At 45.0% G+C, this 287,439-nt stretch overlaps 9 protein-coding genes, 3 non-coding genes and 3 pseudogenes across 15 annotated transcripts; 6 read left to right on the plus strand and 9 right to left on the minus strand.

Annotated features, from left to right (window-relative positions):
• Positions 1-8,830: 8,830 nt before the first annotated feature.
• Positions 8,831-18,808, plus strand: MPO (myeloperoxidase). Its single transcript, XM_065909654.1, has 12 exons — positions 8,831-8,924; positions 9,074-9,167; positions 9,475-9,650; positions 9,839-9,962; positions 10,057-10,186; positions 10,258-10,464; positions 11,287-11,605; positions 13,689-13,849; positions 15,790-16,045; positions 16,499-16,669; positions 17,617-17,854; positions 18,601-18,808. The coding sequence occupies exons 1-12, from the start codon at positions 8,849-8,851 to the stop codon at positions 18,806-18,808; spliced, it is 2,160 nt and encodes a 719-aa protein (XP_065765726.1). The 5' UTR covers positions 8,831-8,848.
• Positions 18,809-21,562: 2,754 nt separating this feature from the next.
• LOC136150196 (lactoperoxidase-like) lies at positions 21,563-81,565 on the minus strand. Its single transcript, XM_065910940.1, is given in 16 exon segments — positions 21,563-21,770; positions 21,954-22,158; positions 22,161-22,190; positions 24,217-24,242; positions 24,244-24,388; positions 25,458-25,710; positions 35,823-35,983; positions 37,597-37,921; positions 39,389-39,595; positions 40,334-40,463; positions 40,877-40,994; positions 42,688-42,848; positions 47,547-47,592; positions 47,595-47,630; positions 81,192-81,296; positions 81,493-81,565. Coding segments are annotated over 16 exon segments (2,229 nt in total).
• Positions 23,256-23,830, minus strand: LOC136150283 (serine/arginine-rich splicing factor 3 pseudogene; annotated as a pseudogene).
• Positions 44,940-45,046, plus strand: LOC136150386 (U6 spliceosomal RNA). The gene has a single exon (XR_010659819.1). It is a non-coding gene; the product is annotated as a U6 spliceosomal RNA (small nuclear RNA).
• A 533-nt stretch (positions 81,566-82,098) lies between the features above and the next one.
• On the plus strand, positions 82,099-91,811 carry LOC136149423 (myeloperoxidase-like). The gene is made up of 12 exons (XM_065909660.1): positions 82,099-82,192; positions 82,342-82,435; positions 82,743-82,918; positions 83,107-83,230; positions 83,325-83,454; positions 83,526-83,732; positions 84,550-84,868; positions 87,002-87,162; positions 88,795-89,050; positions 89,504-89,674; positions 90,620-90,857; positions 91,604-91,811. Exons 1-12 carry the CDS (start codon positions 82,117-82,119, stop codon positions 91,809-91,811), a joined length of 2,160 nt encoding a protein of 719 aa, XP_065765732.1. The 5' UTR covers positions 82,099-82,116.
• A 2,752-nt stretch (positions 91,812-94,563) lies between these two features.
• Positions 94,564-120,966, minus strand: LOC136149683 (lactoperoxidase). 2 transcript variants are annotated; one of them, XM_065910137.1, is made up of 12 exons: positions 120,891-120,966; positions 119,457-119,544; positions 114,622-114,782; positions 112,820-112,937; positions 112,276-112,405; positions 111,332-111,538; positions 109,542-109,866; positions 107,769-107,929; positions 97,063-97,315; positions 95,805-95,978; positions 94,959-95,196; positions 94,564-94,771 (listed from the first exon to the last, which is right to left on the minus strand). In XM_065910137.1, the coding sequence occupies exons 1-12, from the start codon at positions 120,964-120,966 to the stop codon at positions 94,564-94,566; spliced, it is 2,139 nt and encodes a 712-aa protein (XP_065766209.1). The 2 variants fall into 2 exon arrangements, with proteins under 2 accessions (XP_065766209.1, XP_065766210.1); XM_065910138.1 differs by lacking the exons at positions 114,622-114,782; positions 119,457-119,544.
• Positions 116,854-116,960, plus strand: LOC136150383 (U6 spliceosomal RNA). Its single transcript, XR_010659815.1, has one exon. It is a non-coding gene; the product is annotated as a U6 spliceosomal RNA (small nuclear RNA).
• A 48,942-nt stretch (positions 120,967-169,908) lies between the features above and the next one.
• MKS1 (MKS transition zone complex subunit 1) lies at positions 169,909-181,433 on the plus strand. Of its 3 annotated transcripts, XM_065910139.1 has the most exons (18): positions 169,909-169,997; positions 170,410-170,519; positions 171,738-171,808; positions 172,248-172,403; positions 173,450-173,547; positions 173,746-173,874; positions 174,132-174,236; positions 174,440-174,548; positions 175,078-175,134; positions 176,361-176,403; positions 176,663-176,728; positions 178,508-178,578; positions 178,860-178,929; positions 179,025-179,132; positions 179,790-179,923; positions 180,410-180,492; positions 180,578-180,675; positions 180,792-181,433. In XM_065910139.1, exons 1-18 carry the CDS (start codon positions 169,918-169,920, stop codon positions 180,881-180,883), a joined length of 1,680 nt encoding a protein of 559 aa, XP_065766211.1. In that variant the 5' UTR covers positions 169,909-169,917; the 3' UTR covers positions 180,884-181,433. The 3 variants fall into 3 exon arrangements, with proteins under 3 accessions (XP_065766211.1, XP_065766212.1, XP_065766213.1); XM_065910141.1 differs by lacking the exon at positions 170,410-170,519 and having other exon boundaries at positions 169,915-169,997; XM_065910140.1 differs by lacking the exons at positions 180,410-180,492; positions 180,578-180,675; positions 180,792-181,433 and adding an exon at positions 180,184-180,298.
• A 7,396-nt stretch (positions 181,434-188,829) lies between these two features.
• LOC136150197 (eosinophil peroxidase-like) lies at positions 188,830-195,160 on the minus strand (annotated as a pseudogene).
• Positions 195,161-209,217: 14,057 nt separating this feature from the next.
• LOC136149886 (olfactory receptor 4D2-like) lies at positions 209,218-210,153 on the minus strand. Its single transcript, XM_065910527.1, has one exon. The coding sequence runs from the start codon at positions 210,151-210,153 to the stop codon at positions 209,218-209,220; it is 936 nt and encodes a 311-aa protein (XP_065766599.1).
• Positions 210,154-238,327: 28,174 nt separating this feature from the next.
• On the minus strand, positions 238,328-239,263 carry LOC136149791 (olfactory receptor 4D2-like). Its single transcript, XM_065910358.1, has one exon. It carries the CDS (start codon positions 239,261-239,263, stop codon positions 238,328-238,330), a length of 936 nt encoding a protein of 311 aa, XP_065766430.1.
• A 22,144-nt stretch (positions 239,264-261,407) lies between these two features.
• On the plus strand, positions 261,408-261,500 carry LOC136150407 (small nucleolar RNA SNORD116). The gene has a single exon (XR_010659834.1). It is a non-coding gene; the product is annotated as a small nucleolar RNA SNORD116 (small nucleolar RNA).
• Positions 261,501-264,018: 2,518 nt separating this feature from the next.
• Positions 264,019-264,948, minus strand: LOC136150070 (olfactory receptor 4D2-like; annotated as a pseudogene).
• A 4,198-nt stretch (positions 264,949-269,146) lies between these two features.
• On the minus strand, positions 269,147-270,082 carry LOC136149788 (olfactory receptor 4D1-like). Its single transcript, XM_065910355.1, has one exon. The coding sequence runs from the start codon at positions 270,080-270,082 to the stop codon at positions 269,147-269,149; it is 936 nt and encodes a 311-aa protein (XP_065766427.1).
• An 8,829-nt stretch (positions 270,083-278,911) lies between these two features.
• On the minus strand, positions 278,912-279,847 carry LOC136149790 (olfactory receptor 4D2-like). The gene has a single exon (XM_065910357.1). The coding sequence runs from the start codon at positions 279,845-279,847 to the stop codon at positions 278,912-278,914; it is 936 nt and encodes a 311-aa protein (XP_065766429.1).
• Positions 279,848-287,439: the final 7,592 nt, after the last annotated feature.

Below are 287,439 nucleotides of genomic sequence, written 5' to 3' on the forward strand. Positions count from 1 at the left end.
AAGTTGAGGGGGAAGAAGAGATTATTAATCATTTGTGGTAAAATTATTATATTTTTCCTGATAAAACTCTCAGAGGGGTATTGACTTTAAAGTAAAGCTTCCACTGCCTCAGCCTTTTCAGTCCCATTCCCTGCCGGGAGCCAGCACACGAGATCCCACCCATGACAAGGTCGTGAGGAGGAGACCTGACAAGCAAGGCAGATCAGGACGTCAGAGATTTCGAAAAGCTGCCCGGAGCTCACCTTAAAGATGATCTCTGTCTTTCTGATGCTTGCTGTATTAGACTACTACCTAGTTTCTGTGACATGGGTAGAAGGCCTTCCCCGATCTCTTTCCAAACAGAATCAACTTAGAACTTTAATTAATATGTCCGCCGGACGGTGGTATCCTATAAGATTATCCAGGATGAAAGGAGTGTTTCAATTTAGACCCCTTTGCTGGCATTCTAGCCTGCTTGGCAAATGCGTACTAATGCACATGACTGCTCACAACACCTTAATCATAAACAGCATAAAGAACCTGATCACACAAAAGGCCCTAATAGGCACAGAGCCCTTTGGGGGTGAGGAAGCCCTATTAGAGAGAATAAAATATTATTCTAGAAGTGGTTATAGTTAAAGATTTAGAAAAATAAGAGTTTAGAATTATTAATTTTAACCAGGAATGCTAAACAGGCGCTGCCTCACTGGAGCTGCAGAGTCTTTGTGTGGTAAACCTTTTAGATAAATTTAACTGATAACTTCTGCAAAAGGACTGACCTTTGTGTTCATTAAAGAATAGATTACTGAAAACAGCTTTGCATTCACCTAGGTCATAAAATGTCAATAGGTCCCAAGGCCAGCAGATAATGTTTAACACCCTCATAAACAAAGAAGCATGCAGAAAACACCCTGGTTTCCTGAAGAACAAGCTGATGTAATGTTAAACTATCTTCCCCTTAGAAATGTACTAATTTAGGGTATAAAAGCCACGGTAAAAAATAAAGCATTGCCAGACTCTGCCAGACCCTGCGGCACCCCCATCTGGTCACTCTCTCTTTCTCTCTCTCTCCCTCGCAGACTTGGCCCTATCAAAGCTGGTCTCACGACGCTGTTCATCCTGAGGGTATCCCCTGGATCCTGCAGAGACTGGACCCCGGCAATTCCCCACAGGTGTCTGCTTCTAGAATGTTCTATAAATATTTAAAATATGTGTGTGCATAAAAATGGCACGTGTGTGCACTTTATATGAATTGCATTATGCTATATATAACATTTTATAGGGCTTCCTTTGTAGCTCAGTTGGTAAAGAACCTGCCTACAATGCAGGAGACCCAGGTTTGATTCCTGGGTTGGGAAGAACCCCTGGAGGAGGAAGTGGCAACCCACTCCAGTACTCTTGCCTGGAGAATCCCATGGACAGAGGAGCCTGGTGGGCTACAGTCCAAGGGGTTGCAAGAGTCGGACACGACTTAGCAAGTAAACCAATGTTTTATAACTAGTTCTTTCCTTTCAGCAGCATACCTTTCTTTTTAAAATGATCTTTTTCTTTTTAAAAATTATTTATTTGTCTGTGTTGGGTCTTAGGAGCAGCAAGCTGGCTCTTTCGTTGCAACGCAGAGTCTCTAGTTGTGCTGCCGGCTCCAGTATTCAGAGCAGGTGGGCTGAGCTGCTTCGAGGCAAGTGGGACCTTAATCTCTGGACCAGAATCGAACTCGCATCCTCTGAACTGAAAGGTGAATTCTCAACCACTAGACCACCAGGAAGTCCCAACGTAGCTTTATTGCTACATATAGACCTCCCTCATTAGTCTTAAAGGCTGCATTTATGTAGATGTACCACAATATGGCAAAAATTTGTTGAGGACATTTGGCTTGTTTATAGTCTTCTTGATTGTTGCAAATGAGGCTGAAATGAACACTCTTGTGCAGGTATCTTTCTGTTTTCCTAAGAATGCATCTGAAAAATAAATTCCTTTCTGGAAGTAGGAATGTTGAGTCAGAGCAAGTGTTTGGATTTTGACTGATTGTGCCAAACTGCCTTCCCATAGCACAGAGCCAATTTACACTTATTTTTTCACATGTTATCTGGCACTGATTTATCCATTCTTTTAAATTTTAACTAGTCTGATTTTAAATTTTAACTGACTGATAAAGATGCTGTTGAATTATTTTACTTTGAATTTTGTGCTTCTTATTTTTAGTGTCATTTTTTAGAACTTTGTCTCATGGAAGCTTACCACCCATCCCAGCCCTCTGCCCTCCCCCCCACCAAAACCCACAGGTATAAAAGGAATTAACTGAATAACCATTAAATATTTACATGGTCATGTAGCTTAAGCTGTCTTTACTTTTACTATACTATCCTAAACAAATTTGAAAGTCATTATTTGAAACTAACAAAAGTCTGAATGCTCACTCTTTAAAAATTTTTACTCTTGTTCATGAAGTAGGAAGTGCAACCTTTCTAGAACAGAGGGTTAAAAATGTCCAATGCTTTTCAGCTCTATGAATCTACCTTCTAAAGAAAACCAAAAGAAGTATGCTAATTTCTTTTCTTTAAAAATACTTACACTGAAAGCTTTGAAGGGAAAGAAAATAGTTATTATTATAGATTTTATAGGTTTTGTGCAGAAACTCAAAGACCAAATTTATATACATTTTTCAAAAAGAAAGCATTTAGGAATAAGCCTAACAAGAGGGTAAAACAATAAAACTTCAATGAAGACTGTAAAATAGACAAATAAAATGGTGTACTGTATTTCTTAAGAATGTAAACTCCATGAGAGCAAGTAATTTGTTAGTTACTCCCCAGTGCCAAGAATAGGGCTGGCACAGGCATGCTAAGTAAATACATGTTAAATGGATGAATGTGCATGGATGGAAAGATACAATATCATAAGATGCCAAATGTCACCAAATTTATGAATAAATTGAATGCAATATTAATAAAATTCTATTGGATTTCTCAGGGAACTAGACACTCAAAAATTCAAAATAGGGAGTAAATATGTTAGAATGTTGAGGATTCTTTTGAAAAAGAAGAATGAGGAAGGAGAATTTATCTTATAAGAAATCAAAACATATTTGAAAGTTATGGCAACTGCAATGATTAGGTATTAAGATAGAAACATATAAATAGCCTAGTAGATCAATAGAACAGAATAATCTAGGAACCCACACATTTATGGTAAATGACAAAAGTAGCATCTCAGTTCAGTGGAGAAATAACAGATTATTCAGTTAAAGGCATTGGGACAACTGGTTTTCCATTTGGAAAGAAATGAAGGTAGCTATCTCCCTTACATGTTCACACACAAAAATTCCAGATGATTTAGCAATCTAAGCTCCAAAAGTTTCATCACCTGATGCAAAGAACTGAATCATTGGAAAAGACTGATGCTGGGAAAGATTGAGGGCAGGAGGAGAAGGGGACGACAGAGGATGAGATGGTTGGATGACATTACCGACTTACTGGACATGAGTTTGAGCAAACTCCAGGAGATAGTGAAGGACAGGGAAGCCTGACGCGCTGCAGTCCACGGGGTCATGAAGAGTTGGACACAACCTAAGAGAATGAACAACAACAACAAAGCTTTTAGAAAAATATACAGGAGGATATATATGTTTATGATTTTTGAGAAAGGGTAGATCCTCTTAAGTCTGAAAAGAAAATCCATAGAGGAAACGACTGAAAAATCAGACTGCCTCAAAATTGAGACCCTACAAAAAATTTAATGAAAAGTGACAAGATTGGAAAAAAAATATTAGTAACACACAAGACAGGTGACAGATTACTGTTTATCCAAAATATATAATAACTTTGCACTTGAATAAAAAGAGTGATATTCAATAGGAAAATGGACAAAACCAAACATAGGAAATTTACAGAACTAAATGCAACTAAAATAGTGCACAAACTATTAATCAAAGAAGTAAAAACTGAACCAGTAATGTGATTCTAATCTTTGCCTACAAGAATTTTACTTTTTTGGAAATATCTATTAAACATTTAAAAGGCATATGACCTACTTCTCAATCTTGAGAACACATGTGTATGCACAAAGAGGCTCTTGCTGCATTGTTTTTAATAGTGAAAAATGGAAAAGTATCAGCTTCCAACAAAGATGAAGAGTTACATAGTAGTGGTGTATCATCTAAAGAACACTGTGTGTGCATGCTCAATTGCTCAGGAATGTCTGACTCTGCAACCCCCGGACTGTAGCCTGGCAGGCTCCTCTGTCCATGGGATTTGTCAGGCAAGAATATTGGAGCAAGTTGCCATTTCCTACTCCAGGGGATCTTGCCAATTCAGGGATAAAACATGTGTCTCTTGGGTCTAAAGTGAGATAGTTTTGTAAGTAACACATGATTACAGATCTGCAAGAGGTATTGTTGAGTGAGAAGAAGCATGCTGCTGAACAGTGTGTATAATGTGATATCATTTATGGAAAAATAAACAAACAAGAATATTTCCCACAGATCTACCTGCATAAATGAATGTAAGGTAAAAAGATTTGGAAGGACAAACACAGAAATGACAATAGTATTTATGTCTCAAGAGTTCGGGGAAAGGACTATAATTGAAAATTATATAATAACCTAATCCAGAAACTGATCTGTAATATTTTAATTTTATTCAAAACATACCCAGGTATTAATTACTTGCATACATCTATATTAATTTTTTTAAAACTTGAAGGAGAGAGAAAGCGAAGACTTTGGACTGGGTGCAATTTGGGTGTTTGAGGGGGTCACTGTCCCTACCCCCTCCCCAGCTTCCATAACCTCCTTCACTCCAGCCACACATGCACACAGGAAATCTGACTGTAATCCCAACTGAACTGTTTCCTAAATAGCATTAAGAAAGAATAAACTGTTTCGCAAGCAGTAGCAGAGAAAGCCCGTTATCCCACAGACAGGTAAACTTTTTTGCAAGCAGTAGCAGAGAGAGCCCGTTACCCCACAGACAGCTGGACTTCACCCTAGGAGTGGGGATGTTTGGGAAGGTAAAGTGGGGAGGAGGGCAGTGTGTGTGGGTGGAGGGGGTTTCCAGCAAAGGACTATAGTCTTAAAATGTAGCAGTCTCAGCAGCGTCCTTCAGAGGCTACCCCAGGATGGGACGCTAGGAGTAATCTGGGCCATGAGGTTTGTCAGAAACATCTCTTCTGGCAGACACATTCTCCTTCTGGTTACTCTGCACGCTGAGAAGCCCTCTGAGCCTCAGTCACACCTGGGCTTTCCAGGTGGCGCCAGTGGTAAAGAACCCGCCTACCAATGCAGGAGATGTAAGAGATGAGGGTTCGATCCCTGGCTCGGGAAGAACCCCTGGAGGAGGGCGTGGCAACCCACTCCAGTATTGCCTGGAGAATCCCATGGATAGAGGAACCTGGCGGGTTACAGTCCATAGGGCCGCAAAGGGTTGGACATGACTGAAGCAACCTAGCCTGCATGCATTCAGACAAACAGGGCTGAGATGAGGAATCAACAATGATACAGACTGGTCAGCCTTGCAATGATGTCACTTGGCCCATTATTAATTAATTGCAAACATCATAAAGAGCATCTCACATTGCAGAGCATCTCAAACCTCTGCACACAAATGCAGGCCCACAGCACCCACCGTGGGCCAAAGGCAGGTGGTTTGGGATGGTCCATCTTGAGAATCCTCCCCCATCCACATACAGAGAATTTAGGGCATTTTAGTATCATTCTTTGAAAATGCTTCAGTTTTTCAGAATTCACTGCTTCATGCCACGTGTGTGTGAGAAATCAGGCCAGGTCTCTTGATGCCTATGAATCACTGTGATGCCTCATGCCTGGCCCTGGGCCTCTGGGACAGTCCCTGAAGTGCCCACGTGAACTTTCTAAAATGAACTCTGACCATGCACTTCAGGGCGTCCACGGCTCCCTGGCGCCTTCAGAACAAGGACTTCTCAGGAGGTCAGCAAGAGTGTTGTGTCCTAGACCTCGGGCCTGCCACAACCTCTCCCCCATGTTGGAACCGTCTGGATGAAGCCCCCCAGTGCCAAAGCTTTGCTGTGTTATTCTCAGGGGCCAGAGCGCTCTTCCTTCCTGTGTCCAACTTCTAAACACTCTTCAAGACAATCTCAAATACTGATTCCTCAAAAAGGCCTTCTTTGATGCTCCCGAAGAAGTCGGCCCAAGGTTGTTGGGGTGCTGTTGGTCTGCACCCTCCTGTTCCCGTTGAGGTCAGGTTCTTTGCTTACTAGAGGGCATGGCCCCTGGCATGTGCAGCGGCTTGGCAATTACTCGTTGAACAATTCTGGGTGAAAGGTCAGGAACAAACTTTCAGAGGCCATTGGGTAAAGAGCACGTGTTTGTAAGTCAAGAGATCTGACCAGTAGATTATTCTGAGCTGTGTCACACTGCTGCTATAGGCAAAGTCATTTCCTTCCCAGACCTCCATCTTTCTCTTCTGTGCTAAGAGGAGCTTGTATTAAATGTCTCTTCCCTCTTAGGCTCTGACCATTCCCTTAAAAGAGTCAAAGACCACTAACTGTCAGAGCTAACGAGGGTGATGGGGTGTTTCCACGCATGCTGGGAGGGTGAACGCTTTAAAAATGTGGATACCCAGATATGCAGCAATTTTACTTTCAGGACTTTTCACCTAAGGAAATAATCAAAGAGGTGACTGGAGATTTATATGGACAACGATCCTAGTACTGCTTCTAACAGTGAAAAGAGGAAATGACCCAAGTATCTGAACAAGAGAGGATTAGTGAATAAAACATAGCATCTCATACAAAATATTATGCAGACATAAGACTGAAATGAATCTGTTTATTGACACAGATGTCTGTCCAGGCTAAATTAAGTATTAAAAGTCAGATTATAAAAAAAAAAAAGTCAGATTATAAAACAATATTTAAAGTATGTTCTTTTTTTTTTTTTTTGGACATACCTTGCATCTTGCAGAATCTTAGTTCCCTGACCAGGGGTTGAACCCAGGGCACGGCAGTGAAAAAAAAATGCCAAGTGGTAACCACTGGACCATCAGGGATAAGTATGTTCTTGTCATTGTTTGAAATACATATTGGACTTCCCTGTGGTCCAGTGGTTAAGAATCCACCTGCCATATCCCCCCTGCAGGGGACATGGGCTCCACCCCTGGTTTGGGATTTCACATGCCAAGGGGCAACAAAGCCCCAAAGCCACAATTACTAAGCCTGAGCTCTACAGCCTGTGTTCCACAACTACTAAGCCCGCATGCTGCAACTACTGAAGCCTGCACGCCTAGAACCCATGCTTTACCAGAGAAGCCACTGCAATTAGAAGCCTGTGTGACGCACTGGAGAGTAGCCCCTGTTTGCCGCAGGCAGAGAAAGCCCACAATCAGCAGCAAAGACCCAGTGCAGCCAACATGAAATAATAAATAAAATACATATCATATCTACATCTACATATCCAATTATGAAATGGGTTGATTAGTCAGTCTAGGAATATGGGAAATTATTTTCCTTCCTGTTTCTTGTTTATGTGAAAGATGACAAAGCTGGAAAGAAAAAAATTACCCATAATCTCACCTGTTTGTAAATAATTTATTTATTCTATAACATTTCATGAATGGAAATACATTACAGGATTAAAAAAATAAGTATTTTTCAAAAGCCTATAAAATTCTAGAACCTGATTCACAGAGAGCCACTTGTCCAAGTTCACACATAGCAAGCCCTGGAAGAACAAGGCTGGAAGAATGGCCCCCTTTCTCGTGGGGCTTCCTGGCAGGTGGGAAGGTACGCCGGGAAGATGTCGCTGTCCCTTGTTCCTGGGCCAAGAGGTGGTCTGCGGATAGATGGCAGGAGTAAGTGCAGGGGGTGTTGGGGTAGGAGGTGTGGGTAGACTGAACAGGACACGGTGGGCACGTGCCCAGCTTGACGGGGGCACAGGAAGACGGATTGACAGCGTCATGAGTCGTAGGGCACCTTTCCTGCTGGCACTCCTTTTGCCAGCCTTCCTCTGGGTCTGGGCTGCGTCACCCAGCTGACCACTAACCACAGCCAGCTCTGTTCTCTGCTGGTTCCTGAAATCTGGGAGCAGAGGGTGGGGGTGTTGGAGGCAGTCCCCTACCAAGAGCCAAGAGGAAAGGCGATGAGGAGAGGGACAGAGGAAGTTCCCTTGGTCCTCAGCCCGTAGCCCCCACACTCCTCTTTCTTGTGAAGCTCAACGGTCTCCAGTCAGATTTCCTGTTCCCTTAGCCTGCTCCAAGAATGGGGGGCTGCCCACCACGGTTGGCCACAGGGGCCTGGTTACTGTTGAGCGTGGGGGAACGGTGTCCGGAGGCAGATCGGGCCATCATCACCCCAATTTCTGTTTCCCATTACTCCCTGGGCTGTCGGTTCCTAATTTTCTTCCCTTGCAAAGGAACCCTGGATACTCAGGTGAACCAGAATTTTGGAGAGGGGGATACAATTTTGCACCCCCAGAGGACAGCACATGGGGAGCTGAGAGTCTCTGGAGGTGTGCTAAGCTCAAAGGTTTGAGATGGTTTTGGTCCCTCCTCCACTGCCTTTTTCTCCCATACGAGGGGGCTGTTTCTGTGCTCCCTGGCCCCAGTGGGGGAGGAGAGAGACTTTCGTCTCCAGGGGCGGGACCCACCTGTCCTGTCCCTCCCCCAGCCTGGAGGACATAAAAGCCCAGATTCAGCTAAGAGGTGATGCCAAAGCCAGGTGGAGCCCTGGAACTTCCGAGGTGGGATTTGAGACTCTGTCTGTAGGCAGAACCCACTGTGGGGGGACTGAGTGAGAAGGAGGGGGTGAGGGGCCTGGGAGGAAGCAGCTGTGGGGTGCTCATCTCCCCAAAGCACTGTGGGCTTTGCACACGTTGTGGGCACGGGGTCTTGTTGCAGAGATGAAGCTGCTCCTGGGCCCCGCGGGACTCCTGGTGGTTCTGATCATGCTCCAGCCCTTGGAGGGTGCCCCTCCAGGTAACGCTTCAGAAAGAAGGGAAAAGGTGGCGTGTTGAGGGTAGTTCTGAGTCCCTGGGATTCCTTGTCTCCTTGTAAGCCACCCAGGCTCTGGGGCCCGAAGCGGGCTTTGGGTCCATTCCTGACCTCCTGACGTCTGGTCTGGGCAGCTGGCCCGGGGGAAGTGGAGACGTCGGTGGTGCTGACCTGCATGGAGGAGGCCAAGCGGATAGTGGACAAAGCCTATAAGGAGCGGCGGGAAAGGTGGGGCTTCTGGGTGAGGCTGTCCCCTGCCTTTCAGAGAAGGAACAGGCAGCAGGGAACGCGTGGCTGGAGGTGGGGCTTTCTGCCGGTCGGTCTTGCCGGTCAGTCTTTCTATCTTTGGGTGTGAAAACGTCTTCAAGACCATGCCTCCCATGGCCTTGCCTTTGGACTCCCAGCTCCAAACTGTGTTTACAAAGACAAACCTGCTTCCCGGCTCTGGGTCCTTCGAGCCCACAGCTCTGGGCTGGGGCCCTGCAGAGCGTCTCCCGCTCCGTTCTCTGGGCTCACCCTTTCCTCCCCCAAGCAGCATCAAGCAGCGGCTTCACAGCGGCTCGGTCAGCCCCATGGAACTCCTGTCCTACTTTAAGCAGCCGGTGGCAGCCACCAGGACTGCTGTGAGGGCAGCTGACTACCTACACGTGGCCCTCGGCCTGCTGGAGAGGAAGCTGAGGGCCCTGTGGCCAGGCCGCTTCAACGTCACAGGTACAGTTCCCGCTACTACGCCAGCGCCTCACTCGATCCCTGTGGTTCTCCCAACCCCTCCTTCCTGGGTGTATTCTAGCATTCCCACACTATGTCCTCAGACCACATCCCCCAAACAAGGCTCCCCAGCTGTGGGTAGAAAACAGGGGCTCAGCACCCACTTGCTTCCTACTTTGCCTGGTCCACAGACGTGCTGACCCCGGCCCAGCTGAACCTGCTGTCCAAGACTAGCGGCTGCGCCCACCAGGACCTGGGGGTGACCTGCCCAGAGAAGGACAAGTACCGAACCATCACCGGGCAGTGCAACAACAGGTGCGGCCGCTGGGGGCTGGTCCTTGACGGGCGGTGGCTGGAGGCTAGGGACCCTAACTACTGGAGTCAGCACCCTGTATTTTTGCCCCTGCAGGCGCAGCCCCACACTGGGGGCTTCCAACCGCGCCTTTGTACGCTGGCTGCCGGCGGAGTACGAGGACGGCTTCTCACTGCCCTTCGGCTGGACGCCTGGGGTCAAGCGCAACGGCTTCCCAGTGCCCCTGGTGAGCCCCGGCCTGGCGGAGGGGGAGCAGCCTGGCCGAGACTGCAGCCCCTGACATCCCATGTCCCACAGGCTCGTGCCGTGTCCAACGAGATCGTGCGCTTCCCCACGGAGAAGCTGACTCCGGACCAGGAGCGCTCACTCATGTTCATGCAGTGGGGCCAGCTGCTCGACCATGACCTTGACTTCACCCCTGAACCAGCTGCCCGCGCCTCCTTCCTCACCGGCATCAACTGCGAGATTAGCTGCCTGCAGCAGCTGCCGTGCTTCCCGCTCAAGGTGCTTCCTCCCGGCCCCACCCTGCAGCCTGCCGGGTCGGGGGAGGGGGCATCGTTCCCCTAAGGGGCCCCCCCTCCCTTCCTGCCCAGCTTTCCTTCCCGGGGTCCCAGCAAGCCTGGCCCTGACCGCCACCCCCAGCATCTCCCACCCTCTCTGGGCTGATGACCTTCCCACTGTCCCTCAAACTTCTGTGTGCAAGCCTTGGGGGGGGGGGGCTCAGTCATCTTCCCTCCCCACTCGGGGGTCCCCACCCCCAGCCCACATCACACAGAGCCTGGTAGTGGGGTTGTAGCGGGCCTGAGAGTGGACACGTGCAGGGTAGGTAGCGGGGGAGAGAAGGAAGGAAGGAGGGTCCCAGAGAGAGGCAGACAGAGGCAGACAGGGACTGGAGTGAGAGACAGAGAGACAAAAGGGGGAAGGAAAAGAAGAGGTCGCAGGAGACAGCAGAGAGAGCGCCAGAGACCCGAGGAGAGAGGAACAGAGTCAGAGGAGGGGAGACAAAGGAGGCTGAGGGGGAGGGTCGGAGGACTGGTCAGCGAGCCTCCAGGGGGTCCAGGTCCCCCATGCCCCTCCAGCTCAGAGGCGCTCTGCCGGTGGGACCTTAGGCTCATCCCTGGGGGTCTTGAGAAGCCTTCCTGCCAGCTGAGGGGGCCCGAGGGGCGCTGTTTACTGTCTGGGTGACCCGCTCTGGTCCTGGGTTCCAGACTGTTTCCCTGGCGGGAATTCAGGGCCTAAAAATGTGGGTGGATCAGAGAGAGTGGACCACTCCTGATCTCTGTTCCTGGCCGCGGCGAGCCCGCGGGGCCTCTCTCTGCACCTCAGATCCCACCCAATGACCCCCGCATCAAGAACCAGCAGGACTGCATCCCTTTCTTCCGCTCCTGTCCGGCCTGCACCCAGAGCAACATCACCATCCGCAACCAGATCAACGCGCTCACGTCCTTCGTGGACGCCAGCATGGTCTACGGCAGCGAGGACCCCTTGGCCAGGAGGCTGCGCAACCTGACCAACCAGCTGGGGTTGCTGGCCGTCAACACTCGCTTCCAGGACAACGGCCGGGCCCTGCTACCCTTCGACACCCTGCACCATGACCCCTGCCTCCTCACCAACCGCTCAGCGAACATTCCCTGCTTCCTTGGAGGTCAGTCCCCGGCAGGGACCTGGACTGATGCAGGGCGCCCCCTACTGGAGCCACGGCGAGCCTGTTGCAGAGCCCGTTGTGGGGTTGGCATTTAGAGAGGCTCCCCTCACCAACTCACATGATGTGAATCCAGTTGCCTTGGTAACAAGTTGGATGGAGCCTGAAAGGCAAAACAAAAACAAACCCCCAAAACGACAAGAACAGAAACCCCCAAACCTAAGAAGGAGACTCAGGGATGGCCAAGGCGCCTGGTTCCATCTATCTAGCCCTTTTTCTGTTGGTCCCTTTCCATCTGGGCTCTGCAAGGGGGGAAAGCTGAATCCTCAAGGGACAGGAAACCAAAGGGACAGAGAGCAGGATAGCGCCCTCACCCTCTAGAACAACAGTACCCAATATGGCAGACACTGGACACACGTGGCTTTATATGTGTGATTTAGCTTAAATTAAACACAAGCTTGCTCCACTGTGTTAGCTACCTTTCAAGTGCTCATTTCGAGTGTTCAGTAGCCCCATAGGCTAGTGGCTTCTATAGAGGACAGCTCAAATATAGAATGTTTTCATCAGTGCAGAACTTCTGTGGGACAAAGCTGCTCCAGAACATCACCACCTACCCACCTTGATTCCCTGTAATAAAAAAGGGTGGGATTTTCGATTTAGATAACTGGCAGTTCGGAGGATAAGGTTGGGGAAGTGATGGTGGCCGTGCCCAGAAATTTTACTTGATACAGTGTCTTTAACCACGAACCCAGCAGCGGGTCTGAGGCCCTTCTCTGTGGCTTCTCAGCCTCTCCTCATGATGGCTGCTGCTGGCTGAGCCCTGGAGAGGAGAATCAAGGTCAGCCCCACTGTGGACTTTTCTGGGCTAGTGGGGAAGGAGCAACAGTCTTATGCCTCCACATGGTGTTGAGTCACATGTCCCCAGCCCGGATGGTCTTGACCGCTTGTCAAGTAATGAGAAGGAAAAGCTACTCTCAGGGAATTTCCTTGCCACTGACTTTTAGAGCTGGGGAGGACTGAACCTAGTGTCTTTCAGAAATGGGCCTGGTCCTGATCCTCCAGAGCAGGGTTAGGGGAAGACTAGAGGGATCAGAGGGTCACTCTTGGTTCTTTTGAACAGTCTCAGGTGTGGCCTTCAAACATCCTGTGCCCTGACGCCCTCTGCCAAGCAGGCTGCAGAGTTAGCATGTAGAAAGTTGGGAATGGCCGCTCTGAGCAGGTAGTAGTGGTTTTCTAGAGTCCTGTGTTAAGAAGGATTCTGAGGTTGCATCAAATTTCTTTTTTTATATTAATTTTTATTTTTGGCTGTGCTGGGTCCTCAGTGCTTCATTGCTGTGCGCAGGCTTTCTCTAGTTGTGGCGAGTGGGAACTGCTCCCCAGTCACAGTGTGGGCGTCTCCCTGTGGCGGCTTCTTTTGTTGTGAAGTTCAGGCTCTTGGGCATGCAGACCTCAGCAGTTGTGGCCCACTGGCTTTGTTGCTCCATGGCATGTGGGATCTTCCCAGGCCAGAGATCACACCCATGTCCCCTGCATTGGCAGGCAGACTCTTAACCACTGGACCACCAGGGAAGTCTGCGTCTAATTTTATCAGGAGTAAAGGCTGTGATCATTTGCTGTGTCTGACATGCGGGCAAACAGGGAGAGCCAACTTGCACGCTCTTTTTGGCCTTACCTGAATCAAGAAAACGTCAATGAAGCAGTGCTCATGGATCTCCTGTTTTGTCCCAGGCAGTGTGTTGAAGCCCATGTGTTTGCGTGCACGTTGGGTGGGAGGGTCAGATGCAGAAAGGCACAAGCCATGGTCTTGTCCTCTAGGTGCTAGCAGTCTCAGGTATGGGGAGGCGGCAAGTCTTGTGTCAGATCTGATGCTTAGTAAATGAGCATCTCTGGCCTGTGCTGAAGAGCTGTTATGGTGGACCAGGCAATCAAGGGAGGTCTCCTGGATGGGGTGCCGACTAAGCATGGTGTGAAAAGTTGAGTGGCGATAAGGAGCGTTTGAGGCCCTGGCCCTGAAGGGAGTTTCAGCGGAGCAAGTCTTTTCTGGGAAGGAGGTCTTAGGAATGACAGTAGCTTTTGCCTCCCCAAGGGGACTCCCGTGCAAGTGAGATGCCTGAGCTCACCTCCATGCACACGCTCTTTGTGCGGGAGCACAACCGGCTGGCCACAAACCTCAGGCGCCTGAACCCCCACTGGAACGGAGAGAGGCTCTATCAGGAAGCCCGAAAGATCGTGGGAGCCATGGTCCAGGTAGGCAGTCCTGGGCATCTGTGATAATACAGGTAGGCAGACTTGGGATGCCAAAGTGCCTCTACTGCATCTTAGCTGTGCAAATTAACCCTCACGAGCTATATGAAAACACCTGGCAGATACTACGTGCCTGACAAGGGTCACTTGCCTTGATCCCCTTTCCCAGCTTGCTCTCCTTTCTACTTTCCTGTCTACCAGGAATGATACTGACAGGTTTAAACAGGTGGGTCTAAAATGCTTGGCGCACAGTGAAAGTGGAAGTCGCTCAGTCGTGTCTGACTCTTTGCGACCCCATGGACTACACAGTCCATGGAATTCTCCAGGCCAGAATACTGGAGTGGGTAGCCTTTCCCTTCTCCAGGGGATTTTCCAAATCCAGGGATCGAACCCAGGTTTCCCGTACTGCAGGCGGATTCTTTAGCAGCTGACCCACCAGACATACAGTAGGTATCCAGTAAATTCTCCTTTCCTTCATCACATTGTCACTCTTGGCTCCTTTACACACTCCCTCTTCTTTATGGCTCTATCACAACTCACCCACTCTCTTTATCTTCGCTTATCTGAGGGGTGTTCTCCCAATTTAGGGGGAAATATTTCAGTGCTTTATTGATTTATTGGCTGCGCTACTTAGCTTCTGGGATCTTAGCCCCCCAACCAGGGATTGAACCTGTACCCCCTGCAGTGGAAACGCAGAGTCCAAACCACTGGACTGCCAGGGGATTTCCTTTCTCCCAAGTTTTGATGCTCCAGCATGCTCATCCTCTCCCAGGTCACGAACATGCACTCGAGTGCACACTACACACACACACACACACACACACACACACACACACACACACACATACCACTTGTTAATACTTCTTAACTTTGGAGTGGAGAGAGTTGCTGGTGCGAGGGTGGCCAGTTTTCCATTGGCACTAAGAACTTAAATGAGATTTGTTTAACTCTGAGAGGAGATTCCAGAGTCTAGAATGTAGAGTGTGTCTGTTCCCTGGCCTCTCTTTTCACTGTGAGAAATCACCTGGGGCGGCCCTTTTCCGTTTTGCCTCCCCTCCGTCTACAGACAATAGATTGAACCCAACTGTGAGCCAGGCACTTTTCTGTCTATTGAGTAATTTCGAGAGAAACGAGATCCAACTCTTGCCCTCAAGGAGCTGGTATGCTAGTTAAGAGAAATGCTGCTGCTGCTGCTGCTGCTGCTGCTAAGTCGCTTCAGTCGTGTCCGACACCCAGCGACCCCATGGACTGTAGCCCACAAGGCTTCTCCGTCCATGGGATTCTCCAGGCAAGAGGACTGGAGTGGGTTGCCATTGCCTTCTCCATATAAGAGAAATGAGACAGGAATAACTCAAGGGCAAGGGAGCTAAGAAAGGACTCACAAAGCCTTTTATTTAATTCTCTAAGGCAGAGTGCAGCATAATTACCCGTAATTTACATTTAGGATCTGGGGCTCAGAAAGGTTAATAACCGGCCTAGGGTCACACAGCAGGCAAGCACTCGAGCCCGGTTTATGCCACTTTGTCCCACTCTGTGGGACCCAGGTTCAGTACTGTGGGAGGCAAATCCTTGGCCTTAGACGAGGGAGGGGAGAAGGCAATGGCACCCCACTCCAGTACTCTTGCCTGGAAAATGCCATGGATGGAGGAGCCTGGTAGGCTGCGGTCCATGGGGTCGCTAAGAGTTGGACAGACTGAGCGAATTCACTTTCACTTTTCATTTTCACACATTGGAGAAGGAAATGGCAACCCACTCCAAAGTTCTTGCCTGGGGAATCCCACTAGGGGAGCCTAGTGGGCTGCTGTCTATGGATCACACAGAGTCGGACAGGACTGAAGTGACTTAGCAGCAGCAGAGGAGGAAGGGATCCCCCCGAGTCAAGAGCAGGTGAAGATCCGCAGGCAGGGTGAGCGGAGAGGCCACTCTGAGTGATTTTCTTTTAGATCATCACTTACCGGGATTACCTGCCCCTGGTGCTGGGGCGGGAGGCCATGCGGAAGTACCTGCCCGGGTACCGTGGCTACAACGACTCGGTGGACCCGCGCATCGCCAACGTCTTCACCAACGCCTTCCGCTACGGCCACACCCTCATCCAACCCTTCATGTTCCGCCTGAACAGCCAATACCAACCTTTGCAGCCCAACCCCCGCGTACCGCTCAGCAGGGTCTTTTTTGCCAGCTGGAGGGTTGTGTTCGAAGGTGAGCAAGGCCCCGGCCGGGAGTGAGGGAGTGAACTGGCAGCCGAGGGCAGGGCGGGCGTGGACATGGTCCCAGGGAGCTAGGGTGGAATAAATCGTCTTTCCTTCCATCCTCGGGGCATCTGATTTCCGGCCTGGTTCACTTGACTCTGCTTGCACATGGAACAACAGAGAGTGGGGCGAGATGGCTTACAGGGAGCTGGCTCCTTCCTGTGCGTTGTGATCCTCAGGGACCCAGGAGGCCAGGGGCTGGGAGCACCTGAGCCTGACGAGTTTGAATGGCTTCATCCCCGAGACGGCAGAGCCTCAGTGAGGATCTGCCCACCGGGGGACCTTGGCGCCAGGGGCCACGTGTGCTCAGCGCTCTCCGCCACTGCCCCCGGGTCCGGCTCGCTGCAGTCTGAGCTCCGATACCGAGCCGGACCCTTCCCCCGGCGTGCTCCCCTTGCTCCAGGTGGCATCGACCCCATCCTGCGCGGCCTCATGGCCACCCCTGCGAAGCTGAACCGCCAGAACCAAATCGCGGTGGATGAGATCCGGGAGCGGCTGTTTGAGCAGGTCATGAGGATTGGGCTGGACCTGCCCGCGCTGAACATGCAGCGCAGCCGCGACCACGGCCTCCCTGGTGAGGGAGCTTCCCGGGACCCCCCGGGCCCACCCACTTCCCAGTCCATGGCCTGTCCTCTCTAGTGCCCCCAGTTACCGGGGCAATCCCCAAACCCCCCCAACCCTCAGAACCTCGCTCTTAGGATGCGGCCTGAGGTCAGGCCCCTACCTGTCCCTGGGCCCCTCTGCCCCATTGCCAGCACCTTCCACCTCCTTTGTGTTGCTGGAACCCCCCAACTTAGGGCATCACCATAATAACAACAAGCCCCTAGTGCCCTGAAAACCTGTCTCCATTCTATTCCATTTTGCTTCATTTTATGTGGATTCTGGGGGGAAGAGATTATTATCATTTCCATTTTACTGGTGTGGAGAAGGAAATGGCAACCCACTCCAGTATTCTCACCTGGAGAATCCCATGGACAGAGGAGCCTGGCGGGCTACAGTCCATGGAGTTGCAAGAGTCGGACTTGACTTAGTGACCAAACCACCATCATTTTACTGATGAGGAAACTGAGGCTTGGAGAAATTCTGAACCTGCCCGGGTTCTCCAGTGGAGTCAGGGACAGAGCTGGAATGGGAGGCCAGATCAGCCTACCATCCTGCTGATGCCTGTGCTGTGGGACAGCTGGTATGGGGCTGATCCTTCCAGACACACCGCACCCATCGCGCGTCTGAGATCTCCACAGGGGCAAGGAGAATCTCCTGTTCTTGGAGGCAGCGGGAGTGATGATCTTTTAGGATTTACCTTAGAGTGGGAAGGGTAGGGGAAGACAGAGAGGCTCCTGGAGAGACCCAACTGGGCCCAGGCTCCCGGGGAGGCCAGAGGATTCCCTGGGGGTTTATAGATGGGTAGCAACCCCTTTGTGTTCCCCTTTCCTGCATGGACCTCTGTAGGTAGCCTCAGTGTGTTGGGAGGGTGAGCTTTCTGGGACCCGCCCACAACGACCCTCCGAACCTCCCATACAGGGTACAATGCCTGGAGGCGCTTCTGTGGGCTCCCAGTGCCCAACACGGTGGGTGAGCTGGGCACAGTCCTGAGGAACCTGAACCTGGCGAGGAGGCTGATGGCCCTGTACCACACGCCCAACAACATTGATATCTGGATGGGCGGCGTGGCTGAGCCATTGAACAAAAATGGCCGTGTGGGCCCGCTGCTCGCCTGCCTCATTGGGACCCAGTTCAGGAAGCTCCGCGACGGTGACCGGTGAGAACGGAGGCTCTGCAGCTCTGCGCCTGCCCTTGACCCTCAGGGGGACCCCCAGCTTCCTCCTGCTGGAAGGAGTCCGTCATTTTCCAGTGTGTTCTGGGGAGCCTCAAGGTCGTCACTGATGTACCCTGAAGCTGTTGAGGGTGCAAAAAGGAGTTATCTGGACCTGTGGTTGTCAAGGAGCGGGGAGAAAAAATGCCACCCTTAGTCACTGCTTCTCCGGGTCCCGGGTGCAGTCACGGGGCCACCAGTCTCCACTGGAAGGTCTCATCTTTGCTTCACGCGGCTGCTGCTCCTGTTTTCATTCCACCGTGGGCCTGTCCTCTGTCACACCCAGTTCTTACCTGGCCTGAAGTGTGCCTTGGGGAAACTTTTTAACAAGGTGTCCCTCTCTGGGTGGACAAAGGAGACACCACTCCCTAGATCCCGTCTGCCCGCCTGGCTGTAGCCCTGTCCAGGGCCCAGGATCTCACGGGGGAGTGGGCCCGTCTGTCATTAGAGATGCCTGGAGGCTGCTGGGATGGGAGCGGGTTTGGGGGGGCACCCGGGCAGCTGTGACTGGGGCTCTATTTGTTTGAATTCCCCCCTCCCTGCCCCGGGCTGCCCGAGGGCCTGGAGCTCTCCTGTGCCATGGAGCCGCTGTCCGCCGTGGTCCTCTGTCACCCAGGAACAGCTCCAGCCAGTGGGTGTCCTCCCAGCCCAGGAGGGCCTCAGGCACAGTGGCCGCGGGTGTTCCCGTGCAGGTTCTGGTGGCAGAACAACGGCGTGTTCAGCAAGCAGCAGCAGCAGGCCCTGGCCAGGATCTCCTTGCCCCGCATCATCTGTGACAACACAGGCATCACCGTCGTGTCCAAGAACAACATCTTCATGTCCAACAGATTCCCTCGGGACTTTGTCCAGTGCAGTAGGCTCCCGGCATTGGACTTGGCTCCCTGGAGGGAAAAGAACTAGAGGCAGGGTAAGGGGGCAGCGGGGAAGTGAAGGCTGGGCACCTCTGGGCTGGCCGGTTGGGCCCACAGAGCTCTCCCTTCTCTAGGTGAGCCCCTCCCTGTTCTGGGTGCCAGCCAAAGACACCACTAACAACTAGACATTCCTGTGTGTGTGTGTGCACAGTGAATCCAAATTGCATTTTGTGTGTGTTGCATGTGAACCTGGGTAGTTTTGTGTGCAGTGTGTATGTGAGTGTGTATTTGCTGATACTAGGTGTGTGGAAGGCAGCAGAGTGGATTGGTGAGATGCACAGGCTAAGGAGCCAGACTGTTTGGGTTCAGATCCCTCAGCCTACCAGCTGTGTGACATTGAACAAGTTCCTCAACCTTGCTAAGCCTGATTTTGCTTTGTAAATAACTGCTGTCATGGCTCCTTAGAGGGTCCACTTGCATCCTCTAGTATTGGGTTTATTGAGCATTTATTACCTGCCAGGCACTATGGCAGGCATGAGAAACACACAGAAAAAGTCATACACCATTTCTGCCCTCGTGGATCTTACACCTTGACTGTGTCCTGTTAACAGAGGTGAAGCAGCGACCCTGGAGGAGTGACGACCCCGGAGGAGTGGCTATTAGCAGTTGGGCTGTCCATAGGCTGAGTTATGGGCCCAGGCTCGCCAGGTTCATTCACGGCTCCCCTCTTTCTTCTTTACCCTGTTCTCTTGCTTATTCACACGAGCTGCCTGGAGAGCAGCTTTATACCACTTGTTTATCCCTGATGACTATGATAATAAAGCGCCGCAAATGAGGATCATTGTTCTGTGTCTGCGGTGGGGCTGGACCCTCAGCAAGAGGCTTGCTCTGGGCTCTGAACTTGAACCAGAGTGGTCTGGGCCCTTTCTCAACTGGGGGTGAGGACGGCCAGGCATTCTCCTTGGGCTGATTCATACACGGAAGGCCGTCAGTCCTTGGACGCCTGGGAGCCAGGACAAACTGAGCGACCCTCTTCCCTCACCTTACCCGGAGAACGGGAACCGTGGGCACCAAGCCCTTCTGTTGGTGTGCTGCCCCGGGAAATATCATGCTTGCTACATGCTCGCTACATGCTCGCTCTGCATCGGGCCTGTGCCAAGTGCTGGGAAACAGGGGGCACTCAGGAGAGGCAAAGCAGGAGGTTGATGGGAAGGTGGTTCCCTCCCCAAGTGGCAAGACACCTGGGGACCCCGTCAGCTGGCCCGGTGGGTCAGAGGCTCCAGGACGGTAGACGCCTTCTCAGTCTTGCCTTCACGTGGCCGGGTGCCCAGACCAGGACAGCAGGTGGGGCTGAGGGAGGGGAAGGAGCAGACTCCCCTGATGAGCGTGCCTGGAACTTAATCCCTCTGCCTGCCTGGTGGAGTCCCTCCCGTTCTCTCCCTTCTTCCCACATTTGGGGAGGGGGCCACCCACAGCTGGGGCCTGAAAGGATGTGAGGCTCGCGTGCCCACGGGCGCCCCGGACATTAGCACCTCCCCCAAGCGGGAGAAACCCTGCTCAGGCCCTTCTCACTGAGGACAGGAAGGGACCCCGTGGGGTTAAGGGACTCATGAGACCTCCAAGAAGTGGGTCCCAGAGCCAGGGCCGCCCAGGTCTTCCGGCTCGCCGGCTCTCCTGTAGGATGGCTGCAGGCCTCCCACCCCCACCCCGCCTGTCAGGGGCCTGGGGATCCCCACTGGGCTGACCTTACCCAGGAGGGTCTTTGAGAAAGAACTCATGAGTGTGTACTGGGTGGCAAACTAGGAATATTCTGGAGCTGCCGGCCAGAGGCCTCACAGCCTCCCAGGACTAACCTAGAAGAAGAGGGTATTTCCCTGAAGGACCCCTGGAAAAGAAATTAACTGTTTTTTTAAAACTGCACATCATGGTATGTGAGAATCTTAGTTCCCTGCCCAGGGATGAAACTGTCCCCTGCAGTGGAAGTGTGGAGTCCTAAATCACTGGATTGCCAGGGAATTTCCCCAAACTAGCTCTGGGGGAAATCCAGGCTTGGATTTTTCTGCCCCTGTGGCGATGCCCTGAAAGCTCTTCTGCCACCTCACAGCCATGCCTTCTTTTCGCAGGAGCCCCTTCCTTCCTCTTCTTTGAGAGCGCTTTCAAGCTGAGGGGACCAAACCGGGCCCTCTCACTCCCTAGACTCATGCATGTGACCTCTTCGTGGTGAGACATGTCCGAACTGTAAACACTATTACTCATTTGGCAGTGATTCCAAAGCCTGCCTTCCAGAGGGGAACAAGGTCATCGCCAGCATCTGCAGTCAATCATCAGGTGTTTATTGAACACTCACTGTGTGCCAAGCACTATGCTGGGGGCCCCAGGACATGGGTGGAAGCAGGCTGGAGGCCGAGCTCAAGAAGTTTACAATCTAGTTCAAGGCGGGGAGAGATACGGGTGTCAAGGCCACAGCCTCAGCCAAGACTTTTTGGGGAAAGGATGGGTGACATCTGGCAAGCAAGATCGGAAGGCATCTTGTAGGCTGTAAGTCTTGACAGAAGGAGGGTTTCCGAAGATGGAGAGGATGCGGGTGGAGCGGTGGGACTCAAGAGGAAGAGCTGGAGAGGCAAGGCAGCTGCCTTGGGCTTGAGCAAGGTGTGCGTGGGGGCATGTAGAGAGACTCAGCTGCGAAGAAGGCCTGGGACAGGGCAGGGAGCCCGAAGGGGCCGCTCACTGAGTCTACTTGAAATGGCATCGTGGCCAAGGACAGCTCTGCTGCACAGTGTGGGAGGCTGTGGAGTCCGGGCCCCTAATTCTCCCTGGAGGCCCAGGGTGAGAGATCCAGCTTATCAATGGCTGAGCAGTCCACAAAGTCATGTGGGTAGCTGTTGGCCTGGAAGGCATTCAGCGGGACCTTCGTGATGTGGGTGTTGTCACAGATGAGGCGCGAGAGGGACACTTTTTCGAGAGAGTCCCGCTGCTTCTCAGTGAAGACCCCGGGGTTCTCCCACCAGAACCTGCAGAGACACAAGCAGGGTCTCCACGCAGCCCAGCTGCTGGCCCCTTCCCACTCTGCCAAAGGGGGAGGAGGTCCCTGGAAACATGCCAAGGTCTGGCGTCGGTCCTGCAGGACGCCCACCCCAATGCCCACCTCCGAGAAGGGCCTCCCTCCCCGCCCTCCCTTCTGAGGCCTCACTCACCTGTCCCCATCACGGATCTGCTGGAATTGCCTCCCTAGGAGGCAGGCCAGGAGAGGCCCCACCCGGCCCCTGTGTACCATGGGCTCGGCGTTGCCCCCGATCCAGATGTCAGTGTTGTCGGGGGTCTTGTAGAGATCCAGTAACTTCTTAGCCAGGATCTTGTTCTTCAGCACGGCCTGCAGCCCCTTCAGCGTCTTGGGCTGAAGAGGCCACAGAAGCCCCTCCAGGAGTTATACCCTAGGGCAGAGCGGTGGAAGCTGTCTAATGCCCTGTGAGGACATGCCCACTCCAGCTCCATCAGCCCCAGAGAGGCTGCGTTCACAGCCTCTGGGAAGAGACAGGCAGAGAGCCATTGTTTTATCCTGTGGCACTCGGGCTTCAGGGGAGCCAGCAGGATATGTGGTGCTTACTGTGGGTCCAGGCACTGCTCTAAGCCCTGTACACATATGTAAACCGAAGAACAGAGATGCTAAGTCACTTGTCTAACGCCACACAGCTAGAATTTGAAACCAGGCAGTCTGGCTCTTAAAGTTCTACATTTAGGAAGGCCCAGTAGTCATCGCTTTCCCTCTTTTCTTAATATTTTCTGGACTTTTATTTATTTAAATATTTTAACCAAAACTTTAATCTCAAGGATTCTCACAAAACATATTACAAATGACAGCATGAAAAATGAATCTTGCACAGTAACTCAGTTCAGCTCTACAATGTACCCTAAACTGGCAGGACATTTGTTATCTTGAGTATCTCAGATTCCCAAATAAAGAACATTACAAAGAGCTAGGTATTCATATACAGCATTCACAGAAGGAACTTACAACCTAAAGCAAAGGTAAACTAACTTCCTTGAAACTTCTTAGATTCTACACCAACTGGACAACCTTTTGTCCAGTGTGAAGACTAGTGGGATTTTTAAACCTCTAATATAGTTTAAGGGTGAAGCTTTCATTTTTTCAGCTGGTTTTTGAGTTCACAGCAGCCTTTAAAAACTGCTTAACTACAGCTGCATACGATATCCCAGCTATGTTGAAAAAAATCTTCCAATTTTTGCCAGTTTTTATTTCCATAATGTTAAACATTGACTTTAGCTGGGCAGGAGTTAAGAGGTTTATTGTCAGCCTATGCAAGACTAAAATTCAAAGCAAATTAAATTTTGCTTATGGGAACATTGTAAAGTAACAATTCTCGATATTACATGCCCCATATGATCCATTTCAAACCATAGAGAATTACACCTTTGTGTCACTGTTCCAACAGACAAACAAATGTGAACAGTTAAAAGATTTTAAAAATGCACCAAGCTTATGAAGTCTCAACCAAAACTTGAATTTTCTGTACATACTCTTGTCAAATGAAGTTATTTCCTGTATACCACTCCTCTTGCAAACTGGTCTTCTATTTCCTTTCATTTGACCTAGATCGGCTACGAGACCTAGAGAAAGATCGGGACGGCTTGTGATTTCTCTCCCGGGACAGTGATCTCTCTCTTCTCCTATCTCTAGAAAGGGACCTGCTCCGGCTCCGGGGGAAGCTTCTCCGTCTTGGATTGGAGGACTCCTCCTCCGATAATCATCTCGAGGGCGACCACCCCAAGAAGGAGGTGGGCGACGATTACGACTTCTCTTTTCACCATTCGATAGTTCCACTCTTACTCGGTAGCCACACAGTGTTCTCCTGTCTAGCTCTCGAACAGCCTCAGCTGCATCTTGGGGATCTTCAAATTCAACAAAAGCAAAGCTGGGAGGGTTTCTAGCAACCCACACACTTCGGAGTGGTCCATAATAGCCAAAAGCTCGTTCCAACTCAGTCTTGTTACCATTGTTTCCAAGATTACCTACATAAACTTTACAGTCCAATGGACAGGAATCACGATGCATTTCGAGATCTTGGGTTAGACATGCGGAGGTCCAAATCCACAGATCCTAGGCTAGGTGTTCTCAGTCCCCTCCCGCCCAGCGTTCCCGGACGCTCTCGCACACGCGGCGTCCCCGAAATGGCGCTTTTCTGGACTTTTAAACTGGTGTCACAAGTCAGTGGTTGATCTCTTTCATTTGAGGAGCCCGGGAATAGTACCAGATATATTCTCTGGCCTCTGTCTTAGGGACACTGGAAGATGCCATTTCACAGGTGAGTTTTTAAAACAGGCATCTCCGCCTTCTGTTTTAGAACTGATCAGCTCCTCAGGGCTATAGAGGAGAGTCCCTGGGAACCCCAGAAGTAGCGAAACATTCCCCAGGCCTGGCTGGACCCTGGGCCCACTCACCAGTCATCCCATGGTCCCGGCAACGCTAAGTTGACAGCAGCCAGGTCAAAGCCGTGGATCTTGTGAGTGGGCTGGAAAAGCTTGTTGCGCAGCTCACTCGTCAGCATTTTATCCTGATTCATCAGTTTGGACTTCTTGGCCAGCAGACCCCGCACCAGAGGGTCAATTCCACCTGCAAGGGAGACCCGGAGGCCATGCTGGGGGTGGGGCAGCTGGGGACATCTTCCATTGCCGGGCATACCCCCCTCCTGACAGGTTCTCTTTCTCAGGTGAAAGACAGGCCAACTGGCCCTCTGGGGCTGGAACTGGGGAAAGAAGAACCCAGTCCAGCCCACAGGGTGTGTGGGGGTTGGAGGCCCATCCACACCGCCTGCCATCCTGCGGTGATGCGTGAGCATAAGCTTCAGGGTTTCTTCCAAGCTCCTGTTCAGAGACTTGGCTCCTTCTCTTCCATATGGTCCCCCAAGAAACTGTGCACCATGAGAAGAGATGGCAGACATCTCTAGAAATGCTCTGACTTGTCAGGCCTTAAGTAAAAGCCAGTTTCAACACAGCCCAGGATAAAGGGGAGTGGGGTCCAACCTTTGGCACTTAATGGAGGTGGAAAGTTATAGAGAAGAGAAGAGAGCAATTTATTTACTGTGCGTGTGTGTCAGCTTTTCAGTCGTGTCTGACTCTTTGTGACCCCATGGACTATAGCCCACCCAGGCTCCTCTGTCCACGGGACTCTCCAGGCAAGAATACTGGAGTGGGGCGCCATTGCCCTTCTCCAGGGGATCTTCCCCACCCAAGGATCAAACCGAGGTCTCCTGCACAGCAGGCAGATTCTTTACCATTTGAGCTGCCCGGAGAAGCCCTATTTATTTATTGGACACAGGAATTCTTTCTGCAAGGGTCAGGGAAGCCTGAGGGAGGGAAAGGAAGCAGGGAAATCTTGGCATCTTAAAGGTCAGTGTAGGAAAGAAAGAATAATAACTAATACTTAGTGACCACCTCCTGTGTGTCAGGAGTCACTGTAGGGTGCTTTATATATATATATTTCATTTCACTAGTATCCTAGTGAGATAGGTATTATTAGTGTTCCCGTTTTACAAACGAAGGAACTGAGGCTCAGTGAGGTGAAGTCACTTGCCCAAGGCTGCACAGGAAGTGGCGGAAGCCTGACTTCCACGCCAGGTTTTTCTAGAAGCAGGCTGCAGAGTGAGGCAGCCAGGTGATACTGTGTCCCCGAAAGGACATACCGTCTTTGATTATCCTCCAGGTGTTGAAGAAGAGGGTGTGCAGGGGGAGCTCTGCTTCCGGACCCCACGGCTGGTAATTCTCATCCAGGCGGGACACAGTGGAGGGAACCTCTAAGTGGCCAAAGCGGAAGGCAAAGGTGAAGACATTGGAAACTCGGGGATCCACAGAGTTGTTATAGCCTTGGTATGGCGGGATCCACTTCTGCATCTCACTACCTAGCACAATGGGCAGGTAGTCCCTAAAGGTGATAATCTGCAAGGAAAAACAAGTCATGAAAAAAAGGATGTGAGAAGACTTAAAGCTTTGTGGAGTGAGGTCGGAGCCAAGGATGAGTGGTCAAAAATCAAGGATGGCAAATGGATTGCATGTGTGTCCTATGGATTGCATGTGTCCAATTCTCCTTCCCATAACCCTAGCAGACATTACTAATTGATCATGACATACTTTCTGCTGATCTTCCATGATCTGTCTCAACATAGGCTCTACTGATCAGTCACTTGAATTTGACGTTTGAAATGTACTCTCTTGGTCATCTTTGCTCTGAATTTATGATGAAGCTAACATCACAGTCTCTGTGTATCACTTTAACATAAAATTACATTATTAAACTTTTCCCCAAAGGCCAGGGCAAGAGGAATGGAGAACCACAGGAATGAGTCACAGGGTAACCAAGGGGAGTTCATTCAATCCCCCATTCTGAAAGAAGTGCTGCTCCATAGAGAGGTCAGTTTCTTGTTTTGTTTTGCTCAGAAGAGTGAACTAACACAAACTGAGACAATTTTGAAAAAATAAAGAGTCATGCCATCCCACAACACAATAATTATATTAACTGTTTATTCTTTCTAATCTTTATAGTATACATATTTTAACTTGGTCGTAATCCTAGAAAACATTTATGTGAAATGCATTCTGCTTTTTTACCTAACATCTTGCATGTTCCTACCTAGCTCACGATTATTATGCCACTGAATGTGTATAATATTCTCTTGCCCTCATGGGTCCTTCCCATTCCTTCAGCAGCATAGACTCTGGGGACGCCATCCTTGGATCAGGCCGCCTTGTCCTCAGGCTCTGGGAGGCAGCAGGAGACAGAACATTGCTCCTGGCCACAGTGGCCTGGCCTGACCAGAGCCCCAGACTGAGCTGGTTAGTCAGATTCTCTTGCTCAGGAATTTAGATTTTAGACGCAGCTATGCTAGACTGTTTTGATGGTGCTCAATTGAGTGATGGAGTGATAAGGGGTTGTCATTTTCTACTGTGAGCAGAAACGCAGACACAACCCGTCTGCAGAGAAAGAGAGATGTGAGAAGAGGAGAAGAGGGGAGGGACAGACAGTGAAAGTGACTTGCCTTAATTCCAAATGATTTCTGTCCATGGCTCTCACTCTTGCTGAGGCCTGACTACACTCCCCCTCACTGCCCTGAGGTTCCAGGAGAAACCCTTAGGAGGTCCCATTTGATTTATGTATAGGGTGAACCGACACTGAACATCTCAGTTATCCTGAGTGGGTTTCTTTTTCTTGTAGTCCAAGAAACCCTATGCTGAAGCTCTAACTCTCTCAGGTGACTGTATGTGGAGATAGGGCCTGTAAAGGGGTAATTAAGGTTAAATGATGTCATAAGGGTGGAGCCCTAATCCTGTAAGACCAGTGTCCTTATAAGAGAGGGAAGATGGCCAAGCCAAAGAGAAAGGCTTCAGGAGAAATCAAACCTGCTAACTCCTTTAATCTTGGATTTCCAGTCTCCAGAACTGTGAGAAAACACTGCTCTCTTCTGTAAGCCACCCAGTCTGCATTACTCTGTTATGGCAGCCCAGGCACTAATAAAAGCCTCAACTCAGACAGCCTTCAGGTAGATATTTTTTATCCTTTGATTTCCTAATACACATCTCCAGCAGCAAGATTTATGGGTCTACATTAAAAAAAAAAAAAAAAAAAAAAAAACTATTGAATTGTAGAGATTTTGCTAAGAAATGAATGGAAATAGTTCTCTTTGATGGTTAAACATATGTGCATGGGGCTTCCGGTTCCAAAACAAGACGGAGGTCACTCAGTTTTCCTTACTGAATGTAACTAAATAAACCTAAATGTATTCTCCACTAAACAGAACTAAACGCCCTGCAAATTATCCAAAACAGCACTAAATAGGCTCCGAAAGCTGGAAAGATGGACTGGCTAAAGACCTTGCCAAGGAATGACAAAATGGTGAGTCCCTACATGCCCCAGACCAGGTCCATGAGAGGATGGCAGTCTTCAGCCTCCAACAGAAATAGACAAAAGCAGTTAAGAAAAACCTTCTCTCTCATTCTCCAGAGGACCTGGCTAGTGGGAAGCTCAGCAAAAACCTAGTAAAGAGTCCCCAAATCTGCTTCACAATTCAAGCCATTAGCCATCTCAACCCTTGATCCACAACTCAACCCAGGATCTGCCTGCAGCAGTGAGGCCCCATGTCTCTGTTCTTCACCCAGTGGCATAGAGACTCAGGCACAGTGGCTTCTACAACTCTAGAAGGTTAACCCATAACTCTAGAAGGTTACTCAGCAACAGAAGGCAGCCAGGAAAGTACCTTCCTGCCCTGCAGACAGAGTCAGCAGGGATTGGGTGGGGACCCCAGAAGAACAAAGAAGAATGAAACAGACCAGAATACCATTGCAAGGGCTCAGAAAGCTAACTGTCACTGGAACTAAAGCTTGCAAAAGCATGCCAGAACCTACAACCAAACCTATATAGGGTAACTCATTATTGAACAATATATGCCTAAATAGAAGATTTAAATAGGATCAGGAGTCTCCTAACATGATAACTAAAATGTCCAGGATAAAGTTGAAAATCACTCATAATACCAAGAACCAAGAAAGCCACAAGTTAAATGAGAAAAGATAATGAACTGCCAACACTGGCATGAATCAGATATTGGAATCACCTGATAAAGATTTTCAAGCAGCTGTCATTAAAATGGCGCAATAATCAATTTTAAGTTCAGTTCAGTTTAGTTCAGTTCAGTCACTCAGTCGTGTCTGATTCCTTGCGACCCCATGAATTGCAGCACACCAGGCCTCCCTGTCCATCATAAACTCCTGGAGTTTACTCAAACTCATGCCCATTGCGTCGGTGATGCCATCCAGCCATCTCATCCTCTGTCATCCCTTTTTCCTCCTGCCCCCAATCCCTCCTAGCATGAAGGACTTTTCCAATGAGTCAACTCTTCGCAAGAGGTGGCCAAAGTATTGGAGTCTCAGCTTTAGCATCAGTCCTTCCAATGAACACCCAGGACTCATCTCCTTCAGGATGGACTGGCTGGATCTCCTTGCAGTCCAAGGGAGTCTCAAGAGTCTTCTCCAACAACACAATTCAAAAGCATCAATATTTCAGCGCTCAGCTTTATTCACAGTCCAACTCTCACATCCATACATGACCATGGAAAAACCATAGCCTTGACCAGATGGACCTTTGTTGGCAAAGTAATGTCTCTGCTTTTTAATATGCTATCTAGGTTGGTCATAACTTTCCTTCCAAGGAGTAAGTGTCTTTTAATTTCATGGCTGCAGTCATCATCTGCACTTTTTGGAGCGCAAAAAAATGAAGTCTGACACTGTTTCCACTGTCTCTCCATCTATTTCCCATGAAGTGATGGGACCAGATGCCATGATATTAGTTTTCTGAATGTTGAGCTTTAAGCCAACTTTTTCACTCTCCTCTTTCACTTTCATCAAAAGGCTCTTTAGTTCCTCTTCACTTTCTGCCATAAGGGTGGTTGGTGTCATCTGCATATCTGAGGTTATTGATATTTCTCCCGGCAATCCTGACTCCAGCTTGTGCTTCCTCCAGCCCAGCATTTCTCATGATGTACTCTGCATATAAGTTAAATAAGCAGGGTGACAATATACAACCTTGATGTACTCCTTTTTCTATTTGGAACCAGACTGTTGTTGCATGTCCAGTTCTAACTGTAGCTTCCTGACCTGCATACAGGTTTCTCAAGAGGCAGGTCAGGTGTCTGGTATTCCCATCTTTTTCAGAATTTTCTACAGTTTATTGTGATCCACACAGTCGAAGGCTTTAGTGTAGTCAATAAAGCAGAAATAGATGTTTTTCTGGAACTCTCTTGCTTTTTTGATGATCCAGCGGATATTGGCAATTTGATCTCTGGTTCCTCTGCCTTTTCTAAAACCATCTTGAACATCTGGAAGTTCTCGGTTCACGTATTGCTGAAGCTTGGCTTGGAGAATTTTGAGCATTACTTTACTAGCGGGTGAGATGAGTGCAATTGTGCAGTAGTTTGAGCGTTCTTTGGGATTGCCTTTCTTAGGGATTGGGATGAAAACGGACGTTTTCCAGGCCTGTGGCCACTGCTGAGTTTTCCAAATTTGCTGGCATATTGAGTGCAGCACTTTCACAGCATCATCTTTCAGGATTTGAAATAGCTCAACTGGAATTCCATCACATCCACTAGCTTTGTTCATAGTGATGCCTTCTAAGGCTCACTTGACTTCACATTCCAAGATGTCTGGCTCTAGGTGAGTGATCACACCATTGTGATTATCTGGCTCGTGAAGATCTTTTTGTACAGTTCTTCTGTGTATTCTTGCCACCTCTTCTTAATATCTTCTGCTTCTGTTAGGTCCATACCATTTTTGTCTTTTATCAAACCCATCTTTGCCTGAAATGTTCCCTTGATATCTCTAATTTTCTTGACGAGATCTCTAATCTTTCCCATTCTGTTGTTTTCCTCTATTTCTTTGCATTGATCACTGAGGAAGGCTTTCTTATCTCTCCTGGCTATTCTTTCGAACTCTGCATCAAATGGGAATATCTTTCGTTTTCTCCTTTGCTTTTTGCTTCTCTTCTTTTCACAGCTATTTGTAAGACCTCCTCAGACAACCATTTTGCCTTTTTGCATTTCTTTTCCATGGGGATGGTCTTGATCTCTGTCTCCTGTACAATGTCACGAACCTCCGTCCATAGTTCATCAGGCTCTCTGTCTATCAGATCTAGTCCCTTAAATCTATTTCTCACTTCCACTGTATATTCATAAGGGATTTGATTTAGGTCATACCTGAATGGTCTAGTGGTTATCCCTACATCTGACAGGATGTGGTCCACTGGAGAAGGACCACATTATATGTGGTCCATATAGATGACCATTATATATACAAACCACTTCAGCATTCTTGCCTGGAGAACCCCATGAACAGTATGAGAAGCCAAAATGATAGGATACTGAAAGAGAAACTCCCCAGGTCGGTAGGTGCCCAATATGCTACTGGAGATGAATGGAGAAAAACTCCAGAAAGAATGAAGGGATGGAGCCAAAGCAAAAACAATACCCAGTTGTGGATGGGACTGGTGATAGAAGCAAGGTCTGATGCTGTAAAGAGCAATATTGCATAGGAACCTGGAATGTTAGGTCCATGAATCAAGGCAAATTGGAAGTGGTCAAACAGGAGATGGCAAGAGTGAATGTCGACATTCTAGGAATCAACGAACTAAAATGGACTGGAATGGGTGAATTTAACTCAGATGACCATTATATCTACTACTGTGGGCAGGAATCCCTTAGAAGAAATGGAGTAGCTGTCATATCAACAAAAGAGTCCGAAATGCAGTACTTGGATGCAATTGCAAAAACGACAGAATGATCTCTGTTCGTTTCCAAGGCAAACCATTCAATATCACGGTAATCCAAGTCAATGCCCCGACCAGTAACGCTGAAGAAGCCGAAGTTGAACGGTTCTATGAAGATCTACAAGACTTTTTAGAACTAAAACCCCAAAGAGATGTCCTTTTCATTGTAGGGGTCTGGAATGCAAAAGTAGGAAGTCAAGAAACACCTGGAGTAATAGGCAGATTTGGCCTTGGAGTATGGAATGAAGCTGGGCAAAGGCTGGTAGAGTTTTGCCAAGAGAACGCACTGGTCAGAGCAAACACCCTCTTCCAACAATACAAGAGAAGACTCTACCCATGGACATCACCAGATGGCCAACACCGAAATCAGATTGATTATATTCTTTGGAGGCAAAGATGGAGAAGTTCTATAGAGTCAGCAAAAACAAGACCTGGAGCTGACTGTGGCTCAGATCATGAATTTTAAGTTATCTTAAAACAAATGAAAAACAGAACATTCCATAAAAGAAGTGCTAAATCGCTTCAGTCGTGTCCAACTCTTTGTGACCCCATGGACTGTAGCCTGCCAGGCTGCTCTGTCCATGGGATTCTCCAGGCAAGAATACTGGAGTGGGTTGCCATTTCCTTCTCCAATAAAAGAAGTAGAATTTATAAAAAAAAGGAACAAATTGAAACTATATAACTGAGAATACCCTAGCTGAAATAAAAATTTGTTGACTCGACCCAGTAGTAGGTGGACATGGCAGGATAGAATTGAAAACAGATCAACAGAAATTAGTCAATCTGAAAAACAGAGAGAAAATAGACTTAAAAAAAAAAAGTCAAACAAACCAGAGCCTCCGTGTTCTGTGGCACAATAACAAAAAATCTAATGTTCATATTAATGGAATTCCATAATTTGAAGAGAAATGGATGGGACTGAAAGGTATTTGAAGAAATAATGTCTGAAAACCACCCCAAATTAGTGACAGACATACATTTACATATATAAGAAGTTGAATTTCAAACAGAATAAATCCAAAGAAATCTACTGTGAGACACATCATAATTAAGTTTGTGAAAACTAAACACAAAAATTCTTAGAAACAGCCAAGGAGAAATGATATATTACCTACAAAGGAACACCAATTTGAATAGCTTCGCTCATAGCTCAGTTGGTAAAGAATCCGCCTGCAATGCAGGAGACCCTGGTTTGATCCCTGGGTCGGGAAGATCCCCTGGAGGGGCTAGGCTACCTACCTCAGTTTTCTTGGGCTTCCCTTGTGGCTCAGCTGGTAAAGAATCCCCCTGCAATGTGGAAGACCTGGGTTCGATCCTTGGGTTGGCAGATCCCCTGGAGAAAGGAAAGGCTATCCACTCCAGTATTCTGGCCTGGAGAATTCCATGGACTGTATAGTCCGTGGGGTCACAAAAAGTTGGACAGGACTGAGCGACCTTCACTTTCAATTTGAATAGCAGTGAATTTCTCATTTGAAACCATGGAGGCAAGAGGGAAGCAGCACAACATTTTTCAAGTGCTGAAAGAAAAGAATTGTCAACCTTGAATCTAGTATCTGGTAAAACTATTCCTCTGGAATAAAAGGGAAATAAAGACATTCTCAGATGAAGGAAGAGAAGAGCATTTACTGTGAGCAGACCTATCTTCAGAGAATGGCTAAAAAACCTGTTTAAATATAAAGAAATGGTAACAGAAGAAGGCTAGGACCTTCAGAAAGGAAAGAACAATGTAACAGGTAACATTTCACCAATAGCAGAATGCACAAACACTTCTTAAGGATCTGTGGAACATTCAACAAGATAACTGTACCAGAGTTATAAAGTAGACTTGAACAAATTTGAAAGAATTGAGATCATATAGAGTATATTATCTGACAACGATGGAATCAAACTAGAAATCACTAACAGAAAGGCAGCAGTGAAATCTCTGAACACTTGGAAATAAAATAATTTACTTCTAAATAACCTACAGGTCAATGAGAAAGGAAGTAACAACAACAAAACATACATAATGAATTAAAATGAAAACACAGTGTATCAGCATTTGTGGGATGCAACTAACAGTGCCAAGAGGGAAATTTATATCGCTTCTAATACTTATATTAGAAAAGAAGAAAGCTCTCAAATCAATAATCTAAGGTCCCACCTCAATAAACTAGCACTAAGAGCAAAATAAACCTAAAGCAACCAGAATAGACTAAAGAAGAAAAGTCATATAATTATATAAATCTATGCAGAAAAACCACTTGACAAAATTCCACATCTATTCATTTGAAAACTTTCAGTACACTAGGAGAAGAGCAGAATTTCCTCAGCTTCATATAGAGCATTTACCAAAAAATTCACAATTAATGTACTTAATGGTAAACCTTGAATGCTTTTCTTTTACTGTTGGGAAGATGAGAATGTCTGCTGTCACCACTCTTATTCGGTATAGTACTGGAAGTTATACTCTTCTTGCTTGTAAATAAGGCAAGACAAAGAAATGAAAAACACAAATTAGAAAAGAAGGAATATAACTAATTATATATAGATGACACAAGTATCTCTAGAAAATCCCAAGGAATCTACAGATTCCTAGAACTGAGTTTAGCAAGGTCATAGGATACAGAATCAACACCTAAAAATCAATTATATTTTTACACACTGATAATGAATAAGTGGAAACTGAAAAAAGAGATGCAACCATTTATAATTCTTCCAAAGGAAGTTAATATTCAGGTACGTAACAAGCATGTATAGGATCTGTATGGTCAAAATTATAAAATGCTGATGAAATAAATCAAGTAAAATCTAAACATTTGGAGAGACATACTATGTTTATGGTATTCTTTCCCTGATGGTAAAGAATCTGCCTGCAATGTGGGAGACCTAGGTTCGATCCCTGGGTTGGGAAGATCCCCTGGAGGAGGGCATGCTAATCCACTCCAGTATTCTTGCCTGGAGAATCCCCAAGAACAGAGTGGAATAGAATGGGCAATCTAGAAATAGATTGATATAAATATGTACAAATATTAAGAAGTTTTGACAAAGGAGCAAAAGCTGAAAGATAGCCTTTCTATAAGTCGTGTTGAAGCAATCAGAAATCAATAGTCACCCTGCCCCTCAATGAACCCTGACCTAAACCTTATGCTTTATACAGAAATTAACCTCAAATGGGTCATGAACTTAAATGTAAAAGATAAAACCATAAAGCATCTAGAAAAATAAAACCAGGAGATAAATCTTTGGGACCTAAGACTTAGGGAAAGAATTGAGACTTGACACCAAAAGCACAATATGTTAAAGGAAAAAACTGATAAACTTGACCTCATTAAAATTAAAACCCTTACTCTGCAAAGAACTCTATTAAGAGAATGAAAAGACAAGGTACAGACTGGGAGAAAATATGTACAGTCACACATCTGACAAAAGACTCATAGCTAGAATGTAAAAAGAACTGGCTTCCCTGATGGTTCAGATAGTAAAGAATCTTCGTGCAACGCAAGAGACCCAGGTTTGATCCCTGGGTCAAGGAAGATCCCCTGGAGAAGGGAATGGTAACCAACTCCAGTATTCTTGCCTGGAAAATTCTATGGACAGAGGAGCCTGGCAGGTTATAATCCATGGGGTCACAAAGAGTCAGACACAGCTGAGTGACTAACACACACTGAAAACTCAACATGAAAAGACAAACTAATTTGAAAATGGGCAAACCAGGGACTTCCCTGGTGGTCCAGTAGTTAAGAATCCACCTTCCAATGCTTCCAAAGCAGGTGACTCGATGCCAGTCCTGGTCTGTGCACTGAGATCCCGCTGCAAAACTCCTGAGCTCACAGGCCACAGTGAAAGATCTCACGTGTCATAACTAAGACCCAAGGCAGTCAAAGAACAAACAAAATAAAATTAAAAAATAATAAAAAAAAGAAACAGGCAAAATATATGAGCCAAAGTTTTACTGAAGAGGATATCCAGATGGCAAAATATAAATAAATAAATAAAAGCATGTGAAAAGATGTTCAGTGTGATCAGCCATTAGGTAAATGCAAAGTAAAATCACAATGCAGTATCATTACATACCTATCAGAAAGGGTGAGTGAAGTGAAAGTCGTTTAGTCGTGTCTGACTCTTTGTGATCCCATGGACTATACAGTCCATGGAATTCTTCAGACCAGAATACTGGAGTGGGTAGCCTTTCCCTTCTCCAGGGGTACTTCCCAGCCCAGGGATCGAACCCAGGTCTCCTGCATTGCAGGTGGATTCTTTACCAGCTGAGCTACAGCTGGTAAAAAGGCAGCACAAAGGAGTTGTGTGGTGACAGAAGAGGTCAGTGTCTTTATTGTGGTGGTGGTTACATGAAACTACACATTTTTCATGATACAATTGCATGGAGCTACACACACACACACACACATACATACATACCACACACGAAGAGACTGCATTTATTACTGGTGAAATCCAATTAAACTATATGGTTCATATCAATGTTAACTTCAGGCTTTTGACATTGTACCATAGTGATGCAAACCAACATATGAATGACCTGCTGACACCCTGAATCCAGGGATTCATTTTGGGGCAGAGAAGCTGAAGAAACAGAAGGGAGGGCTTACAAGAGTGAGACAGTGGGAAAGAAGCAGGAGAGGAGCGGAAGGGGGGATGGAGGTCTGGCAGCAGGCAGCAGGCAGAAGGCAGAAGGCAGAAGGCAGCGCCAGGTGAACAAGCGAGGCTGGTGTATAGGCAGTGCTCCCGGGCTTCTCACCTGTATGAAGGCTCCCAGGATTTTCCGGGCTTCCTGGTAGAGCTTCTCTCCACCCCAGTGAGGGTTGAGTTTCTTTAGTTCTCTGGCCAGCCGGTTGTGCTCTCGGAGAAGGAGCGTGTGGGAAGTGGCCAGCAGGATCTGCTCTGAGGCTCGGGAATCTTCTGAAAGCCCAGAAGGCAGGAAAGTGGGTTCACCCTGAGCAGCCCCTAAACGCAGTAACCTACACAAAGAAATATATGATGGTGCCCCAGCGGGAAGCTCTCTTAAGTCCCTCCTTCTCGTTAATTGAAGCTGGAAAGAGATCTGAGTTGTGATTCAAAGATTTGAATCCCAGATCTGCATACACACCTTTTAGTTCTGTCACTTTGGACAAGTTACTTAATGTTTCTAAGCCTCAGTCTTCATATCTGTGAAAATGGGGATAATAAAGTTGACCCCCCCCAACTAGACTGTGGTAAAGACTACAGATGACATTAAGAAGTAAAATTTTGCTAATTAAATCCAAATTGCCTTCCAAGACAGGACGTTCAAATCAGCGAGGGACTTTTTATTGTTCCGAGCAACTCTAACAGTTTTAGGAATGCAGATTTGAGGGTAGGAACCTGGGAAGGGTTAAATTATTCTGTGTAATAAGGGAGAAGAATATAGACATGGGGGCTGTTGGGAGGAGAAGGTCATGTAGATGGTGAAAGACCAGGTGCTTTAAAGGGGGCTTCTCTTTGTGTCCGCTAATCTTCAGGAAAGTCTGTGAAATTCACAAATGCTTGGTCTTAGTGGATATTTTTATGGAAAATAGGAAGGGCTTGGTTTTATGTCTGGACTGATGTGAGATGTGTGTGTGGACACAGAATCCAAGATATCTAGCAAGAGACCTGGGCCTTCTGCCATCTCTGGGTGGGTTTCATCCTAGAAGACTGGATTTTTGGAAGAGATAAGACCTCTGGAAGCCAAAGGCAGAGAGGACCAGGAGGGCATGAGCCCCTAGAATGAGAATTGGAGGGCTTCAGTTGCACAGGCTGCATGGAATGGGGGCTCTGTGCCAAGATTATAAAAAGCCTTAAAAATATACATTCCTTTTGATTTATATAGAACTTCCTCCTCTAGGAAGTTATCTTAGTAAACTTACTGAAGCTCAGCACAAGGATTCCTCAACAAGGATGCTCATGACCTTACAAACAGCAACAAAATTACAGAAAAGCTAAAAATGACTTAAACGTCTCCACATAGGGTTGGTAAAATAAATTATGATAAACATATGCCATGGAATGCTAGGTAACCATTAAAGGTCGTGATGAAATAGAAAAAATATTTAAAGATGTGATAGGTGAAGAGAAAACATCGGATTACAGAGCTGCACTCTAGTATGACCCCAATTGTGTAAAACAGTGTAGAACAAGATCTATGATAGGAAAAAAGCTGGAAAGATAGGCCCTAAAATGTCAAGGATGATCATCTGTGAGTAGTGGGATTTTGTGGAGTTTCTTCTTTTCTTTGTGCTTTTCTGGATTTCAATAATTTTTTTTTTACATACACAGAACACATGTTCTTAGATCCTGTATCTGTTTGGGCCCTTCTGCCAGTCCTGGACCAGTGCCTGCAGAAAGTGGTGGCTTTCAGTATTTTTCCAGAAGACAATGAGAAGCAGCAAGGGTCAGTCTTCCAGGGCTTGGAAGCCACCGAGCACCCTCGAGAAGCTTTTCCGGACTCCCTGTGCTCTCAGTCCCCGGGATAATCCCTTTGTCCTTGGGCCCCTCTATTCCCAGCCTAGACTCACCCGCCAGGAAGCAGGGCACGCGGGCAGTGGTGTTGATGAACTCACAGGGGCTCGGCTTCTTGTTGTCAAAGGGCAGGTAGGCCAGCCCATGGTCCTGGGCTTCTTGGTTGACAGCCATGAGACCCAGCGGGCTGCTGAGGTTCCGGAGACGGCTGGCCAGGCTGGGCTCAGAGCCGTACACTAAGCTGGCGTCCAGGAAGGAGGTCAGAGCATTGATCTGTTCTCGGGCCAATGACTGGTAAGGTGGAGTGGGGCAGACAAACCCGGCTTGGAAGAAAGGCATGCATTTCCCTTGAGTCTTCAACTTGGGATCATTTTTCGGGAACTGCAGAGAGATGGGGGTGGGTTACTGCAGAGGTGGTACAGCCGGCAGCCTCTCCCCGGGGCAGGTTTGGATGCATCTGGCCAAGATGCTGATGGTGCCCTCCTGGGACCCTAGTGCCAGACACTGCCTCCAGAGGCCTCGTGCTGACGCTACATCCTGGGCCCCCAGGACCCTGAAGTTCACTACCTCCTGCTGTGTAAAAGGGTTGAGAGGAATCATTCCATCTTTTACAGCCAAAGCCTCAAATTTTCGGTTGTAAGGGAGTCCTGGGATCCAGGCACAGGGAAGCAGGACATGAGGCGGGAAAGAGTTTGTTAATAATTACTACCAACAACAGCTACCATTTATTTCTTTTGGACCTACCATGTGCTTGGTATCATGTATACTTTATCTCACTTTACCTCATAAAACCCTGTAAGTTAGGTAATTTTGTCTCACTTTACATGAGAGAAAACTGAGGCTCGAAAAGGTTAAGTCATTTGCCCAAGAACATACAAACTGAAAGGGAAAGAGGTGGGACTCAGATCTAGGTTGACCTTACTCCACAGCTTATGTTTTTCATGTGCTGTTCTGTGCTCAGTTGCTTCAGTTGTGTTCGACTCTTTTCGACCCTATGGACAGTAGCCTTCAGGCTTCTCTGTTCTCCAGGTAAGAAAGCTGGAGTGGGTTGCCATGCCCTTCCTCAGGGGATCTTCCCAATCCAGGAGCAAATCCATGTCTCTTATGTCTTCTGCATTGGCAGGTGGGTTCTTTACCACTAGCGCCACCTGGCAAGCCCATGGTCTTTATACCACAACACATATTCTTGATAAGCTTGAGTGAACAAATCACGCTCTCACTGTAAAACCCAGGAATAAGAAGAAAGGTGCGCCACTGCAAATTCCTTTCCCTTCCTGTTGGTAATTCCCATAAGTCCCTGCTGCTCGTTCTGACTCATCCATCACGTTTCAGCTCTTTCTGGGAGTAGCCTTCCTGGACTCCATGATGATTCATGGCAGCATTCCACAAATTTACTGAGTATACAATGACTCTCCTGCGGATCTGGATAAAAGGTAGACTCTGCTTCCCAATGTTTGGGGTGCTGTTGAGATTTTACATTTCTAATAAGACCCCAGGTGACATCAGTGCCGCTGGGCCAGGGATGAAGAAAACCCTCCCCAGAGCTTCCCAGTTTTGCCACTAGTGATTACTTGTCCATTTTCCCCACAGGTCTTCCTTCCTCGAGGGAAGGGATGCTGTCTCGTTCATCTTTGAATCTCAGGTGCTTAGTTGTGGCCTGATGATGGCAGATGATGGATGTCTATTTACAACATAAGTGGGCAAGTGAATGAATAGAACGAGTGAGGCTTGGGAAACTGTCAGATCAGCATTCAAGATCTCCAGGAAGTCCTGACTGATGGGCTGGGAATACCTGCTACACCAGGGAGGCAAGCAGCTTGCCAGGGGCCTGCCGCTGCAGGGGCCTACCATGATGGGGAAGTAGTTGTCTCCCTGGATACAGTGCTCCTCACACTGGGCTTTGGAGTGCTCACTGCTCCCCAGTTCTGTTTCCGGGGTGAAGTCCAGGTCGTGGTCCACAATTTGACCCCACTGCATGAAGAGCAGGGACCTGTTTTGGTCCAGAACACCCTCTTCGTCCAGGTAGCCTACAATTTTGTTGGATACCTCACGGGCCTACAGATGGAGACAGAAGGAGAGGGAAGAAAAGGTGCATTGAAGATTCAGATTGAATGCAGTATATTGAGTACCCACGACGTAACGGGTACACTTCATCTTCAGGACAAGCTCTGAAGTGGGTGGCATTACTTCCCATTCTGAGTCCAAGAGGGGTGAGAGCAACTCACCAACGTCCTACAGCTACAAAGGACCAGGTCTGTATGACTTGATGGTTTCAAGGCTGATGCCCTTTCCACTCAAAGAGGGAAAAAAAGGCAGGCTGTCCCTTAAGTACATGCTACGGAGGAGGTGCCAGGCGTCTGGAAACAGGAATAGAGGGGCTCTGGGGAGGGCCTGCCAACTCAGATAAGGCCAATAGATGGGACCTGCAGGCAAACAACAGCTGATGCACTCCAGGGGCTGCGGCAGGACAAGCGCCAGCAGGATGGTGCAGGGAGCCCATCTGCCTGGGAGACCCCGGGGTACTTGGCTTGATGGCGGCTGGGCCATGACCACCACGTGGCTGGGCTCGGGACCTGGGATCTGCAGCCCTCTAGTGGCGTTTCCCGGAACACCACGAGGGAGCGAGTCCCCATCTCCGTGTCTCCTTGGGTGTGGCTCTGCCACGCGTCTGTCTGTCCTCGCGCCCGTGTCTGCGTCCTCTCCTCGGGTACTCAGGGGAGCGCCTCCCTTCCCCTCTGACTCCATCTCCCCGCGCCAGCTCGGGGCTCGCCCCCTGCCCGCGGCCGCGCTCACCAGCGGGACGCGGAAGCCGTTGCGCGTCTTCCTCTGCGTCCAGCCGAAGGGCAGGGCGAGCCCGTCCTCGTACTCCGCCGGCAGCCAGCGCGCCAGCGCCCTGTTGGCGGCGCCCAGCGCGGGGTTCCTCCTGAAATGGCAAGGCTGGCCCTCAGCCTCGGCCGGCCAGCTCCTGGGTCTGCTCTCCGCACACCCCAGGGGATTCCCCCGGGGAAGGACCGGAGCCTCTGCCCCAGGGAGACGGTATGAGGAGGAGGAGCCTCTGAAGTGTGCGGTGGTCTGGACCACTCCCATTCCCAAAGGCTCCGGGCTCCTCCGCCCCAGGGAAAGGCGCTCCTTTCGGCCGCATATAGGGTGGTCTCTCTAGACAAGTTGGGAAAGTGAGACAGGTGGGTTCCAACAGAATGGCTTCCAGCGGGTGCTGGCCCGGTAGGGTGAGACTATGGGAGTCCTGCCTCTCGTGCTCAAGAGGCCAAGCCCCTGGCTGGGCCGCGTAGGGCAGGTGGGCCAACCTGTGCACTACACACCCCCACGGCCGCTCACCTGTTATTACAGTCTCCCGTGATGGTGCGATAAGGGCTGTTTTCATCACATTTCACCAGAGGAACGGGGGCGCCGCAGCCCACCTCCCAGGAGAGTGCAGTCAGGTCCAGGCTAGGGTCTGAAAGAGAAGAGACGCCAGAGGGCAAGGTGGTGTCAGAAAACCCTCTATCCCTCCTGGGCCTGGGTTCTTCCTCCATTCCGAGGCCCCGAGGGGAGGTTCATCTTTTGAACTTGATTTTTGGGAGAATACATTTTACATTCTAAGCGAGCGTTTCTCAGGGGGTTTCACCCTTCATCCTGACACCTCATTAAGGTAAAACTTTTAATTCTCATTTCACAGAGAAGAAACTGGGACCATAGGGTTCCCAAGACTTGCCCAAGGCGGCACAGATTAGGAATAGCTCCAGTGAAAGTGAAGTCACTCAGTTGTGTGCGACTCTTTGAGACCCAGAGGACTGTATCCTACAGGCTCCTCCATCCATGGCCTTTTCCAAGCAAGAGTACTGGAGTGGGTTGCCATTTCCTTCTCCAAGAACTGTTAGTAATTCTTGGTCTATCAGATCATTTGAGTCAATGGAGTTTTCTTTTAGAATGAAAGTACCCCCTGAGAGGTTAGGTGCATGTTAGTATGAGTTTGTTTGATAAGACTGCTTTTCTAGAAGCTCCACTGATGGGTATGTCCCTGGTGGTCCAGTGGTTTAGACCCCACACTTCCACCGTAGGGGGCAAGAGTTCAACCCCTGGTTGGGAAACTAAGATCCCAGATGCCACATGGCATTGCAAAAAAGAAAAAAAAGGAAAAGAATTCCACTGACCTCTAAACTACTAAGCACACAGGAATCTAAATGGGAAAGATATTGGGAAGGAACAGGCCATTTTTAAGTGAGGAGCGCTGTGGTCTTGGGAGGTGTAACATAGTGGGGAGTTTTAGGCATCAGAGGGCTTCATGAGGGCACAGAAGAGAGAGCTGCCCAAGTCCTAGAGTAGCCTGTACTCCATCCTGGTACCTGCAGGGAAAAGGCGTCAGGGGATCCAGTCCTGGCCTGTTGGGGGGGGGGGGGCGGGACTTCTTCAGGGGGCTTATTTGCAGAAATGGGCAGGGGCCAAGGTTCAAGCCCAGCACCTTTTGAGTCTCATCAAGTTCAAGGCACTCCCTCCTTCTCCCTACCATGTCTTGGCCTCCTTCCTTCTTTGGGAACTTTGGAATTTGCCCATGTCCTAGGCCAGGGATCTTCCCCCACTTGAAGTTTTCCCAGCAAGAACCTGCAGTCTCGTCCTCCCGTCAAGATCCATCCCCTTCCTCCATGACCGTCCATGAACTGTGACATTTTGGCAGGGCGTGGGGTGGAGGGGTTGAAGAGTGCATGATCAATTGGCAAGTTCATTGTTTCAGCTCCACAGTACCCAGAACCAGAGGGACAGATCCTCACCTGTGACATAATCCCAGTAAATCTCCCCTGACACAGGTGACTTAACTGTCCCTTTCACAGGCGGAACTGGTGGCACTGTGGTTTGAGAAGGGAACCCGTGTTTATTGACTTTAGTCCTTCCTCTGGACAGAGGCATTACAGCTGGTATTATGCCAAAGGGCACGAATGTCCCCTCATTTGGAGTTGGCAGTGTGACCTTGCTGGGCCCGAGTTCCTTTCTCTGCCGAAAGGGCATTGACCTGGCTGCCCTCCCGGCCCCTCCTTGCTCTGAGGAAGAGAGAAGAGAGGGCTCCCGACAGGAGCCTCAGTCTTGATGGCTTCTGCTCTTTCCCGCAGAGAGACGAGCCCTTCCTGCCGTTGGGGGCGGGTGGGTTTCCGTACCTGTGACGTTGGTCAGGGCCGTGTCCCGCCTCAGCCTCTTCAAGGACTCCTCCCACACCTGCCCGTTGCGAATGGCCATGCGGGTCCGGCCCCTGGCGTGCTTGGAGTACTCTGAGAGCTGTCGTGTGGTGGGTGCCTCAGAGCTCAAGGTCGTCTTCAGACTACAGAGGAGAGCAATGGGGCAGCCATGGGGGTGTGGGCAGCAAGCAGGAGACCCCCACGTCTGTGCCCTCAGGATCTTTACTCAGCTCTCCTCGGATGCCCCTGGAAAATCTCCTCTGGGAGGCGGAAGCTGCAGTGTGTCTTTAAGCTTGGTGAAGTCTGGCTCTGAGGGAAGGCAGGCAGGTGGACCTGAGCGCTTCCTGAATCAGAGGGTTGCCGCTGTCATGGCGGCTTTCCGCTCAGTTGGGGATACGTAAATACGCCTAAGTCCCCGGATGTACCGATTCGGACTGGAGCCCCTGACCGTGGAACCCCGTCTTACTGCCCCTTGGGGACAACCAACTGATGCCAGTACTGGTGTGAACCAGATGCTGGAGACTTCTGATAAAGAGTTTAAAATGATTCAAAATCCGCTGTCGTTAAAATGGTTCAATAATCAATTTTAAGATTTTCTTAAATGAAGAAAAAACAAACAAACAAACAGAAACCCAGAACATTCCATAAAAGTAGAATTTATTATGTATGGCTGAGTCCCTTCGCGGTTCATCTGAAACGACCACAGCATGGCTAATTGGCTATACCCCAGTATAAAATACAAAATTTAAAGTTTGAAAAAAAGAGTTTATTAAAAAAAGAGTTTATTAAAAAAAAAGAGTTTATTAAAAACAGAAAACAAGTTGAAATTATAGAAATGAAAATACCCGAAGTGAATTTAAAAGCTTGTTGGCTAGACGTAGCAGTCAGGTAGATATAAGAAAACAAAATTGAAAACAGGTTAATGGAATATAGTCAGTCTGGAAAACCAGAGAGGAAATAGACTTCTACTACTAAGCAAGGTGAGGTGGGTGAAATCCTGCATGAGAACCCTCTCCCCACTCCTGTGTGAAATGCAGGGTCCTGTGAGATAATCTTTACGGCTCTAAGACTCTGAAGTTTTGGCAGTGGTTCAAACTCTCAGGAAGACAACCTTGCTTTTGGGATATACTTCACAGGCTGTAACTCCTGGCCTGTCAGTGTGGATCAAGTCGTTAACTCTATTTCTAGTATGCAGGGGCCTGGTGTTGCAGCCTGAGAGGTGACATGGACAAGCAGGCCGACCTGGGCTCCGGGGGAGGAGGCCGGGAGTGCAGGGACTCTTTTTCCATCTCCGGGCCTCTGCCCTGGTCCTAGTCATCATCCTCCCCCATCTGGATGGTCACAGCAGAGTACTGCCTCCCCTTCTGTCCTCCTCCCATCCATTCTCCACCTGGCTGCAGGAGGGATCTTTTTCAAGTGAAAAGCAGACCAGGCTGCTCTGATTTAAGCTCTTTCTTGGCTCACCCTGCATCCCTGTGGTGTACCTGAATCCATTATAACATACGTGCTCATGGTATTATGCAAGCTTTGCCTCCCCCTAGCTCCCAAACATCTGCAAAGGAGACCCTACACCCATGAACTGTCATGCCTGATCCCTCCCCTTCTCCCCCAGCCCCTTGCACCCGCTACTCTGCCTCTGACCCTCTGACTCTCAGGCTCCAGCTGTGTGTCCTTTTTTCCTACCACCTCCACCAGCATGGCCTTCTTTCCGTGGCCTGAGCACCTGAAGCTCTTTCCTGCCTTAGAACCTTTGCCTTCATTGCTCCCAGCCCCTGTAATGCTAGGCCCTGGCTTGCTACATGGATAGTTCCTTCTCGTCCTCCATCAGGCTTCCCTGCTTCCTGAAACTAGAGTAGCAACCACCGTTCCGTTTATTTCCTTCATCGTCCTCATCACAGTTTGTGGGTCGCTGGATTGTTTGTTTGTTTGTGACCAAAATGTTTAAATGTGATTATGTCTCCATGAGGTCCCTGAATCCAGGAACTAACCAGTGGGGATGAGTTCCAAGGCAGGGCTGGTCATCCTGGGCAGCATGACTCAAAAAGGAGGTGCTGAACATGGATTTTGCGGCTTTTAGTCTATCCCCACCTTGGGCTATAAAAGGGTTGACTTTAGGAGGGAGCAAGAAGGTTCACTGGGAGACAGTGGCTGAAATACCGGATATTTCCCTCCCACCACTGTGGGGCTTCGTCTTTGCGCTCAGTCGCATGACAGGGTCCTTACGAGAAGGACAGGTGGTTACTTTGGCAGCACATATCTTAAAATTGGGACTATACAGAAAGGATTAGCATGGCCCCTGCACAAGGATGACAGGCAAATTTGTGGAAGGTTCCATAGTTTTACCTAGAGACAGATTTTTTTACCTTTGTCATACAGAGTGAAGTAAGTCAGAGAGAGGAGAAACAAATATTGTATAATATCACTTATATGTGGAATCTAGAAAAACGGTACAGATGAGCTTATTGGCAAAGCAGAAACAGAGTCACAGATGTAGAGAACAAACTTCTGGATACCAAGGGGGAGGATGTTACGAATTGGGAGATTGGGACTGACGTATATACACTCTTACATATAAAATAGGTAACTAATGAGAACTGAGTGTGTAGCACAGGGAACTCTATTCAATGACCTGTGGTGAGCTAATTGGGAAGGAAATCCAGAAAGGAGTGGATACATGATACATATAGCTGGTTCACTGTGCTGTACAGAAAGTAACACAACATTGTAAGGCAACTATACGCCAATAAAGGTTAATTTTTTAAAAAAAGGTGAAAAAGAAGAGGGTGCCGCCGTGTGTCCTGGAGTTGTGGCTGGTCGTTGACACCTGCCTAAGGAGCCTAACGAAAACAAGAAAAGAGGAGGTGGCTGGCACTGCGCACCTAACAGCAGAGTGAGCCAGACAGGCTGGAGCTGGGCCCTGAATCCACACATCCTCCAGCAGCAGGGCAAAGCTTTTAGTCCTCCAAGCGTACGTGTGTGTGCATGCTCAGTCGTGTCTGACTCTTTGTGACCCATGGGCTGTAGGCCACCAGGCTCTTTTGTGTTTGGTTTTTGGTCCATGGGATTCTCCAGGCAGGAATACTGGAGTGGGTTACCATTTGCTCCTTCAGGGGATCTTCCTGCCTGAGGGATGGAACCAGCGTCTCCTGCATTGGCAGGTAGATTCTTTACCACTGAGCCACCTGGGAAGCCCCTCTCTGTACAGTGGTCCCAAATCAAATCCGGGAGACAGTTATGGGTGGAGTAGAAAATGATGACGTTATTGCTTTGCCAGGCAAAGGGAGACACATCAGGGTCCTGCCTGGAAAAACTGTGTTTAGTCTTCTGGAGCCTCTTTAAAGAGGACCTGGGTCAAGATGATATGCGGAGGGATGAGGTTGGGAGTCACAAGCTCCCGGGCTGAGGTTTGGAGCTGTGAGCTACTGGTCAGATACTTCTCTAGGTCAGAGACTTGGCAGCAAAGTGTGTGAGAGCAGAAAGTGCCCAAGGAGGGAAGGACCTCTGATCCCCCCACCCCACCCCCAGGCACTACATTATCCAAGTGATTTAGGCTTTGTCATCCTGTATCTCTTCTACCTCCCCTCAGCTTAATCCCTAAGAGTTAGAAACCTGCTTGGGGCATGGCAAGAAGCCCAGGAAAGAGGGGCAACAGACCCCATGGACCCTTCCTTCTCTCTGAAGCCTTCAACAGTTCTGAGCAGAGGAAAGTGAGAGGCTCGGGGCTTCATCTTCTTCTGCTGATACTCGAGTTCCTGAAAGGATACTGTTCTTGGGACTAGAAGAGATCAGAGCACACCTTGTCCTCTAAAAGTCAGCCAAAAAGTTGTGGGACCTCTTGAGAGTTTATGCAAGGGCCAAGGGAGAGTGAAACCCCAAGTTCAGTAATGAGACAGCGAGAGGAATGAGCAAGGTGGATTTCAGCTCCGTGAAGTGGTTACTCTGGTTTATCTGCCTCTTTGATCCAGCATGTGCTTCCTGAGGGCAGGGACGCAGGCTGCATGCTTATTTCAGGAAGCCCTGCCCCTCCACAGGGTTGGGAGGTAGCTGACTCTGCCGGTGTCCTGTATGATCCCCGAGTGCCTGTGGGCCCCTCCCCTGGCTGCTGCGGGTGGAGCTGCTGATGGCTCATGCCTCTAACCTTCTTGGGCAATGGCTTCTGAGTCCAGGGAGCTGGGTGTCCGGAATGACTGGGAGTCACACAGTGTCCTACACCCTCTAACCCCCTCCTCCCGCCGCTCCAGTACCAAGCTTGTAGCACATCTGGCTGAGTCAAGGACACCTCTGGCAAGTGAATGCTCTGCTCCCTTGCTCGAGGTAGGACAGGCTCTGAGATACAGCCCACACTCTGGATCTCCCTGAGAGGTCAGCTGGGGCTGGACCTGAAACTGCATCCCTGCTTATCGGCCTTCTTTTTACCCATCTGGCCTCACTCCTTCACTCCACTAGAGCTTCCTGAGAGTGCTCCCCTGTAAGTCACATGTATGTGAATGCAGCTCTTAGCTTCTGTTTCTAAGGGCTTGCTCTAAGTCATGCTGAATGAACGAAAAACTACTGACCAGTTTTCTGAGACTCTGGAAGGCATGACCCAAGGAATCACTCAACTACAGGAAAGAAAGAACTCATGGGATCAGATGAGACATCCCCTTCGAGGAAACTTCGAGGCTGAGGGTTTTAGGAGCTGTGGGTTCTTACTCCTGCTTGCCCCCTGCTTGCAGGTGAGGGGTGTGAGGGCAGGCTGTATAATTGCTTTGGCTCACTCGCCTGTCAAGACTGCTCTAGACACACTTATCCTTAACAGGAAGCCCAGGAAGGAATGTGTGTGGTGTGTGTGTCTCACTCACCTGGTCCGGAAGCCCAGGAAGGCCTTGTTGACCTGGATCTTGACTTTACAGCGTCAGAGATGGTGGTGGTGCTGGTGGCCTTTGCTTGGAGCAGGGAAACAAGGAGCAAGGTATCAGATGCCACTGTTTGGAGGAGCCCTTTGCTCTGTCTCCCGCTTTCTCTGCTATTATCCCCACTCCCCAAATCTGAGCAGGAAGAGATCAAGATTAGGAAACATTCCCCAGGAGGAAAAGCCAAGAATGAGAAGAATACTCTCTGATCCTCAATAAGGTATCTTTGTTCTTTAGGAGTCCACAAGAATAGTCATCCCTCTGTATCCACGGGGACTTTGTTCCAGGAACCCCCAAAATGCTCATGTCCTTTTTATAAAATGACATAGTATTTGTAAATCTATCGCATTATCCTATATACTTTAAATCATCTCTAGATAACTTATAATACTTAATGCAATGTAAATGTCATGTAAATAGCTGCCAGAGTGCATTTTTTTTTGAGGGGATGCTTTCTAGAATCTTTTTTTAAAAAAAAATTTATATATTTATTTAGTGGTGCCAGTTACAACATGTAGCATCTTTAGTTGCGGCATGTGAACTTCTAGCTGCACATGTGGGATCTACTTCCTCGACCAGGGATCAAATCCAGGTCCCCAGTACTGGGAGCATGGAATCTTAGCCACTGGATCACCAGGGGAGTCCTTGGAATCTTCTAAAAAAATACTTTCAATCCACTGTTGATTGAATCTGCTGATGCAGAGGCCTGCAAATATAGTGGGCTGGCTGACTGGATCCAGTGATGGGGTTAAGAAGTTGTGTGATGGGAGGAGCCAAGATGGTGGAGGAATAGGACGGGGAGACCACTTTCTCCCCTACAAATTCATCGAAAGAACAATTGAATGCAGAGCAAACCACAAAACAACTTCTGATCGCTAGCTGAGGTCATCAGGCACCCAGAAAAGCAGCCCTTTGTCTTCGAAAGGAGGTAGGACAAAATATAAAAGATAAAAAGAGAGACAAAAGAGCTAAGGACAGAGATCCGTCCCAGGAAGGGAGTCTTAATAGAGGAAGTTTCCAAACACCAGGAAACCCTCGCACTGGTGGGACTGGGGGAAGTTTTTGAATCTCGGAGGGCAACCTAACTGGGAGAAGAAGAATAAATAAAACCCACAGATTACTTGCCTAAAAGCATTTCCCAGCAGAAAAGTGCCCCAGACGCCGGCATCCACCACCAGCAAGTGGGGGTGGAATGGAGAGGAGCAGGCGGCATTGCTTAGGGTAAGAACCGGGCCTGAGTGCCCTGAGGACAATCGGAGGGAGGTTTTGAGAGTTACCAACTTAAACTGTGGGACAGCAAAAGAGAGAGAGAAAATTAATCGGCCTGAACACAGTGCCGGCCGAAGGCAGAACAAAGGGTCTGAGCAAGTCCAGAGAAGAGCTCGCAGGCTGCTGACTGGCCCAGCACCGCTGAAGGCAGGAGGCAGGGGGGAGGGGAAAGGGGCAGGCTCGGCCCCAAGGACCGCATCCCCGGCCCCAAGGACCGCATCCCCTACCACACTGCAAACAGGCCTCCACTTTCTAACCAAAGACTTCCTGAGATTCTGGATGGTTGACATCCGCTGGGAGGGTCGCGGCGAGACACAGGGCGCAGGCACCCGATCGGCGCAGGCAGGGACTGTGGCTGGGTACACGGAGGGGAGAAGTCGCACGCACCTGACTGGCACGGGTGGAAACTGAGGCTGGGACCGCGGAGGGGAGAAGGTGCTCAGCACCCGGGGAGAGTGAGCCAGTTAAGCTCCTGGCTGCCTGAGCCGCTGGGGCGGGGAAGGCACAAAACACAGGTGCAGCCGAGTCTGCGCTTTTGTGGAACACCCGAGGGCTGGAAGCGCGCGCAGTGCAGGGCACGCTCCATATAGAGCAGCCGGGAGCCTGAGCAGCGTAGATGGGGAAAGCAGCGCCCGTCCCTCTCCGAAGCGCGACAGAACTAGCGAAAGTGAACAAGAGACCACCTCCACCCGCCTGTGTCAGGGCAGAAATTAGGTATTGAAGAGACCGGTAAACAGAAGCCAAATAAACAAAGGGAACCGCTTCAGAAGGGACCTGTGCAACAGATTAAAATCCCTGTGGATAACACCGACTACACCGGAAGGGGCCTGTAGATATCGAGAAGTGTAAGCTGGAACAAGGAGCTATCTGAAACTGAACCGAACCCACACTGACCGCAACAGCTCCAGAGAAATTCCTAGATATATATATCTTTACTTTTTGTTTTTAATTAAAAAAAATTTTTTTTCTTTTTTCTCTTTTATTTTCTTTTAAAATTCCCTATTACTCCCCCTTTACTCCTTAACTTTCATTTTCATAGATTTTTATGATTATTTTAATTAGGAAAAATTTTTTTCTTGTTTTTATTTTTCTTTTTCTCTTCTTTTCTCTTTCTTTCTTTTCCTCTTATTTCCTTTTAAAGTCCTCTATTACTCCTCTACTACTCCTTAATTTTCATTTCACTATAACGTTGCAAAAAAAAAAAAAAAAAAAAAAAAAGAGAAGCCCTATTTTTAAACCGAACTTCATATATATTTCTAAAATTTTTTGTTATTTTGTTTTTGTTTTTAATATTGTATTTTTAAGAGTCTAACCTATACTCTAGATTTTTAATCTTTATTTTTCAGTATATGATATAAATTGTGGACATTTAAGAATCCAATATTCAGTTCCTATTTTGATTCAGGAGTGTGTTGATTACTCTCTCCCAATCTTGACTCTCTGTTTTCTACCTCAGAACACCTCTATTTCCTCCTTTCCCCTTCTCTTCCCAATCCAATTCTGTGAATCTTTGTGGGTGTCTGGGCTACAGAGAGCACTCTGAGAACAGACAACTGCGTAGATCTGTCTCTCTCCTCTTGAGTCCCCCTTTTTATCCTCCTGCTCATATCTATCTCCCTCCTCCCTCTCCTCTTTTTCATTTAACTCTGTGAACCTCTCTGGGTGTCCCTCAGGGGGGAGAATCTTTTCACCATTAACCTAGAAGTTTTATTATCAATGCTGTATAGTTGCAGAAGTCTTGAGACTACTGGAAGAATAAAACTGAAATCCAGAGGCAGGAGACTTAAGCTCAAAACCTGAGAACACCAGAAAACTCCTGACTACAGGGAACATTAAGTAATAAGAGACCGTCCAAAAGCCTCCATACCTACACTGAAACCAACCACCACCCAAGAGCCAGTAAGTTTCAGAGCAAGGCATACTAGGCAAATTCTCCAGCAATGCAGGAACATAGCCCTGAGCATCAACTTACAGGTTGCCCAAAGTCACACCTAACATATAGACCCATCTCAAAACTCATTACTGGGCACTCCATTGCACTCCAGAGAGAAGAAATCTAGTTCCACACACCAGAACACCGACGCAAGCTTCCCTAACCAGGAAACCTTGACAAGCCAATCTTCCAACCCCACCCACTGGGTGAAACCTCCACAATAAAAAGGAACCACAGACCTCCAGAATACAGAAAGCCCATTCCAGACACAGCAATCTAAACAAGATGAAAAGGCAGAGAAATACCCAACAGGTAAAGGAACATGAAAAATGCCCACCAAGTCAAACAAAAGAGGAGGAGATAGGGAATCTACCAGAAAAAGAATTTAGAATAATGATAATAAAAATGATCCAAAATCTTGAAAACAAAATGGAGTTACAGATAAATAGCCTGGAGACAAAGATTGAGAAGATGCAAGAAATGTTTAATAAGGACCTAGAAGAAATAAAAAAGAGTCAATTAAAAGTGAATAATGCAATAAATGAGATCAAAAACACTCTGGAGGGAACCAAGAGTAGAATAATAGAGACAGAAGATAGGATAAGTGAGGTAGAAGATAAAATGGTGGAAATAAATGAAGCAGAGAGGAAAAAAGAAAAAAGAATAAAAAGAAATGAGGACAACCTCAGGGACCTCTGGGACAATGTGAAACACCCCAACATTCGAATCATAGGAGTCCCAGAAGAAGAAGACAAAAAGAAAGGCCATGAGAATATACTCGAGGAGATAATAGCTGAAAACTTCCCTAAAATGGGGAAGGAAATAGCCACCCAAGTCCAAGAAACCCAGAGAGTCCCAAACAGGATAAACCCAAGGCGAAACACCCCACGACACATATTAATCAAATTAACAAAGATCAAACACAAAGAACAAATATTAAAAGCAGCAAGGGAGAAACAACAAAGAACACACAAAGGGATTCCCATAAGGATAACAGCTGATCTATCAATAGAAACCCTCCAGGCCAGAAGGGAATGGCAGGACATACTTCAAATAATGAAAGAGAATAACCTACAACCTAGATTACTGTTCCCAGCAAGGATCTCATTCAGATATGAAGGCAAATTCAAAAGCTTTACAAACAAGCAAAAGCTGAGAGTATTCAGCACCACTAAACCAGCTCTTCAACAAATGCTAAAGGATCTTCTCTAGACAGGAAACGCAGAAAGGTTGTATAAATGTGAACCCAAAACAACAAAGTAAATGGCAACAGGACCATACCTATCAATAATTACCTTAAATGTAAATGGATTGAATGCCCCAACCAAAAGACAAAACTGGCGGAATGGATACAAAAACAAGACCCCTATATATGCTGTTTACAAGAGACCCACCTTAAAACAAGAGACACATACAGACTAAAAGTGAAGGGCTGAAAAAAAATATTTTTCCAGCAAACGGAGAACAAAAGAAAGCAGGAGTCACAATACTCATATCAGATAAAATAGACTTTCAATTAAAGGATATGAAAAGAGACAAAGAAGGACACTACATAATGATCAAGGGATCAATCCAAGAAGAAGATATAGCAATTATAAATATATATTCACCCAACATAGGAGCACCACAATATATAAGGCAAACGTTAACGAGTATGAAAGAGGAAATTAATAGCAACACAATAATAGTGGGAGACTTTAATACCCCACTCACAACTATGGATAGATCAACTAAACAGAAAATTAACAAGGAAACACAAACCTTAAATGACACAATGGACCAGCTAGACCTAATTGATATCTATAGGACATTTCACCCCAAAACAATCAACTTCACCTTTTTCTCAAGTGCACACAGAACCTTCTCCAGAATAGATCACATCCTGGGCCATAAATCTAGTCTTGGAAAATTCAAAAAAATTAAAATCATTCCAGTCATCTTTTCTGACCACAGTGCAGTAAGATTAGATCTCAATTACAGAAAAAAAATCATTAAAAATTCAAACATATGGAGGCTAAATAACACGCTTCTGAATAACCAACAAATCATAGAAGAAATCAAAAAAGAAAAAAAAATATGCATAGAAATGAATGAAAATGAAAACACAACAACCCAAAACCTATGGGACTCTGTAAAAGCAGTGCTAAGGGGAAGGTTCATAGCATTACAGGCTTACCTCAAGAAACAAGAAAAAAGTCAAATAAATAACCTAACTTTACACCTAACGCAATTAGAGAAGGAAGAAATGAAGAACCCCAGGGTTAGTAGAAGGAAAGAAATCTTAAAAATTAGGGCAGAAATAAATGCAAAAGAAACTAAAGAGACCATAGCAAAAATCAACAAAGCTAAAAACTGGTTTTTTGAAAAGATAAACAAAATTGACAAACCATTAGCAAGACTCATTAAGAAACAAAGGGAGAAGAACCAAATTAACAACATTAGAAAAAAAAAAATGGAGAGGTAACGACAGACAACACTGAAATACAAAGGATCATAAGAGACTACTACCAGCAGCTCTATGCCCATAAAATGGACAACTTGGAAGAAATGGACAAATTCTTAGAAAAGTATAACTTTCCAAAACTGAACCAGAAAGAAATAGAAGATCTTAAGAGAGCCATCACAAGCAAGGAAATCAAAACTATAATCAGAAATCTTCCAGCAAACAAAAGCCCAGGACCAGATGGCTTCACAGCTGAATTCTACCAAAAATTTAGAGAAGAGCTAACACCTATCTTACTCAAACTCTTCGAAAATTGCAGAAGAAGGTAAACTTCCAAACTCATTCTATGAGGCCACCATCACCCTAATTCCAAAACCAGACAAAGATGCCACAAAAAGGAAAACTACAGGCCAATATCACTGATGAACATAGATGCAAAAATTCTTAACAAAATTCTAGCAAACAGAATCCAACAGCATACTAAAAAAATCATACACCATGACCAAGTGGGCTTTATCCCAGGAATGCAAGGATTCTTTAATATCCACAAATCAATCAATGTAATACACCACATTAGCAAATTGAAAGATAAAAACCATATGTTTATCTCAATAGATGCAGAGAAAGCCTTTGACAAAATTCAACACCCATTTATGATTAAAACTTTCCAGAAAGCAGGAGTAGAAGGAATATACCTCAACATAATATAAGCTATATATGACAAACCCACAGCAAGCATCACCCTCAATGGTGAAAAATTGAAAGCATTTCCGCGGAAATCAGGAACAAGACAAGGGTGCCCACTCTCACCACTACTATTCAACATAGCTTTGGAAGTTTTGGCCACAGCAATCAGAGCAGAAAAAGACGTAAAAGGAATCCCGATAGGAAAAGAAGAAGTGAAACTCTCGCTGTTTGCAGATGACATGATCCTCTACATAGAAAACCCTAAAGACTCTACCAGAAAATTACTAGAGCTAATCAACGAATATAGTAAAGTTGCAGGATATAAAATTAACACACAGAAATCCCTTGCATTCCTATACACTAACAATGAGAAAACAGAAAGAGAAATTAAGGAAACAATACCATTCACCAGTGCAACAAAAAGAATAAAATACTTAGGAGTATATCTACCTAAAGAAACAAAAGACCTATACATAGAAAACTGTAAAACACTGATGAAAGAAATCAAAGAGGACACAAACAGATGGAGAAACATACCGTGTTCATGGATTGGAAGAATCAATATTGTCAAAATGGCTATACTACCCAAAGCAATCTATAGATTCAATGCAATCCCTATTAAGCTACCAACGGTATTTTTCACAGAATTAGAACAAATAAATTTTCAACTTGTATGGAAATACAAAAAACCTCGAATAGCCAACGTAATCTTGAGAAAGAAGAATGGAACTGGAGGAATCAACCTGCCTGACTTCAGGCTCTACTACAAAGCCACAGTCATCAAGATAGTATGGTACTGGCACAAAGACAGAAATATAGATCAATGGAACAGAATAGAAAGCCCAGAGATAAATCCCAGAACCTATGGACACCTTATCTTCAACAAAGGAGGCAAGGATATACAATGGAAAAAAGACAACCTCTTTAACAAGTGGTGCTGGGAAAACTGGTCATCCACTTGTAAAAGAATGAAACTAGAACACTTTCTAACACCATACACAAAAATAAACTCAAAATGGATTAAAGATCTAAATGTAAGAGCAGAAACTATAAAACTCCTAGAGGAGAACATAGGCAAAAACACTCTCCGACATGAATCACAGCAGGATCCTCTATGACCCACCTCCCAGAATATTGGAAATAAAAGCAAAAATAAACAAATGGGACCTAATGAAAATTAAAAGCTTTTGCACAACAAAGGAAAGTATAAATAAGGTGAAAAGAAAGCCCTCAGATTGGGAGAAAATAAGAGCAGATGAAGCAACAGACAAAGGATTAATCTCAAAAATATACAAGCAACTCCTGCAGCTCAATTCCAGAAAAATAAATGATCCAATCAAAAAATGGGCCAAAGAACTAAACAGACATTTCTCCAAAGAAGACATACAGATGGCTAAGAAACACATGAAAAGATGCTCAATGTCACTCATCATCAGAGAAATGCAAATCAAAACCAAAATGAGGTACCATTACATGCCAATCAGGATGGCTGCTATCCAAAAGTCTACAAGCAATAAATGCTGGAGAGGGTGTGGAGAAAAGGGTACCCTCTTACACTGTTGGTGGGAATGCAAACTAGTACAGCCACTATGGAAAACAGTGTGGAGATTTCTTAAAAAACTGGAAATAGAACTGCCATATGACCCAGCAATACCACTTCTGGGCATACACACTGAGGAATCCAGATCTGAAAGAGACACGTGCACCCCAGTGTTCATCGCAGCACTGTTTATAATAGCCAGGACATGGAAGCAACCTAGATGCCCATCAGCAGATGAATGGATAAGGAAGTTGTGGTACATATACACCATGGAATATTACTCAGCCATTAAAAAGAATTCATTTGAATCAGTTCTAGTGAGATGGATGAAACTGGAGCCCATTATACAGAGTGAAGTAAGCCAGAAAGATAAAGAACATTCCAGCATACTAACACATACATATGGAATTTAGAAAGATGGTAATTATAACCCTATATGCAAAACAGACAAAGAGACACAGATGTACAGAACAAAATTTTGGACTCTGTGCGAGAAGGCGAGGGTGGGATGTTTCGAGAGAACAGCATCGAAACATGTATATTATCTATAGTGAAACAGATCACCAGCCCAGGTTGGATGCATGAGACAAGTGCTCGGGCCTGGTGCACTGGGAAGACCCAGAGGAATCCGGTGGAGAGGGAGGTGGGAGGGGGGATCGGGATGGGGAATTCATGTAACTCCAGGGCTGATTCATGTCAATGTATGACAAAACCCACTACAATATTGTAAAGTAATTAGCCTCCAACTAATAAATATAAATGAAAAAAATGAAAAAACATATAGCTCTATCAAGCTCTCTACAGTGGGAAAAATCTCTCTTAGCCATAGGGCTGTGTGCGTGCCTGCTCAGTTGCTCTCTTTTGTCTGACTTCTTGCAACCCCATGGACTGTAGGCCACCAGGCTCCACTGTCCTGGGAATTTTCCAGGAAAGAACACTGGAGTGGATTTCCATTCCCTACTCCAGGGGAGCTTCCTCACCCAGGGATCGAACCTGCATCTCCTGCATTGGCAGGTGGATTCTATACTACTGAGCCACCTGGGAAGTCCAGGGTTACCCAGTTCCTTAAAAAAACAATATGATTCAATCACTCTGTATCCTCCCTGGATGAAACCCATTTAAATATTGCTGCAATTCATAAATCTGATTAAGAACCAAGTGTCCACAGGACATTGGAGACACCTAGAACTAGACTTTCTGGGTTAACTAGATGTCCAGGTTTTCTGTAGATAGCATGAGATAATACTGATAGAAAGAAGATGATATGATATGCCTGGCTATGATAGATAACCCTGTAAATACCACAAAATTTTCACTATAGATCATATCGTATTGCATCAGTCTCAAGAACACCATAGAGAGCATCATTCTGTTACTATTTTTCCCCAACTTTCTGAATATCCTGGACTTATGATCTCTGTTAGGCTTTAGTTCCCAAACAGGATGGATGAGAGGAATATGGCATCTTCAAGCCCTGAGTGTTTACGATTCTATGACTCTGTTTTCAGACTCAGAAAAGCCTCTTTTCCCCACAGTGAATTCAATAATATTCTCCCTTACACTGAACAGGGATGACCTTCCAAGGTGGCAGCTGAATCTGGTGCTAGAAAATGCTGGATGATGACAAGTGCAAATCCAGTACTGCAAGCCCCCTATATATGAATGAGTTCCATTCTGAGGGCAGATTTGTAAGTCCAATTTGTTCATAAGTCCCACAAAGTTAGCCTAAGTACCCAACTAACACAATCGGCTACATGGTACTGTACTATCATAGGTTTATAATACTTTTCACACAAATCACACACAAAAAGCAAACACAATAGAACATTTGAGATCTTACAGTACAGTACCTTGGAAAGTACAGTGGGACAGTACAACAGTTGGTATACAGGGGCTGGCACCGAGTGTGCAGGCAGGACGAGTTCCTGACTGGAGGAGGGAGAGGAGGTGGGAGATGGTGGAGCTGAAGGATTGCCAGCAATAGGGGAAGGAGGGCAATGTGCACTTTCACTAACACCTGACGTGGATAGCACGCAGCTTCCCATCTTTGAAAGTTTAAAATCTGAAGGTTCCTATGTAGGAGGTTTACTGTACCAAGCTTTCTGAGAAGACTTTAGGATATTTCATCATCGACTTTGCAGACACCAGGAAAAATTAAAATCAATGAGTCTTACCTATAGAGTGCCTTGGCCTCCTGTGGCAGCCAGGGGGAGTTTCTCTGCTTGGAGGAGCTGGCCTTTTATACCATCTACCAAGAGTTAATTTCAGAGAAAGGCCCAGAAGGGACGATTTTGAGGGGCTGATGTGGCTGGCAGGAGACTCAGGTTCAGCAGGAAACACTCCGTGACTAGACAGATGCTTGAGGAAATTGCCAAATGGCAGGGTTTGGTGGTCTTTTATACCATCTATCAGGAATTAATTTCAGGGAAAGGCCCAGAAAGAGAGATTTTGAGGGGCTGGGATGTGGCTTGGAGGAGACTCAGTTTCAGGAGGAAACACCCTGTGACTCTGGGCACACGCAGGAGGAAACGGCTGAGTGGCAGGGATTGGCTGATACACTGTTGCTGACCCTGGAGGAGACAAATCCTCTTCTCATTTTCCAGCTTAACTACATGGTCCTGCTGCCATCATGGAAGGCAAAACTCCAGTCTCTGAGCAGGCTTGTCACTTTAGCTCTTAAAATTAGGAACAATTAAATGACTTCTTCCCCATTCCTTTATCCACTGTCCTTTTGAATTCTTTTACTTTTCATCCTATCATTGTGGAAGCCAATAGATTCATCTCTGAGATTTACAGTAGTTTTCAAATGTTCCCTTTTTGGATGGTCAAAATTTCAAAATACAGTTCCATTTTGGCCACCAGAGAAGTGACAAGAGCCCTGCACTTGTTGTCAAGGGTAGCTTAAATTCCTGTCTCTGTCACTGTGTGGCTCTGGACTAGTCACTTCACCTTCTGTTTCCTTGTATACTCTAGTTGCAAAACCAGTGGTTGGCTTAGATGATTCCTAGGATTCTATGACTTCATACCTTCTACAGGCTGAGCCATTAAAAAACACCAATATCCAAGACCTTATTGATTTAAAGCCCGATTATAATGTTATATATCATCAAGTTCATTAGATCATTATAGGAAGGAAACAGGAAGGTTCAAGAATAGAAAATTTCATGAAAATGGATTTGATAGACAGACAAGTTAAAATGTAAACTTCTTTATAAAATTATACTTTGCATTGGAAATACTCTGGGGGACTGTCAGGAATTCATCACCCCAAAACCAGTCCCCTGAATTTACCTTCCAAAAAGTGGTATTCCTTTCCTCTGGCTGATGCAAGGTAGTTAGAAGCTGCTTCTCTTCTGATGAATCCAGGTAAACGAGCTGGGCATCTCAAAAGAAGGCAGTTGTCCAGGAAAGCCAAGTGAGGGACTACAGGTTCTTCTTGTTTTCTTTGAGAGACATTTCTGCTTCTCAGCCAAGTTTTTCTTTGTCTGACCATTCCCTGAACTCTGGGGCTTGATTCTCAAGGCTCTCGCCTCTGGGTTGCATGTTTTATGAGTTAATGAAGCTGTATCTCTAGGTGGATCTTGACATAGTTGGTTCTGAACAATTACAAGTTGGAAATTCCTTCTGGAAGACTGTGTAGGATAACACTGTCTTCCTATGTGCATATAGTGAGCTACTGGAGTCAGGGTTACAGGTCTGACTGTCCCTGGCTCTTGGTCATGTTATGATGTGATATGTCTTAGGTTTGAAATTTTTTGGAATGGGCAGAGATGGGGCATTGTCAGATCCAGACTGGGCAGGTCCTTCTTTTGCTCTGGGTGTGAAGCAGACCTGGAGGCTTCACAGTGGACATGGAACTGTCCTGTGGCTAATTTGTATTTTCAGAGCTTTGCTGACATTGGATGACATGTGTTCCTGGACTTATCTCAGTCTAGTTATATCTGTTTAACACAGTTAGATGCCTCCCCATTAGGGAACTGGCCTGAGAAATAGAGACTGGAAGACAAGTAGTCCAGTCTAAAAAGGCCAACAGTTTCTTATACATCAGCACAGAGAGTTCAAGGCCTTTTAGTAATAGCAGCATCAGGAAATACCTGATGCCAAATGCTCAGCTTCTCTGTACACCAGTGGCAAGTCACATCTCAGAGATGGAGTTTGGGGTGAAGCATAAAAGGACAGTTTTATTGTTTTGTCAAGCAAAGGGGTCCACAGTGGGCTAATGCCCTCAAAACCATGAGTCCCCACTTGGGGAAGATAGTGAGAAGTTTTATAGTAATTGTTCAAAGAGGGCGTGATCAGCTCATGGACATTCTACTGATGGGTTGGTAGTGAGGTAAGTAGCAGTGCACATCGTCATTCTTGAAGTTCAGCTGATCTGGGGTCTACATGCCTATGGGCAGCATACTATTTTTAGCCATTACCTGCAGAGGGTTTCAGTATCTACAAAACAGGTCAAAGATATTGTGTGCATCCAGTGATGGGGAAACAGAACTTTGCCCCAAGGCTGCTCTTGACTGTTTATTTCTCTCACCTCCTTCCACATTGCTAAGAACGCTTATTCCCAGGTCTGGCAAAGATTTCACTGATAGGCTACTCAATGTGCTGCTCATATTAGACTAGGCCTCATTAACACTGTCAAAAGGCTCCAGACCACCTGTCTCGCTGGCCTCTTATGGTCCAGGAAAATGTTCCCTCTTGTTCCTTCTTCCCATGCCCAGAGTTACACTATTACAATCACTGATCTCATACGGAACTATATGTCATCATTCTAGCAAAAGCTCAGTCACACGTGTGCTTATGCAATAAGCAAATTTTGTAAAACAGGAAAACAGAGACTGAGCCAGGCCTGTCTTTGTGTGTTTGTGGGTCTCCTGCGGAGGCACAAGTTACAAGTGGTCTGCCGCAGGGACTAGGGCTGTGGCAGCAGCAGTCCTGGGAGACACGGCGTGTGGCATAAATCCGCTACAGTGACAGTCAGTCCCTGGCCATATGACTGAATCTGTTGAGCTCACGTGATTTGCTATTATTGCTCGGTTACATAAAGACTTTGGTAAGAATCCTAAAGGTTTAATACTGTCAGGATATAACTTGGTATAATTATTTTGTCCACAACAAATGGGAGTTGTTTTTATCAATTGTCCCTTTTCTGGAGTTATCCACATATCCTGGTCCCAAATTTGGTATATTTGTTGGGCAGTGTATCGTGAAGTTTTAATTTCTCTGTGGGCATGGCTAGTATTGGTTGTTTCTTTTATATAATAGCTATAGGTATCTCTTTCTGTTCAATCATAATCAAAATGTAAATTATGTCCCAGTCCATTCATATTATTACACCAAGTCAATAAAGTCATGTTACGGACATTTATATTTTTGGTTTGATCTTCTTGAATAGAATGACATACCTTTTGAAAATCGGGTCCATCTAAGGGTGACACTAACCAAGGCAGTCCATGAATGGAGGGTAATTATAGGGCTACACAGACCCAACAGTCTGACCAGTTTTGGAACACTGCTTAAGAATGTGCCCATGAAATGAAAACAGTATCCTGTTTCCAATCTAAAGGCACTTGAGAGGTCATTATTACGTTAAGAAGAACAAAATAGAGTAGTGTGTGTCTGAGCATGTTGTGTTAGAAGATTTACTTATCTGGGCCCTGTGGACATGATCTTGGTTCCACTGTAATTTCCTAGCTGCCATATTTGTGCCATCACTTGGCACCACTGACATAATGCTCAAAGTAGAAGCCTTGGCTAATTTTACAAGACAAGCTTTAAATGATAGTACAATGGCGATTGCTGCCTTAAATTCAGAACAAACTTTATTGTGCAAAGCTGTACTCTAAAACAGAATGGCATTAGATATATTAATGGCTGCACAGGGAGGAAGCCGTGCTATAATTCATACAGAATGTTGTATGAATTATGTGTATATATATATACAGAATGTATATATACATGATTGCTCACAAAATGTGTCTGATTCTCTTCAAGACATGAAAAGTCAAGTCCAGGAGATGGCTGGTTCCGCTCCTCCTTTTGGGACTGTCTTATGGAGCTGGGTACCTTGTGGAAACCCCTGGTCCTCATTGGAAGCCTTATTTTGCTCTTATTGCTTTTTGGTCATTATATTCTAAATTGGCTCTCTTGCCTGTAATGTCCCACATAGAAGCTATCAAACTTCAAATGGTTATGGAAATGGAGCCTAAGATGATATTTCAAGATCCACTGGATCGCCCCACTGGTGGAGAACCTAACTGCCATCCCCTAACAATGTTCCTACACAGCTCAAAGAAGCCAGATCCGTCATTGCCTCTCTCTCCATAATGGCACTTAGAGTCTCTATCTCTAGAGAAGTGGATTGAATAAAAGTTGCTAGGCAGTCAGTGTAGAACTCTGAGACTGTATCATTTGTCTCGAATTCCTGGAATGTGTCCTTGGTCTGATATATTATCAGCATTCAGATTCAGAGAAGGGCAGTAATTAACTTTTGCTCCATATGCCTAAAGGAAATACAACTGGTGGTCATTAATCTTCAGTTCAGTTCAGTTCAGTCGCTCAGTCGTGTCTGACTCTTTGCGACCCCATGAATCGCAGCACACCAGGCCTCCCTGTCCATCACCAACTCCCGGAGTCTACCCAAACCCATGCCCATCGAGTCGTGATGCCATCCAGCCATCTCATCCTCTGTCATCCCCTTCTCCTCCTGCCCCAAATCCCTCCCAGCATCAGGGGCTTTTCCAACTCTTCGCATGAGGTGGTCAAAGTATTGAAGTTTCAGCTTCAGCATCAGTCCTTCCAACGAACACCCAGAACTGATCTCCTTTAGGATGGACCGGTTGGATCTCCTTGCAGTCCAAGGGACTCTCAAGAGTCCTCTCCAACACCACAGTTCAAAAGCATCAATTTTTCGGCGCTCAGCTTTCTTCACAGTCCAACTCTCACATCCACATTAATCTTAAGCCTATACATTTGGTCCATTGTAAAAAGGCCAGGGGGCATGAAAAAGGGTGGTGACTTAAAGTGTCAAAAGAAGCCACAGAGATATTAAGTTAAGCATTTTGACATTTAAACTGATTGGCTAGAAATAACATGATTTAAGTGAAAGGTTGTTGCTGAAGGATAAGACGCGGGATTCTTGGCCTCCGGAGGAGATGAATTCAATCCGGAGCCAGAGACGAGGCTGGATCGCTCAGAGCTTTTGTGTAATAAAGTTTTATTAAAGTATAAAGGGGACAGAGAAAGCTTCTGACATAGGCATAGGCAAAAGAGTTCCCCCCTCCTAGTCTTTAGCTGTATGTTATATAGTCATTCACAGTCTGTTAATGAAACGAAAGGAATGTCATAAAATGTAGAATGGCACCAGATAATTCATCCCTAGCCATAAAACGATTGACTTGAGTCTTGTAGAAGGGCAGAATACCAACAAATAGTTTCGTTTACATCGATTAGGGGAACAATACCTGAGTAAGTAAGTTAGGCCGTTTGGAGGAACCAACTTGAAGATAGAGTCTGGGGTACATTAACAGAGCTTAAGACAACATTTCCATAAGAAAAAGAAATGTATTGGTTAACTCAAGGTTTGAGAGTAGTTAGCTTTAGGTGAGACCAGGTGTCATGGCAACACAGCTTTTTAAGAGAAAACTCCTTTTAAATTTGTATAGAGAAGGAAAAACGTGTCGCTGGTTTGTTTCTTCCTGCCACTTGAGAGATAAAAATGTCTGGGACTTGCAGCCTCTTTCCTCCATTTGGAGACCCTCTGGCCTTCCTGCCTGTTACCCACTAGTCCGCCCCTTTTCTTTTAGGAGAATTATGTTGCCTAGGGAAAAGGGGCATCATTCTCATTGCATAACTGCTTCCGAGCTGACAAGGGGCATTGTCCCTAAATTGGTGAGGCAACATATTCTCCTAATCCTCATAGTGAGGATGTCTGATCCAGGGGCCCCAAATAGTAGTCGGAAGAAGCTGCGGTGATAGCAGAAGTTTGAGCAACCATTTGTAACTTAAAAGCTTCCATCCGACTAGAAACAAATCCAGTTACACAGTTACAGATGCAGGGAGGAAACAGCAAAAACAAAACAATCAGGATTATTGTAATTAAGATAGTTTTCCACCATGGGGAACTAGTTAACGTCTCCCAAAGTGAGGCGATTGAGGCTTCAGGATTATCCATGGCCCCAATCATCTGGTTCTTGTGTTTAGTAAAATGAGTAACATTAGTGCTCATATCAGGTATATATGTACAGCACTGAGTATGAATGATGGCACAAGTTCCTCCTTGTGCAGCTGTCAGAATATCTAAAGCCAATCTGTTTTGTAAAACCACCTTTCTAATCTGTGCTTGTTCAGCATTAAGAGCTGAAATAGCTTTTTGAGAATCTTGTAATCCTGTTGAGTAAAATTAGTCAGAGCATCTACTCGTAGCATAGCATCTGTAGTTCCCAAAGAGGGGACAAGCACTGCAGCCAGATAATCATACCAGTGAAATACAGACCTTGCCTACCGAGTTTTAAGGTGGGGTAAATTAGCAGGTTTTCTGGAAGCTCTGAAAATATAAAGCCATGAGTAAAGGCTAGATCCAGGGTGCATCTCCCTATCCAGCCAGGGGGAAGCCAAGCCCATAGGTAAGAGCCACATATCCAATAAGTCCCGTTTGGAGCAAGCCAGCGTGACTGAGATATCCAGTCCCAATTTGTGCCTGGCCAGACAAAGGGAGATCCTGAACCGGGGTTGGAAAACACGGGAATGATTACGTTACATATTTCCTGAGGCAAAAATCCCAGTTGTTTCCAATCATTGTAATTAAGCTGTTGGCTAACTTTGGGGGATGGCTCTGTTTGTTCCCAGCATATAGGGGCAGTAGATATTAGACATCCCTTTTCAGGAGTTAGCCATATAACCTCATCCCATATTTGATAAACATCAGGTAAAAAACCATCAGATCTAGACCTATTTGTCTTATGTGCAGCAAAATAGTGATTAAACTGAGACAGTGTATAATCAAAATTAAAAGTCACGTTATGTTCATAGCTAAGGTACAGAGCACCAGTCCATTCTAGGGTTGTTAGATGTCATCAGATGAAAAAGAGGCATCACATGTGATTTTTGTCGAAGGTAATCACAGACTTGGAGAAAGTCTTTTCCTTGAAGTGGAGATGTCCACCACGGGAAGCCTTCCACTGATGAAGAGGGGAGTGCTCCACAGACCCAGCAGTTAGACTGATTTGGAATGCAGCATAGGAGTGAGCCCAGGACAGGAAGGCATTGTCTTGAGGATCAAATGGCAGATTCAGGATTTCTGGAGTCAGCAGAAGTAGGCTCACATAGATTATCAGGCCCATCTGAAACATACAAAGTCAGAGCATAGAAAGTAAAAACATAAAATGACATCACTTAGTTCTGGTCAGGGTGCCACCTCTTGACTCGAGTGTGATGTACCCATGAATCAATTCCTGGCACTTTGACAGCTGTGGGAGAAGAAAGAATAACCTGGTAAGGGCCTTCCCAGAGGGGCTCGAGGGATGAGCCCCCAGATCCCAATGTTTTTATGAGGACCTCGGTTCCTGGCTCAAATAGAGGCTTGCTGGATTCAGAGGCTGGGTCAGGAGTCGACTCCCGCAGTTCTGTTAATGCCTGTTGAAAAGTTGAGAGCTGAGTTACATAATTAGTTAACTCCAAGGCTTCAGGATCTATAACAATGTCTGTGCATAAGAAAGGCCTTCCACAACCTAGATGCCCATCAGCAGATGAATGGATAAGGAAGCTGTGGTACCTATACACCATGGAATATTACTCAGCCGTTAAAAAGAATTCATTTGAATCAGTTCTAATGAGATGGATGAAGCTGAAGCCCATTATACAGAGTGAAGTAAGCCAGAACGATAAAGAACATTACAGCATACTAACACATATATACGGAATTTAGAAAGATGGTAACGATAACCCTATATGCAAAACAGAAAAAGAGACACAGATGTACAGAACAGACTTTTGAACTCTGTGGGAGAAGGTGAGGGTGGGATGTTTCGAAAGAACAGCATGTATATTATCTATGGTGAAACAGATCACCAGCCCAGGTGGGATGCATGAGACAAGTGCTTGGGCCTGGTGCACTGGGAGGACCCAGAGGAGTCGGGGGGAGAGGGAGGTAGGAGGGGGGGATCGGGATGGGGAATACGTGTAACTCTATGGCTGATTCATGTCAATGTATGACAAAACCCACTGAAATGTTGTGAAGTAATTAGCCTCCAACTAATAAAAAAAATTAAAAAAAAAAAAAGAAAGGCCTTCCATAAATACATTCAAAGGGGGACAGCCCCTCCTTTTTTGGGGCAGTTTGAGCCCTCATTAAAGCTATGGGTAGGACTTTAATCCAGCTGTCCTGCATTTCTTGAGTTAATTTGCGCAGATGTCTTTTGATAATGTCATTAGATTTTTCAACCTTTCCTGAGGATTGGGGTCTCCAGGAACAGTGTAAATGATACTCTATTCCTAGAGCTTTAGACACCCCCTGAGTTAGAGCAGCTTTAAAGGCTGAGCCATTTCACTCTGAAGGCTCCGTGGCAACACAAACCTGGGGGTAATTTCATGGATTAAAATTTTTATAACCTCCTCAGCTTGTTCACTACGACAGGGGAAAGCCTCAATCCATCCAGTAAAAGTATCCACCCAAACTTGTATGCAAGAATATCCATTAGCTTTTGGCATATGAGTAAAATCAATTTCCCAGTCCTCTCCAGGATACTTTCCCTTTCGTTGTAATCCAGATTTTGCTAGCTTTTCAGTCTTTGGGTTATTTTTCTGACATACCTCACACCATTTGATAATGTTTTTTAAAGTTTTCATTACATTTTAACCTTCAAACAAATGAGAAGCCATCTGGTAAGTACTTTCTACACCCAAATGAAAACTCTGATGTAAACCCTTAAGAATTTTCCACTGAGCATTTTCAGGAATTATTAATTGTCCATCCTTGGACTGTAACTATCCTTTATCAGTAATCTTTGCTCTTCTTTTTTTCATATCTTTTTAACTCTTGCTCAGTATATTGTGGTTTTTCCTGTTCCACACGACCTGTCCAGATCAAAGATGTCTCTGTAGGGAGGGGGTTTCCGTAAAGTGCTGTTTTTTTGGCTTGAGAGTCAGCTAACAGGTTACTGGCAGCTACTTTACTCCCATCCCTGCTGTGCCCTTTGCAATGCATAACCGCTAATTCTTTAGGACAGTAGATAGCAGTTAAAAGTCTCTCAATCTCTGTGAAATGCTTAATAGGTTCTCCTGTTGCTGTTTTAAACTGTCTTTCTTTCCATATTGCAACATGAGCATGTAAAGTCAAATAAGCATACTTAGAATCAGTGTAAATATTCACCCGTTGTCCTTTGCTTAACTCTAGAGCTCGGGTCAGAGCCACAAGCTCCGCTAACTGGGCAATGGTTCCCTGGGAGAGAGATTTTGCTTCTAAAACCTGTTCAGCAGTCACCAGGCCCTCCTCTCACACGTGTCTCAGCCACTCTCAGATCTAACCCTTAGTCCCTCTACTGCACTCATCTGCTCAGGTGGTCGGAGCCGGGGCCTCCCCTCCTGCCCTTCCTCCCCCCTGGGGGTGTCCGATGGCTCCAGTGAGCTTGGGCCAGGGCTCCAGGAGAGGAATGTGTGTCTCTGCTCTGCTGTGCGGCTTCCGCCAACGGGGCAGAGCTGGGGGGAGCGCTCGTGGGGTCCTGCCCCTACTGAGGCGCCCAGCAGAGGGGTGGTGCATCACTCCTGCTGTCTGTTGCACTGTTTTTGCAGGCAGCAGAGTCTGGGGAGCCCAGAGGGCTGGACAGCCCCGGGCAGAGCGGCTCCCAGCGGAGAGGACCCTGAGCCCCTGCACGGGAACAAGTCCAGGGGCTGAGCACCTGGTCACAGAGCCGGCCAGGGACATGGACTTGTCCCTCCTGGTTCACCCATCTGCTCCTGGTGTCCACCGCACTGTGCTAGTCCCCTCTTGGCCTCCACATGCCTGACTCGGGGAGATGCTGTTCCCTTCGATGGCTCTGGCCATCCTCTTCATGTCTTCCCTCCCTGAAGGAAAGTTTGTACTGGATTCTGCCGAGCCCCCCATCCCGGGGGCGGAGCTGTGTAAATAGATGTACATACTCAGTGCCTCAGTCCATCTTCCTCCCTCTCGCTTCCACCACACAGGCCCAGGAAGGAGAAAGGCCAAGCCAAAGCGGGCCTGACCCCACCCCATAGCGCCCCTCCGCACCCCCCTACCAGCCGCCCTCCTGGCCGAGACCTGGGGCCGGTGGGCAGAAAGCAGGAGTTGGGTTTGCCTTATTTTGCTCATCGAATTCAACTTCTCTTTTGCATCGTTTTCCTCTGGCCCCTGTTGGAATCTGGGGGCTAGGGGAGAGGACAGATTTATGCAACTATTTTCATACATTCCCTGTTCAGAGTGGGATGGGGGCTTGTTCCCCCTCCCCTTAGCACCCCTCTCCTCACACTCCGGCTGGGTGAGTGTCTCTGCATGTTTCCATTGCTGTGGTGGGAGGTTGTTTGAACTCCCACCCCCACCTTGGTCTCCAGGGGTGTGGAATGGTGGGGGCATTTGTTTAAAAAGACATTTTATTATAATAAAGTCTATTTTCACAAAACCCATGCTGGGGTCTACCTGGGATGAAGGACTCCTGAGGGGTGGGCCATGGTCGACTTTGGACTCCACTTTAGAATCCAAAAGTTAACATCTGAGGGTGACCAGGGGTAAAACTAATGAACACCAAGAAGATTAAGCAGCTCTGGAATTGTTTTCTCAGGAAGGTTTGGGGGCTTCATGACTTCCTGATCACCGGGTCAGGTGTTAAGAGCTGGGTCAGGATCCTGGAGGAAGAAAGAGACCTGGGAAGAGGGTGCAGAGACAGGAGGAGAGAAAGCACCAGTTTCAAGGTGGTGGACTGAACTGATTGCATACCACAATCTTGGTTCTCCTGGACCAAATTCATAGGAATAAGAGAGGTAATAAAACCCAGCCAAACACCCAAATAAACAACATACATAGCTCCATTTGAAGAAGGGGGACTCCCACTAGATGAGAAACAGCAGGATTTCAGAAAAGACAGAAAGCAGATGGGAGGACTTCCCTGGTGGTCCAGTGGCTAAGACTCCAAGCTCCCAATGCAGGGGGCCTGGGTTTGATCCCTGGTCAAAGAACAAGATCCCGCATGCCAGAGCTAAGACTGGGCACAGCTAAATCAGTCACCCAGTCTTACAAGAAGAAAAGAAAACAGATGAGAAATCATACTCAGAAATCTCAAAGCAGAGCTCGGGAGACTTCTGCACAGCTCTGCGCCTAGAGGAGGCACCAACAGCCGAAGGGCCACAGGGGCCGTGACAGCATGATTAGCTGGGATTCCACGTGGGGAGCCTCCAGGCTGATGGCTGCACATTCTCCTCTCCATGGGCTAAGGGGCAAAGGTGAGGATGGCTGCCTTTAGATGAAAACAGTGGGAGTGGCAGCTTGGACCAGAGACCAGATGGTAAATAGCTGGCAGAACCCTGGCAGAAACCAGAAGCATCATTGCCCAGGGAAGGCGCCACCAACATAAGCGCAGTGTTCCCACTTCCCTCTCTCACTGAAACCCTCCAAGTCAGTAACAGTACCCACCCAGATGCTTTACAGGGACTCTCAACTACTAAGGCAAGGACACGAGACAACACAGAGATCAATTTGGGAAGAACTGACATTTGAATCATGTGAACCTATGAACAAAGCCTTTCTCTCTGTTTACATATGTCTTTAATGTCTCTTGGCCATGTTTTGTAGTTTTCAGTACAGATTGTGTACATCTTTGTCAGATTTATCCATAATTATTTGATATGTTTGATCCAATTTTAAATGGTACTATTACTTTAAATTCCAATTTTTGATGCTTTGTTGTTAGAAAACAGAAAGACAAGTAGTTTTTGTGTTTTGGGCTTGCACGCTGCAACCTTATTAAACCCACTTATTAGTTCTAGCAGTTGTTTTATAGATTCCTTAGAATCCTCTACACATGTGACCATACTTGTATATGCACAAAGACAGTTTCCTTTCTCCCTTTCACATTTTGATGCATTTAATTTCTTTTGCTTGCCTCACTGCACTGATAGTACAACGCTTAATAGAAATACAGGAAGAGGACACACTTGCTTTGTTTCTGGTCTTAGGAGAAAGCCTTCAGTCTTTCACCATTATGATGTTAGCAATAGAGTTTTTTGGTAGAGGCCCTTTGTCTGGTTTGAGGAAGTTCTCTTCTATCCCTCATTTGCAGAGAAGTGTTTTTTGTTTTGTTTTATTTTAAAGAGAATCTGCATTAAATCACAACTGCAATGAAGTATCAGCCCACACCCATCAGAATGGCCATCATCAAAAAATCTACAAATGATCAGTGCTGGAGCGGGAATGGAGAAAAAGGAACCCTCCTACATCATTGGTGGGAATGTAAATTGGTGCAGTCACTATGGAGAACAGTATAGAGGAGGTTCCTTAAAAACCGGAAAATCGGACTACCCTGGTGGTCCAGTCGTTAAGAATCCGCCTGTCAGTGCAGGGGACATGGATTCGATCCTTGGCCCTGGAAGATTCCACACGACATGGAGCAACTAAGCCTATGCATCACAACTACTGAAGCCTGCAAGCTCCAGAGCTCGTGCCCCAGGACAAGGAAAGCCTCCGCAATGAGAAGCCCACACACCACAACAAAGAGTAGGCCCACTTTCCGTAAACAGAGAAAGCCCAAGTGCAACAGTGCGTCCATAGAAATAAACAAACAAATCAATTTAAAAAACTAAAATAGAGTTACCGTATAATTCTGCAATCTGACTCCTGGGGCACAGATCCAAAGAAAACCATAATTCAAAAAGATACATGCACCTCAATGTTCATTTCAGCACTATTTACAATAGCCAAGACATAGAAGCATCCTAAATGCCTATCGACAGAGAAAAGTATAAAGAAAATGTACACACACACACACATACACACACAGAGACACAGAGGAATATTACTCAGCCCTAAAAAAGAATGAAAGAATGCCATTTGCAGCAACATGGATGGGCCTAGAGATTATCATATTAAGTGAAGTAAGCCAGCCCGGAAAAGGAAAATACATATTATATCACTTACATTTGGAAGTTAAAAAATGATACAAATGAACTTACCTGCAAAATAGAAACAGGCTCAAACACAGGAAAAAAGGTATGGTCACCAAAGGGGAAGTGGGTGGTGGTGGTTTAGTCACTAAGTCCTGTCTGCCTCTTGGGACCTCATGGACTTTAGCCTCATAGGCTAAAGAACCCATGGGATTCTCCAGGCAAGAATGCTAGAGTGGGTTGCCATTTCCTTCTTCAGGGGATCTTCCGGAGCCAGGGATCGAACCTGGGTCTCTTGCATTGCAGGCAGATTCTTTACGAACTGAGAGATGAGGGAAGCCCAACGGGAGGCATAAAGTAGTAGTTTGGGATTAACATATACACACTATTACATATGAAATAGATAACCAGTAATGACCTACTGTATAGCAAAGGAAACTACACCCAATATTTTGTAATAACCTATAAGGGAAGAGAATCTGAAAAGAGGATATATAACTGAATCACTTTGCTGTCTGCCAGAAACTGACACAGCATTGTAAATCTACTGTACTTCAAAAATTAATTAGTTAAAAATTGAGAGAATCAGTCTAATTAATTTATTTTTATTATTTAATATATATATTCTTTTTCAAATTCTTTTCCATAATGGCTTATTAGAAGATGTTGAATACAGTTCCCTGTACTACACGGTAAGAGCTTGTTGTTTATCTATTTTATATATAGTAGCTTGCATTTGCTAATTCCAAACTCCTAATTTTTCCCTCCTCAGATTCTCCCCTCTGGTAACCATGAGTTTGTTTTCTTTGTCTGTGAGTCTGTTTCTGTTTTGCAAATAAATTCATTTGTATCATATTTTACATTCCAGACGCAAGTGAAATCATATACTGGTCTGTCTCTGTCTGATTTACTTCAAGCTTAGCATAATAATCTCTTGATCTACCCAGGTTGCTGCAAGTGACATTAATTCATTCCCTTTTCATGGCTGAGTAATATTCCATTCAGTATACATATCATATCTTTATCCATTCACTTGTCTATAGACATTTAGGTTTTTTTTTGTCTTGACTATTGTAAAAAGTGCTGCTATGAACATTGGGGTGCACATATTTTATTTGTTCCAATTTTTTATTATTCTACTTTTCTTTTTTTTATTATTTATTTAATTTTGCTTGTGCTGGATATTTGTTACTGCACATGGGGTTTCTCTAGTTGTGGCGATCAAGAGGTTGCTCTTCATTTTAGTGCACAGGCTTCTCATTGCCGTGGCGTGTCCTGTTGGGGAGCACAGGCTCTAGAGAGTGTGGGCTTCAGTGACTGTGGTGCATGGACTTAGTTGATCTATACCCGTGGAATCTTCCTGGGCCAGGGGTTGAACCCCACTGGCAGGCAGATTCTTAACCCCTGGACCACCAGGGAAGTCCTGCATGTATCTTTTTGAATCATAGTTTTCTCTGGATGTATGCCTAGGTATTACTAGATCATATGGCAACTCTATTTTTAGGTTTCTTTTGGCCAGGCCATGCAGCCTACTGGACTCCGTTCCCCCACCAGGGACTGAACCAGGCCAGACAGTGAAAACACCGAGTCCTAACCGCTGGATGGCCAGGGAATTTCCTATTTATTTTAGTTTCTTAAGGAACCTCCATACTGTTTTCTGTCGTGGTGGCACCAATTTACATTCACCCTCCCCTCCACTCCCAAGCAGTGTGTAGGACAGTTCTCTTTTCTTACATCTGCAGAGAAGTTTTGTTTTTAAAGGATCACTAATGGATGTTGGATTTTGTCAGGCGCTCTTTTGGCATCTAACGAGAGATCGCACCGTTTTTCTTAGTTGTGGCGAATCTCACTGATTGATTTTGAAGTGTTAAATCAACTTTACTTTTCCTGGGATAAATTCTACGTAGTCATGAACTAGGAGGAGGATGAAAGCCTACTCTCTAGGCTGAGCCCCTTATGCTGAATTGAGGAGTGTGTACTGGGTAAAGAGAAGTGGTGATGGTGGGAGACTCACGCCCAAGAGAGATTCTGGTGTTAACATCTGGGCTGATCCATTCTCTGTTTCCTACCTGCCCTCAGCCATGGGTCCTTACCCATTAGGGAGTCTCTGTTTCTCCATTAAGGTAAGAACCTCCCTTGGGTCATAGAATTCTGGTCCTCAGGGCAGAGGAAATGTCATCTTGTTTCTGAATGTAACCAGGATCCATCACCACTGTGTAACGCCCTCACTCACACACCTCTGTTGGCTGCGAGGGGCTTTTTCTTGCCTGCAGAGAGGAGGACATAACTAGAAAGTTCTCCTTAGTCCCACCCCCTGCTGGACACGCCTGGTCCTGGCCTCATCTGCTCTCTGCCTTCCCCACCAGGTTCCAGGATCCTTCTGTCTCCCTAGGGATTTCCCACAGTTCTTGATATTTTCTTGCTCTACAACAATTTCACTTCCATGACATCTCCATGGTCAAGTTTGGCTGATGAATCCTGTAACCCATGCTAATTCTGCTTTGCCTGAAATCAGGGTTAGCAGAATTTCAGGAGCTGGAAGTCTACTTGTGACAGAGAACTTAACTGCAATATTAGATGCATAAAGATAAAAGAGCAATATCTTCCAAGTATTGGTGTGCTGCAGTCCATGGGATGGCAAAGAGTCAGGCACAGCATAGTGACTGAGCAACAACAAATCTTCCAAGAATTGAAGAGAAAGAAATTTGGACTTGAATTCTTTACACAAATTATCAGTCACGCTACTGGAGCCTCCCACAGAGGAAGTCTTTATTCCTAAATGCCATGTGTGCCAAGGCTATCATTTCAATCTTTGATAACATTTGACTTCATTTTAAGAAATCAAAGTAAAAGTAATCCAAAACTACAGATTATGTACAACAAATCAAAGTTTGCTACTTTCGGGGGAAGTTGAGGGGGAAGGAGAGATTATTAATCATTTGTGGTAAAATTATTATATTTTCCTGGTAAAACTCTCAGAGGGGTATTAACTTTAAAGTAAAGCTCCCAATGCCCAGCCTTTTCAGTCCCAGTCCCCAAAGGTAACCATAGCTAATAGACTTCTGTGTCTGCTTCTAGAATGTTCTATACATATTTAAAATATGTGTGTGCATAAAAATGGCATGTGAATGTGTGCACTTTTTATGAATTGCATTATGCTATATATAACATTTCATAGGGTTTCCTTTGTAGCTCAGTTGGTAAAGAACCTGCCTACAATGCAGGAGACCCAGGTTTGATTCCTGGGTTGGGAAGAACCCCTGGAGGAGGAAGTGGCAACCCACTCCAGTACTCTTGCCTGGAGAATCCCATGGACAGAGGAGCCTGGTGGGCTACAGTCCAAGGGGTTGCAAGAGTCGGACACGACTTAGCAAGTAAACCAATGTTTTATAACTAGTTCTTTCCTTTCAGCAGCATATCTTTCTTTTTAAAGCGATCTTTTTCTTTTTAAAAATTATTTATTTATTTGTCTGTGTTGGGTCTTAGGAGCAGCAAGCTGGCTCTTTCTTTGCAATGCACAGAGTCTCTAGTTGTGCTGCCGGCTCCAGTATTCACAGCAGGTGGGCTGAGCTGCTTCGAGGCAAGTGGGACCTTAGTTTCTGGACCAGGGATCGAACCCGCATCCTCTGAACTGAAAGGCGGATTCTCAACCACTAGACCACCAGGAAGTCCCAAAGTAGCTTTATTGCTACGTATAGATCTCCCTCGTTAGTCTTAAAGGCCGCATTTATGTAGATGTACCACAATACGGCAAAAATTTGTTGAGGACATTTGGCTTGTTTATAGTCTTCTTGATTGTTGCCAATGAGGCAGAAATGAACACTCTTGTGCAGGTATCTTTCTGTTTTCCTAAGAAAAATAAATTTTTCTGAAATTTGAAAAATAATTTCCTCACTGGAAGTAGGAATGTTGAGTCAGTGCAAGTGTACACTTTGGATTTTGACTGATTGTGCCAAACTGCCTTCCCATGGCACAGAGCCAATTTACACTTATTTTTTCACATGTTATCTGACACTTGCTTTATCCATCCTTTTAAATTTTAACTAGTCTGACTGATAAAGATGCTGTTGAATTATTTTACTTTGAATTTTGTGCTTCTTATTTTTAGTGTCATTTTTTAGAACTTTGTCTCATGGAAGCTTACCACCCATCCCCGCCCTCTGCCCTCCACCCCCCGCCAAAACTCACAGGTATAAAAGGAATTAACTGAATAAACATTAAATATTTACGTAGCCATGCAGCTTAACCTGTCTTTACTTTTACTATACTATCCTTAACAAATTTGAAAGTCATTATTTGAAGCTAACAAAAGTCTGAATGCTCACTCTTTAAAAATGTTTACTCTTGTTCATGAAGTAGTAAGTGCAACCTTTCTAGAATAGAGGGTTTAAAATGTCCAATGCTTTTCAGCTCTATGAATCTACGTTCTAAAGAAAACCAAAAGAAGTATGCTAAATTCTTTTCTTTAAAAATACTTACAGCAAAAGCTTTTAAGGGAAAGAGAATATTTATTATTATAGATTTTATAGGTTTTGTGCAGAAACTCAAAGACCAAATTTATATACATTTTTCAAAAAGAAAACATTTTAAGAATAAACCTAAGAAGAGGGTAAAACACTTCAATGAAGACTATGAAAGTAGACAAATAAAATGGTGTACTGTATTTCTCAAGAATGTAAACTCCACAAGAGAAAGTAATTTGTTAGTTACTCCCCAGTGCCAAGAACAGGGCTGGCATAGGCATGCTAAGTAAATACATGTTAAATGGATGAATATGCATGGAGGGAAAGATTTAATATCATAAGATGCCAATTGTCACCAAATTTATGTATAAATTGAATACAATATTAATAAAATTCTATTGGATTTCTCATGGAACTAGGCACTCAAAAATTCACAAGAGGGAGTAAATATGTTAGAATGTTGAGGATTCTTTTGAAAAAGAAGAATGAGGAAGGAGAATTTATCTTATAAGTAATCAAAACATATTAGAAAGTTATGGCAACTGCAATGATTGGATATTAACATCAGTTCAATTCAGTTCAGTCACTCAGTCATGTCCGACTCTTTGCGACCCCATGAAGCGCAGCACGCCAGGCCTCCCTGTCCATCACAAACTCCCAGAGTTTACTCAAACTCATGTTCATTGAGTCGGTGACACCATCCAGTCATCTCATCCTCTGTCATCCCCTTCTCCTCCTGCCCCCAATCCCTCCCAGCATCAGGGTCTTTTCCAACGAGTCAACTCTTCGCATGAGGTGGCCAAGTATTGGAGTCTCAGCTTCAGCATCAGTCCTTCCAATAAACACCCAGGACTGATCTCCTTTAGGATGGACTGGTTGAACCTCCTTGCAGTCCAAGGGACTCTCAAGAGTCTTTTCCAACATCACAGTTAAAAAGCAGCATTTTTTTGGTGCTCAGCTTTCTTCACAGTCCAACTCTCACATCCATACATGACCACTGGAAAAACCATAGCCTTGACTAGAAGGACCTTTGTTGACAAAGTAATGTCTCTGCTTTTTAATATGCTGTCTAGGTTAGTCATAGCTTTTCTTCCAAGGAGTAAGCGTCTTTTAATTTCATGACTGCAATCACCATCTGCAGTGATTTTGGAGCCCCCCGCACAAAATTAAGTCTGACACGGTTTCCACTGTTTCCCCATCTATTTCCCATGAAGTGATGGGACCAGATGGCATGATCTTCGTTTTCTGAATGTTGAGCTTTAAGCCAACTTTTTCACTCTCCTCTTTCACTTTCATCAAGAGGCTTTTTAGTTCTTCTTCACTTTCTGCCATAAGGGTGGTGTCATCTGCATAGAAATGGATAAATAGACTAGTGAATCAATAGAACAGAATAATCTAGAAACACACACATTTATGGTAAATGACAAAAGTAGCATCTCAGTTCAGTGGAGAAATAACAGATTATTCAATTAAAGGCATTAGGACAACTGGTTTTCCATTTGGAAAAGAAATGAAGGTAGCTCTCTCCCTTACATGTTCACACACAAAAATTCCAGATGATTTAGCAATCCAAGCTCCCAAACTTTCGTCACCTGATGCGAAGAACTGACTCATTGGAAAAGACTGATGCTGGGAAAGATTGAGGGCAGGAGGAGAAGGGGATGACAAAGGATGAGATGGTTGGATGGCATTACCGACTTACTGGACATGAGTTTGAGCAAACTCCAGGAGATAGTGAAGGACAGGGAAGCCTGACGTGCTGCAGTCCACGGGGTCATGAAGAGTTGGACACAACCTAAGAGACTGAACAACAACAACGAAGCTTTTAGAAAAATATACAGGAGGATATGTTTATGATTTTTGAGAAAGGGTAGATCCTCTTAGGTCTGAAAAGAAAATCCATAGAGGAAACGACTGATATATCAGACCACCTCAAAATTGAGACCCTACAAAAAATTAATGAAAAGTGACAAGATTGGAAAAAAAATATTAGTAACACACAAGACAGGTGACAGATTACTGTTTATCCAAAATATATAATAACTTTGCACTTGAATAAAAAGAGTGATATTCAATAGGAAAATGGACAAAACCAAACACAGGAAATTCACAGAACTAAGTGCAACTAAAATGATGCACAAACTATTAATCGAAGAAGTAAAAACTGAACCAGTAATGTGATTCTAATCTTTGCCTACAAGAATTTTACTTTTTTGGAAATATCTATTAAACATTTAAAAGGCATATGACCTACTTCTCAATCTTGAGAACACATGTGTATGCACAAAGAGGCTCTTGCTGCATTGTTTTTAATAGTGAAAAATGGAAAAGTATCAGCTTCCAACAAAGATGAAGAGTTGCATAGTAGTGGTATATCATCTAAAGAACACTGTGTGTGCATGCTCAATTGCTCAGGAATGTCTGACTCTGTAACCCCCTGGACTGTAGCCTGGTAGGCTCCTCTGTCCATGGGATTTTCTAGGCAAGAATACTGGGGCAGGTTGCCATTTCCTACTCCAGGCGATCTTCCCAATTCAGGGATCAAACATGTGTCTCTTGGGTCTAAAGTGAGACAGTTTTGTAAGTAACACATGATTACAGATCTGCAAGAGGTATTGTTGAGTGAAAAGAAGCATGCTGCTGAACAGTATGTATAATGTGATATCATTTATGGAAAAATAAACAAACAAGAATATTTCCCACAGATCTACCCGCATAAATGAATGTAAGGTAAAAAGATTTGGAAGGACAAACACAGAAATGACAATAGTATTTATGTCTCAAGAGTTCGGGGAAGGGACTATATTTGAAAATGATATAATAACCTAATCCAGAAATTGACCTGTAATATTTTAATTTTATTCAAAATATATCCAGGTATAAATTACTTGCATACTTCTATATTACTTTTTAAAACTTGAAGGAGAAAGAAAGCAAAGACTTTGGACTGGGTGCAATTTGGGTGTTTGAGGGGTCACTGTCCCTACCCCCTCCCCAGCTTCCATAACCTCCTTCACTCCAGCCACACAGGCACACAGGAAATCTGACTGTAATCCCAACTGAACTGTTTCCTAAATAGCATTAAGAAAGAATACACTGTTTCACAAGCAGTAGCAGAGAAAGCCCGTTACCCCAGAGACAGATAAACTTTTTTGCAAGCAGTAGCAGAGAGAGCCCGTTACCCCACAGACAGCTGGACTTCACCCTAGGAGTGGGGATGTTTGGGAAGGTAAAGTGAGGAGAAGGAGGGCAGTGTGTGTGGGTGGAGGGGGTTTCCAGCAAAGGACTATAGTCTTAAAATGTAGCAGTCTCAGCAGCGCCTTTTAGAGGCTACCCCAGGATGGGACGCTAGGAGTAATCTGGACCATGAGGTTTGTCAGAAACATCTCTTCTGGCAGACACATTCTCCTTCTGGTTACTCTGCACGCTGAGAAGCCCTCTGAGCCTCAGTCACACCTGGGCTTTCCAGGTGGCGCCAGTGGTAAAGAAACCGCCTGCCAATGCAGGAGATGTAAGAGATGAGGGTTCGATCCCTGGCTCGGGAAGAACCCCTGGAGGAGGGCGTGGCAACCCACTCCAGTATTCTTGCCTGGAGAATCCCATGGATAGAGGAACCTGGCGGGTTACAGTCCATAGGGCCGCAAAGGGTTGGACATGACTGAAGCAACCGAGCCTGCATGCATTCAGACAAACAGGGCTGAGATGAGGAATCAATAATGATACAGACTGGTCAGCCTTGCAATGATGTCACTTGGCCCATTATTAATTAATCGCAAACATCGTAAAGAGGATCTCACATCGTTGCAGAGCATCTCAAACCTCTGCACACAAATGTAGGCCCACAGCACCCACCGTGGGCCAAAGGCAGGTGGTTTGGGATGGTCCATCTTGAGAATCCTCCCCCATCCACACACAGAGAATTTAGGGCATTTTAGTATCATTCTTTGAAAATGCTTCAGTTTTTCAGAATTCACTGCTCCATGCCACGTGTGTGTGAGAAATCAGGCCAGGTCTCTTGATGCCTATGAATCACTGCGATGCCTCATGCCTGGCCCTGGGCCTCTGGGACAGTCCCTGAAGTGCCCACGTGAACTTTCTAAAATGAACTCTGACCATGCACTTCAGGGCGTCCACGGCTCCCTGGAGCCTTCAGAACAAGGACTTCTCAGGAGGTCAGCAAGAGTGTTGTGTCCTAGACCTCGTGCCTGCCACAACCTCTCCCCCATGTTGGAACCGTCTGGATGAAGCCCCCCAGTGCCAAAGCTTTGCTGTGTTATTCTCAGGGGCCAGAGCGCTCTTCCTTCCTGTGTCCAACTTCTAAACACTCTTCAAGACAATCTCAAATACTAATTCCTCAAAAAGGCCTCCTTTGATGCTCCTGAAGAAGTCTGCCCAAGGTTGTTGGGGTGCTGTTGGTCTGCACCCTCCTGTTCCCGTTGAGGTCAGGTTCTTTGCTCACTACAGGGCACGGCCCCTGGCATGTGCAGCGGCTTGGCAATTACTCGTTGAACAATCCTGGGTGAAAGGTCAGGAACAAACTTTCAGAGGCCATTGGGTAAAGAGCACTTGTTTGTAAGTCAAGAGATCTGACCAGTAGATTATTTTGAGCTGTGTCACACTGCTGCTGTTGGCAAAGTCATTTCCTTCCCAGACCTCCATCTTTCTCTTCTGTGTTAAGAGGAGCTTGTATTAAATGTCTCTTCCCTCTTGGGCTCTGACCATTTCCTTAAAAGAGTCAAAGGCCACTAACTGTCAGAGCTAATGAGGGTGATGGGGTGTTTCCATGCATGGCTGGGAGGGTGAACGCTTTAAAAATGTGGATACCCAGATATGCAGCAATTTTACTTTCAGGACTTTTCACCTAAGGAAATAATCGAAGAGGTGACTGGAGATTTATATGGACAACGATCCTAGTGCTGCTTCTAACAGTGAAAAGAGGAAATGACCCAAGTATCTGAACAAGAGAGGATTAGTGAATAAAACATAGCATCTCATACAAAATATTATGCAGACATAAGAATGAAATAAATCTGTTTATTGACACAGATGTCCAGGCTAAATTAAGTATTAAAAGTCAGATTATAAAATAATATTTAAGGTATGTTCTTCTTTTTTTTTTTTTGATCATACCTTGCATCTTGCAGAATCTTAGTTCCCTGACCAGGGGTTGAACCCAGAGCACGGCACTGAAAAAAAATGGCAAGGGCTAACCACTGGACCATCAGGGATAAGTATGTTCTTGTCATTGTTTGAAATACATATTGGACTTCCCTGTGGTCCAGTGGTTAAGAATCCACCTGCCATATCCCCCCTGCAGGGGACATGGGCTCCACCCCTGGTTTGGGATTTCACATGCCAAGGGGCAACAAAGCCCCAAAGCCACAATTACTAAGCCTGAGCTCTACAGCCTGTGTTCCACAACTACTAAGCCCGCATGCTGCAACTACTGAAGCCTGCACGCCTAGAACCCATGCTTTACCAGAGAAGCCACTGCAATTAGAAGCCTGTGTGACGCACTGGAGAGTAGCCCCTGTTTGCCGCAGGCAGAGAAAGCCCACAATCAGCAGCAAAGACCCAGTGCAGCCAACATGAAATAATAAATAAATAAAATACATATCATATCTACATCTACATATCCAATTATGAAATGGGATGATTAGTTAGTGCTAGGAATATGGGAAATTATTTTCCTTCCTGTTTCTTGTTTATGTGAAAGATGACAAAGCTGGAAAGAAAAAAATTACCCATAATCTCACCTGTTTGTAAATAATTTATTTATTCTATAACATTTCATGAATGGAAATACATTACAGGATTTAAAAAAAAAAAGTATTTTTCAAAAGCCTATAAAATTCTAGAACCTGATTCACAGAGAGCCACTTGTCCAAGTTCACACATAGGAAGCCCTGGAAGAACAAGGCTGGAAGAATGGCCCCTTTTCTCGTGGGGCTTCCTGGCAGGTGGGAAGGTACGCTGGGAAGATGTTGCTGTCCCTTGTTCCTGGGCCAAGAGGTGGTCTGGGGATAGATGGCAGCAGAAAGTGCAGGGGGTGTTGGGGTAGGAGGTGTGGGTAGACCGAACAGGACACGGTGGGCACGTGCCCAGCCTGACGGGGGCACAGGAAGGTGGATGGACAGCGTCATGAGTCGTAGGGCACCTTTCCTGCTGGCACTCCTTTTGCCAGCCTTCCTCTGGGTCTGGGCTGCGTCACCCAGCTGAGCACTAACCACAGCCAGCTCTGTTCTCTGCTGGTTCCTGAAATCTGGGAGCAGAGGGTGGGGGTGTTGGAGGCAGTCCCCTACCAAGAGCTAAGAGGAAAGGCGATGAGGAGAGGGACAGAGGAAGTTCCCTTGGTCCTCAGCCCGTAGCCCCCACACTCCTCTTTCTTGTGAAGCTCAACGGTCTCCAGTCAGATATCCAGTCCCCTTAGTCTGCTCCAAGAATGGGGGGCTGCCCACCACGGTTGGCCACAGGGACCTGGTTACTGTTGAGCGTGGGGGAACGGTGTCCGGAGGCAGATCGGGCCGTCATCACTCCAATTTCTGTTTCCCATTATTCCCTGGGCTGTCGGTTCCTAACTTTCATCCCCAGTAAAGGAACTCTGGATACTCAGGTGAACCAGAATTTTGGAGAGGGGGATACAATTTTGCACCCCAAGAGGACAGCACATGGGGAGCTGAGAGTCTCTGGAGGTGTGCTAAGCTCAAAGGTTTGAGATGGTTTTGGTCCCTCCTCCACTGCCTGTTTCTCCCATACGAGGGGGCTGTTTCTGTGCTCCCTGGCCCCAGTGGGGGAGGAGAGAGACTTTCGTCTTCAGGGGCGGGACCCACCTGTCCTGTCCCTCCCCCAGCCTGGAGGACATAAAAGCCCAGATTCAGCTAAGAGGTGATGCCAAAGCCAGGTGGAACCCTGGAACTTCCGAGGTGGGATCCGAGACTCTGTCTGTAGGCAGAACCCACTGTGGGGGGACTGAGTGAGAAGGAGGGGGTGAGGGGCCTGGGAGGAAGCAGGTGTGGGGTGCTCATCTCCCCAACGCACTGTGGGCTTTGCACACTTTGTGGGCACGGGGTCTTGTTGCAGAGATGAAGCTGCTCCTGGGCCCCGCGGGACTCCTGGTGGTTCTGATCATGCTCCAGCCCTCGGAGGGTGCCCCTCAAGGTAACGCTTCAGAAAGAAGGGAAAAGGTGGCGTGTTGAGGGTAGTTCTGAGTCCCTGGGATTCCTTGTCTCCTTGTAAGCCACCCAGGCTCTGGGGCCCGAAGGGGGCTTTGGGTTCATTCCTGACCTCCTGACGTCTGGTCTGGGCAGCTGGCCCGGGGGAAGTGGAGACGTCGGTGGTGCTGACCTGCATGGAGGAGGCCAAGCGGATAGTGGACAAAGCCTATAAGGAGCGGCGGGAAAGGTGGGGCTTCTGGGTGAGGCTGTCCCCTGCCTTTCAGAGAAGGAACAGGCAGCAGGGAACGTGTGGCTGGAGGTGGTGCCTTCTGCCGGTCGGTCTTGCTGGTCAGTCTTTCTATCTTTGGGTGTGAAAACGTCTTCAAGACCACGCCTCCCATGGTCTTGTCTTTGGACTCCCAGCTCCAACCTGTGTTTACAAAGACAAACCTGCTTCCCGGCTCTGGGTCCTTCGAGCCCACAGCTCTGGGCTGGGGCCCTGCAGAGCGTCTCCCGCTCCGTTCTCTGGGCTCACCCTTCCCTCCCCCAAGCAGCATCAAGCAGCGGCTTCACAGCGGCTCGGTCAGCCCCATGGAACTCCTGTCCTACTTCAAGCAGCCGGTGGCAGCCACCAGGACTGCTGTGAGGACGGCTGACTACCTGCACGTGGCCCTCGGCCTGCTGGAGAGGAAGCTGAGGGCCCTGTGGCCAGGCCGCTTCAACGTCACAGGTACAGTCCCCGCTACTACGCCAGCGCCTCACTCGATCCCTGTGGTTCTCCCAACCCCTCCTTCCTGGGTGTATTCTAGCATCCCCACTCTCTGTCCTCAGACCATATCTCCGAAGCAAGGCTCCCCAGCTGTGGGTAGTATACAGGGGCTCAGCACCCACTTGCTTCCTACTTTGCCCGGTCCACAGACATGCTGACCCCGGCCCAGCTGAACCTGCTGTCCAAGACTAGCGGCTGCGCCCACCAGGACCTGGGGGTGACCTGCCCAGAGAAGGACAAGTACCGAACCATCACCGGGCAGTGCAACAACAGGTGCGGCCGCTGGGGGCTGGTCCTTGACGGGCGGTGGCTGGAGGCTGGGGACCCTAACTACTGGAGTCAGCACCCTGTTTTTTTGCCCCTGCAGGCGCAGCCCCACGCTGGGGGCTTCCAACCGGGCCCTTCTACGCTGGCTGCCGGCGGAGTACGAGGACGGCTTCTCACTGCCCTTCGGCTGGACGCCTGGGGTCAAGCGCAACGGCTTCCCAGTGCCCCTGGTGAGCCCCGGCCTGGCGGAGGGGGAGCAGCCTGGCCGAGACTGCAGCCCCTGACATCCCATGTCCCACAGGCTCGTGCCGTGTCCAACGAGATCGTGCGATTCCCCACGGAGAAGCTGACTCCGGACCAGGAGCGCTCACTCATGTTCACACAGTGGGGCCAGCTGCTCGACCATGACCTTGACTTCGTCCCCGAACCGCCCGCCCGCGCCTCCTTCCTCTCGGGCATCAACTGCGAGATCAGCTGCCTGCAGCAGCCGCCATGCTTCCCGCTCAAGGTGCTTCCTCCAGGCCCCACCCTGTAGCCGCCGGGTCGGGGAGGGGGGGCATCGTTCCCCTAAGGGGCCTGCTGCTCCTTTCCTGCCCAGGTTTCCTTCCCCCGGTCCCAGCAAGCCTGGCCCTGACCGCCACCCCCAGCATCTCCCACCCTCTCTGGGCTGATGACCTTCCCACTGTCCCTCAAACTTTTGTGTGCAAGCCTTGTGGGGGGCTCAGTCATCTTCCCTCCCCACTCGGGGGGTCCCCACCCCCAGCCCACATCACACAGAGTCTGGTAGTGGGGTTGTAGCGGGGCTGAGAGTGGACACGTGCACAGTAGGTAGTAGGGGAGAGAAGGAAGGAAGGAGGGTCCCAGAGAGAGGCAGACAGAGGCAGATAGGGACTGGAGTGAGAGACAGAGAGACAAAAGGGGGAAGGAAAAGAAGAGGTCGCAGGAGACAGCAGAGAGAGCGCCAGAGACCCGAGGAGAGAGGAACAGAGTCAGAGGAGAGGAGACAAAGGAGGCTGAGGGGGAGGGTCGGAGGACTGGTCAGCGAGCCTCCAGGGGGTCCAGGTCCCCCATGCCCCTCCAGCTCAGAGGCGCTCTGCCGGTGGGACCTTAGGCTCATCCCTGGGGGGCCTTGAGAAGCCTTCCTGCCAGCTGAGGGGGCCCGAGGGGCGCTGTTTACTGTCTGGGTGACCCGCTCTGGTCCTGGGTTCCAGACTGCTTCCCCGTAGGGAATTCAGGGCCTAAAAAGGTGGGTGGACCAGAGAGAGCCACTCCTGACCTCTGTTCCCGGCCGCGGCGAGCCCGCGGGGCCTCTCTCTGCACCTCAGATCCCACCCAATGACCCCCGCATCAAGAACCAGCAGGACTGCATCCCTTTCTTCCGCTCCAGCCCGGCCTGCACCCAGAGCAACATCACCATCCGCAACCAGATCAACGCGCTCACGTCCTTCGTGGACGCCAGCATGGTCTACGGCAGCGAGGACCCCTTGGCCAGGAGGCTGCGCAACCTGACCAACCAGCTGGGGTTGCTGGCCGTCAACACTCGCTTCCAGGACAACGGCCGGGCCCTGCTGCCCTTTGACAACCGGCGACATGACCCCTGCCTCCTCACCAATCGCTCAGCGAACATCCCCTGCTTCCTGGCAGGTCAGTCCCCGGCAGGGACCTGGACTGATGCAGGGCGCCCCCTACTGGAGCCACGGCGAGCCTGTTGCAGAGCCCGTTGTGGGGTTGGCATTTAGAGGCTCCCCTCACCAACTCACATGATGTGAATCCAGTTGCCTTGGTAACAAGTTGGATGGAGCCTGAAAGGCAAAACAAAAACAAACCCCCAAAACGACAAGAACAGAAACCCCCAAACCTAAGAAGGAGACTCAGGGATGGCCAAGGCGCCTGGTTCCATCTATCTAGCCCTTTTTCTGTTGGTCCCTTTCCATCTGGGCTCTGCAAGGGGGGAAAGCTGAATCCTCAAGGGACAGGAAACCAAAGGGACAGAGAGCAGGATGGCGCCCTCACCCTCTAGAACAACAGTACCCAATATGGCAGACACTGGACACACGTGGCTATTTTCATTTATATGTGATTTAGCTTAAATTAAACACAAGCTTGCTCCACTGTGCTAGCTACCTTTCAAGTGCTCATTTCGAGTGTTCAGTAGCCCCATAGGCTAGTGGCTTCTATAGAGGACAGCTCAAATGTAGAAACTGTTTTCATCAGTGCAGAATTTCTGTGGGACAAAGCTGCTCCAGAACATCACCACCTACCCACCTCGATCCCTGTAATAAAAGAGGGTGGGATTTTTTATTTAGACAACTGGCTGTCCTGGGGATAAGGTTGGGGCAGTGATGGTGGCCGTGCCCAGAAATTTTACTTGATACAGTGTTTTTAACTACGAACCCAGCAGCGGGTCTGAGGCCCTTCTTTCTGGCCTCTCAGCCTCTCCTCATGATGGCTGCTGCTGGTTGGGCCCTGGAGAGGAGAATCAAGGTCAGCCCCACTGTGGACTTTTCTGGGCTAGAGAGGAAGGAGCAGCAGGCTTCCGCCTCCACATGGTGTTGAGTCACCTGTCCCCGGCCTGGATGGTCTTGACCTCTTGTCAAGTAATCAGAAGGAAAAGCTACTCTCAGGGTATTTCCTTGCCACTGACTTGTAGAGCTGGGGAGGACTGAACCCAGTGTCTTGCAGAAATGGGCCTGGTCCTGATCCTCCAGAGCAGGGTTAGGGGAGGACTAGAGGGATCAGAGGGTCACTCTTGGTTCTTTTTTTTTTTTTTTTTTTTTTTTCCACTCTTGGTTCTTTTGAACAGTCTCAGGGCTGGCCTTCAAACATCCTGTGCCCTGATGCCCTCTGCCAAGCAGGCTGCAGAGTTAGCATGTAGAAAGGTGGGAATGGCCGCTCTGAGCAGGTAGTAGTGGCTTTCTAGAGTCCTGTGTTAAGAAGGATTCTGAAGTTGCATCCAATTTATTTTTTTTATATTAGTTTTTATTTTTGGCTGTGCTGGGTCCTCAGTGCTTCATTGCTGTGCGCAGGCTTTCTCTAGTTGTGGCGAGTGGGAACTGCTCCCCAGTCACAGTGTGGGCGTCTCCCTGTGGCGGCTTCTTTTGTTGTGAAGTTCAGGCTCTAAGGCATGCAGACCTCAGCAGTTGTGGCCCACTGGCTTTGTTGCTCCATGGCATGTGGGATCTTCCCAGGCCAGAGATCACACCCATGTCCCCTGCATTGGCAGGCAGACTCTTAACCACTGGACCACCAGGGAAGTCTGCATCTAATTTTATCACAAGTAAAGGCCGTGATTATTTGCTGTGTCTGACATGGCGGGAAAACAGGGAGAGCTAACCTGCATGCTACTTTTGTGGCCTTCCCTGAATCAAAAAACTGTCAATCAAGCAGTGCTCATGGATCTCCTCTTTTGTCCCAAGCAGTGTGTTGAAGCCCATGTGTTTGCGTGCACGTTGGGTGGGAGGGTCATATGCAGAAAGGCACAAACCATGGTCTTGTCCTCCAGGTGCTAGCAGTCTCAGGTATGGGGAGGCGGCAAGTCTTGTGTCAGATCTGATGCTTAGTAAATGAGCACCTCCGGCCAGCGCTAAAGAGCTGTTATGGTAGACCAGGGAGTCAAGGGAGGCCTCCTGGATGGGGTGCAGACTGAAATGGCGTGGCGTGAAAAGTTGAGTGGCGATAAGCAGCGTTTGAGGCCTTCGCCCCGGAGGGAGTTTCAGTGGAGCAAGTCCTTTCTGGGAAGGAGGTCTTAGGAATGACGGTAGCTTTTGCTTCCCCAAGGGGACTCCCGTGCGAGTGAGATGCCTGAGCTTGCCACCATGCACACACTCTTTGTGCGGGAGCACAACCGGCTGGCCACAAACCTCAGGCGCCTGAACCCCCACTGGAACGGAGAGAGGCTCTATCAGGAAGCCCGAAAGATCGTGGGAGCCATGGTCCAGGTAGGCAGTCCTGGGCATCTGTGATAATACAGGTAGGCAGACTTGGGATGCCAAAGTGCCTCTACTGCATCTTAGCTGTGCAAATTAACCCTCACGAGCTATATGAAAACACCTGAGATACTACGTGCCTGACAAGGGTCACTTGCCTTGATCCCCTTTCCCAGCTTGCTCTCCTTTCTACTTTCCTGTCTACCAGGAATGATACTGACAGGTTTAAACAGGTGGGTCTAAAATGCTTGGCGCACAGTGAAAGTGGAAGTCGCTCAGTCGTGTCTGACTCTTTGCGACCCCATGGACTACACAGTCCATGGAATTCTCCAGGCCAGAATACTGGAGTGGGTAGCCTTTCGCTTCTCCAGGGGATTTTCCAAACCCAGGGATCGAACCCAGGTTTCCCGTACTGCAGGCAGATTCTTTAGCAGCTGACCCACCAGGCGTACAGTAGGCATTCAGTAAATTCTTCTTTCCTTCATCACATTGTCACTCTTGGCTCCTTTACACACTCCCTCTTCTTTACGGCTCTATCACAGCTCACTCACTCTCCTTATCCTCGCTTATCTGAGGGGTGTTCTCACAATTTAGGGGGAAATATTTCAGTGCTTTATTGATTTATTGGCTGCGCTATTTAGCTTCTGGGATCTTAGCCCCCCAACCAGGGATTGAACCTGTGCCCCCTGCAGTGGAAACGCAGAGTCCAAACCACTGGACTGCCAGGGGATTTCCTTTCTCCCAAGTTTTGATGCTCCAGCATGCTCATCCTCTCCCAGGTCACGAACATGCACTCGAGTGCACACTACACACACACACACACACACACACACACACCGCTTGTTAATACTCCTTAACTTTGGAGTGGAGAGAGTTGCTGGTGCGAGGGTGGCCAGTTTTCCATTGGCATTAAGAACTTAAATGAGATTTGTTTAACTCTGAGAGGAGAGTCCAGAGTCTAGAATGTAGAGTGTGTCTATTCCCTGGCCTCTCTTTTCACTGTGAGAAATCACCTGGGGCGGCCCTTTTCCGTTTTGCCTCCCCTCCGTCTACAGACAATAGATTGAACCCAACTGTGAGCCAGGCACTTTGTTGCCTACTGAGTAATTTCAAAAGAAACGAGATCCAACCCTTGCCCTCAAGGAGCTGGTATGCTAGTTAAGAGAAATGCTGCTGCTGCTGCTAAGTCGCTTCAGTCGTGTTCGACACCCAGCGACCCCATGGACTGTAGCCCACAAGGCTCCTCCGTCCATGGGATTCTCCAGGCAAGAGTACTGGAGTGGGTTGCCATTGCCTTCTCCACATAAGAGAAATGAGACAGGAATAACTCAAGGGCAAGGGAGCTAAGAAAGGACTCACAAAGCCTTTTATTTAATTCTCTAAGGCAGAGTGCAGCATAATTACCTGTAATTTACATTTGAGGATCTGGGGCTCAGAAAGGTTAATAACCGGCCTAGGGTCACACAGCAGGCAAGCACTCCAGCCCGGTTTATGCCACTTGGTCCCACTCTGTGGGACGCAGGTCCAGTTCTGTGGGAGGCAAATCCTTGGCCTTAGACGAGGGAGGATCCCCCTGAGTTAGGAGCGGGTGAAGATCCGCAGGGAGGGTGAGCGGAGAGGCCACTCTGAGTGACTTTCCTTTAGATCATCACTTACCGGGATTACCTGCCCCTGGTGCTGGGGCGGGAGGCCATGCGGAAGTACCTGCCCGGGTACCGTTGCTACAACGACTCGGTGGACCCGCGCGTTTCCAATGTCTTCACCATAGCTTTCCGCTACGGCCACACCCTCATCCAACCCTTCATGTTCCGCCTGAACAGCCGATACCAACCTATGCAGCCCAACCCCCGCGTACCGCTCAGCAGGGTCTTTTTTGCCAGCTGGAGGGTTGTGTTCGAAGGTGAGCAAGGCCCCGGCCGGGAGTGAGGGAGTGAACTGGCAGCCGAGGGCGGGGCGGGCGTGGACATGGTCCCAGGGAGCTAGGGTGGAATAAATCGTCTTTCCTTCCGTCCTCGGGGCATCTGATTTCCGGCCTGGTTCACTTGACTCTGCTTGCACATGGAACAACAGAGAGTGGGGCGAGATGGCTTACAGGGAGCTGGCTCCTTCCTGTGCGTTGTGATCCTCAGGGACCCAGGAGGCCAGGGGCTGGGAGCACCTGAGCCTGACGAGTTTGAATGGCTTCATCCCCGAGACGGCAGAGCCTCAGTGAGGATCTGCCCACCGGGGGACCTTGGCGCCAGGGGCCACGTGTGCTCAGCGCTCTCCGCCACTGCCCCCGGGTCCGGCTCGCTGCAGTCTGAGCTCCGATACCGAGCCGGACCCTTCCCCCGGCGTGCTCCTCTTGCTCCAGGTGGCATCGACCCCATCCTGCGCGGCCTCATGGCCACCCCTGCGAAGCTGAACCGCCAGAACCAAATCGCGGTGGATGAGATCCGGGAGCGGCTGTTTGAGCAGGTCATGAGGATTGGGCTGGACCTGCCCGCGCTGAACATGCAGCGCAGCCGCGACCACGGCCTCCCTGGTGAGGGAGCTTCCCGGGACCCCCCGGGCCCACCCACTTCCCCGTCCATGGCCTGTCCTCTCTAGTGCCCCCAGTTACCGGGGCAACCCCCTCCCCCCTCAACCCTCAGAACCTCGCTCTTAGGATGCGGCCTGAGGTCAGGCGCCTACCTGTCCCTGGGCCCCTCTGCCCCATTGCCAGCACCTTCCACCTCCTTTGTGTTGCTGGAACCCCCCAACTTAGGGCATCACCATAATAACAACAAGCCCCTAGTGCCCTGAAAACCTGTCTCCATTCTATTCCATTTGCTTCATTTTATATGGATTCTGAGGGGAAGAGATTATTATCATTTCCATTTTGCTGGTGTGGAGAAGGAAATGGCAATCCACTCCAGTATTCTCACCTGGAGAATCCCATGGACAGAGGAGCCTGGCGGGCTACAGTCCATGGAGTTGCAAGAGTCGGACATGACTTAGTGACCAAACCACCATCATTTTACTGATGAGGAAACTGAGACTTGGAGAAATTCTGAACCTGCCCGGGTTCTCCAGCGGAGTCAGGGACAGAGCTGGAATGGGAGGCTAGATCAGCCTACCATCCTGCTGATGCCTGTGCTGTGGGACAGCTGGTATGGGGCTGATCCTTCCAGACACACCGCACCCATCGCGCGTCTGAGATCTCCACAGGGGCAAGGAGAATCTCCTGTTCTTGGACTCAGTGGGAGTGAAGATCATTTAGGATTTACCTTAGAGTGGGAAGGGGAAGGGAAGACAGAGAGGCTCCTGGAGAGACCCAACTGTGCCCAGGCTCCCGGGGAGGCCAGAGGATTCCCTGGGGGTTTATAGATGGGTAGCAACCCCTTTGTGTTCCCCTTTCCTGCATGGACCTCTGTAGGTAGCCTCAGTGTGTTGGGAGGGTGAGCTTTCTGGGATCCGCCCACAACGACCCTCCGAACCTCCCATACAGGGTACAATGCCTGGAGGCGCTTCTGTGGGCTCCCAGTGCCCAACACGGTGGGTGAGCTGGGCACAGTCCTGAGGAACCTGAACCTGGCGAGGAGGCTGATGGCCCTGTACCACACGCCCAACAACATTGATATCTGGATAGGCAGTGTGGTTGAACCCTTCAACAAAAATGCTCGTGTGGGCCCGCTGCTCGCCTGCCTCATTGGGACCCAGTTCAGGAAGCTCCGCGACGGTGACCGGTGAGAACGGAGGCTCTGCAGCTCTGCGCCTGCCCTTGACCCTCAGGGGGACCCCCAGCTTCCTCCTGCTGGAAGGAGTCCGTCATTTTCCAGTGTGTTCTGGGGAGCCTCAAGGTCATCACTGATGTACCCTGAAGCTGTTGAGGGTGCAAAAAGGAGTTATCTGGACCTGTGGTTGTCAAGGAGCGGGGAGAAAAAATGCCACCCTTAGTCACTGCTTCTCCGGGTCCCGGGTGCAGTCACGGGGCCACCAGTCTCCACTGGAAGGTCTCATCTTTGCTTCACGCGGCTGCTGCTCCTGTTTTCATTCCACCGTGGGCCTGTCCTCTGTCACACCCAGTTCTCACCTGGCCTGAAGTGTGCCTTGGGGAAACTTTTTAACAAGGTGTCCCTCTCTGGGTGGACAAAGGAGACACCACTCCCTAGATCCCGTCTGCCCGCCTGGCTGTAGCCCTGTCCAGGGCCCAGGATCTCACGGGGGAGTGGGCCCGTCTGTCATTAGAGATGCCTGGAGGCTGCTGGGATGGGAGCGGGTTTGGGGGGGGCACCCGGGCAGCTGTGACTGGGGCTCTATTTGTTTGAATTCCCCCTCCCTGCCCCGGGCTGCCCGAGGGCCTGGAGCTCTCCTGTGCCATGGAGCCGCTGTCCGCCGTGGTCCTCTGTCACCCAGGAACAGCTCCAGCCAGTGGGTGTCCTCCCAGCCCAGGAGGGCCTCAGGCACAGTGGCCGCGGGTGTTCCCGTGCAGGTTCTGGTGGCAGAACAACGGCGTGTTCAGCAAGCAGCAGCAGCAGGCCCTGGCCAGGATCTCCTTGCCCCGCATCATCTGTGACAACACAGGCATCACCGTCGTGTCCAAGAACAACATCTTCATGTCCAACAGATTCCCTCGGGACTTTGTCCAGTGCAGTAGGCTCCCGGCATTGGACTTGGCTCCCTGGAGGGAAAGGAACTAGAGGCAGGGTAAGGGGGCAGCGGGGAAGTGAAGGCTGGGCACCTCTGGGCTGGCCGGTTCGGCCCACAGAGCTCTCCCTTCTCTAGGTGAGCCCCTCCCTGTTCTGGGTGCCAGCCAAAGACACCACTAACAACTAGACATTCGTGTGTGTGTGCACAGTGAATCCAAATTGCATTTTGTGTGTGTTGCATGTGAACCTGGGTAGTTTTGTGTGCAGTGTGTATGTGAGTGTGTATTTGCTGATACTAGGTGTGTGGAAGGCAGCAGAGTGGATTGGTGAGATGCACAGGCTAAGAAGCCAGACTGTTTGGGTTCAGATCCCTCAGCCTACCAGCTGTGTGACATTGAACAAGTTCCTCAACCTTGCTAAGCCTGATTTTGCTTTGTAAATAACTGCTGTCATGGCTCCTTAGAGGGTCCACTTGCATCCTCTAGTATTGGGTTTATTGAGCATTTATTACCTGCCAGGCACTATGGCAGGCATGGGAAACACACAGAAAGAGTCATACACCATTTCTGCCCTCGTGGATCTTACACCTTGACTGTGTCCTGTTAACAGAGGTGAAGCAGCGACCCTGGAGGAGTGACGACCCCAGAGGAGTGGCTATTAGCAGTTGGGCTGTCCATAGGCTGAGTTATGGGCCCAGGCTCACCAGGTTCATTCACGGCTCCCCTCTTTCTTCTTTACCCTGTTCTCTTGCTTATTCACATGAGCTGCCTGGAGAGCAGCTTTATACCACTTGTTTATCCCTGATGACTATGATAATAAAGCGCCGCAAATGAGGATCATTGTTCTGTGTCTGCGGTGGGGCTGGACCCTCAGCAAGAGGCTTGCTCTGGGCTCTGAACTTGAACCAGAGTGGTCTGGGCCCTTTCTCAACTGGGGGTGAGGACGGCCAGGCATTCTCCTTGGGCTGATTCATACACGGAAGGCCGTCAGTCCTTGGACGCCTGGGAGCCAGGACAAACTGAGCGACCCTCTTCCCTCACCTTACCCGGAGAACGGGAACCGTGGGCACCAAGCCCTTCTGTTGGTGCGCTGCCCCGGGAAGTATCACGCTTGCTACATGCTCGCTACATGCTCGCTCTGCATCGGGCCTGTGCCAAGTGCTGGGAAACAGGGGGCACTCAGGAGAGGCAAGAGCAGGAGGTTGATGGGAAGGTGGTTCCCTCCCCAAGTGGCAAGACACCTGGGGACCCCGTCAGCTGGCCCGGTGGGTCAGAGGCTCCAGGACGGTAGACGCCTTCTCAGTCTTGCCTTCGCGTGGCCGGGTGCCCAGACCAGGACAGCAGGCGGGGCTGAGGGAGGGGAAGGAGCAGACTCCCCTGATGAGCGTGCCTGGAACTTAATCCCTCTGCCTGCCTGGTGGAGTCCCTCCCGTTCTCTCCCTTCTTCCCACATTTGGGGAGGGGGCCACCCACAGCTGGGGCCTGAAAGGATGTGAGGCTCGCGTGCCCACGGGCGCCCCGGACATTAGCACCTCCCCCAAGCGGGAGAAACCCTGCTCAGGCCCTTCTCACTGAGGACAGGAAGGGACCCCGTGGGGTTAAGGGACTCATGAGACCTCCAAGAAGGGGGTCCCAGAGCCAGGGCCGCCCAGGTCTTCCGGCTCGCCGGCTCTCCTGTAGGATGGCTGCAGGCCTCCCACCCCCGCCCCACCTGTCAGGGGCCTGGGGATCCCCACTGGGCTGACCTTACCCAGGAGGGTCTTTGAGAAAGAACTCATGAGTGCGTATTGGGTGGCAAACTAGGAATATTCTGGAGCTGCCGGCCAGAGGCCTCACAGGCTCCCAGGACTAACCTAGAAGAAGAGGGTATTTCCCTGAAGGACCCCTGGAAAAGAAATTAACTTTTTTTTTGTTAACTGTACATTATGGTATGTGAGAACCTTAGTTCCCTGCCCAGGGATGAAACTGTCCCCTGCAGTGGAAGTGTGGAGTCCTAAATCACTGGATTGCCAGGGAATTTCCCCAAACTAGCTCTGGGGGAAATCCAGGCTTGGATTTCTATGCCTCCGTGGCGATGCCCTGAAAGCTCTTCTGCCACCCCACAGCCATGCCTTCTTTTCGCAGGAGCCCCTTCCTTCCTCTTCTTTGAGAGTGCTTTGAAGCTGAGGGGACCAAACCAGGCCCATTCACTCCCTAGACTCATGCATGTGACCTCTTCGTGGTGAGACATGTCCGAACTGTAAACACCGTTACTCATTTGGCAGTGATTCCAAGGCCTGCCTTCCAGAGGGGAACAAGGTCATCGCTAGCATCTGCAGTCAATCATCAGGTGTTTATTGAACACTCACTGTGTGCCAAGCACTATGCTGGGGGCCCCAGGACACGCGTGGAAGCAGGCTGAAGGCCGAGCTCAAGAAGTTTACAATCTAGTTCAAGGCGGGGAGAGATACGGGTGTCAAGGCCACAGCCTCAGCCAAGACTTTTTGAGGAAAGGATGGGTGACATCTGGCAAGCAAGATCGGAAGGCATCTTGGAGGGTGTAAGTCTTGACAGAAGGAGGGTTTCCGAAGATGGAGAGGATGTGGGTGGAGCGGTGGGACTCAAGAGGAAGAGCTGGAGAGGCAAGGCAGCTGCCTTGGGCTTGAGCAAGGTGTGCGTGGGGGCGTGTAGAGAGACTCAGCCGGGAGCAAGGCCTGGAAGAGGGCAGGGAGCCCGAAGGGGCCGCTCACCGAGTCTACTTGAAATGGCATCGTGGCCAAGGACAGCTCTGCTGCACAGTGTGGGAGGCTGTGGAGTCCGGGCCCCTAATCCTCCCTGGAGGCCCAGGGTGAGAGATCCAGCTTATCAATGGCTGAGCAGTCCACAAAGTCATGTGGGTAGCTGTTGGCCTGGAAGGCATTCAGCGGGACCTTCGTGATGTGGGTGTTGTCACAGATGAGGCGTGAGAGGGACACTTTTTGGAGAGAGTCCCGCTGCTTCTCAGTGAAGACCCCGGGGTTCTCCCACCAGAACCTGCAGAGACACAAGCAGGGTCTCCACACAGCCCAGCTGCTGGCCCCTTCCCACTCTGCCAAAGGGGAAGGGAGGAGGTCCCTGGAAACATGCCAAGGTCTGGCATTGGTCCTGCAGGAAGCCCACCCCAATGCCCACCTCTGAGAAGGGCCTCCCTCCCCGCCCTCCCTTCTGAGGCCTCTCTCACCTGTCCCCATCACGGATCTGCTGGAATTGCCTCCCTAGGAGGCAGGCCAGGAGAGGCCCCACCCGGCCCCTGTCTACCATGGGCTCGGCGTTGCCCCCGATCCAGATGTCAATGTTGTCGGGGGTCTTGTAGAGATCCAGTAACTTCTTAGCCAGGATCTTGTTCTTCAGCACGGCCTGCAGCCCCTTCAGCGTCTTGGGCTGTGAGAGGCCACAGAAGCCCCTCCAGGAGTTGTACCCTAGGGCAGAGCGGTGGAAGCTGTCTAATGCCCTGTGAGGACATGCCCACTCCAGCTCCATCAGCCCCAGAGAGGCTGCGTTCACAGCCTCTGGGAAGAGACAGGCAGAGAGCCATTGTTTTATCCTGTGGCACTCGGGCTTCAGGGGAGCCAGCAGGATATGTGGTGCCTACTGTGGGTCCAGGCACTGCTCTAAGCCCTGTACACATATGTAAACCGAAGAACAGAGATGCTAAGTCACTTGTCTAACGCCACACAGCTAGAATTTGAAACCAGGCAGTCTGGCTCTTAAAGTTCTACATTTAGGAAGGCCCAGTAGTCATCGCTTTCCCTCTTTTCTTAATATTTTCTGGACTTTTAAACTGGTTTCACAAGTCAGTGGTTGATCTCTTTCATGTGAGGAGCCCGGAATAGTACCAGATATGTTGTCTGGCCTCTGTCTTAGGGACACTGGAAGATGCCATTTCACAGGTGAGTTTTTAAAACAGGTATCTCCGCCTTCTGTTTTAGAACTGATCAGCTCCTCAGGGCTATAGAGGAGAGTCCCTGGGAACCCCAGAAAGTAGCGAAACATTCCCCAGGCCTGGCTGGACCCTGGGCCCACTCACCAGGCATCCCATGGTCCCGGCAACGCTGTAAGTTGATAGCAGCCAGGTCAAAGCCGTGGATCTTGTGAGTGGGCTGGAAAAGCTTGTTGCGCAGCTCACTCGTCAGCATTTTATCCTGATTCATCAGTTTGGACTTCTTGGCCAGCAGACCTCGTACCAGAGGGTCAATTCCACCTGCAAGGGAGACCCGGAGGCCATGCTGGGGGTGGGGCAGCTGGGGACATCTTCCATTGCCGGGCACACCCTCCTCCTGACAAGTTGTCTTTCTCAGGTGAAAGACGGGACAACTGGCCCTCTGGGGCTAGAACTGGGGAAAGAAGAACCCAGTGCAGCCCACAGGGTGTGTGGGGGTTGGAGGCCCATCCACACCGCCTGCCATCCTGCGGTGATGCGTGAGCATAAGCTTCAGGGTTTCTTCCAAGCTCCTGTTCAGAGACTTGGCTCCTTCTCCTCCATGTGGTCCCCCAAAGAACTGTGCACCATGAGAAGAAACAGTAGAAATCTCTAGAAATGCCCTGACTTGTCAGGCCTTAAGTAAAAGCCAGTTTCAACACAGCACAGCCCAGGATAAAGGGGAGTGGGGTCCAACCTTTGGCACTTAATGGAGGTGGAAAGCTATAGAGAAGAGCAGAAGAGAGCAATTTATGTACTGTGCATGTGTGTCAGCTGCTCAGTCGTGTCTGGCTCTTTGTGACCCCATGGACTATAGCCCGCCAGGTTCCTCTGTCCACGGGATTCTCCAGGCAAGAATACTGGAGTGGGGCGCCATTGCCCTTCTCCAGGGGATCTTCCCCACCCAGGGATCAAACCCCGGTCTCCTGCACAGCAGGCAGATTCTTTACCATTTGAGCTGCCCGGGGAAGTCCTATTTATTTATTGGACACAGGAATTCTTTCTGCAAGGGTCAGGGAAGCCTGAGGGAGGGAAAGGAAGCAGGGAAATCTTGGCATCTTAAAGGTCAGTGTAGGAAAGAAAGAATAATAACTAATACTTAGTGACCACCTCCTGTGTGTCAGGAGTCACTGTAGGGTACTTTATATATATATATATATATATTTCATTTCACTAGTATCCTAGTGAGATAGGTATTATTAGTGTTCCTGTTTTACAAACGAAGGAACTGAGGCTCAGTGAGGTGAAGTCACTTGCCCAAGGCTGCACAGGAAGTGGCGGAAGCCTGACTTCCACGCCAGGTTTTTCTAGAAGCAGGCTGCAGAGTGAGGCAGCCAGGTGATACTGCGTCCCCGAAAGGACATACCATCTTTGATTATCCTCCAGGTGTTGAAGAAGAGGGTGTGCAGGGGGAGCTCTGCTTCCGGACCCCACGGCTGGTAATTCTCATCCAGGCGGGACACAGTGGAGGGAACCTCTAAGTGGCCAAAGCGGAAGGCAAAGGTGAAGACATTGGAAACTCGGGGATCCACAGAGTTGTTATAGCCTTGGTATGGCGGGATCCACTTCTGCATCTCACTACCTAGCACAATGGGCAGGTAGTCCCTAAAGGTGATAATCTGCAAGGAAAAACAAGTCATGAAAAAAAGGATGTGAGAAGACTTAAAGCTTTGTGGAGTGAGGTCGGAGCCAAGGATGAGTGGTCAAAAATCAAGGATGGCAAATGGATTGCATGTGTGTCCTATGGATTGCATGTGTCCAATTCTCCTTCCCATAACCCTAGCAGACATTACTAATTGATCATGACATACTTTCTGCTGATCTTCCATGATCTGTCTCAACATAGGCTCTACTGATCAGTCACTTGAATTTGACGTTTGAAATGTACTCTCTTGGTCATCTTTGCTCTGAATTTATGATGAAGCTAACATCACAGTCTCTGTGTATCACTTTAACATAAAATTACATTATTAAACTTTTCCCCAAAGGCCAGGGCAAGAGGAATGGAGAACCACAGGAATGAGTCACAGGGTAACCAAGGGGAGTTCATTCAATCCCCCATTCTGAAAGAAGTGCTGCTCCATAGAGAGGTCAGTTTCTTGTTTTGTTTTGCTCAGAAGAGTGAACTAACACAAACTGAGACAATTTTGAAAAAATAAAGAGTCATGCCATCCCACAACACAATAATTATATTAACTGTTTATTCTTTCTAATCTTTATAGTATACATATTTTAACTTGGTCGTAATCCTAGAAAACATTTATGTGAAATGCATTCTGCTTTTTTACGTAACATCTCGCATGTTTCTACCTAGCTCACGATTATTATGCCATTGAACGTGTATAATATTCTCTTGCCCTTATGGGTCCTTCCCATTCCCTCAGCAGCATAGACTCTGGCAACACCATCCTTGGGGCAGGCTGCCTGCTCCTCAGGCTCTGGGAGGCAGCAGGAGACAGAACCCTGCTCCTGGCCACAGTGTCCTGGCCTGACTGGGGCATCAGACTGAGCTGGTTAGTCAGATTCTCTTGCTCAGGGAATTAAGATTTCAGATGCAGCTGTCCTAGACTGTTTCTGATGGTGCTTGATTGAGTGATGGAGTGATATGGGTTGTCTTGATTGAGTGATGGAGTGATATGGGTTGTCATTTTCTACTGTGAGCAGAAACGCAGAGAAAACCCGTCTGCAGAGAAAGAGAGATGTGAGGAGAGGAGAAGAGAGGAGGGAGAGACAGTGAGAATGACTTGCCTTAATTCCAAATGATTTCCAGTCTCTGGCTCTCACCCTTGCTGAGGCCTGACTACACTACACTCACTGCCCTGAGGTTCCAGGAGAAACCCTTAGGAGGTCCCATTTGATTTATGTGTAGGGTGAACCGACACTGAACATCTCAATTATTCTGAGTGGGTTTCTTTTTCTTGTAGTCCAAGAAACCCTAAGCTCTAACTCTCTCAGGCGACTGTATTTGGAGATAGGGTCTGTAAAGTGGTAATTAAGGTTAAATGATGTCATAAGGGTGGAGCCCTAATCCTGTAAGACTAGTGACCTTATAAGAGAGCAATGCACACGGGGGGTGGGGTGGGTGAGGCTGGGGTACCACATGAGAAAAATGTAGAGCAAAGGTGGCCAAGCCAAGGAGAAAGGCTTCAGGAGAAATCAAACCTGCTAACTCCTTTAATCTTGGATTTCCAGTCTCCAGAACTGTGAGAAAACACCGCTCTGTTGTGTAAGCCACCCAGTCTGCATTACTCTGTTATGGCAGCCCAGGCAAACTAATAAAAGCCTCAACTCAGACAGCCTTCAGGTAGATATTTTTTATCCTTTGATTTCCTAATACACATCTCCAGCAGCAAGATTTATGGGTCTACATTAAAAGATAAAGTATTGAACTGTGGAGATTTTGCTAAGAAATGAATGGAAATAGTTCTCTTTCATGGTTAAACATATGTGCATGGGGCTTCCGGTTCCAAAACAAGACAGAGGTCACTCAATTATCCTTACTGAATGTAACTAAATAAACCTAAATGTATTCTCCACTAAACAGAACTAAACGCCCTGCAAATTATCCAACAGACAGTGCTAAATAGGCTCCGAAAGCTGGAAAGATGGACTGGCTAAAGACCTTGTCAAGGAATGACAAAATGGTGAGTCCCTACATGCCCCAGACCAGGTCCATGAGAGGATGGCAGTCTTCAGCCTCCAACAGAAATAGACAAAAACAGTTAAGAAAAACCTTCTCTCTCATTCTCCAGAGAACCTGGCTAGGGGGAAGTTCAGCAAAAACCTAGTAAAGAGTCCCCAAATCTGCTTCACAATTCAAGCCATTAGCCATCTCAACTCTTGATCCACAACCCAACCCAGGATCTGTCTGCAGCAGTGAGGCCCCGTGTCTCTGTTCTTCACCCAGTGGCATAGAGACTCAGGCACAGTGGCTTCTACAACTCTAGAAGGTTAACCCATAACTCTAGAAGGTTACTCAGCAACAGAAGGCAGCCAGGAAAGTACCTTCCTGCCCTGCAGACAGAGTCAGCAGGGATTGGGTGGGGACCCCAGAAGAACCAAGAAGAATGAAACAGTCCAGAATAGCATTGAGAGGGCTCAGAAAGCTAAACTGTCATTGGAACTAAAGCTTGCAAAAGCATGCCAGAACCTACAACCAAACCTATACAGGGTAACTCATTATTGAACAATATATGCCTAAATAGAAGATTTAAATAGGATCAGGAGTCTCCTAACATGATAACTAAAATGTCCAGGATAAAGTTGAAAATCACCCATAATACCAAGAACCAAGAAAGCCACAAGTTAAACGAGAAAAGATAATAAACTGATGCCAACACTGGCATGAATCAGATATTGGAATCATCTGATAAAGATTTTCAAGCAGCTGTCATTAAAATGCTGCAATAATCAATTTTAAGTTCAGTTCAGTCACTCAGTCGTGTCTGACTCCTTGCGACCCCATGAATTGCAGCACACCAGGCCTTCTTGTCCATCATAAACTCCTGGAGTTTACTCAAACTCACGCCCATTGAGTCGGTGATGCCATCCAGCCATCTCATCCTGTGTCATCCCCTTTTCCTCCTGCCCCCAATCCCTCCTAGCATGAAAGTCTTTTCCAATGAGTCAACTCGCATGAGGTGGCAAAAGTATTGGAGTTTCAGCTTCAGCATCAGTCCTTCCAATGAACACCCAGGACTGATCTCCTTCAGGATGGACTGGCTGGATCTCCTTGCAGTCCAAGGGACTCTCAAGAGTCCTCTCCAACAACACAGTTCAAAATCATCAATTTTTCAGCGCTCAGCTTTATTCACAGTCCAACTCTCACATCCATACATGACCATGGAAAAATCATAGCCTTGACCAGATGGACCTTTGTTGGCAAAGTAATGTCTCTGCTTTTTAATATGCTATCTAGGTGGGTCATAACTTTCCTTCCAAGGAGTAAGCGTCTTTTAATTTCATGGCTGCAGTCACCATCTGCATTTTTTGGAGCGCAAAAAAATGAAGTCTGACACTGTTTCCACTGTCTCCCCATCTATTTCCCATGAGGTGATGGGATCAGATGCCATGATCTTAGTTTTCTGAACGTTGAGCTTTAAGCCAACTTTTTCACTCTCCTCTTTCATTTTCATCAAGAGGCTTCTTAGTTCCTCTTCACTTTTTGCCATAAGGGTGGTGTCATCTGCATATCTGAGGTTATTGATAGTTCTCCTGGCAATCTTGACTCCAGCTTGTGCTTCTTCCAGCCCAGTGTTTCTCATGATGTACTCTGCATATAAGTTAAATAAGCAGGGTGACAATATACAGCCTTGACGTACTCCTTTTCCTATCTGGAACCAGTCTGGTGTTGCATGTCCAGTTCTAACTGTTGCTTCCTGACCTGCATACAGGTTTCTCAAGAGGCAGGTCAGGTGGTCTAGTATTCCCATCTCTTTCAGAATTTTCCGCAGTTTATTGTGATCTACACAGTCAAAGGCTTTGGCATAGTCAATAAAGCAGAAATAGATGTTTTTCTGGAACTCTCTTGCTTTTTCGATGATCCAGCAGATATTGGCAATTTGATCTCTGGTTCCTCTGCCTTTTCTAAAACCAGCTTGAACATCTGGAAGTTCTCGGTTCACGTATTGCTGAAGCCTGGCTTGGAGAATTTTGAGCATTACTTTACTAGCATGTGAGATGAGTGCAATTGTGCAGTAGTTTGAGCATTCTTTGGGATTGCCTTTCTTAGGGATTGGAATGAAAACAGACCTTTTCCAGGCCTGTGGCCACTGCTGAGTTTTCCAAATTTGCTGGCATATTGAGTGCAGCACTTTCACAGCCTCATCTTTTAGGATTTGAAATAGCTCAACTGGAATTCCATCAGATGCACTAGCTTCGTTCATAGTGATGCTTTCTAAGACTTCCGATTCCAGGATGTCTGGCTCTAGGTGAGTAATCACACCATTGTGATTATCTGACTTGTGAAGATCTTTTTTGTACAGTACTTCTGTGTATTCTTGCCATCTTTTCTTAATATCTTCTGCTTCTGTTAGGTCCATACCATTTTTGTCCTTTATTGAACCCATCTTTGCCTGAAATGTTCCCGTGATATCTCTAATTTTCTTGAAGAGATCTCTAGTCTTTCCCATTCTGTTGTTTTCCTCTATTTCTTTGCATTGATCACTGAGGAAGGCTTTCTTATCTCTCCTGGCTATTCTTTCGAACTCTGCATCAAATGGGAATATCTTTCCTTTTCTCCTTTGATTTCTGCTTCTCTTCTTTTCACAGCTATTTGTAAGACCTCCTCAGACAACCATTTTGCCTTTTTGCATTTCTTTTCCATGGGGATGGTCTTGATCCCTGTCTCCTGTACAATGTCACGAACCTCCGTCCATAGTTCATCAGGCTCTCTGTCTATCAGATCTAGTCCCTTAAATCTATTTCTCACTTCCACTGTATATTCATAAGGGATTTGATTTAGGTCATACCTGAATGGTCTAGTGGTTATGCCTATGTCTGACAGGATGGGGTCCACTGGAGAAGGGAATGGCAAACCACTTCAGTATTCTTGCCTTGAGAACCCCATGAACAGTATGGGAAGGCAAAATGATAGGATACTGAAAAAGAAACTTTTTCAGTAGCTCGGTAGGTGCCCAATATGCTACTGGAGATCAGTGGAGAAATAACTCCAGAAAGAATGAAGGGATAGAGCCAAAGGAAAAACAATACCCAGTTGTGGATGGGACTGGTGATAGAAGCAAGGTCTGATGCTGTAAAGAGCAATATTGCATAGGAACCTGGAATGTTAGGTCCATGAATCAAGGCAAATTGGAAGTGGTCAAACAGGAGATGGCAAGAGTGAATGTCGACATTCTAGGAATCAGCGAACTAAAATGGACTGGAATGGGTGAATTTAACTCAGATGACCATTATATCTATTACTGTGGGCAGGAATCCCTTAGAAGAAATGGAGTAGCCGTCATATCAACAAAAGAGTCCAAAATGCAGTCCTTGGATGCAATCTCAAAAACGACAGAATGATCTCTGTTCGTTTCCAAGGCAAACCATTCAATATCACAGTAATCCAAGCCTATGCCCCAACCAGTAATGCTGAAGAAGCTGAAGTTGAATGGTTCCATGAAGACCTACAAGACCTTTTAGAACTAACACCCCCAAAAGATATCCTTTTCATTATAGGGGTCTGGAATACAAAAGTAGGAAATCAAGAAACACCTGGAGTAACAGGCATATTTGGCCTTGGAGTACGGAATGAAACTGGGCAAAGGCTGATAGAGTTTTGCCAAGAGAACGCACTGGTCATAGCAAACACCCTCTTCCAACAATACAAGAGAAGACTCTACACGTGGACATCACCAGATGGCCAACACCGAAATCAGATTGATTATATTCTTTGCAGCTAAAGATGGAGAAGCTCTATACAGTCAGCCAAAACAAGACCTGGAGCTGACTGTGGCTCAGATCATGAATTTTAAGTTATCTTAAAACAAATGAAAAACAGAACATTCCATAAAAGAAGTGCTAAATCGCTTCAGTCGTGTCCAACTCTTTGTGACCCCATGGACTGTAGCCTGCCAGGCTGCTCTGTCCATGGGATTCTCCAGGCAAGAATACTGGAGTGGGTTGCCATTTTCTTCTCCAATAAAAGAAGTAGAATTTATATAAAAAAGGAACAAATTGAAACTATATAACTGAGAATACCCTAACTAAAATAAAAATTTGTTGACTCGACCCAGTAGTAAGGTGGACATGGCAGGATAGAATTGAAAACAGATCAACAGAAATTAGTCAATCTGAAAAACAGACAGAAAATAGACTTAAAAAAAAAAAAAGTCAAACAAACCAGAGCCTCCGTGTTCTGTGGCACAATAACAAAAAATCTAATGTTCATATTAATGGAATTCCATAATTAGAAGAGAAATTGGATGGGACTGAAAGGTATTTGAAGAAATAATGTCTGAAAACCACCCCAAATTAGTGACAGACATACATTTACATATATAAGAAGTTGAATTTCAAACAGAATAAATCCAAAGAAATCTACTGTGAGACACATCATAATCAAGTTTGTGAAAACTAAACACAAAAATTCTTAGAAACAGCCAAGGAGAAATGATATATTACCTACAAAGGAACACCAATTTGAATAGCTTCGCTCATAGCTCAGTTGGCAAAGAATCCGCCTGCAATGCAGGAGACCCTGGTTTGATCCCTGGGTCGGGAAGATCCCCTGGAGGGGCTAGGCTACCTACCTCAGTTTTCTTGGGCTTCCCTTGTGGCTCAGCTGGTAAAGAATCCCCCTGCAATGTGGAAGACCTGGGTTCGATCCTTGGGTTGGCAGATCCCCTGGAGAAAGGAAAGGCTATCCACTCCAGTATTCTGGCCTGGAGAATTCCATGGACTGTATAGTCCGTGGGGTCACAAAAAGTTGGACAGGACTGAGCGACCTTCACTTTCAATTTGAATAGCAGTGAATTTCTCATTTGAAACCATGGAGGCAAGAGGGAAGCAGCACAACATTTTTCAAGTGCTGAAAGAAAAGAATTGTCAACCTTGAATCTAGTATCTGGTAAAACTATTCCTCTGGAATAAAAGGGAAATAAAGACATTCTCAGATGAAGGAAGAGAAGAGCATTTACTGTGAGCAGACCTATCTTCAGAGAATGGCTAAAAAACCTGTTTAAATATAAAGAAATGATAACAGAAGAAGGCTAGGACCTTCAGAAAGGAAAGAACAATGTAACAGGTAACATTTCACCAATAGCAGAATGCACAAACACTTCTTAAGGATCTGTGGAACATTCAACAAGATAACTGTACCAGAGTTATAAAGTAGACTTGAACAAATTTGAAAGAATTGAGATCATATAGAGTATATTATCTGACAACGATGGAATCAAACTAGAAATCACTAACAGAAAGGCAGCAGTGAAATCTCTGAACACTTGGAAATAAAATAATTTACTTCTAAATAACCTACAGGTCAATGAGAAAGGAAGTAACAACAACAAAACATACATAATGAATTAAAATGAAAACACAGTGTATCAGCATTTGTGGGATGCAACTAACAGTGCCAAGAGGGAAATTTATATCACTTCTAATACTTATATTAGAAAAGAAGAAAGCTCTCAAATCAATAATCTAAGGTCCCACCTCAATAAACTAGCACTAAGAGCAAAATAAACCTAAAGCAACCAGAATAGACTAAAGAAGAAAAGTCATATAATTATATAAATCTATGCAGAAAAATCACTTGACAAAATTCCACATCTATTCATTTAAAAACTTTCAGTACACTAGGAGAAGAGCAGAATTTCCTCAACTTCATATAGAGCATTTACCAAAAAATTCACAATTAACATACTTAATGGTAAATCTTGAATGCTTTTCTTTTACTGTTGGGAAGATGAGAATGTCTGCTGTCACCACTCTTATTTGGTATAGTACTGGAAGTTGTAGTTTTCTTGCCTGTAATAAGGCAAGACAAAGAAATGAAAAACACACAAATTAGAAAAGAAGGAACATAACTAATTATTTATAGATGACAACTATTTGTAGAAAATCCCAAGGAATCTACATATCCCTAGAACTGAATTTAGCAAGGTCATAGGATACAGAATCAACACATAAACATCAATTATATTTTTACACACTGATAATGAATAAGTGGAAACTGCAATAAGAGATGTAACACCATTTACAATTCTTCCAAAGGAAGTTAATATTCAGGTATGTAAGATTTGTATGATTAAAATTATAAAATGCTGATGAAATAAATCAAGGAAAATCTAAATATTTTGAGAGACATACTATGTTTATGGGCTTCCCTGATAGTAAAGAATCTGCCTGCAATGCGGGAGACCTGGGTTGGATCCCTGGGTTGGGAAGATCCCATGGAGGAGGGCATGCCAACCCACTCCAGTATTCTTGCCTGGAGAATCCCCATGAACAGAGGAGCCTGGTGGGCTACAGTCCATGGGGTCACGGAGTCAGACATGACTGCATGACTAACACACACACATACTGTTTATATACTGGAAAACTCAACATAGTAAGGATGTCAGCTGTCCCTAAATTGATCTAAGGTTTAATACAATTCTTATCAAAATCTCAGCAATACTTCTTTGTAGACATGGATAAGTATGTTTTAAAATGTATAAGGAAAGGAAAAGACCCTACAATAGCCAAAATAATTTTGAAAAAGAAGAGAAAAGTGATGAGTCATTCTTCTTAATGTTAAGTCTTGTCATATAACTACAGTTAATGAACACTGGTACTGGAATAGGAATAGACATATAGATTAGTGGAACAGAATGGGCAATGTAGAAATAGATTGATATAAATATGTCCAAATATTAAGAATTTTTGACAAAGGAGCAAAAGCAGAAAGATAGCCTTTCTATAAGTCGTGTTGGAGCAATCAGAAATCCATAGTCACCCTGCCCCTCAATGAACCCTGACCCTGACCTTATGCTTTATACAAAAATTAACCTCAAATGGGTCATGAACTTAAATGTAAAAGATAAAACCATAAAACATCTAGAAAAATAAAACCAGGAGATAAATCTTTGGGACCTAAGACTTAGGGAAAGAATTGAGACTTGACACCAAAAGCACAATATGTGAAAGGAAAAAAACTGATAAACTTGACCTCATTAAAATTAAAACTCTTACTCTGCAAAGAACTCTATTAAGAGAATAAAAAGACAAGGTACAGACTGGGAGAAAATATGTACAGTCACACATCTGACAAAAGACTCATAGCTAGAATGTAAAAAGAACTGGCTTCCCTGATGGTTCAGATAGTAAAGAATCTTCGTGCAACGCAAGAGACCCAGGTTTGATCCCTGGGTCAAGGAAGATCCCCTGGAGAAGGGAATGGTAACCAACTCCAGTATTCTTGCCTGGAGAATTCCATGGACAGAGGAGCCTGGCAGGTTATAGTCCATGGGGTCACAAAGAGTCAGACACAGCTGAGTGACTCACACACTGAAAACTCAACATGAAAAGACAAACTCTAATTTGAAAATGGGCAAACTAGGGACTTCCCTGGTGGTCCAGTGATTAAGAATCCACCTTCCAATGCTTCCAATGCAGGTGACTCGGGTGACAGCCCTGGTCTGTGCACTGAGATCCCGCTGTGGACAGCTACGCCGGTGCACCCAAACTACTGAGCTCACAGGCCACAGTGAAAGATCTCACGTGTCATAACTAAGACCCAAGGCAGCCAAATACAAACAAAATAAAATAAAAAAATAATTTAAAAAAAATGGGCAAAATATATGAGCCAAAGTTTTACTGAAGAGGATATCCAGATGGCAAAAAAATAAAAGCATGTGAAAAGATGTTCAGTGTGATCAGCCATTAGGTAAATGCAAAGTAAAATCACAATGCAGTATCATTACATACCTATCAGAAAGGGTGAGTGAAGTGAAAGTCGTTTAGTCGTGTCTGACTCTTTGTGATCCCATGGACTATACAGTCCATGGAATTCTTCAGACCAGAATACTGGAGTGGGTAGCCTTTCCCTTCTCCAGGGGTACTTCCCAGCCCAGGGATCGAACCCAGGTCTCCTGCATTGCAGGTGGATTCTTTACCAGCTGAGCTACAGCTGGTAAAAAGGCAGCACAAAGGAGTTGTGTGGTGACAGAAGAGGTCAGTGTCTTTATTGTGGTGGTGGTTACATGAAACTACACATTTTTCATGATACAACTGCATGTAGCTACACACACACACACATACATACACACCACACACGAAGAGACTGCATTTATTACTGGTGAAATCCAATTAAACTATATGGTTCATATCAATGTTAACTTCAGGCTTTTGACATTGTACCATAGCTATGCAAATCAACATATGAATGACCTGCTGACACCCTGAATCCAGGGATTCATTTTGGGGCAGAGAAGCTGAAGAAACAGAAGGGAGGGCTTACAAGAGTGAGACAGTGGGAAAGAAGCAGGAGAGGAGAGGAAGGGGGGATGGAGGTCTGGCAGCAGGCAGAAGGCAGAGCCAGGTGAACAAGCGAGGCTGGTGTATAGGCAGTGCTCCCAGGCTTCTCACCTGTATGAAGGCTCCCAGGATTTTCCGGGCTTCCTGGTAGAGCTTCTCTCCACCCCAGTGAGGGTTGAGTTTCTTTAGTTCTCTGGCCAGCCGGTTGTGCTCTCGGAGAAGGAGCGTGTGGGAAGTGGCCAGCAGGATCTGCTCTGAGGCTCGGGAATCTCCTGAAAGCCCAGAAGGCAGGAATGTGGGTTCACCCTGAGCAGCCCCTGAACCCAGTAACCTACACAAAGAAATATATGATGGTGCCCCAGCGGGAAGCTCTCTTAAGTCCCTCCTTCTCGTTAATTGAAGCTGGAAAGAGATCTGAGTTGTGATTCATAGATTTGAATCCCAGATCTGCATACACACCTTTTAGTTCTGTCACTTTGGACAAGTTACTTAATGTTTTTAAGCCTCAGTCTTCATATCTGTGAAAATGGGGATAATAAAGTTGACCCCCTCAACTAGACTGTGGTAAAGACTACAGATGACATTAAGAAGTAAAATTTTGCTAATTAAATCCAAATTGCCTTCTAAGACAGGATGTGCAAATGAGCGAGGGGCTTTTTATTGTTTCAAGCAACTCTGACAGTTTTAGGAATGCAGGTTTGAGGGTAGGAACCTGGGAAGAGTTAAATTATTCCAAGTAATAAGGGAGAAGAATCTGGACATGGGGACTGTTGGGAGGAGAAGGTCTTGTAGATGGTGAAAGACCAGGTGCTTTACAGGGGGCTTCTCTTTGTGTCCGCTAATCTTCAGGAAAGTCTGTGAAATTCACAAATGCTTGGTCTTAGTGGATATTTTTATGGAAAACAGGAAGGGCTTGGTTTTGTGTCTGGACTGATGTGAGATGTGTGTGTGGACACAGAATCCAAGAGATCTAGCAAGAGACCTGGGCCTTCTGCCATCTCTGGGTGGGTTTCATCCTAGAAGACTGGATTTTTGGAAGAGATAAGACCTCTGGAAGCCAAAGGCAGAGAGGACCAGGAGGGCATGAGCCCCTAGAATGAGAATTGGAGGGCTTCAGTTGCACAGGCTGCATGGAATGGGGGCTCTGTGCCAAGATTATAAAAAGCCTTAAAAATATACATTCCTTTTGATTTATATAGAACTTCCTCCTCTAGGAAGTTATCTTAGTAAACTTACTGAAGCTCAGCACAAGGATTCGTCAACAAGGATGCTCATGACCTTACAAACAGCAACAAATTCACAGAAAAGCTAAAAATGACTTAAATTTCTCCAAATAGGTTTGGTAAAATAAATTATGATAAACATATGCCATGGAATGCTAGGTAACCATTAAAGGTCGTGATGAAATAGAAAAAATATTTAAAGATGTGATAGGTGAAGAGAAAACATCAGATTACAGAAGTGCACTCTAGTATGACCCCAATTGTGTAAAACAGTGTAGAACAAGATCTATGATAGGAAAAAAGCTGGAAAGATAGGCCCTAAAATGTCAAGGATGATCATCTGTGAGTAGTGGGATTTTGTGGAGTTTCTTCTTTTCTTTGTGCTTTTCTGGATTTCCATAATTTTTTTTTTACATACACTGAACACATGTTCTTAGATCCTGTATCTGTTTGGGCCCTTCTGCCAGTCCTGGACCAGTGCCTGCAGAAAGTGGTGGCTTTCAGTATTTTTCCAGAAGACAATGAGAAGAAGCAAGGGTCAGTCTTCCAGTGCTTGGAAGCCACCAAGCACCCTTGAGAAGCTTTTCCGGCCTCCCTCTGCTCTCAGTCCCCAGGATAATCCCTTTGTCCTTGGGCCCCTCTATTCCCAGCCTAGACTCACCCGCCAGGAAGCAGGGCACGCGGGCAGTGGTGTTGATGAACTCACAGGGGCTCGGCTTCTTGTTGTCAAAGGGCAGGTAGGCCAGCCCATGGTCCTGGGCTTCTTGGTTGACAGCCATGAGACCCAGCGGGCTGCTGAGGTTCCGGAGACGGCTGGCCAGGCTGGGCTCAGAGCCGTACACTAAGCTGGCGTCCAGGAAGGAGGTCAGAGCATTGATCTGTTCTCGGGCCAATGACTGGTAAGGTGGAGTGGGGCAGACAAACCCGGCTCGGAAGAAAGGCATGCATTTCCCTTGAGTCTTCAACTTGGGATCATTTTTCGGGAACTGCAGAGAGATGGGGGTGGGTGACTGCAGAGGTGGTACAGCCGGCAGCCTCTCCCCGGGGCAGGTCTGGATGCATCTGGCCAAGATGCTGATGGTGCCCTCCTGGGACCCTAGTGCCAGACACTGCCTCCAGAGGCCTCGTGCTGACGAGGACCCCAGGACCCCAGGACCCTGAAATTCACTACCTCCTACTGTGTAAAAGGGCTGAGAGGAATCATTCCATCTTTTACAGCAAAAGCCTCAAATTTTCGGTTGTAAGGGAGTCCTGGGATCCCGGCGCAGGGAAGCAGGACATGAGGCGGGAAAGAGTTTGTTAATAATTACTACCAACAACAGCTACCATTTATTTCTTTTGGACCTACCATGTGCTTGGTATCGTGTATACTTTATCTCACTTTACCTCATAAAACCCTGTAAAGTAGGTAATTCTGTCTCACTTTACAGCGAGAAAACTGCAGCTTCAAAAGGTTAAGTGATTTGCCCAAGAACTTACAAACTGAAAGGGAAAGAGGTGGGACTCAGATCTAGGTTGACCTTACTCCACAGCTTATGTTCTTCATGTGCTGTTCTGTGCTCAGTTGCTTCAGTTGTGTTCGACTCTTTTCGACCCTATGGACAGTAGCCTTCAGGCTTCTCTGTCCTCCAGGTAAGAAAGCTGGAATGGGTTGCCATGCCCTTCTTCAGGGGATCTTCCCAATCCAGGAGCGAATCCATGTCTCTTATGTCTTCTGCATTGGCAGGTGGGTTCTTTACCACTAGTGCCACCTGGCAAGCCCATGGTCTTTATACCACAACACATATTCTTGATAAGCTTGAGTTAATAAATCACGCTCTCACTGTAAAACCCAGGAATAAGAAGAAAGGTGCGCCACTGCAAATTCCTTTCCCTTCCTGTTGGTAATTCCCATAAGTCCCTGCTGCTCGTTCTGACTCATCCATCACGTTTCAGCTCTTTCTGGGAGTAGCCTTCCTGGACTCCATGATGATTCATGGCAGCATTCCACAAATTTACTGGGTATACAATGACTCTCCTGGGGATCTGGATAAAATGTAGATTCTGCTTCCCAATGTTTGGGGTGGGGTTGAGATTTTACATTTCTAATAAGACCCCAGGTGACATCAGTGCCGCTGGGCCAGGGATGAAGAAAACCCTCCCCAGAGCTTCCCAGTTTTGCCACTAGTGATTACTTGTCCATTTTCCCCACAGGTCTTCCTTCATCGAGGGAAGGGATGCTGTCTCGTTCATCTTTGAATCTCAGGTGCTTAGTTGTGGCCTGATGATGGCAGATGATGGATGTCTATTTACAACATAAGTGAGCAAGTGAATGAATAGAACGAGTGAGGCTTGGGAAACTGTCAGATCAGCATTCAAGATCTCCAGGAAGTCCTGACTGATGGGCTGGGAATACCTGCTACACCAGGGAGGCAAGCAGCTTGCCAGGGGCCTGCCGCTGCAGGGGCCTACCATGATGGGGAAGTAGTTGTCTCCCTGGATACAGTGCTCCTCACACTGGGCTTTGGAGTGCTCACTGCTCCCCAGTTCTGTTTCCGGGGCGAAGTCCAGGTCGTGGTCCACAATTTGACCCCACTGCATGAAGAGCAGGGACCTGTTTTGGTCCAGAACACCCTCTTCGTCCAGGTAGCCTACAATTTTGTTGGATACCTCACGGGCCTACAGATGGAGACAGAAGGAGAGGGAAGAAAAGGTGCATTGAAGATTCAGATTGAATGCAGTATATTGAGTACCCACGACGTAACGGGTACACTTCATCTTCAGGACAAGCTCTGAATTGGGTGGCATTACTCCCATTCTGAGTCCAAGAGGGGTGAGAGCAACTCACCAATGTCCTACAGCTACAAAGGACCAGGTCTGTATGACTTGATGGTTTCAAGGCTGATGCCCTTTCCACTCAAAGAGGGAAAAAAAGGCAGGCTGTCCCTTAAGTACATGCTACGGAGGAGGTGCCAGGCGTCTGGAAACAGGAATAGAGGGGCTCTGGGGAGGGCCTGCCAACTCAGATAAGGCCAATAGATGGGACCTGCAGGCAAACAACAGCTGATGCACTCCAGGGGCTGCGGCAGGACAAGCGCCAGCAGGATGGTGCAGGGAGCCCATCTGCCTGGGAGACCCCGGGGTACTTGGCTTGATGGCGGTTGGGCCATGACCACCACGTGGCTGGGCTCGGGACCTGGGATCTGCAGCCCTCTAGTGGCGTTTCCCGGAACACCACGAGGGAGCGAGTCCCCATCTCCGTGTCTCCTTGGGTGTGGCTCTGCCACGCGTCTGTCTGTCCTCGCGCCCGTGTCTGCGTCCTCTCCTCGGGTACTCAGGGGAGCGCCTCCCTTCCCCTCTGACTCCATCTCCCCGCGCCAGCTCGGGGCTCGCCCCCTGCCCGCGGCCGCGCTCACCAGCGGGACGCGGAAGCCGTTGCGCGTCTTCCTCTGCGTCCAGCCGAAGGGCAGGGCGAGCCCATCCTCGTACTCCGCCGGCAGCCAGCGCGCCAGCGCCCTGTTGGCGGCGCCCAGCGCGGGGTTCCTCCTGAAATGGCAAGTCTGGCCCTCAGTCTCGGCCGGCCAGCTCCTGGGTCTGCTTCTCCGCACACCCCAGGGGATTCCCCCGGGGAAGGACCGGAGCCTCTGCCCCAGGGAGACGGTATGAGGAGGAGGAGCCTCTGAAGTGTGCGGTGGTCTGGACCACTCCCATTCCCAAAGGCTCGGGGCTCCTCCGCCCCAGGGAAAGGCGCTCCTTTCGGCCGGATATAGAGTGGTCTCTTTAGACAAGTTGGGAAAGTGAGACAGGTGGGTTCCAACAGAATGGCTTCCAGCGGGTGCTGGCCCGGTAGGGTGAGACTATGGGAGTCTTGCCTCTCGTGCTCAAGAGGCCAAGCCCCTGGCTGAGCCGCGTAGGGCAGGTGGGCCAACCTGTGCACTAGACACCCCCACGGCCGCTCACCTGTTATTACAGTCTCCCGTGATGGTGCGATAAGGGCTGTTTTCATCACATTTCACCAGAGGAACGGGGGCGCCGCAGCCCACCTCCCAGGAGAGTGCAGTCAGGTCCAGGCTAGGGTCTGAAAGAGAAGAGACGCCAGAGGGCAAGGTGGTGTCAGAAAACCCTCTATCCCTCCTGGGCCTGGGTTCTTCCTCCATTCCGAGGCCCCGAGGGGAGGTTCATCTTTTGAACTTGATTTTTGGGAGAATACATTTTACATTCTAAGTGAGCGTTTCTCAGGGGGTTTCACCCTTCATCCTGACACCTCATTAAGGTAAAACTTTTAATTCTCATTTTACAGAGAAGAAACTGGGACCATAGGGTTCCCAAGACTTGCCCAAGGCGGCACAGATTAGGAATAGCTCCAGTGAAAGTGAAGTCACTCAGTTGTGTGCGACTCTTTGAGACCCAGAGGACTGTATCCTACAGGCTCCTCCATCCATGGCCTTTTCCAAGCAAGAGTACTGGAGTGGGTTGCCGTTTCCTTCTCCAAGAACTGTTAGTAATTCTTGGTCTATCAGATCATTTGAATCAACGGAGTTTTCTTTTAGAATGAAAGTACCCCCTGAGAGGTTAGGTGCATGTTAGTATGAGTTTGTTTGATAAGACTGCTTTTCTAGAAGCTCCACTGATGGGTATGTCCCTGGTGGTCCAGTGGTTTAGACCCCACACTTCTACCGTAGGGGGCAAGAGTTCAACCCCTGGTTGGGAAACTAAGATCCCAGATGCCACATGGCATTGCAAAAAAGAAAAAAAAGGAAAAGAATTCCACTGACCTCTAAACTACTAAGCACACAGGAATCTAAATGGGAAAGATATTGGGAAGGAACAGGCCATTTTTAAGTGAGGAGCGCTGTGGTCTTGGGAGGTGTAACATAGTGGGGAGTTTTAGGCATCAGAGGGCTTCATGAGGGCACAGAAGAGAGAGCCGCCCAAGTCCTAGAGTAGCCTGTACTCCATCCTGGTACCTGCAGGGAAAAGGCGTCAGGGGATCCACTCCTGGGCTGGGTGGGCGGGACTTCTTCAGGGGGCTCATTTGCAGAAATGGGCAAGGGCCAAGGTTCAAGCCCAGCACCTTTTGAGTCTCATCAAGTTCAAGGCACTCCCTCCTTCTCCCTACCGTGTCTTGGCCTCCTTCCTTCTTTGGGAACTTTGGAATTTGCCCATGTCCTAGGCCAGGGATCTTCCCCCACTTGAAGTTTTCCCAGCAAGAACCTACAGTGTCTTCCTCCCGTCAAGATCCATCCCCTTCCTCCATGACCGTCCATGAACTGTGACATTTTGGCAGGGTGTGGGGTGGAGGGGTTGAAGAGTGCATGATCAATTGGCAAGCTCATTGTTTCAGCTCCACAGTACCCAGAACCAGAGGGACAGATCCTCACCTGTGACATAATCCCAGTAAATCTCCCCTGACACAGGTGACTTAACTGTCCCTTTCACAGGCGGAACTGGTGGCACTGTGGTTTGAGAAGGGAACCCGTGTTTATTGACTTTAGTCCTTCCTCTGGACAGAGGCATTACAGCTGGTATTATGCCAAAGGGCACGAATGTCCCCTCATTTGGAGTTGGCAGTGTGACCTTGCTGGGCCCGAGTTCCTTTCTCTGCCGAAAGGGCATTGACCTGGCTGCCCTCCCGGCCCCTCCTTGCTCTGAGGAAGAGAGAAGAGAGGGCTCCCGACAGGAGCCGCAGTCTTGATGGCTTCTGCTCTTTCACGCAGGGAGACGAGCCTTTCCTGCCTTTGGGGGAGGGTGGGTTTCCGTACCTGTGACGTTGGTCAGGGCCGTGTCCCGCCTCAGCCTCCTCAAGGACTCCTCCCACACCTGCCCGTTGCGAATGGCCGTGCGGGTCCGGCCCCTGGCGTGCTTGAAGTACTCTGAGAGCTGTCGTGTGGTGGGTGCCTCAGAGCTCAAGGTCGTCTTCAGACTACAGAGGAGAGCAATGGGGCAGCCATGGGGGTGTGGGCAGCAAGCAGGAGACCCCCACGTCTGTGCCCTCAGGATCTTTACTCAGCTCTCCTCGGATGCCCCTGGAAAATCTCCTCTGGGAGGCGGAAGCTGCAGTGTGTCTTTAAGCTTGGTGAAGTCTGGCTCTGAGGGAAGGCAGGCAGGTGGACCTGAGCGCTTCCTGAATCAGAGGGTTGCCGCTGTCATGGCGGCTTCCCGCTCAGTTGGGGATACGTAAATACGCCTAAGTCCCTGGATGTACCGATTCGGATTGAAGAGCCCCTGACCGTGGAACCCCCTCTTACTGCCCCTTGGGGACAACCAACTGATGCCAGTACTGGTGTGAACCAGATGCTGGAGACGTCTGATAATGATTTTAAAATGATTCAAAATCCGCTGTCGTTAAAATGGTTCGATAATCAATTTTAAGATTTTCTTAAGTGAAGAAAAACAAACAACCTCCCCCTCCCCCGAACATTCCATAAAAGTAGAATTTATTATGTATGGCTGAGTCCCTTCGCGGTTCATCTGAAACGACCACAGCATGGCTAATTGGCTATACCCCAGTATAAAATACAAAATTTAAAGTTTGAAAAAAAGAGTAGAATTTATGAAAAACAGAAAACAAGTTGACATTATAGAACTGAAAATACCCTAAGTGAAACAAAAAGCTTATTGGCTAGACCCAGCAGTCAGGTAGATATAAGAAAACAAAATTGAAAACAGGTTAATAGAATATAGTCAGTCTGGAAAACCAGAGAGGAAATAGACTTCTACTACTAAGCAAGGTGAGGTGGGTGAAATCCTGCATGAGAACCCTCTCCCCACTCCTGTGTGAGATGCAGGGTCCTGTGAGATGATCTTTATGGCTCTAAGACTCTGAAGTTTTGGCAGTGGTTCAAACTCTCAGGAAGACAACCTTGCTTTTGGGATATACTTCACAGGCTGTAACTCCTGGCCTGTCAGTGTGGATCAAGTTGTTAACTCTATTTCTAGTATGCAGGGGCCTGGTGTTGCAGCCTGAGAGGTGACATGGACAAGCAGGCCGACCTGGGCTCTGGGGGAGCAGGCCGGGCATGCAGGGACTCTTTTTCCATCTCCGGGCCTCCGCCCTGGTCCTAGTCATCATCTTCCCCCATCTGGATGGTCACAGCAGAGTACTGCCTCCCCTCCTGTCCTCCTCCCATCCATTCTCCACCTGGCTGCAGGAGGGAGCTTTTTCAAATGAAAAGCAGACCAGGCTGCTCTGATTTAAGCTCTTTCTTGGCTCACCCTGCGGCCCTGTGGTGTACCTGAATCCATTATAACGTATGTGCTCATAGTATTAAGGAAGCTTTGCCTCCCTCTAGCTCCCAAACATCTTCATCATCTGCAGAGGAGACCCTACACCCATGAACTATCATGCCTGATCCCTCCCTTTCTCCCCCAGCCCCTTGCACCCGCTACTCTGCCTCTGACCCTCTGACTCTCAGGCTCCACCTGTGTGTCCTTTTTTCCTCCTGCCGCCACTAGCATGGCCTTCTTTCCGTGGCCTGAGCACCTGAAGCTCTTTCCTGCCTCAGAATCTTTGCCTTCATCACTCCCAGCCTCTGTAATGCTAGGCCCTGGCTTGCTACGTGGCTGGTTCCTTCTCATCCTCCATCATGCTTCCCTGCTTCCTGCAAATAGAGTAGAAACCACTGCTCTGTCTATTTCTTTCATCGTCCTCATCACAGTTTGTGGGTCGCTGGATTGTTTGTTTGCTTGTGACCAAAATGTTTAAATGTGATTATGTCTCCATGAGGTCCCTGAATCCAGGAACTAACCAGTGGGGATGAGTTCCAAGGCAGGGCTGGTCATCCTGGGCAGCATGACTCAAAAAGGAGGTGCTGAACATGGATTTTGTGGCTTTTAGTCTATCTCCACCTTGGGCTATAAAAGGGTTGACTTTAGGAGGGAGCAAGAAGGTTCACTGGGAGACAGTGGCTGAAATACCGGATATTTCCCTCCCACCACTGTGGGGCTTCGTCTTTGCGCTCAGTCGCATGACAGGGTCCTTACGAGAAGGACAGGTGGTTACTTTGGCAGCACATATCTTAAAATTGGGACTATACAGAAAGGATTAGCATGGCCCCTGCACAAGGATGACAGGCAAATTTGTGAAAGGTTCCATAGTTTTACCTAGAGACAGATTTTTACCTTTGTCATACAGAATGAAGTAAGTCAGAGAGAGGAAAAACAAATATTGCATAATATCACTTATATGTGGAATCTAGAAAAACGGTACAGATGAGCTTATTGGCAAAGCAGAAACAGAGTCACAGATGTAGAGAACAAACTTCTGGATACCAAGGGGGAGGATGTTACGAATTGGGAGTTGGGACTGACGTATATACACTCTTAGGTATAAAATAGGTAACTAGTGAGAACTGAGTGTATAGCATAGGGAACTCTATTCAATGACCTGTGGTGAGCTAATTGGGAAGGAAATCCAGAAAGGAGTGGATACATGATACATATAGCTGGTTCACTTTGCTGTACAGAAAGTAACACAAGATTGTAAAGCAACTATACGCCAAAAAAAGTTAATTAAAAAAAAAAAAAGTGAAAAAGAAGAGGGTGAGGCTCTGTGTCCTGGAGTTGTGGCTGGTCGTTGACACCTGCCCAAAGAGTCTAAAGAAAACAAGAAAAGAGGAGGTGGCTGGCACTGCGCATCTAACAGCAGAGTAAGCCAGACAGGCTGGAGCTGGGCCCTGAATCCACACATCCTCCAGCAGCAGGGCAAAGCTTTTAGTCCTCCAAGCGTACGTGTGTGTGCATGCTCAGTCGTGTCTGACTCTTTGTGACTCATGGGCTGTAGGCCACCAGGCTCTTTTGTGTTTGTTTTTTGATCCATGAGATTCTCCAGGCAGGAATACTGGAGTGGGTTACCATTTGCTCCATCAGGGGATCTTCCTGACCGAGGGATGGACCCAGCGTCTCCTGCATTGGCAGGTAGATTCTTTACCACTGAGCCACCTGGGAAGCCTCTCTCTGTACACTGGTCCCAAATCAAATCCTGGAGACAGTTATGGGCGAAGTAGAAAAGGATAACTTTATTGCTTTGCCAGGCAAAGGGAGACACATCAGAGTCCTGCCTCGAAAAACTGTGTTTAGTCTTCTGGAGCCTCTTTAAAGAGGACCTGGGTCAAGATGATATATGGAGGGATGAGGTTGGGCGTCACAAGCTCCCGGGCTGAGGTTTGGAGCTGTGAGCTACTGGTCAGATACTTCTCTAGGTCAGAGACTTGGCAGCAAAGTGTGTGAGAGCAGAAAGTGCCCAAGGAGGGAAGGACCTCTGATCCCCCCACCCCACCCCCAGGCACTACATTATCCAAGTGATTTAGGCTTTGTCATCCTGTATCTCTCCTACCTCCCCTCAGTTTAATCCCTAAGAGTCAGAAACCTGCTTGGGGCATGGCAAGAAGCCCAGGAAAGAGGGGCGACAGACCATGGACCCTTCCTTCTCTCTGAAGCCTACAACAGTTCTGAGCAGAGGAAAGTGAGAGGCTCGGGGCTTCATCTTCTTCTGCTGATACTTGAGTTCCTGAAAGGATGCTGTTCTTGGGACTAGAAGAGATCAGAGCACATCTTGTCCTCTAAAAGTCAGCCAAAAAGTTGTGGAACCTCTTGAGAGTTTATGCAAGGGCCAAGGGAGAGTGAAACCCCAAGTTCAGTAATGAGACAGCGAGAGGAATGAGCAAGGTGGTTTTCAGCTCCGTGAAGTGGTTACTCTGGTTTGTCTCCCTCTTTGATCCAGCATGTGCTTCCTGAGGGCAGGGACGCAGGCTGCACTGCTTATTTCAGGAAGCCCTGCCCCTCCACGGGGTTGGGAGGTAGCTGACTCTGCCGGTGTCCTGTATGATCCCCGAGTGCCTGTGGGCCCCTCCCCTGGCTGCTGTGGGTGGAGCTGCTGATGGCTCATGCCTCTAACTTTCTTGGGCAATGACTTCTGAGTCTGGGGAACTGGGTGTCCGGAATGACTGGGAGTCACACAGTGTCCTACACCCTCTAACCCCCCCTCCCGCCGCTCCAGTACCAAGCTTGTAGCACATCTGGCTGAGTCAAGGACACCTCTGGCAAGTGAATGCTCTGCTCCCTTGCTGGAGGTAGGACAGGCTCTGAGATACAGCCCACACTCTGGGTCTCCCTGGGGGGTCAGCTGGGGCTGGACCTGAAACTGCATCCCTGCTTATCGGCCTTCTTTTTACCCATCTGGCCTCACTCCTTCACTCCACTAGAGCTTCCTGAGAGTGCTCCCCGGTAAGTCGCCTGCATGTGAATGCAGCTCTTAGCTTCTGTTTCTAAGGGCTTGATCAAAGTCATGCTGAATGAACGAAAAACTACTGACTGGTTTGCTGAGACTCTGGAAAGCATGACCCAAGGAATCACTCAACTACAGGAAAGAAAGTGCTCATGGGATCAGATGAGACATCCCCTTCGAGGAAACTTCGAGGCTGAGGGTTTTAGGAGCTGTGGGTTCTTACTCCTTCTTGCCCCCTGCTTGCAGGTGAGGGTTGGGAGGGCAGGCTGTATAATTGCTTTGGCTCACTCGCCTGTCAAGACTGCTCTAGACGCACTTGTCCTTAACAGGAAGCCCAGGAAGGAATGTGTGTGGTGTGTGTGTCTCACTCACCTGGTCCGGGAGTCCAGGAAGGCCTTGTTGACCTGGATCTTGACCTTACTCACAGCGTCAGAGATGGTGGTGGTGCTGGTGGCCTTTGCTTGGAGCAGGGAAACAAAGAGCAAGGTGTCAGATGCCACTGTTTGGAGGAGCCCTTTGCTCTGTCTCCCGCTTTCTCTGCTATTATCCCCACTCCCCAAATCTGAGCAGGAAGAGATCAAGATTAGGAAACATTCTCCAGGAGGAAAAGCCAAGAATGAGAAGAATACTCTCTGATCCTCAATAAGGTATCAATGTCGTTCTTTAGGAGTCCACTGGAATACAGTCATCCCTCTGTATCCGCAGGGGATTTGTTCCAGGAACCCCCAGAATGCTCATGTCCTTCTTATAAAATGACATAGTACTTGTAAATCTATCACATTGGCCTATATACTTTAAATCATCTCTAGATAACTTATAATACTTAATGCAATGTAAATGTCATGTAAATAGCTGCCAGAGTGCATTTTTTTTTGAGGTGGTGCTTTCTGAAATCCTTTAAAAAAATTTTTATTTATTTGGCTGTGCTGGTTGCAACAGTTAGCATCTTTAATTGCAGCATGTGAACTTGCTGCAGCATGTGGGATCTAGTTCCTTGTCCAGGGATCAAACCCGGGTCCCAGCACTGGGAGCATGAAATCTTAGCCACTGGATCACCAGGGAAGTCCTTGGAATCTTTAAAAATAAAATGCTTTCAATCCACTGATGATTGAATTTGCTGATGCAGAGGCCTGCAGATATAGAGGGCTGACTGAATCCAGTGATGGGGTTAAGAAGGTGTGTGACCACTCAGGTTGGATCTGGATACTGGGCTGTGGGATTTGTTTGGTTCTTGGTGAGGTGGACCCATAAGCAAGTCCCTCAAAGGGTGTAGCTGATCATCAGGATCTCGAGGTAGGGAAGGGGAAGACTTAGCGTAGAGGTGGGTTTCCTTGTTTTCATTCATATCAGGGTCTGGAGTGGTGGGGGAATCAGGGTGAAGTCTTAGAACAAGGGGAGTGTAGTGGCTTAAATAGTGTCCCTCCAAAATATATGTCCAACTAGAACCTTAGAATGTGACTTTAATTAAGAAGAAGTCATATGGGCCCAAGATTAGAGGGTACTCTAGATTCACCGACTAGTGGCTTTATCACAAGGGGCAAGGACACACAAGAGGACACCCCAGAGAAACAGGCTGTGTTGGAGTGATGCAGCTATAAGTCAAGCATGGCTGGGAGCCACCAGAGGCTGGAAGAGGCAAGGAAGGAGTCTCCCATTGAGCCTGTAGAGTAGCATAGGCCACTAACACCTTGATTTTGGACTTCTAGCCTCCTGAACTGGAGAAGATGAAATTCTCTTGTCTTAAACCACCCAGACTGTGGTTCTCTGTAACACAGCCCCAGGAAACCGATGCAGGGTGGCACTTACCATTTGTGTCAGATGCTGCAACCTCGAATAAGGTCACGGAAGCCAAAAAGACTGGAAGATGGAGACAGACCCACATGGCTGAAACAAGACTCTGGATGAGTGTGTGAGCTTTGTAGAATCCCTGTGGGTAGGACTGACTCAGAGAAAGAGGATGAGAAAGCAGGGAAAGCCGAGAGAACACCAGACACCCCAAGTAACTAAATCACAAATCAGAGTAACTAACTAAGCATCTGCCATATGTGCAGACCCATATTGGTGGTGGTTTAGTCACTAGTCATGTCCAACTCTTGTGACCCCACGGACTGTAGCCCGCCAGGCTCCTCTGTCGATGGGATTTCCCAGGCAAGAATACTGGAGTGAGTTGCCATTTCTTTCTCCAGGGGATCTTCCCAACCCAGAGATCAAACCCTCGTCTCTTGCATTTTCTTCACTGGCAGGCAATTTCTTTACCACTTGCACCACCTGGGAAGCCAATATGCAGACCCATGCTTGGGCTTCCATGGTGGCTCAGACGGTAAAGAACCTGCCTGCAATGTGAGAGACCTGGGTTCGATCCCTTGGTTGGGAAGATCCCCTGGAGAAGGGCATGGTAACCCACTCCAGGATTCTTGCCTGGAGAATCCCCATGGACAGAGAAGTGTGATGGGCTATAGTCCGTGGGGCCACAAAGAGTCGGACACGACTGAGTGACTAAGCACAGCCCAGCACATGCTAGGTACCGGGAGGTAAAAGGGGCTGTAGTAGAAGGAAAAGGACTCAGGCTTTGGGGTCAGAAAGGGCTTGAGTTGTAGTTATGCATTGCCCTAACTAGCTCTGTGATATTGGGCAGGTTACTTAACATCTCTGGGCCACTTGCCCGATTGAGTGAGAGGGTTGGACCAGGTGATCCAGGATATCTGATTCTGACCCAAGATCCTGAACCTGTCTTGTGACCAGTGACAAATGCTGTTACCAAACCTGAAACACATGAAGATGTATTGCTTCCTGGAAGCCATCCTGCTCTGGCCCAGCCCCAGGAGAGTGAGCCTGAGAAGCAGACACTCAGTTCCTTCCTTCAGAACCTGGCAGGGCTTTACCCTCCCTCAAGAACTGACTTGACCGAACGTGAGAATGAAGGTTGTGGCAGAGCTCACAGCTGTGTCCCAGGTTGCCTGGAGAGATTCCTGCTCTTAGATCAATGCCTTCATCATGAACTTGAACTCATGATTTAAACTAAGTCATCAGATTAAAATCAGGCAGCTTTGTTTGCCGATGAGGGGCTTTGGGGCTCAGAGTGTTCATTAGGTTTGGTGGAACAGACCCAGCGTATCTTTTGAGGAGATTCTAGCTCCAGCCTGGGAGGCACCCATGGTGTTCAGATGGAACGATCATGTATCTAGACTCTTTGCTTCATAAGAGCGCACAAGTTCTCCCTGTAGTCTGCGTTCACTGGATAGACTCCAGAAACGACCTCAGATTGGTTGCCCACTCCGTGTCTACTCAAACCTCCCCAAGAGAAATGGTGGTTTCTGGGGCTTTGCCTGAGAGACCACCCAAGCGATCTTCCAGAAACTCTCCAGATAATCTCCAGAAAAGGTGAACTGTGTATCTATACAGGTAATTTCAGCCTCCATTACACTCTGTCACTCTTTTTCTCTGACCTTGGATGATCCCCTGAATGATTTTTATCTTGTTAGATATGCTTTTTGTAAGCCAACTGTAGGAAAAGAAAGGGCAAAGGATGACTAAATACCTCTCTGGCCAGGATTCTCCCTGGCACAGTTTTTTCCCAAGAGAAAAACATTTTAACCCCTCAGTGGGCCCCTGTCTTTACACCTCTGTGGTGTTGAGAGAAACGCAGTCCTCCTCTTTGTGATTCAGGGACACCACTGAGCCAGCAAAAATCTGCCTTTTCAGGCAAACACAGGCCATGATTTGGAGTAAAAGCATCATTGATATTATTTTAAGTTGTGGTAAAAACACATAGCATAAAATCTACCACCTTAATCATTTTAACCAGACGGTACAGTAGTGATAAGTGTATTCACATTGTTGTACAACAGATCTTTAGAACTATTTCATCTTGCAAAACTGAATCTCTGTACTCACTAAACAACAACTCCCTCTTTCTCCAGGCCCTGGAAGTCACCATATCATTGATTTTTAAAGAGAGCTGAGGTACATACATTCATTATATTATTCTTTCAATGATTAACGTGTTTCATGATATCAAAAACAAAAAGTGAAAGGTTAGTCTATGGAAAAGGGCACCAGCTGAGATAGACTGAGGAAGAAAAATATCATAGGCCAAGAAATAAAAGTTGAGAAATTTGAACAGGGAGAAGTTCTCAGAGACTCATTTCTCCTCTCCTTTCCTTGGAGCCCCCGTCATACTCCCCTCACTGAAAAGTGATGGGAGGGAACCTCAAAGCCAAAATTAAACTGTTTTCCATTCCTGGATCATCTTTCCTGGTGGGTGTGAAGGAAGCACGAGGGACAGAACACAGGGCCAAGCAAACACGAGGTCATGCCATTGGGAAACAGGTATGCGAAAGGTCCCAGAGGAACAGTGTCTGCAGCCAGAACCAAGAGGCTTCTGGGATGTCTGGAAATTTACCCACGTTCTTACCATCCTGCTCAAGGAAGAAACCATTTCCCAGGCCCTTTGGGTTGCATCAGAGCTTAAAGTTTTTCCTGAGACATGAAGCATTATCTGGAGACAAAATCACAACCTCTGCCTCTCAAATGCCAGACTTTTCCACAGTCCCCTGCCTTTACTCACACTCTTTCCTATGCAAAGTCTTCTTGGCCAAAGAAACTATTCATCCTTCAAAACCCAGGCTAAAAGCCACGTTCTCTGTGAAGTATACAAGATTTCTCCAGGCAAAGTGAGATCATTCTTTTCGCTGTCTTCCCAGAGTACTTCATTCACATTTGATATCACTGTTTTAATGTGTTTCCCCTACCAGAACTTGAGCTCCTCAAGAACTATATCTTGTTTTTTCAGTGCCCAAGCCTCATGTTGGCACATAAGAGGGTTTGTGTACACTGAATGAATGAAATTCCCAGGGCAGAGGAGTTCAGCATCTGGATGGTACAGAGAGAGAGGCTGGTGGTGGTCTCTTAACAGGTTTCTCCCACCTTAATGTGGCTACTGATCACCGGGGGACCTTGTTAAATGCAGACTCTAACTCAGAAGGGGCCTGAGAACTTGCACTTTCAACAAGCATGGGGGTGATGTCAGTGCTGCTGGTCTACAGACCACACTGAGAACCATGACCTCCCAGAGTCGGGCTCTCAGACTTTGCTGAGAAGTGACCTAAAGGGCTGCAGGAAGCCCTGAGAAAAGAATGGTGAGTGCTCCGCTGAGGGTGGTGGGATGAGCCAGAAGGGAAACCAACAAACTCCCCATTACCCCTAGGAATATTCTATTTGATCTTTTGAGAAGTTCCAGTATCAAGAGGAAAATAAAGAGATAGCTCTATCAAGCTCTCTACAGTGGGAAAAATCTCTCTTAGCCATAGGGCTGTGTGCGTGCCTGCTCAGTTGCTCTCTTTTGTCTGACTTCTTGCAACCCCATGGACTGTAGGCCACCAGGCTCCACTGTCCTGGGAATTTTCCAGGAAAGAACACTGGAGTGGATTTCCATTCCCTACTCCAAGGGAGCTTCCTCACCCAGGGATCGAACCTGCATCTCCTGTATTGGCAGGTGGATTCTATACCACTGAGCCACCTGGGAAGTTCAGGGTTACCCAGTTCCTTAAAAAAGCAATATGATTCAATCACTCTGTATCCTCCCTGGATGAAACCCATTTAAATATTGCTGCAATTCATAAATCTGATTAAGAACCAAGTGTCCACAGGACATTGGAGACACCTAGAACTAGACTTTCTGGGTTAACTAGATGTCCAGGTCTTCTGTAGATAGCATGAGATAATACTGATAGAAAGAAGATGATATGATATGCCTGGCTATGATAGATAACCCTGTAAATACCGCGAAATTTTCACTAGAGATCTTATCGTATTGCATCAGTCTCAAGAACACCATAGAGAGCATCATTCTGTTACTATTTTCCCCCAACTTTCTGAATATCCTGGAGACATGGTCTCTGTTAGGCTTTAGTTCCCAAACAGGATGGATGAGAGGAATATGGTACCTGAGAGTTTATGATTCTATGACTCTGTTTTCAGACTCAGAAAAGCCTCTTTTCCCCACAGTGATTTCAATAATATTCTCCCTTACACTGAACAGGGATGACCTTCCAAGGTGGCAGCTGAATCTGGTGCCAGAAAATGCTGGATGATGACAAGTGCAAATCCAGTACTGTAAGCCCCCTATGTATGAATGAGTTCCATTCTGAGAGCATATTTGTAAGTCCAATTTGTTCATAAGTCCCACAAAGTTAGCCTAAGTACCCAACTAACACAATCGGCTACATGGTACTGTACTATCATAGGTTTATAATACTTTTCACACAAATCACACATAAAAAGCAAACACAATAGAACATTTGAGATCTTACAGTACAGTACCTTGAAAAGTACAGTGGGACAGTACAACAACTGGCATACAGGGGCTGGCACCGAGTGTGCAGGCAGGAAGAGTTCCTGACTGGAGGAGGGAGAGGAGGTGGGAGATGGTGGAGCCGAAGGATTGCCAGCAATAGGGGAAGGAGGGCAATGTGCACTTTCACTAACACCTGACGTGCATAGCACGCAGCTTCCCATCTTTGAAATTTCAGAACCTGAAGGTTCCTATGTAGGAGGCTTACTGTACCAAGCTTTCTGAGAAGACTTTAGGATATTTCATCATCGACTTTGCAGACACCAGGAAAAATTAAAATCAATGAGTCTTACCTATAGAGTGCCTTGGCCTCCTGTGGCAGCCAGGGGGAGTTTCTCTGCTTGGAGGAGCTGGCCTTTTATACCATCTACCAAGAGTTAATTTCAGAGAAAGGCCCAGAAGGGACGATTTTGAGGGGCTGATGTGGCTGGCAGGAGACTCAGGTTCAGCAGGAAACACTCCGTGACTAGACAGATGCTTGAGGAAATTGCCAAATGGCAGGGTTTGGTTGTCTTTTATACCATCTATCAGGAATTAATTTCAGGGAAAGGCCCAGAAAGAGAGATTTTGAGGGGCTGGGTTGTGGCTTGGAGGAGACTCAGTTTCAAGAAGAAACACCCTGTGACTCTGGGCACACGCAGGAGGAAACGGCTGAGTGGCAGGGATTGGCTGATACACTGTTGCTGACCCTGGAGGAGACAAATCCTCTTCTCATTTTCCAGCTTAACTACATGGTCCTGCTGCCATCATGGAAGGCAAAACTCCAGTCTCTGAGCAGGCTTGTCACTTTAGCTCTTAAAATTAGGAAACAATTAAATGGCTTCTTCCCCATTCCTTTATCCACTGTCCTTTTGAATTCTTTTACTTTTCATCTTATCATTGTGGAAGCCAATAGATTCATCTCTGAGATTTACAATAGTTTTCAAATGCTCACTTTTTGGATGGTCAAAATTTCAAAATACAGTTCCATTTTGGCCACCAGAGAAGTGACAAGAGCCCTGCACTTGTTGTCAAGGGTAGCTTAAATTCCTGTCTCTGTCACTGTGTGGCTCTGGACTAGTCACTTCACCTTCTGTTTCCTTGTATACTCTAGTTGCAAAACCAGTGGTTGGCTTAGATGATTCCTAGGATTCTATGACTTCATACCTTCTACAGGCTGAGCCATTAAAAAACACCAATATCCAAGACCTTATTGATTTAAAGCCCGATTATAATGTTATATACCATCAAGTTCATTAGATCATTATAGGAAGGAAACAGGAAGGTTCAAAGAATAGAAAATTTCATGAAAATGGATTTGACAGAGAGACAAATTAAAATGTAAACTTCTTTATAAAATTATACTTTGCATTAGAAATACTCTGGAGGACTGTCAGGAATTCATCACCCCAAAACCAGTCCCCTGAATTTACCTTCCAAAAAGTGGTATTCCTTTCCTCTGGCTGATGCAAGGTAGTTAGAAGCTGCTTCTCTTCTGATGAATCCAGGTAAGTGAGCTGGGCATCTCAAAAGAAGGCAGTTGTCCAGGAAAGCCAAGTGAGGGACTACAGGTTCTTCTTGTTTTCTTTGAGAGATATTTCTGCTTCTCAGCCAAGTTTTTCTTTGTCTGACCATTCCCTGAACTCTGGGGCTTGATTCTCAAGGCTCTCGCCTCTGGGTTGCATGCTTTATGAGTTAATGAAGCTGTATCTCTAGGTGGATCTTGACATAGTTGGTTCTGAACAATTACAAGTTGGAAATTCCTTCTGGAAGACTGTGTAGGATAACACTGTCTTCCTATGTGCATATAGTGAGCTACTGGAGTCAGGGTTACAGGTCTGAGTGTCCCTGGCTCTTGGTCATGTTATGATGTGATATGTCTTAGGTTTGAAATTTTTTGGAATGGGCAGAGATGGGGCATTGTCAGATCCAGACTGGGCAGGTCCTTCTTTTGCTCTGGGTGTGAAGCAGACCTGGAGGCTTCACAGTGGACATGTAACTGTCCTGTGGCTAATTTGTATTTTCAGAGCTTTGCTGACATGGGATGACATGTGTTCCTGGACTTATCTCAGTCTAGTTATATCTGTTTAACACAGTTAGATGCCTCCCCATTAGGGAACTGGCCTGAGAAATAGAGACTGGAAGACAAGTAGTCCAGTCTAAAAAGGCCAACAGTTTCTTATACATCAGCACAGAGAGTTCAAGACATTTTAGTAAAAGCAGCATCAGGAAATACCTGACGCCAAATGCTCAGCTTCTCTGTACACCTGTGGCAAGTCAAATCTCAGAGATGGAGTTTGGGGTGAAGCATAAAAGGACAGTTTTATTGTTTTGTCAAGCAAAGGGGTCCACAGTGGGCTAATGCCCTCAAAACCATGAGTCCCCACTTGGGGAAGATAGTGAGAAGTTTTATAGTAATTGTTCAAAGAGGGCGTGATCAGCTCATGGACATTCTTCTGATGGGTTGGTAGTGAGGTAAGTAGCAGTGCACATCGTCATTCTTGAGGTTCAGCTGATCTGGGGTCTACATGCCTATGGGCAGCATACTATTTTTAACCATTACCTGCAGAGGGTTTCAGTATCTACAAAACAGGTCAAAGATATTGTGTGCATCCAGTGATGGGGAAACAGAACTTTGCCCCAAGGCTGCTCTTGACTGTTTATTTCTCTCACCTCCTTCCACATTGCTAAGAACACTTATTCTCAGGTCTGGCAAAGATTTCACTGATAGGCCACTCAATGTGCTGTTCATATTAGACTAGGCCTCATTAACACTGTCAAAAGGCTCCAGACCACCTGTCTCGCTGGCCTCTTATGGTCCAGGAAAATGTTCCCTCTTGTTCCTTCTTCCCATGCCCAGAGTTACACTATTACAATCACTGATCTCATATGGAACTATATGTCATCATTCTAGCAAAAGCTCAGTCACGCGTGTGCTTATGCAATAAGCAAATTTTGTAAAACAGGAAAACAGAGACTGAGCCAGGCCTGTCTTTGTGTGTTTGTGGGTCTCCTGCGGAGGCACAAGTTACAAGTGGTCTGCCGCAGGGACTGGGGCTGTGGCAGCAGCAGTCCTGGGAGACACGGCGTGTGGCATAAATCCGCTACAGTGACAGTCAGTCCCTGGCCATATGACTGAATCTGTTGAGCTCACGTGATTTGCTATTATTGCTCGATTACATAAAGACTTTGGTAAGAATCCTAAAGGTTTAATACTGTCAGGATATGACTTGGTAAAATTATTTTGTCCACAACAAATGGGAGCTGTTTTTATCAATTGTCCCTTTTCTGGAGTTATCCACATATCCTGGTCCCAAATTTGGTATATTTGTTGGGCAGTGTATCGTGAAGTTTTAATTTCTCTGTGGGCATGGCTAGTATTGGTTGTTTCTTTTATATAATAGCTATAGGTATCTCTTTCTGTTCAATCATAATCAAAATGTAAATTATGTCCCAGTCCATTTGTATTATTACACCAAGTCAATAAAGTCATGTTACGGACATTTAAATTTTTGGTTTGATCTTCTTGAATAGAATGACATACCTTTTGAAAATCGGGTCCATCTAAGGGTGACACTAACCAAGGCAGTCCATGAATGGAGGATAATTATAGGGCTACACAGACCCAACAGTCTGACCAGTTTTGGAACACTGCATAAGAATGTGCCCATGAAATGAAAACAGTATCCTGTGTCCAATCTAAAGGCACTTGAGAGGTCATTATTACATTAAGAAGAACAAAATAGAGTAGTGTGTGTCTGAGCATGTTGTGTTAGAAGAGTTACTTATCTGGGCCCTGTGGACATGATCTTGGTTCCACTGTAATTTCCTAGCTGCCATATTTGTGCCATCACTTGGCACCACTGACATAATGCTCAAAGTAGAAGCCTTGGCTAATTTTACAAGACAAGCTTTAAATGATAGTACAATGGCGATTGCTGCCTTAAATTCAGAACAAGCTTTACTGTGCAAAGCTGCGCTCTAGAACAGAATGGCATTAGATATATTAATAGCTGCACAGGGAGGAAGCCGTGCCATAACTCATACAGAATGTTGTGTATATATACATGATTACTCACAAAATATGTCTGATTCTCTTCAAGGCATGAAAAGTCCAGTCTAGGAGATGGCTGATTCCGTTCCTCCTTTTGGGACTGTCTTATGGAGCTGGATATCAGCCCCCATCTTGTGGTAACCCCTGGTCCTCATTGGAAGCCTTATTTTGCTCTTATTGCTTTTTGGCCCTTATTTCTAAATTGGCTCTCTTGCTTTGTAATGTCCCACATAGAAGCTATCAAACTTCAAATGGTTATGGAAATGGAGCCTAAGATGATATTTCGAGATCCACTGGATCGCCCCACTGGTGGAGAACCTAACTGCCATCCCCTAACAATGTTCCTACACAGTTTGAAGAAGCCAGACCAGTCATTGCCTCTCTCCCCATAATGACACTTAGAGTCTCTATCTCTAGAGGAGTGGATTGAGTAGAAGTTGCTAGGCAGTCAGTGTAGAGCTCTGAGACTATATCATTTGTCTCATATTTCTGGAATGTGTCCATGGTCTGATAAATTATCAGCATTCAGATCCAGGGAAGGGCAGTAATTAACTTTTGCTGCATATGTCTAAAGGAAAAACAACTGGTGGTCATTAATCTTCAGTTCAGTTCAGTTCAGTCGCTCAGTTGTGTCCGACTCTTTGCGACCCCATGAATCACAGCACACCAGGTCTTCCTGTCCGTTACCAACTCCTGGAGTCTACTCAAACCCATGCCCATGGAGTCGGTGTTGCCATCCAGCCATCTCATCCTCTGTCATCCCCTTCCTCTCCTGCCCCCAATCCCTCCCAGCATCAGGGTCTTTTCCAATGAGCCAACTCTTCACATGAGGTGGCCAAAGTACTTGAGTTTCAACTTCAGCATCAGTCCTTCCAATGAACACCCAGAACTGATCTCCTTTAGGATGTACTGGTTGGATCTCCTTGCAGTCCAAGGGACTCTCAAGAGTCTTCTCCAACACCACAGTTCAAAAGCATCAATTTTTCGGCGCTCAGCTTTCTTCACAGTCCAACTCTCACATCCACATTAATCTTAAGCCTATACAGTTGGTCCACTGTAAAATGGCCAGGGGGCATGAAAATGGGTGGTGACTTAAAGTGTCAAAAGAATCCACAGAGATGTTAAGTTAAGCATTTTGACCTTTAAACTGATTGGCTAGAAATAACAAGATTTAAGGACAGGAGCCAACCAAAAATGTATAGATTGAGGATATAAAAATGACTGTAAGTTCTACCTTTGGGGGACTTTTTACCCCCTCCTAGTGTCTTTGCCGAGATCTTTGTACTTTCCTCTCCTCTAATAAATCCTTTTGGCTTGCTACAGGGAGTGTTTGGGTGTTCATGGATTCTATTCTTCTCTTCTGCGAACAAGAACTGGGATTCCTGTTTTACTCTTGGAGGAGGTTACCATTAGCCTCAGTATAGAGCCACCAAACAGGTGAGCCACAAACTGGAGAACAATTATACCAAAGAAGTTCTGGCACTGTTGTGAAAGTTCTAGGGCCCACACCAGATTTCCCAACCTGGGGATCCAAAAGGGACTGAGAACCTCCAGGGAATTTGACTTTCAGATTCAGTGGGATTTGATTACAGAACTTCCGCATGTCTGGGGAAATGGACTTGAAGGGCGCACACAAAATCTTGTGCGTGCCAGGACCCAGGAGAAAGGACAAGTGACTCCACAAGAGCCAGACTTGCCTGTGAGTATTTGGGAGTCTCCAGCAGAGGCAGGGGTCAATAGTGGCCTGCTATGGGGTCAGGGACACTGACTGCAGTACTGGAAGGTGCAGCATGCTGGCATAAGTCCTTTTGGAGGAGGTCACTATTATCCCTGGCACAGTTTGGGCTTAGGCCAAACTACGAGAGAGAACACAGCCCCACTCATCAGCAGAAAATTGGACTAAAGAGTTACTGAGTGTGGCCTTGCCCACTAGAGCAAAGTATAGTTTTCCCCACAGCCAGTCCTCACATTAGGAAACTTCCATAAGTCTCCTATCCTCATCTATCAGAGGGCAGACAGAATGAAAACTACAATCACAGAAAACTAACCAAACGGATCACATGGAACACAGCCTTTTCTAACTCAATGAAAATACGAGCCATGCCATGTAGGGCCACCCAAGATGGACGGGTCATGGTGGAGAGTTCTGACAAAATGTGGTCCACTGGAGAAGGGAATGGCAAACCACTTCAGTAATCTTCTCTTAAGAACCACATGTACAGTGTGAAAAGGCAAAAAGATATGATACTGAAACATGAACTCCCCAGGTCAGTAGGTGCCCAATATGCTACTGGAGAAGAGGGGAGAAATAGTTTCAGAAGGAATGAAGAGGCTGAGTCAAAGTGGAAGGAATGTGGATGTGTGGATGTGTCCAGTGTTGAAAGTAAAGTCTGACACTATAAAGAGCAATATTGCATAGGAACCTGGAATTTAGGTCCATGAATCAAGGCAAATTGGAAGTGGTCAAACAGGAGACGGCAAGAGTGAACATCAACATTTTAGGAATCAGTGAACTAAAATGGATGGGAATGGGCAAATTTAATTCAGATGACCATTATATTATGACTGTGGGCAAGAATCCCTTTGAAAAAATGGAGTGCCTTCATCGAAAACAAGAGTCCAAAATGCAGTACTTGCGTTCGATCTCAAAAGCAACAGAATGATTTTTTTCTGTTGGTTCATTTCCAAAGAAAACCATTCAATTTTACAGAAATCTAAGTCTATGCCCCAACTACTAATGCCAAAGAAACTGAAGTTGAATGGTTCTGTGAATACAAGACTTAGAACTAACACCAAAAACAGATGTCTTTTTCATTATAGTGGACTGGAATGCAAAAGTAGGAAGTCAAGAGATACCTGGAGTAACAGGCAAGATTAGCCTTGGAGTACAAAATGAAGCAGGGCAAAGGCTAATAGAGTTTTGCCAAGAGAATGCACGGGTCATAGCAAACACCCTCTTCCAACAACACAAGAGAAGACTCTACACATGAACATCACCAGATGGTCAATGTCAAAATCAGACTGATTACATTCTTTGTAGCTGAAGATGGAGAAGCTCTATACAGTCAGCAAAAACAAGACCAGGAGCTGACTGTGACTCAGATCTGCAATAAAAACTCCTTATTGCAAAACTCAGACTTAAGTTGAAGGAATTAGGGAAAACCACTAGCCCATTCAGGTATGACCTAAATCAAATCCTTTACAATTATACAGCGGAAGTGACAAATAGATTCAAGGGATTAGATCTGATAGACAGAGTTCCTAATGAACTATGGATGGAGGTTTGTAACATTGTACAGGAGGCTGTGATCAAAACCATCCCTAAGAAAAAGAAAGGGAAAACAGTTGTCTGAGGAGGCCTTATGAACAGCTGAGAAAAGAAGAGAAGTGAAAGGCAAAGGAAAGATACACCCATCTGAATGCAGAGTTCCAAAGATTAGCAAGGAGAGATAAGAACACCTTCCTAAGTGAAGGATACAAAAAAAATAGAGGAAAACAATAGAATGGGAAAGATTAGAGATCACTTCAAGAAAATTAGACATACCAAGGGAACATTTCATGCAAAGATGGGCACAATAAAGGACAGAAATGGTATGAACCTATGAGAAGAAAAGATTAATAAGAAGTGGTAAGAATATACAGAAGAACTATACAAAAAAAGGTCTTAATGACCCAGATAACCATGATGGTGTGATCAATAGACATCCAGGAGTGTGAAGTCAAGTAGGAAGCATCACTACAAACAAAGCTAGTGGACGTGATGAAATTCAAGTCGAGCTATTTCAAATCCTAGAAGATGATGCTGTTAAAGTGCTACGTTTAGTATGCCAGCAAATTTGGAAAACTCAGCAGTGGCCACAGGATTGGAAAAGGTCAGTCTTCATTCCAATTCCAAAGAAAGGCAAAGCCAAAGAATGTTCAAACTACCGCACAATTGCACTCATTTCACATGCTAGCAAGGTAATGCTCAAAATCCTTCAAGCTAGCCTTCAGCAGTATGTAAACTGAGAACTTCCCAATGTACAACCTGGGTTTAGCAAATGCAGAAGAACAAGAGATCAAATTGCCAACATCTCTTGGATCATAGAGAAAGCAAAAGAATTCCAGAAAAGTCTGCTTCATGACTACGTTAAAGCCTTTGACTGTGTTGATCACAACAAACTGGAAAATTCTTAAAGAGATGAGAATACCAGACCACCTTCCCTGCCTCCTGAGAAACCTGCCTGCAGGTCAAGAAGCAACAGTTATCACCTGACGTGGAAGAATAGACTGGTTCCAAACTGGGAAAAGGGTACATCAAAGCTGTATATTACCACTCTGCTTTTCTATGCAGAGTATATCATGCGAAATGCCGGGTTGGATGAAGCACAAGCTGGAATCAAGATTGCTGGGAGAACTATCAGTATCCTATTGTAAGCAGATGACATTACCCTTATGGCAGAAAGCCAAGAGGAATTTAAAAAATCTCTTGATGAAGGTGAAAAAGGAAACTGGAAAGACTGGCTTAAAAACTCTACATTCAAAAAATAAAGATTATGGCATCAGGCCACATCACGTCATGGCGAATAGATGGAGAAACAATGGAAACAGTGACGGACTTTATTTCTTTGGGCTCCAAAATCACTGTGGACAGTGACTATAGCCATGAAATTAAAAGATGCTTGCATCCAAAATTAGCCTCCAACTAATAAAAATAAATGAAAAAAAGAAATAAATAAAAGATGCTTGCTCCTGGGAAGAAAAGCAATGACAAAACTAGACAGTGTATTAAAAAACAGAGACATTACTTTGCTGACAAAGGTCCCTATAGTCAAAGCTATGTTTGTTTGTTTGTTTTTTTCTAGTAGTCATGTATCAGTGTGAAAGTTGGACCATAAAGAAGTCTGAGCACCAAGGAATTGATGCTTTTGAACTGTGGTGTTGGAGAAGACTCTTGAGAATCCCTTAGATGGCAAGGAGATCAAACCAGTCAATTCTAAAGGAAACCAATCCTGAATATTCATTGGAAAGACTGATGCTGAAATTGAAGCTCTAATACTGTGGCCACCTGATGCGAAGAGTCAATTCATTGGAAAAGACCCTGATGCAGGGAAAAATAGAAGGCAGGAGGTGAAAGGAACGACAGAGGATGAGATGGTTGGATGGCATCACTGACTCAATGGACATGAGTTTGAGCAAGCTCCAGGAGATGGTGAAACACAGGGAAGCCTGGCATGCTGCAGTCCCTGAGGTTGCAAAGAGTCGGTCCTGACTGAGTGACTGAACAATAGCAATGATTTAATTGTCCCCAGCATAAGGGAGCCTTTAAATTTAAATGACCATATCTTGGTGTTAATGTCCTGCAGCATCTGATCTTTATCCAAAGATGGATTGCAAAATTAGGGTTAAGAAACAAACTTGGAGTGTTGACAATTTAATAAAATCTTGTAACAGCATAACATAACAGCAAGGAACTATCTGGGAAGTGGGTCTTCGTAAACACAGAGCTTTATTAACAAAACTAGAATTTAAAATTCAGTGAAACCTAGTTTTCCTAAAGTTACCCCCATTTTCATCAAGTACATGTGGGTGTGCTAAGTTGCCTTAGTTGTGTCTGACTCTTTGCAACCTCATGGACTGTAGTCCGTAAGTCTCCTCTGTCCATAGGATTCTCCAGGCAAGAATACTGAAGTGGGTTGCCAGGCCCTCCCCCAGAGGATCTTCTGAACCCAGGGATCGAACTCGCATCTTTTAAGTTTCTTGGAATTGGCAGGCAGGTTCTTTACTACTAGCACCACCCAGGAAGCCATTCATCACGTACAGCCAAGACTAATTTGTTTTTTAAATAAGTTTGGTCCATTGACCACATATGTTCTTCCACATTGACTCCGGTGTAATTCCTCTGAAGGAGTCTCAGACTAAATTTCCAAAAGGCATGCCATCAGATTTTGCCTAGGTGGATTTCTTTCTTCAGAAGTCCTCCAAATATCAAGATTCCTGCACATGCCAGGAGATAGTCTTTCTCATTCTCCTGATAAAGCTGCTCGGCACCCACAAATCTCTAATTTTTGAAGGGAACAGACAGAGAGAAAAGAAAAATATCTCAATTTTACTCCCAGAGGCCTAGCTTACCAAATTGTTGTACATCATAACCAACTTGAGGGGAAGGGCTCCCCTATTTATGAAAAACACAGACTAAAACCAGTAATGCTTCAGGCAAAATCCATAAAATTATAACTATATTCACTAGTCCATTTAGTAACCAATCTTCTTAATCCTTTTGTTAACTTTTTAAAAATGAAATTATCACATTTTTCCTTGTTTTTTCTTCCTTACCCATTCCCCAGCACAACCTGAGATTTTTAAATAATATAACAATACTGCTACTGCTACTGCTAAGTCACTTCAGTCATGTCTGACTCTGTGCGACCCCATAGACGGCAGCCCACCAGGCTCTCCCGTCCCTGGGATTCTCCAGGCAAGAACACTGGAGTGGGTTGCCATTTCCTTCTCCAATGCAGGAAAGTGAAAAGTGAAAGTGAAGTCGCTCAGTCGTGTCCGATTCTTAGAGACCCCATGAACTGCAGCCCACCAGGCTCCTCCATCCATGGGATTTTCCAGGCAATAGTACTAGAGTGGGGTGCCATTGCCTTCTTGGAATACAACAATAGCAGTCTATAAATCATAGAAAGACTTAAAAAGCCACAGTTAAGCATTTGGTCACAATTTGACAAAAGAAAATGAGTTATTGTTGTGCAACAACAATATGTGCAACATTTTTAAATAATGAGAATTATGACTGATAGCAATTTACTAGAGCATAGATCACAGCCTTGTCATGGTGAAGAGGCTTGGATAACTCAATGAAGCTATGAACCATGCTGTGTAAGGCCACCCAAGATGGACAGGTCATAGTGAAGAGTTCTAAAAAACATGGTCCACTGGAAGAGGGAACGGCAAACCACTTCAGTATTCTTCCATGAAAATCCCATGGACAATATGAAAAAGTAAAAAGATATGATGCCAGAAGCTGAGCCCCGCTAGGTGGAGGTGTCCAATATGCTACTGGAGAAGAGTGCAGGGCAACTACTAATTGCTCCTGAAAGAAGGAAGTATTTGGGCTGAAGAGGAAATGACCCTCATTTGTGGATGTGTCTGGTGGTGAAAGTAAAATACGATGCTATGAAAAACAATACTCCATTGGAACCTGGAATGTTAGGTCCATGAATCAAAATAAATTGGAAGTGGTCAAACAGGAGATGGCAAGAATGAACATCAACATCTTAGGACTCTGTGAACTAAAAAGGAAGCGAATGGGTGAATTTAATTCAGATGGTCATTATATCTACTACTGTTGGCAAGAATCTCTTAAAAGAAATGGAGTTGCCCTCAAGGTCAACAAAAGTGTGCAAAATGCAATACTTAGTTACAATCTCAAAAATAAGAGAATGATCTTGGTTCATTTCCAAGGAAATGGTTTTCCAAGGAAAACCATTCAACCTCACAGTAATCCAAATATATGCCTCAACAACTAATGCAGAAGATGCTGAAGTTGACCAGTTCAATGAATCAAGACCTTCTAGAATTAACACCAGAAAAGAGATGTCCTTTTCATCACAGGGGATTGGAATGCAAAAGTAGGAAGTCAGAGATATCTGGAGTAACAGGCAAGTTTGACCTTGAAGTACAATATGAAACAGGCCAAAGGCTAACAGAGTGCTGTCAAGAGAACACATGATTCATAGCAAACACCCTCTTCCAACAAAGCAAGAGTCAACTCTACACATGGACATCACCAGATGGTCAATGCCAAAATCAGATTGATCATATTCTTTGTAACAGAAAATGGAGAAGCTCTATACAGTCAGTGAAAAGAAGACCTGGAGCTAACTGTGGCTCAGACCATGAATTCCTTATTGCAAAATTCAGACTTAAATTGAAGAAAGTAGGGAAAACCACTAGACCATTCAGGTATGACCTAAATCAAATCCATTATGATTATACAGTGGAAGTAATGAATAGATACAAGGGATTAGATCTGATAGATAAGAATGCCTAAAGAACTATGGATGGATGTTCATAACATTGTACAGGAGGCAGTCACCAAAACCATCCCAAAGGGAAAGAAATGCAAGAAGGCAAAGTGATTGTCTGAGGAGATCTTACAAATGGCTGGGAGAAGAAGAGAATTGAAAGGCAAGGGAGAAAGGGAATACAGAGTTCCAGAGAAAAGCAGGGAGAGATAAAAAGACCTTTTTAAATGAACAATGCAAAGAAATAGAGGAAAATGATAGAATGGGAAAGATTAGAGAGCTCTTCAAGAAAACTGGAGATACTAAGGGAACATTTCATGCAAAGATGGGCTCAATAAAGGACAGAAATGGTGAGAACCTAACAGAAGCAGAAGATATTAAGAAGAGGTGGCAAGAATACACAGAAAGTGAAAGTGAAATGAAAGTTTGCTCAGTCGTGTCTGACTCTTTGCGACCCTATGGACTATACAGTCCATGGAATTCTCCAGGCCAGAATACTGGAGTGGGTAGCCTTTTCCTTCTTCAGGGGATCTTCCCGACCCAGGGATCGAACCCAGGTCTCCTGCATTGCAGGCAGATTTTTTACCAGCTGAGCCACAAGGGAAGCCCAGAATACACAGAAGAACTATACAAAAAAGATCTTAGTGACCCAGAAAACCACAGTGGTGTGATCACTCACCCAGAGCCAGACATCCTGAGTGTGAAATCAAGTGGGCCTTAGGAAGCATTACTACAAAAAAAGCTGGTGTAGACAATGGGATTCCAGATGAGTTATTTAAAACCCTAAAAGATGATTCTACTAAAGTGCTGCACTCAATTTGTTATCAGATTTGGAAAACCCAGGAGTGGCCACAGGACTGGAAAAGTTCAGTTTTCATCCCAATTCCAAAGAAGGGCAGTGGTAAAGAATGTTTCAAACTATCTGACGATTGTGTTCATTTCCCATGCTAGTAAGGTTACTCTAAAAATCTTTCAAGCTAGGCATCAGCAATACTTGACTTGAGAACTTCCAGATGTACAAGCTTTGTTTAGAAAAGGCAGAGGAATAGAGATCAAATTGTCATTATTCACTGGAACATAGAGAAAGCAAGGGAATTCCAGAGAAACATCTACTTCTGTTTCATCGACTTTGCCAAAGCCTTTGATTGTGTGGATCACAACAAAATGTGGAAAATTCTTAAAGAGATGGGAATACCAGATCATCTTGCCTGTCTCCTCAGAAACCTGTATGCAGGTCAAGAAGCAAGAGGTAGAACCTTACATGGAACAATGGTTTGGTTCCAAATTAAGAAAGAGTATGACAAGGCTATATATTGTCACCCTGTTTATTTACCCTGTTTATATGCAGAGTTCAGTTCAGTTCAGTCACTTAGTTGTGTCCAACTCTTTGCAACCTCATGGACTACAGCACACCAGGCTTCCCTGTCCATCACAAACTCCTGGAGCTTGCTCAAACTCATATGTGCATATGTACTCATAAATGCAGAGTACATCCTGCGAAATGCCAGGCTGGATGAAGCACAAGCTGGAATCAAGATTGTTGGGAAAAATATCAATAACCTCAGATATGCAGATGATACCACTCTAATGGCAAAAAGTCAAACTGAAGCTGAAGTTCCAATACTTTGGCCACCTGATGTGAAGAGCTGACTCATTGAAAAGACCCCGATGCTGGGAAAGACTGAGGGCAGGAGAAGGGGATGACAGAGAATGAGATGGTTGGGTAGCATCACCAATTCAATGGACATGAACTTGGGCAAACTCTGGAAATAGTGAGGGACAAGAAGGCCTGGTGTGCTACAGTTCATGGGTTCACAAAGAGTCAGATACAACTTAGCAACTGAACAACAACAGGAAGAAAATTCTGATCATGCACAACTCTTAAAAACACGGGCTTTCTTATGGAGAAAATCTCAGTGTGGCACCAGATACTTTTAGTTTCCTAAATACCTTAGTCTCTCTCTGCCAAGGGAAGCCAGTATTCACAAATTACTGTTTCAGCACCTTATTTTACTTGGAAATGACCTACTGATTCAATAAACCTCCATCATTTATCTTTAATTATTAAGCTACCAAGTAGCTAAAGAGATTATTCTTCCGTGCACATTTGCTTGCTCCTTGGAAGAAAAGCAATGACAAACATAGACAACGTATTAAAAAGCAGAGACATCACTTTGCTGACAAAGGTCTATCCAGTCAAAGCTATGTTTTTTTTCCCTAGTAGTCATGTACCAATGTGAGAGTTGGGCCATAAAGAAGGCTGAGCACTGATGAATTGATGCTTTTGAACTGTGGTGTTGGAGAAGACTCTTGAGAGTCCCTTGGACTGCAAGGAGATCCAACCAGTCCATCCTAAAGGAAATCAGTCCTGAATATTTATTGGAAGGACTGATGCTGAAGTTTAAGCTCCAATACTTTGGCCACCTGATGTGTGGAGCCGACTCATTAGAAAAGACTCTGATGCTGGGAAAAATTAGAAGTAGGAGAATGGGACGACAGAGGATGAGATGATTGAATGGCATCACTTACTCAGTAGACATGAATTGGAGCAAGCTCTGATAGATGGTGAAGGACAAGGAAGCCTGGCGTGCTGCAGTCCATGGGGCAGCAAAGAGTTGGACATGGCTGAGTGATTGAACAACAACACATTCCTAAAACAATTGTTCCCAAAGTGTTTACCCAAAGCTTTTATCTCACTTGCATTACTTAACACTGATGACTCTAAAGATGGCTATATTAATCCAACCAACAATCTTAAACCGCCTTCAATAACAGATAGCCATTCAGTACTGAATATTTCCCAGATCATGTGGTCCTAAAATAGAACTCAGCCTATTTTCTAGTTGTGCTCAGTCATGTCCAAATCTTTGTGGTCTCATGGACTGTAGACTGCCAGCCCTTAGCCTCCTGCCTTCTGTCTTTTCCAGCATTAGGGTCTTTACAAACGAGTTGGCGCTTCACATCAGATGGCCAAAGTGTTGGAGTTTCAGTTTCAGCATCAGTCCTTCCGATGAATATTCAGGGTTGATTTCCTTTAGGATTGATTGGTTTGATCTCCTTGAAGTCCCAGGGACTCTCAAGAGTCTTTTCCATCACCACAGTTCAAAAGCATAAATTCTACAGCGCTCAGCCTTATTTTATTGTCCAACTCGCACATCGGTACAAGATTACTGGAAAAACCAAAGCTTTGACTGTACGGACATTTGTAGGCAAAGTAATGTCTCTGCTCTTTAATACGCCATCTAGGTTGGTCATTACTTTTCTTCCAATGAGCGAGTGTCTTTTAATTTCATGGCTGTAGTCACTGTCCACAGTGATTTTGGAGCTCAAGAAAATAAAGTCTGTCACTGTTTCCATTGTTTCCCCATCTATTTGCCATGAAGTGATGGGACCAGATGCCATGATCTTAGTTTTCTGAATGTTGAGTTTTAAGCCAACTTTTCACTCTATTCTTTCACTTTCATCAAGAGGCTCTTTAGTCCTTCTTCACTTTCTGCCATAAGGGTAGTGTCATCTGTATATCTGAGGTTGTTGATATTTCTCCTAGCAATCTTGATTCCAGCTTGTGCTTCATCCAGTCCAGTGTCTCTCATGATGTACTTTGCATATAAGTTAAATAAACAGGGTGACAATGTATAGCCTTGACGTACTCCTTCCCCAAATTTGAACCAGTCCATTGTTCCATGTCCGGTTCTAACTGTTGCTTCTTGACCTGCAGACAGGTTTCTCAGAAGATGTGTAAGGTGGTCTGGTATTCCCATCTCTTTCAGGATTTCCCACAGTTTCTTGTGATCTACACAGTCAAAGGCTTTAGTGTAGTCAATGAAGCAGAAGTAGATGTTTTTCTGGAATTCTCTAGCTTTTTCTGTGATCCAATAGATGTTGGTAATTTGATCTCTGGTTCCTCTGCCTTTTCTAAATCCAGCTTGTACATATGGAAGTTCTTGGTTCATGTACTGTTGAAGCCTAACTTGAAGGATTTTGAGCATTATTTTGCTAGCATGTGAAATGAGCATTACTTTGCTAGCATGTAAAACTTATTTTGAACTTAGTCAATCCTGACTGGCTATGTACAAAACCCATTTTGGGGTCCATTTTCCACAAAACTTTCATTATTTAACTAAGAGTTGGATTTGGCTTTTTCTTTCTGTTCAGTTCAGAGAAAATTTTTCTTGGAATGCATTTTTGATAACAAATAATGTGAGCTTCTTTGCCTTTAAGTAGTTTATATTTGCTTTTGTGATGTCTGGTTTTTTTGGTTAAGGAATAAATATTGTCCAGGTTTCTTTATTAATTAATCAGATATTTAACCATGATTCTTTTGTCATTTATAGATACTTTCATCCTCTGATCCTGTTACAAAAGGTTTTAATTATCAAGGAGATTCACAGGAAGAATATGGAAGCAGTTACAACTGTTCAACATCAAAATGATGTTGGGTGAGGATTTTCAAAATTCATTTCTGAAAGTTCATTCTCAAAAAGAAAATGGGCTAGCATTCCAGCCCATATAGATTAAAACAAGGAGCTGTCCTGCCCCTGGGGCCCCTAGATCAGGCATCCAGAGATTTTTACTCCCTGACAGGCTGGGTCTATGCCCCTACTTCACCTTGAAGCAGTTACAGAAGATACACCATAACTCCTCTGCTTCCCAGAAGAATATGGGAGTAAAATCTCTGAAGGCAGAAATGAAACAGGAGTGTAGGGGCCAGGGCACAGCCTTTGAAAGAATGACATAATCCAAGGATATTACAAAGGCTGTTTATAAGCAACTAGATCCAAGATGGTGGACTAGTCTACTTGCACTAGACCTTGAGCCTCTGTATATGTTCTTTGTAACACATCAGTAAAATAAGTGATGCACCCACAAGTGAGTCATGGCCCAATTCAAGGTAAAGAAACTTTTAAAGAAATGAAAATGAAATAAGATAAAGAAACTTTAAGGAAAGAAAATACAAATGAGAAAAGAGTTTTGAGTGAACTTTTAGAAACAAATGTTCTAAGATCTCTCCGGATATTCTGCAAGAAGCTAAAATTGTGCTAAAGTAAGTTAAATGATGAAAGGTTTGTGGAAAATGAACTCCATGATCAGTCAGGATTGACAAAGTTTAAAATAAGTTTGATTGAGTAAATGAGCTTTAAAAGTAAGCTAGTGCAAAATATAAATTTGAATTTTCTTTCTGTTAAAATGGCCAAGTTTTCTGAAGATGCTAAACTGCCTTTGATAACAGATTTTAAGTTTCTTTACCTTTTTAGTGATCTGTATTTGCCTTTGAACTCTTTTGTTGTTACTTTGGCTAAATAAATAACTATTTCACAGTGACTTATGATTCCGTTGTGTTTAAAAAAACTTTTTTTTTTTTTAAGTTCTTCTGACAAAATTTCTCAAACCAAATTACCTGTATCTAACTTTGGGATGCTTCAAACAGCCTGTGAAACACCCCAAAAGAAGATATTAACCTAATTAAGTTCACTTGGTATGTTAAACTACATGGGAGGCTGACCCTTCCAAGAGATGTTTTGCAAGACTGAAGACCCTTTTTACTTTACTTCCTGTCTACCTCTCCCTCTGTATACTACCTTTTGACTATATTTCCTCATTGCTTCTCTCTGTCTCTACTATAGAAGAACTTTCCTGACAAGGTGGTTACTTTGAGACATTAGTCTGCTACTTTCTTGGTCAGTTGGTTTTCTGAATAAAGCTTATTCCTTGCCTCAACACCTTGTCTCTCTGATTCACTGGCTCGTTGTGTGGCAAGCAGAGCAAGCTTGGATTTGGAAACAATTTTTTTTCTTGGTCATAGGTTTAAAACAATAGGTCATCCAAACTGCCAAAATTTTCCCCTGGGGGCTATCAAATGAAACTGAAGTTCTTCTCATATTGATTGAAGATGCACTTCCCATATTGATCAAAAAACCCTCACTCGTGGACTGAAAACAAAACAAAATTTGCCAGCAGACAGAAGCCTTGTCCCAGAAAACAACAGACAGCACAAAGCTCAGAGTGGCTGCTTCCAAGTCCCACTAAGCCTGTGACCTTAGTCCAAGCAGTGCCTTACGGATGGGATCTCTTTTCTGAAGTGAACAATCCCAAATGAGAACCAAAATTTCCTCAAAGGGACAAGGTTGAAGGAGCCTGGGAGTGCACTCCTGGGATTTATCAGGTTCTGGTAGAGGTGTCTGGATGTCAGCCACGATCTTTTCTGCTTTCTCAAAACAATTCCACTGAGTAGGAAGTCCAGGGCTGTCCGAGCAGGAAGGAAGAGAGGAACATCCTCAAGGCGAAAGGGTCTTGGCAGCTGGTAGGGTCACCCCTCCACCCTGGAGTTCCAGCTGCCAGGATGGTAGATCGGTATGACTAGGGCTCAGCTTTTCAAGCAAGGGTTCTAGAGAATCTGGCCTCTAGGGACCCCTCCTTAGGATCGTCCCTGAGTTGGCTCCACGTTGGGTGCCAAATTTGATGCCCAAAGCCCAGCTTCTCTGTACACTGGTGCCAAATCAAATCTCAGAGACAGAGTTCAGGTGAAGTAGACTAGGATAGCTTTGTTGCTTTGCCAGGGAAAGGGAGCCACAGTGGGCGAATGCCCTCTAAACCTTGTGTCCACACTTGGGGAAGATAGTGAGAAGTTTTATAGTAACTGTTCGAAGAGGGCATGATCAGCTCCTGGAGGTTCTTCTGATGGGTTGGTGGTGAGGTAAGTAGGAGTCAACATCATGAACCTTCAGGTCCAACTGCTCTGGAGTCTCCAAGCTTGTGGGTGGCATACTATCATTTATCATTAATTTCTCCCACTTGGGGGGTTTCAGTGTCTGCAAAGTAGGTCAAAGATTGTTATGTGTATCCACTGATGGGGAAAGAGAACTTTAGCCCAAGCCTGCTTCTGACTGTTTGTTTCTCCCTGGTATCTCTTCCCCTCCTTTTCCTAGTTAACAACTGCTTGAATCTCCCACTTGGAACCCAGGGAAGATCATGGAGGCTGGATGAAGCTGTTTCCTTTAATTAAAGAAATGGGGGACACAGAAAGTCTTGTGCCCAGGAGCCCCACAGGGCCCTGCACAATATCATACCCAATTAAGATGAAGTCCATCACTGGCACATGGCAGTGTGTGCATGCACGCACGCACACACACACACACACACACACACACACACACACACACTCACAAGCACACTTTCCAAGAATTCACAGTTTATAAGTGAGGCTGACCTCAGACATGGTTGGATGTCCTCTTCTACTCCCAGAAGTACAATTCTGTGTGCTGTGCATATATTGCATGCTGGTCAAGGGACATTCATGGTCAGTGAGTGACAAAGTGACCTGTGTGTGAGGCGATTGTAGCTCTCACACAGGGCTCTGACTTTCCAGTCATTTCCACTGTTTCAGGTGATGCAGGTTCTTGGAAATCCAACCAGTCACTTCATCAGCTGTCCATTTTCACCCACCTTCTGCTGGTTTGGGTGTCATTCACATCCGGATACATTATTTTTTATTTTTTTCCTTTCCTGGCTAAAATGCATTTTCTCCTGCTGGTTCTCAGAACACCAAACAAACAGACTTCTTGTCCCCAGTATGGTTCCATATGCCAATGTTTCCCCTCTCTGGGATGTACCCACTGTTCACCTCAGAGAAGGGAGGAACCCAGGTGCCCTGAAGTAAGCTGTCTTGGCCTTGGGAAAGGTGTAGAGATGGCAGTGCTTCTCTGAATGGTGTCCCTGGCAGCATAGGCCCTTAGGAGGGATGGGAACATTGCAAGACAACCCCCTTCAGGAGAAAGAGGGATTTGTGGAAGAGAGAAGTGTCTGGAATGGTTTGTGTGCTCTCCTCAGCAGGTGAGAAGAGGCCTCCTGTCCTCTCTAAGTACTTTTTAGTGGGAGGAGTCATTGGATATTTGCTGGCTTCTGAGACTGGCATAACATCTGGGTTCTTAGTGGTAAACCAAGTATCAATGAGCTTTTCCAGTCAGCCACAGAATGTTGGAACCGTGGGTTGGGTCTTGTTCACAGCCTCCAGGAACCACTCTGGTTGAGCAGGCAGAGGGAATTTCCAAGAATCTCCCCGATGGAGTGGGCAGAATGTTCCTCCTTCTCTCCATTAACCTACTCCTTTCCCCTGGGTCCTTGCACACAAGGTTTTGCCTGTGTCCTTCAAGAGTAAGAGTCTCCATTTCCCCTAGTCCTGAGGAAGCCCTGCAATCTAATCCTTCTGGCCTTCAACGTCAGCTTCCCTGGAGATTCGTAATGCCTTTGCTGGATCCTCAGACTGGGAAGCCTCACATGTGACTCTGAACCTCCACAACAGTGGGTCAACTTCTTCAGTATTATTTTTCTCCAGTCTGTGGGTCAACCACCTGGAGAGTATGGGTTTTGCTTTTATCATGATTGTGCCCCTCCTACTGTTTCATTGTGGCTTCTCCTTTGTAGCTGGATGTGGCACGTCTTTTTTTCCCTTGAGTTCCAGCATCCTCCTGTTGATGGTTGTTCTATAACTGTTTGTGATTTTGGTGCTCTTGCAAGAGGAGATGAGCACGTACATGTTCTTCGACTCCACCATCTTGAACCAATGAACCCTTCTTTCTATTAATCTAAAATTCTGTTTTTGATCAAGGCCATTCTCCTATTTTCCGTCATTATTCCATTTTTCTTCCTTTCTTTTTTTGCCACTTTATATAATTTTTAATTGAAGGATATTTGGTTTACAGAATTTTGTGGTTTTCTGTCAGATATTAAAAAGATCTCTTTCTTCCTTATCTCTCCTCTAAGATGTTCATTGAGCACCTGGTATTATGTGCTTTTTGTTTTCTTTCCTTTTCTTATCCCAACCCTCCTTTTTCCTAATTAGCTTACAAATGATGCATTATGATAAAGTTGGCTTCAAATGAAAAGGTGTCAGATCTGTTCCTTGCCTTAGCAGAATGGTATAGGGGTACAACTGGGAAAGGCGACAGACACATCTTACAGCTTAGCTAAGACCTTTTGACCTGAAATAGATACAGAGATGGTTGGGGTAGAGATGAGGAGATAAACCAGCTATCATATAAGTCACACACTCAGGATTTTAAACAAAAGTCAACCTTGAATTATTATTGTTATTATATGGAGAGTAAGGTGAGGTATATTTTTTGGTAAATCCTCAGAGAAAATATCATTCAAATTAAATGCCCCATCACTCAGCAAGCATGTGCATACCACACACACAGATAAAACACTAAGCAACAAATAGAAATGCAAGTAGCTCTGGATTAAGATTCAGGAGGCCAGGTTCTAGGCTAACCTTGCTGCCCACTGACCATGTGACCCTGGGGAAGTCACTCTTCATCTGCAGCCCTCTGTTTATCTATAAAGAGGTCCACTTTATACAAAAGGGGGTTCAGGATCTTGTTTCAGTCTCTGTTAGGGCCAGTTGGGATGGAGTTGCCTTTAGTTCTGAGGGATAAGGAGACTAAAACAATGAGACTAATCTTGTTGAGAAAGGAGAGGAAAATTCCGTTGGGAACATGATCATTCCCTCTGCACTGAAGTCAGAAACTAGGGAGTCATCCTGAGTGACTTTTACTCTTTTTTCTCTTCTTTTTTCTTCCTCTGCTTTCCTCCCATCTCACACCTCAGTCACTGATTCCTATCCATTTGTCTTTCATAAGCCTCTTGCATTGGTCAGTTCCTTCTTTTCCCCACATTCTGGTTCTGCCCTGACTCACCCCCAGTTTTGTCCCAAGTTCACATCCTTCTCACTGGTCTCCCTGCCTCCAATCCTCTCCACCCTTTTCTCCTCTACACCAAGATTTTCACTCATGAGCTCCATACTACTCACAGAACAAAGTCTCATGTTTTATCCAAGGTTCTAGCCTGGAACCTCCCATCTCTTCCAGTCCCTCATACACCATTCCTTTACCCAAGCCCTTCATTCCAGCCAAACTAACCTTCTCCTTTTCCCCCAATGTGTAATCCACACTCCTGCTTCTGACCATCTCTCTGCTGTCTTCCATGGCTGGCTGGCTGGCTCCCTTCTTGTCCAACCAGTATCTCAACGCTGTCTTATCCATGGAGACTTCCCTATCTGCCAAGCTCCAGGGAACACCAGATCTGCTTATCCTTTTCTTTGTTTTGCTTTTCCTATTTATCATCTCTTTATGCATCTTTCCTGTTGCCCAGATTAGATAATAAAATTCTCAAGAGCTCTAAATTGTATTGGACAACCAATGATATTTGTTTTGAGGATAAAGATGATGACGTGGGTGTAAGAATGACCTCAGCTTAAATTTGTCATTCAAATCCAAGGGCTCAGCTGTTGATTCTAAGGCTGCTTTTGGAAGCTGTTTTTGGATTCACTAAAACACTGTGGATATTCATAGCTAGACGGCATCATTTCTGGATTTTTCTCTTCTTTCTTTCATTTTCCCCAACTTAAAGCCCCACTAAGTTTATTTAGAGCCCATCCTAGAATGCACAAAAGCAGAGAGCCAGGAGATCATGGGTGTCATTTGAATTTTAGTCCTTTTACAGATGCATGAAAACAGCAGCTCAAACCACTTTTCCAGCCTGAAGGTGGAAATTCAATGTCTGTTTCCCAAACGACGGAAGAATCTTTCAGAAGCAGCAGAACCCAACTGCCCCGGTCTTGTGAAGTTTTATCCTTAGGTCTCTTGGCCAGATGGAGGCTGGAATTCCACATGAACGTTCTTGAGAAGGCACCCCACACAGCAGCTGACTAGCCCTGGCACTAGTGGGTGGTGGCTGTCTGAGATATACCATAAATGGTTGAGATCTAACTAATTCTTTCTGGGGCTCCACCCAGATAATTTGGGGATGTGCAAAGATAATGAGCTCTGAAAGATTGGGGTGAGGCTGGAATGGGGTGGGGTACTGGAGTAGACTTGCTCTAATAGAATCTGTTTTGCTTTCCTGGGAACCCGGGGAAGCCTAAGTAGTTATTTGCCTATCACTCTTCTCAAAGTTCTAAGAAGTGGGCAGAGGCCAGGGGAAGAGAGAGAAAGGGACTTTATGGTCCTGCTTTCTTGTTCTTCTCTTAAGAAATACAAGTTTTCAAGGTGCTGTAGAATGTCCTTCTATTCTGTGAACAACAGGGTGTGGGCAATGCTATTTATTTATTTAAACAATTTTTATATTGGAGTATATTTGGTTAACAATTTGTGTTAATTTCAGGTACACAGCAAAGTGATTCATTTGTACATATATGTGTGTCTATTCTTTTTCAAATTCTTTTTCCATTTAGGTTATTACAGACTACTGAGTAGTGTTGCCTATGCTATACAGTAGATCTTTGTTGGTTATCTATTTTAAATATAACAATGGTACGTGTCAGTTCCAAACTCTGAGTCTATCCCTTCCCCACTGCCATAACCATAAATTCTCTAAGCCTGTGAGTTTGTTTCTCTTTTGTAAATATATTCATTTGTACCATTTTTGAAGATTCCACATATAAGCAATACCATATGATATTTGTCTTTCTCTGTCTAACTTACTTCACTTAGTATGATAATCTCTAGTTCCATCCATGTTGCAGCAAATGACATTATTTTTTTCTTTTTTATGGCTGAGTTGTGTCCCATTGTATATATGTATCACATCTTCTTTGTGTCTTCCCTTGTGGCTCAGCTGGTAAAGAATCTGCCTGCAATGTGGGAGACCTGGGTTCAATCCCTGGGTTGGGAAGATCCCATGGAGAAGAGAAAGGCTACCCACTCCTACATTCTGGCCTAGAGAATTCTATGGACTGTATAGTCCATGGGGTCACAAAGAGTAGGGCATGACTGAGTGACTTTCACTTTCAGTTTCATGTCCATTGAGTCAGTGACGCCATCCAACCATCTCATCCTGTCATCTTCTTCTCGTCCTGTCTTCAGTCTTTCCAAGAATCAGGGTCTCTTCTAATGAGTCAGTTCTTCACATTAGGTGGCCAAAGTTTTGGAGTTTCAGCTTCAGCACCAGTCCTTCCAGTGAATATTCAGGGTTGATTTTCTTTAGGATTGACTGGTTTGATCTCCTTGCTGTCTAAGGAACTCTCAAGAGTCTTCTCCAGCATCATATTTTGAAGGCATCAGTTCCTCAGTACTCAGTCTTTTTTGTCGTCCAGCTCTCACATTCATGCATAACTACTGAAAAAAACATAGCTTTGACTATAGAGACCTTTGTCGGCAAAATAACATCTCTGCTTTTTAATATGCTGTCTAGGTTTGTCATAGCCCTTCTTCCAAGGACAGAATCACTAATCAAGCTATATTGAGAGTACAGTGAAAGTCTACTCTGCAAAAGGATACTTTACTTTTTGTCACCCAGTCGTGTCCAACTCTTCCTGACCCCATGAACTGTAGCCTACCAGGCTTCTCCGTTCATGGGATTTTCCAGGCAAGAATACTGGAGTGGGTTGCCATTTCCTTCTGCAGGAGATCTTCCCAACCCAGGGATTGAATCCAGGTCTCCCGCATTGTAGGCAGACGCTTTACCATCTAAGCCACCAGGGAAGTCTGGAAAGTGCCAAATTCCCAGGAGAGGGAGTAAGTATAAAGCTAGGACTCCTAAATAACAGGGATGTGTTCTGACCTTGTCCTATTTACAACATCTATATATGAGGACAGGCTTCTCTGCTGGCTTAGATGGTAAAGAATCTACCTGTGGTGTGGGAGACCTGGGTTCAATCCTTGGGTTGGGAAGATCCCCTGGAGGAGGGCATGGCAGCCCACTCCAGTATTCTTGCCTGGAGAATCCCCACGGACAGAGGAGCCTGGCAGGCTACAGTCTACTGGGTCCCAAAGAGTCAGATATGACTGAGTGACTAAGCACACACACACACATACAGCGGGAGGATTGCTGTCAGCCTACACTTGCCCCATTCTGATTTATATTTGTCAGATTCTTGAGAAAAGGAAGTGTAGAGTTTGAAATAAATTTAGGAAGCCTCTGGTTCAGTGTTTCCCAAAGATTGTGTCTGAATCAGTGGAAAACTTGTTAAAAATACAAGGGTCCAGGTTCTGTTCCTCATGTACAGAATTTGAATCTCTGGCATTGGAGCTTAAGAACCTTCATTTCTAGTACATCTCCTGGGTGAGTCTGATATGCAGGCAGGTTTGGAAACTAATAACCTAGTATAGGGCTTCCCAGGTGTTGCTAGTGGTAAAGAATCCACCTGCCAATGCAGGAGACATAAAAGACATGGATTTGAACGCTGGGTTGGGAAAATCTCCTGGAGGAGAGCCTGGCAACCCACTCCAGTATTCTTGTCCAGAGGAGCCTAGCGGGCAATAGTCCATGGGATCATAGAGTTGGACACGATTGAAGCGACTTAGCTTGCACGCAACCTAGTTGACCTTTCTATCTATCTATAAGGTCCCCTGCTATATCCTTCCTGTTTAAAGTGTGGTCTGCACTTGGAGTAGAAGAGTCTGCACCTGCAGCACTGGAATCCTCTGGGGGCTATTTGAAAATACAGACTCCCAGGGCCCACCCCAGACCTATCAGATCAGAATCTGCCTTTTCACAAGATCCCCAGGTAACACTTATTCACATTAAACCTGGAGAAGTACTGCTCTATCTCATCTTTGACAGATCATCAAGTCTCTGGATAAAATTCCTGGTTGGAGAGCTCATTACATAGCAACCTGCTTCTTTGGTGGATTGTTCTAATTACTGAGTACCTCTTTCTTAGAGTGAGTTCAGCTATTCACTCACTCACATGTATTTTCTGTTACCATGGGCACGGTCTAAAAAGTTGAACAAGAGAAACAGTCATCACATTTCAGCCATTTAAATTTTATTTTATTTTATTTTTTCAGCCATTTAAATTAAAAAAATTTTTTATTGAAGTATAGTTGATTTACAATGTTGTATTGATTTCTGCTGTATGGCAAAGTGAGTCAATTATATATATATATACATGCACGTATTCTTTTACATATTTTTTTCCATTATGATTTATTACAGGATATTGAATATAGTTCCCTGGGTTATACAGTAGGACCTTGTGGTTTACCTATTTGACAGGTAGTAGTTTGCATCTACTAATCCCAAACTCCCAATCCAGCCCTCCTTCACCCTCTCTCCCTCAGGCAACCATAAATCTGTTCTCTATGTCTGTGAATGTTTTCTGTTTTGTACATTAGTTCATTTGTGTCATACCATAGATTCCACATGTAAGTGATTTCATATGGTATTTGTCTTTCTCTGTCTGACCTACTTCACTTAGCATGATAATCTCTAGGCCCATCCATGTTGCTGATTATGGCATTCCTTCATTCCTTTCTATGGCTGAGTAGCACGCCATTTTGTGTGTGTATATATATGTGATCATCATCATCACCATCTTCATCCATTTGTCTGTTGATGAGCATTTAGGTTGTTTCAATATCTTGGCTATTGTGAAAAGTACATTTCAGCCATTTTTAAAAACTGTAATTCACAGGCAACGAGAACCTCTCTTAACAGAGATATGTTTCGTTCTTTCTCTCTTTTCACACAAGCCAGTGTGAGGCTAAACATGCCTCTTTTTTTGTAGAAAAAAAGAGGCTTACCAAGTGCTACAAAAGTTGGCAACACAATCCTGCATCCTCCTCCTAACGCAACAGCAAGCACGGCACATAGACCCTCTTCCCGGACACCAGCTTAACACCTTGCTATATAAAGTGTGGCTCATGGATCAGCAACACTGGAATCACAGTGGGAGCTGTGATGCTAAATACCAAAAAGGATTGCTAACTTTCCAGCCCAGGATCAAGCCCTATCTTTCCAGGTCAGCCAATTTAATCAGATTTAAAATCTGTTCATTGCAGCATTCCAAACTGATTGAGAGCTTAACTATTTTCTTCTGTTGAAAGGATAAAAGTACTTTTCCTTCTACCCTCCCTCAAGAGAGCAGTTAAAAACTTTGTGTCATGGAAGGCTGGATTTTTCTTGCCTCCCAGGAAATTAATAAGTTTTTGTTTTAAACAAACAAGCAGATAGTCAACCTACCAACCACCATCACTACAACCGGCATAACTGACAGACAAGCATAGGTCACAGGAGTCGGGGAGTTCCTCTGAGGTATTGGGGCTGCAGAGGAGTGGGGAGGAATTGAAGTTTACCTCTGAAATCCCTTTTTTCTTCTTCCTGTACTTGGACATTCAACTCTTGTCCTTAACTGAATTGGGAAATTTTGCTTCTTGCCCTGTGTGGCCTTGGCTCCTTTTGTGCTTTGCAGACTTGCTAGCAACTGATAAGGTCTTCATGCTCTGGTTCTTCAATTTTCTGCCTGGTGACATTGACATTAAGTCCTGAGAGGGGGTTAATTGAGAGAATAGCTTTGACATTTATATGCTACCATGTGTAAAATAGATAGCTAGTGGGAAGGTGCTATTTAACACAGGAACCCCAGCCTGATGCTCTGTGGTGACTTAGCGGGGTGGGATGGGAGGGAGACTCAAGACGGAGAGTGTATATATGTGTGTATATATATATATATATATATATATATATATAAATTCAGTTCAGTAGCTCAGTCATCTCTGACTCTTAGCGGCCCCATGTACAGCAGCATGCCAGACTTCCTTGTCCTTCACCATCTTCCAGAGCTTGCTCAAACTCATGTTTATTGAGTCAGTGATGCCATCCAACCATCTCATCCTCTGTTGTCACCTTCTCCTCCTGCCTTCAATATTTCTCAGCATCAGGGTCTTTTCTAATGAGTCAGCTCTTTGTATCAGGTGGCTAAAGTATTGGAGCTTCAGCTTCAGCATCAGTTGACTCATAGTTGGCAGAAAGTTCTGCCGTTTATTAGAATTTAGTGAAGAGATAAATTTCTTTGTATTTCTATATTTCCAGGAGAATGCCAAGAAAGGGAGGAGCATGGAAAGAAAAATTTAAAGTCCCCGTGTTTCCAAGAATTGAAACCACTTCTTGGAGGAGGAGGGGCCATAGAAGCCAATGTCATCAGAATCCTACCATTGAGAACACTCCTTTTGCTCCAAATCTTGAACGTGTCACTGAAGGCCTGGGCCAACTTGTTGGGACACATTGTAGGGAAAATGGGGCTGCCCAAGATAAAAGCATTTGATTATCAAAAGCTGAGTATGTTTCTTAAGAAAAGATATTTGAGTTCTGGCTAGGGCACACAAATGAACAGTTTCAGAGGCTGGGTACTGTTGATCTCCTTTATTTTCCTACTGATTCTGGTAATGTCCATGTCGTGATACCCATGTGGTCCCACCTGTTCCACTGTTGACTCATTGCCTGGAAAGGGCTGGGGAAAGGTGAGGATGCTTCCTCTCTTGGTGCCCTGGGTAAGCTGTCCTATAAATAGCACTCTTGTACCAGTGTTTCCTGGGATCTCCAAAACACACTTGCAGCAGATGCTGTTGGCATCCTGCCCAGGTCCCTGTGACCAGCTGCTGAGCATGTTGGCTGTTAACAATTTATACATGCACTCATCTCAGGATTGCCCTTGACTGATGGAAGGCATCTAGCCCAGTGATTCTTAAGAGGTTCCATTCTATTTCTTCCAGGAAATCAATCAATTCTCCAAGGAGATTTGATCCCTTGTGATGAAGAATGATATATACAAACCAAATCTGGGTACTAGGGATGCTCATTTCTGCTGGAAAGTGACTGCTTCTGGACTCTCTGGATGGATAGAGCTGGGAACTATATGTATGTATGGAACTCATGCAAACACACATACGTACATACTTACATACGTATATTCATGTCTGACTCTGTCTTTGTACATGTTTTTTTAAATCTCTAGGAGTTTTATTGTTAACTCCAAATTTGATCCAGCAACACAGGTTTCATTCTCCGCTTTATCCCCTTTTCTTATTTGCAACTTCTTTCTCAGACACTGAGAAACATGATTCTTGTTCTCTACAATATGATTACTTATTTGTTCAACTCTCGTAGACAAATGAGGTAATTTAAGAATTGTGAACCCATAGCCCCCTGAGAGATGAATTTGCTAACTAGAATACAGTGTTTGTGGACAGTTCTTTTTGTCTTTAGCCTTGTGAATCCATCAAAACACTACTTTCCAGAGTTATTTCAGTTAGCTCCTTATTTTCTCACTCCCTTCAGTGTGGTTATGTAAGTTATTTGTAAGACAGTTAGAATCCTTGGTCATAGTCTGCATTCCATTTTGGATCCTTCTCACAACTCGGTAAATAGATTACAATTTACATACAATGATATCCACTCATTGTGACACATAGTTCTTTAGATTTTGAGTTGTGTTTGGCTCTTTGGATCCCATGGATTTAGCCCATCAGGCTCCTCTGTCCATGCACATTCTTCAGGCAAGAATACTGGAGTGGGTTGCCATGCCCTCCTCCAGGGAATCTTTCCAATCCCAGGATCGAACTCAGGTCTCCTGCATTGCAGGCGGATTCTTTACCATCAGAGCCACCAGGGAAGCCCACTCAGCACACTCACAACTTGGTAAATAGTTTACAATTTACATACAAGGACATCCACTCATTTTGACACACAGTTATACAGATTTTAAGTTGTGTACCACCACCTTGAAAGTGAAGTCACTCAGTCGTGTCTAACTCTTTGTGACCCGGTGGACTGTAGCATACCAGGCTCCTCCATCCATGGGATTCTCCAGGCAAGAATACTGGAGTGGGTTGCCATTTCCTTCTCCAGGGGATCTTCCTGACCCAGGGATTGAAGCCGGGTCTCCCACATTGCAGGCAGATGCTTTAACTTCTGAGCCACCAGGAAAGCCCATAAAACAGTTTCTTACCCCCCAAGTTCCTTTATGTTGCCCCTTTATTGTTATTTGTTGTTGTTCAGTCACTGAGTCATATCTGACTCTTTCCAATCCCTTGAGGAACTCTTTGGCAGGTTCCTCTGTCCTTCTCTATCTCCCAGAGTTTGCTCAAATTCATGTACATTGAGTGGTGATGCTATCTAACCATCTCATCCTCTGCCACCCTTTTCTCCTTTTCCCTTCAGTCTTTCCCAGCATCAGGCTCTTGAGTTAGCTTTTCACATCTGGTGGCCAAAGTATTGGAGCTTCAGCTTCAGCATCAGTCCTTCCAATGAATATTCAGAGTTGATTTCCTTTAGTATTGATTGGTTTGATCTCCTTATTGTCCTAGGGGCTCTCAAGAGTCTTCTCCAGCCCAATTCAAAAGCATCAATTCTTTGGCTTTCTTTACGGTACAACTGTCACATCCATACATGACTACTGGAGAAACCAGAACTTTAACTATATGGACCTTTGTCAGCAATTCCAGAGGGAATGCTTTCAAACACATTCTATGAGGCCAACATTTATCCTGATATCAAACCCAGAGACATTACTAAAAAAAAAAAATTATGGGCCAATATCACTGATGGACGTATTCACAAAAATCCTCAACAAAATATTAGCAATCCAAATTCAATGATATATGAAAAGTATCATACATCATGAGTAAGTGGAATTTATTCCAGGAATATAAAGATCATTCAATATCCATAAATCAGTCAATGTGTCACACCACATTAATACAATGAAGTCACATAATCATCTCAATAGATGCAGAAAGAGCTTATGAAGGGAGGGAGGAGCCACGATGGTGGAGGAATAGGACGGGGAGACCACTTTCTCCCCTACAAATTCATCAGAAGAACAATGGAACGCTGAGCAAACTTCACAAAACAACTTCTGATCACTAGCAGAGGACATCAGGCGCCCAGAAAAGCAGCCCATTGTCTTCGAAAGGAGGTAGGACAAAATATAAAAGATAAAAAGAGAGACAAAAGAGCTAGGGATGGAGACCCGTCCCATGAAGGGAGTCTTAATAGAGGAAGTTTCCAAACACCAGAAACCCTCGCACTGGCGGGTCTGGGGGAAGTTTTCAAATCTCGGAGGGCAACCTAACTGGGAGGAAAAATAAATAAAACCCACAGAGTACATGCCTAAAAGCAACTCCCAGCAGAAAAGTACCCCAGACGCCCACATCCGCCACCAGCAAGTGGGGGCGGGACGGAGAGGAGTGGGTGGCATTGCTTAGGGTAAGGGCCGGGCCCAAAGGCCCTGAGAGCAATCGCAGGGAGTTTTCATGAGATAGCAACTTAAACTGTGGGATAGCAAGAGAAAGAGAGAAAATTACCGGCCTGAACACACTGCTGGCCCTTCGCAGAACAAAGAGGCTGAGCAACTCCAGAGAAGAGCTAGCCTGTGGCGGACCGGCCCATCCCCGCCAGAGGCAGGAGGCAGGAGGCAGCGGGGAGGGGAAAGGGGCAAACTCGGCCCCAAAGATAGCATTCCTTACCACACTGCAAACAGGCCTCCAGTTTCTAACCAAAGATTTCCTGAGATTCTGGATGGTCAACATCCGCTGGGAGGGTCGCGGCTAAACACAAGGCGCATGCACCAGACTGGTGCAGGCGGAAACTGAGGTTGGGACCGTGGAGGGGAGAAGGTGCATCGCACCCGGGGAGAGTGCACCCATCAAGCTCCTGGCTGCCTGAGCTGCTCCGACGGGGAAGGCACAAAACGCAGGCGCAACTGAGCCCACGCTTTTGTGGAATACCTGAAAACTGGAACCGCACACAACTCAGGGCCTGCTCCATATAGAGCAGCTGGGAGCCTGAGCAGTGTAGATGAAGAAAGCACACACACACCCGAGAGTGGGGCAAACCCAGTGTGGCGGGAACACTGTGACTGCTACCCACACACAGCAATACATGTCTGCAGCGCCCCTCCCTCCCCGCAGCAGGACTGAACTAACGAACCTGAACAAGAAGACCACCTCCGCTCGCCTGTGTCAGGGTGGAAATTAGACACTGAAGAGACCGGCAAACAGAAGCCAAATAAACAAACGGAACCGCTTCAGAAGGGACCAGTGCAACAGATTAAAATCCCTGTAACACCGACTACACTGGAAGGGGCCTATAGATATCGAGAAGTGTAAGCTGGAACAAGAAACTATCTGAAACTGAACTGAACCCACACTGACCACAACAGTTCCAGAGAAATTCCTAGATATATTTTTACCTTTTTTTTTTAATTAAAAATTTCTTCTTTTCTTTTTTATTTTTTCTCTTTTATTTTCTTTTAAAATTCCCTGTTTCTCCCCCATTACTCCTTAACTTTCATTTTCATATATTTTTATGATTTTTTTAATTAGGGAAAAAATTTTTTTCTTGTTTCTTTTTTTTCTCTTATTTTCTTTTAAAGTCCTCTATTACTCCTCTATTACTCCTTAATTTTCATTTTCATTTCACTATAACCTTGCAAAAAAAAAAAAAAGAGAAGCCCTATTTTTAAACTGAACTTCATATATATTTCTAAAATTTTTTGTGTTTTTGTTTTTAATATTGTATTTTTAAGAGTCTAACCTCTACTCTAGATTTTTAATCTTTGTTTTTCAGTATGTGATATAAATTTTGGACATTTAAGAATTCAATATTCAGTTCCCATTTTTATTCAGAAGTGTGTTGACTACTCTCTCCCACTTTTGACTCTCCGTTTTCTACCTCAGAGCACCTCTATTTCCTCCTTTCCTCTTCTCTTCCCAATCCAATTCTGTGAATCTTTGTGGGTGTCTGGGCTACGGAGAACACCCTGAGAACAGACAACTGTGTAGATCTGTCTCTCTCCTCTTGAGTCCCCCTTTTTATCCTCCTGCTCATCTCTATCTCCCTCCTCCCTCTCCTCTTCTTCATGTAACTCTGTGAACCTTTCTGGATGTCCCTCAGGGGGGAGAATTTTTTCACCATTAACCTAGAAGTTTTGTTATCAGTGTTGTATAGTTGGAGAAGTCTTGAGACTACTGGAAGAATAAAACTGAAATCCAGAGGCAGGAGACTTAAGCCCAAAACCTGAGAACACCAGAAAACTCCTGACTACACGGAACATTAAGTAATAAGAGACCATCCAAAAGCCTCCATACCTACACTGAAACCAACCACCACCCAAGAGCCAGTAAAATGTAGAGCAAGACATACCATGCAAATTCTCCAGCAACGCAGGAACATAGCCCTGAGCGTCAGCATACAGGCTGCCCAAAGTCACACCTAACACACAGACCCATCTCAAAACTCATTACTGGGCACTCCATTGCACTCCAGAGAGAAGAAACCCAGTTCCATGCACCAGAACACCGACGCAAGCTTCCCTAACCAGGAAACCTTGACAAGACAATTTTCCAACCCCACCCACTGGGTGAAACCTCCACAATAAAAAGGAACCACAGACCACCAGAATACAGAAAGCCCATTCCAGACACAGCAATCTAAACAAGATGAAAAGGCAGAGAAATACCCAACAGGTAAACGAACATGAAAAATGCTCACCAAGTCAAACAAAAGAGGAGGAGATAGGGAATCTACCAGAAAAAGAATTTAGAATAATGATAATAAAAATGATCCAAAATCTTGAAAACAAAATGGAGTTACAGATAAATGTCCTGGAGACAAAGATTGAGAAGATGCAAGAAATGTTTAATAAGGACCTAGAAGAAATAAAAAAGAGTCAATTAAAAATGAATAATGCAATAAATGAGATCAAAAACACTCTGGAGGGTACCAAGACTAGAATAATGGAGACAGAAGATAGGATAAGTGAGATAGAAGATAAAATGGTGGAAATAAACGAAGCAGAGAGGAAAAAAGAAAAAAGAATCAAAAGAAATGAAGACAACCTCAGGGACCTCTGGGACAATGTGAAATGCCCCAACATTCGAATCATACGAGTCCCACAAGAAGAAGACAAAAAGAAAGGCCATGAGAAAATACTCGAAGAGATAATAGCTAAAAACTTCCCTAAAATGGGGAAGGAAATAGCTACACAGATCCAAGAAACCCAGACAGTCCCAAACAGGATAAATCCAAGGGGAAACACCCCAAGACACATATTAAACAAATTAGCAAAGATCAAACACAAAGAACAAATATTAAAAGCAGCAAGGGAGGAACAACAAAGAACACACAAAGGGATTCCCATAAGGATAACAGCTGATCTATCAATAGGAACCTTCAGGTCAGAAGGGCATGGCAGGACATACTTAAAGTAATGAAAGAGAATAACCTACAACCTAGATTACTGTACCCAGCAAGGATCTTATTGAGATATGAAGGAGAACTCAACAGCTTTACAGACAAGCTAAAGCTGAGAGAATTCAGCACCACTAAACCAGCTCTTCAACAAATGCTAAAGGATCTTCTCTAGACAGGAAACACAGAAAGGTTGTATAAATGTGAACCCAAAACAACAAAGTAAATAGCAACGGGACCATACCTATCAATAATTACCTTAAATGTAAATGGGTTGAATGCCCCAACCAAAAGACAAAGACTGGCTGAATGGATACAAAAGCAAGACCCCTATATATGCTGTCTACAAGAGACCCACCTCAAAACAAGGGACACATACAGACTAAAAGTGAAGGGCTGGAAAAAAATATTTCATGCAAACGGAGACCAAAAGAAAACAGGAGTTGCAGTACTCATATCAGATGAAATAGACTTTAAAATAAAGGCTGTGAAAAGAGACAAAGAAGGACACTACATAATGATCAAAGGATCAATCCAAGAAGAAAATATAACAATTATAAATATATATGCACCCAACACAGAAGCACCGCAATATGTAAGGCAAACGCTAATAAGTATGAAAGAGGAAATTAATAGTAACACAATAATAGTGGGAGACTTTAATACCCCACTCACACCTATGGATAGATCAACTAAACAGAAAATTAACAAGGAAACACAAACTTTAAATGACACAATGGACCAGCTAGACCTAATTGATATCTATAGGACATTTCACCCCAAAACAATTAACTTCACCTTTTTCTCAAGTGCACACGGAACCTTCTCCAGAATAGATCACATCCTGGGCCATAAATCTAGTCTTGGAAAATTCAAAAAAAATGAAATCATTCCAGTCATCTTTTCTGAACACAGTGCAGTAAGATTAGATCTCAATTACAGGGAAAAAATTGTTAAAAATTCCAACATATGGAGGCTAAATAACACGCTTCTGAACAACCAACAAATCATAGAAGAAATAAAAAAGGAAATCAAAATATGCATAGAAATGAATGAAAATGAAAACACAACAACCCAAAACCTATGGGACACTGTAAAAGCAGTGCTAAGGGGAAGGTTCATAGCATTACAGGCTTACCTCAAGAAACAAGAAAAAAATCAAATAAACAACCTAACTCTACACCTAAAGCAACTAGAGAAGGAAGAAATGAAGAACTCCAGGGTTAGTAGAAGGAAAGAAATCTTAAAAATTAGGGCAGAAATAAATGCAAAAGAAACTAAAGAGACCATAGCAAAAATCAACAAAGCTAAAAGCTGGTTTTTTGAAAAAATAAACAAAATTGACAAAGCATTAGCAAGACTCATTAAGAAACAAAGGGAGAAGAACCAAATTAACAAAATTAGCAATGAAAATGGAGAGATCATGACAGACAACACTGAAATACAAAGGATCATAAGAGACTACTACCAGTAGCTCTATGCCCATAAAATGGACAACTTGGAAGAAATGGACAAATTCTTAGAAAAGGATAACTTTCCAAAACTGAACCAGAAAGAAATAGAAGATCTTAAGAGAGCCATCACAAGCAAGGAAATCGAAAGTGTAATCAGAAATCTTCCAGCAAACAAAAGCCCAGGACCAGATGGCTTCACAGCTGAATTCTACCAAAAATTTAGAGAAGAGCTAACACCTATCTTAACTCAAACTCTTCGAAAATTGCAGAAGAAGGTAAACTTCCAAACTCATTCTATGAGGCCACCATCACCCTAATTCCAAAACCAGGCAAAGATGCCACAAAAAGAGAAAACTACAGGCCAATATCACTGATGAACATAGATGCAAAAATCCTTAACAAAATTCTAGCAAACAGAATCCAACAACATATTAAAAAAATCATACATCATGACCAAGTAGGCTTTATCCCAGGAATGCAAGGATTCTTTAATATCTGCAAATCAATCAATGTAATACACCACATTGACAAATTGAAAGATAAAAGCCATATGATTATCTCAATAGATGCAGAAAAAGCCTTTGACAAAATTCAACATCCACTTATGATTAAAACTCTCCAGAAAGCAGGCATAGAAGGAACATACCTCAACATAATAAAAGCTATATATGACAAACGCACAGTAAGCATAACCCTCAATGGTGAAAAATTGAAAGCATTTCCCCTAAAGTCAGGAACAAGACAAGGGTGCTCAGTCTCACCACTACTATTCAACATAGTTTTGGAAGTTTTGGCCACAGCAATCAGAGCAGAAAAAGAAGTAAAAGGAATCCAGATAGGAAAAGAAGCTGTAAAAGCTTATGAAAAAATTTCAACATCCTTTTATGATAAAAACAATCTCAACAAAGTGGGCACAGAAGGAACACAGGTCAACATATAAAAGGTCGTTTATGACAAACCTAGAAGCTAACATCATTTTCAATGGTTGAAAGTTGAAAGCTTTTCCTTTAAGATCAGGAACAAGACAAGTAAGCCCATTCCTGCTACTTTTATTCAATATATTAGTGGAAGACCTAGCCACTATAATTAGATAAGAAAAAGAAATAAGAGACTCCCAAAATAGAAAGGAAGAAATAAAACCATCACTATTTGTAGATATCGTGATATTACATAGAGAAAACCATAAAGCTTCTACCAAAAATATTAGACCTAATAAATGAATTCAGTTAAGTTGCTGATACCAAATTGATATACAGAAACATTTTGTATTTCTATACACTTATAATGAACTATCAGAAGGAAAAACCAAGAAAACAATACCATTTACAATATCATAAAAAATAATAAATATCTAAAAGCAAATTTAACCAAGGGGATAAAAAAATCTGTACTCTGAAAACTATAAGACCTTGATGAAAACAAACATGACACAAATAAACAGAGAGCTGTATCATAATCATGGATCAGAAAAATTAATATTGTTAAGTGGTCCATTCTACTCATGGCAATCTACATATTCAATGCAACCCCTATCAATGTATCAATATCAATGACATTTTTCACAGACCTGGAACAAATAACTATAAATTCTGTGTGGAACTACAAAAGACCCTGAATAGTCCAAGCAATCTTGATAAAGAAGAATAAACTTTATCTTTTATACTCTCCTGAAAATACTGGAAATACTCTCCTTGACTTCAAACTACCCTACAAAATTATAGTAATAAAAATAATATGGTATGGATTTACATAAGATGGTGGAGTAGAAGAATGTTCTCTCATCTCCTCCTGCGAGAGAACCAAAATTGCAACTAGCTGTTGAAAAACCATCAACAGGAGGATGCTGGAACCCACCAAAAAAAAGATACCCCACCATCTAAAGACAAAGAAGAGGCTGCAGCAAGATGGTAGGAGGAGTGCAATCATGATAAAATCAAATCCCAAACCTGCCGGCTGAGTGACAAACAAACTGGAGAACAATAATACCAAAGAAGTTCTCCTACTGTTGTGAAGGTTCTGAGCTCCATGTCAGGGTTCTTAGCCTGGGGATCTGGAAAAGAGACTGGAAATCCCCAGGGAATCTGAATTTGAATGCCAGTGGGATTTGATTACAGGACTTCTACAGGCCTGGGGAGAAAAGAGACTCCACTCTCTGAGGACACAAACAAAATTTGGCATTCATCAAGACCCAAGGGACAGGGACAATGACCCCACAGGAGACTTGAACCAGACCCACCTGCAGGTGTGGGAAGGTCTCCTAGGGAAGGCATGGGCTGGCAGTGGTTCACCCCAGGAACCAGGGCATTGGTAGCAGCAGTCCTGAAAGCTGTTCCCTGGCTTAAGTCCTCTTGGAGGTCACCGTTAACTCTACCGTAGAGCCTGTAGACCCCAGGGCTGGGTCAGCTCAGGTCAAACAACTAACAGGGAGGGAGTGCAACACCACCCATCAGCAGATAATTAGATTAAAGAAGACAGAAAAAACACAGAAGGTGATTGCAGAGAAGAAAGCATTTAAGTGAGAAATTAATATCTGATCTTGTGTCCTGGATATGTCTCCTAGTTTATAGTCTATGGGAACTTGAATAGAATTTGTATCCTACTGTTGTGTGAAAATTGTATAAATCTTAGTCATGTCAAACTGGTTCACTGTGTTTTTCAGGTCTACTGTATCCATCTACTTCTCTGTATATTCATTCTATTAATTTTTGATAGTTTGATATTGAAACTCCAACTAAAAATCTTAATTTATCTACTTAAAATAATTATAATATACAGTGGAACTGTATGTAACCTTGTTCTGTATTTTTCAAGTCTCCTGCAAATGTGTTATCATATTTTCATAATTAAGAAATGCTATTACAATTCACAAACTCCCTTGAGTTTCTGTAATTCTCAAGAAATGAATCATTCTAATTCATACTATAGAAAAGCTATTTATAAATAGCATTATCCTACTACTTCTACCTGTAAATGCATCAAGCACTTCTAAATATCTAGAAAGTCTAGATATTTATATAAGAACTTAATTGGCTACTATGTACACAACACTGTTAAATAAAATGCACACATGTAACAATGGTTAAAAAAAAAATAGTATGGTATGGTACTGGCACAGACATACAGACATAGATCAATGGAGCAGAGTAGAGAGCCCAGAAATATGCTCATGCACATATGATCAATTTATTGATGACAAAGGAGGCAAGAATATATATTGGGGAAAAGATAGTCTCTCTTTTGGAGAGAAAAATTGTTGGAAAAACTGAACAGCTATTGTAAAAGAATGAAACCAGACCATTTTCTCACCCTGTATACAAAAATAAGCTCAAAATAGATGGATTAAAGACATAAACATCAGACCTGAAATCATAAAACTTCCAGAAGAAAAATCACTCTTTGACATTGATTTTAGCAATAATTTTTTGGATCTTATTTCTCAGGGCTGAGCAAGAAAAGCAAAAATAAATAAATAAATAAATAAATAAATAAATAAAAGAGATCATAATCAAACTAAAAATCTTGTGCACAGTGAAGGAAATTGTGGACAAAATGAAAAGGAACATACTGAATGGGAGAATATATTTGCAACTGATAATGTCTAATAAGGAGTTAATGTTAAATATCCAAAGTATACAAAGAAGTCATACAACTCATTATATAAAAGTCTGATTTAAAAAGGACCTGAAACAACAGTTTTCCAAAGAAAACATATAGTTGGCCAAGAGACATGAAAAGCTGCTAACCATCAGGGAAATGCAAAACCACAATGAGACATTACTTCACACCTTTCTGGTACACTGGGATGACCCTGGGGGATGGGATGGGAAGGGAGGTGGGAGGGGGGTTCAGGATGCGGAACACATGTACACCCATGGCTGATTCATGTCAATGTATGGCAAAAACCACTACAATATTGTAAATTAATTAGACTCCAATTAAAATAAATACATTAAAAATAAAGAATTATCAAAAAGAGAACAAATAACAAGTGTTGGTGAGGATGTAGTAAAGAGAACCCTCATAAACTCTTGGTAGGAATATAAATTGTTGTGGTCAGTGTGGAAAACAATATAGAGAGCCCTCAAAAAATTAAACCTACAACTACCATACAATCCAGAAATTCCACCCCTGGGTTTTTATCTGAAGAAAATAAAAACACTAATTCAAAAAGAGGTATACCCACAGTGTTCACTGTTGCATTATTTATAATAGCCAAGATATGGGAGCAGCCTGATGTTCATCAATAGATGAATAAATAGATGTGGCATATATATGCAATGGATTATTACCCAGCCATAAGAAGAATGAAATCTTGCCATATGCGACAGCAGGCATGTACCAAAAGGGTATTATGCTAAGTGAAATAAGACAGAGAAAGACAAATATTGAATGTTCTCATTTGTATCTGGAATCTAAAAAACAAAACAAACAAAAAAGTAGAATAAAACAGAAATAGACTTACAGATACGGAGGACAAACTTGGGGTTGCCAGAAGGGAGGAGGGTTCAGGGATGTGCAAAATGGGTGAAGGGAATTAAGAGGTACAAACTACCAGTTCTAAAATAAATAAGCCACAGGGATAAATGTACAGCATAGGTAATATAGTCAATAACACTGCAATAACTTTGGTGCATAATCTATAAACATATTGAATTACTATGTTGTACACCTGAAATTAATACAATATTGTAAGTCAATCATACTTCAATTAAAAAAAAAGTGTTAACATCTCCAACTATAACTGGATTTGCCTATTTCCCCTTTCATGTCTGTCAATCTTTTGCTTCATGTATTTTGAAATTGTTAAGTGCATAAATGTTTAGTTTTCTTATGTTCTCTTGATGAACTGGTGCATTTATCATTACAAAATATACTTCCTTATTCCTAGTAATATCCCTTGTTTTGACATCTATTTTGCCTGTTAATAAGATAGCCTTTCTAGTTTTCTTTGGATTAATGTTTGCTTGGCACATCTTTTTCCATCCTTTAACTTTAAAAAGCTAATTTTTTTTCTTTTTCATTTCTTCTTTTGTTTTCATCCAGTTTTATTGAGATCTAACTGACATACAGCACCGTGTAAGTTTTAGGTGTACAGCATAATGATTTGATTTATAAACATCATGAAATGATTATCAGTAAGTTTAGCGAACATCCATAATCTCATACAAAATTACAGAATGCAAAAGTACATATGCAAAATTAAAGAAATAGAAAAAATATTTTCCCTTGTGATGAGATTGCTTAGGATTTACCTTCCTAATAACTTTCATATGTAACGTACAGCAATGTTAATTCTATTTATCATGTTGTACTTTACATACACATATATTTCTTTTAACTGGAAGTTTGCACCTTTTAAGTGTCTGAATCCAATTTCCCCTCTCCCTACCCCCCACTTCTGATAAACACAAATCTGATCTCTTTTTCTATGAGTTTGTTTTTAAAATATAACTGAACTACAACACTATATTAGTTTCTGTTATTCAACAGTGGTTTGATATTTCTATACATTTCAAAATGATCAACATGGTAAGTTTAGTTATGACCTCTCATCATACAATATTACATAATTATTGACTATATTCCCCACATTGTACATTTCATACTCATGGCTAGCTTACCTTGCCATTAGATGTTTCTATTTCTTAATCTGCTTCACCTATTTCTTTCCTCCCCTCTCCCTGCAACCTATTTGTTCTTTGTATCTATAATTCTGTTTCTATTTTGTTGTGCTTGCTTAGTTTTTAGACTCCACATATAAATGAAATGAGAGTATTTATCTTTCTCTGACCTTTTTTCACTCGGCATAATAACCTCACTCAGCATAATATCCTCATAACCCTGTTGTCATAAATAGCAAGATTTCCTTATTTTTTTTTAAGTTTTAAATTATGAATGTCTTTATATTTAAAGTCAGCATCTCATGGACAGCATACGGTCAGATCTTGCTTTTATCCAATCTGACAATCTCTGCTTTATGGTATGTTTAAGGCCTTCACTTCCATCTTCAAAGTCAGAGAGAGAGGGAGAAAAGCAAGAGTCAAGTCTATTATTCCTCATAAGATTGTTCCATTTCAGAAGGATCTCTTCTCTGGACCAAGGTCAGTTCAAGGGACAGTTATTAGGCACAGAGCACAGACAGTGTGGGACACAGAAGAAGTTTGGGAGAACCATATGACATTCTGCCTCTTCTGTAAGAATAAGACTTAGCTTTGTCATAAAGTATCAGCCTGAGAGGGGAAAGAGAGTGATTGGACTGTTATGATGTAGCTCAGATGTGACCAGTTTAAGAAAGAAAAAAATGGGCTTGGGAATGGGAGTAGTTGTAAGGAGACAGCCCACTTCATAGGAGAGCCCATAGGTTTGAGTCAAAACATCTTGAACATAAATCCAGCTTCTACATTTCCTGCTCGTGATTGAGAAATACTATTAATGTATTGACTTATAAAAGGAGGCTATGTTTATCCTTCATGATTGTGCAATCATTTTTTAACAAAAAAAAAAAAAAAAAAAAAACAAATCCAAATAATGGCACTATTTTAGGGAGAACACACTAAATATCAACTCTGAATGTTCCTGACTAGGAGTAGGGGAGGAAGCATTGCTGGTGATGGTACAGGGAATTTTGCCCTTTATGTTATGTAATCCAAACTTTACATTTTTAACAAGATGTCAGTACATAAACATAGTGGGGGTCAGGCTCTTCTTGATATCAGGATACAAACTCCTTCCAGAATCTGACAAAAACCATGAACTCTTTCCAGAAAAATGGCCCACACAAAATTCAAGGAGGGTTTTTTGTTTGTTTGTTTGTTTAATTTGCCTGCATCAGGGCTTAGTTGCAGCAGGGTTGTTGCAGGCTTTGTTGCATCATGCAGGGTCTTGCGTTGTGGTGCACAGATTCTCTAGTCTGGTGCGAAGGCTCAGTAGTTGTCTTAGTTGCCCTGTGACATGTGGGATCTTAGTTCCCACACCAAGGACCAAACCCATGTCCCCTGAATTGGAAGGTGGATTCTTAACCACTGGACCACCAGGGAAGTCCCTGGGGAGTTTTTTTTTTAGTTGAAGTATAGTTGATTTGGGCTTCCCTGGTGGCTCAGATGGTAAAGAATCCACCTGCAATGCAGGAGAACTGGGTTCAATCCCTGGGTTGGGAAGATTCCCTGGAGGAGGGCCTGGCAACCCTCTCCAGTATTCTTGCCTATAGAATCCCCAAACAGAGGAGCTACAGTCCATGGGATCGCAAGGAGTCAGGCACGACTGTGTGACTAAGCACAGCACAGTCAATTTAGATCATTAGTTTCAGGTGTAAAACCTGAAACAGGGATCCAATAGTTCTATAGATTATATTCCATTTAAAGTTATTACAAAATAATAGCTATATTTCCCTGTGTTATAAAACACATCTGTTTCTTATTTATTTTATACATAGTAGTTTGTATCTCCTAATCTCATACCCCTATCTTGCCGCTCTCCCTTCCCTCTACCCACTGGGTAAGGGAATCAGTAGACCCCTTGAACTCTGCTCATGGATCCCAATTTTAAGAATCCTGATTTATATCAGTAAATAAAGGGAATAAAAATCTAGTTTACCTGTATACAAGTAATTTATAGTTACTTAGACAAATCACTTATATTTGCATATCATGTGATACAGTACTTTGCTTATAATTATGTCAGGTTGACTTCGCTCCAAGTTAGATTTGGTGTAAAACTAAACTGCTAGTTCAGGCTCCAGCTTTATCATTTGTTGTTCATATGGCAAACTGTTGCCTATTCACAATTTTAAAAGAAAAAATTAGAGTGATCTTTTCCCTTAAGAACTGATATTCTGCCTCCATGGTTTCACCTGTTGAAATAATTATTACTATTTCCCAGATTGGGAATTGTGTGCTCTTACAGAATAAATTGGTAGGTGAGAGGTTGTGAAGCAGAGTGGAAGGTGTTCAGGCTTCAAAAGACAGGCCTGGGCTGGAGTTTCAGCTTCTCTACCACTTACTCCAGTTCAGTCTTTATGTTCTGGCCTTCAATAACTTCATTGGCTTTCTAGGAGGATTAGGGACAATATAAACAAGAAGCTCAGGCTGTATTAGATCTTACATAAATAGGGCTATTATTATAGTGAGTCTTTAGTATTACACAAGAGCAGCTTTATTGCTGATGGCTGCCAATGCCATATAATCAAACTGGGTTCAGGGGACAAGAAGCAGCAAATGACAAAACCTGATAACTGCTGCCATCCCCAAGGTGCTAGAGAGCCGGACTTGAGGTTACAGGTGTGTCCCTCCTTTGGCAGCCCAATGAAGCACGTCTTCAGAATGGCATTTTATTGACTTTTCTCAAGGTCAGTGCGGTATCCAAGGTGGCTTACAAATCGGGAAATAACACAAGCAGGGGAAAAAACCAGTGCAATAATGACATCTTTTCCTTCCTTACTGCTAGCTTCCTTGTTTCTGTTTTCTCTGGTTCAGTGAATGCCAACCGAAGGATTAATAAATCTCCTGACACTTTTGTTTGCTTCCAAGAAAATACTTTCATGTCTGGGTAACTGTCTTCATCTCCTGTCACTCCTCTGGGAAGAATGGGTGCATTCTGCGAGTCCCCGTCAACCGATTTTGAGGCCAAAGTGTCCCCGGATTCAGTGTGGTGGGAAAAAATAGTAGCTGAGAACTCAGGACACTCGGATTTGGGGCCCACGACCATTTCTGTCTGAATCTACATAATGGGGGCCGATAGCGCTGCTCTAGTTTCCTCATTCGTCAAGCGCCTCCAGCCCGGCCTTGGGTGTGAGCGAGCTTTGTTCGCACTCAAGACCAGCGGCGACCCTGCAGGGCGACCCTGCAGGACCACCCAGCCGGCGTGGGCAGGGACTCAGTCAGGGCAGGACCCGCAGTGGGCGGGGCTTCTGCCGCGCCGCCTAGGGAACCGGGTTCCAGGCTCCCGACGGCGTCTCAGTTGCCAGGGGAACCGGGGCGGCGCGCTTTCCGGCGCAGTCGTGCGCGGCGCAGCTGTCATGGCGGAGGCCATCTGGAGCACTGACACCGGAGAGGCCGTGTACCGCTCCCGGGACCCCGTGCGCAACCTCCGCCTCCGGTAGTCGCATCACCCCAGAGCCCCGTGTTTTTATGCTCTCAGATAATTGGAACCTGAATTACACTTCTCCTTTGCTGGGGCGCTCACTTCCGTTTGCAGTACTGACCACTGTGACCCCGGTCTCCTCGCGTCTCCCTCACTACCCGAAACCCTCTTCACTCGCAGCTTCCAGACTCACCCTTTCAGGACCCTATGCCCCCCAAATTCCTCAGAGCCCTGTGTCCCCCTCCACTACACTCTCGCATCCTCTCCTCCCTGGGGCCGCATGCTCCCCTCCCCTCTGTTGCCTGCACCCCGCCACATCTCTTGGTAGCCATAATCTCTCTGTGTTTTGTTTCCCCATCCTTGCTCTGCGTTCGTCTCCTGCTTCTGTGTCTTGTAACAGTATTTTGGGCTTCTTTTTTCCTGGCAGAGTCCACCTGCAAAGAATCACATCAAGCAACTACCTCCATTGCCAGCCTGCTGCCCAACTGGGGAAGGATCTCATAGACTTGGCCACTTTTAGGCCTCACCCAACGGCCAGTGGGTGTATAGTGGTGATGGGGCCCCTTGGGTGTCTGGGGAAGGGCCTAGGGCGGAGGTTACCTCTTAAGACAGAGTAGACCCAGCTCTATAGTCTGAGAAAAGGTATAGAGAGGTTGGGTTTCTTGTCCAAGGTCACCAGGCTGCTAACTGTTGAAGTCAGAATTTGATCCCAAGCAGTTTTAACTACTGCATTATGTTGTGTGAAAAGTGGATAAGACATGATTCCTATTATCAAGAAGCTGATCTGAACTGTGGTCAAATGTAGTGCAATAGCAAATACCGTGCTTTAGGTATATTATAAATTTACCTCTAAACCCAAATGGCATTTGTGGCATTTATTTTTTTTCTAAGAGAAAATATCACTCCAAGCTTGAAACTTATGATATAAACACTTTTTAAAACATTTGGGTCTGCTTGAAAAATGCACTTTTATTTTTTTTTTACCTTGCTGTGTGGCATGCGGGATCTTAGTTTTCCCTGTAGGGATGGAACCCATGCCCCCTGTAGTGCAACCACAGGACTACCAGGGAAGTCCCAGAAAATGTACATATTAGTATTATCTGTGTTCTAACCTTTTTCCTTCTCTGAGAAGCCAGAAATGTGAAAAAGAGAAGACAGTGTGTTTGTGTTAGGTCACTGGTCTCTTTGCTTTTGTTGTTTCTGTTCAGAAATATTCCTGGGCAAAAGTGTGAGCTGGTGGATTTTGAAGCATATACCTTTGGAAAAGGCATACTCATATAGGAGTGTACATATTAGATTTAGTTCTTTAAAAAAATCACTTATATGTCTTTCCTTTTCTCTCTTAACATTTGATCTCTTAAGGTTACAGTGTTTGTGATTCTAGGTTTATAGCTTCAGAAATAGTGAAGATAAAAATGCCATGGTTCCTATCTAGCAAATGTAGACAATTGGGATTGAGAAAGAGCTGTTCAGCCTATATCTAAATTTCAGCTCTTGACTCTGAATTAGATTAAATAATTCCTGGAGGACATGATTTCTTTTATTAAAGTTAGAGGGGTGATTAAAACTTCTTGGGTCTTAATCTTGGCTTCTGTACATATCTACTGCCTCTCTAGAGTGAGTACTTCATAATCAGTGAACTCCAACTGGTTTTGTGGAAAATATAAGACCACAGACTTTGGTTATAACCAACCAGAGAGCAAGAAGTGGTGCTAGTTGGGCTCAAACATTTGACTCATTCTGTTTTCTTTGGAGGTGGACACCGCCCAGAGGAAAAAGAAGAAGAGGAGGTTGTGATTGGGTGGCAAGAGAAGCTCTTCAGCCAGGTGGGCTAGTGTCCCTTGTCTGCTGGGTCTACCTGCACCTGGCCCACATCCTCCTGCCTGGTCACAGGGAAAGGTTCTTGATACATATCGCCAAACTGATTTCCAGAAAGGTTACAACAATTTATATTTCCCACTACTGTGTTTACAGGATCAGTGTAATGTAGTACCTGCCACTAGCCAGTTTTATGATCTTGAGTAACACGCTTTTCACCTCTGGGCCGCATACCAAAACAGCAGAATTCCTGTCTTGGTATGTCAGTTCCATAACAGCAGAATTAAATTAGACTATCGGTCTGGTTCCTTGTAGCTCTAACCTTCGTTGGCTTTTCTGTCCTCCATCAGTTTAGATAAAACATCCTGACAAATGATATTTGACCAAACAGTTGTAGCGACAAAATTAAAATGCTCTCAGTGGCACTCTGTTTCTTTGTTACCTCAGTTTGAAGTAGATCTGTACCAAAATGAAGCAGCCTGTCAGAACCCTTTGGATCATCAGTACCGTCACGAGATTCTGAAGCTGGAAGATTCAGGCGGCAGGAAGAACCGACGGATCTTTACCTACACTGACTCTGATAGATACACCAATTTGGAGGAGGTATCATTCTTTCCCAAGTAGACAGACTCAGGTAGACTTAGCCAAGCTCTGTAGTTCCCTTCATCTTTGTTTCCCCTGGCTTTCTGGCTTGTGTTTTAATTCAGAAACCTGTTAAGTGAGCCTGTCTAGGAATTTCAGTGTGTTCCTGGCAGCCAGGCTGGAGTAGGTAGGTGGGCATAGTCTGTGGGTGGTGTGGCTGCTGCTCCCTGCCCCGCCTGCTGGAGGGACTGGGGGAGCCGGCAGTGTCTCTAATGCTAGGCTTGCAGACTACACACTGCGGGGAGCAGCCACTAGGTTTGATTTCCCCCGTGCGTCATGAGATCAACAGGTGGATGGAGTCTAGAACCATCTAGATTAAGTTCATCATGGGATTCAGCCAAAACTGAACATACGGATTTGAAGAGGAATTCGATACTGTATGGGGAATGGCTTATATCCTCAGTTTGCTGAGGACAGCATACCCTTGTGGCCTCGTTTTAGATTTTCTTCAGTCATTATATGATATGTTCTATCTTCTCAGTGAAATTATAATTTCCTTGAGGATGGGAGAGCCTATATTTTCTGATTTTTGTCTGTGACCCTGTCGATATCTAAGCCAGGTGTTAAGTGAATGTTTTTGAAAGGTGTGGGTTGGGAGCATGTAAAATTTAGGTTGTCTGTTTTGGTAAAGAAAGGAAAATTGCAGTTAGGGTTCAGTTACCTGTGGGAGGGTTTTTCACGGAACTCTTGTGTTACATTCAGCATCTCCCAACTACCTAGTGATGTCAGCATCGACCGGGTCGACTCACCCCTCTGTTGGTATGGGCTTACAGACTGCAGACTCATTTCTCAAGAGTAATGTGCTGCTACCACCTTAGGGCAGATCAGGGCTTGGTCGGGCTCTTCTCTGAGCTGTTTGTGTCACTGCGCGCTCCATCAGCATGTGCTGTTGAGGTGGCTGCGCTCTTAAGGTTCTCTGAGGTTTCAGGAGGAAGATTTCCCTCCAGGTGCGTGGTCCCATGTGGCCCTGAGCAGCTGGCTTATACCAAGCTGCTCTGTTTTCCCAGCACTGTCAGAAAATGACCACCGCAGCCAGCGAAATGCCGTCCTTCTTGGTCGAGCGAATGGCAAATGTCAGGCGTCGACGGCAGGACAAGCGAGGGATGTGAGTGCAAGCGTGGATGGGGCTGGGGAGGTCCCCGTGCTCCTTCTGTGCCTTTGTTCTCCGTGAGTTCACCAATGTGTGTGTCCCACTCTGCAGTGGAGTGCTCCCCTGTACTCCTCCTGGGTGTGCCCCTTGCGTTCTTCCTTCAGGCTCTTCAGGGGGTGCCAGGGAAGTGAGCCTTCCTGTGGTGTCTCCCAGGGAGGGTGGCATTCTTAAGTCACGAGTCGTCACCTGGGAGCCCTCAGAAGAATTCATCAGGAACAACCATGTCATCAACACTCCTCTTCAGACCATGTACATCATGGCAGACCTGGGGCCCTATGGAAAGTGAGTGAAGCTTCTCACTGCCCAACTCAGACCTTCATCCTCTTCTGTCACTAACCATCATCCTCCTGTTACGGTCATCCCAGGTATATGGGAGGGAGGGATTTTGTTTCCTGCTTTTTCTTGGGAAGGAAATGTTTTACTCTAACTGTTCTCACTGCAGCCTCTGTCTTCTCCCCTGATGTGGACTGAATACCTCTTCCTCTTTCCCAGAAATGGGGCCGGCAATCTTGAACTCTGGTGTTACCCCTGGTTTCTAGGCTTGGCTATAAGAAGCATGAACATGTCCTCTGTACTCTGAAGGTGGACAGCAATGGAGTGATCACAGTAAAACCTGACTTCACTGGCTCCAAAGGGCCCTACAGGTGAGAAGAGGAAGAAAGAGATGGTGGAGACTAGCATTCCTTTCCTTGGCTTCACTTCTTGCCTCAAGTTGAGGAAGTTCTCAGAAAGCCCTTCGTCTCTCCTAACATTTAAATTCCCAGCTGATAGTTTGTCCCTGGGTTGGGTCTGGAGGGCCTCGTCTCCTGTTTTACCAGTTAGTCCCTTTGTGACTTTGACCTTACAGAATCGAGACAGAGGGGGAGAAGCAGGAGCTGTGGAAGTACACGATTGACAATGTGTCTTCCCTTGCCCAGCCTGAGGAGGAGGAGCGGGAACAGCGCGTCTTCAAGGACGTGAGTGCTGATTCATCCGAGAACCAGAGAGTTGGGAGCTGAGGCCGCGCCTGAGGGTGGGTCAGCAGTGGCTGGGTCTTGCTCCTGATGGCCTCTTCTGATTTGGGAAGCCCTTCTAACCTATCAGACACGAGGCTTTGAGCCTGTTACAAGATCATTATGCTAATGACGATCTATCTGAGCATGGCCTGTGCTCTGTGCTAGGACCTTCACATGCCTAATTTCATTTAGACTATGCCACAACCCTTCGAGGGAATGCTTATTTTATGACCATTTTATAAATGAGGCAGTGGAGATCAAGAAGCTGAGCAGTCTGCCCAAGGCTGCAGCAGTGTGGGAGCTGGGTGGGTCCCAGGCTAGTAGACACCAGGGCCTCTGTGCTTCATTGTCAGATGTCTGGCAGGAATGCTTAGGCACCCAGCTGTCTGTGGCATTTCCCATTCCTGCTGCGTTTCTCCCTCCCGTTCAGATCTGAACCCTGGTCTGGCTGGGACTGCATCTTGAGGCTTGGTGTGGTTTGTTTCCTCAGCTCTATGGCCGGCACAAGGAGTATCTCAACAGCCTCGTGGGCACTGACTTTGAGATGGTGAGTAGCCCAGCTTCCTGCACCACCATAAGCTGGGTTTCTGTAGCCAGAGCGCTCTGACTCTAGCTGAGTGATGGTCCTCTCTTCACGGTCCCCAAGACACACTCTTCAGTGTAAGAAGAAACTAGAAAATAACATACAGAGTATAGTCCTTACTGTGTTTTTGAAGCGTTGCATGTTGATATAGAACTGTTGATGCATAGGAAGAGGTCTCAGAGGGCACACGCCTTCTGGGGGCTTTCTCTGGGAAGGGGGTAGAGTTGGAAGACAGTAGGTGGCTATTGAGGGGTGAGAGGGATATGTCAGGAATGTTTCCTTTTTATTCTCTAAACTTAGGTAGTTTTGAATTTTTATCAGTGGTGGTGCATTCATGTATTACTTTATAATTTATTTTATTATTGCTGTTCAGTCACTCAATCATGTCCAACTCTTGGCGATCCCATGGACTGCAGCATGCCAGGCTTCCCTGTCCTCCACTATCTCCCGGAGTTTGCTCAAACTCATGTCCACTGAGTCAGTGATGCTATCGAACCATTAATTTTTTTTTATAAATAAGTATAAAGATGAAAAATGTTTTCCTTACTCTTAATGTAGATATTTTTCCTTCGTGCCCCATAAAGGAGGGAGGTGTCTCATTTCTGTTTGTCAGATAGTTTGACTTTTAAGACAGAACAGTTTGAGTCCATAATCCTGTGGTCCTGTTCTTATCTTCTCTTATTCCAGGAGTTCTATTTCTAGACCTGGAAACAAAGATAGAGTTACTCAGTGGTCTCCCTCTCTGTAAAAAATTAGCTCTCACTATTTTTATATTGTATTAGCAACAGATCTTCAGTGTTAAAAAGTTAGATAAGATAGAGACACAAATAATTTTAAAAGGAAACTGCCTAGTTTCTTGACCTCAGCCCTCCAGAGGGAGCAGGGTTCTCCAGCCTCTTGCTGTAGGGCAGTGGGCAGCTGTGGATGCTTCTCTTGGCCATTCTCATAAGTTCCCCACACTCCGTTGCCCTCTCCACCATTTAAACTAGGTGGTTTCCCCCTACGTTACGCATTTGAGAAACGAAGGAAACAGATCTGTGGAGAAATGGCAGATGGGGAGGAAGCGTGGGTAGTTACACGCCAGAATTGGACGTCTCATGTCAGGTCCTCTGGGGGTTTATGGACAGACTGGAGGAGAGGCGTCGCTTCCCTCAAACCTCCTGACCTGTTCTCACTTCTCTCTACCCCAGACCGTACCAGGTGCCCTCCGGCTCTTCGTGAATGGAGAGGTGGGTAAGTGTCTCACCAGACAGAGGTCCCCTGAGGCTTGGCAAGTGCCAGAGAGAGCACTGTGGAATACTCCTCCCCAAACCAGCAGTGGCCTTGAGTTGTCCGCAGCGCTCGGGAGACTCAGGCTTGTGTCTTTCCTGGAAACACAGAGAGTTCCTGGCCCTCAGGGGACTTGCTTCCCCAAGCGGGTAGGCCCTGCAGGACTGGGTCAGGCGTTAGGGGTGATAGGGCAATAAATTGAAACCGTTTCCTGTTTTCTTAGTTTCAGCCCAGGGCTATGAGTATGACAACCTGTACGTCCACTTCTTTGTGGAATTGCCAACTTCTAGTAAGTAGTATTCACAAGTCTCTCTTTTTACCCCTTCTGACAGTTTTCCAGGGGCCTTCGGTCAGGTGTCCTTCCCCACTCTTCCACTGAAATTGTTACTGTTCTTCTCAAGGCCCTAGGTCACTTCCAAGATGTGAAATCCTGTGGGGACGTATCTGCCTTCGCCCTCCTTGGTCTCTCAGTTGCTATAGCTTACTTTCCTCACTGACCCTCTCCTCTTGCCTTCTGGCTCCGTACTCCTCTCTGCTCTCTCTCTGGTGGCTTGGCAGCCTCCTTGGCTGTTTCCTCATCTTCTGTTGACCTAAAACTATTAGTGTCCAAGGCCGGGCCTGACCTTCTTTCACTGTCTCTCCACAGTCTTTCTAGGTGACCTCATCCTTCCTGTGGCTTCAGTTCTGTGTGTGTGTCTCAGACTCCCAGACTTCTCCCTCTAGTCTTAGCCTCTCCCTGAATTCCAGACTCATGCCCACTTACCTGTTTGTTGTTTCTGCTTAACATGACCAGAAGCATCCTTGATTCCTCCTTTTGCTGCAAACATGCCCTTATGGTCTTCTCCATCTTAGCAGAACCACAATGTCATCTCCTTGGTTTCTAATACCAGGAATATAAGAGGCATCCTTAATTCCCCACTTTCTCTAGCTCCCTGCCACCATTCATGCCATCAGCAATTCCTGTCAGGTCTGTTTCCCCGATGTCCTGAATTACCTGTTCTCTTGAGGACCCTGGACCAAACCATCACCATCTCTTACTTAGGCCAAAGCATTAAGTGTTTAATTTATCCCCTTGCTTCCTGTCTTGCTCTTACATTTTTTTCTTTTTCATTTTTAAAATAATTTTTATTTAGGTGTGTGTTTTTAGCTGCGCTGGGTCTTGCTTACAGCAGGGGCTCCTGTCTAGTTGCGGTGCTCAGGCCTCTCATGGCAGCGCCTTCTGTTGTTGCAGAGACTGGGCTCTCAGGCACTGAGGCTTCAGTAGCTGCAGCTCCCGGGCTCTGGAGCACAGGCGCAGTAGTTATGGTGCACGGACTGAGTTTCTCCTCGGCCTGTGTGAATCTTCCCGGACCAGGGACCGAACCTGTGTCTCCTGCGTTGGCAGGTGGATTCTTTACCATTGAGCCACCAGGGAAGCTCCCTCTTACGTTTCATTTGCCACACACACCACAGCCTAACCGAGCCTTTAAAATGTAAACCAGCTATGTCTCTCTTCAACTTAAAGCCCCCATGGCTTCCCTTCCCACTTTGAGCAAAGTCCAGATCCCATTCCCTGAAAGAGCTGGCCCCGGCCTATCTCTCCCTTATAACATTCCAGTTGTGCTTCCTGTTCCTCAACAGGCCAAGTTCATTCCCACTCTAGTGCCTTTTCAGGACCATTTCCTGTCGGAAACCTTTTGTATCCTATCTTTGCACGACTGGTTCTGCTTCAGTTTAGGTCTCAGCCTAAGTGTCACCTCCGAGTGTCCCTCAGCATCCCTCAATGAGCCTCCAGGCCTCTCAGTCTCTACACCCTGTTTTATATTTAGCTTTTATCACTCCCTGATGGTCTGTTGTTGGTTGGTTGACTTTCTGTGCCCCCTCCCACCCCCAGCTAGAAGGTCAGCCCCATGAGAGACAGGAAGCTTCTCTGTGTGGTCACTGAAATGTCCCCAGGGACACACACAATGGACCCAGTGAACGTGACATGAGTGACTGAATGCAGAAAGGAGCTTTGTGTTTCTCCCAGCTGATCGCCTTCCTCCCCTAAGCCCCTGTTGACTTACTCTGTGTGGTCTTTGGCTTTTAGACTGGTCAAGCCCAGCGTTCCAGCAGCTCTCAGGAATAACACAGACCTGTGCCACCAAGTCCCGGGGGATGGTATGGCAACAAGAGGGGCACCTGGAGGGAATAGGGCTGCTCCCGGCATGACATCCAAAGATGATCGGGCTGGCAGCCCGGGGAGGGCGCCAGAGCTGGGTCTGGCGCTTTGCTGTGGGCCCTACAGGGCCGCCTGGCCCCAGGGTTCTCTGCCTTTTTGAGAATGGCAGCAACTTGCGTCTGGGGGTCCCTTCCCCTCTTAGCCTCTTATTTCCTGTGTGGAGTGATGGTTTTTCCTTTTCCATTGGGACTGAGTATAAAACAACAGTCCTCCTTTTTAGGATAACGTGGCCTACTTCTCCTACCCTTTCACGTTCGAGGCCTCCTTCCTCCACGAGGACGAATCTGTCGGTGAGTGGCCGGGCCGGTCCCTGGCCTTGGGACTCCTCAGATGCGCCCTCTCCCATGAGGACCTCCCGGGACCTGGCTGCTTCTACCCTTCGCAGGTGCGCTCCCAGAGTGGCCCGTGCTCTACTGCGAGGTCCTCTCGCTGGACTTCTGGCAGCGGTACCGCGTGGAAGGCTACGGGGCTGTGGTGCTGCCCGCCACCCCAGGTGACCTCTCATCCCTGCCCTGCACGCGGCCCTCCTGCCCCCATTCCTAGACGCAAGGCTGACGCTTCAGAGGACTCGACCGCATCCTGGGAGAAGCGGGGGTTGCGGGGAACTAGATGCACATAACTTGCGAGATTCTGTGCTCCTTTTGAGGGCATTTTCCATCTCTGTTAGAGACAGCCGAGGAGCTCTGGGCTCTGATCCTGGCTCCTCTGATTGGACCTGCAGCCTTGGGGGAGCAGCCTGTGTCCAGATGGGCTCTGAACAGATGTGTACTGAGCGGGTCCCCGTTCCTTTTGAAATAATAGTCACTGTCTTCTCTTGTGCAGCAGGCAGTGTGCTGAGTGCTTCTCGTTTCATTCTCCCCACCACTCTCTGAGGCATAGGTGTTGGTATTATTTCGTTTTACTGGACGAGGAGAATGGGGCTCAGAGAGGCTGAGAAACTTGCCCCGGCAGGAACTGGCAGAGCTAAGATCTGAGCTTTTGTCTGGTTGATGCCCACGTGGTTCCCCTAAACCTCCGTGGTGACCTTCAGTAGCAGTAAGGCCGTCCCCAGAGCAGGTGTCTCAGTGGTGGCGAGTCCCGGGTCACTGCTGGGGAGCCCGCGAGGGACCGCAGGCCCTCCCCAGCCCTGGCTGTGTCCTCTTCTGCCCAGGCTCTCACACTCTGACGGTCTCCACCTGGAGGCCACTGGAGCTCAGTCCAGTGGCTGAGCTGCGGAGGTTTTTCATTGGTGGCTCTCTGGAACTGGAGGACCTCTCCTACGTGTGGATACCAGGAACCTTCAAGGTGACTTTTGTTTCTGGGTAGATTTCACCCTGGGAAGTTATGTCCCTGTCTTTTGGGAAAAGCGCAGTCTGGGTTAAGGCCCCTTACTCATTCATTGCTTCATCAGTTCTTAGTCTCTTCTTTCTGTGGCTCCAGTGGGAAATCTCAGCCACATCTTGAAGCACATACAGATGTCACTCTGCTCCTAGGAGAGCCCTGAGAAGTAGGATGCTTAGGGATTCCCCCTGGTCCCCATCAGAGTAACCACCCTCTCCCCCTAGCCCATCCCTGAGACCTCAGGAAGCAGAGAGTCAGCTGGCTTCTTAGAAGACTGCTAATTCTCAAACGAGGCTGGACTGTTCCCTGATTGACATTTGGGAGGTGATGGCATTTGGGTGTTGGGATGAAGTTTCCCCAACAGACCTGTTCTCCCCAAATGGGAGTGAGGCCAGCATGGTGCCTGGGGGCTAGAAACCAACCGAGACCTGAGACTAACCGGATCCACAGGGGGAGCGTCTGAGCCGCTTCGGACTCCGCACTGAGACCACAGGCAGCGTCACCTTCCGCCTGCACTGTCTACAGCAGTCCCGGTGAGTGGCCCTGGCCCTCTGCCTCAGGGCTCCTGATCCCCAGGGCTGCGGAGCAGCCGTGGTCAGGTGGCCGGCTCCCCCACAGGGCCTTCATGGAGTCAAGTTCCCTCCGGAAGAGGATGCGGAGTGTGTTGGACCGTCTGGAGGGATTCAGCCAGCAGAGTTCCATTCATAATGTTCTGGGTAGGCTTCCCCTTCACTCAGGTTCAACCCTCACCCCGCCCCCCACCCCTGACATCCACGTGGGCCCCGTTGCCCCCACACCATGATCCTGACTCCTGTGTCCACTTCCCTCACAGAGGCCTTCCGGCGAGCCCGGCGCCGTATGCAGGAGGCCCGAGAGAGCCTCCCCCAGGACCTTGTGAGCCCCTCGGAAACCTCGGTCTCCTAGCTCGCTGCAGCCCTGGCCTCTGTGATGAGTGGTACCCACCACGGCCCGGGCCCTGCCACCTCTTCATCTTTCTGGTTAGAGACCACGCTGGCTTGCTGAGAACCAGAGGAGCTGAGAATCCTGATCCCCCCCACCTGCTCTTCAACTGCCAAATGTCAACAAAGCCAGAGACCCTGTGGCCCACAGGTGGTCCCCTCTTGATATGTCAGCCCCTGCACACGCCCCTCACAAGAGGACAGGTGTTTTGGGGTTGAGACCCGTTTGGGGGTAAGGCCAGAGTTACTTCTGTCCTTGGCACCGCCTGCTCTCCGGCCTGTCTCTGGGTCTCAGGGGCAGAGCGCGGTGGTCCATCCTGCTCTGCACCTGCTGCACACTTGGGGCCCGAGAGAGAAGGCAGCCGAGGGAGCTCTTCCATTCCCAGCCCGGGAGCCCAGCCTCCTCTTCCCGCTGGGGGCTGGCTGCCAGCGTAAATGAAGGCTGAAGGCAATGTCCTGTCCTTTCTGCTAGCTGGCTAGTAGCTTTTGTTGTGTTTTTTGTACATAAAAAGAGTTTCCACCATCTGACGTTCTGTCGGCTTGTTTTCTTCTCAAGTCTCTGGCGTGGCCAAGGTATTCTCCTTAATGTCGGGTTTCCTAACACTGCCACCCTTCCCTGCCTTTTCCTACTCCAGAGTTTCTTTGGATTCTCCAAACTCAGCCTCCAGGAGAGTCTTCAAGGTTACTGCCGGCTGTGTCTTAGCAGCATTCCTCTGAAACATCCAGAGTGAAGTGCATGACACGTCTCATGCCCCCCAATCCCCAGCTCAAAGCAGAAACAGCTTCTGCCCTCAGCGGTGCTTCCATGATAGAAGCAGCGAGTGCTGCCCACCCTCCAGGCTCCAGAGGAAACCGTGGGGTGGCTGGAGGCTGGGACTCTGGCCTCCCAGTTCTAGGCAGGGGTCAGGAACAGGCTAGGAAATGGATGAAAGCGGCTGGAAACCCTCCTTCTTGCCTGGGCCTTCCAGAACCCCTTGTTTGGCTCTCGAGCCCTTGTACGCGGCGCTGATGTGTGACCTGACACATGAGAGGGTTGCCTGGCAGAATGCTCATTGCTGCCGGGAGCCCCAGCCGTCTCTCCCAGCCGGAGAACCAGCCATAGCCGGCAAAAGCATGAGCAGGAAACAGTTGCTCCAGGGGAGAGGGTAGCCTTGTGGTCTTCCCAGGTTTCCTGGTCTCCAAGGTCAGAGGCCTGGGACGGACTCGTGAGGAAGCAGCACAAGTGGACAAGTGAGGGACTTGCTGGATGTCCAAAAGCAGAACTCTTTTAGGGTGTTGATGACTCAGCCAGGGTGTTGATGACCCAGCCGAGGCTAGGTGGATACTTCCTAATTGCCCCCCAAAGCCCTGGGCCCTGGGAGTAACTGTCAGCCCAGAGGATAGCATACTGGGGAGACACTGGGAAAGCATGTCCTGTCCCTAGAGGCAAGTTCTGTGTTGCTGCTTAGAGGCCTGAAAGGACTCAGCTGTCCTGCCCAGGGACGGATGAAAAGGCCTGAGCCAGCCCAGGCTGTCAGAGGAGGCCCCCTTACCTGTGGAGGCCTCATCTGCCTCTCTAGGCAGATATGTTCAGGCTGGGGATGTAGGAGCAGGACAGAAAGCCCCAAGAGTAGAGCTGGCCCTGAAGATGTCCCTTGGATCAGGGGTGATACCAGGGTTGTCACACACAGTTCGAGACAAGGAGATGTGGCTCAGGACCACATGCTGTCTCTCAGTGAAAACACCTTGATTCTGCCCACAGAACCTACCAGGACAGTAGAGAGACGTGGGTGAAGGTTGCAGGGGATGAACAAGGGTGAGCACCTGCTCTGTGTGAGGTATTTTAACCACAGGGCGACATTATTTCATTCAGTTCTCCAAAATTCCTGCAAAATAGGTATGGTTCCCATCTTACAAAGGAAGAAACGTGTTTGTTTAGCAGTCAGATAAATTGCCTTGGTTTTAAGTGCACAGTAATTTTAAGTATCCAGGACTGGATTTGAACCCAGGTCAATGCTAAATCCAAATGAGGAGTCAAGTCTTAAACCACAAACTTGTTGGCAGGAAACCAGATTTATTAATAGCTCTTTATGCCTGTGTTTTCTGGGACCCTCAAGCCTGAAAGAGCCAGACTGAGAAGTTTGTCTCCCGGGTTAAGGCAGCTCAGGTAAGTGGCCTCTCCTCTCTGACTGAGCCTCCTGGTCTCAGATCCTATGAACTTGGAAGCAGTGAAGCTAAAAAGAATATTCTTTCATCAAGTCTTGAAGTTCTAGTGCTTTTCTGCCCTGCCTCCAGGGCTGGTCCCTTTAGGGGCGGGTCACTTACCTGTCTCCATCTCGGGCTCTTCGAAACTGGTTCTCGACAAGCCAGGAGACGCCCCACTCGGGCCCCTGGCAAAAGAGGCCCTGTGATGGCCCTGATTCAGATGACAGTGTTGTCTGGTGTCCCATGCAGATACAGGAACTTCCTTGCCAAACAGTTGTTTTTCAGAACCCAGCTAAGCTGTGCCAGATTCTGGGGCCAGGAGAGTTCACAGAAGCACCTCCAAGCATTATACCCTGTAGGTCAAGAGGCAGGAGCAGTTTCGTCTTCCCCCTGTGGATTCCCATTGGCTTCTGCTCACCACGATTTGTCCTGATTTGTCCCAGGAGAGCTGTGTGGTCAGGCAATACTGAGCAGAACAAAATCCCTGCTGGCAGAAGAGGCCTTGAACTTTTCAAAGACTGAACCACTGCTCTCTGGTTTTCAATTCGAGCAGACAACTGTATTTCGTGTGGATGCTGAGGAGTATGTCCTAATGTAAGAAGCTGTTGTAAACCCAACACTCACCACCACAATGATACAGTCACAGCATTAACTAGACACAAGTAAGACAGTACCCAGAATATAAAGACTTCCAGATTTGTAGAATGACTGAATGAGTACATCAATGAACAAACCAAGAAATGAAGACCATGGATAAAATTTAGCTGCTCAGAAGATGACCACCTGCTGCATGATTCCATTTATATGAAAGGTTCAGAATAGGCAAACATGTAAAGCTAGATTAGTAATTGTCAGGGGCTGGGGTGGGGATGGGGAGTGACTATTATTACTGTTTCTTTTGTGAGTAATGAAAATGTTCTGAAATTACATATGATGTACAACTTTATACTAAAATCACTGAATTATATACTTTATGGGGTAAATTTATGATATATTAATTATATCAATATAATTTAAAATTGAGTTTTAAAATTTAAAAATTTAATTAAAATTAAAAGTTTAGATTAAAAATTAAAATTTAAAAATTAATTAAAATTTTAATTAAAATAAAAGATATTTTTTACCCACTCAGAAGCTAACAAAGACTAGCCATATTCATTTTTGAACCATCAGGATCCCACACCAGGACCAAATCACATGATATGATGGGACCATCAAGATAGGAGATAGCTTTGCCATGACCCAAAGAGACTGCAGTCCAACACTGTCCACTCAACTACAACTCCCAAACACCATCCTCAAGCTGAACAAAGGAAAACCATATGATGTTTCCCATTAATAGGCATTGCTGTGTGAATAACTCTCAGGATCCTCACACTTCTGAAGTACTTTATAATCCTCATGTTATCAACGGGTATTTGCCGAGCTTGAGCAACTGTGACTTTTCCAAGGTCTCCCCCACCATTCCGTGGAGCTCAAACCAGGTCTTCCAACTCCAAAATTTGGTATTGGACTTGGGAAGGGATTAGTGGAGACTGCAAGAGTTAGGATGAGACAGCTTAAAGGGAACAGGAGCTCGCTGTGTGGCTAACTTGGGCAGCTAGCAATCTCAGATCTCCAGCAGGAGGTGCCACCACTCTATCAGAGCACCAAAGCGGAGGGAAGGAAAGACACTCAGGTTCTTGAGTGTCTGCTATGTGCCTGCCTGGTCCTATGTTAGGTGCAGTAGGAATTGCCCACCTTTTACTATACACTGCCAAATATTAGCAGAGGCAGATGGGGCTTCAGATTGTATTTAGACAGGAAATTAGGAGATTGGGAGAAGGAGAGATAAGCAAGGCTTTGGCCAAAGCCTTCCCCTGACATCATTATATCAACAGAACACACTGGTCATGGCAAACACCCTTCTCCAACAACAGAGAGACAACTCTACACATGAATATCACCAGATGGTCAATACCAAAATGAGATTGACTATATTCTTTGCAGTCGAATATGGAGAAACTCTATGCAGTCAGCAAAAACAAGATCTGGAGCAGACTGTGGCCCAGATCATGAGCTCCTTATTGCGAAATTCAGGCTTAAATTGAAGAAAATAGGGAAAACCACTAAACCATTCAGATATGACCTAAATAAAATCCCTTATGATTGTATGGTGAAAGTAATAAACAGATTCAAGGGATCAGATCTGGTAGACAGAGTGCCTGAAGAACTATTTGTGGAGGTTTGTAACATGATACAGAAGACATGACCAAAACCATCTCACAGGAATATTCAAGAAGGCAATAGTTAGTTGTCTGAGGAAGCTTTACAAATAGCTGAGAAAAGAAGAGAAGTGAAAGGCAAGGGAGAAAGGGAAAGATATACCCAACTGAATGTAGAGTTCCAAAGAAGGGCAAGGAGAAATAAGAAGGCCTTCTTAAATGAGCAATGCAAAGAAATAAAGGAAAGCAATAGAATGAGAAAGACTAGAGATCCTCTTCAAGAAAATTGGAGATATCAAGGGAACATTTGATGCAAGGACGGCATGATAAAGGACAGAAATGGTAAGGACCTAACAGAAGCAGGAGAGATTAAGAAGAGGTGGCAAGAGTATACAGAAGAACTATACAGAAAAGGTCTTAATGATCAGATAAACATGATGCTGTGGTCACTCACCTAAAGCCAGACATCCTGGAGTGTGAAGTTCAATGGGCTTCAGGAAGCATTACTATGAATAAAGCTAGTGTAGGTGATGGAATTCCAGTTAAGCTATTTAAAATCCTAAAAGATGATGCTGTTAAAGTGTTACACTTAATAAGACAACAAATTTGGAAAACTCAGCAGTGGCCACAGGTTTGGAAAGAACCCCAAGAAGGGCAATGCCAAAGAATGTTCAAACTACCACACAATTATACTCATTTCACATGCTAGTAAGTTTATGCTCAAAATCCCTCAGCTTTAGCAGTATGTAAAACTGAGAACCTCAATAACCTCAGATATGCAGCTGACACTACCTTTATGGCAGAAAGTGAAGAAGAACTAAAAAGCCTCTTGAAGAAAGTGAAAGAGGAAAGTGAAAAAGTTGGCTTAAATCTCAACATTCAGAAAACTAAGATCATGGCATCTGGTCCCATCACCTCACGGAAAATAGATGGAGAAACAGTGAAAACAGTGTCAGACTTTATTTTTGGGGGCTCCAAAATCACTGCAGATGGTGACTGCACCCATGAAATTAAAAGACATTTACTCCTTGGAAGGAAAGTTGTGACCAACCTAGACAGCACATTAAAAAGCAGAGACATTACTTTGCCAACAAAGGTCCATCTAGTCAAGGCTGTGGTTTTTCCGGTGGTCATGTATGGATGTGAGAGTTGAACTATAAAGAAAGCTGAGCACCAAAGAATTGATGCTTTTGAACTGTGGTGTTGGAGAAGACTCTTGAGAGTCCCTTGGACTGCATGGAGATCCAACCAGTCCATCCTGAAGGAGATCAATCCTGGGTGTTCATTAGAAGGACTGATGTTGAAGCTGAAACTCCAATACTTTGGCCACCTCATGCGAAGAGTTGACTCATTGGAAAGGACCCTGATGCTTGGAATTGGGGGCAGGAGGAGAAGGGGACAACAGAGGATGAGATGGCTGGATGGCATCACCGACTCAATGGGCATGAGTTTGAGTAAACTCCGGGAGTTTGTGATGGACAGGGAGGCCTGGCGTGCTGTGATTCATGGGGTCACAAAGAGTCGGATACGACTGAGTGACTGAACTGAACTGAACTGAAAACTGAGAACTTCTAGATAAACAAATTCCATTCAGAAAAGGTAAAAGATACAGAGACCAGTTGCCAACATTCGTTGGATCATAGAGAAAGCAAGGGTTTCCAGAAAAACATCTACTTTTGCTTCACTGACTATGCTAAAGCCGTTGTGCAGATCACAATAAATTGTGGAAAATTCTTAATGAGATGGGAATATCAGACCATGTTACCTGTCTCCTGAGAAATCTCTATGCAGGTCAAAACCAACAGTTAGAACTGGACATGGAATAGCTGACTGGCTCAAAATTGGGAAAGGAGTATAACAAGGCTGTATATTATCACTTGCTTGTTTAACTTATATGCAGAGTATATCCTGAAAATCGCCAGGCTGGATGAATCCCCGGCTGGAATCAAGATTGCTGGGAGAAACATCAACAACCTCATATATGCAGGTGATACCACTCCTATGGCAGAAAGTAAAGAGGAACTAAAGAGTCTCTTGATGAGGGTGAAAGAGAAGAGAGAAAAAGCTGGCTTAAAACTCAACATTCAAAAAACTAAGATCATGGCATCTGGTCCAATCACTTCATAGCAAATAGAAGGGGGGAAAAGTGGAAACAATGACAGATTAATTTTCTTGTGCTCCAAAATCACTGCAGATCATGACTGCAGCCATGAAATTAAAAGATGCTTTCTTCTCAGAAGGAAAGCTATGACAAACCTTGACAGCATATTAAAAAGCAGAGACATCACTTTGTCAACAAAGGTCCATTATAGTCAAGGCTATGGTTTTTCCAGTAGTCATGTATGGATGCGAGAGTTGAACCAAAAGGAAGGCTGAGCACCAAAGAAATGATGCTTTGGAATTGTGGTGCTGGAGAAGACTTTTGAGAGTCCCTTGGACTGCAAAGGAGATCCAACTAGTCAATTCTGAAGGAATTCAACCCTGAATATTCATTGGGAGGACTGATGCTGAAGCTGAAGCTCCAATCCTTTGGCTACCTGATGTGAAGAGCTGATTCACTGGAAAAGACCCTGATGTTGGGGAAGATTGAAGGCAAAAGAGGAAAGGGGAAGCAGAGAATGTGATGGTTAGAAGGCATCACCAACTCAATGGCCATGAATTTTAGCAAACTCTGGGAGATGATGAAGGACAGAGAAGCCGGACGTGCTGCAGTCCATGGGGTTGCAATGAGTCAGATGGACTTGGTGACTGAGCAACAACAAAAAAACATAGTGAACTGAACAGGAGGATGAAAGGAGAAATTTTGAATCTGATTCGAATTGTACTACTTCCTAGTTATGTGGGCTTGGGGCAATTACTAGATGTCTCTGAATTTATTTCCTCGTCTGTAAAAATGGCTGTCACAGCTGCTTTCAAGGTCATTGGGAGGACTGGAAGAGTTAATGTCCATTAAAGATCCTAGCAAAATGCTTAAGTTTTCTTCTTTCCTGGGATAAAATCTTTTTGTGTCCTTACCAAACAACTGAGGCAGGCTTACTTTGACTCCACTGGTTCCCTACTTCTCAGGCTCTTTGCCCTTCCCCACTCAGAGCCAAGATCCAGTTTCTATATCCCTGGGACTTCCTCCCTGGATCTTGCCAGGGTGGTGGGCAGGGGCAGCTCTTCCCTGGCTTTTAAAGCTATTGTGGTTTTTTTTTTTTTTTCCTTTTTCCTACTTGGAAAGTCCTGATGTCCTTGTTCAGCACCTGTGTCCAACCTGATGTGTCCGTAAAACTAGAGACCCTGGTGAGAATGGAGAAGACCTGGCAGGACAACAAAAAGGAGGTCCCAGGGATGCTTTACTGCATCAGCCTCAGCACATCCTGTAGACAGTCCCAGTCAGAAAGGAGGCACCAAGGATCTTTCCTGACCCACCCCGCTCCCCATTACCATCACTAGCAGCCCTGCTCAGGGGCAGCCTGGGAGGAGGGGCCAGCAGACCCCTCACCTGGGAGGCTGATTGTCCCGGCTGCATGTAGAGCAGTCAAGTCCAGCTGATCACTCTCATTTGCCAAAACAGCCTGTCCTGGAGCTCATCACGAACCTGGAATCTTGAGGGTTCAGCTTGGTGGGGGTGGTGGCCATGAGGACTTGGAGGAAGGGGTCAATGCCACTGGGTGTCAGGAAATATGAATAGCACAGATTGGACCAGCCTCTTGGAAGCCCCTAGGGTCATCACACGATGCCAAGAGCTGGACAAGCCAGTCACTTACATCTGTCGGGTTTGTGTCATGAAACAGCGGCCTGGGCGGACACAAAGGGGTCTGGAGCTGACAAGGCAGGAAGTCTCCCCTCTCACACACTTCTTTGAGAAGGAGAGGAAGGCAAGCTCCTTTCAGGACCACAGCCATCCATCTCCTCCCCTTTTGGAAATCCTCTAATCTGGAGGGGGTGGCAGACTCATGACTGAAGGTGTTGGTGGCACCTGCTTTATTTTCATGGTCCTGAGGAGATGATCAGCAGAGGCCTGGCCTCCTGGCACTAAGCTGGGCTCCACCCTGACTCCCACCTGCCCCTGGGGAACCAGGTCACCATCCTGCACGATCTGCCAGCTGGCAAAGAAGGCAGAACTGAGTGGGACTCGGGAGTTGGGTGCTGAGGCCTGGTACTGGCTGTCCAGGCAGAACATGAAGGGCTGGAGCGTGGTGTGGCTGAAGTCGAAGGCCAGGGTGAAGACATTGGCATGGTAACCCCCAGGAGGGTCCCATGGTTTTTCTGGCCCTGTTCTCTCCCAGAACCAGGGGTAGAATGTCCCGGTAGGGGAGGATCTGGAAGAAAAGATGGAGGAGGAATGTTACTTTCGTGGCTGCCCACCTACTTCATTGTCTTTGGATGGATTTTTTGCTTTTTTGAAGGACTGCTCAGATATATTGATTCTTTCTTGGCATTATTTTAATTGTGACAGCATTAATTTCCCATTGTCTGATGAGGGATACTTATGCCCAGAGGGGTTGTGTGACATGAACAGGGTCCCAGAGCGAGTTAGTGGCAGAGTTGAGGGTATAGGTTGTAGATCAGGAACACCAGACCTAGTTGACTTGAGGCACATCTATCTGGTTTGTGCCTCCTCATGGCTCCTAAGGGATGCTGGGGCCCAGGGCCCCCTACCTGGACCATGGCTCCCATGATCTTCTGAGCCTCCTGGTACAGCTTGTCTCCAGTCTACCAGCGATTCAGGCATTTCAGCTCAGTTGCCAGCCGGGTGTGCATGACTACCAGCTTCGGGGTTTCACTTGACCGGGTGTCACCCCGAAAACCCCAAGTTCAGAGTCACCACAGTCCTTCCCAGAGAATCATCTTTCTGATAAGGCAGACACACACAGCTCTGGGGACTAGAAAAAGGCGGTGAGACTTAGTGACCTGGGCCAAATTCCCGGCCCTCTCTTGACCTCCATCTCCTCAGTTGTGCTGTGAGGCACCTCTGACCCACACAACAGGCCGGGGTGGTGGTGGTGGTGGTGGATGACAATGGTCCCTAAGTCTCAGGTTGCTAAGTTCCTAGAAGAGATTTGTATAAAATGGGCAAGCCCGGGCAGCTGCTGGTTTGGGGCAGGAGAACTTTTCCCTGATGATTCTGCCTGGCAGGATGACCAGAGCCTTGGCTGGTGGGAGTCCTGGGTGATTCTAGGAGCCTTGCCTTTGAGACTGAGTCCACCTGTCCAGTGAGTTGCATCCCTCTGCAGGGTGTCTCCTGGGGGCTGGACCTCTCCTTAGCATTGGGCTTGGTATCATGGTTCTCTCACCAGTGAGCCCTAGGGAAGGAGAAAGGAGAGTCAGGCAGAGCCTGTTTCTGTAGTCAGGCCTTCCCCTCAAGGTTGGGAAGGAAAGTGCCATCCTGAAGGTGGCCTTACACATGGTCATTTGCTGGTTTTGAGTTAAGCCCTTGTGTGTGGTCTTATTCAGTCTACTCTTAAGCAGATCAAGGAGCCTGCTGCTCTTAACAGGAACTAAGAAACATACAGTCCTTGGAAAGGGGGCTGGAGCCAACTCCCTATGCAGGAGGTGTGGAGCAGAGTGGAAAGAGCCCAGACCTGGCCACTACACTGACTCCAGTCCCCACGTGGACTCTGCCATCGGATACTCTGCTCTGCAGTGCATTAGTTATTTTTGCTGAGCTTCTCATCTGCAAAACGAGGGTGATGATAGGCTATAAGGATGAGAGATGGCACATTCAAATACCTTAAATAACCAGAAGTCATGGCCATCGTGATGATAGAGAGCAGGGGAGGGGAGAAAAACCCCCAGGAAATTTCGGATTATGCATCTGGCAGAAGGTACCAAGTGCCAGTGTCTGGCTATTGCAGGGAGGAAACTGGCTTCTAAGGAAATTTAGCCTACAGAAGAAAAATTATGAGGCGTAAGTGAAAGCTACTTTCAGATATTTAAAGAGGCTATTACTGTGTGAAAGAGCGAGAGCTTCTTCTCTGAGGGTCTAGAAGCTCAGTGAAGAGCAACAGATGGATGCTGGACCAAAATGAGGGGGCCTTTTTATACAATGAGCACCACTCCAGACGGACTGTGGAGCGGATGAGCCCCTTATCAGTGGAGAGAGTCAAGCGATGATCTCTGGACACACACCGGTTTTGCTAAAGAACTCCTTTCAACATACTGATTCTGGGAACCACACACAGATCTGTATGCCTAATATTGAGGTTTGAAGCCATGGACCCCCGCATGGAGTACTCTGGTCTTCCCCTCCTGGAACCTGGGACTGGCTCATTCCTAGGGAGACAAGACTGTCCATCCCTGAGTCTGACCAGCCAGGAAGCAAGGGATGCATGCCGAGCAGTCGGCGAGACGGCAGAGTCATCCTGCAGGTTTACAAAGGGCAGCAGGGTCTGGCCGTTGTCCTGGAAGTGGGTGCTGAGGGAGAGAAGCCCCAGGAAGTTGGTCTGGTTGCAGAGGTCCATGGCGAGGGCGACCTCACTGCCGTACAACATGCAGGCATCCACGAAGGAGGTGAGTCCATTAATCTGGATGCCGACTTTGGTTTTGTTTTTGTGCCAAGTGGAAGAAGGAGATGCAGTCTGGCTGATAGGTGACATGTGGATCATTGGGCGGGGTCCGAGGTGGAAGAGGAGTCACTTACACTGGGGCCCTTCTTGCACAAGCTCACTCCTCCAGGTCATCCCCCACATGCTTCAGAGCCTTGCTCAAAACTCCCTTCTTAGCTGGTGTGTGTATAGCACAGGAGCTCAGCTCCAGTCTCCATGATACCTACAGGAGTGCGGTGAAGGCTCAGGATGGAAGGGGCATATGTTTACATACAGCTGATTCAAGTTGTTTTATAGCAGAAACTAGCACAACATTCAAAGCAGCTATACTCCAATTAAAAAAGAAAAGCAGAAACTTCCTTCTTCCAGGAAATCCTCCTTGGCTCATCCAGACTGAGGCTGCTCATCAGGGTATCTGAGCATCCTTAGCACTTGGTGCTGTAGAGTCATGAAAGGTTAGACATGGATGAGGGCTTAGAGCCTCATGTTACAGACAGGGAAACTGAGGCTTAAAGAGAGGAAGGACACCTCCTCAGCGGGAGAGGAGGGAGTAGAAACTAGTTCTCTGACATGAAGGCTTGTGCTGCTTTCACTCCACTCAGTTCAGCAGACATCAGCCCCTTTCTGCGCTGGTCGCCTTGGAGATCGTGAGGATCAAGAAAACTCCAGACAGGCTGCAGGAAGCTGGCAGTTCATTGAACACAGACCTGCACATAGAGTAATGTAACTCTAAGTTAAGGTGGTGCTTGCTGTGTTAGATTTACCAGTCAGAAGTGCTAGTCCTCAGTCATGTCTGACCCTTTCTGATCCCATAGTCTGTAACCTGCCAGGTTCCTCTGTCCATGGTATTCTCTAGGCAAGAATACTAGAGTAGGTTGCCATGCCTTTCTCCAGGGGATTGTCCCGATCCAAGGATTGAACCCAGGTCTCCCGCATTGCAGGCAGATTCCTTACCATCTGAGCCACTAGTGAAGCCAGTAACGGTATACCAGGAAGATAGGGGATGGCTCCTCAGAGAAGCCAGAGGAAGGGGCCAGCACATGACTCACATGACCCCAGACATGGGCCCTCACATGATGCACTGCGAGAACAGTAAGGGTGAGTGAACATGTCAGTGTGTGTGTGTAGTGGTGGCTCCATGCCCAGCAGAGGCTCTGTTCCCTGGAGTCCATCTTTTCTTCCTAGTTTCCTGCAGCATCCTTGCTCTCAGCATGAAACAGAGCACTGTCCTCCCAGCCAGACCCTAGGAATTGGTGGGAACTACAGGGGTCTCGGCCCACCCCAGAGGGAGGGAAGGTCAAGAGCTAAGAGACTCTAAAGGCTTCCAAAAGCAGCAGCCCGCAGGCTTCCCCTGTTGGAATGGGACTCACAGGTCAAGGCCAGTCTCAATTGCTTCCCCTTTTGTGAAGCCTGCACCAAACCTCCAGACTGGTTGCCCCACCCTCACCCCTCAAACACAGACAGAGCTAGGTGTCTGTGTCAGACTGTGCATCTTCTCACTGTCTGATACTCTAGCATCTCAGGCAGCTCCCTAAGGCAGGTGCTCTAGGCTTTCCCATTCCCAGCCCCAGCTCTTGGCCGGGGATGGAGCCTGGGAGACTGCAGTATGTACCTTGATGGGGAAGCAGGGGAGCAGCTGGGCACAGGTCCTCTCGCAGTCGACAGCCTCAGTGAAGGCCACTCTGGCTGTGAACTCAGGGTGAAGTCCAAGGCATAGTCAATGAACTGGCCTCACTGCATGAACTTAAGGGACTGGCCGAGGTCAGAGGTTAGCCTCGATGCTGAAGCGCATGATCTCGTGGGAGACAGCCTGGACCTGGTGGAGGGAGCAATCAGTGTGGTGCACTGAGCCCACATATGTCAGAGCCAACCCAGGACTCAGGGGGCAACAGGTTTCGCCTGCTGGAGTTAACACAGCCTCTCCTCCTCTCCCACCCTCCCCTCCTCTTTCCTGGATTGCAGGAGGAAAGAAAGGGGAACAGACCAGATTGGCTGACTCAGACCCCACCAGGTCCTCCAGAGAGATAAATGATAGATTGGTTTATACAGATTAATGGATAATTAGATAACAGAACTTATTGATAGATGTAAGGATTGGTTGCTAGGTGATGGATGATAAATAGAGAATTGGACAGATGGAATGAGCAATGGAAGAAAAATTGATAAATAGATGTTGATAGATGGATAGATGATAGATTGTGATATTGACATATGAATAGAAAATTGATAAATTGTTAAATGTGAAATAGGTCAATACATAGAGCTACATTAAGCTGCATTGCTCTTGAAGTTACTTTGACATGAATTCTTTCAGAAAAAACAGTACTATAATGGCTAGTACTAATATCTTCCCGAGCCAGAGATCAAACCTGGGTCTCCTGCATTGCAGGTGGATTCTTTACCATTTAGGCCACCAGGGAAAAATAAGTGCTAATATATCACATCCTATATGGATGTTTATATCAAGGACTTTAGTCACAACAGAAATCTGGAGTGGGTTTTACAGCTATTTTACAGCTGAGGAAACTGACTCAGCTGGAGTCCTTGCCCAGAGTTACCCGCCAGACCCTGGGAGAGCCTGGTTCAAGCCCTGTCTGTCTATGTTTTTGTTCCCCACATTTAGAAGAGATGAAGTATCCTCCAGCCCCTCAGCCCTGACTCACAATGGGGAGAAGCAAGCTGCTGCACCTCTTGCCGGGGTCCAGCCGAAGAGGAATGACAGCCTGTCCTTGTACTTGGGTGGCAGCCAGCACTCCAGGGGCTTGTTGGAGGCCCCCAGCCAGGGTCTCCTCTTGCGGCAGGGGGTGGGCTGGGGTCAGTAGGGTTGGGAAGGAGCGGGGGTGGGGTGAGGCAGATCCGACCCCCTCCCAGGTCAAGTGCCGCTCCAGCACCCACTTGTTGTATCTCCCGGTGATGGTGTGATACTGGTTACCACACTTCTCACCTTTTCCTGGGGAGTGCAGTCACTGGCCTGGGACAGCAGCTGCAGCTGGGGTTTCATTAGCACATCTAAGGGTGGGGAGGTGGGCAGGGTTCCAGCTTCTTCTTGAGCTGGTCTCTTCCATGCCTCCCACCCCTTTCCTCTCTCCCCTCCCAAGACCCCAAGGAGTGCATCCTGCACCCCACCACTTTCCCCACCCTCTGGCTTTTTTTCACTCCACAGTACCAGTGACACTGAAGGATCTGGACCCCTGGAGTTGTAACTTTTCTTCGCAGCTCCAAGGCCATATGAACGACTATCCTGGTAGCTGCTACCGGTTGTTTGAAGAAGGACAGGAGGCCCATGGGGATGGCTGGGCCACTGTGAAGGTGCTGCTTCATGCTTCCAAGCAGAGGAAGAATGGGGGCTGGAGGGAGGAAGCACACCACCCAGCAGAGCCCCAACTGAATAGTCAGGACAAATGGACAGAAGGAGGGATGGAAGGGAAGCTCTCTATCAACAAGGCATTTCCCCACATAATTGGTTGTACTGAAGGCATGCTGTCCCCTCTTGGACTGGCCATAGAGACCCTAGGCCTGACCCTGTTTGCAGCTGTGGACCCAGCACCCTGGCCCTGTCAGTGTTTGGAATGTTTGTAAACAGTGTTCGAAACATAAGTAAATTGTGTCCTGTCCTGTCCTGGCTCAATTCCATGAATTCACACACCCTCTTTCACACTGGAAAAGAGGACACGTCCCTTTCCCCACCAGATAGGATTTCCACCTTTTCCAGGTGACAATTTGAAGCTCCCAGGGTCTTGACCCCATTAGGCCAGGTAGGTGGAGTGGGGCAGGAGGTTGGGGGCCACAGGGTGGTGACTTGGAGCCTTTAGGTGGGCACTAGGTGGGTCCCATGACTATCTCTGGTGCAAGGCCGAGAGGCCAGGAGCTGTGCTGCCCGAGGGATATGAGAATCAGTGGTCCACTGAGAATGGGGGCCAGGGTGGGATACTCCCCTGGGTGGGCTGTTTGGGAAGCTCAGCTCCCTGTGAGGCCCGTATGAGCCCCTCCCTCTGTATGTGGAATCCAGAACCCATTGCTAGGGATGGACCAGGCTCCTCACAGGCTTGGGGCCTGGCTATGTAATCCAGGTGGATTAATTCTGACTCCATACTATATTTGCTTCTGTGATTTTAACTTTTATTTTGCCACTTTTATTATTAGAGGCATACATAATGGCCTGCCTCAGGGAGCCATGCCCTCATCCCCCTCCGCCTGACCCTTGGGTTAGGGTGCCTTTGTTTGGCTCACAGTGAGATAGCCTGACCCTGCCCACCTGTGAGGGACTGTGACATTCTTTGTGAGATGTTTGTGTGGGAAACATCTGCTGCACCTCATCTGCTGCTTACCAGCTCAGAAATTCATTTTGGGGGGGATGGAATTGTAGGTAGCAATTGCAGGCATTTTTGTTTATTGACATGAAAGGAGATATTCCATTTCACACCACCCATGAAAGGCTATAAGGCAGTGAAACTAACACATCCCACTACCTGAGGTTTGGTATTCTAGGAGATATTTGCAAGAATTAAATGGTCTTTTCACTTTGTTTCCTCACCTCCCCCCATCTCCAATCCATAAAAGAATCTGGCATCCAGGCTCCCATAAGCTGATTGTTTTGAGACATTAGTCTGCCATCTTCTTGGTCAGCCAGCTTTCTGAATAAAGTCATATTCCTTGCATCAACACCTCATCTCCCAGACGTATTGGCTTATCCTGTGGCAAGCAGAGCGAGCGTAACTGGGTAAGAGTTGAACCTCAGAGGTTAGGGAGTCATGGGGGAGAGCTCTTCTTGGGTAAGAAAAATGAGCAAAATGAGGGTCCAAGACGGAGCCACACAGGAGAAAAAGATTTGTAGTGAGATTCATCAAAAAGACCAATTGGGGTTTTCAGGCAAGTGTATTTTCCTCGATTCTGTCTCGTCTCAACAAAAATTTGAAGTGACAGATGTTAGAGACCTCGGCGTGTCATAGCTCTCGGACAGATTATGTTATAGCTCTCAGGTCTCGAACAGACTGTGTTATAGCTCTTAGACAGATCAGTGTTACAGCCCCGTGTTACAGCTCTATTTTATTTAGAAAATAGCAAGAAAAATCCATCCTCAGGGTGTGAGGGCATGCCGACCCAAAGATGCGAAGAGAAGAGAGTGGGGGAGCGCGTCAGCACGCGGGGGAGAGAGAGAGAGACCCCAGCCCTTTGGCTCCTCTTTTTATAATTTTTTTTGTCTCCCCCCCTGGGCCTGCCCTATGTAAATTGGGCTAGCCAGGAGTGCTGTTTGTTCTACCTGAGGTCCTCACTCCAGTCTCCGACTTTCCTTTGTTCTATTTTTGCAGACTTTTTCCTTCCTTATCTTTTAGCCACTACCATTCTGGACTCCTGTTTCCTATTCTAACCACCTAACAGAGTGACAGGGGATGAGGCTGCCTGGACACTAGGAATAAGGGGGCTGTCGGAAGGGTCGGGAACATCTGGGGACTGGGGCCCAGGCCACCTAGATCCCCAACTGCACTCTCTACATCCCTCCCTGGTGACTGTGGCCATATGAGGCCCCAAGGGGCTTGACCCCACTGGTCCCAACATGCTGGCCCCTCTGGGACTCCTCCTGGCCCTCCATGCAGCATCTCCTAAGGAGATGGGCTCTCCCTGGGCTTACCCAGTCTGGCTCCTGCTATCTCTTCTCTCCAGAACCCCATCATTTCTCTCTGTTCTCTTTCCTCTAACCACCCCTCCCACACCCCCTGACTTCAGCTCCAGAGACAGGCCTCCTGCCACGAAGGGTCTCAACACAAAGTCCCCTTTCCCTTTGTGCCTGGTGATTCTTACTGACCTTCCAGTCCCCACCCCCTGGCCGTGATGCGGGAAGCCAGGTCTTCCTGATGCTAGCTCTTATGGCTCCTTTCCTAGAGCTTAGCATCATTGTGATTAAACGTGTGTTTCAGTGCTTGAATCGGATTAAGTCTGTGAGAGGCACACAGAGAAGACACGTGCTTGTTGTGTTGCTCACTGTAGCCTCAGCACCTAACCCACTGCTTGGCAGGTCCTGAACAGGTGTTTGTGGAGGGGGCACATCTGTGACCTTGCCTGTCACAGCTCTCGGGTCAGGGGTGGATTTGGGCCTGTACATCTATTAAGACATGGTGATTCGGGTCAGGGGTGTTGTGGCTCCTGGGCCAGGCCAGCCCTAGGGCTGTGGATGCTGTTGCAGGCCTGGCCCCACCAGGCTGACCCCCAGATCCTCGACCATGAGGGAACCTTCCCATCCTGGCATCTTTCAGCTGAGACACCCAAGGTCCTTTCTTCCTGCCCTCCTCTGGCCCTCTTGAAACCTCAAGATTCTGCAGCCACTTTCACAGGAACCATCTGCCGGGCCTGGTGGAACTGCTGGCCACAGGTCTGATTGGAGCTCTTTATCTGTTCAGCTCCAAGGGCCCCCATGGAGATGCTGTGGTAGAACAGGGCTTAGAGCCTGGTCCCAGGGATTCCTGGGAATGAGGTCCTTGCTTCTGTTTTTATAACAAGAGCACTGAGGTCTGCCAGGGCCCTAAGGGACTGTGGTTGCAGCTGCAGGCTGTGTTTGAGGCCGGGGCTGGCCAGGGGTGTGCATATGTGTGCCTGTGACCTCGTATGTGCTCCAGAGCTGAGGACTCCCCTGAGAGAGGCAGCTCTGAATGTTTTGTTTTTAGTGAAACCAGGAAAAACTCACTGTGGGGCCTTGGCAAGCTGGCTTGGGAGCCCACCATACCACCCCAGGTGCCTGACCTCTCTGATAGGCTGGAAATATCAGCAAAGGGCAGGGATATTTAGGAGGCAGGAGTGGTCCTGGTGAGCACTAAAGATGTGCAGGTCCAGGCTAGGGATGAGGGGCAACTGAGGGCCAGTGCATCTCCTTTCTCCTCCCTCCTGCACTGACCTCACATGAGAGTTGTACCTCGCCTCCTCCATCAGATGGAGAACTCCCAAGGGGAGGGCCTGGGGCAGGGGAGGAGGGCCCTGGGCTTTCTCACTAGGCAGACCTTGCTATGCATGAGCGGCATGAGGAATGAGAAGGTTTGATCTCAGAGGTAGGCAGCAGTATGTGGCAGCTTGTAGCAAGCAGCAGCTGGAAGGAAGGTCTTTGTTTCTGGAATTGCGAGTCCTAACCACCGGACCAGAGGGGCCAGCAGTGAGGGCCTGAGTCCTTTATTCTTGCTTGCCTTGTCGAGAATGAATTCAGGCAAGGAGGCAGAGGGTAAAGAGTAAAGTAAGAAGTTTATTGAAAAGATAAGTACATGCAGAAAGATGCACAGGTGAACTCAGAGACAGTTGCACTCTCAGGAAGTTTAAGTCCTCTTTAAGGGGGCAGTCTTCTGGATCTCTGTTTTCTTTGTGGTCGGTTGTGTTGTTTTGACCCCATGACTAATTTGCCTCCGGGCCTCTCTGGCTGCACATACCACCCTCAGTGGAGATGGATCTCACAGAAAAGGCTTATGGGCGGGACTTATTATGGCCTGGCATCCCCTATCATTTTGATTCCATGAAGGCTTTTGAGCATGGGCAGTGTCTTCCTTGCCTCAAGGATGGGAAGGGTGTGAGTTTTAATATTTTAAAAGGGTTTAGTCCCACTCTTTTCCTTCCAGAAAAATGCCCAGTGTGCAGTTATTTACCTTCTTCCTGTTGCTGGTTTTTATATCAAGGTAGAGATCTCAAAATATAGCAGGAGTTTAGTCATAAATTTGTAGTCTTGGAGCCTGTTTGTCTCTTGCTTCCGGAAATATAAACGGGGGCCTGGAGTCTCTTCTTCTCACTCCAGGAGATGTGACCAGGAGGCCAGCTGTAAATACCATGCCTGGAGCCCATTTGTCTGCTACCTCAGGTTCTGTGGGGCATAAGAGCCGGAGGGCACTGCCACTGGTGGGGTAACAGGCCCAGAGATGGGGTTCCAGTAGCAGGGACTGCAGCTGGTTCGGGGTGATCCATTGTTCTTGCTGTCCACCAGCCCATTCTCTGTGCTTTACTACACTCAGCTGAGTTCTTGCAACACCACTGTGAGGCAGGTACGGCCGCCTGGGACCTTAACTTTATTGTTGGGGGACAAAGGAAAGAATGGGCACAATCTTGCTCTCCACCTGGGTCTGACACTACAAGCCTTCCTGCTACCCCTTGCTCCCAAGGGTGTGGGTGAGACCTGATGAGATAGCCTCCTGACACAGACTGGGAGGAGGCCTCAGGTTTGAGAAGGTCCTCCCAAGAGGACCTGGAGCAGGCCACCCAGGCTGCTCATATCCCATGCCCATCCCCTGCCTTTAGGGTGGCCACTGCATGTAGGATGAAAGTCAGTCTGTCTTTTGTTTCTTTAGGTAGATATATTCCTAAGTGTTTTATTCTTCTCTTTGCAATGGTGAATGGAATTATTCCCTTAATTTCGCTTTCTGTTTTCTCATTGCAAGTGTATAGAAATACAATGGATTTCTCTGTGTTATTTTTATATCCTGCAACTTTACTATATTCATTGATTAGTTCTAGTAAACAAAAGACTTATATATAGAAAACTATAAAACACTGATAAAAGAAATCAAAGAGGACACAAATAGATGGAGAAATATACCATGTTCATGGATTGGAAGAATCAATATAGTGAAAATGAGTATACTACCCAAAGCAATCTATAGATTCAATGCAATCCCTATCAAGCCACCAATGGTATTTTTCACAGAACTAGAACAAATAATTTCACAATTTGTATGGAAATGCAAAAAACCTCGAATAGCCAAAGCAATCTTGAGAAAGAAGAATGGAACTGCAGGAATCAACCTGCCAGACTTCAGGCTCTACTACAAAGCCACAGTCCTCAAGACAGTATGGTACTGGCACAAAGACAGAAATATAGATCAATGGAACAAAATAGAAAGCCCAGAGATAAATCCATGCACCAATGAACACCTTATCCTTGAAAAAGGAGGCAAGAATATACAATGGAGAAAAGACAATCTCTTTAACAAGTGGTGCTAGGAAAACGAGTCAACCACTTGTAAAAGAATGAAACTAGAACACTTTCTAACACCATACACAAGAAATAAACTCAAAACAGATTAAAGATCTAAATGTAAGTCCAGTAACTATAACACTCCTAGAGGAAAAAACAAAAACAAAAAAACTCGTAGAGGAAAACATAGGCAAAGCACTCTCTGACATAAACCACAGTAGGATCCTCTATGATCCATCTCTCAGAGTAATGGAAATAAAAGCAAAAATAAACAAATGAGACCTAATGAAACTTAAAAGCTTTTGCACAATGAAGAAACTGTAAGCAAGGTGAAGAGACAGTCTTCAGAGTGGGAGAAAATAATAGCAAACAAAGCAACAGACAAGGCATTAATCTCAAAAATATACAAGCAGCTCCTGCAGCTCAATTCCAGAAAAATAAACAACTCAATCAAAAAATGGGCCAAAGAACTGAACAGATATTTCTCCAAAGAAGACATACAGATGGCTAACAAACACATGAAAAGATGCTCAACATCACTCATTATTAGAGAAATGCAAATCAAAACCACAGTGAGGTATCATTTCACGCCAGTCAGAATGGCTGCTATCCAAAAGTCTACAAACAATAAGTGCTGGAGAGGGTGTGGAGAAAAGGGAACCCTCTGACACTGTTGGTGGGAATGTAAACTAGTACAGCCACTGTGGAGAACAGTGTGGAGATTTCTTTAAAAAGTGGAAATAGAACTGCCATACCCATGGCAGATTCAAGTCAATGTATGGCAAAACCAATACAATGTTGTAAGGTAAAATAAATAATTAAAAAAAAAAAAAAAAAAAAAAGGAACTGTCATACAAACCAGCAATCCCACTGCTGGGCATACACACTGAGAAAACCAGAATTGAAAGAGACACGTGTACCCCAGTGTTCATCGCAGCACTGTTTATAATAGCCAGGACATGGAAGCAACCTAGATGCCCATCAGCAGACGAATGGATAAGAAAGCTGTGGTACATATACACAATGGAATATTACTCAGCCATTAAAAAGAATACATTTGAATCAGTTCTAATGAGGTGGATAAAACTGGAGCCTAATATACAGAGTGAAGTAAGCCAGAAAGGAAAACACCAATACAGTATACTAACGCATATATAATAGAATTTAGAAAGATGGTAATGATAATCCTATATGTGAGACACATGCAAGAGAGACACAGATGTATAGAACAGTCTTTTGGGCTCTGTCGGAGAGGGTAAGGGTGGGATGATTTGGGAGAATGGCATTGAAACATGTATATTATCATATGTGAAATGGATCACCAGTCCAGGTTCGATGCATGAGACAGGGTGCTCGGGGCTGGTGCCCTGGGATGACCCAGAGGGATAGGATGGGGAGGGAGGTGGGAGCGGGGGTTCAGGATGGGGAACACATGTACACCCGTGGCGGATTCATGTCAATGTGTGGCAAAACCACTACAATATTGTAAAGTAATTAGCTTCTAATTAAAATAAATAAATTTATTTAAAAAGAAAAAGCCAGTCTGGAGCAAAGTGGGCAGGGGAGGTGTCCCAGAATCCGAGAGTGTTGACTGTATAGCTGCCACCAAAAAGAACCTGAGGAATCCATTTCTGCCTCCTGGCATCTCAATACTTGGAAAGAATGAATGCCTGAAAGCTGTAGTAGTTTAAACACCCCATTGAATGCAATAGTCTCTACCTGGGGCACTTATAATTTAGAAGGCTCAAGAACACAAACAATGACTTGAAAGACTGTACAGGTTTTATCCCTGCCTGTTCCGCCCCACCCCAGTCACAGCCTCCTCAGCTTCTGGTGTGGCTATGAGCTTGGGGGTCAGTGGTCCCAGTGTCTTGACATCACTGGAGGTGGCAGGTGTCAGCATCCAATGTCAAGGGCAGATGATCCGCTAGCCAGAGCCCTTTGTGCTGAGTGAGGGCTTCTCTCTCTCCCCTCTTCCCCTCCTACACCCCCAATTCAGTCTTCTAAGATGGTCATGGGGAGAAATGAGACCCTTCTCTGGTCTTTCTCGTCCCTGGAGGGCACAAGTCTCATGAATGCAACCTGACTTGACATCAGAGTGGGCTGCCCTGGGTCTGCCACTTGTACTGGGCTCTGGGCTAGGGCAGCTCTTCACTTCCTTTGTATCCATCTGGGCAGTGATGATGGAATCAGGCCTCACATCCAGCGTGGGCACAGGCTTATCCCAGAAGAGATGGGGCCAGGGACTTCCCCGACACTTCTCTCAATTACTAAAAGCTAATTGGGCTGAGGGATACCGTCTTCCAGGACTAATGAGGGGTTTACAGTACTATTTATTTGTTTATGTTTTTAACCAAAACATATGGAGAGTCTTCACAATCCAGGGCCTGTGCTGGTGGTAGGGTTATAGTAGTGAACAAAAATAGCCATCTAACAAAGGAGAAGCATGAAATAAATATGCCCTTGCAGACCTGCAGAAGGTAAAAGCTCTAGGGAAATCCACATAAGCGCAAAAGCGTTCTCCTCCCCTCCAGAGTTAGGCGATTTGCCCAAGACGACAGAGGATGAGGTGGTTGGATGGCATCACTGACTCGATGGACATAAGTTTGAACAAGCTCCAGGAGTTGGTGATGGATAGGGAGACCTGGCATGCTGCAGTCCATGGTGCTGCAAAGAGTTGGCCATGACTGGGTGACTGAAATCAACAGCTGATTAGTGTAGGAACTAGAGCTTCAATCCAAGTCAAGTTCTTAATCCGCTCCACCAGGTTTGACCCTGTCATCATCCTCTGCCCAGAAACCAATATGGCCTATTTAAAATATAAATTTTATAGTGCCACCACTCCCTTCTACACCCAAACCCTCCTAATACTTTCATTGCAGTTAGAATAAAATTCAAACTCTTTCATGATCTGGTTCCTATCCAATCTGTGGTAATTTAAAGGTATGTCCACAAATTCTTTGACATTCCTCATTCAAAAAATAGAGTCTAATTCCCCTCCCTTGATTGTTCACTTCTGCCTAATAGAATGCAGTGGAAATGATGCTATGTGATTTCCGAGGTTAGATGTAAAAAGAATTCAGCTCCCACCTGGCTCGCTCTTTCTCAGGACACTTGTCCTTTGGAAGCTACCATGCCGTGACAGTAGCCCCAGGCCACATCAGTAGTCTCACCTATGCATCCGGCCAACACCAACCTCAACAGTTAGACAATGTGAGTGAAAGAAACGGCAAGCCATTCCGTCTCTGGCCTTTGAGTCTTCCATTTGAGGTTCAAGACTTCCAGAAACAGAGATGATCTGTCTCCACCATGCCCTGTCAGAATTCCTGGCCCACAAATGTTATGAGAGTTAAAACATGGTTACTTTGCTTTTAGCTGCAGTGGTAGATAACTAACACAACACTTCAGAGTTTGCTTCCTCCCAAGAACCTCTTTGTTCATCACACTCCAGTTACCCTGACCTCTTTCTTTCTCCTTTGGGCACCAAGTTCATTCTTACCTCACGACCTTTGCACTTGCTGTTTCTTCTTTCTGGAATACTTGTCCATCACACGGACCTTTGTCTGACTGTCTCCTTCTCATTGTCCAGGGCTTTGCTCAAATATTCCTTCCCCAGAGAGTGCTTCCCTGATCACATTTTATAATGTTGCCCATTCTACCAGTCACATTACTCCCAAGCATTTCCTTCAAAACCTTTATTCTATGAATTTATCTTATTTATTTATATGCCCATTTCTTGCTTGATTGTCCTTCACACTTTTCCTTTCTCTTTCCAGCCCCTCCTGTCTGGTGTTGATGCGGTAGGGTGAGACAGGGAAACAATACGACCTTTCCTCATGAGAGTTTCCAGTGCAAAGTAGCAGGTCTCCTGATCATTGTTGCTGCTCAGTCACTTTGGTCTCAGCAAGGCAGCTGTGAACGGTGGTGTGAAGTGAGATCTTAATTCCCAGCCCAGAAATTGGAGTTGGGCAACCTGGATGAGAACCAGGAATGCTAGCCACCAGAGCAGCAAGGGCTAGATCTAGAAGCTCTTTTCCCTGGATCTTTGCCCCCAGTCAAATATGCATTTATCATGAAGGCAGAAACTGTCAATGGAGGTACAAGTTTATTATTAGAGACATAGCACAAGAACAGGTGGGAGAGCACACAGAGAAATGGTTTATTTAGTTAAGATAGAAGCAAGGCAGAGGTGCACACCTAGAGAGAAGGGGTGTGGGCATCACCTCTAGGGAGGAGGAGCACAGTAAAGAGGCGATTCAGTCATTTATATAAGTCAGTTTTTCCAGGGGTTTCTATTCCTGGTTCCAAATTGATAAAGGAGTACATCAAGGCTGTATATTGTCACCTTACTTATTTAGCTTCTATGCAGAGCACATCGTGTGAAACACTGGGCTGGATGAAGCACAGGCTGGAATTAAGATGGCCAGGAGAAATATCAATAATCTCAGATATACAGATGACGCCATCCTTATGGCAGAAAGCGAAGAGGAACTAAAGAGCCTTATTTATTTAAATAAAGGTGAAAGAAAAGAGTGAAAAAGCTGGCTATGAACTAAAGAGTTTTATTTAATGAAATAAAGGTGAAAGAAAAGAGTGAAAAAGCTGGCTAAAAACTCAACATTCAGAAAACTAAGATCATGGCATCTGGTCCCATCACTTCAGGGCAAATAGACGGGGAAACTATGAAAACAGTGAGAGACTTTATTTTCTTGGGCTCAAAAATCACAGCAGATGATGACTGCAGCCATGAAATTAAAAGACTCTTGCTCCTTGGAAGAAAAGCAGATACAAATCTAAACAGCATATTAAAAAACAGAGACATTATTTTGCTGAAAAAAGTCAGTCTAGTCAAAACTATGGTTTTCCAGTAGTCACATATGGATGTGAGAGCTGGATTATAAGGAAAGCTGAGTGCTGAAGAATTGATGCTTTGAGATGTAGTGTTGGAGAAGACTCTTGAGAGCCCCTTGGACTGCAAAGAGATCCAATTAGTCAATCCTAAAGGAAATCAGTCCTGAATATTCATTGGAAGGACTGATGTTGAAGCTGAAGCTCCAATCCTTTGGCCACCTATTGCAAAGAACTGACTCATTGAAAAGACCATGATGCTGGGAAAGATTGAAGGCAGGAAAGGGGAAGACAGAGGATGACGTGTTTGGATGGTATCACCCATTCAATGGTTTGAGTTTGAGCAAGGTTCAGGAGTTGGTGATGGACAGGGAAGCCTGGCGTGCTGCAGTCTGTGGGGTCACAAAGTTGGACTGAGCAACTGTACTGAACTGAACTCAGGCCAATTATCTGGCTTCCTTTCCCACACCTGATCCACTCTGGGACCCTCCCCTGGGGTGTGCATGGGCACCTCAGCCGAGGCAGATCTCAAAGTGAAGGCTTCTGGGAGAAGCAAGACTCATCATGGTCTGGTGTTATCCCCTGACTTTTAACCCACAAGGAGTCTTTCTGTGCATGTGTAGTGTCTCCCTTGTCCCAGAAGAGGGAGGAAGCAGATCCCTTAATCGTTCACTCAAACAAGGTTTTCCCCTCTGTGCCCTTGCAATGAATATTACCTTGACCTTTGTCATGATTATTACCTTAAGGTGTATACCAGAGACAAACACTGCCTGTTATACCCTGTTTCTGTTGTTACTTCCATTTTGGAGGGCAAACAGAAGGCTGATTGTAAATGCCTTAACTGGAACCCACCTATCTCTTGTCTCAGAAAATGCTTTTAACAGTTTTAAGTATCCAGCTTGAAGCCTACTTCTGTGTACACGATGAAATGTAAATAGGAGGCCAGTTGTAAATGTCTAACCTGGAGCCCATCTATCTCCTGCATCAAGTTCATGCTGCTGGTCAAAGCAAAGGCCCATGGGCCCATGTTCAGATTCTTGGGAGAGCTGTACAGGGGATCTTGGGGCACATTCTCTGTCATGGGAGACAGGCTCCAACTCAACATTTTCCCTCACCCAAGGCTTCGCATGCTTTATTGAAACCATTGAAGAGGCCAAAAGCATTTGTGATCACCTCTTTCAACCACTTAACACTCCCCTTCATAATACATTTGATCTTCCCTCTCTAATTCTAACTTACCCCCAGATTCTCAGGACCTCATCTGTCTGTCCCACACATACACTCACTCACACACACACACACACATGCTTGCACACTTGTACCCACAAACACACAGGGTTTAAGAGGAGTAGGGTGGTAGGAACAACCCGTCTGATAGGAAGGAGTATTTTAGTGCTGACATTATTTAGAGCTGTCTGAACATGGTAATTATAACAAGCACCTTTAGTCAGTTTTATTGTTGCTTTTAAATTCAACAAGAAAACAGAAAACACTTATGTCTTGCACGGGCACCCTCTGCCCTGTACTTGGTATGTCCCAGTGTCAATGCAGATAGAAGACATGGCCAGGGGTGGAGATCCAGGCAGGCAGGCACGGCATCATTGTCCCTGGGTGTCCAGATGCCTCCTCCTGCCCTTAGCTCTCTCTCCATTCCAGCTCTCTCAGAAACTGCTGATGGCTCCTCCTGGGTCAGCCCCTGCCACTGCCACAGCCACAGCCACCTGTCCTCTTAGAATGCCCTACTTCCTCAGGCTCCTGTCCTTCTTTTAATTGGTTCAGCCAAACAAACTCAGGAACTTTCCCCAAAGACCTAGTGGGCAAAGAGAACAAAGTAGAACAGAAGGAGTAATTTGTAAGCAGTAAATATTTATCTGTTGAATGAATAAAAACATGAATGTCTAGACATAACTAATGACAAGTTTCTTGGATGGTGCCAAGTAAGAGGTGTGTTGCTTGTTCCTTTCATGAGAGACACACTTTGGGGGAGTTGGCACCCACAAGCTCCTTCTCAGGTGACAACCCTCACTCACAATCCCTGCTCAAGGGGTGGACTTATGTCATATGACCCCTACATTCCTCAGCCACTTGGGATACATGGTCCAACCTCAACAAAAGACTTTGGAATTTGAATCCAGAGAGACTGAGCTAGCTGAGTGTGAAAGCAGAAAGAGAAGTTCAGCTTTTTCAGGAGAGGCTCCTATTTGAGCCATATACAGGTGACAGCATAGGCAGAGAATGATGAATGGAGGGAGGGGGAGGAGGACCAGCTGTGTCAGTCTTGACAGTTGTTTATTCCCATAATGCCTGACTTCATCTTATTTCAGTGAGAGTTTTATGTCGTTAAAATAAATAGTTTCTTTTTATTTAAATTTGTTGGGTTCATAGCCCCTTGCAACTCTAACCATAAACTCTTTCTTCTCTTCAACTCTAATAACCTGACCTCAAAGCCCCAGTTTGATAGTGGAGGAAAAGACATGACATGACATGACATGAAGGTCCAAGCAAAAAGGAAGCAAGGCACACCAGTGAATGGGGGGAAAGTCTTAGATGGATGTAAGGATGACTAAACTGGCAGAAATCATTTAGGGAGGGAGAGAGGCAAAGAAAAAGGGGAACAGGAGTGTATAGAGAGATAGATAATCAACAAACCTTCATAAAGCACTTTCTATGGATAAAGTAATGCATTAAGTCCCAAATAGATGTTGGAATATTTAGAAATACAAATTATTGAATGAGGAAGTGAGTGGATCTTCTCATTCCCGTTGCAAGAAGTGTTGAGTCTGAAGATTGGGGTGGATGTGGTAATAGCTGTAAGTAGTCAGAGTCTTGCAGACATAGTCCTCAGTTGATGCCACTCTCTAATCTCAATATCACCCTTAGGCATGTTGCATGGCCCCTCTGGAGTTCAACCCTCACCCTCTCCACACCTCCCTCACTGCACTGAGAAATATCTGCCCTATTTCCAAAACACTAGTCAACTGATAAAGTATAGTTTTCAGAATAATAACCATGAAAAGAATCCTTACATAGATTCCATGATTTACAAAATATATCATATATTTTTTATTTGAATCTTTAACAAAAGTGAGATTAATGAGACAGATATTGTTTTATGCTAGCTTGGTAAGGAAATCCATGACTCCAAGAGAGACCAGGTGGATCATTCCAGGGTATTAGTGTCTTAAGTAGTGGGTCAAGAACTCCCAGTTTAGGGCTAAGTCTCCAAGTTCTGTGCTATATCATTCTGAACAAAGAACAAAAGGGTTATTGGACAAAGAGATCAAAATACAGAAAACAGGACAGCTCTTCTGGGGAAATGCTGTCATACTAAGAGGAAACTGCCCAAAAGAGAGAAAGGAAGATGTGGCTTTCCAAGAGAACATATGTTATTGTCATCGGAATGTCCAAATCAACCTTCACACAAAAATAATAAGAATATTTTCCTTTTTCCTAAAAATCTGAGTTGCTTAATTTCAAAATTATAAAGTTCTAAGATGAACTTTGCAACATTTCCAAAGCTATGAAGAGGCATACAGCAACACTCTCTCTACCTTATCAATGAAAAAGAAAGTCAAAGTGACCCACCCTTCTATCACTCCTTTCTACAAGGTAGCCGGCACCTCCCTAATCTCTTCACTGCTGCCTGCATCTCCTGGTTCCTCAAGGTATAGATCATGGGGTTGAGCATGGGGGTCATGACAGTTTGGCTAATGGACACAGCCTTGTCCATGGAGAAGGAGGTGAAGGGCCGGGCATAGAGGTAAATGCTTGGGACAAAGACCATAGACACTACGACGATGTGGGTGGTGCAGGTGGAAGCTGCCTTCCTCCTCGCCTTCCCAGAGTGGGACCTCAGCATCACCAGGATGACTGAGTAGGAGACCAGGAGGAGGAGGAACCAGATGAGGACCAGCACCCCACTGTTGGAAATGATAAGGAACTCCAGGAAGGAAGTGTCAGTGCAGGCAAGTCTCAACACTTGTGGAACATCACAGTAGAAGTTATCTAGGATGTTGGAGCCACAAAAAGGCAGTGGGAGCATCAGAGCCAGTTGGGAAATCGAATGGATGAAGCCTCCCACCCAGCTAGCCACCACTAGCCCAGCACAAACCTGAGTGCTCATGATGGTGACATAGTGGAGGGGCCGGGAGATGGCAACTAGGCGGTCATAGGCCATCACTGAGAGGAAGAAGACCACGGAACCTCCCAGAAAGTGGAAGAAGAAGATCTGGGCCATGCAGCCCTGGTAGGATATGGTCTTCTTCTTAGAGAGGAAGTCTGCCAGCATCTTTGGGGCAGTGACTGAGGAGAAACAGAGCTCTAACACAGCCAAGTTTCGGAGCAGAAAATACATGGGTGTTTGGAGCCGGGAATCAAAGGTCACTGTGACCATGATGAGGAGGTTTCCCATGAGAGTGGTGGTGTAGGCAAGCAGGAACATCAGAAACAAGAAGAGCTGGAGCTCCTGAGTCTGGGAAAGTCCCAGGAAGACAAACTCTGACACCCATGTGAGGTTCCCTGATGCCATGGTGTTTTCTCTGTACACCTAAAGAAAACACCAGAGAGAGAGAGAGAGAGAGAGAGAGAGAGAGAGAGAGAGAGAGAGAGAGAGATGCATGAAATTGTTTCCTGTCCTTTTAGTGCTTTTATGGTCCAGGTCTAGATAATGGATGTTTATGTGCAGATTGTAATACCAGGCGGTGATTAAATGGCCTTGTCTCTGGAGCATTCACTAGTTGGTGCTGGAATACACATTCTTGAGATATCTTAGAGCCATCCAGTGACACATGTAACTTGCCTCTCAAAGATTCAGTGTAAGATGCTGGTAGGAAGACACTCGGAGTACTAAAGACCTGCAGTCAAATTTCACAGCCTCTATTTCCTTGAGAATTGGCCTTGAGCTGGTTGCTTGATCTCTCTGAATCTCAGATTCCACTTCTATAGGAAAAATGTTTTCTTATAAGAAATAATCTAGGTCAGGGGTCCCCAACCTCCAGGCTATGGATCGGTTCTTCCTGTCAGATCAGCAGCAGCAGCCAATTAGAAATAGAGAGTACAATGGGTGGGTTGTGCCTGAGTCATCCAGAAACCATCTCCCTCTTCACAGTCCGTGGAATGCAGACTGTCTTGTGGAATGCAGACTGTCTTCCACAATGCAGATTCCTGATGCCAAGGAGATTGGGGACTGCTGGTCTATGAGATTAAGTAAAGTAACACATGAGGTTCCTAGAACAGTGTCTGGAATAATAGATGGTAACCACTCTCCTCTGTGTATTCTACTCTAAAGATCCTCCCTTGTTCCAGCTTCTATAATGATTTTTATACCAATCATTTTTCATGCAATAACTAACACATCATAATGTTAATGAATTTCTCATGTGTCCCCTTTTCCTCTGCAATTCATAATGTGCTACAGACATAGGTCTTGAGTCACAATTTATTTGTGCCCTTCCTTGGAGCTTGCTCATCGTTAGTACTTAATAAATACCTGGTGTTAACTGCTGAGTGGGTGAAAAGCTACTGTGTGTGCAGGTCCATGCAGAATAGCCTCTGGTCACACCTGGACACCTGGGACATTCCATTTCTTTCCATCCTCCACAGTAGGTGGCCCCTTACTTGGTGAAGCTCCCCAAGTCACAGATGGAGACAAGAGGCAAAGGGGTAGCAACATTAGTGAAGAAATAGATGAATATGTTAGATTTAGAGCTCTTCTGAAAAAGCAGCAATTTTAGAATATAATATTGAATCCAAGGGTAGAAGAGTAAGAGAATGTTGGAAAGAAATGGAAATACATAAACAACTAAAGGAAAAAGGAAATTGCAAGAAAGGAAAATGGCGGACTAGAAGAGGGTGGAGAGGTGATGTGGCGGTGGGTGGATGGGACTTAAGACGAAAAAGGACTCAGAGGGTGAGAGACAGAGGTGATAGCTGAGGGTAAGCACCCTCCCCACCCCTTGCTTTCACTTAGCTTCCACCCTGACCTCCCCCATTCCATTATCCATTAGAGATCACTGCCTTCTTATTTTTCACTTTCATCTTCTTTCACTCCAGTCCACCTTCTACATAGCTGTCCATGAGACCTTTCTAAACACTGATCTGATCCCTTTCCCCTCTCATGTCTATTCTTGTAGTGATTCCACCAGGGCCTTTCAGGAGCCATATGCAATACTTTGTGGATCAAGTCAGGGTAGAAACAAATACACATGTGCATGCATCTTCAGCATGTCACGCACGGCTGTAAAACGTAACCTCCTTCTGTGTTTCAAATCAGTATCTGTGCCTCTGCAGAACCACTAGCTCTTTAATGGGTTATGGTCTTAAACATGCCACATATATTTTATTTCCAGGTTTATTTCCTGAGATTCTGTTCATACCTTCACAACCTTGGAAAAGCCCCACTTAAACATCACCCTGTCTGTCACTGCTGTCACCATTTCTCGCATGCAGAACAAATTCCTGTTTCTCAGGGTGCTTATAATGTTTTGAATTTACCTCTGTTATTCAGATCTTGTAATAAATCTTATGAGATTATAATATTTTGAATTTACCCGTTTCCTCCTGTCTGGGAGTTGGTGATGGACAGGAATGCCTGGAGTGCTGCAGTCCATGGGGTAGCAAAGAGTCGGAGACGACTGAGTGACTGAACTGAACTGACCTCTGTTTTAGGTTTACCATCATTCGTTGTTTTTTTTTTTTCTTTCAGCTTCCCGCCTCAATTCACTACATTGTAATTTGGAACAGCAGCTCTGATACAGCACATGCTCTGCATATATTGCCAAGTTAGCATAGTAAGTGGGCAACCGATTATGTGGAGATTTTTATACTGAATTTCCTTATCCTCTGTTCCCTGTCTCAGAAGGTCAGATCTATACATGCTTGCTAAAGTTAATGGGTTTTACATGCAACCAGAAGCAACTATTTTGAAAGCATATTCACCCCAGTTACTTCCCACGTCTCTCCTCCAACTTTAGGCTTGGTGCCATCAAGTATATTATTTGGTTTTTCTATTCAGCCTCTAGCAGGTGTTTAAAGGACCTAATTACCACTGATCTGTTGGAGGATGTGGAAACCCTCAGGCTCTCACCTTCCCACAGCCCAAATGCAAAAGAAACTTGAGGTCTTACATCTTCCTGGAAGGTCCTCTCTATGCATCTTCACAGCTTCCTGATCTCTGCCCATCCCTCACACGCACGACTCATGGGCATGACCCTGGGGAAGAGTGTGCATCCTCAGGGAGAAATCGTTGGACTGGGCACAGGAAGCAGAGATGGAATGAGTCCTGCTGGGGATGAGGGAACAATGGGAGTTGTTAAAATCTTTCTAAGTCTTTGAGAATTACTATGTAACCATACCCCCCAAGGCAACCTAGATTCAATGCAATCCCTATCAAAATGCCAGTGGTATTTTTCACAGACATAGAACAAATAATTTAAAAATTTGTAGGGAGCGAAAAAGACCACTGATAGCCAATACAATCTTGAGAATGAGAATTATGCGTCCTGACTTCAGAGTATACTACAAAAATATAGAAATGGTACTGGCACAAAAACAGACAGATAGATCAATGGAACAGGATGGATAGCCATAAACAAACCAATACATTTACAGTCAATTGATTTCTAACAAACGACGTAAGAACATACAATGGAGAAAAGACAGATTCTTCAATAATTGGTCCTGGGAAAATTGAACAGCTACATGGAAAAGAATGAAATAAGAATATTCTGTCACACAATACACAAAAATAAACTCAAAATGGATTAAAGACCTAAATGTAAACCATATACTATAATATAAGCAGACACTATCACAGAAATTGACACAATGTATTTTTGGATGTGTCTCCCAAAATAAAGGAAATAAAAGCAAAAATAGACAAATAGAAACTAAAAAGCTGACTTAAAACTCAATATTCAGGAATCTCTACACTGTTCTTCATAGTGGCTGTACTAGTTTGCATTCCCACCGACAGTGTAAGAGGGTTCTCTTTTCTCCACACCCTCTCCAGCATTTATTGCTTGTGGACTTTTGGATAGCAGCCATTCTGACTGGCGTATAGTAGTACCTCACTGTGGTTTTGATTTGCATTTCTCTGATAATGAGTGATGCTGAGCATCTTTTCATGTGTTTGTTAGCCATCTGTATGTCTTCTTTGGAGAAATGTCTGTTTCGATCTTTTGTCCATTTTTTGATTGGGTCATTTATTTTTCTGGAATTGAGTTGTAGGAGTTGCTTGTATATTTTTGAGATTAATCCTATGTGTGTTTCTTCATTTGCTATCATTTTCTCCCATTCTGAAGACTGTCTTTTCACCTCACTTATAGTTTCCTTCATTGTGCAAAAGCTTTTAAGTTTAATTAGGTCTCATTTGTTTATTTTTGCTTTTATTTCCAATATTCTCAGAGGTGGGTCATAAAGGATCTTGCTGTGATTTATGTCAGAGAGTGTTTTTCATATGTTCTCCTCTAGGAGTTTTATAGTTACTGGTCTTACATTTAGATCTTTAATCCATTTTGAGTTTATTTTTGTGTATGGTGTTAGAAAGTGTTCTAGTTTCATTCTTTTACAAGTGGTTGACCCGTTTTCCCAGCACCCACTTGTTAAAGAGGTTGTCTTTTTTCCATTGTATATTCTTTCCTCCTTTGTCAAAGATAAGGTGTCCATAGGTACATGGGTTTATCTCTGGGCTTTCTATTTTGTTCCATTGATCTATATTTCTGTTTTTGTGCCAGTACCATACTGTCTTGATGACTGTGGCTTTGTAGTAGAGCCTGAATTCAGGCAGGTTGATTCCTGCAGTTCCATTCTTCTTTCTCAAGATTGCTTTGGCTATTCGAGGTTTCTTGTATTTCCATACAAATTGTGAAATTATTTGTTCTAGTTCTATGAAAAAACTGGAAATAGAACTCCCACATGACCCAGCAATCCCACTCCCAGGCATCCACACCAAGGAAACCAGATCTGAAAGAGACACGTGTACCCCAATGTTCATCGCAGCACTGTTTATAATAGCCAGGACATGGAAGCAACCTAGATGCCCATCAGCAGATGAATGGATAAGAAGGCTGTGGTACATATACACAACGGAATATTACTCAGCCATTAAGAAGAATACATTTGAATCAGTTCTAATAGGTGGATGAAACTGGAGCCCATTATACAGAGTGAAGTAAGCCAGAAAGAAAATGCATATATACTAATGCATATATATGGAATTTAAAAAGATGATAATGATAATCCTATATGCAGGACAGAAAAAGAGACACAGATGTATAGAACAGGCTTTTGGACTCTGTGGGAGAAGGTGAGAGTGGGATGACCTGAGAGAATAGCACTGAAACATGTATATTATCAAGTGTGAAACAGATCGCCAGCCCAGGTTGGATGCATGAGACAAGTGCTCAGGGCTGGTGCACTGGGAAGACCCAGAGGGATGGGATGGGGAGGGAGGTGGGAGGGGGGTTCAGGATGGGGAACACATGTAAATCCATGGCTGATTTATGTCAATGTATGGCAAAAATCACAATATTGTAAATTAATTAGCATCCAACTAATAAAAATAACAGAGAAGGCAATGGCACCCCACTCCAGTACTCTTGCCTGAAAAACCCCATGGACAAAGGAGCCTGGTAGGCTGCAGTCCATGGGGTCGCTAAGAGTTGGACACGACTGAGCGACTTCACTTTCACTTTTCACTTTCATGCGCTGGAGAAGGAAATGGCAACCCACTCCAGTGTTCTTGCCTGGAGAATCCCAGGGACGGGGGAACCTGGTGGGCTGCCGTCTATGGGGTCACACAGAGTCGGACACGACTGAAGTGACTTAGGCAGCAGCAATAAAAATAAATGAAAAAAAAAAAAAAAAACCTCAACATTTAGAAAACAAAGATCATGGCATCCAGTCCCATCACTTCATGGCAAATAGATTGGGTAAACAATGGAAACAGTGACAGACTTTATTTTCTTGAGCTCCAAAATCACTGCAGATCATGACACAGCCATGAAATTAAAAGATGCTTTCTCATCAGAAGGAAAGCTATACAAACCTAGGCAGCATATTAGAAAGCAGAGACATCACATTACCAACAAAGGTCCATTATAGTCAAAGCTATGATTTTTCCAGTAGTCATGTATGGATGCGAGAGTTGAACCATAAGGAAGGCTGAGCACCAAAGAAGCGATGCTTTGAAATTGTGGTGCTGGAGAAGACTTTTGAGAGTCCCTTGGACCAAGAGGAGATCCAACTAGTCAATTCTAAAGGAATTCAACCTTGAATATTCATTGGAAGGACTGATGCTGAAGCTGAACCCCAATCCTTTGGCCACCTGATGTGAAGAGCTGACTCACTGGAAAAGACCCTGATGTTGGGAAAGACTGAAGGCAAAAGGAGAAGGGGAAGTAGGGGATGAGATGGTTATATGGCATCACTGACTCAATGGCCATGAATTTGAGCAAATTCTGGGAGATGATGAAGGACAGAGAAGCCAGACGTGCTGCAGTCCATTTGGTTGCAATGAGTGACAGATGGAACAACAGCAATAACAGTGGACTGAACAGGAGGATGAAAGGAGAAATTTTAAATCTGATTCGAATTGTACTAATTCTTACTTATGTGGGCTTGGGCCAATTACTAGATGTCTCTGGATTTATTTCCTCATCTACAAAAATGGCTGTCATTCAGTCCTCAGATTGGGAGAAAATAATAGCAAATGAAGAAACAGACAAAGGATTAATCTCAAAAATATACAAGCAACTCCTGAAGCTCAATTCCAGAAAAATAAATGACCCAATCAAAAAATGGGCCAAAGAACTAAACAGACATTTCTCCAAAGAAGACATACAGATGGCTAACAAACACATGAAAAGATGCTCAGCATCACTCATTATCAGAGAAATGCAAATCAAAACCACAATGAGGTACCTTTACACGCCAGTCAGGATGGCAGCTATCCAAAGGTCTACAGGCAATAAATGCTGGAGAGGGTGTGGAGAAAAGGGAACCCTCTTACACTGTTGGTGGGAATGCAAACTAGTACAGCCACTATGGAAAACACTGTGGAGATTTCTTTTTTTTTTTTTTTCCAGTGGGTTTTGTCATACATTGATATGAATCAGCCATAGAGTTACACGTATTCCCCATCCCGATCCCCCCTCCCACCTCCCTCTCCACCCGATTCCTCTGGGTCTTCCCAGCCCACCAGGCCCGAGCACTTGACTCATGCATCCCACCTGGGCTGGTGGTCTGTTTCACCACAGATAACATACATGCTGTTCTTTCGAAACATCCCACCCTCACCTTCCCCCATAGAGTTCAAAAGTCTGTTCTGTACTTCTGCGTCTCTTTTTCTGTTTTGCATATAGGGTTATCGTTACCATCTTTCTAAATTCAATATATATGTGTTAGTATGCTGTAATGGTCTTTATCTTTCTGGCTTACTTCACTCTGTATAATGGGCTCCAGTTTCATCCATCTCATTAGAACTGATTCAAATGAATTCTTTTTAATGGCTGAGTAATATTCCATGGTGTATATGTACCACAACTTCCTTATTCATTCATCTGCTGATGGGCATCTAGGTTGCTTCCATGTCCTGGCTATTATAAACAGTGCTGTGATGAACATTGGGGTGCACGTGTCTCTTTCAGATCTGGATTCCTCAGTGTGTATTCCCAGAAGTGGTATTGCTGGGTCATATGGCAGTTCTATTTCCAAGTTTTTTTTATTTTATTTTTTGTTTTTCAGTGGGTTTTGTCATACATTGATATGAATCAGCCATAGAGTTTCACGTATTTCCCATCCCGGTCCCCCCTCCCACCTCCCTCTCCACCTGATTCCTCTGGGTCTTCCCAGCCCACCAGGCCCGAGCACTTAACTCATGCATCCCACCTGGGCTGGTGGTCTGTTTCACCACAGATAACATACATGTTGTTCTTTTGAAACATCCCACCCTCACCTTCTCCCACAGAGTTCAAAAGTCTGTTCTGTACTTCTGTGTCTCTTCTTCTGCCCTGCATATAGGACCATCGTTACCATCTTTCTAAATTCCGTATATATGTGTTAGTATACTGTAATGTTCTTTATCTTTCTGGCTTACTTCACTAGAAAAGGGAACCCTCTTACACTGTTGGTGGGAATGCAAACTAGTACAGCCACTATGGAAAACAGTGTGGAGATTTCTTAAAAAACTGGAAATAGAACTGCCATATGAACCAGCAATACCACTTCTGGGCATACACATTGAGGAATCCAGATCTGAAAGAGACACGTGCACTCCAATGTTCATCGCAGTGCTGTTTATAATAGCCAGGACATGGAAGCAGCCTAGATGCCCATCAGCAGACGAATGGATAAGGAAGCTGTGGTACATATACACCATGGAATATTACTCAGCCGTTAAAAAGAATTCATTTGAATCAGTTCTAATGAGATGGATGAAACTGGAGCCCATTATTCAGAGTGAAGTAAGCCAGAAAGATAAAGAACATTACAGCATACTAACACATACACATGATATTTAGAAAGATGGTAATGATAACCCTATATGCAAAACAGAAAAAGAGACACAGAAGTACAGAACAGACTTTTGAACTCTGTGGGAGAAGGCGAGGGTGGGATGTTTCAAGAGAACAGCGCATATATTATCTATGGTGAAACAGATCACCAGCCCAGGTTGGATGCATGAGACAAGTGCTTGGGCCTGGTGCACTGGGAAGACCCAGAGGAATCGGTTGAAGAGGGAGGTGGGAGGGGGGATTGGGATGGGGAATACATGTAACTCCATGACTGATTCATGTCAATGTACAACAAAACCCACTGAAATATTGTGAAGTAATTAGCCTCCAACTAATTAAAAAAAAAAAAAAAAGAATACACAGAAGAACTATACAAAAAAAAAAAATGGCTGTCATAGCTACTTTCAAGGTCATTGGGAGGACTGGAAGAGTTAATGTCCATTAAAGATCCTAGCAAAGTGCCTAAGTTTTCTTCTTTCCTGGGATAAAATCTTTTTGTGTCCTTACCAAACAACTGAGGCAGGCTTACTTTGACTCCACTGGTTCCCTACTTCTCAGGCTCTTTGCCCTTCCCCACTCAGAGCCAAGATCCAGTTTCTATATCCCTGGGACTTCCTCCCTGGATCTTGCCAGGGTGGTGGGCAGGGGCAGCTCTTCCCTGGCTTTTAAAGCTATTGTGGTTTTTTTTTTTTTTTCCTTTTTCCTACTTGGAAAGTCCTGATGTCCTTGTTCAGCACCTGTGTCCAACCTGATGTGTCCGTAAAACTAGAGACCCTGGTGAGAATGGAGAAGACCTGGCAGGACAACAAAAAGGAGGTCCCAGGGATGCTTTACTGCATCAGCCTCAGCACATCCTGTAGACAGTCCCAGTCAGAAAGGAGGTACGAAGGATCTTTCCTGACCCACCCCGCTCCCCATTATCATCACCAGCAGCCCTGATCAGGGGCAGCCTGGAGAGAGGGGCTGGCAGACCCCTCATCTGGGAAGCTGTGGTCCCGGCTGCATATTGAGCAACCAGGTCCACCCGATCCTTCTCACTTGCCGAAACAGCCGGTCCTGCAGCTCAATACAAACCTGGAATCTTGAGGGTTCAGCTTGGTGGGGGTGGTGGCCATGAGACCTTGGAGGAAGTGGTCAATGCTGCTGGGTGTCAGGGAATATGAATAGCACAGATTGGACCAGCCTCTTGGAAGCCCCAAGGGTCATCACACGATGCCAAGTTAGCTCAGAGCTGGACAAGCCAGTCACTTGCATCTGTCAGGTTTGTATCAGGAAACAGCGGCCTGGGCGGACACAAAGGGGTCTGGAGCTGACAGGGCAGGAAGCCTCCCCTCTCACACACTTCTTTGAGAAGGAAAGGAAGGTAAGTTCCTTTCAGGACCACAGCCACTCGTCTCCTCCCCTTTTAGAAATCCTCTAATCCGGAGAGGGTGGCAGACTCATGACTGAAGGTGTTGGTGGCACCTGCTTTATTTTCATGGTCCTGGGGAGATGATCAGCAGAAGCCTGGCCTCCTGTCACTAAGCTGGGTTCCATTCCTACTCCCACTTGCACCTGGGGAACCTGGTCACCATCCTGCATGATCTGCCAACTGGCGAAGAAGGCAGAGCTGAGTGGGACTCGGGAGTTGGGTGCTGAGACCTGGTACTGGCTGCCCAGGTGGTACATGTAGGAGTAGAGCGTGGTGTGGCTGAAGTCGAAGGCCAGGGTGAAGACATTGGCATGGTAACCCCCAGGAGGGTCCCATGGTTTTTCTGGCCTGTTATCTCCCAGAACCAGGGGTAGAATGTCCCGGTAGGGGAGGATCTGGAAGAAAAGATGGAGGAGGAATGTTACTTTCGCGGTTGCCCACCTACTCCATTGTCTTTGGATGGATTTTTTGCTTTTTCGAAGGACTGCTCAGATATATTGATTCTTTCTTGTCATTATGTTAATTGTGACAGCATTAATTTCCCATTGTCTGATGAGGGATACTTATGCCCAGAGGGGTTGGGTGACATGAACAAGGTCCCAGAGCGAGTTAGTGGCAGAGTTGAGGGTACAGGTCGTAGATCAGGAACACCAGACCTAGTTGACTTGAGGCACATCTATCTGGTTTGTGCCTCCTCATGGCTCCTAAGGGATGCTGGGGCCCAGGGCCCCCTACCTGGACCATGGCTCCCATAATCTTCCAAGCCTGCTGGTACAGCTTGTCTCCAGTCTACCAGCGATTCAGGCGTTTCAGCTCAGTTGCCAGCCGGGTGTGCATGACTACCAGCTTCGGGGTTTCACTTGACCGGGTGTCACCCCGAAAACCCCAAGTTCAGAGTCACCACAGTCCTTCCCAGAGAATCATCTTTCTGATAAGGCAGACACACACAGCTCTGGGGACTAGAAAGAGGCGGTGAGACTTAGTGACCTGGGCCAAATTCCCGGCCCTCTCTTGACCTCCATCTCCTCAGTTGTGCTGTGAGGCACCTCTGACCCACACAACAGGCCGGGGGGCGGGGGTGGTGGTGGTGGTGGTGGTGGTGGATGACAATGGTCCCTAAGTCTCAGGTTGCTAAGTTCCTAGAAGGGATTTGTATAAAATGGGCAAGCCCAGGCAGCTGCTGGTTTGGGGCAGGAGAACCTTTGCCTGATGATTCTGCCTGACAGGATGACCAGAGCCTTGGCTGGTGGGAGTCCTGGGTGATTCTAGGAGCCTTGCCTTTGAGACTGAGTCCACCTGTCCAGTGAGTTGCATCCCTCTGCAGGGTGTCTCCTGGGGGCTGGACCTCTCCTTAGCATTGGGCTTGGTATCATGGTGCTCTCCCCAGGGAGCCCTAGGGAAGGAGAAAGGAGAGTTGGGCAGAGCCTGTTTCTGTAGTCAGGCCTTCCCCTCAAGGTTGGGAAGGAAAGTGCCATCCTGAAGGTGGCCTTACACATGGTCATTTGCTGGTTTTGAGTTAAGCCCTTGTGTGTGGTCTTATTCAATCTACTTTTAAGCAGACCAAGGAGCCTGTTGCTCTTAACAGGAGCAAAGAAACCTACAGTCCTTGGAAAGGGGGCTGGAGCCAACTCCCTATGCAGGAGGTGTGGAGCAGAGTGGAAAGAGCCCAGACCTGGCCACTATGCTGACTCCAGTCCCCATGCGGACTCTGCCATCGGACACTCTGCTCTGCAGTGCGTTAGTTATCCTTGCTGAGCTTCTCGTCTGCAAAACGAGGGTGATGATAGGCTATAAGGATGAGAGATGGCACATTCAAATACCTTAAATAACCAGAAGCGATGGCCATCGTGATGAAAGAGAGCGGGGGAGGGGAGAAAAACCCCCAGGAAATTTCGGATTATGCATCTGGCAGAAGGTACCAAGTGCCAGTGTCTGGCTATTGCAGGGAGGAAACTGGCTTCTAAGGAAGTTTAGCCTACAGAAGAAAAATTATGAGGCGTAAGTGAAAGCTACTTTCAGATATTTAAAGAGGCTATTACTGTGTGAAAGAGTGAGAGCTTCTTCTCTGAGGGTCTAGAAGCTCAGTGAAGAGCAACAGATGGATGCTGGATCAAAATGAAGGGGCCTTTTTATACAATGAGCACCGCTCCAGATGGACTGTGGAGGGGATGAGCCCCTTATCAGTGGAGAGAGTCAAGCGATGATCTTGGACACACACCGGTTTTGCTAAAGAACTCCTTCCAACATACTGATTCTGGGAACCATGCACAAATCTGTGCCCCTAATATTGAGGTCTGAAGCCATGGACCCCCCACGGAATACCCTCTGGTCTTCCCCTCTTGGAACCTGGGACTGGCTATTTCCTTGGGAGACAAGACTGTCCATCCCCGAGTCTGTCCAGCCAGGAAGCAAGGGATGCATGCCAAGCAGTCGGTGAAAAGGCAGAGTCATCGTGCAGGTTGTCAAACGGCAGTAGGGCCTGGCCGTTGTCCTGGAAGTGGGTGCTGAGGGAGGGAAGCCCCAGGAAGTTGGCCTGGTTGCAGAGGTCCTTGGCGAGGGCAATCTCACTGCTGTACAACATGCTGGCGTCCACGAAGGAGCTGAGTCCATTGATCTGGTTGCGGAGTTTGTTTTTGCTTTTGTGCCAAGTGGAAGAAGGAGATGCAGTCTCGCTTACTGGTGATGTGTGGGTCATTGTGTGGGGTCCGAGGTGGAAGAGAAGTCACTTACACCGGGGCCCTTCCTACACAAGCTCACTCCTCCAGGTCATCCCCCACATGCTTCAGAGCCTTACTCAAAACTCCCTTCTTAGCTGTTATATGTATAGCATAAGAGCTCAGCTCCAGTCTCCGTGATACCTACAAGAGTGGGGTGAAGGCTCAGCATGGAAGGGGCATATGTTTACATACAGCTGATTCAAGTTGTTTTATAGCAGAAACTAACACAACATTCAAAGCAGCTATACTCCAATTAAAAAAGAAAAGCAGAAACTTCCTTCTTCCAGGAAATCCTCCTTGACTCATCCAGACTGAGGCTGCTCATCAGGGTATCTGAGCATCCTTAGCACTTGGTGCTATAGAGTCATGAAAGGTTAGACATGGATGAGGCCTTAGAGTCTCATGTTACAGACAGGGAAACTGAGGCTCAGAGAGAGGAAGGACAACTCCTCAGCAGGAGAGGAGGGAGTAGAAACTAGTTCTCTGACATGAAGGCTTGTGCTGCTTTCACTCCACTCAGTTCAGCAGACATCAGCCCCTTTCTGTGCTGGTCGCCTTGGAGATCGTGAGGATCAAGAAAACTCCAGACAGGCTGCAGAAAGCTGGCAGTTCATTGAACACAGACCTGCACATAGAGTAATGTAACTCTAAGTTAAGGTGGTGTTTGCTGTGTTAGATTTACCAGTCAGAAGTGCTAGTCCTCAGTCATGTCTGACTCTTTCCAATCCCATAGTCTGTAACCTGCTAGACTCCTCTGTCCATGGTATTCTCTAGGCAAGAATACTAGAGTGGGTTGCCATGCCTTTCTCCAGGGGATCATCCCGGTCCAAGGATTGAACCCAGGTCTCCCGCATTGCAGGCAGATTCCTTACCATCTGAGCCACCAATGAAGCCAGTAATGGTATACCAGGAAGATAGGGGATGGCTCCCCAGAGATGCTGGAGCAAGAAGCCAGCTAGGGGCCCTCACATGACACACTGCAAGAACAGTAAGTGTGAGTGAACATGTGAGTGTGTGTGGGGTCTCGGCTCCATGCCCAGCAGAGGCTCTGCTCCCTAGAATCTGTCTTTCTTCACTTGTGTCCCGCAGCATCCTTGCTCTCAGCATGAAACAGAACACTGTCCTCCCAACTGGACCCTAATAATTGGTGGGAACTGCAAGGGCCTCGGCCCACCCCAGAGGGAGGGAAGGACAAGAGCTAAGAGACTCTAAAGGCTTCCAAAAGCAGCAGTCCTCAGGATTCCCCTGTTGGAATGGGACCCACAGGTCAAGGCCAATCTCATTTGCTTCCCCTTTTGTGAAGCCTGCACCAAATCTCCCGGCAGTTGCCCCACCCTCATCCCTCAAACACGTTCAGAACTAGGTGTCTGTGTCAGACTGTGCATCTTCTCACTGTCTGATACTCCAGCATCTCCGGCAGCTCCTTAAGGCAGGTGCTCTAGGCTTCCAGATGCCCAGCCCCAGCTCTTGGCCGGGTATGGAGCCTGGGAGACCTCAGTACGTACCTTGATGAGGAAGCAGGGGGACAGGTGGGCACAGGTCCTCTCACAGTCAACACCCTCAGTGAAGGCCACTCTGGCTGTGGACTCAGGGTGAAGTCCAAGGCATAGTCAATGAACTGGCCCCACTGCATGAACTTAAGGAAGCAGCCAAGGTCCGAGGTCAGCCTCTCGCTGCAGAAGTGCATGATCTGGTTGGAGACAGCCTGGAACTTCTGGGGGGAACAATCAATGTGGTGCACTGAGCCCACACATGTCAGAGCCACCCCAGGACTCAGGGGGTGACAGGTTTCGCCCGCTGGAGTTAACACAGCTTCTTCTCCTCTCCCGCCCTCCCCTCCCCTTTCCTGCTTTGTCGCACTTTTCCTGCTTTGTCCATCTCTGTCATTCCTACAGAGATATTCTCCTGCCTGGTTCCTGAGGATTCCAGGAGTAAAGAAAGGGGAACAGACCAGATTGGCTGACTCAGACCCCACCAGGTCCTCCAGAGAGATAAATGATAGATTGGTTTATACAGATTAATGGATAATTAGATAACAGAACTTATTGATATATGTAAGGATTGGTTGCTAGGTGATGGATATAAATAGAGAACTGGATAATGAAATGAGCAATGGAAGAAAAATTAATAAATAAATGCTGACAGATTGATAGATGATAGATTGTGATATTGACATATGAATAGAAAACTGATAAATTCTTAAATGTGAAATAGGTCAATATAGAGAGCTACATTAAGCTGTATTGCTCTTAAAGATACTTTGACATGAATTCTTTCAGAAAAAACAATACTATAATAGCTAGTACTAATATCCTCCTTTCTTTTTTTGTTTTTTAAAATATATATTTATTTATTTTAATTAGAGGCTAATTCCTTTATAATATCATATTGGTTTTCCCATACATTGATATGAATCCACCATGGGTGTACATATGTTCCCCATCCTGAACCCCCCCCCCACCTCCCTCCCCATCCCATCCCTCTGGGCCATCACAGTGCACCAGCCCTGAGTACCCTGTATCATGCATTGAACCTGGACTGGAGATTCATTTCACATATGATAATTTACATGTTTCAATGTCATTCTCCCATATCATTCCACCCTCACCCTCTCCCACAGAGTCCAAAAGACTATTCTATACATCTGTGTCTCTTTTGCTGTCTCGCATATAGGGTTAGCGTTACCATCTTTCTAAATTCCATATATATCCATTAGTATACTGTATTGGTGTTTTTCTTTCTGACTTACTTCACTTTGTATAATGGGCTCTAGTTTCATCCACCTCATTAGAACTGATTCAAATGTTTTCTTTTTAATGGCTGAGTAATATTCCATTGTGTATATGTACTATAGCTTTCTCATCCATTCATCTGCTGATGGGCATCTAGGCTGCTTCCATGTCCTGGATATTATAAACAGTGCTGCGATGAACATTGGGGTATGCATGCCTCTTTCAATTCTGGTTTCTTCAGTGTGTATGCCCAGCAGTGGGATTGCTGGGTCATATGGCAGGTTTATTTCCAGTTTTTTAAGGAATCTCCACACTGTTCTCCATAGTGGCTGTACTAGTTTGCATTCCCACCAACAGTGTAAGAGGGTTCCCTTTTCTCCACACCCTCTCCAGCATTTATTGCTTGTAGACTTTTGGATAGCAGCCATTCTGACTGGTGTGAGATGGTACTTCATTGCCATTTTGATTTGCATTTCTCTGATAATGAGTGATGTTGAGCATGTTTTCATGTGTTTGTTAGCCATCTGTATGTCTTCTTTGGAGAAATATATATTTAGTTCTTTGGCCCACTTTTTGATTGGGTCTTTTATTTTTCTGGAATTGAGCTGCAGGAGCTGCTTGTATATTTTTGAGATTAATTCTTTGTCCATTGCTTCACTTGCTATTATTTTTCCCATTCTTAAGGCTGCCTTTCCACCTTGTTTATCGTTTCCTTTGTTATGCAGAAGCTTTTAAGTTTAATTAGGTCCCATTTGTTTATTTTTGCTTTTATTTCCAATATTCTGGGATGTGGGTCATAGGGATGCTGCTGCAGTTTATGTCGGAGAGTGTTTTGCTTATGTTTTCCTCTAGGAGTTTTATAATTTCTGGTCTTACATTTAGACCTTTAATCCATTTTGAGTTTATTTTTGTGTATGGTGTTAGGAAGTGTTCTAGTTTTATTCTTCTACAAGTGGTTGACCAGTTTTCCCAGCACCACTTGTTAAAGAGATTGTCTTTTCTCCATTGTATGTTCTTGCCTCCTTTGTCAAAGATAAGGTGTCCATAGGTGCGTGGATTTATCTCTGGGCTTTCTATTTTGTTCCATTGATCTATATTTCTGTCTTTGTGCCAGTACCGCACTGTCTTGATGACTGTGGCTTTGTAGTAGAGCCTGAAGTCTGGCAGGTTGATTTTTCCAGTTCCATTCTTATTTCTCAAGATTGCTTTGGTTATTTGAGGTTTTTTGTGTTTCCATACAAATTGTGAAATTATTTGTTCTAATTCTGTGAAAAATAGCGTTGGTAGCTTGATAGGGATTGCATTGAATCTATAGATTGCTTTGGGTAGTATACTCATTTTCAGTATATTGATTCTTCCAATCCATGAACTCAGTATATTTCTCCATCTATTTGTGTCCTCTTTGATTTCTTTTACCAGTGTTTTATAGTTTTATATATATAGGTCTTTTTTTCTTTAAGTAGATTTATTCCTAAGTATTTAATTCTTTTCATTGCAATGGTGAAAGGATTTTTTCCCATAATTTTCTCTTTCTGTTTTCTCATTGTTAATGTATAGAAATGGAAGGGATTTCTGTGTGTTAATATTCTATCCTGCAACTTTACTATATTAATTGATTAGCTCTAGTAATTTTCTGATGGAATCTTTAGTGTTTTCTGTGTAGAGGATCATGTCATCTGCAAACAGTGAGAGTTTTACTTTTTCTTTTCCAATTTGGATTCCTTTTATTTCTTTATCTCCTCTGATTGCTGTGGCCAAAACTTCCAAAACTATATTGAATAGTAGTGGTAGAGTGGGCATCCTTGTCTTGTTCCTGACTTTAGGGGAAATGTTTTCAATTTTTCACCATTGAGGATAATGTTTGCTGAGGGTTTGTCATATATAGCTTTTATTATGTTGAGGCATGTTCCTTCTATTCCTGCTTTCTGGAGGGTTTTTTTTCATAAATGGATGTTGAATTTTGTCAAAGGCTTTCTCTGCATCTATTGAGATAATATGGTTTTTATTATTCAATTTGTTAATGTGGTGTATTAAATTGATCACTTTGTGGATATTAAAGAATCCTTGCATTCCTGGGATAAAGCCCACTTGGTCATGATGTATGATCTTTTTAGTATGTTGTTAGATTCTGTTTGCTAGTAGTTTGTTAAGGATTCTTGCATCTATGTTCATCAGCGATATTGGCCTATAGCTTTCTTTTTTTGTGGCATCTTTATCAGGTTGTGGTATTAAGGTGATGGTGTCCTCATAGAATGAGTTTGGTAGTCTACCTTTCTTTGCAATTTTCTGGAAGATTCTGAGTAGGATAGGTGTTAGTTCTCTAAATTTTTGGTAGAAATCAGCTGTGAAGCCGTCTGATCCTGGGCTTTTGTTTGTTGGAAGATTTCTGATTAGTTTCAATTTCCGTGCTTGTGATGGGCCTGTTGAGATTTTCTATTTCTTCTTGGTTCAATTTTGGAAAATTTTACTTTTCTAAGAATTTTTCCATTTTTTCCAAGTTGTCCATTTTGTTTGCATATAGTTGCTGATAATAGTCTCTTATGATCCTTTGTATTTCTGTGTTTTCTGTTGTGATCTCTCCATTTTCATTTCTAATTTTGTTGATTTGATTTTTCTCCCTTTGTTTTTTGATGGGTCTGGCTAATGGTTTGTCAATTTTATTTACCTTATCAAAGAACCAGCTTTTGGTTGTGTTGATTTTTGCTATGGTCTCTTTTGCTTCTTTTGCATTTATATCTGCCCTAATTTTTAAGATTTCTTTCCTTCTACTAACCCTGGGGTTCATAATTCCTTCCTTTTCAAGTTGCTTTGAGTGTAGAGTTAGGTTACTTATTTGACTTTTTTCTTGTTTCTTGAGGTAAGCCTGTATTGCTATGAACCTTCTCCTTAGCACTGCTTTTACAGTGTCCCATAGGTTTTGGGTTATTGTGTTTTCATTTTCATTCATTTCTATGCATATTTTGATTTCTTTTTTGATTTCTTCTGTGATTTGTTGGTTATTCAGCAGTGTGTTGTTCAGAATTTTTAATAGTTTTTCTCCTGTAATTGAGATCTAATCTTACTGCATTGTGGTCAGAAAATATTCTTGGAATGATTCCATTTTTTTGAATTTACCAAGGCTAGATTTATGGCCCAGGATGTGATTTATCCTGGAGAAGGTTCCATGTGCCCTTGAGAAAAAGGTTAAATCCATTGTTTTGGGGTGAAATGTCCTACAGATATCAACTAGGTCTAACTGGTCTACTGTATCATTTAAAGTTTGTGTTTCCTTGTTAATTTTCTGTTTAGTTGATCTATCCTTAGGTGTGAGTGGGGTATAAAGTCTCCCACTATTATTGTGTTATTGTTAATTTCCCCTTTTTACATATTGTGGTGCTCCTACATTGGGTGCATATATATTTATAATTGCTATATCTTCTTCTTGGATTGATCCTTTGATCATTATGTAGTGTCCTTCTTTGTCTCTTTTCACAGCCTTTGTGTTAAAGTCTATTTTATCTGATATGAGTATTGCAACTCCAGCTTTCTTTTGTCTCTATTTGTGTGGAATATCTTTTTCCAGCCCTTCACTTTCAGTCTGTATGTGTCCCTTGTTTTGAGGTGGGTCTCTTGTAGACAACGTATATAGGGATCTTGTTTTTGTATCCATTCAGCCAGTCTTTGTCTTTTGGTTGGGGCATTCAATTCGTTTACATTTAAGGTAGTTATTGGTAAGTATGATCCCGTTGCCATTTACTTTGTTGTTTTAGGTTCGAGTTTATACACCCTTTCTGTGTTTCCTGTCTAGAGAAGATCTTTAGCATTTGTTGGAGAGCTGGTTTGGTGGTGCTGTGTTCTCTTAGCTTTTGCTTGTCTGTAAAGCTTTTGATTTGTCCTTCATATTTGAATGAGATCATTGCTGGGTACAGTAATCTGGGTTGTAGGTTTTTCTCTTTTATCACTTTAGAGATGCCCTGCCATTCCCTTCTGGCCTGAAGAGTTTCTATTGAAAGATCAGCTGTTATCCTTATGGGAATCCCCTTGTGTATTATTTGTTATTTTTCCCTTGCTACTTTTAACATTTGTTCTTCGTGTTTGATCTTTGTTAATTTGATTAATATGTGTCTTGGGGTGTTTTGCCTTGGGTTTATCCTACTTGGGACTCTCTGGGTTTCTTGGATCTGTGTAACTATTTCCTTCCCCATTTTAGGGAAGTTTTCAACTATTACCTCTGTAAGTATTTTCTCATTGTTTCTTTCTTTTTGTCTTCTTCTTCTGGGATTCCTATGATTCGAATGTTGGGGTGTTTCACATTGTTCCAGAGGTCTCTGAGTTTGTCCTCATTTCTTTTAATTCTTTTTTCTTTTTTCCTCTCTGCTTCATTTGTTTCTATCATTCCATCTTCTACCTCACTATCCTATCTTCTGCCTCTGTTATTCTACTGTCGGTTATCTCCAGAGTGTTCTTGATCTCAGTTGCTGCATTATTCATTATGTATTGACTCTTTTTTATTTCTTCTAAGTCGTTGTTAAACATTTCTTTTGTCTTCTCAATCCTTGTCTCCAGTCTATTTGTCTGTAACTCCACTTTGTTTTCAAGATTTTGGATCATTTTCACTATCATTATTTTGAATTCTTTTCCAGGTAGATTCCCTATCTCCTCCTCTTTTGTTTGGTTTGGTGGGCATTTATCCTGTTCTTTTACCTGCTGAGTATTTCTCTGCCTTTTCGTTTGTTTAGATTGCTATGTTTGGGGTGGCCTTTCTCTATTCTGGCAGTTTGTGGCTCCTCTTTATTGTGGAGGTTCCTTGCTATAGGTGGGGTTGGACAGGTGTCTTGTCAAGGTTTCCTGGTTAGGGAAGCTTGTGTTGGCGTTCTGGTGGGTGGAGCTGGATTTCTTCTCTCTGTAGTGCAATGAAGTGTCCAGTAGTGAGTTTTGAGATGTTAATGGGTGAGGTGGCCTCAGGCTTGAGAAGGTCCCCCCAAGAGGGCCTGGAGGGGGCGGTAACAGGCCTCCCTGGCTGCTCCCATTCCCATCCCCACCGCACACCTCTAGGGTGGCCACTGCACGTGGGATGAAAGCCAGTGGAGCAAAGCAGGCAGGGGAGGTGTCCCAGAGCCTGAGAGTGTTAGCTGCACAGATGCCACCAGAAAGGTCCTGAGGCATCCATTTCTGCCTCTTGGCATCTCAATACTTCAGGAAAGAATGAATGTCTGAAAGTTATAGGAATTTAGACACCCCATTGAATGCAATAGTCTCTGCCTGGGGCACTTATAATTTAGAAGGCTCAAAAACGCAAACAATGACTTGAAAGACTGTACAGGTTTTATCCCTGCCTGTTCCGCCCCACCCCAGTCACAGCCTCCTCAGCTTCTGGTGTGGCTATGAGCTTGGGGGTCAGTGGTCCCAGTGTCTTGACATCACTGGAGGTGGCAGGTGTCAGCATCCAATGTCAAGGGCAGATGATCCACTAGCCAAAGACCTTTGTGCTGAGTGAGAGCTGCTCTCTCTCCCCTCTTCCCCTCCTACACCCCCAATTCAGTCTTCTGAGATGGTCTTGGGGAGAAATGAGACCCTTCTCTGGTCTTTCTCGTCCCTGGAGGGCACAAGTCTCATGAATGCAACCTGACTTGACATCAGAGTGGGCTGCCCTGGGTCTACCACTTGTACTGGACTCTGGGCTAGGGCAACTCTTCACTTCCTTTGTGTCCATCTGGGCAGTGATGATGGAATCAGGCCTCACATCCAGCGTGGGCACAGGCTTATCCCAGAAGAGATGGGGCCAGGTGCTCCCCCGACGCGTCTCCCAATTACTGAAGGCTAATTGGGCTGATGTATACTGTCTTCCAGGACTAATGAGGGGTTTACAGTACTATTTATTTGTTTATGTTTTTAACCAAAATATATGGAGAGTCTTCACAATCCAGGGCCTGTGCTGGTGGTAGGGTTATAGTAGTGAACAAAAACAGCCATTTAACAAAGAAGAAGCATGAAACAAACATGCCCTTGCAGGTGCGAGGAAGGAAAAAGCTCTAGGTAAATCCATATAAATGCAAGAAGTTCCTTCTCCCCTCCAGAGTTAGGTGATTTGCCCAAGACGACAGAGGATAAGGTGGTTGGATAACATCACTGACTCAATGGACATGAGTTTGCACAAGCTCTGGGAGTTGGTTATGGACAGGGAGGCCTGGCGTGCTGCAGGCCATTGTGTCCCAAAGAGTCGGCCACGACTGGGTGACTGAAACCAACAGCTGACTAGTGTAGGAACTTGAATCCAATCAAGTTTTTAATCCACTCCACCAGGTTTGACCCTGTCACCATCCTCTGCCCAGAAATCAATATGGCATATTTAAAATATAAATTTTATAGTGCCACCACTCCCTTCAACACCCAAACACTCCTAATACTTTCACTGCAGTTGTTGTAGCCACGCTTTCCAGGAAAGAAACTCACTCAGAAGGACAATGCAGATAGTAGAGTGCAGTTTATTACACCGTCGGACCCAAGGCAGAGTCTCCTCTTAGCCAAGGACCCCGATCAGCTTTGTGAAAATCTTTTATACCCCATGTGTACATGTCCAAACCCACCACCCCAAATTCCTTGAGACTTACATAAATTAAGGAAGAGTAAATACAATCCCAATAACTCCATCACTCATGTGCCATGTGCTCAGACAGTTAAACAATTAGCCAATAATCAATAAGCACGAGGTTACACTCCAACAGGTACAGAAAAATTTATGGCCTGTCTGGAGGAAGGGGTGATTAGTGTATGTGTTCTCTTAGGCGATGAGTAACCTGGATACGATCTTCAAGATTCCCGTCCAGAGGGGGTCTTATCCTTCTGTTGTCATTTCCACAGACACTAAACACAGAGTTCAGAGTCCATTGGAGAGGTGGCCAAGCATGATCAGCCTGAATAGACCTAAGATGGAGTCCAGGCCCTATGAATTCCTTCTTCACAGTTAGAATAAAACTCAAACTCTTTTTTTTTTAATTTATTTTTTATTGGTTGGAGGCTAATTACTTCACAACATTGCAGTGGGTTTTGTCATACATTGACATGAATCATCCATGGAGTTACATGTGTTCCCCATCCCGATCCCCCCTCCCACCTCCCCCTCCACCTGATTCCTCTGGGTCTTCCCAGTGCACCAGGCACAAGCACTTGTCTCATGCATCCCACCTGGACTGGTGATCTCTTTCCCTATAGATAATATACATGCTGTTCTCTATAAACATCCCACCCTCGCCTTCTCCCACAGAGTCCAAAAGTCTGTTCTGTACATCTGTGTCTCTTTTTCTGTTTTGCGTATAGGGTTATCATTACCATCTTTCTAAATTCCATATATATGTGTTAGTATGCTGTAATGATCTTTATCTTTCTGGCTTACTTCACTCTGTCTAAGATGGAGTCCAGGCCCTATGAATTCCTTCTTCACAGTTAGAATAAAACTCAAACTCTTTTATGATCTGGTTCTTATCCAATCTGTGGTATTTGAAAGGTACACCCACAAGTTCTTTGACATTCCTCATTCAAAAAATGGAATCTAATTCCCCTCCCTTGATTGTTCACTTCTACCTAATAGAATGCGGTGGAAGTGATGCTATGTGATTTCCGAGGTTAAATGTAAAAAGAATTCAGCTCCCACCTGGCTCGCTCTCTCTCAGGACACTTGTCCTTTGGAAGCTACCATGCTGTGACGGTAGCCCCCGGCCACATGAAGAGACTCATCGGTAGCCTCACCTATGCATCCAGCCAACACCAACCTCAAGAGTTAGACAATGTGAGTGAATGAAACTGCAAGCCATTCTGTCCCTGGCCTTTGAGTCTTCCAGTTGAAGTTTAAGACATCCGGAAGCAGAGATGATCTGTCTCCACCATGCCCTGTCAGAATGCCTGGCCCACAGACGCTGTGAAAGGTAAAACACAATTACTTTGTTTTCAGCTGCAGTGGTAGATAACTAACACAACACCTCAGACTTCGCCTCCTCCCAAGAGCCTCTTTGTTCATCACATTCCTGTTATGCTGACCTCTTTCGTTCTCCTTGGGCACCAAGTTCATTCTTACCTCAGGACCTTTGCACTTGCTGTTTCTTCTTTCTGGAATACTTGCCCATCACACGGACCTTTGTCTGACTGTCTCCTTCTCATTGTCCAGGGCTTTGCTCAAATATGCCCTCCTCAGAGAGTGCTTCACTGAGCACATTTTATAATACTGCCCAGTCACTTACCCCCAAGCATTTCCTTGAAAGCTTTTATTCTGTGAAATTATCTTATTTACTTATTTGTTCATTTATTGCTTGTCAGTCCTTCACACTTCTTCCTTCCTCTTTCCAGCCCCTCCTGTCTGGTGTTGATGGGAGAGGATGAGACAGTGAAACCATACGACCTTTGCCCATGAGAGTTCCCAGTGCAAAGTAGCGGGTCTCCTGGTCGTTGTGGCTGCTCGGTCACTTTGGTCTCAGCAAGGCAGCTGTGAGCGGTAATGGTGAGATCTTAATTCCCAGCCAAGGGATTGGACCTAGGAAACCTGGATGAAAATCAGGAACGCTAGCCACTACAGCAGCAAGGGCTAGAGACTAGAAGCTCTTTTCCCTGGATCTTTGCCCCCAGTCAAATATGCATTTATCATGAAGACAGAAACTGTCAATGGAGGTACAAGTTTATTATTAGAGATAGCACAAGAACAAGTGGGAGAACACACAGAGAAATGGTTTATTTAGTTAAGATAGAAGTAGGGCAGAGGTACACACCTGGAGAGAAAGGGTGTGGGCATCACCTCTAGGGAGGAGGAGCACAGTAAAGAGGCGATTCACAGTTCTAATGAGATGGATGAAACTGGAGCCCATTATACAGACTGAAGTAAGCCAGAAAGATAAAGAACATTACAGCATACTAATACATATATATGGAATTTAGAAAGATGGTAATGATAACCCTATATGCAAAACAGAAAAAGAGACACAGATGTACAGAACAGACTTTTGGACTCTGTGGGAGAAGGCAAGGGTGGGATGTTTATAGAGAACAGCATCGAAACATGTATATTATCTAAGGTGAAACAGATCACCAGCCCAGGTTGGATGCATGAGACAAGTGCTTGTGCCTGGTGCACTGGGAAGACCCAGAGGAATCGGGTGGAGAGGAAAGTGGGAGGGGGAATCGGGATGGGGAATACATGTAAATCCATGGCTGATTCATGTCATTGTATGACAAAAACCACTACAATATTGTAAAGTAATTAGCCTCCAAATAATAAAAATAAGTAAAATAATAATAATAATAATAATAAAGAGGCGATTCAGTCATTTATATGTCAGTTCTTCCAGGGGTTTCTATTTCTGGTTCCATTGGTAAAGGAGTACTTCGAGGCTGTATATTGTCACCTTACTTATTTAGCTTCTATGCAGAGCACATCGTGTGAAATACTGAGATGGATCAATCACAGGCTGGAATCAAGATTGCCAGGAGAAATATCAATTATCTCAAATATACAGATGACACCACCCTTATGGCAGATAACAAAGAGGAACTAAAGAGCCTCTTACTGAGTGAAAGAAAGGTGAAAGAAGAGAGTGAAAAACTGACTGAAAACTCAACATTCAGAAAACTAAGATCATGGCATCTGGTCAGGACAAATAGATGGGGAAACAATGAAAACAGTGAGAGACTTTATTTTCTTGGGCTGCAAAATCACAGCAGATGGTGACTGCAGCCATGAAATTATTAAAAAATTATATTAAATTATATTAAAAAACAGGGATATTATTTTGCTGAAAAATGTCCATCTAGTCAAAGCTATGGGTTTTCCAGTAGTCACATATGGATATGAGAGTTGGACCATAAAGAAAGCTGAGTGCTGAAGAATTGATGCTTTTGAACTGTAGTGTTGGAGAAGACCCTTGAGAGCCCCTTGGACTGCAAGGAGATCCAACTAGTCAATCCTAAAGGAAATCAGTCCTGAATGCATTGGAAGGACTGATGTTGAAGCTGAAGCTCCAATCCTTTGGCCACCCGATGCAAAGAACTGACTCATTTGAAAAGACCATGATGCTGGGAAAGATTGAAGGCAGGAAAAGGGGAAGACAGAGGATAAAGTGGTTGGATGGTATCACCGACTCGATGGGCATGAGTTTGAGCAAGGTTCAGGAGTTGGTGATGGACAGGGAAGCCTAGCGTGCTGCAGTCCATGGGGTCGCAAAGAGTTGAACTGAGCAACTGTATTGAACTGAACTCAGGCCAATTATCTGGCTTCTTTTCTTACACCTGATCCACTCTGGGACCCTCCCCTGGGGTGCACATGCACACCTCAACCACGGTGGATTTCAAAGTGAAGGCTTCTGGGAGAAGCAAGACTCATCATGGTCTGGTGTTATCCCCTGACTTTTAACCCACAAGGAGTCTTTCTGTGCATGTGTAGTGTCTCCCTTGTCCCAGAAGAGGGAGGAAGCAGATCCCTTAATCGTTCACTCAAACAAGGTTTCCCCTCTGTGCCCTAGTCACAACTTGACCATTGCCATGATTATTACCTTAAGGTGTATACAAGAGACAAACACTGCCTATTATACCCTGTTTCTGTTGTTACTTCCGTTTTGGAGGGCAAACAGAAGGCTGATTGTAAATGCCTTAACTGGAACCCACCTATCTCTTGTCTCGGAAAATGCTAACAGTTTTAAGTATCCAGCTTGAAGCCTACTTCTTTGTACCCCATGAAGTGTTAATAGGAGGCCAGTTGTAAATGTCTAACCTGGAGCCCATCTATCTCCTACATCAAGTTCGTGCTGCTGGTCAAACCAAAGGCCCATGGGCCCATGTTCAGATTCTTGGGAGAGCTGTACAGGGGATCTTGGGGCACATTCTCTGTCACGGGAGACAGGCTCCAACTCAACATTTTCCCTCACCCAAGCCTTCGCCTGTTTTATTGCCACCCTTGAAGAGCCCAAAAGAATATGTAATCATCTCTTTCAACCACTTAACACTCACCTTCAAAATACCTTTGATCTAACTTACCCCCAGATTCTCAGGACCCCATCTGTCTGTCCCACACACACACACACATGCATGCACACTTGTACCCACAAACACACAGGGTTTAAGAGGAGTAGGGTGGTAGGAACAACCCATCTGATAGGAAGGAGTATTTTAGTGCTGACATTATTTAGAGTTGCCTGAACTCGGTAATTATAATAAGCACCTTTAGTCAGTTTTATTGTTGTTTTTAAATTCAACAAGAAAACAGAAAATACTTATGTCTTGCACGGGCACCCTCTGCCCTGTACTTGGTATGTCCCAGTGTCTATTCAGTTAGAAGACATGGCCAGGGGTGGGGATCCAGGCAGGCAGGCACGACATCATTGTCCCTGGGTGTCCAGATGCCTCCTCCTGCCCTTAGCTCTCTCTCCATTCCAGCTCTCTCAGAAACTGCTGATGGCTCCTCCTGGGTCAGCCCCTGCCACTGCCACAGCTACAGCCACCTGTCCTCTTAGAATGCCCTACTTCTTCAGGCTCCTGTCCTTCCTTTAATTGGTTCAGCCAAACAAACTCAGGAACTTTCCCCAAAGACCTAGTGGGCAAAGAGAACAAAGTAGAACAGAAGGAATAATTGTAGGCAGTAAATACTTATCTGATGAATGAATAAAAACATGAATGTCTAGACATAACCAATGATAAGTTTCTTTGATTGCACCATGTAAAATGTGTGTTGCTTGTTCCTTTCATGAGAGACATATTTTGGGGAAGTTGGTACCCACAAGCTCCTTCTCAGGGGACAACCCTCACCTACAATCCCTACTCAAGGGGTGGACTTATGTCATATGACCCCTACACTCTTCAGCCACTTGGGACACATAGTTCAACCTCAACAAAAGACTTTGGAATTTGAATCCAGAGAGACTGAGCTAGCTGAGTGTGAAAGCAGAAAGAGAAGTTCAGCTTTTTCGGGAGAGGCTCCTGTTTGAGCCATACACAGGTGACTGCATAGGCAAGGAATGATGAATGGAGGGAGGGGGAGGAGGACCAGCTGTGTCAGTCTTGACAGCTGTTTATTCCCATAATACCTGACTTCACCTTATTTCAGTGAGAGCTTTACATCATTAAAATAAATAGCTTCTTTTTATTTAAATTTGTTGGATTCATAGCCCCTTGCAACTCTAACCATAAACTCTTTCTTTTCTTCAACTCTAATAACCTGACCCCAAAGCCCCAGTTTGATAGTAGAGGAAAGACATGACAGGTGTGTGATATGAAAGTCCAAGCATAAAGAAAGCAAGGCACACCAGTGAATTGGGGGGAATGGGTCAGATGGATGTAAGGAAGACTAAACTGGCAGAAATCATGTATGGAGGGAGAAAGGGAAAGAGCAATGGGAAGAGGAGTGTGTAGAGAGATAGATAATCAACAAACCTTCATAGAGCACTTTCTATGGATAAAGTAATGCATTAAGTCCCAAATGGATGCTGGATATTTACAGATACAAATTAATGAATGAGGAAGTGAGTGGATATTCCCATTCCTGTTGCAAGAAGTGTTGAGTCTGAAGATTGGGGTGGATGTGGTAATAGTTGTAAGTAGTCAGAGTCTTACAGACATAGCCCTCAGTTAATATCACTCTCTAATCTCAATATCACCTTTAGGCATGTTGCATGGTCCCTCTGGAGTTCAACCCTCACCCTCTCCACACCTCCCTCACTGCACTGAGGAATATCTGCCCTACTTCCAAAACACTACTCAACTGATAAAGAATAGTTTTCAGAATAATAACCATACAAATAATCCTTACATAGGTTCTATGATTCACAAAATATATCTTATACATTTTTATTTGAATCTTTAATAAAAGTGAGATTAATGAGACAGATATTGTTTTATGCTAGCTTGGTGAGGAAGAATTCATGATTCCAAGAGAGACCAGGTGGATCATTCCAGGGTACTAGTGTGTTAAGTAGTGGGTCAAGAAATCCCAGTTTAGAGCTAAGTCTCCAAGTTCTGTGCTATATCATTCTGAACAAAGAACAAAAGGGTTATTGGGCAAAGATGTAAAAAAGCAGAAAACAGGACTGCTCTTCTGGGGGAAATTCTGTCATCCTAAGAGGAAACTGCCCAAAAGAGAGAAAGGAGGGTGTGGCTTTCCAAGAGAACATATCTTATTGTCATCGGAATGTTCAAATCAACCTTCACACAAAAATAATAAGGATATTTTCCTTTTTCCTAAAAATCTGAGTTGCTTAATTTCAAAATTATAAAGTTCTAAGATGAACTTTGCAACATTTCCAAAGCTATGAAGGGGCATACAGCAACACTCTCTCTACCTTATCAATGGAAAAGAAAGTCAAAGTGACCCACCCTTCTATCACTCCTTTCTACGAGGCAGCCGGCACCTCCCTAATCTCTTCACTGCTGCTTGCATCTCCTGGTTCCTCAAGGTATAGATCATGGGGTTGAGCATGGGGGTCATGACAGTTTGGCTAACGGACACAGCCTTGTCCATGGAGAAGGAGGTGAAGGGCCGGGCATAGAGGTAAATGCTTGGGACAAAGACCATAGACACTACGACGATGTGGGTGGTGCAGGTGGAAGCTGCCTTCCTCCTCGCCTTCCCAGAGTGGGACCTCAGCATCACCAGGATGGCCGAGTAGGAGACCAGGAGGAGGAGGAACCAGATGAGGACCAGCACCCCACTGTTGGAAATGATAAGGAACTCCAGGAAGGAAGTGTCAGTGCAGGCAAGTCTCAGCACTTGTGGAACATCACAGTAGAAGTTATCTAGGATGTTGGAGCCACAAAAAGGCAGTGGGAGCATCAGAGCCAGTTGGGAAATCGAATGGATGAAGCCTCCCACCCAGCTAGCCACCACTAGCCCAGCACAAACCTGAGTGCTCATGATGGTGACATAGTGGAGGGGCCGGGAGATGGCAACTAGGCGGTCATAGGCCATCACTGAGAGGAAGAAGACCATGGAACCTCCCAGAAAGTGGAAAAAAAAGATCTGGGCCATGCAGCCCTGGTAGGATATGGTCTTCTTCTTAGAGAGGAAGTCTCCCAGCATCTTTGGGGCAGTGACTGAGGAGAAACAGAGCTCTAACACAGCCAAGTTTCGGAGCAGAAAATACATGGGTGTTTGGAGCCGGGAATCAAAGGTCACTGTGACCATGATGAGGAGGTTTCCCATGAGAGTGGTGGTGTAGACAAGCAGGAACACCAGAAACAAGAAGAGCTGGAGCTCCTGAGTCTGGGAAAGTCCCAGGAAGACAAACTCTGACACCCATGTGAGGTTTCCTGATGCCATGGTGTTTTCTCTGTACACCTAAAGGAAACACACCAGAGCGAGAGAGAGAGAGGTTCATGAAATTGTTTCCTGTCCTTTTAGTGCTTTTATGGTCCAGGTCTAGATAATGGATGTTTATGTGCAGATTGTAATACCAGGCGGTGATTAAATGGCCTTGTCTCTGGAGAGTTCACTGGTTGGTGCTGGAATACACATTCTTGAGATATCTTAGAGCCATCCAGTGACACATGTAACTTGCCTTTCAAAGATGCAGTGTCATATGCTGGTGGGAAGATATTCGGAGTGCAAAGGACCTGCAGTCAAGTTTCACAGCCTGTGTTTCTTTTAGATTTGGCCTTGAGCTGGTTGCTTGATCTCTCTGAATCTCAGATTCCATTTCTATAGGAAAAACATTTTCTTAGTAGAAGTAGTCTATGACAGGGGTCCCCAACCTTCAGGATATGAATCGGTCTCGCCTGTCAGATCAGCAGCAGCAGCCAACTAGAAATAGAGAGCACATTGAGTGTGATGTGCCTGAGTCATCCAGAAACTGTCTCCCTCTTCACAGTCTGTGGAATACAGACTGTCTTCCACAATGCAGATTCCTGATGCCAAGGAGATTGGGGACTGCTGGTCTATGAGATTAAGTAAAGTAACACATGAGGTTCCTAGAACAGTGTCTGGAATAATAGATGGTAACCACTCTCCTCTGTGTATTCTCCTACTCTAAAGATCCTCCCTTGTTCCAGCTTCTATAATGATTTTTATACCAATCATTTTTCATGCAATAACTGACTCATCATAATGTTAATGAATTTCTCATGTGTCCCCTTTTTCCTCTGCAATTCATAATGCACTACAGACATAGGTCTTGAGTCACAATTTATTTGTGCCCTTCCTTGGAGCTTGCTCATCGTTAGTACTTAATAAATACCTGGTGTTAACTGCTGAGTGGGTGAAAAGCTACTGTGTGTGCAGGTCCATACAGAATAGCCTCTGGTCACACCTGGACACCTGGGACATTCCATTTCTTTCCATCCTCCACAGTAGGTGGCCCCTTACTTGGTGAAGCTCCCCAAGTCACAGATGGAGACAAGAGGCATAGGGGTAACAACATTAGTGAAGAAATAGATGAATATATTAGACTTAGAGCTCTTCTGAAAGAGCAACAATTTTAGAATATAATATTGAATCCAAGGGTAGAAGAGGAAGAAAACATTGGAAAGAAACGGAAATACATAAAAAACTAAAGGGAGGAAGGAAATTGCAAGAAAGGAAAATGGCGGACTAGAAGAGAAATGGAGAGGTGATGTGGCCGGGAGTGAATGGAACTGAAGATGAAAAAGGACTCAGAGGGTGAGAGACAGAGGTGATAGGTGAGGGTAAGCACCCTCCCCACCCCTTGCTTTCACTTAGCTTCCACCCTGACCTCCCCCATTCCATTATCCGTTAGAGATCACTGCCTTCTTATTTTTCACTTTCATCTTCTTTCACTCCAGTCCACCTTCTACATAGCTGTCCATGAGACCTTTCTAAACACTGATCTGATCCCTTTCCCCTCTCATATCTATTCTTGTAGTGATTCCACCAGAGCCTTTCAGGAGCCATATGCAATACTTTGTGGATCAAGTCAGGGTAGAAACAAATACACATGTGCACGCATCTTCAGCATGTCACGCACGGCTGTAAAACGTAACCTCCTTCTGTGTTTCAAATCAGTATCTGTGCCTCTGCAGAACCACTAGCTCTTTAATGGGTTATGGTCTTAAACATGCCACATATATTTTATTTCCAGGTTTATTTCCTGAGATTCTGTTCATACCTTCACAACCTTGGAAAAGCCCCACTTAAACATCACCCTGTCTGTCACTGCTGTCACCATTTCTCGCATGCAGAACAAATTCCTGTTTCTCAGGGTGCTTATAATGTTTTGAATTTACCTCTGTTATTCAGATCTTGTAATAAATCTTATGAGATTATAATATTTTGAATTTACCCCTGTTACCTCCTCTCCAGGGGTTGGTGATGGACAGGGAGGCCTGGAGTGCTGCAGTCCATGGGGTCACAAAGAATCGGACACGACTGAGTGACTGAACTGAACTGACTTCTGTTATAGGTTTACCATCATTCGTTGTTTTTCTTTTTTTTTTTCAGCTTCCCGCCTCAATTCACTACATTGTAATTTGGAACAGCAGCTCTGATACAGCACATGCTCTGCATGTATTGTCAAGTTTATGTAGTAAGTGGGCAACTGATTATGTGGAGAATTTTTTAACTGAATTTCCTTATTATTTTCTATTCCCTTTCTCACAAGGTCAGATCTATACATGCTTGTTAAAGTTAATGGGTTTTACATGCAACCAGAAGCAACTATTTTGAAAGCATATTGACCCCAGTTACTTCCCAAGTCTCTCCTCCACTTTAAGCTTGGTACCATCAAGTGTATCACTTGATTTTTTCTGTCCAGCCTCTAGCAGGTGTTTAAAGATCTTAATTACCACTGACCTGTTGGCAGATGTGGAAACCCTCATTGTCTCACCTTCCTACAGACCAAATGCAAAAAAGACTTGAGGTCTTACATCTTCCTGGAAGGTCCTCTCTATGCTCTGCCCATCCCTCACACGCATGACTCATGGGCATGACCCTGGGGAAGAGTGTGCATCCTCAGGGAGAAATTGTTGGACTGGGCACAGGAAGCAGAGATGGAATGAGTCCTGCTGGGGATGAGGGAACAATGGGAGTTGTTAAAAACTTTCTAAGTCTTTGAAAATTACTATTTGGCTATAGCCTCCAAGGCAACCTAGATTCAATGCATTCCCTATCAAAATGCCAGTGGTATTTTTCACAGACCTAGAACAAATAATTTAAAAATTTGTAGAGAGTGAAAAAGACCACTGATAGCCAATACAGTCTTGAGAATGAGAATTATGCATCCTGACTTCAGAGTATACTACAAAGTATAGAAATGGTACTGGCAGAAAAACAGACCCATAGATCAATGGAACAGGATGGATAGCCAGAAACAAACCAATGCATTTAAGGTCAATTAATTTCCAACAAAGGAGACAAGTATATACAATGGAGAAAGACAGACTCTTCAATAATTGGTCCTGGGAAAATTGAACAGCTACATGAAAAGGAATGAAATTAGAATATTCTGTCACACGATACACAAAATAAACTCAAAATGGATTAAAGACCTAAATGTAAACCATATACTATAACATAGGCAGATGCTCTTTAACATAAATTCCACACTATTGTTTTGAATGCATCTCCTAAAATAAAGGAAATAAAAGCAAAAATAAACAAATAGAACCTAAAATGTTGGCTTAAAACTCAACATTCAGAAAACTAAAGTCATGGCATCCAGTCCCACCACTTCATGGCAAACAGATGGGTAACAATGGAAACAGTGACAGACTTTATTTTCTTTCTTTCTTTTTTTCCATTTATTTTTATTCGTTGGAGGCTAATTACTTTACAATATTGTAGTGGGTTTTGCCATACATTGACATGAATCAACCATGGATTTACAAGTGTTTATTTTCTTGGGTTCCAAAATCACAGTCATTAAATTAAAAGACACTTGCTCCTTGGAAGGAAAGCTATGACCAACCTAGACAGCATATTAAAAAGCAGAGAGATTACTTTGCCAACAAAGGTCCATCTAGCCAAAGCTATGGTTTTTCCAGTAGTCAAGTATGGATGTGAGAATTGGACTATAAAGACAGCTGAGCACTGAAGAATTGATGCTTTGAACGGTGGTGTTGGAGAAGACTCCTGAGAGTCCTTTGAACTGCAAGGAGACCCAACCAGTCCATCCAAAAGAAATCAGTCTTGAATGTTCATTGGAAGGATGGATGCTGAAACTGATACTCCAATCATTTGGCCATTTGATGAGAGGAAGTGACTCATTGGAAAAGACCCTGATGCTGGGAAAGATTGAAGGGGGGGAGGAGAAGGGCACGACAGATCATGAGATGGTTGGATGGCATCACTGACTCTATGGACCTGAGTTTGAGTAATCTCCAGGAGTTGGTGATGGACAGAGAAGCTTGGCGTGTTGCAGTCCATGGGGTCACAACGAGTTGGACATGATTGAGCAACTGAACTGAACTGAACTGACCTAATTAAACTTAACAACTTTTGCACAACAAAGGAAATCATTGATGAAATGAAAAGACAACCTACTGAACAGGAGAAAATATTTGCAAATAATAGGACTGATTATGGGTTAATATCAAACATATGTAAACAGCTCATACAATCTCAGGAAAACAAACAACCCAATGAAAAAATTTGCAGAACTTAATATTTGTTTTTTCCTAAGAGGAAATGTAGATGACTAACAAGCACATGAAAAGATGCTCAATGTTGTTAATCATCATGGAAATATAAACCAAAATAACCATGAGATATCACCTCACAGTTGTCAGAATGGACATCACCCAAAAGAGCACAAATAACAAATCTTGGCCAGGATTTGGAGAAAGGGGGACAATTGTACACTATTGGTAGGACTATAAATTGGTACAACCACATGGAAAATAGTATGGAGGTTACTAAAAAAACTAAGAATAGAGCTACCATCTGTGTGTGTTAGTCGCACAGTGTTGTCTGAGTCTTTGTGACCCCATGGACTGTAGCACACCGGGCTATTCTGTCCATGGGATTCTCTAGGCAAGAATACTGGAGTGGGTTGCCATTCCCTTCTCCAAGCGATCTTCCTGACCCAGGAATCAAATCTGGGTCTCCTGCATTGCAGGCAGATTCTTTACCATCTGATCTACCAGGGAAGCCCCTAGAACTATGACATGACCAAGAAATTCTACTCCTAGGTTTGTTGTTCAGTCCCTCAGTCATGTCCAACTCTGCAGCTCCATGGACTGCAGTACACCAGACTCCTCTGTCCTCCACTATCTCCCAGAGTTTGCTCAAATTCATGTCCTTTGAGTCAGTGATGCTCTCTAATCATCTCATCCTATGTCGCCCCCTTCTTTTCCTGCCTTCAGTCTTTCCCAGCATCAAGGTCTTTTACAATAAATCAGCTCTTCACATCAGGTGGTCAAAGTATCAGGGCTTCAGCTTCAGCAACAGTCCTTCCAATGAATATTCAGGGTTGATTTCCTTCAGGATTAACTGGCTTGATCTCCTGGTAGTCCAAAGGACTCTCAAGAGTCTTCTCTGTAGCCTAATCCTCCTCTGTCCAAGGGATTTTCCAGTCAATAATACTGGAGTGGGTTACCATTTTCTCCTCCAGGGGATCATCCCAATATTCATTGAAAGGACTGAAACTGATGCTGAAGCTAGAATACTTTGACCACCTGATTCAAAGAGCTGACTTATTGGAAAAGACCCTGATGCTGGGAAAGATTGAAGGCAGGAGGAGAGGGGGAAGACAGAGGATGAGATGGTTGAATGGCGTCACCAATTCAATGAACATGAGTTTGAGCAAACTCCGGGAAATAATGGAGGACAGGGAAACATGGCGTGCTGCAGTTCATACTGTCACAAAGAACTGGACATGACTGAGAGACTGAGCAACAAGGATTGGGAGACCAAGATCAGAAAGGATAGAGTCTCTCCAAAAGAAACAATATTTCTGGGATTTTTAGGAAGGACCCATTTCATTTCATAAAACAGTGATTCACACACTTGACCATGTATTAGAATCACCTGGTTGTTGTTGTTTATTTGCTAAGTCGAGTCTGACCCCATGTCCATACACACACACACACACACACACACACACACACACATATATATAAAATGTAGGTTGATTAGTCATGTCTAACTCTTTGAGATCCCATGGAGCATAGCTCACCAGGCTCCTCTGTCCATGGGATTTCCCAGGCAAGAATACTGGAGCGGGTTACTATTTCCTTCTCCAAGTCATCTTCCTAACCCAGGGATTGAACCCTCATCTCCTGTATTGAAGGTGGATTCTTTACCACTGAGCCACATGCAAAGCCCAGTAGAATCACCTGGAGGTGAAGTTAAAACTCAGAAACTCCCGAGCAGAAAATTTTATTTGGTGGGTCTTGGGTGGAGCCTGAGAATTCACATTTCAAACAAGTTCTTAGTTAATGCTGATGCTGCTTATCTCAGGTCACAATTTTGAGAACCACTGACTTTGAGTTTCACTGCTCTTAGCACAATGAACAGTTCTGTCTCACAGCATCACAAGACAACTGGTTTAACAGTTTCATTAAAAAAAATTAATTGTTCTTAACTTGGACAACATCATAGATGAGAAAATGTTTATATAAGACATTGGAAACAAACCTTGTAAACTCTTTTTTTATTTTGTCAGCCAGATTCCAAGATTAATTCCCCATTCATATGCAATTCTATCGCACCATTTATAAAGCTCTAGTACTCTTTACATATAAATTATTACTCAATAAAATCCTTCCTTTTATACAAGGGCTAGCACAGGAAATGCATTTTTTTCTTTTTTTTAAAATTCTTATTTTTTATTTTTTCAGTGGGTTTTGTCATACATTGATATGAATCAGCCATAGAGTTACACGTATTTCCCATCCCGATCCCCTCTCCCACCTCCCTCTCCACCCGATTCCTCTGGGTCTTCCCAGTGCACCAGGCCAGAGCACTTGCCTCATGCATCCCACCTGGACTGGTGACCTGTTTCACCATAGATAATATACATGCTGTTCCTTCGAAACATCCCACCCTCGCCTTCTCCCACAGAGTTCAAAAGTCTGTTCTGTACTTCTGCGTCTCTTTTTCTGTTTTGCATATAGGGTTATCGTTACCATCTTTCTAAATTCCATGTATATGTGTTAGTATGCTGTAATGTTCTTTATCTTTCTGGCTTACTTCACTCTGAATAATGGGCTCCAGTTTCATCCATCTCATTAGAACTGATTCAAATGAATTCTTTTTAACGGCTGAGTAATATTCCATGGTGTATATGTACCACAGCTTCCTTATCCATTCATCTGCTGATGGGTATCTAGATTGCTTCCATGTCCTGGCTATTACAAACATGATGAACATTGGGGTGCATGTGTCTCTTTCAGATCTGGTTTCCTCAGTGTGTATGCCCAGAAGTGGTATTGCTGGGTCATATGGCAGTTCTATTTCCAATTTTTTAAGAAACCTCCACACTGTTTTCCATAGTGGCTGTACTAGTTTGCATTCCCACCAACAGTGTAAGAGGGTTCCCTTTTCTTCACACCCTCTCCAGCATTTATTGCTTGTAGACTTTTGGATAGCTGCCATCCTGACTGGTGTGTAATGGTACCTCATTGTGGTTTTGATTTGCAAGGAAATGCATTTTTTAAAAATTGTGATGAATCAGTCAGAGTCAGATTAGTGGTTTTATAATCTTGGTGGGCTCAATGAATCACAAGCTGAACTCAAGACTGCCAGGAGAAATATCAACAACCTCAGATATGCAGATGATATCCCTCTCATAGCAGAAAGTGAAGACAAACTAAAGAGGCTCTTGATGAAGTTGAAAGAGGAGAGTGAAAAATCTGCTTTAACACTCAACATTCAAAAAAATAAGATCATGGCATCTGATCCCATCACTTCATGGCAAATAGAAGGGGGGAAAGTGGAAGCAGGGACAGATTTTATTTTCTTGGGCTCCAAAATCCCTATGGACAGTGACTGCTGCCACAAAATTAAAAGATGCTATCTCCTTGGAAGGAAAGCTATAACACACTTAGACAGCATATTAAAAAGCAAAGACATCACTTTCCCAGCAAGGGTGCATATAGTTAAAGCTATGGTTTTTCCAGTAGTCATGTACAGATGTGAGAGTTGGACCGTCAAAAAGGTTGAGTGCTGTAGAATTGAAGCTTTCAAATTGTGGTGTTGGAGAAGACCCTTTAGAGCCCCTTGGACAGCAAGGAGATTCATCTAGTCCATCCTAAAGGAAATCAACCCTGAATACTCATTGGAAGGACTGATGCTGAAACTGAAGCTCCAATACTTTGACCACCTGATGTGAACAACTGACTCATTGGAAAAGACCCTGATGCTGGGAAAGATTGAAGGCTGGAGGAGAATGAGGCAGCAGAGGATGAGATGGCTTGATAGCATTATTAACTTGATGGACATGTTTTGAGCAAACTCCGGGAGACAGTGGAGGGCAGAGGAGCCTGGCATGCTACAATTCATGAGGTCCCAAAGAGTTGGACCTGACTCAGCAACTGAACAATAACAACAATCACAGTAAAAACTGATTTCTTTGATAGACTTTCCCATGCTACATGAGACTTTCAGAATGATCTGAGTTCTTCTGTTACAAATATTTCGACTTAGCAAGAACATAGAAAAACACTATCTGAAGCTCTGGCTTCAACCAAACACAAGAGGTAGATTTTAAAAACATGAATTCTCCCAAATTTAGAGCTTTAGATGGTAACGAGAACCCTATATGCAAAACAGAAAAAGAAACACAGATGTACAGAACAGAATTTTGGATTCTGTGGGGGAAGGCAAGGGTGGGATATTTCAAGAGAACAGCATCGAAACATGTATATTATCTAAGGTGAAACAGATCACCAGCCCAGGCTGGATGCATGAGACAAGTGCTCAGGCCTGGTGCACTGGGAAGACCCAGAGGAATCGGGTGTAGAGGGAGGTGGGAGGGGGGATCGGGATGGGAAATACACGTAAATCCATGGCTGATTCATGTCAATGTATGACAAAACCCACTACAATATTGTAAAGTAACTAGCCTCCAACTAATAAAAATAAATGAAAAAAAAAAAAAAAAAAAAAAGACCCATTCCCTTCCCTAGCATCAACTCATGCTATTTTAATGAGTGGTTGGTTTTTGTTTGTTTGTTTGTTTGTTTTTAACATGAAGTACAAGTTTATTAGGCCATCCTGTATTATATGGGGTTTCTCTGGTGGCTCCGTCAGTAAAGAATCTGCCAGCAGTGCAAGAGGTTTGATCCCTGGGTCGGGAAGTTCCCCTAGAGAAGGATTTTACCTGGCAACCTACCTTTCAGTAAAACTAAAGGTTCCCACTTTCTCTCTCTCTCATGACCTTTTTTCCCCCCTCATTTATTTTTATTAGTTGGAGACTAATTACTTTACAATATTGTAGTGGTTTTGTCATACATTGACATGAATCAACCATGGATTTACATGTATTCCCCATCCCGATCCCCCCTCCCACCTCCCTCTTCACCCGATTCCTCTGGGTCTTCCCAGTGCACCAGGCCCGAGCACTTGTCTCATGCATCCAACCTGGGTTGGTGATCTGTTTCACTATAGATAACATACATGTTTCGATGCCGTATCACTGATGAACATAGATGCAAAAATCCTTAACAAAATTCTAGCAAACAGAATCCAACAACATATTAAAAAAATCATACACCATGACCAAGTGGGCTTTATCCCAGGAATGCAAGGATTCTTTAATATCCACAAATCAATTAATGTAATACACCACATTAACAAATTGAAAGATTAAAAACCATATGATTATCTTAATAGATGCAGAGAAAGCCTTTGACAAAATTCAACACCCATTTATGATTAATACTCTCCAGAAAGCAGGAATAGAAGGAACATACCTCAACATAATAAAAGCTGTATATGACAAACCCACAGCAAGCATTACCCTCAATGGTGAAAAATTGAAAGCATTTCCGCTAAAATCAGGAACAAGAAAAAGGTGCCCACTCTCACCACTACTATTCAACATAGTTTTGGAAGTTTTGGCCACAGCAATCAGATCAGAAAAAGAAGTAAAAGGAATCCAGATAGGAAAAGAAGAAGTGAAACTCTCGCTGTTTGCAGATGACATGATCCTCTACATAGAAAACCCTAAAGACTCTACCAGAAAATTGCTACAGCTAATCAACGAATATAGTAAAGTTGCAGGATATAAAGTTAACACACAGAAATCCCTTGCATTCCTATACACTCACAATGAGAAAACAGAAAGAGAAATTAAAGAAGGGAATAGGTCTTATCCACCTCCTGGACTGTCAGATGTCGCTAACTGTAACATTGTTAACAGTGACTAATTAAGTTACCTGGATTAATTCATTATTATTCTGATCTGGTTTTCAATAAGAAAACCTTTATATCTTCTACCTTATATATTTCTCCTCTTAAGGCACTTGTAAACACATTTCAACCCAAAGCTGATTTGTTGGAACACTATTGTGGATGATAAAATCTGTTGTATTTTTTTACTTTCTGTTTTTTCATTTTGGCCGCACTGGGTATTTGTTGCAGCTATGCAGAGGCTTTTCTAGTTACATTGGGCAGGCTTCTTATCGCAGAGCATGGGCTCTAGAGAGATCAGGCTCAGCAGATGTAGGCTCAGTTGCCCCGTGGCACCTGGGAGCTTAGTTCCCTGACCAGGGATAGAATCCACATCCCCTGTATTGCCTGGTAGATTCTTAACCATTGGATCACCGGGAAAGACCCGATAAATCTGTTTTAGAAATTGGCTACAATGTGGCTTACTGTTTTGGACTTATTGTACTTGGCCCATTGTGGATGTTCAATAAATGTTTGTGTTGATAAACAGAAACTTCAGTTAAATAGAGTTGAGAGACCAGAAGGGGGAGCTTTCAAATGCCGTGACAATCACAGAGCCCAGTAGGAAGAAGAAAGTCTTCTCTTCTTTCCTGGCATGATCTCAGCCAATGAATAGCTATAGCCTCTGTTTACTGCAGACTTCCAGCCTCATTTCTCTCTCTAAATACATTCTTTTCCCTTCCCACAGGGTAGGTACATGCATATTGTTAATGGTGGGTGCAGGCCCTGAATTGCAATTCTTTGCTGATACTGAATAAAGTCAGCATTCCTGGAGAAATATTTGGCTACCTATGTTCAGTTCAGTTCAGTCATTTAGTCGTGTCCAACTCTTTGTGACCCCATGGGCTGCAGCATGCCAGGCTTCCCTGTCCATCACTAAACTCCAGACCTTACTCAAACTCATGTCCATCGAGTTGGTGATGCCATTCAACCATCTCATCCTCCATCTTCCCCTTCTCCTCCGGCCTTCAATCTTTCTAAGCATCAGGGTCTTTTCCAAGGAGTCAGTTCCTCTCATCAGATAGCCAAAGTATTGGAGTTTCAGCCCCAGTATCAGTCCTTCCAATGAACATTCAGGACTGATTTCTTTTAGGATGGACTGGTTGGATCTCCTTGCAGTTCAAAGGACTCTCAGGAGTCTTCTCCAACACCACAGTTCAAAAGCATCAATTCTTCGGTGCTCAGCTTTCTTTATAGTCCAACTCTCACATCCATACATGACTACTGGAAAAACCATAGCCTTGACCAGATGAACCTTTGCTGGCAAAGTAATGTCTCTGCTTTTTAAAATGCTGTCTAGCTTACTCATAGCTTTCCTTCCAAAGAGCAAGCATCTTTTAATTTCATGGCTGCACTCACCATCTGTAGTTATTTTGGAGTCCCCCAAAGTAAAGTCTGTCACTGTTTCCATTGTTTCCCTATTTATTTGCCATAAAGTGATGTGACCGGATGCCACGATCTTAGTTTTTTTAATGTTGACTTTTAAGCCAACTTTTTCACTTTCCTCTTTCTCTTTCATCAAGCGGTTCTTTAGTTCTTCACTTTCTGCCTTAAGGGTGGTGTCAGCTATGTATCTGAGGTTATTTATATTTCTCCCAGCAATCTTGATTCCAGTTTGTTCTTCATCCAGACCAGCATTTTCACAATGTACTCTGCATATAAGTTAAATAAGCAGGATGACAATACAGCCTTGACATAATCCTTTCTGAATTTGGAACCAGTCTGTTGTTTCATGTCCAGTTCTAACTCTTGCTTCTTAACATGCATACAGGTTTCCCAGGAGGAAGGTAAGGTAGTCTTGTATTCCCATCTCTTGAAAAATTTTCCACACTGTGTTGTGAACTACATAAAGTTTTTGGCATAATCAATAAAGCAGAAGTGGCTCTTTTTCTGGTATTCTCTTGCTTGTTTGATGATCCAACAGATGTTGGCAATTTGATCTCTGTTTCCTCTGCCTTTTCTAAATCCAGCTTGAACATCTGGTAGCTCATGGTTTATGTACTGTTGATGACCTATACATGAGGTATATTGTCACCCTGCTTACTTAATTTATATGCAGAGTACATCATGAGACATGCTGGACTGGAGGAAGCACAAGATGGAGTCAAGATTGCCAGGAGAACTATCAATAACCTCAGATATGCAGATGACACCACCTTTATGGCAGAAAATGAAGAAGAACTAAAGAACCTCTTGATGAAAGTGAAAGAGAAGAGTGAAAAGTTTGGCTTAAAGCTCAATATTCAGAAAACTAAGATCATGGCATCTGGCCCCATCACTTCCTGAGAAATAGATAGGGAAACAGTGGAAACAGTGACTGACTTTATTTTTCTGGGCTCCAAAATCACTGCAGATGGTGACTGCAGCTATGAAATTAAAAGACACTTACTCCATGGAAGGAAAGTTGTGACCAACCTAGACAGCACATTAAAAAGCAGAGACATTACTTTGCCAACAAAGGTCCATCTAGTCAAGGCTATGGTTTTTCCAGTGGTCATGTATGGATGTGAGAGTTGGACTATAAAGAAAGCTGAGCAGCAAAGAAATGATGCTTTTGAACTGTGGTGCTGGAGAAGACTCTTGAGAGCCCCTTGGACTGCAAGGAGATCCAACCAGTCCATCCTGAAGGAGATCGGTCCTGGGTGTTCATTGGAAGGACTGATGCTGAAGCTGAAACTCCAATACTTTGGCCACCTGATGCAAAGACCTGACTCATTTGAAAATATCCTGATGCTGGGAAAGATTGAGAGCAGGAGGAGAAGGGGACAACAGAGGATCAGATGACTGATGGCATCACTGACTCATTGGACTTGGGTTTGGGTGGACTCCAGGAGTTGATGATGGACAGGGAGGCCTAGAGTGCTGTGTTTCATGGATTCACAAGGAATCGGACACTACTGAGTGACTGAACTGAACTGAAGCCTAGCTTGGAGAATTCTGAGCATTAGTTTGCTAGCTTGTGAGATGAGTGTAATTGTGCAGCAGTTTGGACATTCCTTGGCATTGCCTTTCTTTGGGATTGGAAAGAAAACTGACCTTTTCCAGTCCTGTGTCCACTGCTGAGCTTTCCAAATTTACTGGCATGTTTAGTGCAGCACTTTCACAGCATCATCTTTTAGGATTTGAAATAGCTCAACTGGAATTCCATTACCTCCATTAGCTTTGTCTGTAAAGATGCTTCCTAAGGCCCACATGGCTTTGCATTCCAGGATGTCTGGCTCTGGGTGAATGATCACACCAACATGTTTATCTGGGTCATGATCTTTTTTGTATAATTCTTCTATGTATTCTTGTCACCTCTTCTTAATATCTTCTGCTTCTGTTAGGTCCATACCATTTCTGTCCTTTATTATGCCTATCTTTGCATAAAATGTTCCCTTGGGATCGCTAATTCTCTTAAAGAGATCTATAGTTCTTCCCATTCTATTGTTTTCCTCTATTTCTTTTCATTGACCACTGAGGAAGGGTTTCTTATCACTCCTTGCTATTCTTTAGAACTCTGCATTCAAATAGGTATATCTTTCTTTTCTCCTTTGCCTTTGGTGTCTGTTCTTTTCACAGTTATTTGCAAGGCCCCCTCAGACAACCATTTTGTCTTTTTGCATTTCTCTTTCTTGGAGATGGTCTTTATCACTGCCTCCTGTACAATACCACAAACCTTTGTCCTTAGTTCTTTAGGCAGTCTGTCTATCAGATCTAATCCCTTGAATCTATTTGTCACTTTCACTGTGTAATCATAAGGGATTTGATTTAGGCCATACCTGAATGGTCTACTGCTTTTCCCCACTTTATTCAACTTAAGTCTAAATTTGGCAATAAGGATTTTATGGTCTGAGCCACAGTCAGCTTCTGTGTTTCTTTTTGCTGACTGTATAGAGCTCCTCCATCTTTGGCTGCAAAGAATATAATCAATCTGATTTCGGTATTGACCATCTGGTGATGTCCAACACACATTCTCTTGTGTTGTTGGAAGAGGGTGTTTGCAATGACCAGTGCATTCTCTTGGCAAAACTGTTAGGCTTTGCCCTGTTTCATTCTGTACTCCAAGGCCAAACTTGCCTGTTATTCCTGCTATTTCTTGACTTCCTACTTTTGCATTCCAGCCCCCTATGATGAAAAGGACATCTTTTTTGGGTGTTAGTTCTAGAAAGTCTTGTGGGTCATCATAGAACTGTTCAACTTCAGCTTCTTCAGCATTACTGGTTTGGGCATAGCTTATATTACTGTGGTATTGAATGACTTGCCTTGGAAACGAACAGAGATCGTTCAGTCATTTTTGAGATTGCACCCACTTTGGACTCTTTCATTGACTCATTAGGCCTCATAAGCTACTCCATTTCTTCTAAAAAATTTTTTTTGCACAATAGTAGATATAATGGTCATCTGAATTAAATTCACCCATTCCAGTCCATTTTAGTTCACTGATTCCTAAAACGTTGATGTTCACTGTTGTCATCTCCTGTTTGACCACTTTTAATTTATCTTGAATGGCTGCATGGGTCTTGAGTGACTGTGAGGAGATACCCCTCTTCCAAGAGCAGAAAAGCCCCAGCAAGATAGTAGGCTCTGGAGCAAAGGAGAAGGGCAAAGGAGAAGCCTCACAAGATGGTAGGAGGGATGAAATCACATTTAGAATCAAATCCCATACTTACCAGCGTTGTTCAGAGGGCTCAAACCTACCTTGTGTGCACCAGGACCCAGAGACCCCACAGAGACTGAGGCAGAGTGGTGTTTGAGAGTCTCCTGTGGAGGCCTGGTTTATCAGTGGCCTGCTGCAGGGGCGGCAGCTCTGGGTTCAGGAGACCTGGGTATGGCATAAGCCCTCTTGGAGGAGGTCGCTATTAACCCCATCATAGAGCTGCCAGAACTTACACAGAGTCTGGGGAAACAGACTCTTGGAGGGCAAAAACAGAACCTTGTATGCATCAGGACCAAGGAGAAAGGAGCAATGACCCCACAAGAGACTGACCCAGACTTGCCCATGAGTGTCAAGGGATCTCCAGTGGAAGTGTGGGTTGGCAGTGGCTTGCTGAAGGGTTGGGGGCACTGAGAGTAGTAGTGTGTGCATGGGGCCTTTTGAAGAAGGTCACCATTATCTTCATTACCTCCACCATACTTTGGCCTCAGGTCCAATAACAGGGAGGGAACACAGCCTCACCCATCAAGAGACAATTGGATTAAAGATTTACTGAGCATGGCCCTGCCCCTCAGAACAAGACCCATTTTCTCCCTCAATCAGTCTCTCCCATCGGGAAGCTTCCGTGAGTCTCTTATCCTTCTCCACCAGAAGGCAGACAGACTGAAAACCACAATCACAGAAAACTAAACAATCTGATCAAATGGACCATAGCCTTGTCTAACTCAGTGAAGCTATGAGCCATGCTGTGTAGGGCCACCCAAGACAGATGGTTCATGGTGGAGAATTCTGACAAAACGTGGTCCACTGGAGAAAGGAATGGCAAACCACTTCAGTATTCTTGCCTTGAGAACCCCATGAACAATATGAAGGGGCAAAAAGATATGACACTGAAAGATGAACCTACCCAGGTTGGTAGGTACCCAATATGCTACTGGAGATCAGTGGAGAAATAACTCCAGAGAGAATGAAGAGATAGAGCCAAAACAAAAACAACACCCAGTTGTGGATGTGACTGGTGATGGAAGTAAACTCCGATGCTGTAAAGAACAGTACAGCATAGGAATCAGGGATCTTAGGTCCATGAATCAAGGCAAATTATAAGTGGTCAAACAAGAGATGGCAAGAGTGAACATTTTAGGAATCAGCAAACTAAAATGGATTGGAATGGGTGAATTTAACTCAGGTGACCATTATATCTACTACTGTGGGAAAGAATCTCTTAGGATAAATGGAGTAGCCATCATAGTCAACAAAATAGTCCAAAGTGCAATCTCAAAACAACAGAATAATCTTTGTTCATTTCCAAGGCAAACAATTCAATATTATGGTAATCCAAGTCTATGCCCCAACCAGTAATGCTGAAGAAGCTGAAGTTGAACAGTTCTATGATGACCCACAAGACTTTCTAGAACTAACACCCGGAAAAGATGTCCTTTTCATCATAGGGGGCTGGAATGCAAAAGTAGGAAGTCAAGAAATAGCAGGAATAACAGGCAAGTTTGGCCTTGGAGTACAGAATGAAACAGGGCAAAGCCTAACAGTTTTGCCAAGAGAATGCACTGGTCATTGCAAACACCCTCTTCCAACAACACAAGAGAATGTGTGTTGGACATCACCAGATGGTCAATACCGAAATCAGATTGATTATATTCTTTGCAGCCAAAGATGGAGGAGCTCTATACAGTCAGCAAAAAGAAACACAGAAGCTGACTGTGGCTCAGACCATAAAATCCTTATTGCCAAATTTAGACTTAAGTTGAATAAAGTGGGGAAAAGCAGTAGACCATTCAGGTATGGCCTAAATCAAATCCCTTATGATTACACAGTGAAAGTGACAAATAGATTCAAGGGATTAGATCTGATAGACAGACTGCCTAAAGAACTAAGGACAAAGGTTTGTGGTATTGTACAGGAGGCAGTGATAAAGACCATCTCCAAGAAAGAGAAACGCAAAAAGGCAAAATGTCTGAGGAGGCCTTACAAATAGCCGTGAAAAGAATAGACGCTAGAGGTAAAAGAGAAAGATACACCTGTTTGAATGCACAGTTCCAAAGAATAGCAAGAAGAGATAAGAAAGCCTTCCTCAGTGGTCAATGAAAAGAAATAGAGGAAGACAATAGAATGGGAAAGACTAGAGATCCCCTCAAGGAAATTAGCGATCCCAAGGGAAGATTTTATGCAAAGATGGGCACAATAAAGGACAGAAATGGTAGGGACCTAACAGAAGCAGAAGATATTAAGAATAAGTGGCAATAATACACAGAAGAACTGTACAAAAAAGATCTTCATGACCCAGATAATCACGATGGTGTGATCACTCAGCTAGAGCCAGACATCCTGGAATGTAAAGTCAAGAGGGCCTTAGGAAACATCACTACGGACATAGCTATAGAAGGTGATGGAATTCCAGTTGAGCTATTTCAAATCCTAAAAGATGATGCTATGAAAGTGCTGCACTCAATATGCCAGCAAATTTAAAAAACTCAACAGTGGCCACAGGACTGGAAAATGTCAGTTTTCTTTCTAATCTCAAAGAAAGCTGAAGCCAAAGAATGCTCAAACTGCCACACAATTGCACTCATTTCACACGCTAGCAAAGCAGTGCTAAAAATTCTCTAAGTGAAGCCTCAACAGTACATGAACTGTGAACTTCCAGATGTTCAAGCTGAATTTAGAAAAGGCAAAGGAACCAGAGATCTAATTGACAACATCCATTGAATCATCCAAAAAGCAAGAGAGTTCAGAATAACATCTACTTCTGCTCTATTGACTACACTAAAGTCTTTGACTTCAGCGTGTGGAAAATTCTTCCAGAGATGGGACTACCAGACCACCTGACCTGGCTTCTGAGAAATCTGTATGCAGGTCAAGCAGCAACAGTTAAACCAGACATGGAGCACAAGACTGGTTCCAAATCAGTAAAAGAGTATGTCAAGGCTGTATATTGTCACCCTGCTTATTTAACTTATATGCAGAGTACATCATGAGAAATGTTGTACTGGTTAAGCACAAGCTGGAATCAAGATTGCCAGGAGAAATATCAATAACCTCAGATATGCAGATGAAACCACACTTATGGCAGAAAGTAAAAAAGAACTAAAGAGCCTCTTGATGAAAGTGAAAGAGGAGAGTAAAAAAATTGATTTAAAACTCAACATTCAAAAAACTGAGATCATGACATCTGATCCCATCACTTCATGGCAAATAGATGGTGAAACAGTGGCAGACTTTATTTTTGGGGGGCTCCAAAATCACTGCAGATGGTGACTGCAGCCATGAAATTGAAAGACACTTGCTCCCTGGAAGAAAAGTTATGACCAACCTAGACTGAAGTGACTTAGCATTCGTGCATGCATTGGAGAAGGAAATGGCAACCCACTCCAGTGTTCTTACCTGGAGAATCCCAGAATCAAAGGCACCTGGTGGGCTGCCGTCTATGGGGATGCACAGAGTTGGACATGACTGAAGCGACTTAGCAGCAGCAGCAGACAGCATATTAAAAAGCAGAGACATTACGTTGCCAACAAAGGTCCATCTAGTCAAAGCGATGGTTTTTCCTGTAGTCACGTATGGATGTGAGAGTTGGACTATAAAGAAAGCTGAGCAATGAAAAATTGATGCTTTTGAATTGTGGTGTTGGAGAAGACTCTTCAGAGTTCCTTGAATGCAAGGAGATCCAACCAGTCCATCCTAAAGGAAATTCGTCCTGAATATTCATTGGAAGGATGGATGCTGAGGCTGAAACTTTAATACTTTGGCCACATGGTGAGAAGAACTGACTCATTGGAAAAGACCCTGATGCTGGGAAAGACTGAAGAGAGGAGGAGAAGGGGACAACAGAGGATGAGAGGGTTGGATGGCATCACTGACTCAATGGGCATGAGTTTAAGTAAACTCTGTGAGTTGGTGATGGGTAGGGAAGCCTGGTGTGCTGCTGTCCATGGGGTTGCAAAGAGTCGGACATGACTGAGTGACTGAACTGAACTGAACTGAATTTACCTTGATTCATGAACCTAAGATTCCAGGTCCCTATGCAATATTGTTTTTCACAGATTCAGACTTCCATCACCAGTCACATCCATAACTGGTTGCTGTTTTCACTTTGGCTCCATGTCTTCATTCTTTCTGGAGTTATTTCTCCACCCTTCTTCAGTAGCATATTGGGCACCTACCAACCTGCGAGTTCATCTTTCAGTGCCATATCTTTTTGCCTTTTCAAACTGTTCTTGGGGTTCTCAAGGCAAGAATACTGAAGTGTTTTGCCATTTCTTTCCCATGGACCACATGCTGTCAGAACTCTCCACCTGACCTGTCCATCTTGGGTAGCCCTACACAGAGCTCATAGTTTCACTGAGTTAGACAAGGTCCATGTGGTCAGTTTGATTTAGATCAGTATTTATTTGCATAACTGAAAGTTATCCTTTTTAAGAGTAGGAGAGCAATAAAAGGCAGATTGGGTACACCTCTATGCTCAATGCTGAACATACAAATATAAGACATACATTCTCTTCTCTAGGCTGATGAGGAAATCAGATCTAGAAACACACAAATGCACTTCAGAGAGGAGATAGCTCTACCAGGGGAATGATCAAATGTTTAAAGGCTGAGCAGCTAACCATGACTGGAAGAGGAGAAAGACTTTGGAGCAGAGATGACATTCAAAAAGAGGAGAAGTTCAAATGTGTTAGCAGACAAAAGAGGGAAAGTGTGTATCTGGCAGGGAAAACAGAAATCCAGAGCAGAAACGGGACAGCATACACTCCATGAACCCTGAAAGCCTCAACGAGGCTGGAGCACAGGGTAAGTGGTGGGACATTAGGTGGAGAGCAGGAAGTGATCACTCTGCATATAGTTAAAGAACCAGGCTCATACATTAAGGTTTTACATTCAGGGAGGTGAGAACATGTGGAGGAGGTTTGCAGAAGAGTGACCTTCAGACCAGGGTCTATGTGGCAGCAGGGAGGAGGAGAGAGGGGAGAGCTGAGAGGATGGACATAGTGGTATATAGCTCCTTTGTTTATTCATACCCTCCTGTTTCAGAGAAGACTTAATGAAGGCAGTTAAAGGTTTATAACTGCCCTGTGTTTGGGACTCAGGCCACCCCAGCTTCAAAATCATCAAAGATGTGAGGATGTGAGGAGCTAGAGGAGAAGGGGAAAGGGAGATGGGAGCCCATAAGGAAGGAGAAAAATAAAAAGATAATTATGAAAAATCAGGAGTGAAAGGTAGTGAACCAAGAGGGACCCACAACTCAGTGATATCAGGATACGTAGTGAGTCTGTGATGCCCTGGGCCTCTCCCTCCTGAGCCAAGATGCTTCATGCTTCATTATAGTGTCTGTCCTCACACATCTCAGGGCTGGAGGTTATTATTTACAATAGTCAGGACATGGAAGCAACCTAGATGTTCATCAATAGATGAATGGATAAAGATGTGGTACATATATACACAATGAAATATTACTCAGGCCTAAAAAATGAAATTGGGTCATTTGTAGTGATGTGGTTGAACCTAGAGTCTGTCATATAGACTGAAGTATGACAGAAAGTAAGTCAGAAAGAGAAAAACAAGTATTGTATATCAACAGATATATATGAAATCTAGAAAAATGGAACTTTTGAACCTATTTTCAGGGCAGGAATAGAGAGACAGATGTAGAGAACCAGCTTGTGGACCCAGATTGGGAAGGAGAGGGTGGGATGAGCTGAGAGAGTAGTATTGACATATGTACATCACCAAATGTAGAATAGGTAGCTAGTGGGAAGTTTCTGTATAAAACAGGGAACTCAGCTCAGTGCTTTGTGATGACCTAGAATGGTGGGAGGGTTTCCCAGGGGGCGCTAGTGGTGAGGAGCCATCCTGCTGATGCAGGGATGTAAGAGAGGCTGATTCCGTCCCTGGGTTGGGAAGATGCCCTGGAGGAGGAAATGGCAACCAACTCCAGTACTCTTGCTTGGAGAATCCCATGGACAGAGGAGCCTGGCAGGCTACGGCCCACAGGGTCTCAAAGAGTCAGACACGACTAAAACAACTTAGTGCACACACTTGCATGCAGAAGGGTGGGATGGGGAAGTGTGTGGGGGGGGGAGGCTCAAGAGGGAGGATATATATGTATACTTATACATATATGTATACTTATAGCTGATTCATGTTGATGTACAGCAGAAACCAACACGACATTGTAAAGCAATTATCCTCCAATTTAAAAATAGATTTTTTAAAAAGGCTGGAGGTGAGGAATCAGGTAGAGAACCATTTCTTTCTCCTTCTGCGTCTCTTGCCTCTATGCAGGGAAGAGAAAGCTTTTCCAGAAGCACTCTGTGGCTAACACACTGTTGTAATTTTCCTTCCTGGATCACATGAGCAAATCTGGCTTCTAAGGGTTGTGGGAAAATAAACACATGAGGGGGACAAGCAAAGGGGAAGTGGTTGGGAATGGCTTTGGATAGACCCCCAAGAGGAAGGCTATCTTGTTTAAAGCACCTGAATAGGGAATGAATATGATGAAAGAGAGGTGAGAGACTGTTAAAAATGACATGAAGTCGGTCTTACAGTAAAACCTCTTCTAACAGTGGAGGTCACAAAATCAAAAGTGAGTATGTAAATGAAAGAAGGAGGTCAGGTAAGAATTAGAGTTACTGATGCATCACTTTCCTCACCCCAGCACAAAATTCGAGCATCTAAGACAAAGACAGGAAATCAACATTTTTCTTTGCAAAAATAACAACTCTAGAAAAATAGACCTCTGTGTATTGGCACTTGGGTCTCCTCCAATAAAGAGCTGATATCCACCAGAATCCCTAAGGTAAAATCTAAAAGCTTCAACACTTCGAGGTACCAATTAGTATTTTATTGCCTTGCACTTAAATGTAGATAGCCAGGAATCACCAGGAGTTTAAGGAAGGCTGCTAACAAAGAGAATAAAATAAAATAAATAGAAAAATTAATGAGAAGAAAACTGAAAAGACCAAGCAAACAGAAAAGTTTATATATAATTAGTATGCTTTGAAAGAAGCAAGAATATAATTCTATCATCTGAATAAGAAGCAGTTTAAAAAAATTAGATTTCAATAAAAGCCAATACTAAAATGAAAGATTGATAACCCTAACACAAAAATAAAGAAGACAAACTACAAACTGGGGGGAGTTATAATAAATATAGACAATACTATACTGAACTGAACATCATATTTTTTAAGTGCTAAATTCAGAGAGGTCAGCACTAAATACATTAAAATAATAACAAAGCCACATTTAATAATATTGCACAGACAATTACATTCTATAAGTATTGATACATATTTTCTTTATATGGGGCCATACAATAAAATCAGATGCTTGAATTATCAACATATATATGCATAGAGTGAATAACATGGAGATGAAAAAAAAAATCTTGCTCTAAGTGACCAGAAATCACTTAAGTGTTCCAAATTTAAAGATATTTTCTGTGAAATCAAATAAAAAAAAAAAAAAAAAAGAGGATCGATGACGACACCCTCTCATGCATTCCTTGGAAAATCTGAACAACATGAGTGAGAACTCACTACCGTCTCCTCATCGAAACTGAGGTCCAGCACGTTGAAAAAAAAAAAAAAAAAAGAGCTCATCAAAGTCAACATTTTGTAGCTGTAGAAATTCAGGTAGAAATTGAATCTTCAATGCTGACTTGTTTTAATACTGTTGAAAGTGAAGAGGAACTAAAAAGCCTCTTGATGAAAGTGAAAGAGGAGAGTGAAAAAGTTGGCTTAAAGCTCAACATTCAGAAAACTAAGATCATGGCATCTGGTCCCATCACCTCATGGGAAATAGATGGAGAAACAGTGAAAACAGTGTCAGACTTTATTTTTTTGGGCTCCAAAATCACTGCAGATGGTGACTACAGCCATGAAATTAAAAGACATTCCTTGAAAGAAAAGTTATGACCAACCTAATTAGCATATTAAAAAGCAGAGACATCACTTTGCCAACAAAGGTCTGTCTAGTCAAGGTTATGGCTTTCCCAGTGGTCATGTATGGATGTGAGAGTTAGACTGTGAAGAAAGCTGAGCGCCGAAAAATTGATGCTTTTGAACTGTAGTGTTGGAGAAGACTCTTGAGAGCCCCTTGGACTGCAAGGAGATCCAACCAGTCCATCCTGAAGGAGATCCGTCCTGAGTGTTCATTGGAAGGACTGAGGCTGAAGCTGAAACTCCAGTACTTTGGCCACCTCATGCGAAGAGTTGACTTATTGGAAAAGACCCTGATACTGTGAGGGATTGGGGGGCAGGAGGAGAAGGGGACGACAGAGGATGAGATGGCTGGATGGCATCACCAACTCAATGGGCATGAGTCTGAGTAAACTCTGGGAGTTGGTGATGGACAGGGAGGCCTGGCGTGCTGTGATTCATGAGGTCGCAGAGTCGGACACGACTGAGCGACTGAACTGAACTGAACTGATAGTAAACACTGACAGTAGATCAGTAACCAAGTTATATAAGAACTTCTACATTAAAAACAAAAATCTAGGACTTCCCTGGTGGTCTAATGGCTAATATTCCAGGCTCCTATTGCAAGGGCCTGGGTTCAATTCCTCATTAGGGAACTATTCCTCATTAGATCCTACATGCTGCTACTAAAGATTCTGCGCAGGCAATGAAGATCAAGGAAATCCCACAAGCAGCAACTAAGACCCAGTGCAGCCAAATAAATAAATATTTTTAAAAATCCTCCAGTTAAAAAAAAAATAAGACTGCAGTGACATACCATTTTTTATTCACTTAATTGGCAAAAGTTAAGAAGTCCAAAAATATTAACAATTACGAGGATGTGAATCAACCTTAGCAATGCAGCTGACCATGTAATTTGGTACAACTTTGGAAAACAATTTGGCACTACTTTGTAAAAGTAAATCTTTGAAGATCTCACAATTCAGCAATTCCATTTCAAGGTATATAATCCATAGGTCCTCAACATAACAACTGGAGACAAGTAGAACATTCCAAATAGTGTTATTCCAAGAGTAAAAACTGGGAACAATCCAAATAAGCTTATTCTTACAATGGAATATTACACAGCAGTGCATATGAATGAAATATAACCAAACAAAGCAATGTGGACATTTAGAAAAAATGTTGAGTGAAAAAAGCAAATTCTAGAATATTCTGTACCATCTTTCATTTGTATAAATCTCATAAAAGCAAAACAAAGCAATATACTGAATATGTTAATATGTGATAAACTTGTTTTATGAGCAATGGAATGATAAACACTAAATTCAAGAATGTGGTTTCATCTGGGAAGAAGTGATGTGATGGAAAGCACCTATAGTCAGGTATAAGTTATTAGTACAGGCTGGTTCTTGAACAGTAGCATATTCATGAGTGTTCATATAGTATAATATAGTGTTTTATACCTTAGAAGCATTTTTATACATAATCTTTTGCTTGTTATAATTACTTATGCTGTATTAAAACATAGAGAAAAACAACATTCATATAATTTCAAGTTTGCAAATTAAATAAAATATATGGTACAATGTTTTCTCACAGTATTTTCAATTTGATTCTTATAATAAAGCTAGAGGGTTTGGGCCAGATATTAGTTCTAGGAAGTGTGTTGAGAAAAATGTCATGAGGCCAAGAGACCCCAGGTGTCTCATTCAAGATCACCCTTTGGTAAGTGATGGGTTAGGGTCTTCAACTGAAGACTTAAGACTCAGAATGCTGGGCAGTTTCCAACAACCCAGACTCATACCTAAATGGGGTACTAGGTAAAGGGGTCAAAATACAAAAAACCAAACTGCTGTTCTGGGGAGATGCTGTCATCCTAAGAAGAAAGAGTCCACCAAGAAGGCAGAAAGGAGGGTGGGACTTTCCAGAATGTTTCTGTAACAACACATCCTGTTGTCATAGGAATGTTCAAACAACCATTAAAAACAAAAATAAGGATATTATCCATTTTCCTAAAAATCTGAATATGTTGCTTAGGTTCACGGTGCATTTAGTTCTATGAGGACTGTCACAACACATCCATGAGATATGAACAGGGCAGACACAGCAGCTCTCTCTCCACTTTACAAGTGGAAAACAAGGCCAAAGTGATCTACCCACTGTCATTCCCTTGTACAATCCAACTGATATGAGTGTAATCTCTTCAGTGCTGCCTGCATCTCCCGGTTCATCAGGATGCAGATCATGGGCAAGCATGGGGTTCTTGACGGTGTGGCTGATGGATACAGCGTGGAACATGGAGAAAGAAGAGAAGGGCCTGGCACAGAGGTAAATGCTTGGAATGAAGACCATAGATACCATGAAAATGGGGGTGGTATGGGTGGAAGCTGCCTTCCTCCTCGCCTGCCCTGAGTGGGGCCTCAGCATCACCAGGATGGCTGAGTAGGAGACCAGGAGGAGGAGGAACCAGATGACATCCAGCATCCCACTGTTGCAGATCATGAGGAACTCCAAGACAGAAGTGTCAGTGCAGGCGAGTCTCAATACCTGTGGAACATCACAGTAGAAGTTATCTAGGACACTGGGGCCACAAAAAGGCAGTGGGAGCATCAGGGCCAGTTGGGAGATGGAATGAACAAAACCTACCATCCAGGCTGTCGCCACCAACTCCACACAGAGCAGAATGCTCATGATAGTGACATAGTAGAGGAGCATGAAGATGGCTATGTAATGGTCTGAGACTTTCATAGAGAGGAAGAAGGTCATGACACCGCCCAGAAAGTGGAGGAAGAAGACCTGAACCTCATAGCCCTGGTAGGAGATGTCTTCTTCTCAGTGAGGAAGTCCACCAGAATCTTTGGGGCAGGGACTGAGGAGAAACAGAGGTCTATGTGTACCCAGTTTCACAGCAGAAAATGTATGGGTGTCTGGAGCCTGGAATCAGAGGTCACTGTGAACATGATGAGGAGGCTTCCCATGAGAGTGGTGGTGCAGACAAACAGGAACACCAGAAATAAGAAGAGCTGGAGCTCCCGAGTCTGTGAGAACCCCAGGACAAATTCTGATATACATGAGAGAGTCCCTGATTCCATGGTGTTTTCTCCATACATCTAAAGAAAACACACCAGGAGAGAGATGCATTATTGCTCAGAGGCTCACTCAGATTGGGTGTCCAAGTCTCGATGATGGACTTTCATGTGCAGATCATAATACCTGGTGCTGACTTAATGGTCTTGTCTCTGGAGAGTTCACTAGTTGGTTCTGGAATATATATTCATCAGGGGCTTCCCAGGAGGCTCAGTGGTAAAGAACTTACCTGCCAATGCAGGAGACACAGGAGAGGTGGGTTCAATCCGTTTTGGGAAGATCCCCAGGAGGAGGAAATGGGCAATCCACTCCAGTATTCTTGCCTGAAAAATCACATGGACAGAGAAGCCTGGCAGGCCACAGTCCATGAGGTCACAAAGAGTTGGACATGACTGAGCAACTGAACACAAATACGAGTATATATTCACAAGATAGCGTAACGCTATCCAAAGACATTTTTGACCTGCCTTTCAAAGATTTAGCGTTATTTAACTTGGAGTTCAACAGGCCTGCACTTAAATTTCTATTTCCTTGATATTTGACTCTGGAGAAATTACTTAACCTCTTTGAGTCTAAGTTTCCACATTTGTATGGTAGGAATAAAAATGACTTTCGAAAGTCATTTTTATTCCTACCATACAAATGTCTAGAGGATTAAATAAAATAACACACAAGATTCCTAGAAGAGTGTCTGGAATAATAAATGGCAAACACTTTCCTCTGTGTAGTCTCCTACTCTAAAACCTCCTCCCTTCTATGAAAAGCTATTTTGTACCAAAATTTTTTATGCAGCAGTTACCAGATCATGTTAATGAACTTTTTGTGTTTCTGTATTTTCCATCCATAATTCAACTAAATGTTTGCACAGTGATAAATATGCATCTAGTAATTTATCATCTTTGCTGATAATCAATACTCAAAATCTTTTGGCTGCTGTGTAGGTGAATGTCTATAGGGAATGCCTGCCTTAACTGGTGTATATGGTCCCTTACTGGGTGAAGTAACAGAATATGTGGTGTGTGTGCTGAGACATGAGATGGGGGAGAGAGATTGTCTGGGTTAAAAAAGAGGTGATGGATCTTGTATGAAGGGGAATGGAAGAACTCTTCTTAATGAAACTAGAATTTTAGAAGATGTTATTGAATATAAGGATAGAAGAGAAAGGAAGATATTGATATAAGAGAAAATAGACAAAGCAATAAAGAGGGATGATTAATAGGAAGGGAGAGGAAGGAAGGGGAATGTAAAGGTGGAGAGGAGGGGAGGACTAGGAATGAAGATGAAGAGGACATGGAGGGTAAGAGATAGAGGTGACAAGTGACGGCTAAGTGCCCTCCTCACTCCCCTGCCTTCTCTTTCCACCCCCTTACCTGCCTCTTGCAATCTGTTAACCAATAGTGGTCATTTTAGTCTCACCCTTCCGCTTCCATCTGCATCCACTTTGCTCCATCTTCTATATCACTGTCACAGAGACCTTTCTAAACTGGTATCTGATCACCTTCCTTGCTCATTATAACCTTTAATGACTATCAAGGACTCACAACTTAAAACTCAGAATCTTAGATGTATATTAATATCTACAACTACACTTCTGGGATTTTAAAAAAAATTTCTACATTTAATGATGCTGATATTGGCTTTATATATTCACAGGCAATGTTTTAGGTACACACAAATTTAGAATTATTCTATCTTCTCAGTGCATTTCTCATCTAATATTATGAATTATCCCCCCTTATTATTTTAAAAAATTTGCTTTTCTAATATTAGTCTATCTACATTAGCTATTTTTGTGGGTTTTTTAAATCAATTAATTAATTTTCATTGGAGGATAATTACTTTACAATATTGTGGTGGTTTTTTGCCATACATGGACATGAATCAGCCATGGGTGGACATGTGTCCCCCCATCCTGAACGCCCCCTCCCATCTCCCTCCCCACCGCATCCCTCTGGGTTGTCCCAGGGAGTTTGTTTTTTAGTTAGTGTTTTAATGCTATGTATAATGATAGTATTATTTCACTCTATTAAATTACATTTAAGTTTTGTCTTGTAAGCTGCATAAAATTAGATTTAAAATTTTTATTCAATATAACAATCTTTGTTGTTTTAAGTGGGACATTTAGTCTGAATAAATTTAATGTAATTACTGACATACATGTTTATATTTATCATCTTAGTTTTTGTTTTCTATTAGTTCCACAGATTTTAAGATTCTTTTTTCTTTTTTTTAAAATAAAATAATCTCTATAATTTCTACAGTTCCCTGTCCTGAACACCCCTCCCACCTCCCTCCCCATCCCATCCTTCAGTGTCATCCCAGTGCACCAGCCCTGAGCACCCTGTATCATGCATTGATCCTGGACTGGTGATCTGTTTCACATATGATAATATACATGTTTCAGTTTTTTTGGATCTTTTTTCTTGTTTCTTTTTGAATAAATAAAGTAGTTTTGACTATTAAAAAAAAAAAACAACTCTGAGAAGCTGCCTAACATGCTTTGTGGGTTAATTCATGGTTCAAAAACATGCTTACATATGTGCATGCAACTCCCTCTCAGTGGGTCACACCAAGTTCTAAAACATAGGCTCCATCTACCTTTCTTATCAGTATCTTTGTTACCCAGGAACACATGGCTAGTCAGGAATCCATGGTGTCTAACATACGCCATATGTTTGGTTATTTCTGTAGCTTTGGGAATGCATTCTGTTTCCTGAAATACCTTCTACTATCTTCTCAGCCTTGAAGTCCTCAGATATCACCTCTGTGACTCCTCCATTTCTCACATGAAGAATTAATCCATTTCTCTGGGTTCTGGTTCCAATAACATTTTGTAAGTACATTTGTTACAGCTTTTATCATATTTTTCCTGTTCTTTCTCTTAACTGGATTGTAAATTCAATAATTTAGTAGCCCCAGCACCTATAATAGCAACTCTGATTTAGCATTTGATCAAATATGTTCCTATTCTAATGTATTAGGAGATAATTACGTGATCTTGTTAAATGTGACCTTGTAGAAAATTGAGGGGTGTACGACCTTACCCTTTGCTCTCAGCACTTTCCCTCCAAATCACAAGACCAAATGTTACTTGGTGGTTAAAAGCCTGGTTTTCACTTGCCACTTGAAGAATCTGTTTTGAATGCCTTGTATCCTCTGCATTACTCTTGAGGTTATCCTCAGACTTCAGACTGACTAGCATGGAGTCCATATCACTTGTTCATTCTTTACACTCTCCAAAAAGTGTTTCTGGATGCTTCTTACAGCTGCTTTATATGCAGGTGAGAAAATCCCAGTTTCATGCCTTCCTTCAGCCCAGAATGGGAAAGCATCTTCAGGTCATCCATCTTTTTAGAGATCCTTTATCTGCAGGATCAGTTTCCCAGTCAGTGCCCATACATCACCCATACAACAAGGAGAGTGACCCTAGGAGACAAGAGTATATCCTTGGGGAGAAACCACTGGACTCCCCCAGAAAGCAGGACAAGGTCCCTGCCCTCTCTAGCCTGGGTTCCCCAACCATCCCACAACATTGTTCTCATAGCTATATCATCCAAAGTATATAAAGATTTGGTCACTAAAGTAGAATATCCTGCAGAATATCCAAGAAGTATTTGGTCAAGAAAGACCCAATTCAAAGTACAGGTAAATATGTACTTTGATGATGGAAAATACTTAGGAACTTAACAAGTGATATCACTTCCAAAATACCATAGTGGGGAATGAGGCAGAGAGCAGGGAGGAGAAGAAACATAATTGTTTCAGATTTGACATAAACGTGTTGACCATTCATCAGAGATATTCACCCATAGAAGAGGAACTGTTTTAAGTTTTCCCTTGTGATGGTGAGATACTCTGAGTTTCAAATCACACCCATATCTCCTGCCTCAAAACCTGGGGTCAGAGGAACCAACTCCTGGCCAAGCTCTGCCTCTCACTTGCTGTTCATCATTGAGCAAGTCTTTTCTCTTTGAGCGTTCTCATTTGTAAAACTGTATAATACTACTATACCTACTATCAGTTTTGTAAGAATGAGACAAAAATCTGACAGTAGCTAATAAAATAGCTGACACAGGAAAATGTCCATAGAAACATTAGTTTAATTTCAACTGTCACACTCCATAAAGACCTTCCTCCACTTCTCACATGGAAAACAAATGTTCAGGGAGAAGATTTGTCATTTAAAATCAACCTATTTTAAGTTCACTCCCTAGTGGAAATCACTAGGCGCTTGCCTAATCTCTTCACTGCTGCCTGCATCTCCTGGTTCCTCAGGGTGTAGATCATGGGGTTGAGCATAGGGGTGATAACTGTTTGGCTGATGGACACAGCTTTGTCCATGGGAAAAGAGGTGAAGGGCCGGGCATAAATATAGATACAGGGAATGAAGACCATAGACACAACAATGATGTGAGTGGTGCACGTGGAAGCTGCCTTCCTCCTCGCCTGCCCAGAGTGGGACCTCAGCATCACCAGGATGACTGTGTAAGAGATCAGAAGGAAGAGGAACCAGATGAAGACCAGCATCCCACTGTTGGAGATCATAAGGAACTCCAGGAGGGAGGTGTCTGTGCAGGCAAGTCTTAGCACTTGTGGAATGTCACAGTAGAAGTTATCTAGGATGTTGGGGCCACAAAAAGGCAATGGGATTATCAGAATCAGCTGGACAATGGAGTGGACAAAGCCGCCTACCCAGGCAGCCACCACCAGCCCCACACACACTTGAGTGTTCATGATGGTGACATAGTGGAGGGGCCGGGAGATGGCTATATAGCGGTCATAGGCCATCACTGAGAGGAAGAAGACAGTCCCACCTCCCAGAAAGTGGAAGAAGAAGATCTGAGCCATGCAGCCCTGGTAGGAGATGGTCTTCTTCTCAGCGAGGATGTCCACCAGCATCTTTGGGGCAGTGACTGAGGAGAAACAGACGTCTATAACAGCCATATTTCTCAGCAGAAAATACATGGGTGTGTGGAGCCTGGAATCATAGGTCACTGTAACTATGATGAGGAGGTTTCCCATGACAGTGGTGGTGTAGACAAACAGGAACACCAGGAACAAGAAAAGCTGGAGTTCCTGATACTGTGAGAACCCTAGGAAGACAAATTCTGATATCCATGTGAGGTTCCCTGAATCCATGATGTCTTCTCCATACTCCTAAGGAAAACACACCAGAGACAGAGAGGCATGAAGTTGCTTGCTCTCTTAGTGCTCAAGGGGTCAGTTCAGTGGCCCAATCAATGTGAGGGACATTCTCGTGTACAGATTACAATACCAAGTGCTGATTGAATGACTGTCTTACAAAGTTTACTAGCTGGTGCTGGAATACACGTATGTGAGTTATCTTAAAGCCATCCAGACACAAGCCACCTGCCTTTCCAAGATTCAGTGTAATCTCATGGTGGGAAGACATTTAGAGTTCAACAGAACCAAAATCATATTTGAGAGCTATTTCCTTGGGATTTGGCCTTGAGTAAATTACTTAATCTGAGTCTCAGTTTTCACATCTGAGAGAAATACATTTTCCTTATAGAATTTGGCTTAAGGGATTAAATAAAATAATGTATAAATTTCATAAACAGTATTTAGAATAATAATTGTTAATCACTCTCTTCTGTGTAGTCTCCTAGTCCTTGAAGGTTACTTTCCATTTACAGTTAATAGAAATAATGGCATCAATAATGGCAAAATAATCTGGCATCAATCATATTTCATGCAACAGTGAACACATCAGAATGTGTTAATGGACTTTTCATGTGTCTATGTTTTCCCTTCACAATGCAACCATAATGTGCTAGACACATAGGTCTTGATTTCCCAGTTTAACTGTGCCCTGCAGTGCCCATAGTCAGTAATCAAAAAGTACCTGGTGTTAACTGCTAGGTGGGTGAAAAACTATTGTGGTTTAGGACATGTGAGGGAGCCTCTGGCCACAGTGGCACACCTGCGACATTCCATTTCTTTCCATCCCCAGGGTAAGTGACCCTTACTGGATGAGGCTTCCCAGATGATAGTGGAAAAGTGGCAAAGGGGTAAATATTTCATTAGTGGAGAAATAGATAAATACATTGTTTGAAGGAGACAGAGTTCTTCTGAAAGGACAGCAATTTCAGATGGTAGTAGTATTGATCCAAGTGTAGAAGAAAAAGTATTAAAGTAAAAGAAAGAAAGAAACAAAGAGTTCAGAGAGAAAGGAAATCATAAGGAAGGAAGATAGGGGAATATAATCGTGAAAAAAGGAGACAGGAAAAGGTGGTGTGGCAGGGGAGGGAGTGGGAACAAAAATGAAGGACTCAGAGGGCAAGAGATAGAAGTGACAGGTGAGGGTTAAATGCCTTCCCCATGCCTTCAGTTTCCTCTCAATCTCCATCCACTCTCACTTGACCTCCTGAAATCCTTTCTCTCTCAGGGATCACTCCCTTTTTATTTTTCCCTTTCTCTTTCATTCCAGTACACCTTCTACACAGCTTTCCTGAGACCTTTCTAAACGCTGATCTGATCACGTTCCCCTCTCACATCTCTTCTTTAGTGATTTCACTAGAGCCCCTTAAGAACCACATTTAATGTTTTGTGGATCAAGTCAGGGTAGAAACACATACATATGCAAGCAACTCGGCATGTCACACAGGGCTCTAAATGTGAGCGCCATCTGCTTTCTAACCAGTAACTCTGCCTCTGATGAACCACTAGCTCTTTAATGAATTAGTCTTAAACATCGGAGAAGCCAATGGCACCCCACTCCAGTAGTCTTGCCTGGAAAATCCCATGGATGGAGGAGCCCGGTATGCTGCAGTCCATGGGGTTGCTAAGAGTTGGACACGACTTCACTTTCACTTTCATTTTTCGCTTTCATGCATTGGAGAAGGAAATGGCAACCACTCCAGTGTTCTTGCCTGGAAAATTCCATGGACAGAGGAGACTGGCAAGCTACAGTCCATAGTGTCACAAAGAATAGGACATGACTGAGCAACTAACATACACTCACACACACACACATCTGAAACAAATCTCTGTTACAAGTTTATCATCATTCATTTTTGTCAGCTTCTCCCCTCAAGCAACTATGTCATAATTTCAATATCTTGGTAATCCCAGAACTTGGAACAACAACTCTGATACAGCACATGCTCAATAAATATTATCAAATTAATGTACTAAGTAGGTGATTAATTATGTGGATATTTTAAAAGTGATTTTACTTATCCTCCATTCCTTATCTCATAAGGCCAGATCTATACTTGGTTGCTAAAAGTACTGGGTTTTACATGCAACCTGAAGCAGCTGTTTTAACAGTGCATCCCTGCTCCCAAATTTCTTCCCAAGGCTCTTCTCCAACATTAGACTTAGTACCATCAAGTCTAGGTCACTTTTTTATTCTCCTCACCCTTGAACAAGTGTTTCTAATAACCTAACTGTTATTGACCTATCTGAGGGTGTGGAAACCCTCAGGCTCTCACCTTCCTTCAGTCCCAGATGGGAGAAGAGAGTTCATGTCCTACACTTTCTGGGAGACTCTCTCCATACAGCCTCAGAGTTTCCTGATCTCTGGCATCACTGGCACACATGAGTCATGACCCCAGGGAAGAGCACGTATTCCCAGGGAGAAATTATTGAACTGATCTAAGTAAGCAGAGCTGGAATGATCCCACTGGGGGCAAGGGAACAATGGGAGCTATTAAAAAGTTTCTAAGTCCCTCAAAAACACTTACTATTTGAGAGGGCTGCCTTGAGGACAAAAAAGCAAGAAAAACAAAACAGAATCAAACACACCACACATAAAACCAAAGGAAAAGAAAAGCCAACAAGGACATTGAAAATTATAGAGATTCATGACATGTAAGATTAGGTGATCAAAATTTGAAAAACTAGATTCTCTGAAAGTTTCTGGGAGTTTTGGAAGGACCCATTTCAGAGAGCAGTGTTTCACACTATAAGCATGAACCCGAATCACATGAAGGGGATGCTGAACCTAAGATTCAGTATCTCTTGGATGGCTGAGATCTACAGAGAATTAGCATTTCTAATAACTTTTCAGGTGGTGCTAATGCTACTGATCGGGGGCCACAGTTTGAGAATGACTTAGAGTTTCACTGCTCTTGTTAGCATGATGGACAGTTTCTTCCTCACATTATTAAGACCATTGGTTTGATAGCTTGCTTTTAAAAAATTAATTGATCTTGGACAACAAGATAGGTGGGAAAAGGTTTGTATACTACCCTGGAAACAAACCCTATAGATTTGTCATTTATTTTACCAACCCGATCCCAAGGTCGACTCCCCATGTATATCCAATTCTATTGCACCATCTATAAATGCATTATGAATGCATAATATATATGAATTACTACTCAATTAAGTCCTTCCTTTTATACAAGGACTAGTACATGAATTGTATATACATTCCTTATATATACATTCTTTATACGTTATGAAGAACTGTTTAGATAATTTTTATTATCTTGGTGTAGAATAAAAACTGTGAGTTCTTAGAGACAGTTTTCTGTTTTACATGAGATTTCCAGCATGATCTGAATTCTTTTGTTACAAATATTTATACACAATCCCTCTGGCTTATTTTTAAAAGTATAAGAATTAGTGGCTTTTAAGTACAAGAGATTCTAAAAACACTAGTTCTTCCAATGTTTAGAGTTTCAGTTCATTTTAAACTCCAGTCTTTTCTTAAAATAGCCTGCATTGATTCTGAAGTGAATAGGTCTTATCAATTTCCTTTAGTGTCAGATGTCATTAACTGCAACTTTATAAAATTAGCTAATTAAATCACCTGGATTAATTAATTATGATTCTGATTGAATTCTCAATAAAAAAAAGTCATTGTGTGGGATGCATGAGACAAGTGCTCGGGCCTCGTGCACTGGGAAGACCCAGAGGAATCGGGTGGAGAGGGAGGTGGGAGGGGGGATCGGGATGGGGAATACATACAACTCCATGGCTGATTCATGTCAATGTATGACAAAACCCACTGCAATGTTGTGAAGTAATTAGCCTCCAACTAATAAAAAATAAATAAATAAATCTGAAGGCTGGTAAAAACTTCAAAAAAATAAAAATAAAGTAAAATTGAAAAAAAAGTCATTGTATCTTCTGTTTATATATTTCTTTTCTCAAGGCACATAGAATGATAAATTATCTATTAAGCTACATATCAGCCTTAAAGTTGATTCTTCAGAGTGGGACTATATATAATTTATCCATTTTAGAAAGATGATTCCAATGTTTTATTGTTTTGGAGTTACTTGGCCCATTGTGAAAATTCAATAAATGTTAAAAAAATTAGTAAACAGAAACTTCAGTTAAGTAGAACTGGGGGGACAGAAGGAGTTCTCACATCCTACTACAACCTCAGAAACCAACAGGAAAAAGAAAGACTCCCTTTTTCCAGTGTAGACAATATAATAGTAAACACTGACAATAGATCAATAACCAAGTTATGTAAGAGCTTCTACATTAAAAAGAAAAAGCCTGGACTTCCCTGGTGGTCCAGAGGCTAATATTCCACCCTCCCATTGCAGGGGCCTGGGTTCAATTCCTAATTAGGGAACTAGATCCTATATGTTGCTACTAAAGATTCTGCTTGAGACAGTGAAGATCAAGGATGATCCCACATGTAGCAACTAAGACTGGGTGCAGCCAAATAAATAAATAAAATTTTAAAAAATACCTCGAGTTTAAAAACAAAGGCTATCATGAAATACCATTTTTTTTTTTAAAAATATTATTTTATTAGTTGGAGGCCAATCACTTCACAACATTTCAGTGGGTTTTGTCATACATTGACATGAATCAGCCATAGAGTTACACGTATTCCCCATCCCGATCCCCCCTCCCACCTCCCTCTCCACCCGACTCCTCAGGGTCCTCCCAGAGCACCAGGCCCGAGCACTTGACTCATGCATCCCACCTGAGCTGGTGGTCTGTTTCACCATAGATAATATACATGCTGTTCTTTCAAAACATCCCACCCTCACGTTCTCCCCCAGAGTTCAAAAGTCTCTTCTGTACTTCTGTGTCTCTTTTTCTGTTTTGCATATAGGGTTATCGCTACCATCTATCTAAATTCCGTATATATGTGTTAGTACACTGTAATGTTCTTTATCTTTCTGGCTTACTTCACTCTGTATAATGGGCTCCAGTTTTATTCACTTAATTGGCAAAAATTAAGAAGTCTGACAATATTAACTGTTTACGACAATGTGAATCAACAGGAACACTTGGTGCTGCTGATGACCATGTAATTTGGTACAACTTGGGAAAGCAATTTTGCACTACTTTGTAAAGGTAAATCTTTGAAGATCTCATGATTCAGTAATTCCATTTCAAGGTATATAACCCAGAGCTCTGCAACATGACAGCTGGAGACAAGTAGAAGAACATTCAAGAGAGTGTTGTTTCAAGAGCAAAAACCAGGACCATCCAAATAAGCTTATTCTTACAATGGAATATTACATACACAGTAGTGCAGATGAGTGAACTACAGCCAAACAAAACAATATGGACATTTAGAGGCAATGTGGAGTAAAAAAAGCAAATCCCAGGATATCAGGTACAGTCTTATTTATATAAAGCACAAACAAAAAATAATAAACTGATTATGTAATATTTGATGAAATTGTTTTTATAAGCAATGGAATGATAAACACCAAATTCAAGAACATGGTTTCACCTGGGGAGAAGTGATGTGGTGGACAGCACCTATAGGCAGGTATAAGTTATTAGTACCATCTGGTTCTTGAACTGAAGAGCATGTTCACATAATATAGCATTTTATAACTTAGAAGCATTTTACACATAAACTTTTGCTTGTTATAATTCCTTATACTGTATTAAAATCTAGAGAAAAAAACTGGTTAAATATATAACTTCAAGTTTGCAAATTAAATAGAATATAGTTATATGGTACAGCACTTTCTCTTTCTCACACACACACAAAAGAAAAGACTGGTGAGGACTCAGCCCATGAAGAGCCATGGACTCTTTGTTACTGCAGTCTCCAACTCTCTTTTCCCTCTCTAGAAAAGCAGTCTTTTTCTCTTACACTGAAGCACTTGCACATGGCTCACTATGGGTGCAGACCCTGAACTGCAATTCTCTGCTGATCCTGAATAAACCCATCTTTCTTGGGTAAATATTTGGCTATCTAGGTTTTAGATCAATTTGTTAACAGAACTGAAGGTTATCCTTTTTAAGAGTAGGAGAGAAGTAAAAGACAGATTTGGTACACCTCTATGCTCAATTCTGAGGATACAAAAATAGGACAAACATTCTCCTCTCAAGAACTCACAGGTTGATGGGGAAAACAGATCTAGAAACACATAAATACATTTCAGAGAGGAGATAGCTCTACCTCAGAAGAGTGTCTGGAATAATAAATGGAGAACACTCTCATCTGTGCAGTCTCCTATTCTTAAACCTCCTCCTTTCCTCGAATCTCTAACATATTTTGTACCAAGATTTTTCATGCATCAGCATTTGTAATGAACTTTTTATGTTTCTATGTTTCTCCCTCCATAATTCAACTGTAGAATCCAGAGGAATGAATATGCTTCTTATAATTTATTTGTGCCCTACAGTACCTATCTTTGCTGATAGTCAATACTCAAAAAGTATTGCCTGTTGGGTGGGTGAACAGCTATAGGGAATGCCTCCCCTCAGTGGTGTAGGTGGTTCCTTACTGGGTGAGGTAAGAGGACAGATGGTGTGTGCGCTGAGATGTGAGGGTAGGAGAGAGATTCTTTGGGTTCGGCAAAGGGTGATGATCTTCCACGAATGACACTGAAAGAGCTCTTCTTAAAGAAATGAATTTTAGAAGATGTTACTAAATACAAGGGTAGAAGAGAAAGGAAGATTATGAAATAAGAGAAATAGAATAGAAAAGGGAATAAAGAGGGGCGATTAAGAGGGAGGGAGAGTAAAGAAGGGGAAGGGAAAGGTTGGGGTGGGGGAAGACTGGGAACAAAGATGGAAAAGGACGCAGAGGGTCAGAGATAGAGGTGACAAGTGAGGGTTAAGTGGCCTCCTCGCTCCCCTGCCTTGTCTCTTCTCGCCACACCCACCTGCCTCCTGCAAACTGTTGTCCATCAGAGATTATTTTAGTGTCATCTTTCCACTTTCATCTGCATCCACTGAAGTCCATGTTTTACATCACTGTCACAGAGACCTTCATAAACTTGTACCTGACCGCTTTCATTCCTCATTATAATCTTTTAGTGACTATCAAGGACTCGCAGCTTGAAACCTAGACTCTTAGAAGAGACTAACATTCATTGTGGGTTAATTCAGGATTCAAAAACATGCTTTAATATGTACATGTAACTCTCTCTCAGTATGTCACACCAAGATCAAAATGTAGGCTCCATCTACGTTTCTCATCAGTATCCCTGTTACCTGGGAAGTGATTGCTAGTCAGGAATCCATGGTGTCTCACATATGTCATATGGTTGGTTATTTCTGTAGCTTTAGGAAAGCATTCTCTTTCCTGAAATACCTTCTACTACCTTCTCAACCTTGAAGTCCTCAAATATCACCTTTTCTGTGACTCCTTCTCCATTTCTCACATGCAGAATTAATTCATTTTTCTGGGTTCCAATAACACTTTACAAATACCTTTGTTACAGCTTTTGTCATATTTTTCCTGTTGTTTCTCTTAACTAGATTGTAAATTCAATAATTTAGTAGCCCTAGCACCTATAATAGCAACTCTGATTTAGCATTTTCTCAAATATGCTGCTATCCCAGTGTATTAGTAGATAATAATGTGATCTTGTTCAACATGACCGTGTGGAAAATTGTGGGGTGTATCACCTTATCCTTTGCTCTCAGCATCTTCTCTCTAAACCACAAGACCAAGTGTTACTTGGTGGTTAAAAGCCTGGTTTTCACTTGCCACTTGAGGAATCTGTTTTGAATGCCTTGTGTCCTCTGCATCACTCTTGAAGTTATCCTCAGACTTTAGGCTGACTAGCATGGAGTCCATACCACTTGTTCATTCTCTACACTCTCCAACAAGTTTCTGGATGCTTCTTACAGCTGCTTTATATGCAGGTGAGAAAATTCTAGTTTCACACCTTCCTTCAGCCCAGAATGGGAAAGAGTCTTCAGGTCATCCATCTTCTTAAGAGATCCTTTATCTGCAGGATCAGTTTCCCAGCCAGTGCCCATACATCACCCATACAACAAGGAGAGTGACCCTAGGAGACAAGAGTATATCCTTGGGGAGAAACCACTGGACTCCCTCAGAAGGCAGGACAAGGTCCCTGCCCTCTCTATCCTGGGTTCCCCAACCATCCCACAACATTGTCCTCATAGCCATATCATCCAAAGTATATAAAGATTTGGTCACTAAAGTAGAATATCCAAGAAGTATTTGGTCAAGAAAGACCCAATCCAAAGTACAGGTAAATATGTACTTTGATGATGGAAAACATTTAGAAAATTAACAAATGATATCACTTCCAAAATACCACAGTGGGGAATGAGGCAGAGAGCATGAAGAAGAACAAATGTAATTGTTCCAGACTTGACATAAAAATGTTGACCATTCATCAGAGATATTCACCATAGAAGAGGAACTGTCTAAGTTTTCCCTTGTGATGGTGAGATACTCTGAGTTTCAAATCACACCCATATCTCCTGCCTCAAAACCTGGGGTCAGAGGAACCAACTCCTGGCCAAGCTCTGCCCCTCACTTGCTGTTCATCATTGAGCAAGTCTTTTCTCTTTGAGTTTTCTCATTTGTAAAACTGTATAATACTACTATATCTTCTGTCAATTTTGTAAGAATGAGAGAGAAGTCTGACAGTAACTAACAAAATAGCTGACACAGGAAAATGTCCATAGAAACATTAGTTTAATTTCAACTGTCACACTCCATAAAGACCTTCCTCCACTTCTCACATGGAAAACAAATGTTCAGGGAGAAGATTTGTCATTTAAAATCAACCTATTTTAAGTTCACTCCCTAGTGGAAAGCACTAGGTGCTTGCCTAATCTCTTCACTGCTGCCTGCATCTCCTGGTTCCTCAGGGTGTAGATCATGGGGTTGAGCATAGGGGTGATAACTGTTTGGCTGATGGACACAGCTTTGTCCATGGGAAAAGAGGTGAAGGGCCGGGCATAAATATAGATACAGGGAATGAAGACCATAGACACAACAATGATGTGGATGGTGCAAGTGGAAGCTGCCTTCCTCCTCGCCTGCCCAGAGTGGGACCTCAGCATCACCAGGATGACTGTGTAAGAGATCAGAAGGAGGAAGAACCAGATGAAGACCAGCATCCCACTGTTGGAGATCATAAGGAACTCCAGGAGGGAGGTGTCCATGCAGGCAAGTCTCAGCACTTGTGGAATGTCACAGTAGAAGTTATCTAGGATGTTGGGGCCACAGAAAGGTAATGGGATCATCAGAATCAGCTGGACAATGGAGTGGACAAAGCCGCCTACCCAGGCAGCCACCACCAGCCCCACACACACTTGAGTGTTCATGATGGTGACATAGTGGAGGGGCCGGGAGATGGCTATATAGCGGTCATAGGCCATCACTGAGAGGAAGAGGAGAGTCCCACCTCCCAGAAAGTGGAAGAAGAAGATCTGGGCCATGCAGCCCTGGTAGGAGATGGTCTTCTTCTCAGCGAGGATGTCCACCAGCATCTTTGGGGCAGTGACTGAGGAGAAACAAAGGTCTATGACGGCCAGGTTTCTCAGCAGAAAATACATGGGCGTGTGGAGCCTGGAATCAGAGGTCACTGTAACTATGATGAGGAGGTTTCCCACGACAGTGGTGATGTAGACAAACAGGAACACCAGGAACAAGAAAAGCTGGAGTTCCTGATACTGTGAGAACCCTAGGAAGACAAATTCTGATATCCACGTGAGGTTCCCTGAATCCATGATGTCTTCTCCATACACCTAAAGAAAACACACCAGAGACAGAGAGGCATGAAGTTGCTTGCTTGCTCTCTTAGTGCTCAAGGCCTCAATTCAGCTGTCCAAGTCAATATAGTGGACTTTCTTATGTACAGTGTCCAATACCAACTGCTGACTGAATGACCTCGTCTCTGGAAAGTTTACCAGTTGGTGCTGGAAAAAAACATATGTGAGTTATCTTAAAGCCATCCAAAGACACAAGCCACCTGCCTTTCCAAGATTCAGTGTAATCTCATGGTGGGAAGGCACTTAGAATGAAACCAAACAGAATCAAATTTAAGAATTTCTATTTCTTTGAGATTTGGCCTTGAGCAAGTTATTTAATGTGAGTCTCAGTTTCCACATCTGAAAGAAATATGTTTTCTTTATGGAAATTGGCTAAGGGATTAAATAAAATGACACATAAGCTTTCCAGGACAGTATTTGGAATAATAAATATTAATCACTCTCCTCTGTGTAGGCTACTCTGCTCCAGTCTCTACTACATTTTTTCACCAGTTGTTTTTCCTTTTTAAATATTAATTTATTTAAAAAACCTCTTATGTTTTATGTAACTTAAAGGCTAATTTTCAATTAGAGTTATTAGAAAGCATGAATATTGTATCAATCATTTTTCATGCAACAGTGAAAGCAACAGAATGTTCATGAAGTTCTCATGTGCCTATGTTTTCCCTTCAGAATTTAATCATAATGTGCTAGACACATAGGCTTTGATTCCCAAATTATTTGTGCCCTGCAGTATCCATCTTTGGTTATGGTCGGTAATTAAAAAGTGCATGCGTGTGTGCATGCTATGTCACTTTAGTCATGTCCAGCTCTTTGCAACCCCATGGACTGTAGCCCCCCCCCCCAGGCTTCTCTGTCCATGGGATCTTCCAGGCAAGAAAACTAGAGTGGGTTGCCATTTCCTACTCCATGGGATGGGATCTTTCTAACCCAGGGGTCTCTTGTGACTCCTGCATTGGCAGGCAGATTCTTTACCAGTGTGCCACCTGGGAGAGAGAGATCCAGTTTTAGCTGAACTGGTTAGGAACTTTTTGCTGTTTATGGGGCTAATCCTCAAAGCAGAGAATGTCCTAAATATTCCAATTTAGGTGGTGTTAACTGGGGTTAACTGCTACATGTGTTAAAAGTTATTGGGGTTCAGGACATGTGAGGGAGTCTCTGGGTACACCTGCACATCTGGGACATTCCATTTCTTTCCAGCCTCCAGGGTAGGTGACCCTTACTGAACGAGTCTCCCCAGATTATATGTGGGAAAATGGCAAAGGGGTAAGTATTTCATTAGTGAAGAAATAGATAAATACATTGTCTGAAGGGGACTTAGAGCTCTTCTGAAATGACAGCAATTTCAGAAGGTGGTATTGATCCAAGGGTAGAAGAAAAAAAGTGTTGAAGTAAAAGAAAGTGAAATAAATGAAGAATTCAAAGGAGAAAGTATATCATAAGGAAGGGAGCTGGGGGAATAGAATGGTGAAGGAAGAAGATATGGAAAGGTGGTGTGACAGGGGAGTGACTGGGAACAAAAATGAAGAAGGACTCTGAGGGTGAGAGACAGAGGCAAAAGGCGAGGGTTAAGTGCCCTCCCTACTCCTTTAGCTTCCTCTCAATCTCCACCCACTCTCACCTGACTTCCTGAAATCCATTATCTCTCAGGGATTGCTCCCTTTTGAATTTTCCCTTTCACTTTTCATTCCAGTACACCTTCTACACAGCTGTCCATGAGACCTTTCGGGATGCCTTGGCAGGGTACAGTCCATGAGGTCATAAAGATTCAGACACAGCTAAGTGACTAACAGACACACACACACAAACATACACACACAAACATTGAAAACAAACCTCTGTTACAGGTTTATTATCATTCATTTTTTTTAAACTTCTCCCCTCAACCAACCACATCATAATTTCAATATCTTGGTAACCCCAGAACTTGAAACAGCAACTCTGATACACCTTATGCTCAGTGAATATTGTCCAATTAATGTATTAAGTAGGTAATTAATTATGTGGAGATTTTAAAAGTGATTTTACTTATCTTCTGTTCCCTATCTCATAAGGCCAGATCTATATTTGGTTGCTAAAAGTACTGGGTTTTACATGCAACCCGAAGCAGCTGTTTTAACAGCATATACCCACCCTCAGATTTCTCCCCAAGGCTCTCCTCCAACATTACACTTAGTCCCATCAAGTTTAGGTCACTTGTTTATTCTCCCCACCCTCCAACAAGTGTTTCTAAGAACCTAACTGGGTTGACATATCTGAGGGTGTGGAAACCCTCAGGCTCTCACCTTTCTTCAGTCCTGGATGGGAGAAGAGAGTTCATGTCTTATGCTTTCTGGGAGACCATCTCCATACAGCTTCACAGCTTCCTCATCTCTGGCATCATTCACACACATGAGTCATGACCCTGGGGAAGAGTGCATATTCTCAGGGAGAAATTATTGGATTGAGCTCAGGAAGCAGAGTTGAAACAATTTCCACTGGGGTGAGGGAACAATGGGAGTTGTTAAAAAAAGTTTCTAAGTCTCTCAAAAACACTATTTAAGAGGCCTACCTTGAGGATTAAAAAAACTCAAAAAACAAAAACAATTAAAACAAAACAAAAATCAAATACATACACACACAACATAAACAAAAGAAAAGTCAACAAAAGACACTGAAAATTATAGAGATTCATGACATGTAAGATTAGGAGACCAAGATTAGAAAAATCAGATCCTCTAAAAGTTTCCAGGATTTTTGGAAGGGCCCATTTCAGAGACTATAAGCATGCTCCTAAATCACCTGAAGGGGATGCTAAACTTAAGATTCACTAGATCTTGGATGGCTGAGATTTACAGAGAATTAGCATTTCTAACAACTTTTCAGGTGATGCTAATGCTACTTATCTGAGGCCACAGTTTGAGAATGCCTGAGTTTCACTGCTCTTGTCAGCATGATGGACAGTTTCTTTCTCATATTATGAAGACCATTGGTTTGACAGCTTTCTTTTAAAAAATTAATTGGCTGTATTCTAGAAGATGATGGAGGAATAGGATGGGGAGACCACTTTCTCCCCCACAAATTCATTGAAAGATAATTTCAACGCTGAGCAAATTCCACAAAACAACTTCTGAATGCTGGCAGAGGACACCAGGCACCCAGAAAGGAAACCCATTGTCTTCAAAAGGAGGTAGGGCAAAATATAAAAAATAAAAAGAGAGACAAAAGAGTTAGGGACAGAGACCTGTCCTGGGGAGGGAGTCGTGAAGGAGGAAAAGATTCCAAACACCAGGAAATCTTCTCACCAGCGGGTCTGTGGGGAGTTTTGGAATCTCGGAGGGCAACATAATTGGGAGGGAAAAAAAAAAAGAACCCACAGATTACATGCCTAGCTGCGACTTCCAGCAGAGAGGTAGCCCTGACGCTCACTTCCGCCGGCAGCAAGCAAGGCCTGAACAGGGAAGCATGGGCTGCCTGCATAGGGTGGGGGCCAGGCCTAAATGCCCTGTGGACAATCTGAGGGAGCTAATGAGAAATAGCAACCCAAACTGTGGGATAGCCAGAAGGAAAAAAGAGAGAGAGAGAGAGAGAGAGAGAGAGAACTTTCCTGTGAAAAGCTCTGAGGCACACCCTGGCCTGCTCACAGAACAAAGGATTGAATGGATACCAGAGGAGAGCTAGCCGTCAGCAGACCGGTCCCTCCACACGCGGGAGGCAGAGAGGCAGGAGGGCGACAGCCAGAGCCAGAAGGTGAGGGGCAATCTCCGTCCCAGAGACAGCATCCTCCTCTACACTGTGAGCAGGCTCCCAGTTGCAAACTAAGTCTTCCTGGGATCCTGGACAGTTGACATATGCCAGGAGGGTCACAGTCAGAGATCAGCTCCCCAGAGGAGACACATGGCACACCTGATTGTCGTTCTCGTGTGCACCCAGGAAACCGAGACTGGGACAGGGTAGGTGATAAGACGCACTACCCAGCTGGGAGAGTGCATTCACCAAGCACCTGCTTGCCTGAGCTGCTCGGACCTGGAAAGGGCATAAAATGCAGGCCCAACCAAGTCTGTGCCTTTGTGGAGTACCCAAGAACCTGAACCTGAGTGGCTTAGACTTGGGAAGTGCGTGCAACCCAGGGCCCACTTTAGACAGTTCCCATGCAGAGCAACCTGAAGCCTGAGCAGTGTAGACTGGGAAAGCACACACGCCATGAGCGGGGCAAACCCGTGTGGTTGAGACACTGCGAGCACGGCCCACACATGCCAGTGATATTTGTTTGCAGTGTTCCTCCCTCCCCACAGCACGACTGAACAAGTGAGCCTAAGTAAGTGACCACCTTCGCCCCCTTGTGTCAGGGTGGAAATTAGACACTGAAGAGACCTGCAGACAGAGGAAGCCAAAATAAACAAAAGAGGGAGCTGCTCTGTAAATGACAGGTTCAACAGATTAAAACCTTTTAGCACTTGACTCATGTTGGGTGCATATATATTTATAATTGTTATATCTTCTTCTTGGATTGATCCTTTGATCATTATGTAGTGACCTTCTTTGTCTCTTTTCACATCCTTTATTTGAAAGTCTATTTTATCTGATATGAGTATTGCGACTCCTGCTTTCTTTTGGTCTCCGTTTGCGTGAAATATTTTTTTCCAGCCCTTCACTTTGAGTCTGTATGTGTCCCTCGGGCCTGGTGCACTGGGAGGACCCTGAGGAGTCGGGTGGGGAGGGAGGTGGGAGGGGGGATCGGGATGGGGAATACATGTAACTATATGGCTGATTCATGTCAATGTATGACAAAACCCACTGAAATGTTGTAAAGTGATTGGCCTCCAACTAATAAAATAATATTAAAAAAAAAAAAAAAAAAAAAAAAAAAAAACCTTTTAGCAACCACATTGGAAGGGGCCTATAGACGTTGAGAAGTATAAGCTGGAACAAGGAACTATCTGAAACTGAACTGACCCCACACTGCCCACAACAGCTCCAGAGAAATTCCTAGATATATTTTACTGTTATCATTTTGTAATTTTAAAATTTTTCTATTTTTAAATTCTTTATTGCTCCTTTAATCTTCATTTTTATAACCTACTATTACCTTGCAAAAAAATACCCTGTTTTAAAACCAAATTTCATATATATATTTTTTATAATCTTTGTGATTTTGTTTCTTTAATACTGTATTTTTGAGTGTCTAACCCCTGCTCTAGATTTTTAATCTTTCTTTTTGGTATTTGTTATCAATTTTCTACCTTTAGGAATCCAATCTTCTGTACCCATTTTGACTTAGGAGTGTGATTACTGGTTTGATTGCTCTCTCCCTCTTTGGACTCTCCTTTTTCTCCACCAGGTCGCCTCTATCTCCTCCCTCCCCCTTCTCTTCTCTACCCAACTCTGTGAATCTCTTTGTGTGTTCTGGGCTGTGGAGAACACTTAGGGAACTGATTACTGGCTGGATCTGTCTCTCTCCTTTTGATTCCCCCTTTTCTCCTCCTGGTCACCTCTGTCTCCTTCCTCCTTCTTCTCTTTCCTGTGTAACTCCGTGAACCTCTCTGAGGGGTTCAGACTGTGGAGAGCACATAGGGAAGTGATTACTGGCTAGCTTGCTCTCTCCCCTTTTGATTCCCCTTCTTCTCCTCCTGGTCACGTCTATCTCCTTCCTCCCTCTTCTGTTCTCCATGTAACTCTGTGAACCTCTCTGGGTGCCCCTCACTGTGGAGAATCTTATCACCATTAACTTAGATGTTTTATCATTGGTGCTGTATAGATGGAGAAGTCTTGAGGGTACCGTAAAATAAGACTGAAAGCCAGAGACAGGAATCTTAAATCCAAAACTTGAGAACTCCAGAAAACTCCTGACTCCAGGGAACATTAATTGATAAGAGCTCATCCAAAAACCTCCATACCTACACTGAAAGCATGCTCCACCCAAAAGCCAACAAGTTTCTGAGCAAGACATACCAAACTATTTCTCCAACAACACAGGAACATAACCCTGAGCATTAAAATACAGGTGGCCAAAAGTCACACCAAACCCAGAGACACCTCTAAACTCACTACTGGGCACTTCATTGCACTCCAGAGAGAGAAAATCCAGCTCCACCCACCAGAACACCAATGCAAGGTTCCCTAAACAGGAAACATTGACAAACCACTCATTCAACCCCACCCACAAGGAGGAATCTCCACAATAAAGAAGAACCACAAACCCCAGCATACAGAAAGGCCACCCCAAACACAGTAATCTAAACAAGATGAAAAGGCAGAGAAATACTCAGCAGGTAAAGGAACATGATAAATTCCCACCAAACCAAACAAAAGAGGAGGCGATAGGGAATCTACCTGAAAAGGAATTCAGAATAATGACAGTAAAAAAATGATCCAAAATCTTGAAAACAAAATGGAGTTACAGATAAATAGCCTGGTGACAAGAACTGAGAAGATGCAAGAAATGTTTAACAAGGACCTAGAAGAAATAAAAAAGAGTCAATATATAATGAATAATGCAGTAACTGAGATCAAGAACACTCTGGAGGTAAACCAACAGTAGAATAATGGAGGCAGAAGATACGATAAGTGAGGTAGAAGATAGAATGATAGAAACAAATAAAGCAGAGAGGAAAAAAGAATTAATAGAAATGAGGACAACCTCAAAGACCTCTGGGACAATGTGAAACACCCCAACATTCGAATCATAGAAGTCCCAGAAGAAGACCAAAAAAAAAAAAAAGAGGCCTTGAGAAAATACTTGAGGAGATAATAGTTGAAAACTTTCCTAAAATGTGGAAGGAAATAGTCACTCATGTCCAAGAAACCCAGAAAGCCCCAAACAGGATAAAGCCAAGGCAAAACACCCCAAGACACATATTAATCAAATTAACAAAGATCAAACACAAAGAACAAATGTTAAAAGCAGTAAGGGAAAAACAACAAATAACACACAAGGGGATTCCTGTAAGGATAACAGCTGATCTTTCAATAGAAACTCTTCAGGCCAGAAGGGAATGGCAGGACATCCTTAAAGTGATGAGAAAGAGAAAAACCTACAACCAAGATTACTGTATCCAGCAAGAATCTCATTCAAATATGAAGGAGAAATCAAAAGCTTTACAGACAAGCAAAAGCTGAGAGAATTCAGCACCACGAAATTAGCTCTTCAACAAATGCTAAAGGATCTCCTTTAGACAGGAAACATGGAAAGGGTGTATACACTTGAACCCAAAACAACAAACTAAATTGACAACGGAATCATACTTATTAATAATCACCTTAAATGTAAATGGGTTGAATGCCCCAACCAAAATACAAAGACTGGCTGAACGGATACAAAAACAAGAGCCCTAATATGCTGTCTACAAGAGACCCACCTCAAAACAAGGGACACATACAGACTGAAAGTGAAGGGCTGGAAAAATATATTCCACGCAAATAGAGACCAAAGAAAGCAGGAGTCACAATACTCATATCAGACAAAATAGACTTTAAAATAAAGGCTGTGAAAAGAGACAAAGAGGAACACTACATAATGATCAAAGGATCAATCCAAGAAGAAGATATAATAATTATAAATATATATACAG

This window comes from Muntiacus reevesi, chromosome 18 (assembly GCF_963930625.1).
Source record: "Muntiacus reevesi chromosome 18, mMunRee1.1, whole genome shotgun sequence".
NCBI classification, from domain to species: Eukaryota; Metazoa; Chordata; class Mammalia; order Artiodactyla; family Cervidae; genus Muntiacus; species Muntiacus reevesi.

What these genes read in the sequence shown, in the direction of transcription:
- LOC136149788 (XM_065910355.1), bottom strand. Translation starts at nt 270,082, where the DNA reads ATGGATTCAGGGAACCTCACATGGATATCAGAATTTGTCTTCCTAGGG.
- LOC136149886 (XM_065910527.1), bottom strand. Translation starts at nt 210,153, where the DNA reads ATGGCATCAGGGAACCTCACATGGGTGTCAGAGTTTGTCTTCCTGGGA.
- LOC136149790 (XM_065910357.1), bottom strand. Translation starts at nt 279,847, where the DNA reads ATGGATTCAGGGAACCTCACGTGGATATCAGAATTTGTCTTCCTAGGG.
- MPO (XM_065909654.1), top strand. Translation starts at nt 8,849, where the DNA reads ATGAAGCTGCTCCTGGGCCCCGCGGGACTCCTGGTGGTTCTGATCATG. An exon ending in ACCGGGCAGTGCAACAACAG is followed by an intron (nt 9,963 to 10,056) that starts GTGCGGCCGCTG and finishes TTGCCCCTGCAG; the next exon opens with GCGCAGCCCCACACTGGGGG. An exon ending in TGCCGTGCTTCCCGCTCAAG is followed by an intron (nt 10,465 to 11,286) that starts GTGCTTCCTCCC and finishes TCTGCACCTCAG; the next exon opens with ATCCCACCCAATGACCCCCG.
- MKS1 (XM_065910139.1), top strand. Translation starts at nt 169,918, where the DNA reads ATGGCGGAGGCCATCTGGAGCACTGACACCGGAGAGGCCGTGTACCGC. An exon ending in GGTGCTGCCCGCCACCCCAG is followed by an intron (nt 179,133 to 179,789) that starts GTGACCTCTCAT and finishes TCTTCTGCCCAG; the next exon opens with GCTCTCACACTCTGACGGTC. An exon ending in TTCCATTCATAATGTTCTGG is followed by an intron (nt 180,676 to 180,791) that starts GTAGGCTTCCCC and finishes CTTCCCTCACAG; the next exon opens with AGGCCTTCCGGCGAGCCCGG.
- LOC136149791 (XM_065910358.1), bottom strand. Translation starts at nt 239,263, where the DNA reads ATGGCATCAGGAAACCTCACATGGGTGTCAGAGTTTGTCTTCCTGGGA.
- LOC136149423 (XM_065909660.1), top strand. Translation starts at nt 82,117, where the DNA reads ATGAAGCTGCTCCTGGGCCCCGCGGGACTCCTGGTGGTTCTGATCATG. An exon ending in AGGCCGCTTCAACGTCACAG is followed by an intron (nt 82,919 to 83,106) that starts GTACAGTCCCCG and finishes CCCGGTCCACAG; the next exon opens with ACATGCTGACCCCGGCCCAG. An exon ending in AAGCTCCGCGACGGTGACCG is followed by an intron (nt 90,858 to 91,603) that starts GTGAGAACGGAG and finishes GTTCCCGTGCAG; the next exon opens with GTTCTGGTGGCAGAACAACG.
- LOC136149683 (XM_065910137.1), bottom strand. Translation starts at nt 120,966, where the DNA reads ATGTGGGTCTGTCTCCATCTTCCAGTCTTTTTGGCTTCCGTGACCTTA. An exon ending in TCCTGGGAGCCTTCATACAG is followed by an intron (nt 97,316 to 107,768) that starts GTGAGAAGCCTG and finishes TTTTCCTTGCAG; the next exon opens with ATTATCACCTTTAGGGACTA. An exon ending in CTGGAGGATAATCAAAGATG is followed by an intron (nt 95,979 to 97,062) that starts GTATGTCCTTTC and finishes TCTCCCTTGCAG; the next exon opens with GTGGAATTGACCCTCTGGTA.